The sequence below is a fragment of the Lynx canadensis genome, chromosome C2, assembly GCF_007474595.2.
Source record: "Lynx canadensis isolate LIC74 chromosome C2, mLynCan4.pri.v2, whole genome shotgun sequence".
Classification (NCBI taxonomy): domain Eukaryota; kingdom Metazoa; phylum Chordata; class Mammalia; order Carnivora; family Felidae; genus Lynx; species Lynx canadensis.
The window spans coordinates 26227120-26491059 of NC_044311.2; the positions used below are offsets into that span (position 1 = coordinate 26227120).

General features: G+C 40.9%; 1 protein-coding gene, 1 long non-coding RNA gene and 1 pseudogene across 2 annotated transcripts; 1 reads left to right on the forward strand and 2 right to left on the reverse strand.

The window, feature by feature from the left end:
• Positions 1-5036: 5036 nt before the first annotated feature.
• On the forward strand, positions 5037-137593 carry LOC115522808 (collagen alpha-4(VI) chain-like). Its single transcript, XM_032594575.1, is given in 44 exon segments — positions 5037-5186; positions 7996-8110; positions 22704-22787; positions 24108-24192; positions 35142-35231; positions 38281-38369; positions 41755-42342; positions 44416-44918; positions 44921-45041; positions 45735-46340; positions 50755-51384; positions 55639-56184; positions 56529-57083; positions 60449-60783; positions 61757-61835; positions 63599-63744; positions 64127-64219; positions 66080-66133; positions 72998-73069; positions 74135-74161; positions 78044-78088; positions 80270-80323; positions 83487-83549; positions 83870-83935; positions 87712-87765; positions 87883-87918; positions 92555-92617; positions 94368-94430; positions 95492-95554; positions 96101-96119; positions 96122-96162; positions 98121-98171; positions 102848-102883; positions 102988-103050; positions 104313-104375; positions 105776-105805; positions 106776-106815; positions 109185-109196; positions 109292-109785; positions 130332-130422; positions 131890-132573; positions 134506-134602; positions 135087-135298; positions 137235-137593. Coding segments are annotated over 44 exon segments (7767 nt in total).
• A 12061-nt stretch (positions 137594-149654) lies between these two features.
• Positions 149655-158496, reverse strand: LOC115523507. The gene is made up of 3 exons (XR_003971763.1): positions 158486-158496; positions 155348-155352; positions 149655-149706 (listed from the first exon to the last, which is right to left on the reverse strand). It is a non-coding gene; the product is annotated as an uncharacterized LOC115523507 (long non-coding RNA).
• Positions 158497-189117: 30621 nt separating this feature from the next.
• LOC115522809 lies at positions 189118-220605 on the reverse strand (annotated as a pseudogene).
• Between the last annotated feature and the right edge of the window lie 43335 nt (positions 220606-263940).

Consider the following 263940-nt stretch of genomic DNA (forward strand, 5'->3'; position numbering starts at 1 on the left):
TAGAAATGTGACCGGTTTCTATATATTAATTTTGTATCCTACAACTGCACTGAATTCATGTATCAGTTGTAATAGTTTTTTGGTAGAGTCTTGAGGGTTTTCTCTATATGGTATCATGTCATCTGTGAACAGTGACACTTTTAACCTCTTCCTTACCACTTTGGATGCTTTTTATTTCTTTTTCTTATTTGATTGCTGAAGCTAGGTCTTCAAGTACTGTGTTGAATAAAAGTGATGAGTGGACACCCCTGTCTTGTTCCTGATCTTAGAGGAAATGCTTTCGGTTTTTCACCATTGAGTATGATGTTACCTGTGGGTTTTTCATATATGGACTTTGTTATTTTGAGGCATATTCCTTCTGAACCCACTTTGTTGAGAGTTTTTATCATGAGTGGATGTCTATTTTGTCAAATGCTTTTTTTTGCATCTATTGAGATACTCTCGTGGTTTTTTATCGCTTCTCCTACTAATGTAATATCACATTGATTTGTGATTGTTGAACTACCTTTGCATCTCTGGAATAAATCTCATTTGATTGTGGTGAATAATTTTTATAATGTATTGTTGAATTTGGCTTGCTAATATTTTGTTGAGGATTTTTGCATCTATGTTCATCAGAGATACTGGCTTGTAGCTGCTTTTTTTTTTTTTTTTTTGGCGTGTCTTTGTCTGTTTTTGGTATCTGAGTAATGCTGGCCTTGTAGAATGAACATGGAAGTTTTACTTTCTTACCTACTTCTTAGAATACAGTACTTTAAAATTTTACTGATGAAAGGAGTATTGCTCATACTGCAATGAGCAATATGGAGCTATTCTAAAAGTCTGAGCAAGGGAGTGGTCCAGTTGGCTCAACAAACTGGGAAAGTTTGCTGAGTTGGGGAATTTTTTGTGCCTTTATATTTCAGTGAAAAAAAAAGCTGGAGTAAATTTCAGGTGCAGGATGTGTGGATGTGCACATGTGTGTAAGTGTGTGAGTGTGTATAAAGTGCTGGGATGGGGCAGCTCCTTCCATGGGGCAACTTCCATGGGGCAGCTACGTTCAGTGACACTTGTGAGGAATCAGGGGATGGGGAAGATGTTGGCTAACTTACTAAGACAAAGCATTTTTGCCCATTACTTATGCTTACTCCATTTTGGGCAATAAACAACCATTATTGATTCGTATTAACCTCTATTCTTACATCTTCAGCTGTCTTCACACAATGTTGGCAAGAGTAGAGATGAGGGAAAATGTGCTGAGATGCAATTTCTGGGAATTTATTAAGATATGCAAACTAACAATGTTTATACTTACACGTTTCAAGAATAATTTTCATTTCTAAGGAAATTTTCAGTATAAACATTAATCTCACAGTCGGTCTCCTTCAAAGAATCGTATGGGTTTATCTTTCTATTTTACTTCTGTCAGGAAACAACTTGTAATGAAACATTGTGCAGTGGATGGGGAATGCAAAAAGACTAGAGATTCTCAAATGCAAGCATATGACGTTAAAGACTGCATTATGCTACTGCAAGCTGAAGATTGGGATATGGAGTCAGGGATAACTGGATCTGAATTTTAGGTCCCCTACTTAACAAATTGTGTGGCCTCGGGCAGGTCACATTTTTCCAAACCTCTAGAGAGATAGAAATAATTGACCTTTGAGAGTTGTGCAAAAGATTAGAAAGAAGAGGTGTAAAGCAGGTAGCATGCTGGGCACATGGAAGGCCACGTAATAATAATTAGGATCATCTAATATACTTAATAGTGTTGTGGTCTCCTTAAATGGAGAAATGCACCCAGATTTTTTTTCCTTTTTTAGTGGAAATGCTGGCTCTACTTCTTGAACACTCCTGAAATATTGGAGTTGACTTGTAATTTGCGTTGACCACATCCAGAAGTTAAATTCCCGGAAGTGGAATTGATCCATCTAAGAGTATATGCATTTGTAATTTTGATACATATTCCCAAATTGGTTTCTATGGGGCTTATGTTAATTTATTTTCCCACCAGCAGAGTATATGAGTTAGGCAGATACTTTTTGAACGCCACCAGATGACATTTTGGCAGAAGTTTTACATGTCTGCACATTCTTTGATGCGCTTCCCATCGGGAGGTAGACTGTATGTCCCCTCCCTCTGAACCTGGATGGGTTGTGACTGCTTCAAGAAATAGTTGTGGTCAAGTGATGCTCTATGATTTCTGAGGCTATGCCATAAAAGGCCATGTAGCTTCTACCCAGTTCAGTTTGGGAGCTCGCACTATGGAAAGGAATCCATTATGAAAGAAGTCTGACCACCCTGACCACCAGGCTGGAGTGGCCGCGTGTAGGCACTCCAATCGACAGCTCAGCTGAACTACCAGCCACAGAAAGGACTAACTGGTGGCCATGTGAGTGAGGGCGACATCTGGACCTCCAGGACAGTGGAGCCATTAGATGAGCACAGGCCCAGCTGACATCTGGCTGCAACTTCATTAGATATCCCAACCATGTTGGACACCCCCAGGAGTGAAAACTGTAGGCAAGCCCTTCCTGAATCCCTGACCCAGAGTAGTGAGCAAAATGAAACGGTTGCCTCAAGTGGTGGGGTACTTTGTTATGCAGCAATAGTAACTTGGACGTTTTTCTACATTGGTTCTTAAACTTTATTTTCAGCTTCCCTAGAAAGCTTTTACAGTGAGGGTTACATGGGTTTACCCGGGTGAGATGGAATTTCTAGCTCCTAGTCCAACTCCAGTCCTCTCCAGGCCAAGAAAACATAGAAGGAAGTGACTAAGAATGACAGTACCATCGGGACAACTTGGAATCAGCACTAACTTACATTTTTAAAAGTTATTCATTAGTTAATTACAATATTTCAGCTATTATCCAGGAGACAGGGAAAGGACACAAGAGGCCTTTGAGGTCTGAGAGACCTTGCTGTGAGAATTTGGGAAAGATGCTTCATTTCTCTGAGCCTCATTTTATCCATTTGTATTGTTAATATTCAGCTCATGGAGTTCCTGGGACATTAAATGATACAATGTAGGGAAAATGCATAATAGTGACTGTCTAAATACTTTAGCTAGGATATGATGGAGAGTTTCCTATAACTCCTGCCCTCCTAGGCAGTGAGTCGCTCAAGGCTGGGCATCTCTAGGCTTATTACGGGAAGCCACTCCCTGCCGTGATACTTCTGTAAAACTAATACTTATAACCTCCTCAAGTAGTTGCCCTGCTCCCACCTTTGCCCTCTCTTTTCACCTCACAGGCAGTGTGATTTTAAGTTAAATCCTATCACTTCTCTGCTCAGAGCTGTCTGATGGCTCCCATTTCATCCAGGGTAAAAGCCAGCGTCCTTACTGTAACTTAGAAGACATATTTGCCGCATCTTCTGTTACCACTCCTCGCCTCAATCAGCTCCAGCCACTTAGACCTCCTTGCTGTTCCTTGAGCCCTCCCAGAACCACCACAATCCGTTGTGTGAATTGAGCTCTGTAGGAAGCACCCAACCAAGGGGGCAGAGAGAGCAGAAATCCAGCCTGGGCTACACTTAGCACTCTCTGTTCTTGGCATGATTGACACCAAGGTGTCCTCTTACCTGGCAGCAGTCTTGATTTCCTAAGGCATGCTCCTTCCCCAGGGCCTTTGCACTTGTTGTTGTTTGCCTTGCATTTTCTCCACTCAGAATACCTGAATTGCGCGTTAACTTCCCTCAGGCCCTTCCTCAAACGGTACCTTAATCAGAGAAATCTCTGAGCCCTGTGGACGTGCTATCACCCACCTCCTTCTCCCTGCTTTGTTTTTCTTCACATTACTAACTGCCATCTGGCATATGCTGTCTTTACTTACTTTACCTTCTAGACAATGATTCTAGAAGATCAGCTCCTCGACCAGCAGCAGCAGCCTTACCGGGGAACTTGTCAGAAATGCAAACTTCCTGGCCCTACCCCAGACCTTTTGAATCAGAAACCCTGGAAGTGGGACCCATTTACCTGTGTTTTAATAAACCCTGGAGGTAATTCTGATGCACACTCAAGTTTGTTTTTTTGTTTGTTTTTTGTCTATTTTTCATTAGCACCATGCACTAGGAATTTTAAACAATGCCCAGGATAAAATACTCCTTCCTATGGATTAGACTGTATAGCAGCCTACCTCCTCCCTTGCTATACCACTGAACGTACGTAGGTAAATGCTTGTGTATACCATATACATGCAGGCAAATGTATAAATACGTATTTTGCACAACATCTATTCTTTGCCAAATACAAATGGAATAGCACTATGCATTTTTTTTTAATTTTTAAAAATTATTTTATTTTTATTTTAAAATTTGCATCCCAGTGAGCTAGCATACAGTGCAATAATGATTTCAGGAGTAGAATCCAGTGTTTCATGCCCTACGTATAACACCCAGTGATGCACACGCAAGTTTGAGAATCACTGGTCTGGGAAATGAGAGAGAAGAAGTTTTATCTGTTCGTTTTCTGCCACATCTTCAGAACTTAGAACAGTGTCTGACATAAAGTAGGTGTTCAGTGAATATCTGTTGAGTGAGGACTGAATTTATTGAGCACTTCCCAAGAACAGGGCTGCCTTTTCGTGCTTTATAAATATTAATTCATTTCAGCCTCAATCAGTGCTATGAATTAGATACTATGATTATCACATTTTATAGCTGAGGTACCTGAAGCACAGACTAGGTAATGAGCTCAAGGTCAGAATGCAGAGCCAGGAACCCAGAGCTCATGTGTTTAACTACAGGCTGCACGACACTGACTTTCGGTGGGACCAGGGGGGGCTCCAGGGGAAGTACTGGGCTGCTTTGAGATTCCAGGTAGGGGAGCTTTTTGTAAGAAAAGAACAGAGGGAAGGATCTCTGTGTCCTGCCGTCACGAGTGGGGCTGGGGCTGAAGGAAGACTGTGTCAGGTAGCAGGAGACCCAGATTCAGTCCTTTGTTCCCACTTTCTGGGGGTGCGAAATTGCAAGCCATTCAAACTCTTTGAACCTCAACTGTGAAATGAGGTTAATGCTGGAATGCGCCTAAAGCTGGAAGTCTGGAAATTGGGGCCAGGATGGGTCTGCAGCCAGCTCACGCTGTGCTGAAGCGGTCACTGTCCGTGCCCCCCTTCACGTCTCCTCGGCCACCTCTGACTTCAGCAGCTGCTGTGGTGGAGAGTGCAGGGGGAGCCCAGAAGCCCCTTACCCTGATGACTTGCCCTCAAGTGTGGCCCCTGAATCTCCCCTCTTTTTGAAAAATTTTTTAAAATATTTATTTATTTATTTATTATTTTTTTTTTATTTTCAACGTTTTTTATTTATATTTGGGACAGAGAGAGACAGAGCATGAACGGGGGAGGGGCAGAGAGAGAGGGAGACACAGAATCGGAAACAGGTTCCAGGCTCTGAGCCATCAGCCCAGAGCCCGACGCGGGGCTCGAACTCACGGACCGCGAGATCGTGACCTGGCTGAAGTCGGACGCCCAACCGACTGCGCCACCCAGGCGCCCCAAAATATTTATTTTTGAGAGAGACGGGGGGAGGGAGGGGCAGAGAGAGAGGGAGACACAGAATCTGAAGCAGGCTCCAGGCTCCGAGCTGTCAGCTCAGAGCCTGACGTGGGACTCAAGCCCACGAACTGTGAGATCATGACCTGAGCTGAAGTCAGATGCGTGACTGACTGAGCCACCCAGGGGCCCTGAACGTCCCCACTTTTTTTTTTTAAATGGTTATTTATTTTTGAGAGAGAGAGAGAGCAAGCAGAGAAGGGGCAGAGAGAGACGCACACACACACAGAATCTGAAGTCAGGCTCCAGGCTCCCAGCTGTCAGCACAGAACCTGTCGCAGGGCTCGAACTCCTGAACAATGAGATCATGACCTGAGCAGAAGTCAGATGCTTAAATGACTGAGCCACCCAGGTGCCCCTCCCCTCTTTTTAATCCAGGGCTTTCTCTAATGCTAAGGGGGGCAGTCCATTGGGCTTTTTAGTAAGCTTGGTTGAAGTTGATGCCCTTGGAAGTGACGCTCAGCTAAGAGGTAACTGAGCCATTCAGTGTGGTTTACTTCTCACAAGGCTGCAGCAGGATCAGGCCCTCACCTGGTTTGGTAACACAACCTCCCGTCTGCCTTTCCTCCTTCCCTGCCTTCCTCTCTCCTGCTTCCTGGCCTTACCTTCCAAATTAATCACCTGCCTCCAGGTTGCTGTGTCTAAGGCTCTGCTTTAACTAAGACACTTATCTCTCTCCAGGTTGGGGAAAAAAGGAAACCACTCAGGGAGAACACAGATCCAAGGTGCACATCTCTGCCAGGAGCGTGGCTGGACGATTGCCTTTGGGCTGTAAATGTGCATGGCAGCCCGAATTCTGGTCTAAGCTCTGATCAGATAGATGGGGAAACAGATTTTTTCCTCTTTCCTCTGGCAATCAGCTCATTCATTCCAGATTTTAAATGAGCTTTGCAGAAAGACTGACATCTCCAGCATTGTGTTCAGAAGCTGGAGCCAGAGGCTAAAATTTGCTGAAAGTTCAGCTTTTATCCTTTGGATTCAGGAAAGACCTGCCAAGAAAACCCTGCCGGTGGCCGTGCTGTGTAGATCAGAGAGATCAATTCAGCTGCTGGTGGTCATGTGGCCAACCCAAGTCTTCATCTCTGCCCTCTGGGCCATTCTTTTTTTTCCCCCCTCTGGGCAGTACCTGGCTCATCTCACACCACTTCCAAACACAGGAAGGAAAACAACCTTCAAAGAGCAAAACAAGGCACATTTTCCTTTTTAAAAGGATCCCTGAGGTTATTTCTGAGTGATGGGTTGTGTTATGGGTGATGTTTATTTTTCCTTTAGGCTTGCTTGTATTTTTTAGATTTTTTGTTAATACCCTGGGACATGTATTTTGTGTGTGTGTGTGCGTGCGTGTGTGTGCAGCACAAAGATTAAAAAAAATAAATTCAGCTGCACAGATAATTTGTAAATTAAATAAATCATCAAACAGCTGAACATAGAGAGGGATAATACATATATGTACATATATTTATATCTGTATATATTTCCTTCCTTAGGTCTTAAGTCAAATTCCTGCATACTTGGTCCAAATCTCTCCACCAACCCCACCCTGCACCGACTCCACAGCAGCTTTGCAGAAACAAGCTTAAATCTTAGGAACTCAACTTCCTGCAGAACAAAGTGAGAAACAGTCAGAAGTAAGACACTTTTGCCGATGGGTAATATTATTATTTTTTTAAGTTTATTTATTTTAAAGTTTATTTATTTTGAGAGAGAGAGAGAGAATGAACCAGTGGGGGAAGAGCAGAAGGAGAGAGAATCTCAAGCAAGCCCCACACTGTCATCACAGAGCCTGACATGGGACCTGAACCCACGACCACGAGGTTGTGACCTGAGCTGAAACCAAGAGTTGGGTGCTTAACTCACGGAGCCATCCAGGTGTCCCTAAGTTTGTTTGTTTGTTTTTTTTGTTTTGTTTTTTTGAGAAAGAGGGACAGGGGATCTGAAGCAGGCTCCGCACTGACAGCAGAGAGCCTGATGTGGGGCTCAAACTCAGGAAATGTGAGATCATGACCTGAGCTGAAATTGGACACCTAACTGACTGAGCCACTCAGGTGCCCCTAAAATTGTTCTTAAGGACATAGTTCATCCCTGCTGAGGGCTGTAGATGTAGCAGGTGTGACTTTTACTCCACTGCATTTGAGTTTCAGAATAAGTAACTGGCCCAAGTCACACAGCTAATAAGGGGCAGAGCCAGAATTTAAACCTAGAACTATCTGGCCCCAGAGTCCCTGCTCTCAACTCTGTACTTTTTTCTCTCACTGTGGTGACCTCTTCCAAGGATCCCTCTACCTGGCTGGCAGGAAACTTAACTTCAGATATTACTGAGGTTCTCGTCTCTGCAGGGTCAAATACAAATTCTCAGCTTGGAGCGAGGAGGGGGTCATGAGTCCAAGGTGCTCTCCCTCGGACTGTGACTTCTTGAGTTCCATAGTGGCAGCCATCCTCAGGACTGGTTTTCTCACCTGGCTGCTAGCAAGCTAAGGAGGCACTCTTCAGGCCCCCTGCATGGGCCCCCATCTACTGGGGCTTACCGGGCATGCCCGGCCCAGAGTCTGTCCTGTGTGGAGACCCCAAACCCCACTCCAAGAGTATAGTCTCACGGCATTTCTGCCTCCTTTCTCAATCCAGATAATGGCCCCTGTCATCTCTTCCTGCAAACGCCTGGTTGAATCCTCAGTTGTGCTGAAACAAAGGATTTTTGATTAGTTCATGAGGTTGCCTGGAGAAGGGGGCAAATATCTTAGTGCCATCCCTCCGATCAGGGTGGGAGGTAGGGAAGGACAGACTAATAGCATGTATAAGTTTGTAAATAGTTTATCCTCCTGCACATTCCCATGAACCAAGAGCATGTGAAGTAAACGAATCAGGAGGGAAGCCGAGGTGGGAAGCAGAAAAGCAAGAATGCCTTGAGGATGATTGTTAAAAATACCCAAACGCCACCCCAGATTAATGGAATCAGAATCCACCAGAGGTTTTTATAACGATGAGCACGTGAGATCCTTAGGTCTGCAGGGTCGGGAAACGTTGCTCCACCCATGAACTGGCCTCCTACTGTTGAGCAAGGAAAGGTAGTAGATAAGGCCTATCAGGACAGCTAGAGCAAACCTCATGGCTCTGCCCCAGCAATGGGAGGCAATGTCATGTGTGCGTGTGCAAGTGGGGTTGTTGGGGGTTGCTCCTGGCAGCACAATCACAGGGAAAACAGGTCACTTGTTGGTTGACCGACATTAGGAAAAAAGGAAGTGTTCAGGAGAATTATCTAAAACCTGAGAAGGAAGTGAAAAGATGATTGTGTGACATTTTAAATGGCATGCTAGAGCATTTTCTAAGCCTGCCTCAGGATCATCTGAAGCTCAGGGAATGGAACTTTGTTTGATTTGCTATTCACAAGTTGATTAGATCCCATTCATTGCACAGCTCTAAAAAGTTAGAGATTAAGTTGCATTAAACTAACAATGGATTTTTTTTCTTGTCCAGTAGAGGACATTACTCAGACATTACAGTTTTATTGCCTTGTGTGGCGTTCCTCAACATTGTACATCTGACCATATGAACCAAATTTCTCATAGCCTCCTAGAACTCTCTTTGCCTTTCTGCTAGTTCCCACATTAATGAATTGAATACAACTTTGAGTGTGCTTATTACCATTTGTATGAGAATTATGATAACCTTCAAATTATGTTTGGGCAAAGCATACTGAGTGTTTTTAGTTCCGAGGAGGAAGCTGAGGCAGCGAACAGGAAACCAGTCAGATGCCAGCCGACAGGAAGAGCCCTAGGAAAGGTGCGGTGAGCAGTTCAGAATGAAGCTCATGAACCCAAAAAGGCTCGCGAGGGTCATACTGTTCAGGTGCAGCATCGCTGGGGTGGACCGGGATTGTTTTGAGGAACTGTTCTGGACCAATCACCCAACTCTTGCCCTGTTAGGAAGTTCAATATTAAGTCCTATGCTCATTTTTTCTTCCTCTTTTCAGCCCACAGGTTTTTACTCATTTTTCTCCATTCTTATTTTTTTCTTAATTGGTCTTTTTTTTTTCTTTATTTAAATACTGGTTACTTAGCATACAGTGCTGTATTGATTTCAAGAGTAGAATTCAGTGATTCATCACTTACATACAACACCCACAACTTACTACAAGTACCCTCCTTAATACCCATCACCCATTTAGCCCATCTACTACCCATACCCCCTCCAGCAACCCTCAGTTTCTTCTACGTATTTAAGAGTCTCTTATGATTTGTTCCCCCCCCTTCTTTTTCCCTACCCAGATACGTTCATCTGTTTTGTTTCTTTAATTCGTAAAATCATATGGTATTTGTCTTTCTGTGAATTACTTATTTCACTAAGTATAATACACTATAGCTCCATCCATATTGTTACAAACAGCAATATTTCATTTTTTTGATGGCTGAGCAATATTCCATTGTGTGTGTGTGTGTGGGGGGGTGGGTGTATACCACATCTTCTTTATTCATCAGTCAGTGGACACTTGGGCTCTTACCATAATTTGGGTGTTGTTGATAATTCTGCTATAAACATTAGGGTACATATATGCCTTCAAATCTGTATTTTTGGATCCTTTGGGGAAATACTTAGCTGTGCAGTTGCTGGATCATAGGTAATTCTATCTTTAACTCTTTGAGGAACCTCCATATGGTTTTCCAGAGTGGCTGCACCAATTTGCATTCTCACCAACAGTGTAAGAGGGTTCCCCTTTCTCCACTTCCTCACCAACACCTGTTGTCTCTTGTGTTGTTAATTTTAGCCATTCTGACTGGTATGATATGATATCTCATTGTGGTTGTCATTTGTATTTCCCTGATGATAAGTGATATTGAGCATCTTTTCATGTGTCTGTTAGCCATCTGGGTGTCTTCTGTCCATTTCTTCACAGGATTATTTGTTTTTTGGATGTCGAGTTTGATAAGTTCTTTGTAGATTTTGGATAGTAATCCTTTATCAGATATGTCATTTACAAATATCTTCTTCCATTCTGTAGGCTGCCTTTTAGTTGCCTTTTAGTTTTGTTGATTATGTCCTTCGCTATGCAGAAGCTTTTTATCTTGAAGTCCCAATAGTTTATTTTTGCTTTTGTTTTCCGTGCCTCTGGTGATGTGTCTAGTAAGAAGTTGCTCCGGTCAAGGGGAAAGAGGCTGTGGCCTGTGTTATCCTCTAGGATTTTGATGGTTTCCTGTCTTGCGTTTAGGTCTTTCATCCGTTTTGAATTTATTTTTATGTATGGTGTAAGAAAGTGGTCCAGTTTCATTCTAACATGTTGCTGTCCAGTTTTCCCAATACTAGTTGTTGAATAGGCTGTCTTTTTTTGATTGGATATTCTTTCCTACTTTGTTGAAGATTAGTTGACCATATAGTATGGGGGCATTTCTGGATTTTCTATTTTGTTCTCTTGATCTATGTGTCTGTTTTTGTGCCAGTATCATACTGTCTTGATGACTACAGCTTTGTAATATAGCGTGAAGTCCAGAATCATGATGACTCCAGCTCTGCTTTTCTTTGTCAGGATTGCTTTGGCTATTTAGGGTCTTTGAGGTTCCATACAAATGTTAGGGTTGTTCTAGCTCTGTGAAAAATACTGGTGGTTTTGATAGGGGTTGCATTAAATGCAACAATATTCTTTTAACAATGTTTGTTCTCTTAACAAACAATGTTTGTTCTTTCAATCCATGAGCATGGAATGTTTTTCCATTGTTTTTTGTCCTCTTCAGTTTCTTTCATAAATGTTCTATAGTTTTCAGAGTACAGATCACTTACCTCTTTGGTTAGGTTTATTGCTAGGTATCTTACTGTTTTTGGTACAGTTGTAAATGGGATTGAACCCTTGATTTTTTTTTTTTTTCTGTTGCTTCATTATCGGTGTATAGAGACGCAACCAATTTCTGTAAATTGATTTTATATCCTGTGATTTTGCTGAATCTGTGTCTTAGTTCTAGCAATGTTTTGGTGGAGTCTTTCAGGTTGTCTACATACAGGATCATGTTGTGAGCATATAGTCAAAGTTTGACTTCTTCCTTGCTGATTTAGATACCTTTTATTTCTTTTTGTTGTCTGATTGCTGAGGCTAAGACTTCTAGTACTATGTTAAATAGTAATGGTGAGAGTGGCCATCCCTGTTTTTATTCCTGCCTGTAGGGGAAAGGCTCTCAGGTTTTCCCCATTGAGGATGATATTAGTTGTGCGTCTTTCATATGTGGCTTTATGATGTTGATCAATTCCTACTTTAATGAGGGTTTTCATTAAGAATGGATGCTATATTTTGTCAAATGCTTTCTCTGAATCTATTGAGAAGATCATATGGTCCTTATTCTCTTTAGTAATGTCGTGTATCACGTGATTGATTTGCAGATACTGAACCAAATAAATCCCATTTGGTCATGGTGAATAATTCTTTTAATGTGCTGTTGGATTCTATTTGTTAGTATCTTGTTTAGAATTTTTGCATCCATGTTCCTCAGGGATATGGCTTATAGTTCTCCATTTTAATGGCATCTTGGTCTGGTTTTGGAATCAAGGTAATGCTGTCCTTATAGTATGAGTTTGGAAGTTTTCATTCCATTTCTATTTTTTGGAACAGTTTGAGAAGAATAGGTATGAACTCTTCTTTAAATGTCTGATAGAATTCTTCTGGGATGCCATATGGCCCTTGACTTTTGTTTGTTGGGAGATTTTTGATCAGTGTTTCAATTTCTTTGATGGTTACGGGTCTATTCAAATTATCTATTTCTTCCTGTTTCAGTTTTGGTAGTTTTTATGTTTCTAGGAATTTGTCCATTTCTTCCAGGTTGCCCATTTGTTGGCATATAATTTTTCATAATATTCTCTTATAATTGTTTGTACTTCTGTGATGTTGGTTGTGATCTTTCCTCTTTCATTTGTGACTTTGTTTATTTGGGTCCTTTCTATTTTCTTTTTGATAAGTCTGGCTAGGGGGTTATCAATTTTATAAATTCTTTCAAAGAACCAGCTCTTAGTTTCATTGATCTGTTCTACTGGTTTGTTTGTTTGTTTGTATATCATTTATTTTTGCTGTAGTCTTTATTATTTCCCCTTTTCTGCTGGCTTTAGGCTTTATTTGCTATTCCTTTTCCAGCTCCTTTAGGTGTAAGATTAGGTTGTGTATTTGAGACTTTTCTTGCTTCTTGAAGTAGGTCTGTATTGCAATATACTTCCCTTTTTGGACTATGTTTGCATCCCAAAGGTTTTGGACTATTGTGTTTTCATTTTCATTTGCTTCTCTGTACTTCTTAATTTCTTTAATTTCCTGGTCAATCCCACCATTCTTTAGGAGGATGGTCTTTAATCTCCATGTATTTGTGGTCTTTCCAATTTTTTTCTTGTGGTTGACTTCAAGTTTCATAGCTTGTGTTCAGAAGATATTCATGGTATGAGCTCAATATTTTTGTACTTGTTGAGGCCTGATTTGTGACCCAGTATGTAATCTATTCTGGAGAATGTCCCATGTGCATATGAGAAGAATGTGTATTCTGCTTTAGGATTGAATGTTCTGAATATATCTGTTAGGTCCATCCATTCCAGTGTGTCATTCAGAGCTATTGTTTCCTTGTTGATTTTCTGCTTAGATGATCTGTCCATTGCTATAAGTGGGGTTTCAAATCCCCCTACTATTATTGTATTATTATTAATGAGTTCTTTATGTTTGTGATTAATTGATTTACATATTTGGGTGTTCCAAGTTGGCATAAATATTTATAATTGTTAGATCTTCTCTGTGGGTAGACCTCTTAATTATGATGTAATGCCCTTCTTCATCTCTTTTTACAGTCTTTGGTTTAAAGTCTAGATTGTCTGATATAAGTATGGCTACTCTGTCATTCTTTTGATGTCTATTAGCATGATAGATTGTTATCCATTCCCTCGCTTTGAATCTGCAGGTGCCTTGTGTCTAAAATGAGTGTCTTGTAGGAAACCTATGGATGGATCCTGTTATTTTATCCATTCTGATACCCCATGTCTTTTGATTGGAGCATTTAGTCCATTTACATTCAGAGTGATTATTGATAGATGTGAATTTCATGCATTTGTGTTACCTGTAGAGTTGGTGTTTCTGGTAATGCTCTTTGTTGCTTTTGGTCCCCCCACCCCCTGCAAAGAGTCCCCTTTAGTATTTCTTTCAGGGCTGGTTTAGTGGTCATGAACTCCCTTAGTTTTTGTTTGTCTGGGAAACTCTTTATCTCTCCCTTCATTCTGAATGTCAGCCTTGCTGGATAAAGTATTCTTGGCTGCCTAGTTGTCCCATTCAGCATGTTCAATATATCATGTCATTCCCTTCTGTCCTGTCAAGTTTGTGTGGACAGATGTGCTGCAAACCTGATCTGTCTTCTCTTATAGGTGAGGACTTATTCCCCCCTTGCTGCTTTTAGGATGCTTTCTTTGTCTTTGTATTTTGTGAATTTGAGTATGGTATGCCTTGATGGCTGGCTTTTGTTGAATTTAATGGGAGTTCTCTATTTCTTGGATTTCGATGTCTATTTCCATCCCCAGGTGAAGGAAATTTTCAACTATAATTTGTTCAGATAAACCTCCTGCCCCTTTTTTTTCTCTCTTCATCTTCTGGGACTCCTATGATATGAATGTTATTATGCTTTAAGGAGTTGCTGAATACCCTTTGTCTACATTCGTAATCCAATACTTATCTTTTCCCTCTGTAGACAAGCTTGTGCCCACCACCCCTCAGGAAGCCCTCATAGAAGAGCAAACAATCACCCCTCCTGTGTCCCTAGCTTGTGTCAGATCTCTGCCTTCTCCCTGTGTCTGAGCTGTCCACCTGGTTCCCCTGTGTTTTATCTTAGGTGCAGGTGGGTTTCAAAACTCCAAACTTCAGGGACCCTCATGGCACAGACCCATAATGATTCTCGGGCAGAGGTCCTCCCTGTGCTGTGGCCAGGAGCTGTTTTTTTCCTGGCCGGAAAAAGGGTCGGTCAACCACATAGCACCTTGGAGTTTATGGTTAAGCATAGCAGGAAGCCGGCACCAAGGCTCACTGCCCGCAGTCAGAGTCGCTGTTCCTATGCTAGTGAATGGGGCAGCTCAATGGTGCCCTCAGGGTTTTTTGTCCCCAAAGAGGCCGTGCCACCTCTCCCAAATCACTCCAAGAAGAGGAACTATTTCTCCCCATGTGACCCAGGAACTGTTTCTCTCCATATGACTCAGATGGAGCTGCCCACTTCCTAGTCTCTGCCCTCCTTCCCCACCGGAACATTGCTAAGCCCACAGGCATGACTCTGGTGATGGTGCAGACCTCTAAAACTTCAGACTTTGCTCTATGTTGCTTATTAAAACTTGTGGTTATTTATCCCCCCCTCCTTTTTCCAATCAATGGGTTTAGGAAGAGTTTTTCTTGTGGAATCACTTGTGCATGTTTTCACTGTCTCTCTCTCTTTCTCCCTTGCTCCTCTCTTTGTGATCAGGGTTCTTTTCCCTTAAAAGCACTTGTAGCCCCTTTCTTGCCCAAATGAACTCTCTGCAGCTCCTACCTTCTGTGAGGTGGTCATTTTTCTACTTGTGTATGTGCAGTTTTGTTCTCTCAGTTGTCCGATCAATTTCTTGGATATTCACAATAATTTGATATTTATCTCACTGTGTTTGAGGGACAAGGCAAGCTTGGGGTCCCTCTACTCCTCTGCCAGCTTAACTCCTCCCTTCTTTTGTTTTGTGTTTGTTATTTGAAGTACCATTATATTATAAGCTGTTTAAATTCCTGTTATAACTTAGCAGCGAAAAAAAAAATCCACAAAATAAAGGTAGATGCCTCAGTATTAAAACCTGATTTAAGTGGACATGGTTGTTCATAATTATTATGCCCTTTGTTTTTATTTTGTTTTACTTATTGATTAATATCTATTGTGTCCAATACTTAGAGGCTAGAGCTGTAAGTCTAGATATAAGTCTTTATATTAAGTTCTAAGAGAGTAAGTTTCAGGTTACATTTATGCAGTTAGACATTTATGCTTAAGCAGGAACAAACAAGCAGAGTAAAGTTGGAATTAGAGTTAGTTTACAGACTACCTGCTTGGCAAGATCTGGAAAGTTCTAGTTCTTTATCTTGTAGGAGTTTTTTCTTGTTTTTGTTTTTGTTTTGTTTTGTGTTTTGTGTGTTGTCTTTTTGTTTTTTTCCCTGTAGGCTTTATACTCAGTGCAGAGCCCAATGTGGGGCTTGAACTTATGGCCCTGAAATCAAGACTTGAGCTAAGATCAAGAGTCAGACGCTCAATTGACTGAGCCACCCAGGCACCATTTGTAGTAGCTCTTGATAGCACCTTGCACAAAAGAAAGTCTCTCTAACATGACAATGTTCTAGGGATATGGTTTGCCTCACTGTTTAGGTAAGTGAGGGAACCAAGAATCCTTTTAAATCAGGGGCTAGACCCAGAACTTTTGAGAATCATCTCTCAGGCAACATTTCCAAAAATATACCAGGCTTGTTAAATTCTTATATCCTGTTTGTGTAATGATGGGAAGCATCTGTAGCATATGTGGAAATTCCCATATGTAGGACATCACTGATTTCACCAAAGAATCCATTTCCAATGGTCATGTTAATTAACAAAATACCTGGTGTTGGAGATAAAAACATCTAAAACACTGGTGGTAGCCATCTCTGGTGTGTGGCCTTTTGATTAAGTGCTACTTGACCATTCAGATTAGGGCAATACACTTCTCCTAGGGTGTAGATGAAAACCAAAACCTACATGCCATACTGTGGGAAAATGTTTTAAAGAATTTTCCATAGCATCACACTCAGGATATGGGAAAATTTACTGAGCTCTATCTGGCTTGTGTAGGAATTAAATAATAAGTCAGTCAGAATATCTTTGAGTCAAAGTTTGATAATTTCCATAGCAGTAACTTTGAAAAAATAGTAAGTGCTTTGAAAATGGAAAGCACTGCTTTATGTAGATTATGACAATTAAAAAAGATTTATACAGAAACTTCAAAAAAAGGGATTAAGCATGCTTTTAACCTGTATCTTGGCATCATAAAGTTGACTTTCAGGCTAAGTCAGTTTTCTAGAAAGGCAGAGTTTCCTGTAATACTCAAAAGTTTACTTAATATAAACCTTGGAAAGATTGTTGATTAGTAACCTTGGGATCATTAGTTTGTGTTATGAGGAACTACATTTGTTAGAATATTTATTATAGCCTGCAGTGTTTATCATTTAAAGTTGAAAGCTATGTTTGTCATTGAGATTGAATTTATGGCTAACCTTGGGATCACTGATCCCCTGACTATGATCTCTTGATCTTATTGTAATTAGCAAGTCATAGCATGAAAATTTAACTTTTTTTTTTTTTTTTTTAGGAAGGACTGTTATTCTTCCTTCCATAAGTTCTATCTAAATACACATTAAATATGTGACATAAAACAAATTATTTTTCTCCCACAATGGGTTTGGATCTCTTGCCCTGTAGCCTGATGAAGTTGTGTTACAGAATTACTGAATATTCTGGATATAGTTTTAAAAATGATGATATTACATGAATGACCAAAAGTGTAGGCTTTGACTATATGAAGATAGGCTGTTCTTTTTGTTTGTGTTTTATTTCTTAATTCCTTCCTATGTGCTCTTTGTCATGGGTGCAGAAATCTTGTCTCTCCAAAGAACATAGAGTTTGGGATTAGTCTGGATTCCAAGAGCCAATGAAGTACCACTCCCACTGTGAATTTTCAGCTCGCATTTGTTGGTGATGACTGGGGTTCTTCATCTTTGGGGATCCAAAAATCCTCATACCTTCCTTTCTGGCCCCAAATGAAGAAGGTCTTTAGGTCTCTGTTTATAGGGATGAGGATGGAGGACAAGACTGTGGTCCTGAGTGTCCCTTCCAGCTTCCAGATCAAGAGATGTTTGAGAGGGGGACAAGGCTGATGTTACCAATGAAGTTAGTTTGTTGGCTAAGGCATATTCTTCTGATGGGGTCTGATGATGGTTCATGGAGTTGACAATTATCCATCTTCTTCATGGCAGCTAGCATCTTACCTCCTGAAGACTTCATAAAGACATTATGAATCACAGATGACATTTCTTGCATCACTTCCCCTCTTGCTATTTCTCATCCATGAAGGGCTTGTGAGGGGTGGCTTACATCTGAGATTCTGTTGCAGGCTGGCTGTTATATACCTTTAATTGAATACACCAAGTTACAAACTTGTGACTAGCATTGCCTGACTCATTCCATGAGTCGCATGTAAATGTCTTTAAGTTTTCAGAGTACTAGAGCTGTAATCATTTTTTAGGAATTCCTGTGTATAGCACCAAGCCTAAGTCTTCTCTTGACAGCCTTAAAACTCTCTTCCCTGGCTCCTCAATAATCCCTTCCCTTTCTGGAATCACTGTGAACTCCATCTGTCATGTAAACTTCCAGGCTTTCAGTAGGGCCTGAAAAATATTTACTCCTTGGTTAAATTCTGTTATAGGTGCCCCTTTCCCTCCATAATTTCCTAGAATCATCCCTTCATCCTCTGCCATCTGTCCTCCCATTAGTGAAGATGAAAATGGAGATGGTTATTTAAGGCAGTTTTCAGGTAGAAGAGCAGAGAGAATATAACAGCAGTAGAGTGAGTAGAGGTCATTAGTTATTGAAGAAAATTACCATTAATTGCTTATGTGTTTCTTGGGAAAATTGCATCACCTTTTATGACCTCAAGTTTTCTCTGCAAAATAATGAGATTTGACTAGATGATCTGAAAGATCCTTTCCAGGGCTAAATTTTGTAAACTGCACAAATATTTGTTGCTGCTGAATATTGTATTTGACTCTAGGATTCCTGGTAGCAAAAGAAAACAAGAAGAGATGTTGAATTATCTGGTGTTCATTGACAAAAAGACATGTAGGCTTGCATCTGCAGAAAGGGAATAAAACTCAAGAAAATCTGATATTGGACCCTGGAAAAAGTTTTAGATTGTGTCTACCTAAGTGTCATAATGATGATTCTGAGTTACAAATGACAAAAATCAAAATAAAACAACCACCCCCAAACAAACAAAAACAGTAGAAGGGCAGGTACTTGAATGCCCTCAGAGTTTCATCTCTGCTTTCCTTTGCGTTTTGAGGTCAGGCTGGCTGCCCATGAAGTTGAAACCATGGCAACAGACAAATTCAGCATCATATCTTAAAAAAGTTTTTTTTAATGTTTATTTTTGAGAGACAGAGCGTGAGCAGGTGAGGGGCAGAGAGGGAGACACAGAATCTGAAGCAGGCTCCAGGCTGCACTGAGCTGTCAGCACAGAGCCAGATACAGGGCTTGAACTCACGAACCATGAGATCATGACCTGAGCTGAAGTCAGATGCTTAACCAACTGAGCTACCCAGGTGCCCCTATGCTTTTAAAGCTTTATAACTGAGATGTTGGGGGGAAAATCTAAGGAAGAATTTTGATTGGCCAGTCTTGGGTCACATGCTGATTCCTAGACCAATCATGGGGACTGCAGCTCCCACTGGAACAGAGGTTGGAATGGAAGTTTCTCACAAGGTGGCTGGTTATCATTCCAGGTGGGCAAAAAGTAAATGATTGTTTTACCTTGTCCTGGTTGTTCTCTTTATCCCTTCTACTCTAGGTTTGGGTCTACCATATAAATTTGCCCTTCTCAAAAGTTCATTATACAGTCAAAGCCCTAGGTCTTCCAAAAAAAATTATGACTTAGCTCCTGACCAAAGTTTATGTGCCCAGTCTTCTCAGTGTCTCTAAGGGCTTTTTATGATAACGACTAGCAACCTTGATCAATTTGTGCTACTAGCAAATTGGCCAGAGGTGATAAAGTCCATCTGATAAAAACCACCAAGGAGACACTTCTCATCCAACAAAGTTAACCTGCTGAGCAAGGGGACTCATGCACCAAAAGGATGATAGGACACCTCACCAAAGGAAGACACAAGCTTGTTCTAGTATTTGGGGAAATGGTGGGGTTTAAGTAAAATTTCAACAAAGCAGTGATAGGCTCACTCAGAGCAAAGCGGTGGGGGTATATTAAGAGTTGACATTAGGCCTGGGCTGAGATGAGAACTCAGGGTCCTGTTTCCTGGGAAACTACACAGTTGAGATAAGTATGGAATGTTGTGTTTAAAACCCTTATCTGAAGCTCTGGATCTGGGTTGGAAATCCAGGCTGTTTTTCTGTGTTAAAATGACGTAGATCCTCTAGGCAAAAAAGAGGTGTTTCATTCTCACTAAATGTGATTTCAAACAGCAGTTTCTGACAGTCAATGATTTTAGAGAACAAGTTTTTTCATGTCCTTTTGTTAATTAACAAAAGCATTTTTTTTTCCTCCCAGAGCTTCACAGAAGAGATTCTTTCTCTTCTACTTATCAGATACATGCTTGATCAGGGTCTCTCTTGAAATACCAGCATGGCTTTTGTAGCCAATATCAAGGAGTGAGTTAAGGTGGAAATGTCATGTCACTCACAAAGAGAAGTTGAAGGATCTTTGGAGTTTCTGTATATTATTGAGGCAATTATTTGCCATTTATTCACTCTGCAGGTATTTGTGGAGCTCCTACTGTGTGTTAATCTTTGCAAAGGAGATAGAATTTCTACCCTTGAGCAGCTCACAATTTAGTGATGGATACAATGAGTAAGGAAAAAAAAAAAACTCCGTGAGCCAGGGTGACAGCAACAGTGGATTTTGTCATACACGTTTGCGAGAGCAAAGAGGAGGAAGTTGTGAACTCTGAGCTTGGGAATCTGGTTCTACCCATGGGGAGAACAGTCAGTGGGAGGAGGAATTTGGGGTCCTGAGGAGAGGAGACTTTGTTCTGAAGAAGTTGGCACGCGTAGGAGACACTGTTGGTGCCATGCTCCAGATCCACTCAATGCATCTCTGAACTCCCCTGCAGCCCAGCACAGTTTCTGAGCATGCGTACAGTTGCCCACCACAGCCTTCCAGCTTCTCCACTTGAGGGAGGGCTTTTTTGATTGCCAAGGAGACTTACTCAGTCTGCTCAGTAGCTTGAAGTGCCCAGGACTTCATCCTTCCCATTCCCCCTACCCCTGTAGTTCTCAACCACCGAGAGATGGCATTTAGTGATGAAATCCAAGCTGTCTCTCACTGGGATGGTTCTGAGGGACATTCTGAGTTTTTCAGAGGGTCCCCCGTGAGACTGAACCTCAGTTGCCTACAGAGTTAACACATACGTTAAGGCAAATTTTGGCTTTTATTCTTTCAGGTCTTACTTTCCATATTCCCTCTCTTGCTTCCTCACATGGCTTTCCAAATAAATTGCCTACACTGAAGTCCTTGTCTCAGGGTCTGCTTTTGGGGGAACCCAAGAAGCAAGCTTCTTCCTGGTGGGGGGATAGCACACAAGGAGAAGCAGAAATATTGCTTGAAGGTCAAGGAGAGGATACAGAGCACAGCCAAATGGTGACTTCTGAAGTAACAGACTAAATAAGGACCTTGCTGTTTAACCAGCGTCGGTGTTAGAGTTTAAGACCTTGAGCCTAAACCTATCTTGGGGTCTAAGCTACCTCTTTGGGGAATGAAAGGGAGACAGAGGAGCGGGATGCTGTTGGGTGGGTGTGTCAGAGGGGAGAACATGACTTCCTGAGTAGGAGGGAACAAAAGACTGAAAGCATCGCATGGCATTAAATATCTGCACTTCACTGTTTTCGCTGAAGAATCTTACATATGATAGTTTGATTATTTCCCTCAGGGAATCAGACTACTTAGCGAGCTCTTACTGTTTCTTAGCTATATATGAAGTGACTCTATTTCCGCGTAGAGCAAAACTTTGCCCCTGTTATCCACCTCATGAATAATGAAGGGACAATTGATGAAGAGTGAACTAACCTATCATTTTGGAAGTTATCCTCTGTGGAGGAGACTCTCTAGGTTTTATGTCAAATTTAACAATCCCGGAAAAACACAGAGAAGCCTGCATTCAACTCCGTTAACGACACACTGTCCTTCTATTGACAATTTATTTTGAGAAACTTCATTTGACTCCACTTCCTTGAATACTCATGCCAGAAACAAAACAACACTGCATTCCAAGTACGGGTCTTCAGATTTTGAGATAATGGTGAAAAACATGTATACAAAATGTGATGGAGATGGTCGCTGACCACCCCCTCCTCCCCCTCCATTCTCCCTCTCCTTCTTTCATGGTCACAGTTGAGCAAGGCACATGGCTGCCTAGCTGGAAATAAAATCTCAAGTATCCCTGAGGCTGGATGTGGCTGTGTGACTAAGGTCTGACCAGCAGAATGTGAGTGAAAGAACTATGAGCAACCTCTGCCTCACTTGTTTAGGAGGCAGTCTGCAGAGTTAGCTCTTTCACCCTCCCCACTGGCTACCCTGGTGGTACTTGCAGAAACCTCAGGTGCCACATGTTGAATATTAGCCTGGGTCCCTGAATGACTATGTGGAGGAAAGCCTCTTGCTGACCTGGAATAGACACCTTGGACTGAACTATGTGAGAAGGAAACGATCTTGGTTATTACGTCTCTTGTTACAGCAGCTTAATTGTTTAACTCATGTATTTGCACACACAAAAATACTTCTCTATTTCCTTTGACTCCATCCTGATCCCTAATCTGGTTGGTATGAGCTAGTTTAGAGCATCCAAGATGCTCTAAGAGCTTTACCTTGTTATCAATGCAGGGAGTGTTTGCTATTGTTCAGTTCATTGATTTATCCACCTATCCATCCATCCATCCATTATATCTGCTGTTTTGAGACCTAGTATGTACAAGACTCTTTGCTAGGGGATATCCAGGGGATATGAGTGACCCAAAGATGAATTATACCTGTTCTTGCCCTCAAGCGGCTCATAGTCTAGAGACTTCAGGCGGAGACTAAATAATTGAAAAAAGGATAATTAGGATTAATTTTTATTCTAGGAATTTTAAATTAAATTTGAAAAAGGTGAGTTTCATTTATATTATTTAAAAATATTATTATTACTATTTTTTGAGAATACTCTCCCTGGGAACTTTTTGTATTCATTTTTAGGATCAGTGTTTACAGAGTGAAGGATCCTTTTGATTTAATGGCAATAAAGCACGCATAAGAACAAGCAATGCGTCAGTCATCATAAACATCGTTTTTGCTCCTCCCCTCACCCCCCCCCCATTCCCTTTCCCCCAGGAGAGTATTAAATACCGGAAAAGCTGGTATGTCTTTGTACCCTTGAGGCTTCCTGTGCTCTAGGGAATTCCCAAGGCTCAAACAGCTTCTTAAGGGATGAAGACAAGAAGGAGGAATTAAAAGAACAAGTTGCAAAGGTTTTGCCAGGTAGGAGGAAATTCCTTTTCCCTGGGAGAGTTGGGTAGGTGGGAACTCTAGTTTGTTTCTATGTATTTTTGCAAATACACTGCTTCTCTTTCACTTCCAGGCAGAGAGAGACAGGGGACTCAATGATAGACCAACAGAGGAGAAAGTGATAGAGACTGAAAGAGAGATCTTGCATAGCAAAGAATTGGAGAGAAATTGAGACAGGGACAAAGACACAGAGGAAAAAAACCCAAAAGGTATCTCTGTTAGACACACAGAGCAAGAGTAACTTTCAAGGTTCAAACTGTGGCAGAACGAGGCTTGTAACTCTGAACTTTTATGGAGCAGGAAAATGTGAAATGTTTTAAGATGGGGTCCAGAATTTACCATCTGTGTGGAAAGGGGAAACCAATGTATGGGGACTCACAGATGTCTCATGAATTATTTCACTGATGCAAATCTTTGGGAGAATTTAAACATGGAGATTAGTATTAGAATCATAAGGCGAAGGGAAGAAGAAAACACTAAAGAATCAGGGAATAAACAGGCTTAGTAGAGATATAAAACTTAGGTAAAAATGACTCTCTCAAAACAATGCCAGGTGCAATTTTGAGTTGGAAATAAAGTTTTCTTCCATCTAGTTTGCCAGGATGCATGAAACTCCACTACTAGGTTTCTTTTCATTTGACCACCATACACAGTTTTAAGAAACAAGTGAGATGGTTATTTACATTTTTAATAAAAAATTTCAAACATACAGCAAAAGTTAAAGGATCCACAGGGAATACATGTATACTCACCACTTAGATTCACTATGAACATTTTAATATCGTTGTTTTTTCACATCATCCCTCTGGCCATGTGTTACTCTACCTTATTTTTAAATGCATTTTAAATTAGAAACATCAGTAAACTCCCTAAGGACATCAGCATGCATATCATTTACTAGAGCTGAAGAAAATGATTATTTTTATAAAGAACTTCAAGAAAGGTTAATGTGAAATTGATCAGGTTCAGATTTTATGTATAATTTTTTGGTCACTGGGGTTGATACCTACACATTTAAATTCACTGAATTTAGTCATGGTGACAACTATTCAGGATGATTTCTGTGGGGTGGAAGAATCACATATTGACTGAGAATTATTCCACAGGAGTACAGGAGAAAAATCTAGCACCTTTTTGTTCTCTTTTGTATTGATCTTCAGAGGCTATGAAAAAAGCCCAGGGAATTGCAAATGTAGGATGGTCCTTTTTATTTCAACCCAGAGTGTGCATGCCACAGGCCTTTGAAAGTAGTCTGCCATCACATAATTTTGTCTGATAGTTTCTGGCTCATAGGAATAGGCCTCGAGAGGTCTGTGGATGCATTTATTCCATCACTGACCAAGAACAATGAAGCCCTGTCTACATTTTTGCAGAAACAGTAAATATGTTCCCTTACAGAGCCGCTAGAAAGTGAAATAATGAATATTATCTACCTGATATTTTGGTCTGAAATAAAAGCACCATGAGTCCTTTTAAAAAGATCCTATAGGAAATTGTTTTGCCCAAACATTCCAACCTAATCTTGTGTCTTTATGTTTGAGCAACTCACTGTATAAGTGGATTTTTGTGACTGTGAGTTTTTAAAGGTTCACCTCTGGCTGCGTCTGTCTCCTGCCTCCTTGGGCACAGTTGTAGTTGCAGACTGGCTCCATTTTGGATTCCTCAAAGGTCTTAAACCAAGACCCTTACAATACTACGCCTGTGATCTGGTTTTACTTATTCTACAAATTTGCCAAATGTTTAGTTTTATGCTATTTGTTCTGATTATATTTTTAATACAAATGAATTAAAAATATAATTATAATTAAAATATAAAAGTGAACCCAATTGGCTTTGAGTCCTCCATTTACCAAAAAAGAATAGCCTAGGGAGCACCAACCTTCCCAAGAATGCCTCTAAATCTTTGTTTAGAACATTCTGTCTTAAGAACAGGAAATCACTCTTTTTCTGAACAAATGACTTTATGCAATGAATCTTTTTTGAGCACTGACTGTATGTCAGGCACTGGGGATATGTCACGGAAAACACGATTCCTCGTAGTGCTTCTATTCTAGGTGAAGGTGCGGCATGATTACAGGTAATTGATAAAAACCATGATGAATATTACATAGCCTGTTAGAAGGTGATAGGAAAAGAGGAAAAGCAGAGCAGGGTAAGGGGGCTTGGGTGTGCTGGGACAACAAGGGTAGGTTGCAATTTTAAGTAGAATGGCTAAGATGGACTGCACTGAGAAGGTGATACCTGAGCAAAGACTTGAGGGAAGCAAGGGAATCAGCCATGTGGATATATGTGTAGATATGTATAGATATGAGTGGATATATGGGGATATATAATGTTACATGGGAACATATGGGAAAGTATGTAGATATATGGATACCTGTGGGGATATATATGGATATATGTGGACGTAAGTGGATATTTAGGAGATACGTGGATATTTGTGGATATATGTAGATATATGTGGGTATGTGTAGATGTGTGTGGGTATATAGGGATATATGTGAGTAAATGGGGATAGGAGGGGAAGAGCATTCCAGATGGAGGAAACAATAAACAGTATGTACAAAAACCCTAGGCAGTGAGTATAACTGGCTTATTTGAAGAACAGCCAGTAGGCCAAAGTGATCCGAGTCTAATGTGCCAGGGTGAGAAATGAGTCGGAGAAAACTGGGGGCCAGTTTATATAGGAGCTTGTAGTCTATTTTGTTTTTTTACTCTGAATGAAACAGGAAGCCATTGAAAGGCTCTGAGCAGAGGTCACCTAGTTTTTAAAAGGATTTCTCTGGTTATATTTTGAGAATAGACTTCGGAGGGAAAGGTTAGAAGTAGGGAGAGCCATGGAGGTTGCTGTAGTAATCAAGCAAGAGAGGCTTGAATCAGCCTGTTAGTAGAAATGACAAGAGCATCAGTTTCTGTGTAAACAGCTTTAAAGGTTGATCCAGCATGATTTCCTGGCAGGTTGGATGTAGGGGGTGTGTGTGAGAGAGGAGTTAATGATAGCTCCGTGGCTTTGGGTCCATACTGTGAGAAGGTTGCAGTTGCCATGAACTGAGAGAAATGAACAGAGGGAGGGAAGAAGGAAGGAAGGGAGAGAGAAAGAAAACAGAGAAAGGAACTGTTCTAGGTGCTGAGCATATATTAATAGTAAAGACAGTCCTAACAAATCCCAAAGAATTCATTGAAATAAATGTACAGACTTCAGAGGAAGAACAGAACAGGGAGTGCTTTGCCATCAAGCTTGAGTTAGGAAGGTGACACCTGAGCTGGGTTTTGAAAGGTGAATAGAGCCTGCCGTGTGTGTGTGTGTGTGTGTGTGTGTGTGGGTGTGTGTGTGGGTGTGTGTGTGGGTGTGTGTGCGCGTGCGCATGCATGCACATGTGTCCCGGGCCAAGGAGTAGTATGCAGCCTTCCAGGTAAAGGGAAGGAATAATGACATTCAGAATCATCAAAGTCTGATAGACTTGGAAAACCACACTGACTTATAATTCTATAAACTTCAGAAAGATTTGTAGCCTAGTCAGGGCATCTTGGAATCTCTAAGAAATATCGTAAACTTTCTGAGGGTCAGGTAAGTTTGTGTCACTGCATTTAGTGGATATTCTTTCAGTTTGTCTTTAAACATTTTATTATACACTATTTCAGAAACTCAAAAAAGATACAAAGAGAAGTTCAATGGCCCTTAAGTTATTTTAAGCTAAAGCCCTGGAAACAACAGTAAAAGATTAAGCTCAAAGAACATGGATAGCTAAGGTTTCGTAACATAAGGTTTCAAAGAGCTTAGTGAAATAAGCCATACAGAGAAAGACAGATACCATATGTTTTCACTCTTATGTGGATCCTGAGAAACTTAACAGAAACCCATGGGGGAGGGGAAGGAAAAAAAAAGAGGTTAGAGTGGGAGAGAGCCAAACATAAGAGACCCTTAAAAACTGAGAACAAACTGAGGGTTGATGGGGGGGTGGGAGGGAGGGGAGGGTGGGTGATGGGTATTGAAGAGGGCATTTTTTGGGATGAGCACTGGGTGTTGTATGGAAACCAATTTGACAATAAATTTCATTAAAAACAAAAAACAAAAAACAAAGAGCTTATCTCATCCGGGTGACCACCAGCTTGCTGTCACACGTGGTATTCCACTTCTCTGATTTAGGGAATCTTCTCTCACTACTGTCAAATGTCTGTTACTATCCAAAATCTCACTTTCATCATAGTGTGATTATTTCCTAGACATAATGAAGCGAAAATGTAGCCAGGACTCTTTTGGTTCAAGCAATGCATTTCTCTTGGAATAAAAATTCTGAGGCTTGGTTCTAAGGCGACAAAGTATTACATTTTTGGACTTTTGTTTTATAGATTACTGCTTGACAAAAGTGATAGTAACCTCTGAAGTTTTCTAGCTTTCTACAAAGTTTTTGCTACCCCCCATTAGCTTATGCTGTGCCCACAATAACCCTGTCAATAACTGGGTGAAGGCACAGTTTATGCTGCCAGGACTGAGTCTTAGTGAGTTCAAGAGACTTCCAAGAAGCTGCATAACAAGAACGTGGCAGGGTTGAAACTTGAACCAGAACATTCAAAGTCAAGTTCTATGCAATTTTTTATTGCTCCATACTATGCTTTCTTTACAGATTCTGAAGCAACCTTCTTAAAGGACATGAAATAAATAATGGATAGGGTATATGAGGCCAAACCAGACAATTGCAGAGGGCCATCTTGCCCTTATTCACTATCATGACCTGCTCTTCCTACATTTCCTGGTGACAGGAAGTAGGGAGTAGCAGAGTGCGGTGACCTGCCCACCATCTTTGGAGGGGCCTGATCTGCTTAGCAGATTGCAGGCATTCTTCCTGAATGAAATACTTGAGAAAGACAGGGTAGTTATCCCCATCTCTCTGGCAAAACCAAGCTCATGAAACGCTGGGGTGGTGGAATTTATAAGTTACACATCAGTTGTAAGAGTTTGAATATTCTTTTTCTTTGGATTAAATCGTTCAGCAGTTTGTTCAAACGTTAAATAATGATCATAAAAGGGAAAGATTTATTCGTTTCAACAATGTAGCCAGCACTACAAAGATTTCTTGGGCCGAGACTCCTCTCTGTGTGTTCACAGCCCAGTGGGCTAGATAAATGATCGACGGCAATACATATGGCAAATGGTGTAGGTGATGTATGAACCAGGCACTTTGGGAAACTAGGTGAATCAGGATATGAAAAGGGCCTAAGATAGAGAAAAACTGCCCCAAAGCTGGGATGCTATTCACTTCCAAAATTTTAAATACCTCACAAATTGTGTGCTGATCTTGAAATTATTGCAGCTGATGGGAGTGTCAGGGCCCTGCTGAACTCTGACATTGTCATCCTTATCCCTCCCTGGAGCAACGCTCCAAGATTCTGCATCTTGTTATGGTTTTTTTCTTTTTTGAGCCTAATAACACATTAATTGTCATTGAAATGTTTGACACAGCCTCCCTCAAATATTTTACAACAAAGTTGTGTATATATCCAAGCCGTCATAAGATTTGTGAATGGGCACGGAAGCAAATGTTAATGTTTATGAAATAGGTTAAGGCTAACCTTTAGTTTTTCTTAACTGTTAAACATGCTGTGTGAATTCTAATGTGATGTGTACAGAAGAATCTGTTCACGTCCCCCAATTGTTTGCCTCCTGGAGCTTCCTGTTGCCCAGATGTGGTATACTCCAAGACTATCTTGTAAGAAAGCCAAGTATACACTGCCTGAAAGAATCCTGTTTAAATGACCAGAAAAATTTGGAAAAAAAAAGAAAGGACATAGCTCTTCATTATTTCTGGGAATAGAGTATAATTAGAAGGCAAATTGAAAAATGCGTTAAATTAATTTTTCACATTTGCATTGGATCTTTCATCTAAATATTTTGAAGCTTCTGCTTACCTCTCAGTCATGTATACATAAAGAAAACATTTTAAATTGATCGTTTCTTCCCTTTCCCCACGTAGTTGATAAGAGACACTTGTTTTCTTCCCTGTGGAGCTAGAGATGCTGTTGAAAGTCAATGGAGCAGACATCTGCCTGGTTGGGAACCACTGCATGCTAAATGCATGGAAGAATGGTTTTCAAAGTGTGGTCCCTTGATTCCACTCAGCATGCAAATTCTCACCACTCAGACTTATTACATCAGAAACTTTGGAGATGGGGTCCAGGAAGCTGGGTTTTAACAGGTCCTCTGGGTGATTCTGACTCAATGCTCAGGCTAAGAACCAGTGGCATAGAACGTTAGAGATGGCATCTTTTCATTTCATTTTTAAGGGACCCATAGAGGGAGAATAGAAATCTTGAGGGAGACTTGTATATGAAACACTGCTGGTTTAATTAAATGAAGTTAAGGCAGTTTATGGATGAAAACTGAGAAATTCTACCCGGATCCCCTCTTATATCCCACCTTCTGAGTTCATGCATTTCAGAAAGCCAAAGGTTTCTATTAGATGCATGCCCTCAGAGCCTGTGCAGCAAGGGGGTATGAGCTCCAAGAAGGCTTAACCAGGTCTCCTATGGTCAAAAACCTTAGCTCCCAAGGCCTTGGATGAACTCTACCTGGGGTGTCCAATACCTCTTCTGAGTCCTTGCTCATGCTGTTCCATGACTGGAATTTCCTTTCTCCACTTGCTCACTTGTACATTTCTACTCCTTCTTTAAGTCTCAACTCCAGCATCATCTGCTCTTTGAAGCCTTTACCAAGTGCAGAGGGATGCTCACCCACTCTGTTCCTCAACACCTTGTACAGATTTCGATATAATTTTGCTCATCCCACAATATTACAATTCATCCATTTCTTCCTCTCCCCTAGGGTTCCAAGTCCTCCCAGGAAAAGAACTATTTCTTTAATACGCCTGACATATTATGTGGTAAACAATAAACACTCAATGAAAAAGTTATAAGATTCTCACCTACGTTGTTTCTTTATGAATTACTATAATTCTGCTGAACATTTGAGAGTAAGTTGGTGACCCCAAGACCCTGTGCTTCATATTATGTATATTTCTTAATAACAAGGGCATTCTCTTACATGACTACAACACAATGATCAAACTCAGGAAATGTAACACTGATACAGAATTATTATATAATATTCGGTCCATGTTTAATTTTTACCTATTATCTCACTCACTTTATGTCCTTTATAGCCGTTTTTTTCCCCAATCCATGATCATGCATTGCTTTTAGTTTTCATGTCTCTTTAGACTGTTTTAACCTCAGTTGGTTTCTCAGCTTTTCTTTGTTTTTCATGACATTACTATTTTGGGGGCGCCTGGGTGGCTGAGTGGATGGAGCATCCCACTCTTGATTTTGGCTCTGGTCATGATCCCAGGGTCATGGTACGGAGCCCCACATCGGGCTCTGTGCTGAGTGGGGAGCCTGGTTAAAATTCTCTCTCCCCCCGTCCCTCTCTCTCTCCCACTCATGCTTCCTCTCTTTCTCTCTAAAACAAAACAAAACAAAAAAAAATAAATATATTTGAGCAGCACAAGCCAGTTGTTTTTTAGACCATCTCCAAGTTTTGGTTTGTTTGACTGTTTATTAGATTTAAGTCGTGGATTTGGAGGAGAACTACCATATAAGTGATGTAGAGTTTTCTCATACATCAGTTCAGAAGTATGTGATGGTGGTTTATCCCAACATTGTTGGTTAAATCATGTCCACCATGTTCCTCTTTTGTAAACATACTTTTTTACCCTTTATACCTTAGAAGTTATTTGTTAGGAGATATTTTGAAACTTGTGTTAAAACCTTGTTCCCTAACATGCTTCTACCCGATGGTTTTAGCTTCATTTGGTGATTCTTCCCTGAATCAATTATTACTATAGTGGTTGGTTGCAAGGTAATTTTAATTGAATGGATTAATCTTAAAAAAAAAATAGATTGTTCTAGGGTCACCTGAGTGGCTCAGTGAATTGTCTGACTCTTGGTTTCAGCTTAAGTCATGATCTCACAGGTTCTTGAGTTTGAGGCCTGCCTCAGGTTCCACATGCTGACAGTGTGGAGCCCGCTAGGGATTCTTTCTCTCTCCCTCTCTCTCTGTCCCTCCTCCTTGCTCACTCTTTCTTTTTTTTTTTTTTAATTTTTTTAATGTCTATTTTTGAGACAGAGACAGAGCATGAACGGGGGAGGGGCAGAGAGAGAGAGGGAGACACAGAATCCGAAGCAGGCTCCAGGCTCTGAGCCGTCGGCCCAGAGCCTGACACGGGGCTCGAACTCACGGACCGCGGGATCGTGACCTGAGTTGAAGTCGGACGCTTAACTGACTGAGCCACCCAGGGGCCCCACTCACTCTTTCTTTCAAAATAAAATAAATAAACATAAAAAATAGATTGTTCTAGTTGACTATTTAACTATTTAACTTCTTTCAGCATACGTTGTGAGAAGTATCTCTCTTCTCCACACCCATTAGAATTATTTTCAGAAAGAATCAGTATCATTCTATGCTAGACCTACCCAATTGCATGCCACTTAGTCGCTTTGGGTTTATTTTTTGTTTTTTGTTTTTGCCTTCACAACGGACCCTACATGTTCAATGCAAAACCCCTCCAGCAGCTTAATTAGATAGAAACATCGTCAGGAAATAGTATATATAATACAGGTATTAAGTCCTTAAGCTACAGACATTTTTCTCTTCATTAATGTAAATACAAATATGCACAGCTGCAAATGTTTAGAAACTTCTGACTTTCCCATTGTATTTCCATAAACAGCTCTGGTACTTTATTTACAACTAACTAAAAATACTTCTCATTTTTTTGTGATTAATTGCATTAATACTAATAATTAGGACATAGCAGAATATGAAAATGTAGATACCCTACTTGAAGGTTTTCTACTTCCTCTAATTTCATTAAGAGTTAAAAATTACAGTATTGTATTTTATTGTAACAATAGCAATAATCATAATATCTGAATTTATTTTCTTTTTTGTTTTGTGTATGTATGAGCAATGCCTTTTTATCTTTTTTTCTTTTCAAATTTTTATTTAAATTCTAGTTAGATAACATACAGTGTAATATTGTTTTCAAGTGTAGAATCTAGTGATTCATCACTTACATATAACACCCCCTATTAAACACAAGTCCCTCCTTAATACCCATTACTCATTTAGTCCATCCCCTACCCACCTCCCTTCATCAACCTTCAATTTTTTTCTATTAACAGTCTTTTATGGTTTGTTTCCCTCTCTCTCTTTTCCACCTTCCCCTATGTTCATCTGTTTTGTTTCTTAAATTTTACAAATGGGTGAAATCATGGGGTACTTGTCTTTCTCTGACCGATTAACTTTCCTTAGCATAATACACTTTAGCTCCATCCATGTCATTGCAAATGGCAAGATTTCATTCTTTTTTTTCTTAATTTTTTAATGTTTATTTATTTTGGAGAGACAAAGAAAGAGAGAGCATGAGTGGGTAAGGGGCACAGAGAGGGGGAGAGAGAATCCCAAGCAGGCTCCATGCTGTCAGCACAGACCCAATGTGGGGCTCCATCTCATTAATTGTGAGATCGTGACCTGAGCTGAGATCAAGAGTCCAGTACTTAACTGACTGAACTGCCCAGATGCCCCAAGACTTCATTCTTTTTGATGGCTGAGTAATATTCCATTGTGAAATGGAGTGTGTGTGTGTGTGTGCGTGCACACACACACACACACACACACACACACACACCTCATCTTTTTCCATTCATCAGTTGATGGATATTTGGGCTCTTTCCATAGTTTGGCTATTGTTGAGAATGCCTCTATAAACAGCGGGGTATCTCTACCACTTCGAATCTGTATGTTTGTATCCTTTGGGTAAATACCTAGTAGTGCAATTGCTGGATCACAGGGTAGTTCTAAATTTAACTTTTTGAGGAACCTCCATACTATTCTCTAGAGTGGCTGCACCAGTTTGCATTCCCACAACAGTGGTAGAGGCTTCCCCTTTCTCCACATCCTCACCAACACCTGTGGTTTCTTGTGTTGTTAATTTTAGCCAACCGGACAGGTGTGAGAAGGTATCTCATTGTGGTTTTGATTTGTATTTCCCTGATGGTGAGTGATGTTGAGATGTTCATGTGTCTATTAGCCATCTGGATGTCTTCTTTGGAAAAGTTTCTATGTATGCCATCTGTACATTTCTTCACTGATTATTTGTTTTTTGTGTGTTGAGTTTGATAAGTTCTTTATAGATTTTGGATACTAACACTTCATCATATATGTCATTTGCAAATATCTTCTCCCATTCCATAGACTCCCTTTTAGATTTGCTGATTGTTTCCTTCACTGTGCAGAAGCTATTTATCTTTAAGTCCCAATAGTTTATTTTTGCTTTTGTTTTCCGTGCCTCCGGTGATGTGTCTAGTAAGAAGTTGCTCTGGTCAAGGTCAAAGAGGTTGTGGCCTGCATTCTCCTCTAGGATTTTGATGATTTCCTGTCTCACATTTAAGTCTTTTATCCATTTTGAATTTATTTTTGTGTATGGTGTAAGAAAGTGGTCCAGTTTCATTCTAACATGTTGCTGTCCAGTTTTCCCAATACTAGTTGTTGAATAGGCTGCCTGTGTTTTGATTGGATGTTCTTTCCTACTTTGTTGAGATTAGTTGACCATATAGTATGGGGGCATTTCTGGATTTTCTATTTTGTTCCCTTGATCTCTGTGTCTGTTTTTGTGCCAGTATCATACTGTCTTGATGACTACAATTTTGTAATATAGCGTGAAGTCCAGAATCATGATGACTCCAGCTCTGCTTTTCTTTGTCAGGATTGCTTTGGCTATTTAGGGTCTTTGAGGTTCCATACAAATGTTAGGGTTGTTTGTTCTAGCTCTGTGAAAAATGGTGGTGTTTTGATAGGGATTGCGTTAAATGTGGAGATTGCTTTGGGTAGTATAGACATTTTAACAATGTTCTTTCAATCCATGAACATAGAATGTTTTTCCATTTCTTTGTGTCCTCTTCAGTTTCTTTCATAAGTGTTCTATAGTTTTCAGAGTACAGATTACTTACCTCTTTGGTTAGGTTTATTGCTAGGTATCTTACTGTTTTTGGTACAGTTGTAAATGGGATTGAACCCTTGATTTTTTTTTCTGTTGCTTCATTATCGGTGTATAGAGATGCAACTGATTTTTGTACATTGATTTTATATCCTGCAACTTTGCTGAATTCATGTATTAATTCTAGCAATTTTTTGCTGGAGTCTTTCAGGTTTTCTATATGGAGTATCATGTCATCTGCAAATAGTGAAAGTTTGACTTCTTCCTTGCTGATTTGGATGCCTTTTATTTTTTGTTGTTGTTGTTGTTGTCTGATTGCTGAGGCTATGACTTCCAGTACTATGTTAAATAGCAACGGTGAGAGTGGCCATCCCTGTTTTGTTCCTGCCTGTAGGAGAAAGGCTCTCAGTTTTTTCCCCATTGAGAATGATATTAGCTGTGGGTCTTTCATATATTGCCTTATGATGTTGAGGTATGTTCCATATAAAATAAATTGCCTTTTCTTTTTGTAAGGAAAAAAATAACAATATTTCCCTAGAGCTGAAGCTTTATAGTACCCTATGATCAGTAGACTTGGTGCATGTGAGGGGTTTGTGCTAGTCTTCTGGGGGTGGGGCCTGCTTTGCTGATTCTCAGGTAGACTTGCCCTAGAGGTGAGGCACCTGCAGGGCGCAGAGGGGAAATGGTAGGAGACTTGTGTATGTGGCTCCAGCCTCCACTCGGTGGCGCTGTTTTACCCACTGAAGTTGGTTAGTGCTGACTGGTGAAAGGCATGGCCCCACTCTCTTGTCCCCGGAGTGGGGATCTCACACCTGTCACTCTTCTGGAAGACCTCACAAGAAGAGCAAGCAATCACCTCTCTTGTGTCCCTGGCTTCTGCCAGATCCCCACCTTTACTCTGCCTGCATCTGAGCTGCCCACTGCCAGGTGGCACAGCACTGCTGTGTTTTATCTCAGGCACGTGGCTGGGTTTCAGAACTCCACATTTTAGCCATCTGCGCAGTGCTGACCCATGCTGATCCTCTGGGGGAGGGTCTCGCTGCGCTGTGGTGGGTGCTGGCTTTCCCCAGAATTCAGTTGCGTGAACTTCAGAGTTTATGATAAAGTGCAGCAGAAAGCTGGCACCATGGCTCACTGCCCTCAGCCAGTGACTCTCTTCCTATTCCAGCGAATGGGGCAGCTCATTGGTGCCCACGGAGTCTTTTGCCCCCCATAGGGGCTATGCCGCCTCTCCAAAATGTACCCAAGCAGGGGACTTGTTCCTCTCTGTGTGACCCGGGCTCTCCTCAGAACACACTGCCTGCTCCTGGGTGTCTGCCCTCTTTCCCCCCTGCAGCACTGCTAAGCCCACCACGTGTGACCCGGGCAACGGCACAGACCTCCAAAACTTCAAACTCTGTGCTTTGCTCTTTCGAAGAACTTGGCGGTATTCAGCCCCTCTCCCTTTCCAAGTCCATGGTTCTGGGGAAGGATTTTTCTTGTGCAATTCCCTGCACATGCTTTCACTCTTTCTACCTCTCTCCTTTCTCTCTCACTCTCGCACTCTCTGCCCAATTAGGGCTCCTTCCCCATCACAGCACCCACAGCTCTTCTCTCCCCCAAATCAACTCTCTGCAGCCCCTACCTTCTGTGAGGTGGCAGTTTTTTCACCTCTAGTTGTACATTTTTGCTCTCTCAGTCCTTGGATGGATTTCTTGGGTTTCAAAATGATTCGATATTTACCTAGCTGTGTTGGAGGGATGAGGCAAGCCTAGGGCCTCCTGTCTCCTCGGCCATCTTAACTTCTCTCCCACGCATCCGATTTATTTTGGATCATTCTTCCTGGCACTTTCAGACTCTGAAGCTCTTTACTCTTACACTGTCCTTAATCCATCAGAAGAGTCTATTCTTTATGATCATGCATTCATTTGTTTGCCGTGAGATGAACGTTTGTTGGGGAAGAGGATATTTACAGTCTGAAAGTGCCTTCCCTCAAATTACTTAGTCTCCTTGAGGAGGCATTAGTGGGAGGTTGATGTTGAAACTGAGGAACAGGGAAGTCCAATTATATCACTTGTGCCTATTGGAAAATTACCGGACCAATACCCTGGGGAGTGTTTGTAATATCATGGGAAATGTAGTAGGTGTTCCAAATCAGCACCAAGCCCTTGAGAGTCGGCACATAAACCTTCAAAGGTGAAGTGGATAGCTCAAGTCCACAAAGGCAATGGTCAAGCTGACAGGAGAATCAAGGTTTCCAGCTTCTTTTGAGTTCAAGGCTTCTCCCGGTGTTTTCTGTGAGCATAAGATAATAAAATAGATGTGTTTGTCTCACATCCTTGAATCCTTTCTAAGGAGTAAATTAAGCATGAATAGTAGAAATAGGTCCTATGGGAAGCAGAATGGCTCCACTTCCACTTTCTGGAAAGAGGACCTCAGTTGCTGGGTAGCTGGGATTTCTGGGCATCATGATATAATTTTTACACACTGTCCCACTTAAAGGGCCCAAGACTGCAAAGTGATGTATGCCCAATGAGATTCTATCTGAAACTCTTTGATATATTTAAAGTACGCGTTTATTTATTTATTTATTTTTAATTTTTTTTTTCAACTTTGGGACAGAGAGAGACAGAGCATGAACGGGGGAGGGGCAGAGAGAGAGGGAGACACAGAATCGGAAACAGGCTCCAGGCTCTGAGCCATCAGCCCAGAGCCCGACGCGGGGCTCGAACCCACGGACCGCGAGATCGTGACCTGGCTGAAGTCGGACGCTCAACCGACTGCGCCACCCAGGCGCCCCTAAAGTACGCGTTTAAACTTTCCTAAATTTCTTCGTGTTTCCGGTGTGTAACATTTCTCTCCCCAAATTGTTCAGTTCTCTAAACGTGAAAGCAGGTTTGTAATTCCATTATCTGGAGCATCTAATACAGTGTTTTGTACATAAAACCGTTGTCTTTGAAGACAAATTGGTGGATGCTAACACTTAGGGCTTGAGCTCACATTTTTTACCCCATGGCAAATCGCTCTTCATCTTATATCAGTTGGGCTCTGGGCGGAGGCGGGGGGGGGGGGGCGGTTGTTGAGTGACAGTCTGGGCTTAGCGATTTTCATTGAAGGGTTTGAGTTCCTGCCATGCACTGCACCCAGGGTCGGGTTACCTGGTATAGAACCTGACAGTCCATGGCCAGGGGGCTGGAATATGCAACTTAACCTTTGTGGGGCCTAGTGTCTCCATTTCCTTGAACAAGATAAGCAGGGCCTTTCCCAGGTTTGAGGTGAGGAACATAGAGATATTAGCATAGTGACTTACAAGGCAGTGATTGAGAGTGAAAATTAAATAAGTTAAATAAAAAATATAAATGAAAACGTACAAAACAAAATAACTTCCTTACGAACGCACACTACAGAGTGTTAGTGTTCCTCTGCTTCTATGGATTCTGAGTCTCAAGTTGGGGGCCATACTTTGTCACTTTCACATTGTGGGCATCCAAGGAGACTTATTTTTCACTTAACAAGCACTGAAAGAGTGATTTCTCTGTGCCAGGTATAGGTGAAGCATTTTGCAGCAATGAGCTCACTTACTCCTGATTTCAAGGCTCTGAGGTAGAGGGGCCAGGCAGTGAAGCAACTTGCCCAAGATTAACTTAAGTAGCGGGTCTGGGATTCCAACTCAGTTTATCTTCAAGAATCCTTACTTTTAACCTTTGAGGATGCTGAGGAGAGCTGGCTAAGAAGACAAAGGCGGGGTATTCCTTGTTCCAGCTGAAATCTCCTTCAATGTGAATGCCATGATTTTCTTAATTTTAAACACATGGCCTTGCTTTGAGTCAAAAAATAGAATGGAATTGGGGACTTGATCATTTTCATGGAGGCCTTTGGAAATGAGTCCAAGTTGAAGGGAGGACACTGACGCTCTCCTCCTTCTGGCAACATAGAAAACATTTTCGGGCTAGCCTGAATTCATCAGGCAGATGTGCTCCTCTGATATTTGAATATTGCTGCATGCCACGAATGTTTATAAGGTCACCCAGTGCTTGTATAAAAATACAAGCAAAATCATCCAGAAATGTTTACGTTCCACCGAATGAATTCAGTGTGTGAAATGGAAGTCCAACCCATGCCCTATATATTTTATCCTTTTATAGCCGCATCTGGACAACTTGAAACAGTAAAGTCTGAGGTATAGGCTTTGGGTGTTTACAAAATTCTTCCTGAGTTGGGTCAGCAAGGCCATCTTCTTTGTACAATGAAACACTGTAGCAAAAATCCCTTTATTTTTATCAAGTTTCTGTTGGTCTGTGGAAAGACATGGAGACATATATATATATATATATATATATATATATATATATATATATATACATGTATGTTTGTATGTATACACACACACTATTTATAAATCAACTTTTTGAGATATAACTAACATATGGTATGGTATACTCATTTTAAATGTATGAAGACATAATTTTAATTACGAAGTTTTTTTTTCCCCCCAGGTATATACCTAGAATGGAGATTCGGAAGATGTTTTGGGAGTTCATCTTTCTTGCAGCTAGTTTTGGCTTCGTCAAATCACAGAGAATGGGTAATGCATTGGATTCCCTAAGCCAAAAACGATGACCTTGCTGGGAACCTAGCGGTAGTGATAATCCTAAAAGAAAATATTACAGAAGCTTCATAATTAACAAAAGGGAAATGCTTCTTTTCAGTAGAGCTTAGAACCTAGAAGCTTTTAGTGAACAGTGGGCACTTGATGTTTTCAAAGCTTAACTTCAAACGGCAAAAAAAAAAATAGATGTGAAAAAATGTTCTAATTCTGAATGTATTACCAGGCTGTCAAATGCTTTTGTAAATATAAGCCTATTCTCTTGACTCTGCATTTTGCTTTCTCTCTTTGGGCAGAGTTGTTCTGAGGGGTAATTGTTGTTACAAGATGGATAGCTTCACTGAACACCAGCGACAGCTTTGCAATTTTTTTTGCAGTTATTTTAACAGATTGTTGTGACTTTTCACGATGAAAGTCTCATGAAGAGAAGACTGGTTAAGTAGCCTAAAGCCCCACTGAGACAATCTTGAAGCTTAAATATTTATATATAATTACACAGACTGTTATTTGTTAGGAAAAATACATGAAGCTCTCTAAATTTTCCCTCCAGCTCTGAATCCTCTCTCTTGTGGACAGAAGCTGTGACAGTCTTTTCATGTTTCAAACACCTTCTAAAATGACAAAGGACTTGTGGAGGGGCTAAGAAAAGCAACAATGTACGAAAATGTAATATATCTCTCAAGGTGCACATGATGGAACCAATACTTAATTTGTCTGAAAAGAAATATTCTACAACTGTGAGGTTTCTCCTGATTGGAATGATCAGGGAAATACTTTCACGGTCTGTGTTTGATCTCCTCTGAAAGAAATGTTAAGGGGGGACAAACCAGTTGGCCCTTCCTGGGGCACTCACTGAATACTCTCCTCTCAACAGGAGTGCGTTCTGGAGGGTTAAGGGGAAATAAAGCTCAAAAGGCCATAAGCTCATTTATTATCTGCCTTTTCGGAAATCATGACTCCACTTGGCTTTACGACCAAGATTAGGCAAACTCTTGAGAGGTGGGACTCTGGAATCTAGAAGTGACAAATGGATTTAGTGTCCCTAGGGTACACCAACCTTCATGAGCTCTTCCCTGCTTAAACTCTTACAGGGTCTTTGCCTTTCTATAATATGGGCTTTTCGCTTAATCTTTATGGCAGTCCAGAGTATGGACTGGATGTCAGGAGACCTGGTTTCTAATATTGACCGTTTGAACTGATTACATGGGTTACTTTGCCTTTCTCGGTCTCATTTTCCGTATCTGTGAGATGGATGAATTGGACTCATTATTCTCTACTCGCATTTTTCAATACAGTGGCCACTAGCCACATATGACTATTTAAATTAAAATAGGTTAAAATTCAAGAAAATTTTAAATCTAGTTTCTCATTTGTACTAGCTACATTCCAAGTGTTCAACAGCCACATGTACCTGGTGGCTACAGTATTTCATTGCATAATCTCATAAGATTATTTGTAACTCTAAAATTTTCTGATTCCCTTATTTGATTTCATTAATGTTCAATATTTCCATTCTTGTAAGTGACGCCTTCTCCTTTTCTCCCTCCCTCTCTCCTTTTCTCTTCCTAAGTATTTATTTCCTTAAATATTTTTGGGGTGATTACTCTAGGCTAGACACGAGTGATGGACAAAGAAAAGTTATGGTATGTGTTTTCATGAAGCCCACAGTCTAATTGGGGAGATTGGCATTAATTGAATAAATACTTTAATGAATGTTGCATTACAAACCAAGATAAAAGAACATGATTCTATGAGAATTTATCGGGGGGGGGGGGGGAGGGAAAGGAAAAGAAATGAAACTCAATGGAGAGAAACTCAATGGAATCGTATGTTGGAGGCAATAGCAAGTGGGAACATGGCAGGTTGAGAACTTAGGCTAAGGAGCCTGGACCATGGAGAACAAAGCGATAAGGCAGAGAGACAAGGAGAAGGCAGAGAGATCAAACTAGAGAGTGCAGGGTCAGCCCAAGGCAGTATTTAAACCCTCTTCCTGGCACAAAACCAAACATAAGATGTGTTTAACCAGTGTGGGATCATCATCCCCCTTTTTCAGCCACTTGAAACTAACACCATCTTGAGGTGGTTTCTGCTTTTGTTTCTCTTCTCTCTCATCATTAATTCATGTGTTCTCCTACCATCATCACAGATAATCACATTGCGAGGTATGGGGGAGAAGTCATTTGGTCACTGATGAGTAGATCATAATCACCTCTTCCTTTTTTTTTTTGGTCCACACAAGCACTGTGTTTAATCTGTGTACTTACTTCTTGTCACAGAAATGTAATGTTTGAGATGGAAGAAACCAGGTCATCTGGTCAAACCCTTATTGTAGAGAAGACGAAATCTGAGAAGCAGAAAGATTAGCTTTTTGCTCAAGTCCTGCAGCCACCTGGTGTCTGATCCCTTCCATACTGGAGACCAGGGTGGGCCCAGCTGGATCACCACTTGTCTGACCACCACTGGGATCATGGTTCCCAGGGTTACAATTGGGTTTGGGAAAAGTAGTTGTACAGTGCAGACTTGAATTCAGGGAGCCAAAGGACAAATGAGAGCCACACTTATGGTGATGCCATGAGTCAAACTAAAAGGGGATGGTGGTAGGTAGGGAGTGCCAGAGGTCAAAGCTGGAAAGCTGATCTTAGTTCGGGTCTCTAGAAGCAGAGCCTGGGACAGGGATTTGGTGAATGTGTTATTTTGAGGGAGAAACCTATAAGGGAAAGAGAGAAGTGAGATAGGCTGGAGGTGAATAAGCCGAGCAAGGATGTAGTCTCAGGTAAAATGCAACCTTGGCCTGAGCCATGGAAGATGCTAGAGCATAAATAGCACCATGAATTATTTCAGTTAAAGGAAGGCGGCCAGGTGTTTGTATCCCCATGTGATGGAACATTGGCCACTCGGGCAGTGTAACTTTCCAGGTGTCTTCAGATGTGGCTGCTCCTTTCAGCCAGGGTCTGGTCTCTAGACAAAGTCTCAGAGGGGAACAGTTAACTGTAGTGCTTGAAGCAGCTGGGCATAGGTGTGCCCACCAGCAGAGATCTAGGTGAGGCACCAACAGCATCCTCTGCTGGTAGAAAGGTGGTTTCTTTTATTAAGTTTAAGGGATGGGTGGAGGGCCATGGTCAGAGATCTCACTGAAGGGGTCAGGAGTCTGTTAAAACGGAACAGAGGCTGGCAGGTGAACGAGGGTAGCCATGAGGCAGCAAGGGAAGATGGTGGTGTGCCTAAGCCGTGCATATTAGCTATCGTCAAAGAGCTGTGCAGGCAGATCTCCGGGGTGTAAAGGCAATGAATGGGGAGAGAGATATTCACAGCCAGGAGCTGGCAATTTTGTGATGCTTTATCTTGAATTGACTCTCTTCCCCAGTCTGCAGGGAGGCCTCTCTGGGAGATGTCGTGTTCCTGGTGGACACCATCATCAACCCCCAACATGCCCGTGACGTGCGGAACTTCTTGTACATCATGGTGAATGGCTTCAATGTCAGCAGAGAGACCATCCGCGTGGGCCTGGCTCAGTACGGCGACGTACCTCGTTCTGGATTCCTCCTTTCCACCTACAACCGCAAAAGCGACGTGCTGAAACACATTCAAAGGTTTCAATTTAAGTCTGGGGGCCGCAAGATGGGCCTGGCCCTGCAGTTCCTCCTAGATCACCACTTCCAGGAAACAGCAGGGAGTCGGGCCAGCCAGGGTGTGCCTCAGGTGGCCGTGGTGATCAGCAGCAGCCCATCTGAGGACCACGTGCCGGAAGCTGCGGAGGCACTGAAGAAGGCAGGCGTCCTGCTTTATACCGTCGGTGTCAAAGATGCAGTCTTGGCGGAGCTCAGGGAGATTGCGAGCAGTCCGGTGGAGAAGTTTGCCTCCTTTGTCCCTAACTTCTCTGATCTGAGCAGTCATGCTCAGAAGCTGCGGCAACGGCTCTGTGACACTTTGGCAAAGGCAGCTCAACCTGCCGGCTACGTCTTGCCAGGTACAGAGGATTTCCCCTTCTTATTTCTGATCTAGAAGTCACCGAGCTCAAACCTTTATCTCTTACTCATCTCTCCCGCCATCCTTCTTATTTCCCATATGTGTGCATGTTGAATTTTAGCATTACAGTCTCACTAAGCTATCTGTGCTCTATGCTCCTCTCCAATCATTGACCAGAGACTTAGCAACTTTTTAAATAAATCCTGTGGGCCTGATGCTGGTTCTATATACAGATGTAGCGTAAGTCCATTTCTGAAGGAAGAATGTTTGTGCCCAGAATTATATTATTATGCCTAGATTAACTTATCCATGTTGTCTGGATGGGGGGCAGGGCAGAGGAGGAGAGAGGGGCAGCAGATCCCCCAGGAAGCTTATTTAATTTACTGCCAGCGTGTTGGTGTAGTGTAATGGTTATGAGAATGAATTTAGGGAGAACTAAGGTCTGGGTTCAAATTCCAGTTCTCCGCTTTTTAACTGTGTCCGTTTGAACAAGCTACTTTATCTCTGGGAATCTAAATTTTCTTCCCAGGATGGTAGGACCTGCCTCAGAGAGTTGTTGCAAGCATTAAGTAAAATTGTGCAAGTCGAGTGCTTCTCACAGTGCTCAGTCCTTCAGAAGTGATAAGCATCGTAGTGATAAGCATTGTGCTCATTACTTGTGATGACGTAACTATCATTAGCTTTGTACTTCCGTTGGTGGTGATGGGCATAAACTTGCAGAAATCCTCTACAAATTAATTACTTAATTCTATCAGAAAACAGAGACCTTTGAGCAGAGGAAGAGAAACTTGTTAGTGGTTTTCATCAAAATCCATAAGAGGATAGAGCCTTCATTCCTTATTCATTATTTTGGGATTTCTAGATAAGATAGGTAGATGAGAAGAAGTGCTAAAATTTTTCACCCATTTGATCCTGCTTGGGTACTATATAGTTTGCCAAACTTATTTACATTGCTCACCTGACAGATAGGTAGATACATAAGGCAATTCTTTGTTAGACACATAAGGGAGTGTATGCTATGTAGGGCAAATAGTATTTACTCTTATATAGATGTGTAAGGCAATTGGTATTGTTAGTTGCATTTTTCATGCACGGCAACTGAGACCAAAGGTAACATAACTGGATGGCAGAGCTAGGATCTGATCTCAGGTTTGTTAGAGCAGATCCATCCCAATAGAACAAGGGTCAGAGATTGTGTTCCCCAGAAGCAGAGCCTGAGGCAAGGATTTGGCTATACATTATTTATTGTGGAAGAGCTCCCACAATTTATTGGTAAGGATGTGGGGGGTGCAGGATGGAGAGGCAGAGGAAAGAAAGGAAGGATGTGACTTCAGGTAAAAGTTCCACAGAGGGTAGTTTTGGTTTGATCCTACAGGAGAACTCAGGAACAAAAATTATGCTTCAGCTAGGCTTTCCTATACTGTAGGCAAGGCAGCCCCAGTAGCTGAAGAGAAGTCCTCCAAAAAGCAGTGTCCAGAAATGAGAAAAAGGAATTCGAAAGGACCTGGGCAGAGCACTAATGATTGTACTACAGTGGATTATCTGATTTTATCCTCAAAACAACTCTGTGAAAATGTGAGGGCTGGTATAAAGATTTCAGTGCTGCAGGGAAGAAAATTGAGTCTCAAAAAGGTGAGTGATAAATAGGGCACAGGGCTCCTAAGTGATGGAGCTATAATGAGATGTATCATGGAATACATGGGTATTTTCCAGCTTTCTGACCTGTTGCTAGCAGCACACTTGTAGAGATGAAGTTTAATGCCATTGGGAAGAGGAAAACTGCTTTCTCAGCACGCTGCTATGTTTGTAAAAGGGTTGTTCTTCTTAATGAGGTTCAAGGGATTGTCCAAATGGATTCTAAGACTGGAGGTATCAATAGAACAGGACAGAAGCCTCAGAAGATGATGGAGTCGAAGGAAGGAAAAACTCAGGGAATGTTGTCAGTCCTCTGAGCATTGCCATTTAGGGTGGCTGAGGGTCATGGAGTGTAGTCTGGCTGGTACTGCTCTCCTTTCTGTACACCGTTCAGCTCCATTGGTTCTGAGCATTTTGAGTGAAGCCCCGCAGACCCCCATGCCTTTTGTCCTCTTTCTCGCGGCTTGCAGAGAGGCAGTCCTGGCAGACATTGTCTTCCTAGTAGACAGCTCAGCCAGCCTTGGACCCCAGAACTTCCAGAAAGTGAAGAACTTCCTTCACTTTGTTGTCTTGGGGCTTGGCATCAGCAGTGATCAGGTCCGAGTGGGACTTGCTTAGTATAATGACAACATCTACCCAGCCTTTCGGCTGAACCAGTACCCTCTGAAGAGTGTGGTCCTGGAACAGATCCAGAATCTTCCCTACCGTACAGGAGCAAACACAGGCAGTGCCCTGGAGTTTATCAGGATAGACTACTTCACTGAGGCAGCTGGCAGCCGGGCCAAGGACAGGGTTCCTCAGATAGTTATCCCGGTGACAGATGGGGAGTCAAATGATGAAATCCAGGAGGCAGACGACAAGTTAAAAGAATAAGGAGTTCTTGTGTATGTGGTAGGGGTCAATGTGCAGGATGTTCAGGAACTGCAAAAAAAATAGCCAGTGAGCCATTTGAGAAGTTTCTCTTCGACACTGAAAACTTCAACACCCTGCAGGATTTCTCAGGAGGCATTCTTCAGACTCTGTGCTTGGCAGTGGAGGGTAAGGTAAAAGGTAAGCAGCTATGTCAAAATCCAATATTCCGACCAAGACACGTAATTACAGTATGATTCAGGACACACAGAGTGTAGTGAGAGGGCAGGAGAAGGAGTCGGCTGCCATCACTGTGGAACCTGGGAGGACTTCCCGGGTGAAGGAACATTGGAGCTGAGGGTTGAAGGATGAATGCCGTTCTCACAGCTAGAAAAGGACATCCTGCCATGTTGTTCAGAGGAAGTCTAGAAGACCCGTGTTTTTGATCCTGCCTTTGCCACTTTCTAGTTATGTGAGTGTCAACGTGCAGGTTTCACTTCTTCACTTTAGTGTTCTCCTCTATACAGTGAAGATGACACTTGCCTACTAGGATGGTTGATGAGGATTAAATCAGGCAACGTATAAAAATTGCTAGCACAAAATAACTGCTCTGTATGTGTCCATTTCCCTTGCCTCTTTCATTGGTGGAAGAACAGGTAAGAGGTACTTTCATCTAAGAAAGCAGACAGCAAAGGAAGCGGAGTGTGAGAGGGAGAGAGCCTTGTGATAGTCTCACATGGAGGAGGTGGGAGTACCATACGTACCGTGTTACAAAAAGAGCGGACCTCTCCCTCTTATGTTCCCCACGTCCTTGTATCCAATTTTCATGCGATCTTGATTTGATTTACTTTCTCCTCTGTGTCTTTTCTTTCCTTCTTCTCTCTTTAATTCCAGAATTCACCGAGGCTTATGCAGATGTGGTCTTTCTTGCCGACACCTCACAGAGCACATCACAGGCGAGTTTCCAGTGGATGCGGAATTTCATGTCCAGAGTGGTTGGCCTGCTGGATGTTGGCAGGGACAAGTACCAGATTGGACTGGCTCAGTATGGCGGTCAAGGTCACACTGAATTTTTGCTCAATACCTATCAGACCCAGGATCAGATGATTGCGCACATCCACGGACACTTTTTGCTCCGGGGTGGCTCCAGGAGGACAGGCAAAGCTCTGCGATACCTTCATCGGACCTTCTTCCAGGAGGCATCAGGAAGCCGGTTTCTCCAGGGTGTTCCCCAATATGCAGTGGTTATGACCTCAGGCAAATCTGAAGATGAGGTCTGGGAGGCTGCACAGACTTTGAGGGAGAAAGGCGTGAAAATCATGTCTGTGGGTGTACAGGACTTTGTCCAGAGAGAACTGGAGGGGATGGCAACCCCACCCCTTGTATTTGAGATGCAAGGACAAGATGGAGTCAGACAGATTATGCAGGATGTGAGTGTGGTGATCCAAGGGACTGGGAAGACTGAGTTTGGAATTGAGTCCGAGAAGGAGGCTGTAGTAGGTAAGGTTTGGTCCCTATGTGTGTGAGCCACCAAGAGGTCTCAGATACTCTGGAGAAAGAACAGAGAAGGGGGCATTCTGGATTCAGTACTGGGATTCAACATCAGTGAATGCGGAAGGGGAGGAGGAATGGGGTTCCCTCAGGCACACACCTTATATTCGTTAACTGTGGTCACAATGACGCCACTTAAGAAGCCATCCAGAAAAAAGAATCATTTATTTTCTCAGATCTGCTGGGGATCATCTAATCTTTGTTGGGCTCAACTGAATGGCTTTGCTGATCTTGCCTGGGCTTATTCACGGATTTGAGATTTGTCTGAGGGTTGGTTGATCTACATTTGGCTTCGCGCCATAGCTCTCATCTTCCTCCTGGGATTATTAGGCTAGTCTGGGCATATTCTTCCCGTGGTAATTACACAGGTACAAGAGAGAAAACTCAACTAAATAAGCACTTTTAAGACCTCTGAATCATCATCTGCTGATATCCCATTGGCCAAAGCAAGTCATGTAGTTATGTCATCATCAATGGAGTAAGGAAGTATATTCCTCCCATGGAAGTGAGGTGTAGGCAGTGAATATTTCTGCACAATAATTCAAGTTACCCTATGCCTTTTTCAGGAGAAAGGAGCATTCAGGCTTATCCCCAGAGATTAAACAAAGTCTGTCCTTAAATTGGTGTTCAAGATGTTCAAGGGAGGTGCTATTGACATTCTGAGTGGGACAATTCATAGTGTAGGATTGTACTGTGCATTGTGAGAGGCCTAACATTCCTGGTTCCTGCCAGTAGCATCCCCAGATCTTATGACAATTCGAAACACCACCGTATATTTCAAAATGTCCCCTGGGGATGAGAACCATGGAGACTTAGCTCCTGTTAAGTCCTTTTATACATTCTAATCACTAGCCAAGCTGAACTACTCAGCCTTTACTGTATACTTATCATACTTTCCCACCACTGTCTCTGCCCTTGAATACACTGTACTAGCAGCCTAGAAGGCCCACAGGCAAAACTTTATCCTTCAGTAGCTACGTTATTTTCTTGGTGGAGCTTCCAGTTGATCCTCACAACAGATGTGATAAATCCCTTTTTTCTCTGAACTATCATAGCTCTGCCCAGACCTCTCAACACGTAGAGCTTGAGGGTCCTTGGAATTTTATAGGCGGAAGAGACAAACACATGTGAGATAACATGAGGAAAATCTAAGTAGAGGTAATAAAGAACTAAGAAGCACCTTCCAGACACTACACTAAGTAGAAGTAGAAAGGAGGATATAATGGAGAATCTGACCTGAGAGGAATTGTGTTGGTTCCTCAATAATAAGTGTGATTTTAATATATGGGGAGAAGGGAGGAGGCTACTCTTGGTAAGGGGAAGAGTAGGGGTGTGGAAATGTGAATGAGCTGGATAAATGGGGAAGAGAGTGGAAAAATGGAACAAATGGGAGGAAGGGGGAGGGTTTAGAAGTAGTGAGAGATAAGATTGGATGAGGTAGGATGGACCCCAAGGGTCCCAATGGTACTGGTAAGTAACTGTAGGCTTTTAAGCAGGAAAAATGACATGACCAAAGTGGTCTTTAAAGAAGTCTTCAGGGGCCAGGCTGCATTCCACAGGACACCTCAAACTCAGAAGGACTTTAAGGCTGAGCTGTCCCCTAGCCACATAGGATGGCTGGGTCTAGCCCTATGGTGCCTCTGATAATGAGAACAACTTGAAAGGAGAATACAGTTGACGCTCGAACAACTCAGGGGTTAGGGGCACTTACCCCAGCCCCCATATTTGAAAATCTCCATATAAATTTTGATGCCCCCAAAACTTAACTATTTATAGCCTTCCGTTGACAGAAACCTTATGGATAGCCTAAACAGTGGATTAACACATTTTTGTGTGTTACATGTATCATATATTGTATTCTTACAATAAAGTAAGCTAGAGAAAAGAAAATGTTATTAAGAAAATTATAAGGATGAGAAAGTACATTTACAGTACTGAAAAAAAAATCTGCACACAGGCAGGCTGGGCCAGGGGCTGCACAGGGTAGGTGTGGCACAGCCTGGTGATTGCGGGTTGGTAAGGGCAGCTGCCAGGTGGGCCCATGGGTGGTGGCATACATATAGCCTTGAGGTTCAGTACATCTGCCCCATCTGCCTGGAGGTGTAGCGCCAGCCTGTGGCCATGGGTAGCTGTGGCCACACATGAGTGCACTGGCCTCTGCAAGATGCAGGGGCAAGGCCATCACATGGAAAGAGGTCTGCCTGGGAGCTCGGTGAGCAGAGAACGGAGGGGAAGGGTGCGGGTACACCAGGGGCTCAGGGGTCCCCACACGGTGCCATCCCTGCCATCTGGGTGTTTTCCTTTGCTTCAGCCCAGCCTCCTGCCCCAGCCCTGGCACTTTACCTGACCATCTCATGGACATGCAGGGCAACCTGTGGCCCTGCCCAGTTCTGGGGCCCCAGGGGGCTGCTGACAGCCTCGGCAGGCCTCCCTGGTGCTCAGTGGGCAGCGGGCGCCTTTGGTTGTGTCTGTGGAGATTTGGGTGACCTGCATCTTTTGGGGTCAACTCTTTTTTTTTTTTTAATTTTTTTTCAACGTTTATTTATTTTGGGGACAGAGAGAGACAGAGCATGAACGGGGGAGGGGCAGAGAGAGAGGGAGACACAGAATCGGAAACAGGCTCCAGGCTCCGAGCCATCAGCCCAGAGTCTGACGCGGGGCTCGAACTCACGGACTGCGAGATCGTGACCTGGCTGATGTCGGACGCTTAACCGACTGCGCCACCCAGGTGCCCCTGGGGTCAACTCTTAAAAACAAAACCCACGTGTGTAAGAGGACCAGCACAGGTCAAACCCATGTTGATCAAGGGTCAACTATAATACTAGCAGGTATAACTTTGTACTAGCAGGTGAAGGAAAGGAGAAGTCAAAGGTGCCTGGAGTTTCTAAAGAAAGTGTTTTAGGCTTGGCAAAATTTTTGGTTCCTTATAAAAAGGGGGAAATTACAGGACATCACGAGGCCACAGGTAAGTCACAAGGTTACTCTTTGGCTTCTCTAAACTTTGTGTCACAGTGCCCAGCTGTCTATAGCCTGGCTTCAGCCTTCTGCATGTGTGGCTTTGCTCTGTGCTAGGCAGGCTTCTGTCTTCACATGTCAAAGCAGATCTGGACCTTTTTGGTGTGTGGACACAGTGGATTTCTGTTAGGAACTGCCTTAAATTGGATGGGAGGAGTCTGCATTCCTCTTGGAAGGGAGTTTATGCAGTTACAGCTCCATTCTCCCATTTGAGGAACATTCAAGAGAAGACTCTTTTATAGCAAAGTGAAAAAGTTTGCCCAGGTTTTGGACAAAGATTTTTCATAGGAACTTGCAACATTTCATGTTGTCTCTGTTGAAATGACATGAGATCTTTCAGAGAAAGGGGCACAAGTTAATAGTCACAATTTCTTATTTTCTTCTGTACCAAGAGGAAAAATTATTATTTTTTTTTTAAATTTTTTTTTTTTCAAATTTTATTTATTTTTGGGACAGAGAGAGACAGAGCATGAACGGGGGAGGGGCAGAGAGAGAGGGAGACACAGAATCGGAAACAGGCTCCGGGCTCTGAGCCATCAGCCCAGAGCCCGACGCGGGGCTCGAACTCACGGACCGCGAGATCGTGACCTGGCTGAAGTCGGACGCTTAACCAACTGCGCCACCCAGGCGCCCCAAGAGGAAAAATTATTAAATCAAGGAGGTTTTAGGTCTATAATAGAGAATTTGACCCAGTGTTTCCTGAAACTAGAAAAATGAACAAAAAAACTAGTCAAGCAAGACTCAGATGCTTTAAATGAACTTTGATGAATTGAAAAATCTTAAAGCACTTTCTTGTGGATATTCATATATTTACATATTTTGCAAGTAATGTGAATACTCCTTCCAGTGAAAAATTTTGCAATAGGTATGAAACCTGTGATATTCTTTGACTGTCATGCCAGATACTGGTCATAAAGGCTTCTACTAAATTCTAAAATTCATTAGTATGTTAGTATAACATATTTATTAGAATTTTTGATCCTAAATATATTATTACAGAATTTAAAAATGTAGCATACTACAACATAAGAATATAGCAAAAATTGGTGACTCAGTTGGTTAAGTGTTGGACTCTTGATTTCAGCTCAGGTCATGCACTAGGGATTCATAAAATTGAGCCCAATGTCGGGCTCTGCACTGACAGCATGGGGCCTGCTTGGGATTCTCTCTCTCCCTCTTTCTCTGCCCCTCCCTCACCTGCACACGTATGTGCTCTGTCTCTCTCTCTCTCAAAAAATAAAAATTAAAATAATTTAAAATATGGCAAAAATATAGCATGATGCAAAAATGAGTATCATCTTTTACTCTGTTCTCATCCTAAAGCCCTTCGTTCTGTTTTTGTTTACAGTATGTCCGACTGCTGTCCCAGCTGATTTAGTCTTCCTCATTGAGGAATTCAGCAAGGACAGGCAGTCGAATTTCCAACAAGTTGTCAACTTCTTAAAGACCACTGTCCGCTCTCTACGCATTCATCCTGATGTTGTGAGAATTGGCTTGGTATTTTACAGTGAGGAGCCACGACTTGAGTTTTCCCTGGATGCATTTCAGAACCAAGCCAAAATCTTGGAGCATTTGGACAAATTAACCTACCGGAGAAGAAGTGGGGGGACCAAAACTGGTGCTGCTTTGGATTTCCTAAGGAACGAGGTTTTCATTGAGGAGAAGGGTAGCCGGTTGAAGCAGGGTGTGCAGCAGATGGCTGTGGTCATCACAGAAGGCTTCTCCCAAGACCATGTGTCTGTTCCAGCTTCTCTCCTCCGCAGGGCAGGGGTTACCATCTATGTGGTGGGCACCCAGCTTGCCTCAAACAGAAAGGACCTGGAGATGATGGCATCATATCCTCCTTGGAAGCATGTCATCTCGCTGGAATCCTTTCTGCAACTCTCTGTTGTGGGGAGCAAGATTAAGAATCAGCTCTGCCCTGAGATTGTGGACAACAGTGTTTCCATTTCTGGGATTGGCCGTGCCCTGAAAGAAGGTAGGAGGACCTTCTCAAAATCTGATCTTTTTTTTTTTTTAATCTTTACTCTGTTTGTTCCATATACCCACATCCTCCACTCCTCATCCAAGGAAGGATTTCAGGGTCAGTTTATTAAAAAACAGGAACACAAAACTTACAAAGTCTTTATTGTGTTTTGATTCCAAAAGAATATAAAGAGTGAACATGCCTCACTCTACCTTTCTTGGCTCTCATCCCTTTTATCAGTTTGATGAAGATCTATGTATATTTACAGTAGAGGCCTTAGGGATCTAGGTATGGATTTACTAAATCTTAAGCTACTTGAAGTGGAAAATTATTTCTAAAAAGATACCAACATTCCTGAAATTGAAAGATTTTAACTTTAAAATATAAATGAACGTTAATTTGCCAATCTTTTGTGGAGGACCGAGGCTTCTTTGCATCTGAGCCCAGCTGATTGGAGTTCTGTATATTTTCTTCATCAATCATCCAATGGTATCTATAATTTCCAGTTTCAGTTTCTTTAAAGTGGGATGAAAACTTAGTTGCTTTTGAAACAGCTGAGTATAGAAATCCCTATTTTTACGATCTCAAAAATTCAATTTTTGTAGTGCTATCTTGTACGTCAACAATTTCCTTTAAAACAATTTACTTTCATTGGGTCTTTTCTAAGCAGTTAACCTGGTTTTCATAGACGTAATAAACCTCTTTTATTCACGCTCCTGTCCTATTGATCTGCACAATATTTGATTTGTTGTGTACTTGTAGTAACAAAACTGCCATAAATAGGCTGAGAACAAACTCACGTTGTTCTTGGTAGGCTTATTCTTTGTTGGCCTTACAAATAAAAGAGTCAGTTATTTTACCAGGAAAAATGGGTTTATTTGGGAATAGCAGAGAACTGCAACGAGGGACAGCAAGGCACAGTAACAGTGGGTGAGTCCAACAAACAAAGGAGAAGAATGTTATTTTATTGAGAAGAAGGAAGAAATCAGGAGGGATTGTTCTGAACAAAAGCCCATTGGAAAAATGCAAGAGTTCAAAATGATGGCAGTTTCTCATTGGCTGATGTGCTGGGGTAGTTGGTTTTTTGTAGGAGATGCATTATTCATATTTTTCCTGTTGGGGCTGTAATTGATTCTTTCCTACTGAGGATTCTTCTGTTGAGGTCTGTAATGGACAAGTGATAGGGTGTGAGAGCTCCCCTTTCTACTTTCCCGTGTCCATTTTAGAGAGGTTTCCCTTTATTAATGTTCACATCTTCCACTGAGTGAAGCAGAACTGTGTAATGTTGCCCTTGGGGGCTTCTAAGGGGAGGGAACTCAGTGTATTGTGTGGGCATCACTCATGTGTTATAGAGGGAAGGGAGAAAGTCAATTATCTGGTGAGCTGCTTCAGAGGAAGTTGGTTAGGAGAGCTCCTACTGCATATGCAGTTTGAAAAGCACACCCGAGAAAACATAGCAGTTAAGTATATGCACCATGGAGTCAAACTGCCTGAGCTTTTTGTTAAATATTTTTTTTTAGAGAGTGAGAGAGCAAGTGGGGATGGACAGAGAGAGAAAATCTTAAATAGGCCCCACACTCGACCTGGGGCTTGACCTGGGACTCGGCGCAGGGCTCAATCCCATGACCCTGGGATCATGACCTGAGCCAAATTCAAGGGTCTGATGCTTAACCGACTGAGCCATCCAGGCACCCCACAAACTGCCTGACTTTTAAATCCCTAATGTTCCACTTACTGGTTATTACAAGTATCTTTGTGTCTGTCTGTCTATTTGTCTATTTTTGTCCACCCATGCTAATATTTCTAAGATTCAGATCAGAATAATAAAAGTTGACTACTTAAAATGTAAATAATTAACTTAAAAATTCAAGGCTGTGATTATATCATCAGGGGAAAAGCACTGAGTCTTTTTTGAAAAATAATCATTAAATAATTTTGTAGTTTCTTGATTACTTGTGCTGAAGTCTAGAGATTTAAAATATCTAAATAAATTCCCATCTTTCGCTTTGGCCTGTATCTTTACTCCCTTTCTCTGTTCTGGGAATGAGAAACAAAATCATTAAATATGAATTTCATTTCCTTGTGCACCCTTCCCTACAATCTGTAGGGGACAGGGAGAGAAGCTCCTTTTCTCTTCTAATTCATAGACAGTATAAGGGCTGAGAGTTGATTTCATTCCCAGACTGCACAGCAGCTAACATGACACCCGGAATCAGGAAAATCAGCCCAAAGTCTACAGTGGTTAGAGGCAAATGGAAGTTTGGGAAGTTTTACCAGAAATCTGTCCTGGGTGATCACAAGATCATATTATCTATCATTTATTGGTCATCAGCTATGTGTCAGATACTCTGCTAAGGACTTTATGTATGTAATAGATATGGATACATAGCAGCATCCAGATTGTAAAAATTATTCTGCCTGCCTTCCTGCCTCAAATTTCCATCTGCCAAGACTGGCATGAATGTGTAGTGCCAGACAGTCTTCAGGGCTCTGGGGTACCTTTGGACACTGCAAAGGCCCTGGGCTACAGTGGAGTGTCTTTGGAGCATTGCTGCATGGGACTGGCTCCAGAGATGCCCCTTCCTGCCCCATGGTCTTTTTCTCAGACTCAGGCTAGCCACATACCTATTACCAGTGGTTGCTGACTTCCAGCAAGATCTGAATTTCTACCTTCTTTTTCTATAACTTCCCCTCGATTCGCCAAGCATTCAAAAAACACTTGACCAGAGAGGTGGATAACTATCTCCACACCTTTCCAGTGCTTTCCCTGCTGGGGTAGGATTTCCAGGTACAATATGGGATGCCAAGTTACATTTGGATCTAATTCAGATAAATAATAATACTTATTTTTAAAAGTATAAGTGTATACTCCATATTGGGTCAACCAAGATCCTCTCAAATGAAGGCCTGAGCGAGGAAGCCCATCTCCAGCCTCAGACCGCTTCCCTTTCAGCCAAGAAACATGAGAAGGCTCTTGATTCTTCCCTGAAACAAAGGGTTCTAGAGATGCATGACACACGGCTGGCCCACCTTTTATGAGAGGTGCAAGGAGAAAATTATGTTTCATTCTTTTTTTGAAAGTCTATGAATTTATTTTGAGAGGTGGGGGAGAGAGGAGTGGGGAAGAGGCAGAGAGAGAGGAAGAGAGAGAATCCCAGGCAGGCTCTGCACCATCATCATGGAGCCTGATATGGGGCTTGATCCCAGAAACCATGAGATCATGACCTGAGCAAAAATCAAGAGTCAGATGCTCAACTGACTGAGCCACCCAGGCACTCCTTTTTGATTCTTTCTGAGGAATCTGCTATGTGATAATGAGTGATCTTAACCATTACTTTAAAAAATCAGTTCTGCTGTTTTTCTATGATCTTATTTAATGCTTACTATAATCTTACTGAGGAAGTGTTAAGATCATCATTTGACGATTAGGAAATTGAGATGCAAAGGGGCAAGCCTGATACTAAGTGGTTGAGAAAGGATCTGATTGTAGAGCCATTTTGCCCTTTGGAGTCTAAGCCTTAATACAAAGTGATTCATTTAAGTAAAGCTCATGTAAAACAAAGTTTTATATTAGCTTAAATTAATAAAGCTTCAGCAAGTGTACTCTTTTGCCCTTATTTTAAAAGTCTGACTTGCATGGGAAACAGGGATATTGGATACTGAGACAATTCCTAGCTTCAAATATGTCCTGATATTTTACTTTAGCTTGTCTTCAACTTCCCCATTTGAGAAAGGTCAAGTACTGTTACTTCAGATCTTAAGTGGGGTTCACCAGAAATAGACTCTGAGACAAGGATATGTATGCAAGTGATTTATCGGGGAAGTGCCCCCAGGGGATACTGGTAGGGGAGTGGAGATTTGAGAAAAGGAGGGAAGGCAGCCAACAGAAGCTGAATTGGTGAGCACATAATTGCTGTTGGTAGCTGGGGCTCAGTTCTGTTGGGGACTCAGGCAAACCGTGTAGAGCTCACCTCAGAGTTGTCCCACCCAAGGGGATGGGAGCTGGGTGTTTGTCCACCAGCCCCTGTCAGTTGTTGGTTCGTGGCTTCTTTGAAACTCATTCCCAGGCACTGTGGTCTGCCTGGTGTGCTCTTGGTCAAACAGTACCTCTAGGCAGAGTCACAGGTGTTTTCAGTAAAAAGCTGTTGGCTCTCAAGGGAACAATGAAAGCTGAGGAGGTATGGCTGGGGATCAGGATGAATAGCTTTGGCTACTTGCTATCTCACCCTGTGTTCTAATGGGTTCCTCCTTCTTCTTATTGCCTAGACTGTGTGCACATCGAGAAGGCTGACATCTACTTCCTTGTCGATGGGTCTAGCAACATCAAGCACAATGATTTTCTTGAAATGAAGGTGTTCATGAATGAGGTGATAAAGATGTTCCGTATTGGGCCTGACAGAGTACGGTTTGGAGTCGTTCAATACTCAGATAGAATTAATAGTCAATTTATCCTCAGCCAGTATTCCAGTGTGGCAGAGCTGAAGGTAGCCATTGATGGCATCCAACAGAGGGGAGGTGGCACCATGACCGGTCTGGCCTTGGGCAGCATGGCTCAGGTCTTTGTGAACACTGCTCGCAGCAATGTGCCTTGGTATCTCATAGTCATCACTGGTGGTAAATCTGAGGACCCGGTGGCTGAGCCTGCAGACGCATTGAGGGCAGAGGGAGTCATCATTTATGCTATTGGAATCAAAAACGCTAATGATAATGAACTCAAGGAGATAGCTAAAGACAAGATGTTTTTTGCAGCTGAGTTTGATTCCTTGAAGGCCATTCAACAAGACGTGGTACAGGACATCTGCTCCTCAGAGTGTAAGAATTTTTTCCCTTAGTCTCTCTTTCCTGCCAAGTATATGCATGCAATCTATTTGAATAGGCTTCATTCTCAAAGTGTGGACTCACTGGTCCAAAAGTGAATATTGGACACAGAGTGACCGTGACCTGGAATGAAGCAAGTTGGTTAAATTTTATCTTTATCATACAGCTGTATCTCATTTGTGCTGGGTCACAGAAAATTTATTTCATTGACTTCCTCTCCCACCCCCTTTAAAAATGTTTTCATGCTGTGTCTATGCCACCCCAGACTGTCCTGGGGATTTATAATTCATTGGTTTCAGGCTCTGAGTGAATGTTCTGTTCTCCTTTTTTTCCCCCAGCCTGTAAGAATAGGCAAGCTGATATTATCTTCCTGATAGATGGTTCAGAATCCATCTCTGCAATAAACTTTGAAAAGATGAAAGGATTCATGAAGAGGATGGTGAACCATGCTAATATTGGTGCTGATGAAATTCAGATTGGCCTTTTGCAGTTCAGCTCAACCCCCCAGGAAGAATTCAGGCTCAACCAGTACTCCTCAAAGGTGGACATCCACAGAGCCATCTCAGATGTTCAGCAAATGAATCATGGCACCTACACTGGGAAAGCCCTGACTTTCACTCTGCCTTTTTTTGACAGTCCAAGAGGAGGGAGACCCAGTGTTCATCAGTATTTGATTGTGATCACCGATGGGGTTGCCCAGGATAATGTAGCCATACCAGCCAAGGCTCTCAGGGACAGGAACATCATTATTTTTGCCATTGGGGTGGGAGCAGCCAAAAGTGCTCAGCTTTTGGAGATTACTAATGACCCACAAAAAGTATACTATGAGGAGAATTTTGAGTCCCTGCAGAACCTGGAGAAGAAAATTCTTCTTAAGGTCTGCATTCCACAAGGTAAGTGACAGAGGGTTTGTTATTTGATCCAAGAGCCCATTGTAAGTGTCAGGGACACTGTTGTCTCTCTTAATAAAATGAAACAAGTCCTTCTAACTGGAGGAGGGAGGGAGGGTCACCCTGAGGAGAGGACAGCTGGCCTGAACTCTGAATGCTCTGGTTCATTTTCACCAGGGTTTTTTTTTTTTTTTTTTAGTCATTCTCAAGGCTGTCACCATTCTGGACTCCAATGGCCCGAACCTTCCCAGGACTCTGTAGAAAGTCCTTACAATTCTTCAGTGTATTCCTTGTAGATAGAAGAACTAGAATGGAATATGTAAACACAACTTAATGAAGATTTGGGCATACCAAAAAGGAAATCGAAGCAGAGAGTAATATCAGTTACATGGGTGCTCTTATGAAATAAAACACATTGTTTTTTTCTATGTGGCTTTGAAGAGAGGTCTCTCTGCTTTGTTGACAAAGCTCCTCCTCCCAACAGTTTGGGTCTATGCTGGTCCCCAAACTTGCCTTTCAGTGGGAGATTGACCCCGAGAATATCTTCATGGACAGTGCTCCCTCCTACCCACAGGGAGTGAGATTCTCCAACACAATCACATTGTAGTCAGAATGGCCAAGCTTTAGATGGTCCTTTGTGTGTGTGTGTGTGTGTGTGTGTGTGTGTGTGTGTGTGTGTGTGTGTATGTGTGCTAGGGGCTATTCTGAGGGCTTCCATGTATAAAAACATTTAATCTTCACATAACCCTATTAAGTAAATACCATTTTACAGTTGAGGAAACGAAAACACAGCAAAATCAGGTTATTTGGCCTGAGTAAATGGCACAGCTGAGATTTAAACTTGAGGCAGTCTGGTTCTAGAGTCTGTGTACTGGATATTGTTCTAGAGTGTCTTTTGGTATAGTGTGGTAGAGCAAAAGAGGGCCTCTCAACCTTGAATATGCATTCAAATCACCTGGAGATCTTGTTGAACTGTAGATTCTGATTCAGTAGGTGAGGGTGGGATTCTGCGTTTCTAACAAGCTCCCAGGTGATGTTGATCCAGTTGGTCCTCAAATTACACCTTGAATAGGAGAGTAGTCTAGTACAGTCTAGTGTAGTAGAGTGTGTAGTATAGTACAGTACAGCATAGTATGGTATTGTAGGGCATAATGAAGGATAATATAGTATAGAAGAGTATAATATAGTATGATATAGAATACCATAGAATGGCATACAATGGTATAATATGGCATAGTAATGCATAGTATAGTATAATAAAGCAAAGTATAATATTAAATAATATAAAGGAGTATATGATGAAACCCATAAAGCCCAACATTCCTACATCAACTCCATGGGAAGCAGATACTTTTATCATACATAATTCCCAGGTGAGAAATGCAGATGGGAAATAATGGAGGCAGGGTTTGAACTTCCCAGAAATTTGGTGTTGAAAGCTGGAGCCAACTTTCTGGAGCATTCAGTTAATATTTTTGTTCATACCGTGTAAAGGATATCACTTTATTGTGTCCTTGTGAATTCAGAAATCAATTGAAAAGAGTGGATGTGTAAAATTATTTTCTAAAAAGCGTGGATTGTGGGATGTCTTGTATTAAGCAGTTTGGATTTTTCAGGAGTCAAAGTCCTATTTTTGTTTGTTGTTTGGGTTGTTATACACACACACACACACACACACACCCCTGGGTATTATCCTGGGCAGGAGAAGAAATACAGAATTCCTGCTTCTCTTTTTAGACTATTTTATAGCATGTAGTAAATTAGCATTTACATTCATCTTCAGCTTTGTCTTCTGACTTTTTTGATAGAAGTAGCTGGATACCTCCATAATGACTGGAATCTAATTAATTCCAGAATTCCAGAATCATAAAACTGAATCATAAAGACGTTAGAGATTACCTGGCAAGGTTCAACCCTCTACATTAATAGGGAAAGAAAATGCTTGCATATTCTTGCATTACAGAATAAAGCCAGCTGGAAATGTTCCTGGGAAAAAATGTAAATTAGAAATGTTGGAATAATACACCATACTGCAAAAGGGAAATTTCTGTTTTTCTGAAATTGGATCCAATGTAGAAATGGGATTTACATCTGTGGAAATCCCTTTTGGTGAATTTCAATTAGAGATTTAAAAGTCAAAACAAAACCAAGATATTTTATATGAAAGGAGGGGAGAAAGACATTTTGTGTCTTGGCACTTCTGGAAACATCTGGCCAGCTAGCATGGATGTATATTATTTAGGGGATGGAAAACTCATGGCTCAGCCCTGGATCTCAGATCCCTGAGATATTGTTTATGACCATTTTCACTGGTAAAGGGTTCAGTATTTATTTATTTTCCTCAAATTTCCTCCTAAAATCTGCAGTTTTGTTTTTACAACTTCTGAGCCAAATACTCTAATGTGCACTGGACTAAGGAGAAAATATCCACGTGTCTTGGCTTGTCCTGGACAAATGGCAAGTTATGCTTGTTGTCTAAAAGTAGTTAATGGTAGTGGCCCTTTTATTATTGATAAATTACATTTTAAGTTATTTGTCCGCATTCTAACCCAGGTGCATCTATGACCAACTTTTGCCTCATTGGAATTCTGTGCATGGTTTTATTATTCACCTGTGAGTGAGTGGGTATAGCCTGAAGGATCACTGGGTTTTCAAATTTTAGCTCTCTTCCAGAAGAGCTTAACAATTTTTAGGTACAAGAAACAGAAGATTGGGACTGATTGTCAGTTTTGATCTCTTCTAATATGCTTCCCTGAAATAAAGGATACATGTGAGTGGTGAATGAGGGAAAAAACTTTGAGGGGAGAAGGAAATAGTACAGTTTTGTGCTGGAAGAAGACTCAAGGCTCATTCATATTCCCTTCTTCATTCATTTGTCAAACATTTAATAAGCATCTGTCTGTATCAGGCATTGGGGAAGTTAGATGTCATAGTTCTTACTATGAAGAAAACTTTGTTTAGTGGGAGAGAAGGTCAAGTAAAATAACGGTGGACATGCAGGGGTATTTAATAAGTCAACTTGAGTACCTGGAGACATGAGTCAGAGCTTTAGGGAAGGGGATCACTTGAACTACAACTTGAAGGACATGTATGGGTTAACCAGATTGGGGTTGAGGAGATGAGAAAGGACACTTCAGGTAAAGGGAATAGCAACTGCAGAGGAACAGAGCTATGAAACACTATATATTGTATCAGTTAGCTTTGCTGTGTAACAAACCACTCCCCAAATCAAACAATCCCTACCATTATTTAGCTTATATTCTGTGGGTTGGCTGCAGGTTCTTCTTTCAGGGTTGGCTGATATATTCTGGGCCTGGTCATGCATCTAGAGATGACTAATTTGATTTTTTTCTCCTCCACTTTCAAAGGATGCAACATAGATTTGTCCGTAGGAATTGATATTTCCAGTCCCATTAAGCAAGATCAGCAGAAGCTTCAAGGGTTACTGCCAGAGCTGATGCAACAGATGGCCCAGCTTTCCAACATCAGCTGTAGGGCTCCTGGTCGCCCCAACGTGATGTTCCGCTACTTGGTCCCTGCCTCAAATGGCCAGCTTATTTTTGACTCCGGCTTTAAAAATTATAGTGATAAGATTATTGAGACGTTCTTAATTCATCAGGCTGCCAAGAGGAACTATATGGATGTGGATTTTTTGCAGTCCTTGGGAGATAATGCTATCCAGCTCTCTTCTGCTACAGTGAAGGTAATAAAGGCTGAGAATCCATAATATGGAGCCAATTGCCAGGGTGGGAGGGATTGGGCTTTTGTGACTGAGGCCAATAAGTTGTCCTTCACCGGAGATTCTACATAGAGAAAAACCATAGTCTTACTCAGTAAAGACCAACGAGGGATATGTTTTCATTCAATCAACAAATACTCACTAAGCCCAAGAAGCTCTGTGCTAAATAATGCCAGTAGGGATAAAAGGATAAATCCCTGCCCTCAAGTTGCTCACAGTTTAGTGATCCAGATTCTTCCATGATGCAAATTCACTCCAAAGACAACTTGGAAGATATTAGCTCATTATGGTCACTCATTGTCATGTAGAGTAGAGCCCATTATTTTCCAGTCAGCACTTTGAACTGTCTTTAGTAACTCACTAAGGGCTTGTTGGTTGTTTTCCCTTCCTGGTGCCCAAGAACTATACACCTGCTAAAGCCTGTAGAGATGAAAAGACCTTACGTGATGTTTATTTGGAAATGACAGCCCCAAACTTTGAAAGTTACATTTAGTTTTTCCTTCAATCATGCAGCCAGTGGATTTATTTCTTAAATATGTAATTCACTTTTAAATTAAAATTTTCTGTGAGTAAAGGTAACACATTTTAATTATTAAAAACGCATTAAAATTTTGGTATTTTTTTGTGTCAGTAAAGATGGATATTGCAAGACAGTTAAGTGAACAAGTTAAGCTGGTTCCAATTCTCTTTTTGGTGGGGGGTCTTGAGACTGAAGTAAAAATGAATGTGTAATAAAGTAACAAATAAATGAAGGGGTGAAACAAAACAGGGTGAAGGGCTGGATACAACCAGAAAAGCTAAGCTTATCTTTGCATTTTTATAAAATGTGCAACACTCAGCATCCATTTTCTCCCTCTTCTTTCTTCCCTTTCCCCTCTCCCCTTCCTTTCACTCCATCCCTCCTCCCCACTACCCTCCTTTCTCTCATAAACAACAGGTCCTTTTAGTGTTTACAGATGGACTGGATGATGATCTCCAGAGACTGAAGGAAACCTCTGGGCTCCTCCGCAGCAAAGGTGGGTGCATGTGGTTACCCTGGGTGGGTGGTTCCTCCCACAGGAACTGAGATACTCGTTGAGATTTCCAGATGGCACTGGATTCCGTTAAGCCATCCATAGACTAACCATAGAGTGGTTGGTGCTCAGTGCCCACAAGGGTGATGCTTTGTATGAATTAGGGGCTGTTCAGGGCTGTGAGAACCCAGGATCCCATAACCCTGACAACGATCAAGGGTCTCTCTGACTGAGACAGGATTGGCCAATTATCAGCCTGGCATCTGCTTTTGAAGGTTGAATGTGCAACTTCATGATAATTGAGTGCTGTTTGCGTTTTTTTAACAAGGGTCTCTTTTTCCCAAACTCTGGAATCACCCTAGAGCTGGGCTTCGTTTTTTCCACTGCCCACCCTTCCTCCTCTGCTCACCAATTCTTCCTCTTTGACCATCCCCAAGGGCTGCTACTAGTCTGTACGGCATCTTTGTGAAATTAAAAAAAGATGCCAATGCTCCTGGTGTATGCGACCCTGTGCCTGGGCGCCTGGCTTAATGAATGGTGTGCTGGCTGGATTTCGGTGCCCACCAGCTCCCTCAGCTGGGTGTGCTTGGGCAATAACACCTGTGCGGCTGTGCGCAATTGCCGTTCTGTCCCCATTTGGTGCCACTCAAAAGCTCTAAAGCAAACTCAAGATGAACCACCAGCAACTCATGCTCCGTCTACCTTTCTCCCTCCTCGGTAGAGTATGTTCAGTGTATTTCTCTTGAGATGATGCTTTCCATTGGTCGACACTATGCTGGAATATTTTCTGTGATAACTTGCTTCCAACTAAATTTACCACATAGGAAGTTTTAAAAGTAAATTTTCTGGAAGAGAATTTGAAATCTTGGATGAAAGACAGCGAACTTTGCCCACATGCTAGATCCGCATTCCATTTCTAGAAATTTTAAGGAATGATTAAGACTGTGCATACAACTTAAAAAAATTTTTTTAACGTTTGCTTATTATTGAGAGACAGAGAGAGACAGAGCATGAGCATGGGAGAGGCAGAGAGAGGAGGAGACACAGAATGCAAAGCAGGCTCCAGGCTCTGAGCTGTCAGCACAGAGCCCGACGCGGGGCTCGAGCTCACAAACCGCAAGATCATGACCTGAGCCGAAGTCGGACGCTTAACCGACTGAGCCACCCAGGCGCCCCTATGTATACAACTTTTAACCACAGGATTGTTAAGTGGTTTGTTTACCATAGCAAAAAGCCGATGTGTGTGTGTGAATGTACTGCTCAAAATATTAACAGAAATATTTGTTCAGAAATACTACAAACAGTGACTTCTAGCTGTTTGAAAAGCATCCTTGTCTGTTGGTTCTCTGTCATGTGGACAAAGCCGGATGATTTTGTAATGCCTTCATCAGTAGGATAGGTTCGTGCTGCAATAATAAACAACCTTCAAATCCCAATGGCTTAAAGGAGCAAGAATGTATTTATCTTATGCCTCATGACCGCTAATTTGTGTCTCATTCTCATCACTCGAGGACTCAGGCTGAGAGAGGGTCTGTTCCTGTGGCAGGGGGCAGGAAATGGGGCAATGTATGCACTGCTCTGAAAATTTCTCCCAGGGCGTGACACACGTCACTTCTGCTCATGTTTCATTGGTCAGAAATGCAGTTTGACAGAAGACAGGTGAAGGCTGGAGAAAAGGGTGGGATGATGCATGCATATTTAGGGCCCGGACAAAGACCAGTCAATAGACCTACAAGTAAAATCTCCCACCTGCCGGCATTTTGAAGGATTCTCTGGGCTCCTCATTATTGGCCTGGAAGGTGTGCATAAATTAGAAGAACTCCAGGAGCTAGAATTTGGCAGAGGATTCTCATACAATCAACCTCTGAGCATCACACAGCAATCCCTCCCAAGCATCTTACTGAAGCAACTTGTAAGTATTTTTTTTTCTAACCCCATCCTTCACTAGGTCTGTTTATTCTAATAATTTAAAAAATGCAGAGGGAATTAAAAAAAATTAATGTGTATTTATTTTTGAGAGAGACACGCACAGCATGCAAGCGGGGGAGGGGCAGAGAGCGAGGCAGACACAGACTCTGAAGCAGGCTCCAGGCTCGGAGCCGTCAGCACAGAGCCTGACGCGGGGCTTGAACCCACGAACTACGGGATCATGACCTGAGCTGAAGTCAGACAGTTAACCGACTGAGCCACCCAGGCGCCCCAAAACCCAGAGGGAATTTTGTCTCTTTGGTGTATCATGTGACATAGGTTAGCACAGTTGGAAAAAATCACGTTATGTGAATTCTGTTTCTCAGGACACAATTGTAGAAAGAAGATGCTGCAATACATATACAAAGTGTTTTGGAGAAGATGGGCACCGGGGTGTTGGTGGGAACCCTGGGAACAAGGTGAGAGTTTGTTGGGCGTGGACGGTGGGGGGAGAGAGGTGACGTTTCAGCACCGCTAGGTACCGGGCCCCGTGTTCTGTCTTTAACATACCTTTGCTAATTCTACCCTCTTAATAAACCTTCGAGGTGAATATTATTTTTACGGGTGTGCAATAGAGGCTTAGAGAGGGAACATTACTTTCCCAAAGTCACACTCTTACGAAGAGGCATTTGGGGATTTAAGCCCCTTTGTCCACCTGACTCCAAGTCTCACGTTCTTTCCACTCTCTTATGCTGTCTCCTTACATTTATTTGACAAAAAATTTCACAAACAAATTTCACAGCCTCTACTGCTGCACAGAAGTTTTCGCTTGTCTGCAGAATTTTCACTTGTGCCTCCTCTGCCTTCTTTACAGTGGTTAGTACTTCTTTCCCTCTGAGCTAACTAACCTTCTGTTGTAGAGGATTAAACTGAGGAAAGATACAATTGCTTTCTTTGTTCAGTAGTGGTCATTTTACATCTGCCTGTTAACTCCATGGTGAAGTGATAGAAAATTACCATGTCCCACTTTAATTTTTTTTTTATTAAAAAAATTACCTTAATGTTTACTTTTTTAAGAGAGAGAGAGTGCACATGAGCGGGGGAGGGGCAGAGAAAGTGGGGGACAGAGGATCTGAAGTGGGCTCTGTGCTGCAAGCAGATAGCCCAATGTGGGGCTCGGACTCATGAACTGAGATCACAACCTGGGGCAAAGTTGGACGCTTAATTGACTGAGGCACCCAGGCTCCCCTAACGTGTCCCACTTTTAAAGGAGAATAAATCTCATTAAAAATGGTCCTCATTTATCTACGAGGTTCCCTCGCCCACAAATGACAGCTTTATGATGGGATAATCACAAATCCTCCTGTAAGATTGAGTTAAACCCATTGACTTTGCCCATCTTTTTACATTCCCTCTTTGGAAGATATTTTGTGAGGTTGTTGGAATGAGCTCTTACTGACTTTGCAGGTCAATCGTGATTTAGAAGAGTATAAAGTATATGATTACTTTTAAAGAAAAATTGTAGTTATTCCCTACTACTAGATTTTTCCCCCTTGTGTTGTTCTTAGGTATCAGACTGGAGAATTAGGAAATCAAGCTTGGGAACCTCTTGACATATGTTTTTTTGTTTTGTTTTGTTTTGCATCTCAAGGACTCTGCCTCACAGGCCAAAGATGGGAATGCTTTGAATAGTTGACTTCTCTGCTCTTTCTGTCTTAAGAAGTCAGTGATTGGTTGGTTGCATCGACATTCATGTCTTTGTTGAGCCCAAAGAGAATACGGCTCCTATATCTTATTGCCCAGTTTTTCAATCAAATAAGCACATCTGGCTATAAATGGCAAGCCAAACTTCCTTGAGAGGAAATAGTTTATGTGTTTAGTTATCTCAGAAGAAGTAAAAAAGAGAGCGAGGAAGAGACTAAACATCTGAGTCATACAGAAATAACCATTTCTCATAAGCAATAGGGCAGTAACACCTTTGCTTACTGACTTTTTGTAGAACAAGGTCAAAGGCCTCTTTAAGAGTAACAGTGTTCCTCAAACATTTAGCTAGAAGTTAGCTTTGGCTTGGATTTTCATGATAAAATGGCTTAAAAAGTATTTTAGAAAAATAAAAGTCGGTTGATGTGCCAACTCTTAAGAAAAACAGATATTCAAGACAGGCCAGAAATACTTGTTTCTGTATGTCTTTACACACTGTGCTCAATGTTTAGTAGATTCCCGATATCATGTCAACTCCATGAGACAAGGGTATCTGTTAGTAACAATTCTTATGTCCTTTGGCTTTGAGGGAAGAATTTAGAATCCAAGTTACTTCTTTTGATTTCTTTTTTTCTCAGGGAAAGAAGGGTGCTGACGGGTTGCCCGGTCATCCTGGTGAGGAAGGGGGACATGTAAGTACTGAATCTGATTTTTTTTCTTGGAAGGCATATGGTAAAATGGGTCAAATATTAGAAACACTTAACTGCACTTGAGCCATGAGTTTTTTTCTCATCTATACCATTTAAAATGGGTTTAAAAATATCTTCATGAAAATAACCGTTTGTTATAACAAATGTTAGGGGGACAGGCTCCAGCAGGTGTTTAGTGATGAAGTGTGGTCATTTTAATCTGAATTTGAGGTAACTTAAAATGTGGTCTGTGTCTGATGAGTATGTATATAATAGTAGTTGTTAATTGTGAGCTAAATTGCAGGCAATTTGTTAGTATCAATGAGATCGCAATGTTGGTAAGTAGTTTGACAAAATATAATGAAGAGAATCAAGGCCATTCTTGTAACAAGATCACTCGGATGCCTCCTGGGTGGTCGAAAGGTGATAGAGTTGTAGTTACCCACAAATAGTTTGCACATAACCCTGCCTATATCCCTGGGCACGGGAAAGTTAGCTGTCACGTGATTAGATGTGGAGAAAAATGCATACTATAGGGAGAATTGTTGGCTAAGGGACTGGAAGGTGGTAGGGACCGTCTTTATTACACCGTGTAAACATCAAAAGGATGTTGGGATGCCATAGGTTTCAGTTAATTTCAAATTGTGGAAAACCCCTTTACCACAGGTATCTATTTTAAGGTTGATTTGTATACACCACTGGTTCTCAAACTTTCGGTCCCAGGAAACTCTCGAAGGACCTCAAAGAACTTTTGTTGATGTAGTTTCTGTCTATTGATCATTACCATGGTAGAAATCAAAACTGCCAGAATTTTAAATTATTTATTTATTTTATTCCCCCCAAAGAAAAACAAGCCCTTAATATAAGTGACCTCTTCCTTTGTGAAGAATAACTACATTTTCCAAGATGAAATAAGTGCGTGAGAGGTGTGGCATTGTTTTTACATGGTTTCAACGTCCTGCTTCTTAGAAGACAGCTGGATTCATATGCCTGCGTCTGTGTTCAGTCTGTTGTGATATCACTTGGTTTGTGGTTTCTTAAAAACTCTGCTGTACACTTCGGAGAGAATAAGAGTAAGAAAATAAAATAGCATCTTCGTGTAATTAGGAAAGTAGTTTTAACTTTCTGAGCACCCCCTCCCAAAGGGTGTTGGGGGCCTGAAGTGTCCTTGGACCATACATTTCAACTTGCTGGGATAGTCAAGCATTAGTGTTCTTATTGCCCAGTTAGAGTTTCACATTGTTTTATTGTTCTAAACATTTAGGCTGCTGGAACTTGGAAAATCAACAGAAATTAAGAAAAGAAATGCAGCTGCTGAGACCTATATAAGCTGATTCATTTCTTTGATTATATTTGTTGGAGAACTGCTCGACTTTTCTCTCTTTAGTTTGCCTCAGTAATTAGTCTTAGATGTTAGAAATACATTCAGAAATGTGGGCTGTGGATTTTTGCAGTTTTGTTCAGGTATGGTGAAAATATTTTTTTCCCCATTTTAATGATGTTTTAAACATTCTTTTAAGTGTTAGTTTTGAAAAATATATATGTATGTATGTATCTGAGAGAGAGAGAGAGAAAGAGAGAGAAAGAGTGTGAGCAAGGGAGAAGGGCAGAGCGAGAGAATCTTAAGCAGGCTCAGCATGGAGCTCAATGTAGGGCTCGATCCCACTACCTAGGGATCATAACCTGACTCGAAATCGGGAGTCCAGTGCTCAATCGACTGAACCATCCAGGCACCCCAAATGTTATTTTATTTTTTCTGCTTGGCCTGTGGTTCAATGAGTCTGGCTAAATTTAAGACAATAATTTAGGGCCTGACCAACTGATTAGTGTCATTGACACCAATTTCAGACAAATAAGATATAAACAAGCCCTTGTCTGTGTAGAGTAAGAGGCAATTTTGTCCCCCTTCTCTGCTCTGTTAACATCCTAAAACAAAGATGGTTTATAAAGACTCTAGTACAGAGCTAAGAATATAGTGTGAACGATATACATAATTTTATACATTTAAAATTTCATAGTAATTATTTTAAAGACAATAAAAATAAATAACTGAAGTTAATTTTAATAATAAATTTTATTTAATCCAGTCTATCCAAAATATAATTATTTCAACAGGTAATTAATATAAAAATTGATGAGATTTACTTTTTAATGTTTATTTATTTTTGAGAGACAGAGGGTCAGAGCATGAATGGGGGAGAGCCAGAGAGAGAGGGAGACACAGAATCTGAAGCGGGCTCCTGGATCTGAGCTGTCAGCACAGAGCTTGATGCGGGCCTTGAACCCACGAACCGTGAGATCATGACCTGAGCCGAAGTCAGGTGTCTAACCGACTGAGCCACCCAGGCGCCCCAATGAGATCTTACTTCTTAAAATATACTGTCTTTGAAATCCTGTGTGTATCTTATACCTACAGCCCATCTCAGTTTGGACTAGACACATTGCAAGTGCTCAGTAGCCATGTGTGGTATATATGGCTCTAGTAGGTGCCATTTTCTTTTTACTGCATTTCTCACGAGAGAAGGTGACAGAATATGTTGTCCTCTGAATGGCTTTTAATATTGTTTCCCCCCAAAGCAGGTCACACTGGTCTGCTCAATGGCCAAGACGGCTCTTTGCAGATGGCAGGTTCCAAAATGGGGCTATAATTTGTAGATTCAAATTGAAAGTATATAATGACAAATAGTTAATTCGTTGTTCCACTTATCTATTACTCCTCTTTCCACAACACCCCCCTCAAAAAAAAAAAAAAAAAACCAGTGGTGTAAAACAACAATCATTGTATTACATCTATGGACTCTGTGGGTGGGGAAGCTGAAAAGGAAAGAGCGGATGGCTCTCTGCTAGGTGCCTGAGGTCTCAGCTGGGCTGACTGGGCAGCTGGATGACCCCTGCAGAGATGACTTCCCCTCCAATGCTCTGGAGCTTGGCTGGGATGGCAGAAGGATGGACCATGGTGGTCCAAGGACAGGTATGGTGGCTGGTTCTAAGAGGGAGCACCCACCAAGGAGGTTCCATCCTGAGAGGGAGCATTCCAGGAGATCAAGGCTGAAGCTCAAGCCTTCTGAGGGAGCCTCAGAAGTCAAGTGGTAACTTTTCTGCCTCATTCTATTAGGTGCAAACAAGTCCCTTACCCCAGACCAGATTCAAGAGGGATGGGGGTGGGGTGGGGATTAGATAGATCCTTTCTCTTGTTGGGGGAGTGGCAAGGTCATATCCAGAAGAGCCCTGAGATTTTGTTGTGGTCATCTTTGGAAAATACCATCTGCCAGACTCGTATGTAAATTCTATATATTTTCAAAATGTACCTAGTATGAGGTGGTGGTTTAAATATGCATTGGTTACATACCAAAGCCTTACATATCGAATTAGTCAGATTATCTAGGGTCCCCAAGAACAGCTATGTAACTTCAGCAGCAACAAAACCAGCTAACATTCGTTGAGACCCTCATATGTGCCAGATGCGTGGCTAAACATTTTATATACATTTCCTCATTTCATCTATAAGATATTACTGTTATTCTCATTTCTCATAAAGTAACTTGAGCCAGCCTAGCATTTGAACAGCTTTCAGCACAGCTTTTGATGACGTTATTCTTTCCACGAAATCATGGCTATAGTTGATAGCTTTAAACAACTACTGTGAACAAATGAGGGATCGATTTTTAAGCAGGATAGAGCTTAGTATCTGAACGAAAAACACAGTAAGCCCAAATTTTATCTTCGAAACCATTAGACATATGTGCTCATTATAAGGCAATTCCTGTTTTCTCATGAGAACATCCGAAAAAATGCTTTTGCTCAATTAGAATATATGAACTTTGAGGAACATAGGTGGCAAGTGTCTACTTAAAACATTTAACTTATTTAGCTATACACATACTTTAAAGTCTTTCATTATGTAAAATGATGTAAGAAATTCTGCTTTTTCTCTCTTTCTCATATTTTCTCAGATCATTAAAAATTCTTCCCACGGAGTTTCTATATCAGTTTTTGCAGCACTCCTAGAGTCTCTTTTATGACTGTCTTATCTGGTTTTCTAGAGTCTGTTGTGTTCACTTCTATCTAAGTTATTTAAGATAAACCACTTTTTAAGCCTGTTTATAAAGGCTGTCATTGCAAATTTCAGTTTTAGCTTCAAAAGCCCAGTGCCTCATTTTTCTTGTGGGAATATCTTTATGGTCTCCACAGTGTAATCATGAATTCTATTGCTTAGAAAAGTGATTTTTAAAAATCTCGTTTGCATGGCTTCTAACGTCCGAAATTGCGAGGTCTCACTTTCAAATATGATGAATAAGTAATCTCTGTTAGATTTCTTTACTTCCTTTGTTTTTCTTTTTTAACTGATCTGGTAGGTGACATCCATAGGGATCCTAGAAATATCTTAACACTGACTGGGTGTCACTACTATGCTGTTCAAAGTGAAGCAATGGAGAAAGTACTTTGAAATATGAGAATCTTTGTGAAGACTTTGTGAAAATTCAAGTTTAAGAATACTCTTTCTCTGAGGAATAATTTTGGGCAAACACATACCTGATCATGAATGCACGGCAACTGAAACTTTAGGAACTGTGAGTAGAAGTCATAAGAGTCAGCTTTTTGCTTTTTCTTCACAATTTCCTTGCAAGTGTTTAGTCGTGGCAAAATATACATAACACTTGTCATCTTAACCATTTTCAAGTGTACAGGTCGGTGGTATTAAGTCCAGTCATGCTGTTGTGCAAACCACCGTGCATCCCCAGAACTCTTTTCATCTTGCAAAACTGAAACTCTGTCCCCATGAGCCCCTCCCCGCTAGCCTCTGACGAACACCATTCTACTTTCTGTCTGTATGAATTTGGCCCCGCTAGGTCCTTATAAAGTGGGAGCAAACAGTATTTGTATTTTTAGCTCATTTCGTTTGGCATGATATCCTTAAGATTCATTCGTGTTGCAGCCTGTCAGAATCTCCTTCCTTTCTAAGGCTGAGTACTATCCCATTGCATGGATATGCTGCGTTTTGTTTTTCTGTTTATCTGTTAATGGACACTTGGGTTGCTTTCGCCTTACGGCTGTCGTGAATAATGCTGCTATGAATATGGGTGTGCAAATATCTCTTTGAGACACAGCTTCCAATTCTTTGGGGGTATATACCCAGGAGTGGAATTGGGAGATCATACGGTAATTCTGTTTTTCGCTTTTTTGAGAGACTACTGTATGTTTTCCATGGCAGCTGCACTCTTATAGCCCCACTAACGGTGCATAAGGGTTCCAGTTTCTTCACATCCTCTCCAACACTTGTGTTTTTTTTTGTTTTGTTTTTGTTTTTGATGATAGCTATCCTTAGCGTGTTTTGTTTTATTTTGTTTTGTTGAGAATAAATTTTAAGAATTTTCCCTTTGTGTCCCTGCTTTGTTAGGGACATTTGTTTTGTAGGTAACTATTTTCTGATAAAGGCAACAACCAATTATTCATGACTGATAAGACTATATAGTGCAATATTGTAAGTGGATATGTTAAAATTAGATTGTCCAGATGAAACGTAAACACCATACATTGAACCTAAAAATGTGGATAGCTAGGAAGAAGGGGGAGAATAGACGTTGACTTGGCATCTACTGTGCGTTAGGTTTTGCATTCGGCATTTTATACACATTATGACATTTAGTCTTTCTCTCAACCCCCTCCAGATAAGTGCTAATACCTTTATTTTATGGATGTAGAGTTCAAAACTCAGAGAGCGTGACTTTTAAGGTCAGACAGAGATGGTTGTTGATGTGCCCAAATCCATGTCTGTCTGATGCCAAGACCTCTCCTTTTCTCATCATCTCTTGCTATCTAATTATAAAACACCTCATGTGTCTAATCTATATGACTTGTGAAGTACTTTCAATACAGTATCTCATGCATGCAATACAACAATCCTGTGAATGGGCAGAATCAGTATTACCCAGATCCATATTTTGTAAATGGAGAAAATTGTAATTCATAGAGTCATGTGCTCATCCAAGCTCACAAAGCAAATTAGAAGCAGAACTAGGACTTGAACCTGGGACCTTTTCATTTTTGATCCAAAGTGTTTCTCACTTTACCATGTTCTCTTTTACTGTCCTGGGCAGCTTATGTGGTGAAGTTATCTAACATTTTTAAATCAAAGTGAGATTATATTTGTAGACTCTTTTGATGAAAGCTCACAGGCCATACAGTACTTTCTAATTTATAATTAATTAATTTGGCAAAAAGGCATGCTATTTATCATTCTCTTCCCTATCCAATACCTAGATCAAAAGATTATGTTCACTAATATAATTTAGGCAGTCATTCTTCAAATTCGGAATGGATGTCCTGAGGGCTGGAAACCCAGAGATAAATAAGTGAGTCCTTGTCTCCTTAGAAGCTCTCCATATAGCAGGAAACACAGAAACAGGTAATAACACACAGTGTAACAGAAAAATCGTCTCAGAAGAGGACGTGACGTATGGCTTATACCTTAGGAATGGGTAGGATTTCACCTAGAAGAGAAAGAGTTAAATAGTGGTTTATTCTTTGTGGGCTCACAAGGAAACCTTTATCCAATTTTAGCTGCCTGAAGGCAGTGTTCAGACACACCTTCTGTTTTGTTTGAATTCCGAAGTGGCTTGAATGAATTGGTCAAAAATATAGATAAGGCTGATTTGTATGATTTGGGGTTGTCAATATGGGCAGTTGACAGATAAACATTCTGATTACCTTGCAGGTGATCTGATCAGGTCTTTGAGGATGTAGAAGTAATTGGAAGGACAGCACCATATTTTAGTCATTCTGACGGTCACTATTGCTGATTCAAATCAGTTGGGTGATGATAGAGATAGTTGCTTGACTCTTTCTGTGTGTATTTTTATTCCACAGGGAGAAAGAGGCCCCCAAGGTCTTCCTGGACCCCTAGGTGAGGAAGGATGCCCGGGTATGAGAGGACCTAAGGTGAGTGTGGACCTAAAGCTGTGGAATTCTTTCCCTATCCCGGCTTTATCCCTTGAGTTTGAGGAAAATCTTAATTCTTCAACATAGAATTTTAGCTCCTTCCCAGTGTAGGGTTTCCCAGAAGTAGAGCCTGAGAAAAGGAGTCAAGTGCAAATAGTTCATAGGGAGGGGATCTCAGTAAATACTATCAAGACAGGAGAGAATTTAGGGAAAGGGCGTGGCCTAAGAAGGGTATGGTTTCAATTAGATCACCACTGTGGGTAGATAGAGCCTCGTCCTGCTAAGGAACTGTGTGAGCCAGTGTTGAACTTGCACCTCGATGTTACCCCATCCAAGCGGTGAGAGAGCTGGGATATATATGCACCAAATCCTATCAAGCATTAGTTGCAAGCTGGTCCCAGTGGATATTAATTCCCCAGTACTTCTGGCTTGTCTTTTGTGTGGACAGGCTCCAGTGCCAGAAAAAAGCCCTCAGGAAAAGACATAGTGCTGGTGGTTGGAAGGGGGTTTGAGAATACTGAAATTTTAAAGCCTAAAGCAATAATGGGTGGGGCTCCCTTTTCAGTGGTGTCGTCAGTGTCTCTTCACCTTCCAGGATTAGAGAATCTCCTTGAAGAAGGCCAGAAAATTTTCTCTACAACTCAGAGTCCTATGGAGAATTTTTCTGACCAAAGTTACCGTATTCTGTACACTTTTAACAAGTTACTCTTTCAGTTCATTTGTGCGGTTGTTCCTGGAAGCCTTCTCACGCTTGTTAGCCAGTGTACTCTCACTTTTGTTTGAAAAAAATACGATTCTTCTATTAATAAGCGGCAGGTCGCTGTCATTTCCTGCTCACCCCTGCTATGTGAGGAATTACCAATGTGATTTTTATCAAAGTCACACTCAAAGGGGAGCAGTAGTAATCAAGGTGCTATGATGTGCATTGTAGTTGCTGGAGACGAAATCTCCATTTTGATCTACTAATTAATTGCCTTTTCTTGGATTTGGGGAATATATGGTGTCCTAAGAGAGAAAAATCTTATTCAAACTCAATTCTTTTCATTTTTTTCCCCCTAACTTTAGGGAGCAAGAGGATTTTCAGGAGAGAAGGTAGGTGACCTTCCTTACCCTTCTTAAACGGGAGAGCAATTTCTGTGGGAAACAGTAACAGGTCACTTGCTTTTCCTTTGCTTGAGTGAGGTGAGCCTCCAAACTTTCTGACAAGGGGATATGTCAGATGATATTAACAGCCAAACTGCTATGCCAATAAATGGCTATTTGTCAGGTATGTATTTCATATTTAAGGCAGGGACGTATATAATTTTCATGCCCTGCTAACTCTATAACAATTGAGCTACCATATTCATCATATGCTCTGGGAGAGTTGGTCCTGAATTCAAGGTGTGGCAGGGAGGAGTCTGGTCAAGCTGAGTATCAAATGGGAGATGGACGCCAGGACAGGGTTGGTAGGAAAGGAGCTGCACAATAAGGGAATGACTTTACATTCAGATTCAGAAGCAAAGTATCCATTTGCTCATTCGTGCACTCAGGAAATATTTTTGTAGGTACCCATTCTGTTCCCCACATTATCGTTGAGAGTGGTTACAAAGTGATGGACAAGACAGACAAGGGCTGACAGAACTTTACTCCTATCTCCTGGTACTACAGATTCACCCATGTGGCTTGTGGCAAATACATTGCATAATTTTAGTATGAGAGTTTGGTGTGCTTATTTTCATGCACTAACTCAGCTGTCTTTTGGTTTAAAAAAAGTGCCTGACATGAAAAGATGCTCAACGTTGCTCCTCATCAGGGAAATACAAATCAAAACCACACTCAGATATCACCTCACGCCGGTCAGAGTGGCCAAAATGAACAAATCAGGAGACTACAGATGCTGGAGAGGATGTGGAGAAACGGGAACCCTGTTGCACTGTTGGTGGGAATGCAAACTGGTGCAGCCGCTCTGGAAAACAGTGTGGAGGTTCCTCAAAAAATTAAAAATAGATCTACCCTATGACCCAGCAATAGCACTGCTAGGAATTTACCCAAGGGATACAGGAGTGCTGATGCATAGGGGCACTTGTACCCCAATGTTTATAGCAGCACTTTTAACAATAGCCAAATTATGGAAACAGCCTAAATGTCCATCAACCGATGAATGGATAAAGAAATTGTGGTTTATATACACAATGGAGTACTATGTGGCAATGAGAAAGAATGAAATACGGCCCTTTGTAGCAACGTGGATGGAACTGGAGAGTGTTATGCTAAGTGAAGTAAGTCATACAGAGAAAGACAGATACCATATGTTTTCACTCTTATGTGGATCCTGAGAAACTTAACAGAAGACCATGGGGGAGGGGAAGGAAAAAAAAAGAGAGAAAGGGAGCCAAAACATAAAAGACTCTTAAAAACTGAGAACAATCTGAGGGTTGATGCGGGGTGGGAGGGAGGAGAGGGTGGGTGATGGGTACTGAGGAGGGCACCTGTTGGGATGAGCACTGGGTGTTGTATGGAAACCAATTTGACGATAATTTTCATATTAAAAACAAAGTGCCTGAAACTTGATTTCCTCATGCGGATGGTAGGAATGAATCAACTATTCCACATGCATAATATGCATTTTATTTGGCTGGCAAAACTCTGGACTTTTTTTTTTTTTCAAAAAATGCTTTTTAATAAATATGTTAACTGTCATTCTGAAATAGTCAGTAAAGCGAAGGGCCCACGAGTTGGAAGTGATGGAATATTTGAGGAGATGTCACCACACCACGGCCAGTGTTTAGTCTTATCCAGTTAGCATCAATTTATCAGTTCTTAAGGACTTTCCTTATTGTAAGTTTCCCCAAATGCATGCATGTGGATGCACTCCCATTTAATTCCTCCTTAATCTGGGCTCTTCTAAGTTTCCATTATGCGAATTAATTCAGGCATATTTGTCTGTCTTTTTAAAATAAAAAAAGTCTGGCACAAAAACAGACACACAGACCAATGGAATAGAATAGAAACCCCAGAACTAGACCCACAAACGTATGGCCAACTCATCTTTGACAAAGCAGGAAAGAACATCCAATGGAAAAAAGACAGCCTCTTTAACAAATGGTGCTGGGAGAACTGGACAGCAACATGCAGAAGGTTGAAACTAGACCACTTTCTCACACCATTTACAAAATAAACTCAAAATGGATAAAGGACCTAAATGTGAGACAGGAAACCATCAAAACCTTAGAGGAGAAAGCAGGAAAAGACCTCTCTGACCTCAGCCGTAGCAATCTCTTACTCGACACATCCCCAAAGGCAAGGGAATTAAAAGCAAAAGTGAATTACTGGGACCTTATGAAGATAAAAAGCTTCTGCACAGCAAAGGAAACAACCAACAAAACTAAAAGGCAACCAACGGAATGGGAAAAGATATTTGCAAATGACATATCGGACAAAGGGCTAGTATCTAAAATCTATAAAGAGCTCACCAAACTCCACACCCGAAAAACAAATAACCCAGTGAAGAAATGGGCAGAAAACATGAATAGACACTTCTCTAAAGAAGACATCCAGATGGTCAATAGGCACATGAAAAGATGTTCAGCGTCGCTCCTTATCAGGGAAATACAAATCAAAACCACACTCAGGTATCACCTCACGCCAGTCAGAGTGGCCAAAATGAACAAATCAGGAGACTATAGATGCTGGAGAGGATGTGGAGAAACGGGAACCCTCTTGCACTGTTGGTGGGAATGCAAATTGGTGCAGCCGCTCTGGAAAGCAGTGTGGAGGTTCCTCAAAGAATTAAAAATAGACCTACCCTATGACCCAGCAATAGCACTGCTAGGAATTTATCCAAGGGATACAGGAGTACTGATGCATAGGGGCACTTGTACCCCAATGTTCATAGCAGCACTCTCAACAATAGCCAAATTGTGGAAAGAGCCTAAATGTCCATCAACTGATGAATGGATAAAGAAATTGTGGTTTATATACACAATGGAATACTACGTGGCAATGAGAAAAAATGAAATATGGCCCTTTGTAGCAACGTGGATGGAACTGGAGAGTGTGATGCTAAGTGAAATAAGCCATACAGAGAAAGACAGATACCATATGGTTTCACTCTTATGTGGATCCTGAGAAACTTAACAGGAACCCATGGGGGAGGGGAAGGAAAAAAAAAAAAAAAGAGGTTAGAGTGGGAGAGAGCCAAAGCATAAGAGACTCTTAAAAACTGAGAACAAACTGAGGGTTGATGGGGGGTGGGAGGGAGGGGAGGGTGGGTGATGGGTATTGAGGAGGGCACCTTTTGGGATGAGCACTGGGTGTTGTATGGAAACCAATTTGTCAATAAATTTCATATATTGGAAAAAAATAAATACACACTGGAAAAAAAAATAAAATAAAAAAAGTCAATGACAAAAGGACCATCTTTAAAAATTTTTTAAATGTTTATTTTTGAGTGAGGGAGGGAGACAGAGCACAAGGGGGAAGGAGCAGAGAGACAGGGAGACCCAGAATCCGAAGCAGCCCCCAGGCTCTGGGATGTCAGCACACAGCCCAACGTGGGGCTTGAACTCACAAACTGTGAGATCATGACCTGAGCCAAAGTCAAATGCTTAATGACTGAGCTACCCAGGTGCCCCGGACCATCTTTAACATGTAGACAACCAGTGGGAAATGTTTTATCCAGTCTTTTGAAAGAGTGACTACTTGTTCCCAGTGCAAAAGTGGAAAAAAGAAGTCTTTATACCCATTTGAATTTTGAGTTTCTTTTTTTTTTTTTATCTTTTTTTTCCCCCTTTAGCACTTAAAACTGTCAGGGAAAACAGTGTATAATCATTGTTTTTTAGTATGTGAATGCAGCATATAAATGTCATTTCGGAAGGTCTAGACTCTTCTACCGACTAAAAAAAAATATTAGCAAGGATATCAACATCAAAGCAGTAGTCATGTACCCCTGGTCCTCTTTTCTTCAATAGTTTATCTTCCTTTGCTCCACAGGGAGATCCTGGTGACCAAGGCGCTGATGGCTTGGATGGGGAACAGGTATAGAAAGTTTCTCATTCTGTGTTTCTCCCTCTACTAGTTTGGCATTTATACTCTCTATTTATATTTTCCCCGATATAGCCTAGAAACGTTAGCATGCATACTCAACAAAGTCTTAAGTCAATCTATTATTTTTCCTTATCCTCAGAATATAAGGACCTTAGAAACTTAGCTCTAATCAACTGCCTTCTGTAATACATATTATTGTTCAGTATTTTGTTTCCATTTAGTTTTGTTCAAGTCTACCAATTAGTTGTTGTTATTATTTTATTTAGTCATTGCTCATCTAGCTTTACCCTTATTTGTTACTTTCACTGATGCCTTCAAAAGAACACGAAAGATCCTGTGTCTTTTGCCTAAGGTACCACTTCTGGAATTTCCTTTGATGAAGTTTATAAACTTTGGTTTTTGTTTCTCTAAAAATCTCTTTGTTTTACAATTTCGCTTGTAAGATAGTTCTTGGGGAAATAATGACTTTCTTTTGGCACTTAGAAAATGTCCTTTCATAGTCTTCTGGCTTCTGTTGTCTTCTGTCTTTCATTATTGCTGTTAAGAAGTTATTTGTCAAACTAATTATTGTTCCTTTGTCAGCAGTCTTAACAAAAAATATTATATTGCTTTAAAAATTTCCCCTTCTAGGGGAAGCAAAAATAAGATAAAAACAGAAAGGGAGACAGAGTATAAGAGACTCTTAAATACAGAGAACAAACTGAGGGTTGCTGGAGGGGGTGTTGGGTGGGGGGATGGGCTAAATGGGCAAGGGGCATTAGGGAGGACGCTTGTTGGGATGAGGACTGGATGTCATATGCAAGTGATGAATCACTAAATTCTATTCCTGAAATCATTATTATACTATATGTTAAGTAGCTTGGATGTGAATTAAAAAAAATTTCCCCTTCTTTCTAGTGTTCTGTAGTTTCTTAAATTTTTTTTTTCCAACGTTTATTTATTTTGGGGACAGAGAGAGACAGAGCATGAACGGGGGAGGGGCAGAGAGAGAGGGAGACACAGAATCGGAAACAGGCTCCAGGCTCTGAGCCATCAGCCCAGAGCCCGATGCGGGGCTCGAACTCCCGGACCGCGAGATCGTGACCTGGCTGAAGTCGGACGCTTAACCGACTGCGCCACCCAGGCGCCCCTAGTGTTCTGTAGTTTCAATATGATGTGTCCAGGTGTGGGTTTCTTTTTATTTATACTGCTTGGGACTTGTTAGGTTTTTTAATCTGAGCATTTGTGCCTTCTATCGTTTTTGGAAACTCCTTAACAAATTCTTACTTTGAAGTTTTTATCCTTCCCATTTTCTCTATTACCTCTTTTTGGAAGAAATTTGTCCTCATGTCTCTTAATCTCCCTTTCATGTGTTGTTTGTCTTCCTGTGCTGCATTCTGAACACTTTCTTCAGTTTCAAGTTCATTAATCCTTATGTCACTTGTGTCTAATATATCATTTAACCTGTCCATTGGATTTTTAATTTCATTTATTCTGATTTTCACTTCAAGAAGTTCTATCTTTCTCAGTTCTGCTTGGTCTCTCTCTCTCTCTCTCTAACAGTTGCTTGTTATTTTACTCATTCTTTTTTTTACCTATTTAAATGTATTAAAAATACTTATCTTATATTCTGCATATGATAATTCCAACAGCTACGGTCATTGCAAGTCTGATTTTGTTGCCTGTGGTTTCTACTGGCTTCGCTGCCATGGTGTCTCCCTCACGTGTATGGTGACTTTTGATTTAAACTCATTTTTGATTGAACTTCAGCTGTGAGAAGTCTTTAAGGCCTGAATTGAGGTTATTTGCTTCTGCCACGTACTTGGGCACTTCCTCCTGAGATCACTTTAAAGTAAATGATGAGATTTTGGTTTTTCCTTAACTCACAGAGTGACTAGAGCTCCTCAGGATGGCCAATGGCTATTACTTCTCTGGATTTCTACTTTCCCTTTACTCTGAACTCTAAGACTTTCTCTTGTTCTTTATCAGCTCATTAATGTATATAAAATATTTTAAACTTTGCTATATGGAATTTTATATGATTTTCAAAGGGAGGATTTTTCAGGGCATCTAGTCTGTCTCATACAAGGAGAGTGGTAACCTTTCTGCTCTTGGCTAGAATGTGAAACTACATGGAAAAAGTTCCCACTGTGACCTGATATACAAAGCTTCTTTGTATATTTCTTTTTCTAGGGTAATCGTGGAGCCCCGGGGTCATCTGGAGAAAAAGGAAATAGAGGAAATCGGGTAAAGTGTGAGAATTATTCTTCTCTCATATTTCTATTGCATAAACTGACCTTGATAGTTTATGTTTAAGTTCTGGGAAAGAATCCTCTAATGGTTTAAGTTCTAGATCGGGAGTTAAAGGGCAATAAATATTATCTTTTTGGAGTCTTTAGTTGAGACCCTCCTGTGCTGCTAGTGAAATGAGTGATAAAAATCCAGTTACTTAGACTTTGGAACAGTAATCACTGCGTCCTACCTCATGGGCTTTGCAAAACTCCCTGTCACCAGTGATCCAGTCCCACACCCCAGGCCTCTCAGCCACGACCTTCATTACTCTCAGTCCAGAAGGGTCCTTCCCAATCAGATGGTACTACTCATTGTACCCTGAAGATTTCTTGTGCATGTGTCTTAGCTCGTCCCAGGCACCCCAACCTGGAGTGGTTTTTCCCTGCCTCCATCTTCAGGGCTTATTTGAATATCAGTTTTTCTCCAATTTCCAGCTCCTCTCTTTCCTCCTCAGGACACCCTCCTTGACCATGTCAGCCTGTAGTGCTTGCTCTCTCCTTTCTCTACATCCTTCTCATGTACATTATTTGCACTATCTGCTTGACAGGGACTATTCACTGCCTCGTGCTGGTAATTATATTTCTATGCAAGGGAAAGCAGATCCCTATGCCCACTGCAGACATTACTAAGAGATTATGAAATCCAGTCTGAAGGATCCATCTCAGAACTGTTATATTCAGCTTCTGTCGATTGATTGGATTAGATAAGGGGGGGGAGGTAAATTTTATTTACTTTTGTTCTTTTTTTTATTTTGGGGACCCCTCATGCAATTAGGGTAATACTTTTACCCCAAGGTGTGGATTGATTTCCCAAAAAGTAAAGCAGGGAGTCACAAGAAATGTTTCTTTATTGAGGGAGGTTTAATCGATAACGTGCAATTTGTGGATTCGATTTTGGAGAAGGTGGGGGACACCACATTTCTTTCAAGACTGGAGAGCCTTCAGCTTCCATTGAATTTAGTTAAATTCTACAAACACCTGTCAAAGTCTTCCTACCTGTAGAGTGTTTTGCTAGATACAAAGAAGGGTTCAAAGATAAATAAGTCATGGTTGTGACCAACAAAGAGCTTATTCACAGTATAGGAGATAAGATTTGTACAGGAAGAACTATAATCCAAGATAGGATAAGATAAAGGTTGTAAGAATGGTGTAAATAAAGAATCAATGGGAGTATAGTGACTTGGAGAAGAATCTAAACTAGAGCGGCATTTCTTCATCTGAACAATAATAAAAATTTGCTGAGTATCTATCTATTGTAATCCAGGTATGATTTTAGAATGGGGAACAAGACAGGCATGGGTTCTGTACCTCAAAACTGGCCTCTGTGAGGAATGAAAGATATTAATGAAATAATCACAAAGTAGCTGTAAGGTTATGGCTGAGATAAGGATGTGAAGGACAGATAAATGACGGGAATCTGATCCAGACTGTGTATTCAGGAAGGCTTCATCAAGGGAGTGAGGATGGCATGAAATTTGAAAGATGAGTAACAACCAGATGGTAAAGGAGGAGGGAAGGGGGCAAGAGATCAGCCTTCCATACTAAGGTCCTGTGGTAATTGATCATGGTGCCCAAGGCAGGAGAGGACCCTGGCATTCCAGGGAGTACAGGAAATCAAGGCATTTTTCATAGACCTCTGTGAGGGAGACACACAGCCCTGTTAAGACACGCAATTCCAGGCAAAGAAAAAGGAAAGGCTTAGAGCTAGCGGAGCTCAGTGTGAGTTCGGACAAATAATAATTCCAAGTCCACAGGAGTGGAGGGTGAGATAAAAGGTATAAAGAGTGGGAAGAGGGGCGCCTGGGTGGCTCAGTCGTTAAGCATCCGACTTTGACCCAGGTTGTGATCTCATGGCTCATGGGTTCGAGCCCCGCATCAGGCTCTGTGCTGACAGGTCAGAGCCTGGATCCTACTTTGTATTCTGTGTCTCCCTCTCTCTCTGCCCCTCCCTAGCTCATGCATGCTATTTCTTCCTCTGTCAAAAATAAATAAACTTAAAAAAAAAGAGTGGGAAGAAAGTCTGGAAGGGCAAGTTGGAGTCAATGTAGTGCCATGGTGAGGGATTTGGGATTTTCTGGGTCAGAAAAAGGAAGGACTGGAAGTTGGGCACATCATGATAAGAACCAAATGCCAGCCTCTGTATTCAGCATTTTAATTTATTATTCCATTTAATCTCTATAACAGCTTGATAAAATGGGTATATGTGTTTCACAAATGAGAACATTGCATCTTAGAGAAGTCAAAAAAATTCACCTAGCTAGTAAATTGGACAGTAGGGTTGGAATTTAGAATTAACTAACTCCCTTTTACCATTATATGAGGCCAGGAAAGAGGTAAGGAGGAGTAACATTATGAGGTGGCTGTTTTTAGAGCCTAGAGAACATTCCATTCCCTGTGTGTCTGAGAACCATATCTCAGAGATGGGTCCCACTCCACTGTCCTCAGAGTGTGGCATATACCCTCTAGAACCAGGCACACAACCCCATTTGAGGAAGGTTCCTGGGGTGGGGGCTCTCCCTGACGCCGTGGCTCTGTAGGAACTACTACCCAGAGAGAGTACCAGTAACCACAGATTTTAAGAGAAGCAACCATTTGTTTATCATGTCATAGTCTTATGGCAAATTGCTTCACTTCACTGGTTCCCCTTCTAGAGTAGGAGCTCCAGAAGCATTTTTCTCTCATTTGCCTCTTTTTCATGAGATCTTACTGTGCCAGTGCTGCCCACGTTTGTGGTAGAGACCACCTTCTTCTTCTCATGTGTGTTTCTGTGTAAAAGTATCAGGGGGATGTGGAAAGATTAGGAATTTGGTGGTAGGGACAACTGGGTCCAACTTTGCTGAGCCTTAGGTTCCTTGCATGCGGTATGTAATTCCTGAGTTGTAAGGGTTCACATCCCTAGGGTGAGGTCATGCATACCTAGGGCCACATATATCAGAGACTTCCAGTAAAAGTATGTTCTTTTCTTCATCTCCTCCTCACCTCTTGGGCAGCAAATGCTTTAAAGTTCAAGTACTAAATTGCTCTTTTAATATGATTCTCATTTTGCCTCTTAATGTTCTCTTTCCTTTGGGCAATAGATGATCTTTTCATGTGACACATTTTTCCCCCTGTGATTTCAGGGCTTGACGGGACCACCTGGACCACCTGGAAAGCGTGGAGAGCCTGGGTTAAGGGGAGATCCTGTGAGTGCTTTAATCCAGGGCCTTATAAACAGTTTGCTTAGACACAAAGTCAGAGAGCAATTAATTATTCATTAATGAGGCATCTGTTCAGCCTGTCTTAGCATTGCAACAAATAAGAGATTTGTGAGGAGATCCATCTTATAGAACATTTGGGTTCTTAAAGAGTTTGCAACTTTAATTGCATTGGGTATTTGGGATTTCTAAGCAAAATCAGACAATTAAAAAGGTACACTTTGATGCCTTTAAAAAATCATACTTCCTGTAATTTCTTTTCCTATCTTTTCTGTCCATTTGAGGTAAGCAACCTTTTCTTTTCTCAGGGGGATCCTGGAGCAGATAGTTTCATCCAAGGCCCTAAGGGAGAAAAAGGAAGGCGTGGACATCAGGTAAGATCATCTCTGTTGACTTGGTGATATTGGTACATGGGGGGTGGGGTGGAGGTGGGGCTGGGGCGGGTGTGGGGGGCGGCTGGAAATTCTAGTTGGTGAGGAAGGCTAGAGCACTCTGGTTGTATCAGCACTGAAAACTAGGGAGCAAACCTCTGGGACTCCACTGCCCATGGAGACAAGAGCTCCGAATGCTAATCCCCAGTTATATCCTTATATTCTTGCATCCTTGTCTTGTGGTTTCTCTTTATCTTGAAAAAAATCTCATTTCCCACAACACTAGCAATACAGGTTACTTTATGTCTTTTGTGCTTGGTTTCTTCACCTCGAAAGTGAAAGCATCAGGCTCCGTGATGCCTAAGATCTTTGCAGTTTAAAAATTCTCCAAGGTCATCATGATGGCTTGATTCAAAAGACGGTCAGGACATTACACTGTTGACTTGCTTTCCACCACTGCCATTGTTGACTGATGTGAATCGAGTAGTAGCCAGTTTTAGAGATAAGCTCCTTATCTGGTTTTGAAAACTGGAAGTGTTATGACAGAAGGTAGCACCAAAGGAAAAAGACTCGTTGCTTCGCAAATGCTGCTGATTGGAAGCCATCTTTAGATTTTTTTTGATGTCCTGGTTATTAAAATGCATGACTGAAAGATGACTACCCCAAGTGCCTCAGTCCTCACATCTTGTCATTCCAAATTTCCAGAAACAAGGTCTGCACAGCAAAATGTTTATAACTGTAAAGCAACCTCTATTTCCTTTGAACTCCAGTTTGCCTCCTTTGACAAAGCCTTAGGATGTTGATTCTTTTCCCTGAATTGTGACTCGGTTGCATCCATTTTGTAGATGGCCAGGTCCTGTGTAAAATCCAGTTTGTAACAAGATCATTATTATGTAGCTATGGGAGAAAACTGTAACTCCCTGCTGCAAGAATTTCTCATCCTGTTGTGAATTACAGTTATTTTGGACAAACTCCATTGAGAGGGTTCTCTTGGGTGAGTTGAGATTGGAGAGCCCTGTGAATAGCCAATCAGTTATAGAATTGAGCAAAGAGAAGCAACCCTTAACCCATCTGGGTCCCAGTTCCCTCATCTATAAGGTGGGAAGGTTAGAAAAACCATTTCAAAGTTCCCATGAGTTAATGGGCGTCATGGGAAGGAAGGCATATAAATTGAGCTTTGATTCCATGGTTTGCTCATGGTTTTACAGCTGGAAAGAACTCAGGCCTCTATACAAACTGTCAAGTACCGTGTGCATCACAGCACCCCAGCCATGGGGAAAGTCTCATGCTCTCAGGTTTCAGAGGTCTCCATCACTGACTTCAGCTGAGGGTTAACTTAGAACATTAGATCCCTGAATTGTGTATGCAAACAAAAATTGGAACCCTCTGAGGTGGTGCCATGTAACAGTGAACTTGTGTTCCACATGGTTTCTACTCCCATTCCGAGCTCAAAGAAGGGTGCTAAATATTCTTTGAATAGGCTTGGGTAATAGAAGTCACTCTCACAAATTATACAAGCCTATAGCTGGGAATGCTGAAATTCTAGGTTGGTAAGTGTCATTAGAAGATAGACCTCTAGGGGGCAATCTTTCCTCGGTACAAGTTTCCTTGGCGGCGCGAAAGCAGAGAGTTCCTCTGAAACCAATCAGAAGCGGAAATGGAGTCAGCGAAGAAACAATTACCATTAATTTATATGGAAACATTTTTGAGTGTTCCAAGACCCCCCAAAATAACCTCTTCTAGGCTTCTCTGATACCTTAGGACACATCTTGCTAAGGGATGAGCAAATAAATTGAGATGCAGGCATGCTCCCAGAGTTCAAAGCTATGGTGGCTGGATGCTGAGATGCTGAGTGTGGTCCCCAGGGAAGGAGCTTGGCGGACGGAGCCTCTCGCTGCTTGGGGTGCGGGCTGCTTCTGTAAAGGCTCAGTGCAGAACACATGCTGATGCCTAAGATCTGAGCGCTGATCAAGGACTGTGTGGTATATTTAGTTGTCTTGCCTCAGTAGTATCCCTCAGTCACAGCTGTTGTCCAGTCCTTTGTTTCCGTGACATGGGCATTCCTGACCAGTTATTTTGCCAAACATCCCTCAGTTAGGATTTGTCTGATTGTTTCCTCATGATAAGACTCAGTTTAAATATTTTTTTTCAGGAGATTAAGTAAGGCTGTAGCCTTCTCAGTCACCAGGAGAGAAACTATGTCTGGCTGTCTCATTACTGGTACATTAATTTGGTCACTTGATTCAGATGCTGTTCACGAGACTTAGCCATTGTAAACACACTTTTTCCCTCTTTGTAATGATCAAGTAATCTGGTAGTGATACTCAGATTGTAAATTTCTTGTTTCCCGACAGTCTTTTACCCAATGATTCCAACATCTGCCCAAATGACTCCTTTGCTACGCTGGCTGCAAAAAACTGTCTACTATTGAAGTGAGAAAATGATAAATGTTTTAAGAAAGAATCTTTTTTATATCTAGGCCAGTTGTGAGAGTGCCTTGTCTAAAGCCTCCTTTCTCATACAGCCTACTGTATTTTAAAAAAATTTTACAGTAAAAGTAACACTATAGATATTTGGGAATACAGGATGTAAAATGTAAAGAAAAAAATGAATAGTTCCAGTAACCAAGAAAAAAAAGTAAGTTTACAGAACTTTCCTAACTTGGTGATGCAATTACTTTCCCTGAGAAAGTCAAATAAGGATCCCATTGGCTTATTAAAAAATGTTCTAGTACAATATAAAGAAATGAGGAACTGTCATTTTATCTTTCTCTGTATTTGGGATAAATTATTCTTTCAGCAAATTTAATATACTTGAAAAGAATGTTATAACACATTTTTTCTCCTTTATAAACTTTTGATAAACGTAATTTGTAATTGTTGCATACTATTTCAATAAGCGGTCCTACCATAATTTAATCAACACTTCCTTCCATGTTGTGGAATACTTATATTGTTTTCGAATCTAATCTATCATAAGTAACTGTTGGAAGCACAGCTTTGCGCAAATGCTTTTATTTCTGTATTTCACATTCTTACCCTGTTTCTGTGTTCTTACTGAGTTAGCATGGGACTTTACTGAGTATCTAAAATGTCCCTCCTTGGCATCCAAGGTAGTTTCTGTTTCTCCTGAAAGATGGACTCATTTTTTTCTCTGGACACCATTTATTTTCCCGCTTCTGGGCTTAAAGAAGTGAGAGCAGCACAAAGCTTCCTCATCGTGACTGTGTGTAAAACCTCTCCCTCCATCATCATCTGTGCATACTGATTGCTCCACATGTGCAGAGACACGTTCATCTACCTTCTGGTTCTGTCTGCCGCTCTGTACCTATAGGATGGGTAGAAAGGGAAATCCCAGTATTTTTCAAATATTAAGCATAGCTCATTGGGGGAACGTGTATGACTACTGTCGCAGCACGATGAGCCCTGAAGAGTTGTCACATGAACAATCTTTGGGGGAGGATGCCTACAGTGCGGATATTTTAGAACACCAGAATTAATCCGTTTGCTTCTAGAGAAGCACTGACCCACAGAACTTTTTGAGATCAAATATTTTATATCTGTGCTGATATGGTAGCCACTGGCCACGTGTAGTTACTGGACACTTGAAATGTGCCGAGTATAACTGAGAAGCTAAAATTTTAATTTAATTTTAATGAATTTAAAATTAATAGCCACATGTAGCTAGTGGCTTCTGTATTAGAGAGCCCATGTCTGAAGAGTAAATCCAGAAGGATGTAGACATTGAAACTTATATTCCCTTTACTTCTTCCTTTTCAGGGAAGGTCTAGTTTTGACGGACCTCAGGGGGAACCTGGAAATGTTGGCCCTCAGGTAACTATAACCACTCTTGGGTTGAATTTCACCTGCTTTTGTGGAAGAGTGAGGTAGGCTGGGGTGAAAATTGGGTTGTTTCTTTCTCTAAGGTCTTTGCCTCCCTTCTGTTCTTAGGGGTCAAGAGGAAGACGCGGTGTGCCAGGGCTGGAGGTCAGTGCTTTCTGCAAAGACTTGCTTTACGTTCTGCACGTATGGCTACTTTAAAGAGTTCTCTCTGAGGTCAAGAGGAGGGCTGGCTGGGCTGTCTGAGATTGCAGGAAGATCACTGAGAGGTTTTCATGGGAACTTTTCCATGAAGAAGACAAAGTTTGTATGGTTCCCTGCTTCCCCTCCAACCTGGAATATTTCATTTAGATTGAAAAGAAACTAATACCTTAGTGAAAAATGGTTTTACCTCTGAAATAATGATTTTTCCATGTAAAGAAGTAGGGCTTCCTATGAGTGCTTAAGGGGATTGCATGGTCCCTAAATGAAGGAAAAAGATCGAGCTTTTACCATTTATCCAAATGGGAAGGATGCGATTAGAGGGTGGGATAAGGGGATATCTCTGTGGGGGAATTGTATTTTACTAAGCAATTATCTAGCACCAGTCACTGCATTAGACCTTATTTTTATCACCTTCTGTAAACCTTTATACAACCCTCAGAGTCATGAGCATCATTGGTTCCCTTTTATGAATAAGAGAGAAAATATGGTTTAGCAAAACTTGTCAGAGGCCACATACTAATAATAATTGGTAGAGCTGGATTCAAATCCAAAGATCAGGATCCTTTTGGAATTTTTTTACAAAATAAGTTTATTATGTAGACTTCTCTCTAATACAGTGTGGTCATGCTCTGCTGGTATTATTTTTTCTAGCATCGTCCTGATTTAGTGATGGAGGAAAATCACAGATTGATTTATGTCAACTCTGAGCCCAAGTGTGTGTGTGTGTGTGTGTGTGTGTGTGTGTGTGTGTGTGTGTTGGGCAATGACCTCCGAGGTACAAAGAAGATGTGACTCCTGTGTCTTTATAACAACAGTGTTGGAAAAGCACGGATGTTAAGAAATTTCAAGTCTCAAAAATCCAAACAAGTTTTGTTGACACCAAGTGAAATGTTTTTTTCTCATAAAATGTTAGGATTTGAAATAAGTTCTTAAATAGATATTTCCTGTTAATTTGGTTTTAATACTTATGAAATAAATAATGTCTGGAACTATCATTTTATCTTACTGTTTTTATCCCCAAAAGGCAGAAAGAAATAGACTGTTTTGGAGAAATTAAGTGGCTCTAGGCAGTGGAAGGAATTTCCTACTTTTGAATCATTTAATTCTTTTGTGACACTACATATCGTTTATCTAAATATCCATTAACAGTGGGTTCTCTGTTCAGCTGGGTCATGGTTATTTTTCTTTCCCTATGTCACTTCATCTCCTGTGGTTTTTTTTTAAGGTTTATTTTGAGAGACAGAGAGAGGGGTGGGGGAGAGAGAGAGAGTCCCAAGTAGGTTTCACGCTGTCAGCACAGAGCCCAACACGGTGCTTGATCTCGTGACTGTGAGATCATGACCTGAGTGGAAATCAAGAGTTACACCTTAACCAACCAGGTCACCTATGTGCTCCCCCGCCCCCATCTCCTGTGCTATTTTAAATTTAATTTAAATCAGAGTGAAGCCTGTGCATACATTTGAAGTCAGATTGCATTATCTCCCTGTCCATTCTTCCCAGCTCTTCAGGAGCAACTCACTGTGGGCTAAGTCCTTCTGGTATTATTGCCATTTCTCTAAACAGCATGGTTACTTTGGTATTTCTTGGTTTTCAGTTTGGGATGTTGTTCTATTGATTTCTTGCTAGGGGGGGATAAAGATTTTTCTTAACCTATCCATCTCCTTCTTACACTTCCCACAACTCATCCTTGCAAGATACTTACTTTCTCCACTTTTGGTCAAGACAGTTCATTGTTCATACAATTGCTAGGTAAATATTATTTGCAGCTATATAACTCTTATTTTCTCTGAGGTACTCTTTCCCCTCATTTGCTTGTAAATTAACTTTGCCCGCTAATTATAAAGCTCTTTGACAAAACCAGTAACCTCCTAGTATGTTCAAACATGTGAGGTTTATTTCTCTTGGATTTCTCCTTTCTGGCCTTCTGACCTCCTGCTCTGATTCAGACCGATTGCTGCTTGGGCCTCTGCTCTGTTTTCTTATTGGGAAAGATTGTGGAACAGTAACCGCTCATTCTGGGAGCAGAGAAAAATGTGTGCAAACTACTGTCTTTAATAGGAGACCTCTCCATTTAACACATTGTAATCTTGATGAATCCCTGTAGTTGTCTGCTCTTTTTCCTATTCAAGCTTTGATTTTTTCAATAAGAGAGTAAAATCATATGAAGCGGACTTATCTAACTGTCAGTAGTTGCTAGTTAACCTAGTGTTGGAACATTGGTCACATAGATTCATTTATGTTTTTGAGGCTGTGACTTGCTAACGATTAGCAAGTAGTGTTGGAAGATTATAGTTTCCAAGGGTGCTGAATTCCAGATTACAGCATCCCTTGGATCTGGGGAAAATATGGCTCATTACTGTCTATAAAATTAGATATGCTGACATCTAAAGATGTATAATATGTTGAAAATTTAAATAAGATTTTGTTTATGGAAAATATTGTATTATGGCAGACAAGTCAATGCATAGATTATTTTGGCAATAAGGGGAAACTTTAATTAAGAATATCATTTTTAGGGGTGCCTGAGTGGCTCAGTCGGTTAAGCGTCTGACTTTGACTTAGGTCATGATCTTGCGGTTTTGTGAGTTCAAGCCCCACATCGGGTTCTGTGCTGGCAGCTCAGAGCCTGAAGCCTGCCTTCGTATTCTGTGTCTCCTCCTCTCTCTGCCCCTCCCATGCTCATGATCTGTCTCTCTCTGTCTCTCAATAAAAATAAATGTTAAAAAAAATTTAAAAAAGGAATATCATTTTAAAGTGTAAGCTCACTAGCTTCCTGCAATTATTTTCATGTTTGTGTGTTTCCTGTAAGAGATAGATAGTAGGAGTTATTATAATGGATATATTATGTTACAGTCTGCTTTTCTGTTTCCAAATCATCCTATTATCATTTAAATATATTATAGCATACTCTGTAGAAGAACAACTATTTGCTAAACTATTCTTATGTTAAGCATTTAGATAATTTCTGTTTGTTAGATATTTGTGGTTAGTGATGAAAAGAAAACTGTATTACAGGTTTTTTTTGTTTTGTTCTTGCTTTGCTTGCTGAATTATTCCCTAATATAAATGTACAGCGTGGAGGTTGTAACAGAGTTTGAACTTGGCTATATAGAACCAAGTTGTTTTCAGGATGTTGCACTCTGAATGTCACTAATGTGATGTGCAAAGATTTTCACAACCTATTTCAAAATTTCTAGCTACAGTCCTTTTAAAACTTAGCTATGTTCATAAATCTAGAAGTCAACTGTTAAAGGGCAGAATAAGATAATGATAATGATTAAGACAAGTGTTTCCCAGGATGCCTGGGTGCCTCAATCAGTTAAGCATCAGACCCTTGGTTTTGGCTCACAGTTCGTGAGTTCAAACCCCATGTTGGGCTCTGTGCTGACCGCAGGGCCTGCTTGGAACTCTCTGTCTCCCTCTGTCTCTGCTTCTCCCCTGTTCATGTGCATTCACATGCTCTATCAAAAATAAATAAATACACATTTAAGAAAAAAACTTAAAAAAAAGGAGTGCTTCCCATTTACCTGAACAGTTTAAAAAACTTAAGAAGCACAAGGAATTGACCTACACAGTGATTAATTCTCAGTTTAAGGTTTTTTCTCTTTGCAAATCTATGAATAATTAGTAGCCTTTCCGACACATGAGCAACATGAAAAAGAAGGCAGAATAATTCACAAAATGGGTATTATCTTCAATCTTAGAAAATGTATCTTCTCTGTAGAAGTGAAACTTTTAATACGAGGGAGAAATGAAGTCAGTTATTAGACGAATCATGTTAAGGGCTCACCCTTTGCCCAGAGAGCCAGCTTAATCCTGTAAGAATCTATAGGGTTTATTTTTGGTTTTGTTTCAAGAACCTATAGGGTTGAGAAAAAAATTTTTTTAATGTTTTATTTATTTTTGAGACAGAGACAGAGCATGAGCACGGGAGGGGCAGAGAGGGAGGGAGACACAGAATCGGAAGCAGGTTCCAGGCTCTGAGCTGTCAGCACAGAGCCCGACACAGGGCTTAAACCCACAAACTGTGAGATCATGACCTGAGCCAAAGTCAGATGCTTAACCAACTGAGCCACCCAGGCGCCACACAAGAACCTGTAGGGTTTTAAAGTCAGGTTTCTGCCCTTTCTCTTTGTGCTTCATGTGCCTTCCCCCAGAATGTCACGCTTGTTGCTGTGTTCAACATTCTGAGTTCCTTCACGTGGGATAAGAGTCCTTAACACCAGTGAATACTTAGCCCATATCCCTTAAAAGGAATGGATGGCCTTTGAGGAACCCGTTATTATGTCAAATGGGAGCTTGAGTTGTTTAAACAAGGTGTTTTTGCTTCTATCACTAAGCTAAGACATTGGAAAGAGTCATGCAAAGCCTGGAAAAAAATCTGGCTTTGCAACATAAGTGGAGCCCCCTCCCCCCATATCTTCTCACATTCCATATCCTAAGAGAACTGAGCACAGACAATCAGATCTTTCTTATCTTTCTCTTGTGGCTGTCAAATGACATATTGCAGGGAAGCCTGCCTTCAATAGGAACCCTAAGGGTGCCTGGTGAACTCACTAAGTTTTGTTCATTTTAACAGGGTATGCGTGGAGAATCCGGTGAACGGGGTTACCCGGGAGAGCTTGGATACTCAGGCCCACAGGTTGTATCAGTGAAGTTGATTTTAGTGCTAAAGGATATTTGTTTGAAATTATAACTTAGATACTTGGATGGGGATTTAACATATATCAGAATGGCCTTGGATACCTCTTTTCCAGGGCCTTTCCCAAGCAAATTGTGTATCTCTCTCCTGGGCAGGTTGAACCCTAATAGCAATATTTATGAATTCTTACGATGTCTTAAATATGGCCTTAAGCACTTGTATTAACCCATTTAATCCTTTAATGGGGGGGGGTTATTATCCCTATTTTACAGAGAGAAGTGGAGGGGGGATAGAGAAGTAAGGTAAAGTAGCCAAGCTCCCACAGTTAGTAGATGATAAAGATGGGATTCAAACTTAAGCAGTCTAGTTATCAAATCTGTGCTCTTAATTACTGCCTTTGAAACCGTATTGAACTTACTCAAACAGTACTTAATTCATTAAAATTTTATTCAGTTTGGCATAAAAAAATCAGCAAAGTGTTTATTGAGTATCTGTAATACGTAAGTCACTTTGCCAATAGGCGTGGGAACTTCAGGAAGGACGTTAAGGCCAGGAAGAGTCTTGCCCTCAAGCAGGGTGTTGTAAAGGATTCAGTGATAACTGGAAATTTAAATTTCCCCGTCCAGTTCTTTTGGAATCTTCTAAGCATAACCCAAATCTGGCATTCTGTAAACCCTTCTGGAACATGTTCTACATCTTTCTTTTAAAAGCCAAATTGTTCCCAAGTTTCAAGTGGAAGAACTTGAAAACAACACATTTTACTCACACATTGAATCATTCTCCATAACCTTAAAAACTCTATGAGTGTCAGGTGATAACTTTGAAAGGTTTCTGTTGTTTTTCGACTTGACAAAGGTACTAAAGGAAGAAATGGGTAATCAAAGTGTAATTTGGGATTGTATTTATTTTATGATAGAAAAGTGTCTGAACATAGGGGAAAACAACCTAGAGATTTATTTTTGCCTTCATTTTGATCGCTGGCTTAATTCAAATTTGGACCCCCCGCCAGTGTTGTGTCCTGGCTTTCTCTTTTATATTCATTCTATCCTACTGCTGAACGCAAGGGGAACATGTTGTTTTGTGAACCATGAGCAAGATAATCAATAAAACCTCTCCTTAATTTCACTTCCCACTGGGATGTGGGTATGATGCTGTGTTTAAATAGATGACTACAATACCTCACCCAGGAGTATAGAGGCCATGATCAATGCTTTTAATAGGAAAGCATTTTTTTCAGAAAAGCTGGAGAAAAATTAGTGTTGAAATCAGTACAATAAAATAGATTGGGGAGAAAATGGGTAACTCCCCAGCAATGTGTCCAGTGCGATTAGGCTACTTAAAGGTACTATTGGTTCTTGAAAAAATCAAAATGTGCCCTTGTGTGTATACAGAGAAGGTTGAATTTTCAAAGGAGATCAATATCCCAGCAGCCCCTTTCATTCCCCTTTTAGGATTTAAAACTAGTTGGGTGTATTAAGATATAAAAGCAATGTTCTGAGATTTTAGGGCTCATCAGATTCAACTGCAGAGGTGGTCACAAATATGGATGCTGAAGGCTCATATCCAGTGCTTCAGATGGAGTGAGTCTGGGTTGCTTTGGTGCTGATGCTGCTGAATCAAGTGTGATATGTGATAGTGATGGGTCAGAGCACCTTGATTTGTGCTCCCGTCGGTGACCAAGGCGACTTTGTGGTTACATGGGAAATAGACCATAAACACTGATTGACTTCTAATGTCATCTTTGAACCAGGGACCAAGAGGAAGGCAAGGACAACCAGGAAATTCTGGACCAAAAGGCTTACTGGGTGCTAAGGTACGTTTGAAAACGAAAACTACAGCAGAGTTGCATATTAACAGTGGCCAATTCATACACCTGGGTGTTCCTGGATAAATAACATAAAGCTACACTGTTGTTCTGGAACTGGTAGGTATCAGGGGTTTCTAGAAATAGCTAACTTGATCACTGGCTGTACCGCCTTCTATCTGGTAAATTGTGGGAATATGTGATCAGTGAGGTTGGGTTAGAGCCCCAAGGGTGTTTAACACAAACTGATCATGACTTACCTATAGTGCAAGGAAGAATAGAGCTGTATAGAGGTATAAACGGCCAATATGATCCTCACAAGCATAAAAAGAAGTGTTACTATCCTAATTTTATAGATAAGGAACCGAGGCTCAAAGGGATTAAAATGATTGTCATGGGGATGGTACATGGTGGAATTGGCTTCCAACTTGTTCTTTCTAGTGCCCCTTCTACTCCCTGACCCAGTCTCCCAGTGGGTTCCTAGAAGCGTCAGACCACATGTGAGACAGATGATTAGGAGTGGCTTCCTGATGATGGGAGCATTTGACATAGCTTAAATTCTGAGCAGCATGGTTTAAGTTAGGGATAAGCGTCTCGATCTGGAGATTCAAAATAGCCAGCTCCAGGATGGGCCTATGCCCTAGTTTCTGTTCGTATTTGACTCTCGATCAGAAAAAGTCTAGCCTTGTACCGATTGTATTATTTTCATTCTCATTTGATAGTATTTTCTCTTTGGAGCAGGTGAAAGTCTAGCTGTTTGTCTTCCTGATCTCTTAATCAAACGGCGTTTTTCCCTCTAGTAGCCAGATCATCGCTCCAGTGCTCAGAGCTTGGTAGATGTGGCCTCTTACACAGAACGCCTCCCTCCTTCTCCCCCACCCCACCACCAGCCCAGACTTTAAATGTGTATATGAAGCATTTTGTATGTTGAAGGATACAATTAATTGTATAAAACACTAAAGGTGATTTATGAGTATATTACCAGTTCCAGACAATTTCGATAATAACAAGAGAGTCAGGGAGTTAACTTTGTGGCCCTTGAGGTGATTTTGGTTGTGGTCTTGTTGTAGGGGATTCCTGGGCCTCCAGGGACAGTTGGTTCAAAAGGGAAAGCGGGACCAACAGGAATGAAGGTAAATGTCAGAGAACACATCTTTTTTTGTTTTTTTTTCTTGTAACTTGGGTATTCTCATGTGAATCTCTCTATATGTGATCATTTCCAGTGTGAGTTTTTGATATCATTGGTGATGGTGTTGACTATACCTTATAGTTGGACAGTGGATACAGAGAAGGAAAGACATATAGACTGACGTATAGAAAGATAGATAGATGGCCACCTATATCAGTAGGCAAAGACATATCAATAAATAGATAAGTGTATGGGTTCTCTACAAACATAGATTCTTACATTCACACCTAGAAAAAGCCAGAAAAAAATATAAAATTCTGTCACGGATGCCATATACCTCATTTCACTAATTTTCAGTGCCCAAATCTCCACTATATTTGTTAGTAATCTCTGTGTAACAAAGTCTAGAGGAAGATACTCACCTTAGACTGTATGGTGTTGGCAACGGGACCTGAATAAGGGTGACTGTAAACTCTCTAAGGAAAATGACATAAAACTGCATGAACTCATAGGAAAAAATTAACTTCATGTTTACCTTTTGTTACAAAAGGGAGATCTTGGTGACACAGGAGCCACAGGCCACGGGGTCAACAAGGACTCAGAGGGCAACCTGTAAGTCTGACTTCTCTGTTTTGGACTCTCAGCTGAATTCTTGTTTATTATTGTTCTTGTTTCACACAAAGTTCGAATATTCCTGATGAATTTTGGGGTACAAATATGATCGATCGCCAGAGCTGTTGTGACCCTAAGGAGTCAAAGGTTCTCAAACTCCTCCCATAAATAAAGAACGTAAAGATGTCTTGGGATTTATTTTGCCTCCTCACATGTTGTGGAAGAGGGATATGCCAGTGAGCCTCGTCTGTTTGACAAAGATGTTTTCTAAGCATTTGAGATTTTTTGGAATACAGATGTGTTCAATGAAACAATTTTTCCAGGGAAACAAATAAGACAGGCAATCAGACTTGCAAACTTTTAAGTGCATGGCCTCAATTACCCAGAACATAGGAATAACCTTTGGAGACCAAGGATCATCAAAGGTTTACTTGAACAGATAATGCTCCCAGAGACAGGGCTCTGCATTTAGACCTTAGCCATCCCTCTGAACATGAGAGCCAGTTAGTTATTTTATGACTATTTTCAATTCATCATTTTATTGGAATGAGCTTTATGATAGGAAGAAATGTTGTCTCTCCTGCAGCTCCTATGTTTGAGATTTCTTTCATCAACAGTGGGAACACCCTGCCATTGTTTTGCACTCAACATTGAAATTGCATTTGTTAGCAAGGGGAGAAGAAAAAAGCAGGCCAAAAAGCTTAAAATTAAATGTGCAAGGGGGAGAAAATAGAACAAGATTACTGTCAAAAGGAATATGGGATAAGTAGTGTTCTGCATCTACTCTCAGTTCGGGTGATGAAGTTAATGCTGTTTCACTTTATTAAAATTTCCTGGTTTAAAATAACGCAAAGGTTGTTTCTACCGGTCTCTCCTTGGGACGGACGAAGCTGGGGAGCAATGCCTTTCTGGAAGGTGTCATTTCAGGAATGTCAGAAGCGGTTATCTCCAAGATAGGCGGTTTGGATCTCTGAAATTTGTAGGTGCCCGAGGCTGTGTGTGTCCTTCAGCAGAGAGAAAACGGAGGAACAGCAAATGAACCTCATTTGCATCTTTCTTGTCCCCAAACAATTCATCTTTGGCAATCTTCTTTATCTTATTCTTTTTCATTTTTCTAATGTTTCAGGCTTTTCCCCCTTAGGCCATAGGAGTGATCTTTGTGGCTTAAAACTTAAAATTGTTCTCCTCAGTTGACTGCTTGGTTTAAGTGCAGTTTTTGTCCATTCAGCAAGGTGCACCTAAAAGGTTCTGAATTTACCCCTTGTCATAGGAAGCTCACTGTGTATATGTACGGATGCTAAGATCCCAGTAGTGTCATTAACATATTCATAATTGTTGTCATCACCATCACCTCTGCTTCCACTATCACTGCCTCCACCACGAACACCGTCATCATGACCAAGATCACCACCATTGCCATCATCACCTCCACCGCCCCCCCACCCCCCCAGAATAACTTGCTTCCAACCAGTGTTGGAAGTGGAATGAAAACTCAAGTCTGTCTGGGTATACGTCCTATGCACTTATTCACTAAACTCTATTGCCTCCATCCCAGGCTTTTCCTCCGTAAGTCTGCATTTATCTCTAGAGATTTGCCAAATTCTAGAGCTTCTTCCTTTGTTACTTTACCCTGCAAAGAAAGGAAATTTAGCCCAAGAGGGATTTTGTACGGTGATGTGGCTCCCTACATCTGTGGCATCATTTTGGTGAGGTACAGAATCTTGCTAAAGAAGAAGTTAAAATTGAAAAAAAAATACTTTTCAAGTTTTAAATCCTCATCCTCTCCTTATCCTATAAAGGTAGCCGAGGATTTATCCTATAATACAGTATAAGCCTCCACCAAGCCCCTCTGCCTTCTCCACTTCCTTGCACTGCTGATGAATCCAAGGGTTCAGATAATATTGTCAACCAGTATTGATCTAGATGACTCTACCATTCATCTTGTGTCATTTTCTTAGGGTCTTACTGGTCCAGATGGATATGGACATCCGGGAAGAAAAGGAAAAAAGGTGAGGGTTATCTTACAGGGTATTCTGAACTGACTACTACGGTGATTTGTTTTTAATTTTACTAGAATAAGTCTTTATTATCCAAGTGGTATGCCAGAAATGGTTTCTAAATGCTGCTTATGACATGTTATAGCTGCCAGAGTTCCCTCCTTAAAAAATAAAGCTGATTTGTTACTGCCTTATTTAAAACTTGAACTCCTTTCCTCATCTTCCACCTATGCCAGATATTTCCACCCCAGCCAGGTACTTCCCTAATTTCCTGTCTTTGCAAACACTCTTGACTCTATTTAGGCATGTCCTTACACACCTCCCTCCTTTGGACTTTTTTCACACATTTTCTCAGATCAACTCACGTATCAACTTTTCCTTGTGGAACCCTTCTTGGACTCCCCCATGGAAAGATTTGGTTGTCCTATACTCTGTGTTCCTCACGCACATTGGTCATGTTTCTATAGTAGCCCCTTTCTATTGAGGTTATATTGAGGTGTATCCCTACATATCTGGCTACTTCCCAGTTTGTGAATTTGACAGTCGATTGCACCTTATTCAATTTCGTATTGCTGGAATGAGCCTGGCACAGAGTAGGTACTCAGTAAGTATATTTGAATATTTCTACTCTCATAAGGGTATGGTATTTTAACATGTAGTTAATGGGTTACTGACAGGTTTTTAAGAACGGAAATCACGTGTAGACTGTTGAACAAATCAAACGTCAATTGCCACAGTTATTCTGAGTGCTTCAGTCTGCGAGTTACCATTTATTGCTTCACAACTTAAGAAATCACTAGGATGTTTAGTGGTGCCCAGCTACTTAACCTTGCAATTGTCTTGTTTCCCTGGATGACACTGTTGCCATTTTATTGATCAGGATATTGCCCTTAGTATAATTAATGCGTATACATGCCCAAAACATAGTAGGCTCTTAGTAAATATCTGCGCAATGACGAACCATGGGTGCCTTGGTGATCATCTAGTTCAGCCTTTTTGATTTATAGATACGAAAATTGAGACGTGGAGAAATGGAGTGATTTGCCGATGGTCACACAGCTGCTTAGAGACAGAGCTGAGTGTAGAAGCTAGCCCATCGGAGCTCCACCCTGGCAAATTAAGTCTTTCTTCTCTAGGGGAGAGTTTGCATAGCAGGGGAATTCTGGGTAGAATTCAAATATCCAGTTTTTCAAAGTTTATTTTATTTATTTTGACAGACAGAGAGAGTGCGCACGAGCAGGGAGGGCGCAGAGGGAGAGAGAGAGAGAATCCCAAGACGGCTCCACGCTGTCAGCGCAGGGCTGGATATGGGGCTCGATGTCACGAGCCGTGAGATTATGACCCGGGCCGAGATTAAGAGTCAGGTGATTAACTGGCTGAGCCACCCAGGCCCCCCCCTCAAATGTTCACGTTTTAAGCCACATACCAGCCCTGGTACTACATCCAAAGCAGCCTATGCTTATTGTGGTATGGCTAACACCGTGGATTCAGTCCACACTGCATGGGTTTTTCCTGGCAAGGCTTCATGGCCTCACTTTAAATAGCCCTATTGCTGCTTGGCCAGCTGGCTACCATTCCCTTCTCTGTTCATTTTCCTCTCTGAATCACTTGATTCATCCCTGCTCCCCTCTCCTCAGACTTCCAAGATCTGCTTTCTCTCCCACGTTTTCAGCAGGTGATTGTGCTTCTTGTTTCATTAATTAAATGGGAGCAGTGAGCAGAGAACCTCTACGTACATCTGCCACTACGTAGGCCAGCCTCTGTACCCTGCCTTCCCTCCTCCTGCTGTGGATAAGAGTCCGTGCCCTTGTCTAAGACTGATCTCTTCTCTCATGGGCTGCACTCTGTTCCCCTTTTGCTTCCTTCCTGGGTCCTTTCCCTTCTGCAATTCCCTTCTGTAATGTTTTTCCCTCTCCACAGATCATTCCTGTCAGTATACAAAGAAGTGGGAATATCACCCCTCCCACAAGCAAACAGACAATAAAAAAACGACAACACTCATTTAACTACACAATACCATTGTCCCTTTTCTCTCTAGCAAAATTCTTTGAAAGAGTAGGTCTAGATCTGTGGTTCTCACCCAGGGGTGATTTTACCCTCTAGGAGATGTTCTGGTTGTCACGCCAGGGGAGGGGATGCAAATGGCACCTAGTGAGTAGAGACCAGAGATACTATTTTTCATCCTACAAAACACAGGACAGCCCCTCGCAACGAAGAAGAATGGTCAGGTCGAAAATGTTAGTAGTGCCGAGGTTGAGAAACTCCACTTTCTTTCCTCTGTTTCTCTCTAACTGGTGACAATTGAGCCTTCACCCCTCGGCTCTGCCCGCGCAACGACTAAACACCTTTAGTCAAGGTGAAACCCACGGTGCTGAATCCATTGGTCACTTCTCTGCCCACGTCATACTCCACGGCTCAGCAGAATTTGACAAAGGGGATCAGGAGCTTATTCTTGAAACCTTTCCTCTCTCATCGTCCAGACCAGCCCACTCACTTGTTTTTTGCTGACTGCTCTTTCTCAGTTTCTTTGGAATGTTCTTGACCTCTAAATATTAGAAAACTCAGGGATCTATCTTTCTACTTCCCTTACTTCCCTCTTTACTCACTTCTCAGGTGACCTTATCCAGTTACATAGCATCAAGTATCATTTATCCTGTGATCTCCAGCTTATTTCTCCAGCTTGGACCATACTCTTAAACTCTAAATATGTTTCCACCTTAAAATTGGCATGTCCCCAAACAGCCTCCTCCTCCTCCTTCCTTCTTCTTCTTTTGTTTGTTAACCTTTGATTCTGGAAAAATTCAAACACGTGTATAAGTGGAGAGACTAATATAATGACACCTATCCCCATGTACCCATCACCTAGCTCAAAGAATAAAAAACCTCGACCAATTTAATGTTGTTTTTTATGTATTCCACCACACATATATCTTTCTCCCAGTTATTTTGAAACAAATCCCAGATATCATATATTCCATGAGTAAATGTTTCAAGTTGCATCTCTAAAAAATTCTTTAAAAACATAACCACAGGGGCATCTGGGTGGCTCAGTCTGTCAAGCGTCTGACCCTTGATCTCAGCTCAGGTCTTGATCTCAGGGCCATGAGTTCAAGCTCCGTGTTGTGCCCCACATTAGGTGTGCAGCATACTCAAAAAACTAATAAAATAAAATAACAACAATACATTATCAACCAAAGAATTAACACCGATCCTTTAATTTCATCAAACATCTGGTCAGCCACAACAATTGCCCTGACAACCTGTCTCTCCTCCAGCCTTCCCCATCTCAGGGAGTGGAGCCTCCCTCCTGCCAGTTGCTCAGGGCAGACATTTCCCCATCTTTAACAAATGTCTGTCTCTCACCCCCTATATTTAATCCATCAACAAATAATGGCGAGTCTACCCTCCAAATATGTGCAGCCTCTCATCACCTCTCACCACCACCACATCCTCTGGGCCAAGCCAGCATGATTTCCACCTGGATTACTGCAGTGGCCACCTAAATGTTCTCCCTGCTTCTACTCTTGCCTCATCTAGTTAGTCCTCCATGTAGCAGCCAGAGCCTTATTTTATTTTATTTTATTTTATTTTATTTTATTTTATTTTATTTATTTTATTTTGTATTTTAAATATTTTATTTTCAAGTAAACTCTACACCCAACATGGGACTTGAACTTGCAACCCCAAGATCAAGAGTCACATGCTATACTGACTGAGCCAGTCAGGTGCCCCCAGAGCCATCTTTTAAATGCATAGTTAGATCACTCAAAGTCCAGCTGTGCCTCCTGATGTCATTCAGAATTAACCCCACTGTTAACATGGCCTACAGGATTCTATATAATCTGGCCCCTCTGTGAACTCTCTGACATTATCTCCGCCTCCTCCCCTCCCCCTATTCTGCTTCAGTGTTCCTCAAACACAGCACAGGTTCATATTCTTGCCTCAGGATTCTTCATACACTCTTCCCTCTGCTCGGAATGCTCTTTTCCCAGATACCTGTTTGGCTGGCTTTCTTGATTTATGCTGGTCTTGGCCCAAATGCCACCTTTACCAAAAAGCTTTGTCCAACCACCTCATGTAAAATAATGACCCTCTTCCTGACCCCATCCATATCATTCTTTATTCTTTAATCTCCTTTCTGGAATAGCATTTCTCTCTCCCTGACATACTTTTCTTCCTTACTAGCAGTTAAGTTCCATGATAGCAGGGTCTTTGTTCTGTTCAGTGCTGAATTCCCAGTGCTTAGAAAAGTGGTTGGCATATAGGTGCTAAATAAATATTTGTTGAATGAACAGTTGCTTTGTAGTGTGCCTTTGATCTGACAATGGGCACCTGCTTCCCACCAGTCTGTTTGGTCCCCTTTCCTTTGGTTTCCATTGAGTCAGACCTCTGGATATTTAGACCAAGAGATAAAATTGTTTAAGAAGGAAGTTCCATTACATAATATATCAAGGAAGTGGAAGAATTTGAAAAGTCATTTGCAAGTTGTTTCACTTTGAATTATAAAAATAAAATATGGCCACTTGGGAGTAGTTCAAGATAACAACTGTTGCTCTAGTTGTTTTTCCTGGCACCTGTTTTGAGTCTGTTTTCTCAAAATTATAATTTATTCTTTTTCTCGGAGGAATGTGAAAGAAAGACTTAATCACATGACAGTAAACAAGACCTTATCTCTTTTCTGACATTAGGGTGGACCTGGATTTCCTGGCTCTCCTGGTGCACAAGTAAGAAGCTATCTTTTGGGGTCTGGCATCTGGTATGCAGCATGTGTCATTTGTTTGTACTTATTTTTCTTTACACTCAACTCTCTGCTTTTGATTCTATTAAGGGAGAAGATGGTGACCCGGGCCACCGAGGAGAGAAGGGGGCGAAGGGAGTCAGAGGGAGGAGGGTAAGAACCAAAGGAATTTCCCAAGATCTGTACAGGCCCACATGACACTGCTCACAGGAGCAGATTTCTATTGACTTAATGGACTTCTTAGCAGGAAGGCCATTGTCCCCCTAAGTCAGTGCATATTCCATACCTCCCTTGGGTTACCCCACTCTCCCACTTAATACCACTCTCACTTACCTTATAAATGCAAATGCGGCTCATCAAACCGTAATAACAGAAAATCTAAGTTGGAGTTTCAGTTACACAATATCAATATCTGTGTGAAGTCTAGATATCATTCAGAAGGGCATTGTTTTAGCTGCAAACACTGATGTTTCTTCAAGATTCTTCCAAGCCTTAAATTTTTCTTTGTTAATTTAGGACTAGAATCTCAAGAATATGGCTGCCATCCTGGTGGACTTTGAGCCATGTTTTCACTGTGCTTTGTAGAGTCTACCATTAAAAATCCATTCCTTCAGGATGTAAAGACTCAATATTGAAAGGCTGCTATCACTGGTGGCTCTATTCAGAAAGAGTAATCTTGTGGATATCTAAAACCCTGGTAGTGTTTAGCTGATAGACATTAGAGAGCAAGGCTTTTGGGAAAAGGACACGAGTAATGTTCAGTGCAGAAGAGAGGGAAGAGAATATTTATTATCTAAACACTCAATAATTGGTATTTTCACACATTGGCAAGGACATAAAGAAAAATTTGATCTATGTCTAACTTGGTTTGCTGCTGGCTAATATTGCCCTGCTCAGCTAAACTTATCTCTCTGGTTTCAAATAAAAAAAGATAAAGCATCAATTACATGCAGGTAATGCTGTGTCGGTTCAAATACCTGTAAGACGAGCAGCGAGCTAAGGTCAGCTCATACCTTTTTTCAGACTCCAAAGACCAGAAGGTGGTGAAAGAAGTTTTCCTTTCTCTTGTTGCCAGGCCCTCAATGTGTATTTCCTGCATTCTTTTAATTATACGACCTGGAATCTCAACTGAGTATTGAGTCAATTTGGACTCAATTGTGTGTCTGTATGTATGTCAGCATGTTGGCTTGGATTAGGTATGTAGGGGGCAATTTAGATGGCTCCCATAATGAGCTCCCTCCTTTTCTAGTCTTGGTGTCTCACTCCATTGATACAGTTCATAAACTAACTGGTCCATAGCAGACTCATGGGACCTTAGAAATAATGACAGCTTGGTATCTTAAAATGGGTCTGATGGTTTTAATCAAGTTGTATTCAAGAGGAGAAGCTTATTCCTTTGGTTTGGCTATTTTTAGGGTAATGCTGGATTTCCTGGACTTATTGGAACTCCAGGTGACCAAGGCCCTCCAGGACCAGTGGTAACATTGACTCTTCTTTCTATTTTCTTTTTTTTTTTAATTTTTTTTTCAACGTTTATTTATTTTTGGGACAGAGAGAGACAGAGCATGAGCGGGGGAGGGGCAGAGAGAGAGGGAGACACAGAATCGGAAACAGGCTCCAGGCCCCGAGCCATCAGCCCAGAGCCCGACGCGGGGCTCGAACTCACGGACCGCGAGATCGTGACCTGGCTGAAGTCGGACGCTTAACCGACTGCGCCACCCAGGCGCCCCTCTATTATCAACCCCTGGGTAAAAGTAAATGAGAATTTGCAAAGAGCTATCTTAATGAAGAAATGAACATTTAGGATGCACTAGAGGATGTACATAGGGAATGGGCCAGATTTGCTTTAGAGGACATCAACTGATACGGTATATTTATTCGGTATATATTTTTTACCTGAACATGGGGAAGATATTAGAGTGGCTGGAGATTTATAAACATGTCTAAATACATAATACATAAAACTCACTGGACAGTGAGTTTATCAATGCAAACAAGGCGAGTAACAACATTATGCAAACACTAGAAGGAAATCCTAACAAAATATGACATTTATACAATCTTAACTAACAATGTTGCTGGTCCACAAATATTTTAAAAATTGCCTGGGAGTTCATCTGGTATGAAAGGAAAGACTTTGGGGCTATTGTCACTTTGTGCCACGCCTTATCCTATGAGGCTAGGCTGTCGTTTCGTGAGGGATGGTGTAGTGAGTGAGTCCTGGGTTGAACCTGGTGGTTTCACTGCATTTACCATTCACTGTAGAGCAGCAACAAAGTCATAGAATCAAAAATCTTAGAAGCAGAAGGACTGGACATGGCCATTTACAGTTGAGCAAACAAAGGCTGAGAAGATTATAGTTATCTGCCCGAGATGACAAGTTACTACCTTGTAGAATCTAAATAAAAGCAAGGGTCCTTCGACTCCCAGAGTAGCTGCAGTAAGGCTTATCTGTTCTGAGGGTTTCCAGGGATGACTTATGCAGCACAAGAGCAGAGATGGGGTGTCAGTGAGTAGCCTGAGGAGAAGGGATAGGGAATGACTGAGGTCTGCTTTACAATTGTCTATGAACGGTCCTGAGATCTTGAAAGGTCTTTTTCTGAATTGGATCCTATACTGTGGCTTGGTCACAAGATGACCTGATCTTCTAAAGGTCCTTATGTACCATAATCCTGGATATCCTGGATTCTGAGGTCTGGGCCACACCTCCTAGACACTCCAACTTTCTTCCTTAAGGAGTCAGAATTTCAGGGCCAGGAGTAAAGGGCAGAAAGTGGGCTATACTGTGGTAGCTTTCTCAGAATCTCTTGCCAACTCTGGAGAATAATATGTTGTACCTCAGAATCTTGCATTTTAAACTCATATCTGTTCTTTCCAGGGCATCAAGGGCGCCAAAGGTTTGGTAGATGTGATGGTGCGTGAACATTTTAATTCTAAACCTTATCCTTTTTAGCATACAAAGCTTTCCATTTTCACAAAATAGAAATATATGAAGATTCTTTAGTTTCTCCTCTTGTAAATTATTTTAGTACTTTAAGTTGATCTATAAACTTTACTCAGAGATGTTAGAATCACATCAGTGAAAAGAGTCGGATAATATTTTAAATTGTGGAACGAATTTGGTGTTTTTGAGTACTGCAGGTGGAAGGAAAGACTTTGAGACTACTACCCCTGTGCTATATGCCTTGTTGTAAAGTTTAAAAGTTGCTTATAAAGTATTTATAAGCCAACATATAGTATAGTACATGTCTTCGTGTCTCGTGACACACCTGAAAACAATCTCAGAAGCTATGATGGCTTTTTATCTCACAAGTACAAAAATACTACTTTGTGGGGGAAGGAAGTGGGAATGAGAATCAAGAAGTAATGGGGTCAAGGGATGAACAGAACAGAGGGGAGAGATCAAAGGAGCACAGCAGAATTCTAGGGGAGGTGTGAGGGGCCCGTGTCTTGGCAGTTATTCTAATGAACTGTTCCAAGAATTGCTGACATAGAGATCCAAGAATTGAAGGCATTTCTTTGCCTTTTATGCCAAGATTTCTGGATTGAAACTTCTTCAAAATCAGATTTGATTCCACTGCTTTGTGAGGCAGATAAAAAAAATAAAGAATTCCCCTTATTTACCTATCTCTAATAATACAAGCACTGTGTTGTATATAAAATATATTTTAAATGATTTTAAATATCTGCTGTGTCTAGAAGTATAACTTCTGGATAGTTTCATGTGCTGTAACAATTTTTTGGTTTTCGATTATACCTTAAAAAGCTTCAGAAAGGCACTGATAACACACATATAACATTTCTAAGTCCTGGGGTTAAGAAGGAATATGCTTCACATTAAATACCTTTTACTTTTCTCTCTTTTTCCATCTTTCTAGCAATCTCGTGAAATCATTGACTTAATACAAGAAAACTGCCGTAAGTTGTTTGGGAAAAGGCTCAAATGGGGGCCCAGTGGTGAGAAGTTGGAATGGGTCACAGATTGGGGACTTAAGTCACCTGTGGATTTATCTCACATGAAAAGCTCTTATCAGTTAATGTATTTGGCTCGGTCTCCTCTGGGGCAAGTAATCTTCATGAATGTGGTCTCAGAAATGAAGTGGTTAAAAGGCATGCCATCTCAATGGTGGAGAACAATTCTCTTGTAATGTGGCACCTCCTGAAATGCACTGGCAATTGCACACCTACGTGTCTGCATCTTGGTGCTTCTTATAACAAAACAAATACAGAGAAGCCTTGTTATTTTTATCCCACCCATTTAAACAAGAGGGATCACCAGTGAGCCTTCAATAAGAAATGTGTCTTTTTAAATTTACATTTATGTTTTAAAAATGGATTTGCAAATGATTGGATCTTAATGTTTTGTCACATTCCCAGACTGGAATTTACTTAGTGTCTTCAATGTATGCCAGGATATTTGCATCCTGTAACATGTACTTTTCTCTATTCACTAGCAATAGGGAGAGAATGTTGATTTGGCAGAGTGCTTAATTTAGATGCTTGGGTTTTCTCCACATACACCCGGCCCTCCTTATTCAAATTCTAAATTCTGTCCATTCCCTTTCAGTTTCTGGTCCAGGAGACTCTGGGGTCCTCTTTCCTAGAAATCATAAAGAATAATACTATAATTTTGACCCCAAAGGGAGAACGTCAGAGTTGACCATGTCAAAAATTAAAACCCCTTTATATTGAAGAGCACCGTGAGGTCAAAAGCACACAGAAAAATGGGGGGAAATATATGCAATATAAGCAATGGACCCAAGCAAAGGACCTATCTTTTTAACTCTGTCAGGTCAAAGTATATACAGTTGGTCCTGCTCAATCATTTTCTCCTACAAGCACAGATATTTCATATTTGTTAAACCTGATGTAAAAAAATCTTGGATTGAAAATGGGAGAAAAGACATGAATGAATGGAAGATTCGGAGAAGAAAAAAAATACAAACAAACAATAAACGTGTAAAAATGTTTGACCTCCCAAGAGGTCAAAGAATACAAGTGAAAATGAGATACTCTTTTTGTTTCTCAAATTGGAAATACTTTTGAGATGAGAAAAATTTCTCTACCTAAATTTGGGAAATGTATAAAAGTACACACTGTGGGTTGGAGTGTCAGTTGGTACAACCTTTCTGAAGAGCAATTGGACACTGCATATCAAAAGCCACAATTATAGAGATATTATAGGAGCATGATTGGACAGAGATGCACAGATACATGTATAAACGCGCTCATCACAAAGGGATGTTGGTGGGAGTATCATGAGACATCTATAGTAGACGAGGTGATACTGCTCTAAACATATGGACGAGAAGAATAGATGTTCATCATGTATTAAGTGAAAAAAGATTCAACATAGGACATATACTAAGGTCCGAGTTTTATAAAACTAAATTAACAATTAAATATACATACACATGCATATACATTATAGATTAAAGGTAATTTTAATTTTTGGTTTTCTGATATTTTCCATAAAACATATTACTTGTGCATACACACTTATATATAATATATGGTATATGATATATATATATAGTATATTATACATAGTTTTAGATATGTGTGTATGTGTATATGTGTGTGTGTGTGTATATATACATATACATATATATGTGTGTGTATATATATATATACATATATGTGTGTGTGTGTGTATATATATATATATACATATATATATATATATATATATATATATATATATATATAGTTTCAGAATATCTCAGTGTATTAGTTAGGTTTAAGTTCAGTACAGAGCGACCTCAGTGCTCAATAGCAATGACACAAGTGTATTTCTCAGATCAAAGCCAGGAAGTGGCCAGTGCAGGGTTGATACAGAGCTCCACAGTATTCAGGGACACAGCGTCTTTATAGTTTCTTGCCTTGCCATTAGGGTAAGGGGGCCCTGTTTCCCAAGTGCCCTCAAGGTCCAAGATGTCTATCAAGCTTTAGCTGGTAGGAAAAGGAAGGGAAAAGGGAAGAATATCTTTTTGAAATTGTTTCTACCATTTCTCTTATTCTATTACTCAGAACTTAGTAAGATCGCTCCCCCACTGGGAAATGCCATCTTTGTGCCAGGCAGCCATATGCCCAGAGACTGGGATCTGCTGCTATAGAAAAAAGGAAGAATGGATATCGGGGAGCAAATAGGCAAGAGAGAAGTTCACTGCTTGAATTTCTCAGAGGAGATGGTTTTTTCATATTAAAGCACTCAGCTGGAAAACATACCACTGCCTATATAAACTAACAATGTCTTGTGTTTTCTCCAAAAACAATTTCCCTTCCAGCTTGCTCAACAGGTACGTAATAGATGTTCTTTTTCACTTGAATCTCAAACTTCCCCTGTTCAGAGGCATTACAGAAAATCTTAAATCTGTGTATCCATTGTGTCAAGGTGTTTCCAAATGCCCTGTGTTCCCTAGCGAAGTGGTCTTTGCCTTGGACATGTCAAATGACGTCTCCCACTTGGATTTTGAGAGAATGAGAAACATTCTATTATCCCTACTGATGAAGATGGATATAAGTGAAAGTAACTGCCCAACAGGTGCCCGAGTGGCTGTCGTTTCGTACAACTCCAAAACAGACTACCTGACTCGCTTCTCAGACTACAAGGGGAAGCCTGCACTCCTGCAGGCGGTCAGGAGAATCCCCTTGCAAGGGTCAACTGGCAGCAGGAGCCTTGGGGAAGCCATGAGGTTTGTGGCAAGACATGTATTCAAACGTGTACGCTCTGGCCTTCTCATGAGGAAGGTGGCTGTGTTCTTCCAGGCAGGCTGGGCCCATGATACAGATACCATCAACACTGCCATTTTGGAACTCAATGCGCTGGATATCACCCCTGCGGTCATCACCTTCACAAGAGAGCACAACCTCCCAGATGCCCTGTTGGTAAGTAGGGGAGCTGCTCGGGGGCAAGCGTTAGTACCTGCTTCTTACTCCTCCACAGAGGACCACATGAGGAGTGAGAGTTTTTCAGAGGAAGGGATTCCCTAGAAATTGATGTGTATGCACGGGAAGGGGTGGTCCTCAGTGTGGACTCTGCTCCTAGTGTTACCACTAGTACCAACGGGCCATCTTTTAGTACTTATTCTGTGCCATGTGCCTCACAATATTAACTCATTTAATATCCCCGAAGCTCTATGAGGTGGGTATTCCTGTATGTCTCCATTTCAGAGATAAGAAAACTGAGGCTTAAAGAGGTTAAGTGTACCATCAAAGGTCAAATAGCTAATATCTAGTTAGTAGCAGACTGGTATCTGTCTTCAGAGCCTATGCTTATCTACTATGCTAAATTGTATCATGAGGGTCTATAGAATGTGGTTTTCTCCCTCCTTCCCTTCCTCCCTTCCTTCCTTCCTTCCTTCCTCTCTTCCTCCCTCTCTCACCCTTCCTTCCTTTTCTCTTCTGTTCTTTTCGTTCTTTTCTTTCTTTCTTTCTTCTGTTTCTTTCGTCTTCTTTCTTCTTCTTTCTTTCTTTCTCTTTCCTCTTCTTCTTTCTTTCTTGCTTTCTTTCTTTCTTTATTTCTTATTTCTTTCTTTCTTTCTTTCTTTCTTTCTTCTTCTTTCTTTCTTCTTTCTTTCTTTCTTTCTTTCTAAAATATATGCCCATGTAGCAAAATGGGGTAAAGTGCATTAATTTAAATACACAGCTGGATGGATTTTATAATGTTTAAACCTTCGTGACCAAGACATGGTTCAAGATATTGAACACTTTCAGCATCCAATCAGTTTTCCCAAACCATACACTCCCCAGAGGCACTGCTCTTGCGTCTTCTATCACAGTCAAACAAGGAGTTGGGGTAGTTCCAAACCTTCATGTCATTTGAATCCTATAGCATGTAATCTTTTGTATCTGGCTTTTTCCACTCACCATAATATCTGTTCTCTTTGTTTATCTATGTTGTGTATATAGGTAACCTGTTCTTTGTTACTGCTGTTCTGAACTATTTTAAGTGTGTATATACACCACAATTTATTTACCTATTCTCCAGACTTGGCTTTTCTAACTGAAGCCCACATAACACATTTCATGGAATATAAGGGATGATCTATCAAAATAAAGAGTGATTCTCTATTAAGAGACACCAGGATGCTTATGAATGTCATACTGAACCATGTGACATTGCCAATATTCAACTGTGTTGGACCAGCAAAATTGGAATTATCATATGGTTCAACCTAATAGCTAATTAATTTGGCTGTGCTAGCCCATTTAATTTTCTCTTAAGCAGAAATGGTAGGTGAGGGATATTATTATTGCAGCTGTGAATATGCTCCTAAGAATCACTAGGTAAAATTGTGACAGCTTACAGACTATTGGACTGCATACCTTGGGTTTTTGAGAAACAAAGTGAAAATGCAGAAGCTAAGTTCCTTGTTTGCTGTTACATCCCTCTTTGCCCACCAGGATGTGTGGACAGGGATGGGTTGGCGAGGCAGGGTGTAAACAAATAACAGGTAAAATCAGAGAGCTTTTATCAATAATGAGGTGCATTTGGAAAAGTCTCTTCATCTCTCTGGGTCTCATTTTGCTTAGCTCTAAAATGGAGAGAGGGTCACAAATGAATGTGATCTAGCTCTCTTACAGGTATAATGATCTATTTTCCAAAAGCATTTCCCTAACATTTGGAGAGTGATCCTTGGGGTACAGTTATGTCCCCCAAATGCCCATCACTGCTCTTCTCTGACAGGGGATCCTGGGCAGACAGTGTTGGGATCTGATGTAGAGATGATTTTGGTTAGGATGTTCTTGCCCTCTTCGTTGCTTTGGGTTCCAGGTAAAAGAATGTAATGGTATGTGAAAAGAATTTGCCAGCTTCAATATACTCGAACCTCAGCTCTGTCGTTTCTGTCTGCTCTCCTTTCTATTTCCTGGACATATTCTTGCCCCAGGTTGCTGGAAACCAATTCTGTTTCTTACGTGTAGCAATGTAGAAATGTTACATGGTGTTAAATGGCGCTTGCCAGCTCAAATATAATGGATGACCTCATTTCTGGTGACACTAGTAAGGGGAGAAATTGTAAAAATAAAATCCCCTTCTCAGGACCTGTCAGAAAATTCTCATTTCTTCATAGCTGGGCATATTATAGCCCTTACCCTCCCCCGCTACTCTGTTTGTTATGCTTAGGGGGAATCCTATTAGGAGAGTAGGAATATCCTATAATTTGTCTTTATAATTATCTGTCAGAGGAATCTCTGACTATCTGTGGGGTTTGTTTTTGTTTTTTTTTTTTTGTTTTTTTGTCTTTCACCTCTATGTTATTTTATTTCACAGAACAATGCTCACATGCTTCTTCTGGAAAAATGGTTGTTCAATTTGAAACAATTATATAAACAGATGCCCTAATTTCTTGTTCCATTTAAACATGCTCAAGGCTATAGGACATATTGAAAAGACTTTTTAAAGCCATCCACTGGGTCATCTTAGCCCTAAATAAAAGTTTTTAGGGGCACCTGCATGGCTCAGTTGGTTAAGCATCTGACTTCAGCTCAGGTCATGATCTCACAGTCCATGAGTTTGAGCCCCGTGTCGGGCTCTGTGCTGACAGCTCAGAGCCTGGAGCCTGCTTCAGATTCTGTGTCTCCCTCTCTCTCCGCCCCTCCCCCATTTGTTCTCTCTCTCTCTCTCAAAAATAAACACAAAAAATTTAAAAAGTTTTTAAATCCAACTTCCATTTCTTCCACTGTAATGGAAATGATGGGCAAATGGCTACATTCCTAGCCCCACCCTGCATTTAGATGTAGCTATTTGTGTCCTCTACAATGGACTTTAATATCGCAAATGACAAAAAGATATTTAATATAAAAGCAGAAAAAGGCTTTAAGAAAAAGACACAAAAATTAAGTTTAAAAAGTTATTCTCTGAAATAGATTCATAAAATAGATAAATTACTAGGTAACCTATCAAGAAAACAAAACAGCTTCCAGTCCAAGATGGTAGTGCAGAAAGATTCTGAACACAACTTCTCTATGAATGCACAAATCCGCTTATAGAGCAATTCCTCTTGAAGAACTGAGGGCTGACCGAACAGCTTCTGCACACCGAAAGAGACACTACAGAGGGAAAGGCGAGAGAGAGACGTTGACATGGCAATGAAGGGAACTTCCACCTTTGATGTTGAACTGCAGTGGGGAAGGCTATGTGGAGGGAACCCTGAGCAGACTTGTCTGCCCTGGAGCACAGAAAAAAAAGCCCCAGTCTCAAAGGACACCTAGAATATAAAGAAACCATGGGGCGCCTGGGTGGCTCAGTCGGTTAAGCCTCTGACTTCGGCTCAGGTCATGATCTCACAGTCCATGAGTTTGAGCCCCATGTCAGGCTCTGTGCTGACAGCTCACAGCCTGGAGCCTGCTTTGGATTCTGTGTCTCCCTCTCTTTCTGCTCGTCACTCCCTTTGCTCGCGCTCTCTGTCTCTCTCAAAAATAAACAAACATCAAAAGTTTTGTAGCCTTGGACTATTTGTGCCTGATCCCATTTTTTTCTTGGTCTTATTTTTTAAATTTATGTAAATTCAAGTTAGTTAACATATAATGTAGTATTGGTTTCAGGAGTAGAATGTAGTGATCCGTCACTTACATATACCACACAGTGCTCATTCCAACAAGTGTCCTCCCTAATGCCCATCACCCATCTAGCCCCCTCTCCTCCCCTCCAGTAACCCTCAGTTTGTTTTCTGTGTTTAAGAGTCTCTTATGGTTTCTTCACTTTCTGTTTCATTTTATTTCTATGTTTGTTGTTATTTTATATTTATATAAATATTTTTATATATTTATATACATAAATATTTATTTATATATTTTATAATAAATATAATTTCATATATTATATATAAATATTTATATTTATATAATATTTATATTTATTGTTATTTTATATTTTATTTTTATTATTTATTTTTATTTTAATGTTGATTTAATTTTGAGAGAGACCACGCAAGCAGGGGAGGGGCAGAGAGAGAGGGAAACAGAATCCCAAGCAGGATCCATGCTCAACGTGGAGCCTGACATGGGTCTCAGTCTCACAAACTGTGAGATCACAACCTGAGCCAAAATCAAGAGTTAGACTCTCAACTGACTGAGCCACCTAGGCGCCCCTATCTTATCTTATTTTTCCTTCCGTTCTCCTATGTTCATCTGTTTTGTTTCTTAAATTCCACATATGGGTGAGATCACATGATATTTGTCTTTCTCTGACTGACTTATTTCGCTTAGCATAATACCCTCTAGTTTGATCCACGTTGTTGCAAATGGCAAGATTTTATTCTTTTTGATCGCCAAGGAATTGTATATATGTATATACCACTTCTTTATCCATTTGTCTGTTGATGGACATTTGGGCTCTTTCCATAATATGGTTATTGTTGATAGTGTTGCTATAAACACTGGGGTGCATGGGCCCCTTCGAATCAGCATCTGTGTATCCTTTGGATAAATAAACTAGAAGTGTAATTTCTGGGTCATAGGTTAGTTCTGTTTTTAATCTTTTGACCTCCGTATGGTTTTCCACAGTGGCTGCACCAGTTTACATTCCCACCAGCAGTGCAAAAGTGCTCCCCCTTCACTGCATACTTGCCAACATCTGTTATTTCTTGGGTTGTTGATTTTAGCTATTCTGACAGGGGTGAGGTGGTATATCATTGTGGTTTTTATTTGTATCTCCCTGATGATGAGTGATGTTGAGCATCTTTTCATGTCTCTGTTAGCCATATGGATGTCTTCTTTGGAAAAGTGTTACTTCATGACTTCTGCCCATTTCTTTACCAGATTATTTGTTTTGTGGGTGTTGAGTTTGATAAATTCTTTATAGATACTAACCCTTTATCTGATATGCCATTTGCAAATATCTTCCCCCATTCCATCAGTTGCCTTTTAGTTTTGTTGATTGTTTCCTTCACTGTGTAGAAGTTTTTTATATTGATGAAGTCCCAATAGTTCATTTTTGCTATGTTCTCCTTGCCTCTGGAGACATGTCTGGTAAGAAGTTGCTGCGGCCGATGTCAAAGAGATTGTTGCCTGTTCTCCCCTCTAGGATTTTGATGGTTTCCTGTCTCACATTTAGGTCTTTCATCCATTTTGAGTTTAGTTTGTGTATGGTGTAAGAGAGTGGTCCAGGTCCGTTCTTCTGCATGTCGCTGTCCAGTTTTCCTAACACCATTTGCTGAAGAGACAGTCTTTTTTCCATTGGATATTCTTTCCTGCTTTGTTGAACATTAGCTGACCATATGTTTGTGGGTCCATTTCTGGGTTCTCTATTCTGTTGCATTGATCTATGCATCTGTTTTTGTGCCAGTACCATACTGTCTTGATGATTACAGCCTTGTAATACAGCTTGAGGTCCAGAAATGTGATGCCTCCAGCTTTGGTTTTCTTTTTCAACATTACTTTGGTTATTTGAGGCCTTTTCTGGTTCCACACACATTTTAGGATTGATTGTTCTAGCTCTGTGAAGAATGGTGATGTTATTGTGATAGGGATTGCATTGAATGTGTAGATTTCTTTGGGTAGTATAGACATTTTAACAATGTTTGTTCTTCCAATCCCTGAGCTTGGAATATTTTTTCATTTCTTTGTGTCTTCTTCAATTTCTGTCACAAAATTTCTATAGCTTTCAGCATACAAATCTTTTACCTTTTTGGTTAGGTTTATTTATAGTTACCTTATAGTTTTTGGTACAATTATAAATGGGATTGATTCCTCGATTTTGCTTTCTGCTGCTTCATTATTGGTGTATAGAAAGGCAAATGATTTCTGTACATTGACTTTATATCCTCCAACTTTCTGAATTCATGTAGGAGTTCTAGCAGTTTTTTGATGGAGTCTTTTGGGTATCCCACACAAAGTATCATGTCATCTGTGAAGAATGAAAGTTTCACTTCTTCCTTGTATGCCTTTTATTTCTTTTCATTGTCTGATTGCTGAGGCTAGGACTTCCAGTACTATGTTGAACAGTGGTGAGAGTGGACATCCCTGTCGTGTTCCTCACTTTAGGGAGAAAGCTGTCAGTTTTTCCTCCATTGAAGATGATAGTAGTTGTGGGTCGTCTGTATATGGCCTTTATGATCCTGAGGTATGTTCCTTCTATCTCTGCTTTCCTGAGGGTTTTTATCTAGAAAGGATGCTGTATTTTGTCAAATGTTTTTTTCTGCATCTATTGAGAGGATCATGTGGTTCTTATTCTTTTTTAAATTAATGTGGTGTATCACATTGATAGATTTGCAGATATTGAGCCACCCCCTGCATCCCGGGAATAAATCCCACTTGATTGTGGTTAATAACTCTTAAAATATTGTTGCATTAGATTGGCTAGTAATGTGTTGAGAATTTTTGCATCCACGTTCATTGGGATATTGGTCTGTAATTCTTATTTTAGTAGGTCTTTGGTTTTGGAATCAAGGTAATGCAGGCCTCATATAATTGTTTGGAAAATTTCCTTCCATTTCTATTTTATGGAACAGCTTCAAAAGATTAGGTATTGGCTCTTCTTTAAATCTTTGCTAGAATTCCCCTGGGAAGCCATGCAGCCCTGGACTTTTGTTGGGGGATTTTGTTTACTGAATCGATATCTTTACTGGTTAGAGGTCTGTTCAAATTTTCTATTTCTTCTTGTTTAAGTTTTGGTAGTTTATATGTTTCTAGGAATTTATCCATTTCTTCCAGAGTGCCCAATTATGGCATATAATTGCCCATAATATTCTCTTTTTATTGTTTGTATTTCTGCAGTGCTGTTTGTCATCTCTCCTCCTTCATTTGTTATTTATTTGGGTCCTTTCCTCTTTATTTTTGATCAATCTGGCTAGGGGTTTATCAATTTTGTTAATTCTTTCAAGGAACCAGCTGCTAGTTTCATTGATATATTCTACTCTTTTTTAATTTTTTTTTATTTCAGTATTATTGATTTCCCATCTTCTGCTGGTTTGGGGCTTTATTTACTGTTCTTTTACAGCTCTTTTAAGTGTAAGTTTAGGTTGCACATTTGAGACCTTTCTTCCTTTTTAGGAAGGCTTGGATTTCTATATACTTCCCTCTTATGACCACCTTTGTTGCATCCCAAAGGTTTGGGATTGTCTTGTTTTCATTTTCATTGGTTTCCATGTACTTTGTAATTTCCTCTTTAATTTCTTGGTTAATCCATCCATTCTTTAGTAGTATGTTCTTCAACCTCCATGTATTTGAGGGCTTTGCAATGTTTTCCTTGTTGATTTCAAGTTCCATAGTGTTGTGATCTGAAAATATGCATGGTATGATCTCGATCTTTAGTGCTTGTTCAGGCTGATTCGTGACTCAGTATGTGATCTATTCCAGAGAATGTTCCACCTGCACTCGAGAAGAATGTGTATTCTGCTGCTTTAGAATGAAATGTTCTGAATGCATCTGTTAAGTCCCATCTGGTCCAGTGTGTCATTCAAAGCCACTGTTTCCTTGTTGATTTGCTGCTTAGATGATCTGTCCATTGTTGTAAATTGGGTGTTAAAGTGCCCTAATATTATGGTATTATTATTATTGATGAGTTTATGTTTGTGATTAACTGATTTATATATTTTGGTGTTTCAAGTTGGGGCATAAATATTTATACTTGTTAGATCTCCTTGGTGGATAGATTCCTCCATTATGATATGAGGCCTTTCTTCATATCTTGTTACAGTCTTTGTTTTAAAATCTAGGGGGCGCCTGGGTGGCGCAGTCGGTTAAGCGTCCGACTTCAGCCAGGTCACGATCTCGCAGTCCGTGAGTTCGAGCCCCGCGTCGGGCTCTGGGCTGATGGCTCAGAGCCTGGAGCCTGTTTCCGATTCTGTGTCTCCCTCTCTCTCTGCCCCTCCCCCGTTCATGCTCTGTCTCTCTCTGTCCCAAAAATAAATAAACGTTGAAAAAAAAAAATTTAAAAAAAATAAAATCTAGTTTGTCTAGCATAAGAGACTGTTAAAAACTGAGAACAAACTGAGGGTTGATGGGGGGTGGGAGGGAGGGGTGGGTGGGTGATGGGTATTGAGGAGGGCACCTTTTGGGATGAGCACTGGGTGTTGTATGGAAACCAATTTGTCAATAAATTTCATATATATATATAAAAATAAAATAAAATAAAATCTAGTTTGTCTGATATGATTATGGCTACTCTGGCTTTCTTTTGACGTCCAGGAGCAGCATAGATGATCCTTCATCCCCTCACGTTCAATCTGCAGACATCTTTAGGTCTAAAATGAGTCTCTTGTAGGCAGCATATAGGTGGGTCTTGTTTTCTTATCCATCCTGATACCCTATGTCTTTTGATTGGAATATTTAGTTCATTTACATTCAGTGTGATTATTGAAAGATATGAATTTATTGCCATCGTGTTGCCTGTAGAGTTGGTATTTCTGGTGATGTTCTCTGGTCCATTCCAGTCCTTGTTGCTTTTGGTCTTGTTTTGTTTGGTTTGGTTTGGTTTTTTCTCCACTCAATGAGTCCTCCTTAAAATTTCTTGCAGGTTTAGTGGTCATGAACTCCTTCAGTGTTGTTTGCTTGGGAAACTCTTTATCTCTCCTATTTTGAATGACAGCCTTGCTGGATAAAGAATTATTGGCTGCATATTTTTCCCAGTCAGCATGTTGAATATATCCTGCCACTCCTTTCTGGCCTGTCAAGTTCCTGTGGATAGATCTGCTGCCAACCTGATCTGTATTCCCTTGTAGGTTAAGGACTTCTTTCCTTTGCTGCTTTCAAGCTTTTTTCTTGTTTATGTGTTTTGTAATCTGACTATGATATGCCTTGGTGATGGTCAGTTTTTGTTGAATTTATGGGAGTTCTCTGTGCTTCTTGGATTTTGATGTCTGTGTCCATCCCCAGATTAGAGAAGTTTCCTGCTATAATTTGCTCACATAAACCTTCTGCCCCCTTTTCTCTCTCTACATCTTCTGGGACTCCTATGATTCAGATGTTATTCCTTTTCAATGAGTCACTGAGTTCTCTAAGCCTTTTTTTTCCCCTTTCTTTCCCTCTTTTTTTCCTGCTTCATTATTCTCCATAATTTTATCTTTTTTTTTTTTTTTTGATGTTTATGTATTTTTGCGAAAGAGTGAGCACAAGTGGGAGTGGAGCAGAGAGAGACAGGGAGAGAGAATCCTAAACAGGCCCCATACTGACAGCAGAGAGCCTGATGTGGGGCTCAAACTCACAAACGTTGAGATCATGACCTGAGCTGAAATCCACATGCTTAACCAACTGAGTCACCCAGGTGCCCCCGTAATTTTTCTTCTATATTGCTGATTCACTGCTCTGCTTCATCCTTCCATGCTGTCACAGCATCCATTCAAGATTGCATCTCGGTTATAGCACTTTTAATTTCAGCCTGACTAGAATTTCTTTCTTTTATCTCCACAGAAAGGGATTCTCTGATGTCTTCTATGCTTATTTGAACCCAAGCTAGTATTCTTATAATTGTGGTTTTAAATTCCAGTTCAGACATCTTACCTATTTTGTATTGATTAAATCCCTGGCTGTCATTTTTTCCTGTTCTTTTTTGGGGGGTGGATTTCTCCATCTTGTCATTTTGGGAGGACGAAAAAAAATTAATAAAATTAAATGTAAAATTAAAATTAAAAAATTAAAAACAAAAGAACCCCACAATCAGATAAAGGAAGCTAGATTCAAGGCGTGTTTTGGTCTACTTTTTGAGAGAAGCTTGATAGAAAAGACAAAAGGAAAAAAAAGCTAAAAAATGAAAAAAAAAAGATTTTTTTAAAATAATAAAATAGAATAAAAAATGTGCTGTTTCCAAGAAAGAAAAAGAAACAAAATAAAGAGAAAAAACAACATAAGCAGAAAAAGAAGCAAGGAAAATGAACAAACAAACAAGCAAACAAAATGAAATCCAACTGAAGCTATATCAAGTTTCCCTTAGAACTGGAACTTTGCAGAGTGGAAGGGATTGTGCTGGTCTTCTTGGGGAGGGTCCTGCTGCTCTAATTCTCAGGCTGACTTGCCCTAGTGGAGATATGCCACTAGGTTGTACAGGTTGGCAGGGCTTGTTGTAAATGGGTCTGTTCGCCACTTGATGGCACTGCTTAGCTCACTGGGGTTGATCAGTGAGAGCGTGCTAGAGGTGAAAATGGCTTCACCCTACTCTCTAATCTCCAGTGCAGGAACTTTGCACCCTCACGGATGCATGATCAGTCACTCCTCCTTTGTCTCAGGCTGTCCTCAACTCTCTGCCTTTACCCTATCTTTGTCCAAGCTGTCTGCCTGCCAGGTGGTGCCTCCATCCAGAGTTTTGTCTCACACAGGGCTATGTTTCAAAACTCCACGCTTTAGCGACTCCTGTGGCTTGGACCTGTGCTGGTCCTCAGGGAGGGTCTTGCTGAGTAATGGCCAGGTGCCACCTTGTCCCGGAAAATGCTCGTGTGATCACTCAGTGGCAGAGGCTCAGAGTTTATGGTAAATCACAACACATAGCTGGCACCAGTGTTTGCTGCACTCTGGTGTCTTTGTTCCAATATGAGTAAATGTGGCAGCTCTCTGGGGTCTGCCAGGACTTTTACCCATGGCGTGGCCATATTGTCTCTACCAAATACACTCCAGCCAAAGGAACTGCTTCTCTGTGGGGCATATGGGCCCCTCAGACTAAACTGTCTGCTCCTAGGGATTCACCCTGCATTTCTGCTGGAGCACCACCAGGCATTGGGCTGCAAACCTTCAGACTCTGTGCTCCACTGTTTATAGAAAATTGGCAGTATTGAAACCCTCTCCTTTTTCCCCATCAGTGGCTTTGGGGAATAGTTTTCTTGTCCAGTCCTCTGTATTTTCACTCTTTCTCTCTCGCTTTCTCTCCAGCTACTTTCAGGGGGAGTGCTTTTCTTGTAGGATCCAATGCACTTCACTCTATCCCCCTTTCTCTTTCTTTCTCTGTCCTCTCTCCATGAAAATTGCTCCCTACCTTCCACGGCACCATGGCTTTTCTCTCCCCCAATTCACCTCTTCACACTGCATACCTGCCAAGATCTATTGCTCAAATTATGCAGATTGGTGTGTTAATTCTCAGACCAATTTTCTAGGTGTTCAAAATGGTTTGATGCTGATCTAGCTGTGTTTCAGGGACAAGACAAGCTCAGGTCCCCATACCTTTCTTTTTCCCTGATCCCATTTGTTAAGAGCTGTCCAGTTGCCCGTGTCTCAAAATATTTGCCCTATTTTTAAAGTTAAAAAGCAGAGGATTGCAGGGAAAATGCAATTCCAGTGCCAGGTTTCAAATTTCATGTTTCTTTATGAAAAGTCTAGTACATGTTCCTTTGAAACATTACCTAGGATAATAGCTCACGTTTATTGACTCAGGCACTGTGCTAAGTCACTTATGTCTTTTAATCCTTAAACAACTCAATGAGATAACTATTATCATAGCCTATTTTTCAGATGATGAGACTGACACACCGAGAAGTTAAATAACTTGCTCAAGGTATAGAATTCCCAACAGCAATAAGATTTTGAGTTCAAAAGTGAAAATAGGAAGAGAGTTTAGAAGTTCTAAGTTCTTCCATGTATTAATTCATTTTATCTTTACAACAACACTATGAGATAAATCTATGAACTGGTTCTATTTTTATTTCTATGTATTGCTCTTAAAAAAAAATCCAAATCCAAAGAATGGAATGCTGGCTATCGTGGAGACAAAAGAAACCAGCTTTAGAAGATGAAAACATTAAGAGGAGGGCCAAAAAATTTTGGGGGGGTCACTTTAAATTTTTGTTTAATTTCAGGATTCAGAAAAGTTAGAGGAGGACATTCTTTTTATTTTATTTTATTTTATTTTTAATTTTTTAAAATTTACATCAAATTAGCATATAGTGAAAGAATGATTTCACGAGTAGATTCCTTAATGCCCCTTACCCATTTAGCCCATCCCTCCTCCCACAACCCTTACAGCAATCCTCAGTTTGTTCTCCATATTTATGAGTCTCTTCTGTTTTGTCCCCCTCTCTGTTTTTATATTATTTTTGTTTCCCTTCCCTTATGTTCATCTGTTTTCTCTCATAAAGTCCTCATATGAATGAAGTCATATGATTTTTGTCTTTCTCTGACTGACTCATTTCGCTTAGCATAATACCCTCCAGTTCCATCCACGTAGTTGCAAATGGCAAGATTTCATTCTTTTTGATTGCCGAGTAATACTCCATTGTATATATATACCACATCTTCTTTATCCATTCATCCATCAATGGACATTTGGGCTCTTTCCATACTTCGGCTATTGTTGATAGTGCTGCTATAACCATGGGGGTGCACGTGTCCCTTTGAAACAGCACACCTATATCCCTTGGATAAATGCCTAGTAGTGCAATTGCTGGGTCGTGGGGTAGTTCTAGTTTTAGTTTTTTGAGGAACCTCCATACTGTTTTCCAGAGTGGCTGCACCAGCTTGCATTACCATCAACAATGCAGAAGAGGTCCTCTTTCTCTGCATCCTCACCGACATCTGTTGTTGCTTGAGTTGTTAATGTTAGCCATTCTGATAGGTGTAAGGTGATATCTCATTGTGGTTTTGATTTGTATTTCCCTGATGATGAGTGATGTGGAGCATTTTTTCATGTGTCATTTGGCCATCTGGATGTCTTCCTTGGAGTTCTTTATAGATTTTGGATACTAACCCTTTATCTGATATGTCATTTGCAAATATCTGCTCCCATTCTGTCGGTTGCCTTTTAGTTTTGCTGATTGTTTCCTTCGCTGTGCAGAAGCTTTTTATTTTGATGAGGTCCCAGTAGTTCATTTTTGCTTTTGTTTCCCTTGCCTGCAGAGACGTGATGAGTAAGAAGTTGCTGCGGCCAAGATCAAAGAGATTTTTGCCTGCTTTCTCCTCTAGGATTTTGATGGCTTCCTGTCTTACATTTAGGTCTTTCACCCATTTTGAGTTTATTTTTGTGTATGGTGTAAGAAAGTGGTCCAGGTTCATTCTTCTGCATGTCGCTGTCCAGTTTTCCCAGCACCACTTGCTGAAGAGACTGTCTTTATTCCATTGGATAGTCTTTCCTCCTTTGTCAAAGATTAGTTGCTCATATGTTTTTGGGTCCATTTCTGGGTTTTGTATTCTGTTTCATTGATCTGAGTATCTGTTTTTGTGCCAGAGGAGGACATTCTTTTTTGAAGAAAGTGTTGGGTTGTTCAAAGAGGCTCTTGCAGAGGTCATGGATGACCTGCTGCCAAGGCCATGTGGGTTGTTATTTTCCGTTAGATTGTTACTCCCATACAGCCAGGATCAGCAACCAAGGGAAGAAATTAGGCAATTAGGCTTCACACTATGTTTTTGTTCCTTATGTTATCTAGACATGTTTTCTTGGCATTGGAGCCTCACTTATTCACCTGTAAAATGGGAATAAACTCACAGATTTGTTCTAAGAGTTCTAGGAGATGGTGTCTACAGGCACAAAAACTGACACTTTCTATTTATATACTCAGTGTATAGCTGTTATCATTACCATCGCTTCAAGGATCTTAAGAGTGCCTCTATGCCCAGTAACTATTTATTAAATTAGACAGCTTCCATTAAGTAAGCACCTATGACGTTCCAACCACGTGCTATGTGGTTTTCATGCTTTGTCACCTTCACCCCTCAGTGCTCAGAATGTGGCCCCGGGACTGGCAGCATGAGCATTACCCAGGTCCATGAGAAATGCCAAATCTCAGACTCTACCCGATCTAATTAATCAGGTTCTGCATTTTTAACAAGATCCGCAGATGGTTTGCATGGGCATTTAAATTTGAGGAGTGTTGGCCTAATCTTCATAACTATCACACAAGTTAATAATGATAATCTACATTTCCCAGATGACGTAAGGGAAGGTCAATGGTAAAGCGTCTTGTTCCTGGGGCGCCTGGGTGGCTCAGTTGGTTAAGTGTCCGACTTTGGCTCAGGTCATGATCTCATGGTTTGTGAGTTCGAGCCCCACGTCAGGCTGTGTGCTGACAAATCAGAGTCTGGAGCCTGCTTCGGATTCTTGTCTCCCTCTATCTCTGCCCCTCCCCCACTCATGCTCTATCTCTGTCTCTCAAAAATAAACGTTTAAAAAAGATTGAAAGCAACATGTTCTAAACTGCATAATCCTGGAAGTTGCACTCCAATCTGTCAGGTTCCCAAGTCCCACTCTGCCGCCTGACACCCCATTCTATCTAATGCCAACCCCTGGGGAGTCCAGAAGAAGGCAGCTGTTTCGTAGCAGTCTTGGGGTGGGATGGGACCATGCCGACTGCGAGGAGTTGGGGCTGGACTCAGCCTCCTGGAGTCCATCACAGGTTACATGATGATTCTCTTTTTCTATTTCTGTCTCTTTCCCTAATTTGTCTAGTTTCCCCTTCTTGTTCCCCAAGTCCTTGCCTCAACTGGAAGCCAGATGGTTTCCAGCTCTCCCTCCTTAGGGTCAAGTTAGCTCCCCATCTGTCCAAAGCAAATCCTCCTTCCCAGCACTTGGTTCCTTCTCTTCTACTCCCATCTTTCCAAGCCAAGAGCCTCCCCCAACTTAGTTCTAGAAACATTGTCCCATGACCCTGGCAGCTTAGTACAGCAGCTGAAACTTGAATCAAACCCTGTGGATCTCTCCAGCTCAGGGCTCATGGATACTTCTTTAACATTGGGGCTAGGGTTTGAAGGTTGTCTGGATCCTTTGAAAAAAATATCTGTCTGTGAAACAAAAGAGGACATTAATACAAATCCATGTGCCATGTCTTCTCTCCTCCATACACTCCTGTCTTTTGTACACAACTAATCCCAACAGACCACAGCCGGGCATTCAGGAGGCTGGTTGAGAGAATCACCAAAGGTGTCAATTTAAACCACTGTAAAGCTTCGCCCACCAAGCAGATCACTTAGTGTTTAAGGTTTAAGGTACTCTATATTTGAAATTTCCTACTCTGGTGCTGATAGGAGTTTGTAGTAAGGATCATAGAGCCAATTTTCTCCTCTCTTTCTACTGGATTCCCTCCTATACTGTTTCTCTGCTTAAACTTTCCCAGGAATTGTCTCATTCACCTTATCAATGACAAGGACCATGCTGGCAAGTCCAAATTCAAAGTAATTAATTTTTCATTGATAACAACTACATACAGATGATCTATACTGAATCATATTTCCCTGTGGACTTGCATTGGATTTTGTGTACTTGTTCCCACAATTTTATTTTAAGAACAGGAAAAATTTTAAGCATGACCATAAAATTATTCTCCCTAAGAAAAGTTTTTAAAAAGATGTAAGTTTGTAACTATTCCAATTCAGTTGAATTTGGTAATTTTCCAATAAGCGTACAAGAGATGGAATAGTTATATCTTCTGAGTTGCTCAGAGTTGAAAAGGTAACACAGTGTCCTGAACATGAGGCAAATACAGAAGACAGTAACTGAAGACCAGGCTGTATTGAAACAGAAAGAAATCCCATGGCATCCATTCAGATCCTAAACTCTGTTGCTGAGGAATCAGAGGCCAGAGGCTTATCCAAGGTCACACAGCCAACTATGGCAGAGGACCCTTCCCATGGGTCAAACTTGGGGAGATGTTTGAATTTCTTTGAAGTTTTTCATAGTATCTTAAAATTCCACACAAATCCTGCATTTTGTAATACACTTCACCGAGGTTTCCTGTGGTTTAAAAATAATATACACTAACTTAGCATTTCCCCACAACTCTGCATAAAATTGATACTCCTAGGATGATTTTGGACCTCTCACAGCTTCTGGAACACTGCTATGGGTCCTGCTTTCAGAAGCATTTCACATTGTCTCTTGTGGATTCCAGTAAAGCCATCAATGTGTCATATCTGTGCCTACGCTCTTCTCTTTAATTCCTGATGATTTATTTGGTTTGGTCAGTATTCAGATCTGATGACCATTTGGAGTAAATCAGAATGTTGAATTTTGGCAACGCTGCACTTTTCCTTCATGTCAGCTTCCTCCATCTGTCAGGGGAGGGGGTTCCAGGGTTTCACATGTGCTGTGTAGCTGCACATTGGAGGTGGGTGTTCTCTAATCTCTGGGGAGTGGGAACACTGGGGAGAATTCTATAGGCAACCACTGTCTACTCTGGGCCTTCATACATGGTGTTCCTCCACACTGTAATACTTTCGCCTGCTTCTTTGCTAAGTAAGTATCCTACTCATTCTCCCCAAAGTGCTAGATGTCACTATCTGCATCAGGCTCCCTCTATCCCTTGCTCTTGAAATGAACATTCCTAAAACATATCAATAGATCTCTTTCTTGAAAATTGTTTTTCTCTCCTTCTTGTTAGGTTTTAAGCTCTTTGAAGGTGTGATTATGTCAGTTTTGTATCGCCACATGGCTTGTTAAGGCTTTTATGTAGTAGCTGTTTAATTGATCTTGGTTAATGTGAATTTCTAATTCAGCAAAAGGTATAACCATGTGAGGAAGAAGAGAAGATGCATTTTGCCTTTCTTCTCAAGAGTCTTAGTAAAGTTTCCATGGTTTTTTTTGTGTTACATTAGCACGAACAAAAGTCCAACTCTTTATATTTCTTTCTCCACATGGGATTTTCTTTCAAGTAAGCTCACTCTGAGAGATAAAGTTTGGGATATGTTGCAGTCCCAAACAAAAAGAGTGAAGAGCTCTATAAGGAGTACATGTTACAGAAAATTATTTTCCAAAGTAACATGATGTTAGCCCTAGACCTTAGGCCCTTGATTCCAGAGGAGGGTCCAGAGCCTGCTTGGTCCTGGCCACAGGGATGAAGGAGGAGGAGATTCTCCTCAGTGGGCCACTGTCCTTCATGGTTTGGCAGAGAGCAGACAATGGGATGGATATGATTAACCTAACAACCACCTCACATCTGGAGAGAAATAATCTGAAAGTATTCCTAATTTTATCACGAGTTAGAAGTCCCAGAAATAATCTGCATCTGTCAGAGAAGATTAATTGTGGAACCATTCATGCCCAAGTCTCAGTGGCTTATCATAGTAAAGTAATATTTATGCCATCCTTTGGCATAATGCAATTCCTTTGATGTGCATTGGAGGACAGGAGCGTTTTGTGCTATGGACCCATTTCAGCACCTGGGCTCCTGTGAATGTCCCCACCATACCCAAGGTCCTCAGAACCTTTTTCTGGACCATCTACATTTGACTGGCAGATGTGCATGCACTAGAAATGGCATCCATCTGCTTGCTAGACATTGGCTAGACCCTAGTCGTGGTCCAATTAATTACGAGGAAAGGTGGGGAGGAGTTAAGATGGCAGAGCAGCTTGAAGACCCTGAGCTTTTCTCATCCCTGAAATGCAGTTAGATAATCACCAAGCCATTTTGAACACCTATGAAATTGATCTGAGGATTAACACGACAATCTGCATAACTTGAGCCATAGAACTTGGCAGGTACATGGTGTGGAGAGGTGAATTGGGAGAGAAAAGCCACAGAGGGTAGGGAGCTGTTTTTGTAGACAGAGAGGACAGAGAGGGAAAGAGAAAGGGGGAGAGTGTGGCACGTTGGGATCGTGCAAGAAAAACACTCCCCCCAAAAGTAACTGGAGAGAGAGAAAGAATGAAAACACTTGCAGGTGACTAAACAAGAAATCTGTTCCCCAAAACCATTGATGGAGAGAAAGAGAGAGTTTCCATAGCACCAGTATATAAACAGTGAAGAGCAGCGCCTGAAGGTTTGAAGCTCAGTGCCTGGTAGTGTTTGGTTGAGGAAGCAGGGCAAATCCCCAGGAGCAGGCAGTGGGGTCTGAGGGGCCCGGGTGCCACAAGAGGAGAAGTGGTTCTCCTGGTTGGAGTGCATTTGGTAGAGACCATACAGCCTCCTCACAGGCAAAGGTCCTAATGGACCCCAGAGAGCAGCCACGTTTGCTGGTATTGGGTCAAAGATGCCAGAGTACAATGAAACCTGGCACTGGCTGTGTGTTATGATTTGCCATAATCTCTGAATCTCTGCCACTGTGCAATTGCATGAGCACTTTCTGGGGCAAGGTGGCACTCGGCCATTGAGACCCTCCCCCAGAGAGTTGGTGTGGGTCCAAGCTTCAGGGGTTTCTGAAGTGTGGGGTTTTGAAACATAACCCCATCTGAGATAGGGGAGGGATGCTTGACAGCAGGTCCATGGGAGTGTGAAGTCCCGACACCAGAGGCTAGGGAGCTGGGTGAAGCCATTTTCACATCTACTGTACGCCCATGTGTGCATGCACACGAACCGACCTCAGTAAGCTAAGCAGTGCCTCCTAGTGGAGAATGGAGACATTACACCAAGCCCCACCCAACTGAGCGCCCCAGGCACATCCCCCAGAAGACCAGCACAAATCCCTCCACCTGCTTAGTGTATGGGTTATAGAGTGGTTCATAGTTTCAGTTCTACGCGAAACTGGATGTAACTACATTTGAATTTCATTCTGTTTACTGGTTTGTTTATTCAGTTTCTTTCCTTCTGTTTTTGCTTAAATTGTTTTCTTTCTCTTTCTTGGATACAGAAAGAACAAATTATTTTTTGTTTGATTTATTTTATTTTCAATTTAAAAAAAATTATTCTATTTTATTTTCTTTATTTTACTACATATATATTTTTTTAATTTTTAAAAATTTCCTTTATTTTTCTTTCTCTTTCCTTTCCCTTTTTTCTCTATCAAGCTTCTTTCAACCAGCAGGCTGAAACATACCTAGGATCTAGCTTTCTTAATTGATATTTTTGTTTTGTTTCTGATTTTTTAATTTAAGTTTTTTGGTTAATTTTTTCTTCCTCCAAAATGACAAGATGAAGGCATTCACCCCAAAAGAAAGAACAGGAAGAAATGATGGCCAGAGATTTAATCAACACAGATATAAGTAGAATTTCTGAACTAGAATTTAAATCCAAGATTATAAGAATACTAGCTGGGGTTGAAAACAGCATAGAAGACACCAGAGAATCCCTTTCTGCAAAGATAAAAGAAATAAATTCTAGTCAGGCCAAAATTAAAAAGGCTATAACTGAGATGCAACCTTGAATAGATGCCCTGACGGCAGGGATGGACAAAGCAGAGTGCAAATCAGCATATGGAAGATAAGATTATGGAGAATGATGAAGCAGGAAAAAAAGAGGGAAAGAAAGGGAAAAAAATCATGACATAAGATTTAGAGAACTCAGTGACTCATTAAAAAGGAATAACATCTGAATCATAGAAAAAAAAGCCCAAATGTCCATTGACTGATGAATGGGTAAAGAAGATGTGGTGTGTGTACACACACACACACACACACACACACACACACACACACACAGAATGGAATATTATTCTGCGATCAAAAAGAATGAAATCTTGCCATTTGCAGCAATGTGCATAGAACTAGAGAGTATTATGCTAACTAAGCAAAATAAGTCAGAGAAAGACAAATATGATATGATTTCACTCATATATAGAATTTAAGAAACAAAACAGATGATCACAGGGGAAGGGAAGCAAAAATAAGATAAAAACAGAGAGGGAGACAAACCATAAGAAACTCTTCAATACAGAGAATAAACAGGGTTGCTGGAGGAGAGATGGGTAGGGAATGGGCTAAACGGGTGATGGGCAGTAAGGAGGGTGCTTGTTGGGATGAGCACTGGGTGTTATATGTAAGTGATTAATCACTAAATTCTATTCCTGAAATCATTATTATACTATATGTTAACTAACTTCAATTTAAATTCAAAAAATTTTTTTAATTAAAAAATTTTTTTTTTAAATAGCTACAAGGTAGGGTGGGAAATGTAGTCTAGTTGTGGCCTTAAGAAGAAGAGGGAATGGTTTGTTGATAACCAGTTGTCACATGGACTTTGCTGGATGATTTATTATTATTATTATTATCATTATCACTATTTTGATTTATTAATAGTTTGCTTTTAAGCTTTGATGTCAGTTATTAAATTAGTCATAATTGGAAAGGTTGAAGGAAAGAGATAAACATATTTGCCTTCCCCCAAAGCCTTCCCTGAGTGCTCCTCACTCTTGGCTTCTGGCTTGGGCGTGTACCAGCCCTAAACACCAGGAACATGCTAGAAAGGCCTCCCTTATGGTATCTACCTCTTTGTATTTTAATGCTGTATTACCTATATGGCCACCACCACCATGAAGAGTCTGCCTGTTCGTGTTTGTAACTCCCACCACACTGCATCTTGCATACTGTGGGCAGCTCCAGATGTATGGAATTTATAAATGACCAAAACTTCAACTCCCTGATCTTCATTCCAACACGACATGACATTGACTGAGTTTTACACACATTGGGAGTCTGAAGACCTGCACGTACCCACAGCAATGATAGTCTCATATCCAGTTTAGAACTGGAGAACTAAATGGCAATAAATGACTGTAACAGATAATACCAAATTCTAATTATGTATATAACTATACATGTTCTCTAAAAATATCATATTAATGTCCTTCTCATCGGAATTGGGAAAAGCATGAACAGCATGGCTGGAAATTTAACTCAGTTAATGATAACCTTGTGTATGCGTTTGGATTAGGTGGATGGATCCAACAGATTTCACGTGTTCGTGTGGGAGACCGAGAGTCCACAGGATGTGGAGCACATGGCCCGCTGCACTCTGTGTTATGGTAAGCCCAGATAGTATTTCTGATAGGACTGATGTTTTTAGAATGGGATGAATTAACTGGTGGCCACAGGCCAGGTCTGCTCTGCAGATGTGTATTTGCTTGATATGTGCAGAGTCTTAGAATCTGGGAATCACTTTTTCTTAGGAATCATCTTGAGAATCACACACACACACCGCATTCCCTTGTGGCCACAGTCAGCCCAAACCGACTTGTGCCTGACCTCTGTTGATGGGGCAGGCATCTGTGAATGCCCCATAGTCCCTTTCATCCCTATTGTCTTATCCCTGATCTGCTCTTACCTGTGCTGGCAGGCTCCTGTAGATGGCTGGGCTTGTGTTCCTTACTTAGTGACCCCTTAGTGTATAAGGCAGACCTCTGAAGCTAGACACAAGGGTCCGGGGTTCTAGGAGAACACGGGTGACTGAGTTGGTTCAGCTTCTGACTCTTGATTTTGGCTCAGGTCATGATCTCATGGTCGTGAGATGGAGCCCCGCTTAGGGTTTTCTCTCCCCCTTGTCCTCTGCCCCTCCTCCCTCTCTAAAAAATACTTAAATTAAATTAAATTAAAAGAGTCCTGGGCTCTAAGTCTGGAACTTCCATTGACCACTGGTGGGATATTGGCAAGCCATCCAGTGTCTCTGGGTCTCCAGGTTTCATCACTGTACCTGCACCCCATGTTAATCTGTGCCAGAGAGAAATTTGTACTAAAGCCCATGCATGCCCAAGTGTGAAGGGCTCTCATCCACACCCATAGTATCTGGGGCCAGAGTGAGGTGAAATTGAAAGGAGATTTAATTTTTCCCTCTACTTGATCCACACTTACACCAAACACTGCCATGGGACATTTGGCTCTGAGAACTCGGTCGAGTCAAATACAGTAACCGCCATTTGTAGAATATGTTACAGTTGATGAGCTGCTTTCACACCCATCAAATCGTTTGACACATGGCCTCTGGGGGCCTCAGTTCTTTCTCCTGTAGAAGCTTAAACCTAGCTGGTATTTATTGAGCTTGAACTCTTACATACACCAGGCATTGTTCTGAGCACTTACATCTATTAACTCATTTTTTTTTTTTAATTTAAACTTCACAAACAACCTCATAAGGTAGGTACTGTTATTATTATCGTTATCTCCATCTGACAAATAAGGAAAACAGGCAGGAAGAAGGCTGGATAATTCATCCAAGTAAGAGAGCCAGGACTGAACCAGGCAGGTGTCTGTGAACCTAGAGATTAGAATGCTGTGGCCTAGTGGTTACAAAACTTCTAAGTGTGGGATCAGATCTTCTGAATCCTTTCTTCTGAAAAATGGGCACGTTTACTTACAGCGCCCATCAGCTTGCCTTGTTAACACAATGCTGGTAGAGCTCAGCAGCAACTATTCTTACCAAGAGGCTGGAAATGTGTTTGCATGGAAAAGAAAGGGATGCCTGGTAACCCGAGCCTCTCTTGGCGCTTCCTCCCCAGACAAGTGCAGACCAGCCCCAGAGTGCACGGCGAGCGTGCCGGGACCCCTGGCAGTAGACATGGACGTGGTATTCGTGGTGGACAGCTCCTATGGCGTTGGGGCTGACGTGTACCGTGCCGCCCTGAGTCTAGTGGACGCCATGCTCGGCGATCTGGAGGTGGCCGCACAGCCGAGCACGTCCCCCCATGGGTCGCGCGTGGCCCTGGTGATGCACACAACTCCAGGCTTCTGGCCAGGTGCGGGGCAACCCCCTGTGCTGGAGGGCTTCCACCTCACCTCCTACGGCCACCGGCTGCAGATGCAGAGGCACCTCCGCGAGGCCGCCGGTGGCCCTCTACGGGGAGCTCCCGCCCTGGGCCACGCCCTGGAATGGACTCTGGAGAAGGTGCTCCTGGCAGCCCCTCTGCCCAGGCGGGTGCAGGTCCTCTTCCCCATCGTGGCCAGCGAGACCAGCGCCTGGGACCGGGAGAAGCTAAGGACTCTGTCCCTGGAGGCCAAGTGCAAGGGCATCACTGTGTTTGTGCTGGCCTTGGGCCCCGGTGTAGGGGCCCACGAGCTGGCGGAGCTGACTGACGTGGCCAGCCTCCCCTCTGAGCAGCACTTGCTGCGCCTGGAGGGCGTCTCAGGCCCAGAAGTAGCCTATGCCCAGGGGTTCACCCGGGCCTTCCTGAACCTCCTAAAAAGTAAGCACTGGGGACGCTCTGGGTGGGGTGGGGAGAGGAACTTACCAGAGCCTGGCATCTGGGAGAGCAGGCACCCATTGCACCCTTCACCTTGCTGAGGCGTGCCTCAAAACCCTGAGCTATCATTGCCCTGACACCGTGCCAAGCCTGGTGCTGGCTTGGTGGCTCACTTGGTGGCCGAGAGGCCTCAGGTTTCTGCTTAACCTTTTGATTTTCTCATTTACCCAAATGAGGATCACAGTCTCTTCCTTATTTGTGAAGCCTACATTCAAATATGGGTGTGGAGGGGCTTTGAAAGCCCAGTGTTGTACAAATTTAAGGCATAGTTATTGTTATTCTGTATCCAGGAATAGAGTCTGGAATCCAGTGGCATATAACAGTGCTTCTTGAATTTTAACGTGCACATCTGTCTCCCAGGGATCATGTTAAAATGTAGATTCTGACTCAGTCGGTCTCGGTTGAGGCCTGACATTCTGCATTTTTAATAAGCTCAGAGCGATGCTAGTGATGCCGGTCCATGGACCACACCTTGGATAATAAGAGCAAAGGACATTTATTTTCAGAGGTCTCCAGAGACTTTCCAGGAACTGGGGACACAGGACGGATGTCCCGGGTCTCCCACCTCAGGCTGGGTGGATGAAGCCAGCAGGGAAGATGAAGGGGCACTGTGCCAGTGGGTCCTGGCCCAGATTCTTCCCCGCCTCCTGTCCTAGTATCCCTACCTCCAGTCAGAACTAGTTGAACCAAATTCATAGACAGCCGGTTCCTGTGTCCCTAGCACGATAATGCAGAGCGTTAGGGTTGGGTGTGGGTATTATCACGATCACCTTTCCAGGAGCTTCTGTTGGGCTTTGTCTACCAACGTGCAATCTAAGACAACTCATGTGCAGGGTGCCTTCTTGTGACACATCGGGCCTTCTTGCTCTCCTTACAGGGCGACATTCGCTTCCGCATTTATAAGGGGGTATGACATCCCATTGGGGCCTTGAGGGATGCCTGCCCCTTCATCACTGAAGGAATAAAGGGAAGCTAATGGACATGTTAGAAGTACTGACAGCATTTGTGCCTCTTGGATTCTAGAAGTACAAAGATCAGTGAATTGGTGCTAGTCCTGGCTTTACCACAAGTGAGCTGTGTGACCCTAGAAAGTCATCGAAACACTCTGAATTTCAGATTCCTTATCTTCGTAGGAGGTACAGGAGAGAATTATAATAGACGGCTGGTGGCTTAGTGACTCTGAGGGAGAAGCAGGCGGAGGGAATCACTTTTCTAGTCTGTTCCAATTTCATTTTGTTTTTGTATGTTTTATTTTGTTAGGTTTAATTTTATGTTTTGGTATATTCTTTTATGTTCGATTTTATTTTATATTATTTATGGGATAGAATGAATTTTATGTTTTTTTTTGTTTTTCTTTGCTTGTATTTTAGTATTTATTTTATGCTTTATTTGAATTTATTTTATGTATATAGTTTTTTCATTTTGTGTCAGGGACTTTTGGGATTTTGTTTTGTTAGATTTTATTTTTATTTTGATGCTTTTTATTTTGTTTTAGTGCATATTTGATTTTATTTTGTCTTTAAAATTTTATGTCTTAATGGACAACATTTTGTTTTTATGCTTTATTTTACTATATGCTTCTGTTATTTTTAAAAAAAAATTTTTTAAGTGTTTATTTATTTTTGAGAGAGGCTGAGACAGAATGCGAGTGGGTTAGGGACAGAGAGAGAGGGAGACACAGAATCCGAAGCTGGCTCCAGGCTCCGAGCTGTCAGCACAGAGCCAGACGCGGGGCTTGAACTCACGAGCTGTGAGATCATGACCTGAGCTGAAGTCGAACAAGCCACCCAGGCGCCCCAATGCTTATGTTATTTTTAAGTTTTATGTTATTTTATGCTTGATTTGACTTGACTTAATTTTTTATTTTCTTTGTAGGTGGAGCAAACCAGTACCCATCTCCAGAGCTCATTAGAAAATGCGGGGGCCCGAACCGAGGGGACACTCTGCTGCAGTCATTTAGGTCTCCCAGGAGGTAGGCTGAAGGCAGAGCTGAGGTTGTGTCACATCTCTGTCCCTTGCAGGAGACTCTGTCCCTAAAGAAAGGTCACAGGCAATGCCAGTCCTTGACCTGACCCAAACCACAGGGGCAAGGATGCTCCTGTGTTTGACAACTCCGAAATGGTTTGGGTTTTCTTATTTTTTAATGTTAAGAGTAATATAGGGACAATATAAAAAATTTAAAGGGCCCATCAGTATATAAAAGCAAAAAATAACACAGTCTCATTCTACTACACCCTGCCAGCCCCTCATACCATGTCTCAGAGGCAAAATTAATAATGCTAAACATATTATTTTGATATTTGTCCAAACCTGAGAACATAGCTAATTGGATACCGAAGTCATCAGGAAATGCTCAAAACCTACAGTTTATTGAGCCTGCCAGTGTCAACTGGGAACTGAACCTTCCAGTTCCTGAGGTTCAGTTTTGCAGTTTGAGATGGATTGTCTCTGTGCAGGTTGCCCAAGGGCCAGGTTGGCATATCTGGCTTTGCTGACGATTTGGAAGCACTTGAAATGACAGACTTTTTCCGAGAGAATAGAAAAGCCACAGTGAAATCTATAACTCAGCAAGAAGCACTAGAAAATTATAAGAATGTATATGATGCTGAAGGAAATGAACAAGAAATGCCTGCAAAACAGAAACGAACCGGGATAAAAAGAAATTCAGGTACTGCCTATGGTAACAACCAAACTACTCCTTGTTCCTTCGGTTGTTTTTATTTTTAATTCCTGTGCACTGTGTTCACATGCAAATTTTGGCTTTTAATACACTTTTTCCTTTCAAATGTGCAAATTCATGTACGCAACCAAAGAAATTAATTGAAGAAAACATATGAAGGCTAACTTTCCTCTGACTGTAAAGGTGGAGCTGAACAGCAGTTTTTTCAGGGAGTATTATGAGACAGACCCTATGAAGTGTTGACTTCATTGCCAGAAGCAATGATCTATTGCAGAAGTGGTGAACATCCTCCTGACCTTGAAGGAAAGTAGAAGGTTCCTTCCTCTATGAGTGGCTACATATAAACTGACCAAGTTTAAGGAACATTTTGGATCCATCTAAAACAATAGAAAAATAGCATCAGTTTTGAGTACAGCAGATAGTAATGCAAATGCCATGATTCCACAGAATCAGCAAGGTAAGCAAAACAATGAACACATTGGAAAGAGATATGGGGTGGGGTGGGACTCTGAAGTTTTGAAAAGGCAGGGACAAGATAGCTGAAAGAGGTTTCTAGTGAGTGGTGGGGTCAGCCCTACTTAGGTTAAATGAAAGATAATGGTCTAGAAGTTTTGAATGTGCCCAGATGGCTTACCATCTGGGGCTACTAGCTAGGTGGCCATGGGAAAATTATTTCATCCTTCTGTGGCTCAGTTTTCTGACCTGTAAAATGGGGATTATGTGAATCTTTACTTCATAGGATTATTTGAAGAGTGAAACTTGATAATGCATGTGTTTGCCCCAGAGAGGGATACAAGTTAGCTATTAAGATATCAATGGTATGTCCTACCTCTTGGATTCTAACGCAAACACATGTCCAAAGGGAAATAACAAAACCAGACAGATCTAGGAATTGGGACTCCTGGCATAGACAGCAACGTTTCACCTCCTTAGGCTGAACATTAAGCATAGAAGAACTTACCTTGTCAGTTATTATATTTTCAGTATATAATATCCTCAGGTAATCTTACTAAAGCAATGATTTTAAGTCTTGGCTGTACACCAGAACCACTTTGGAATCCAAACACTGTCAATGCCTAGACCTCAGCCCAGACCAATGCAGTCATGGGCTCTGGGTGTGGAACTTACCCAGCGAGTCCACTGAGCAAACAAGTGTGACAACTGCTCTAAGGCTCTGTATCCCTCACGTTCAAAGTGAAAGAGATGGAGGAGAGCTTACTGGTTATCGAATCCGATCCCGTTCGCAGCCAAATACTGAGGCCGGAAGTCCCCCCAAATTTCCCACCCCTCTGTAACGTGGCTCTGGTCAGTTCCTCTCCTGATGCATTCCAAGGGCACCCTAAACCTTCACCACCTCCCCAAGCTCCTTCCGCCACGTCCCTTCCTCTAGCAGATGCCCTTATTTTATTTTTATGATTTTTTTTTTGCTTTGAAAAGAAATAAAGGTGGCCAGGTACAACTTCCTGTGACATCCCATATGCCTGGCCGCACACCTTCTCCTCCAGCCGTCCACTCAGAGAAGAGAGCAAGCCCTTGTCTTCAAGCATGTTCCAAACAGTCGAGAAAGACCAAAGGGCTCTTTCAAGCCCCACTGACTTGGGTTCCTTGGGGACTGTTAACCACTAGCCTCCTCTTCAAACCTCATCCTCTCTTAGCTTCAGATATAGCATTCTTATCTTGGTGTTCCACTCCTGACTGGTCTATCCTGTGGGCTCCTCCCCCCGGGTCCATCCTCACAGCAGGGGTCTAGGTTTTATGGAACCTGATGTTTACACAACACCTACATTTAAGCCTCTCTTTAAGAAGACAAAATTATAACAATTCAGTACAAAGAGTATTTCTTTAGAAGAGGATTATGCAGGTGAAGGGCCCAGAAGCTTAGGCTTAGTTAATTTCATGGTGAACCTGCAATACTCTCCCCCAGAGGCTGCGGTCAGCCCCCTGAGCACTCTGGGCACATGCCCTGGGGCGAGCTTTCCTGCCATGACTTCGGCTCTCCCCTGTGTGCTCCAAATCCGTATCTTCTACCTTCACTCTCTTGAGCTGCAGACCAGTGTATTCACCTACCCTCCACATTGCACCACGGCACATGCCCTCAGTCATCTCAAACAAATTCAGTTAAATGAGCTGGATTTGTCTTTCCCATTCATACCTTCTCCTCCTCTGTTCCTTTACTGGAATGCACCACCATCAGCCCAGGAATGGAAAGTCAAAACCCAAACATCACGCTTCTCATTCTCTCCTCGCCTCCCACCTCCAGCTGGTGACCAGATCTTGGTGTGACTTCCTCCTTGGCATCTCCGAGGTCCATCTCTCTTTCCTGCATCTTCCTCCCCACAGCTTGGCTTTCACTTCAAGTGTAACTGTGGAGTTCTCCATCTGGTCTCATTTCTTCCAATTTGGCTTGCTTCCACTTGCAGTTTGAGCACCAAGTTCATTTTCTGATGTTCCTGCACATGTGGCCATGCCGTTTCTCTTCTTCTGTATTTCCCCATTGTTTAGTAAACAATGTTTCCATGCCGGGGTAAGGGACACATGCCTCTGTGATCACACCCCTGCTGTGGTCGTCCGGGGCCTCATTGGCTGCCACTCCCCTGCAGATGCCTTTTGCACTATTTGCCCCTGATGCCCTGTTATTTATCCCAAGCCACCATGGAGGTGCTCACTCTCACCTGCCCTTCTCTACAGTGTCCACCTATACTCTACTCTACAGTGTCCACCTATACTCTACTCACCTTTGACTACGCAGTTCAAGTTTCACCTCTACTTAGAGTCTATTCTGGCCCAGGGAGATATTAAATTTTCATAGCCTCCTTTGTGTCCCTGCATCTTCAGTTAAATTCTGCCACAACACCGGCAACCATTTATTGCACCTACTTGTAAATGAGTATCCTCTCTTTTCACAGAACAAGGCTGCTCTTGGTATATTTTCAATTTCAGTGTATTCTCCAAAGCACACAGGTCTATTTTTGTGTGTGCGTTTTTTTTCCCCTGCAGATAGGACTGCATGATAAGACATATATACTAGGAGACAGACCCATACCTGTCCAACAAACTTCTTTCTCTCCCCCTTTTTTCCCCTTCATTCTTGGATTTTATGGACCTGTTTGAGTAATGCTGTTGTTGGATCTTTCTAATAAGACAAAAGTTAATACTCATGGTGAAAATAATGTAAATGTAAAATTGGGGGGCTAGCACTAATTGCTTGGGTAACACTCATTGCCCCCCATGCCATATCCTACTGATAGAATAAAACTGAAGACTCTGAGTGTTAGGTTACAAAGAATACCTCAGAGATAAAGCATCAAAGATTTACTCACTTCTAGGTGCACTGAACAACCACTAGCCAAATTGGCTATTTAAATTTAAATAATTTGGGGGCGCCTGGGTGGCTCAGTTGGTTAAGCAGCCAACTTCAGCTCAGGTCGTGATCTCACAGCTCAAAGGCTCGTGAGTTCGAGCCCCATGTTGGGCTCTGTGCTGACAGCTCAGAGCCTGGAGCCTGCTTCAGATTCTGTGTCTCTCTCTTTCTCTGCCCCTCCCCTGCTAGCGCTCTGCCTCTGTCTCAAAAATAAATTAACATTAAAAAAAAATTTAAATAATTTGAAATTAAATAAAACCAAAAAATCACTTTCTTACTTGCAATAGCTACACTTCAAATACTCAGTAGACATTGGGTATTTATGTGCAAAGATAGAACGTTTCCCTCATTGCAGGAAGTTCTGGATGGTACTGCTCTAGAAGTATAATCTAGAAGAAGCAGCGTCTGTTTGTCTCCCAGACTAAAGGCAAGGGTAGGGTTTTAAAGGCAAAAGCCACAGTGTCACTAAGAGAAGTGAATTATCTGTTTATTTTTTTTCTTCCAAGTTTTTATTTAAATTCCAATTAACATACAGTGTAATATTAGTTTCAGGTGTAGAATTTAGTGATTCAACACTAAGGTAGAATACCCGGTATTCATCACAAGTGTCCTTAATACCCATCACCCATTTAACCCATCCCCTCACCCACCTCCCCTCCAGCAACCCTCAGTGTGTTCTCTGTAGTTAAAAATCTGTTTCTTGGTTTTCCTCTCTTTTTCTTCCTTTTTATGTTTGTTTGTTAAATTCCATAGGAGTGAAATCATATGGTATGTCTTTCTCTGACTTATTTCACTTGGCATCATACTCTCTAACTCCATCCATGTCATTGCAAATGGCAAGATTTCATTCTTTTTGATAGCTGAATTATATTCCATTATATATATATGAATTATATTCCATTATATATATGTATATTGTGTATATACACTCTCTCTATATATATACACACTATACATATATACACATATATTTTGTGTATATATGTGTGTGTATATATGTGTGTGTATATATGTGTGTGTATATATGTGTGTATATATATATGTGTATATATATATGTGTATATATATGTGTGTGTGTATACACACACACACACACATACACACACACACACCCCCACATCTTTATCCATTCATCAGTCAATGAACATTTGGGTTTTCCATAATTGGGCTACTGTTGATAATGCTGCTGTAAACATTAGGATACATGTACCCCTTCAAATCTGTATTTTGTAGCCTTTGGGTAAATAGTAGTTCAGTTACTGGATCGTAGGGTAGTTCTATTTTTAACTTTTGAGGAACCTCTGTACTGTTTTTCAGAGTGGCTGCACCAGTTTGCAAGCCCACCAACAGTACAACAGGGTTCCCGTTTCTCAGTAGAAATTGGCAGATATTGGCAGAAAAGCCAATATCTGTTGCTTCCTGTGTTGTTGATTTTAGCCATTCTGACAGGTGTGAGGTGATATCACATTGTAGTTTTTTAAAGTTTGTTTGCTTGTTTGTTTGTTTATTTATTTATTTTGAGGGGGGGGGGAGGGGCAGAGAGAGAGGAAAGAGAGAGAATCCCAAGCAGGCTCTGCACTGTGGGGTTTGAACTTGGCCAGCTGTGAGATCACGACCTGAGCTGAAATCAAGAGTCGGATACTTAACTGAATGAGCCACCCAGTTGTCCCTCGTTGTAGTTTTTTTAAAGTTTATTTTATTTATTTTGAGAGAGCACACCTGTATGCTGAATGGGGGAGGGCCAGAGAGAGAGGGAGAGAGAGAGTCACAGGCAGGCTCTGTGCTGTCAACATGGAGCCCAACGTGGGGTTTGATCTCATGAACTGTGCGATCATGACTTGAGCTGAAATTAAGAGCCAGATGCTTAACTGAGTAAGCCACCCAGGCTTCCCTCTCATTGTAGTTTTGATTTGCATTTCCCTGATGATGAGTGGTGTTGAGCATCTTTTCATGTGTTTTTCATCTGTATGTCTTCTTTAGAAAAATGTCTGTTCATGTCTTTTGCCCAGTTTTTGACTTGGATTGTCTTTTGGGTATTGAGTTTAAAAGTTCTTTGCATAGTTTGGATATTAACGCTTTGTCAGATATGTCATTTGCAAGTATCTTCTCCCATTCCATAGGTTGCCTTTTATTTTGTTGATTGTTTCTTTCACTGTGAAGAAGTTTTTTATTTTGATGAAGTCCCAGTAGTTTATTTTTGCTTTATGAATGATTGGTTTAAACAAGTCCTTGGCTTGTTAAATTAGAGGGCACCAGCTGATTGATGAGCCGCAAGTCTGTTTATTGAATCTACAGAGTACAGCCAAAAGTTCGCCCCTGGAGTGTTTTCCTGTTGACTCCAACAAGTTTTGGAGAAGCATTTGCTTCTCGTGGACAATTTCCATGATCAAATCTTTACCCTACTAAGAGTATATTTCTTTCCCTTGGGTCCAGCACATCTGATCACTCCTTCAAGAAAACTAGTCTGTGCTGATTATGCCAATGGGAGGTGTCTTCCAAGGAACAGACAATGAATTTTAGCCCCTTGCTTTCTGAAGACATTATCTTCTTTATTTGGTGGTGCTTGGAAGACCCAGGGGAAGCCATCTGGAGCATGGTTTATTCTATACTGTATGGTCGAACTCAGACAGGAATATTTTTCTGTGACTTCAAGTGTACCCAAGGAAATTGGTTCTCTCTGGAAGGCACAAGTTACATACGTGGGGAAATTAGCATCTGATTTAAAATTCAGGGCATCTCAAATCTTGCTCTGTTGTAACTTGTTGATCTCAATACTATTTTATTCTCCAGAAACATCATGTTTTTCTTAGAAGAGATATTTTAACTTCTTGGGCAAGTGTCAGGGTATACTATATAATAAATAAGCTGCCTTTTTGCTAGGCCATTAGATGGCTGGAGGTTTGGGATTAGGCAAGGGATTGATACGGTTTGAAAAAGAGGGAGAGGGGCGCCTGGGTGGCTCAGTCGGTTAAGCGGCCGACTTCGGCTCGGGTCATGATCTCGCGGTCCGTGAATTCGAGCCCCACGTCGGGCTCTGTGCTGACTGCTCAGAGCCTGGAGCCTGTTTCGGATTCTGTGACTCCTCTCTCTCTGACCCTCCCCCGTTCATGCTCTGTCTCTCTCTGTCTCAAAATAAATAAACGTTAAAAAAAAAAAAAAAGAAAAAGAGGGAGATGAGTATTATAAGCAACTGAGGAGTTTCTTGGTATCAGAAAGCTTTATTCATTCATTCGTTCACTCATTTCTACATTGTCTGGCGTGCATTCCATATGCCAGGTACTGTGCAAAATGATAGTTACAACTGTATTGCACTTTTCATGTATGTTCTGTGCCACCTTATAAAAACATTGGGATGTGGGTTTTTTTTAATTGCTTTTACGGTTGAAGAAATTGAGGCTCAGAGAGGATAAGCTCAGGCTCACACAGCCAGCTGGGGGTGAGATTAGGATTCATTCCCAGTCTGTGTCTCCAAACCATCGTTCCTTTGCTGTCAGGCTCACGCAGGAAGTTCAGCTCTCTCTGCATTCGTTTTGCTGCAGGCCCTTGTTCCCTCGATCCAATGGAAGGCGAGTGCCAGAATTACACCCTGAGATGGTACTATGACAAGGAGAAGCAGGCCTGCCAACAGTTCTGGTATGGCAGCTGCGGGGGCAATGCGAACCAGTTCCAAACCAAGGAAGAGTGCGAGGCCCGGTGTGTCCCAACACCCCTGTAGGGCCTTGCAGCTGCTTCTGTTTGCAGAGCTGACGAAATGAGGTTACCTTTCCCGAGACAGTACCACACGGCTCATAAATTATGTAGCTCACTCTACAATCTCATTGGTCGGATTCCTAACCCCTGAATTTTTTCCTACGAGCGAGGACGTGGGCCAGATGATTTGTCACTTGAGAAGGACTGCATTCTAGTGGTTAAAAGACTAACCGAAAGGTTCCTGCAAGTATGTCAAGGACTTAGAACTGAATGAAAAAGAAACCTGAATTTTACCTACAACATTACTTAAAAAAAAATTTTTTTTTTGGCTCTGTGGCAAAAGAAAACTCGATGGAAGCAGTGAATAAAACCTAATTTGGAAGTGAGTTGCAACTTGAATTCTCGTTTGTCACTAAGAGAACATGAAAGTGTTAGTCAAAGTGGGGGTCTGGAAATTCTTAATGTGATATTTAATCCATGCTACTGAGTGTAAAAATAAAGGTATTTTGACTAAGTCACTTGGTGTGAAACTGTGTGTGATACCTGCTCACTGCAACCTGTGTTATATTTTGTGACATAGCAGATGATGGTGAGAAAGCAGTGAGTTTGCCGTGGGACTGAGTCTTTGTCATCTGTTACGACTCTTGTGCTTTGAAACTTGGTGACTCAACAATTAAAGCTGATGTTTTCAATGCAAATATGAAATGAAGGGTCTAGGTTCACCCTGGATGAGAAGTTTTTCCATATAGATAGTGAAGAAATTATGATTTTGGGAGCTCTTCCTCTGGCTTCATGGCTCTATCCCCCAGGCCTCTAACTTGGGCCCAGCTTCAGGGCAGAAATGGGCACTACATGGAATTCTAGAGTTGCTAGATATGAGGGTGCCTGATGTGGGGCCTTGGGAGGGTCGTGTACGAATCAGTTTGGGCTGCCATAGCAGAATACCACAGACTGGGTGGCTTAAACATCAGAGGCTTCCTTCTCATAGTTCTGGAAGTCCAAACTAGACTGGAAGTCTAAGACCAAAGTGTGGACGATTTGAAAAAAGAAGAGGGCTCCTGGGTTTGAGAAAGCTGCCCTCTCACTCCGCCCTCAAATGGCCTTTCCTCTGTGGGGAGAGAGTGAAGGAGGGAGGAAGGGAGGGAGTGAGGGAATGAGGATGGGGGCAGGGAGAGAGGGAGAAGGAGAGAAAGGGAGGGAGAGTTCTCTCGTGTCTCTTCTGACAAGGACACTAATTCCATAGAATCAGAACTCTACCCTTATGACCTCATTTAACCTTAATTACCTCCTAAAGGCTGTATCTCCAAATGCAGTCACATTGGGACTTCAGTGTATGAATTTTGAGGTGACATAAACATTCAGTCTATAAAGGATCACAAGCAGCTGGTGGGTGCCCCCACGGACCCAGAGGGGAGTTTGCTCTCTGGCAAGTTTCTGGTTCAACAGAATCCTATTTGTTCCTCCTCTCAGCCCAGTGACAAAGGAGATGGGATAGGAACCAGTTTTATATAAATAATCACAGAAACATTAACGTTTTGATTCCATTTCTATGGCAATTATTTTTATCTGATCACAAAATGATAACTATGTGTTCATGGCAGCAAGTTTGTAAAACACAGAAAAGCACATGAAAGAAAGAAATATCACTTATAATCTTTTCTCCAAAAGGTAATCATTTGGTATAATCCAGAAATGCCTAGAATACTATCTTTTTCCTCTTCCTTAACACACTACCTTGTACCTGATTTTGCTAACGTATTTCATGATTAGAATGAAATGGAAATGTTCCATCTTGTTTGAAAGAGCTGCTCGTTGTGCAGGTGTGTGTATGCGTTTCTCTCTTTTAGGCGTAACCTCAGCTGCCTGGGCATAAAGGGGTTGAGCATATCTATCCTGAGGATGGTATGTGATTTGAGCTGTGATCTATTTTCCACTTCTTATCCCCACCCTGCCCTTCCAGTGTCTAGAAATTGAGAACCCAAAGGCAAAGATTCAATATAAGAGGAATGTTGGGAGGAGTTGTTCAGGTGTTGGCTGTTACCATCCTTGGAACGCTTATAAGGTCCGCCTGTAGTTCTCCTTGAATTAATAGATGGTGGTACAACTCTTCCTCAGAGCTCCTCTGACCCAAGCAGAAAGCGTACTTGGAAAGCTTTCAGGGAAGAGAGGGCAATAAACCACAAGAGACTCTTAATGATAGAGAGCAAACTAAGGGTTGATGGAGGGATGTGGGTGGAAGATGGGCTGGATGGCTGATGGGTATTAAGGAGGGCAACTGTTGTGATGAACACTGGATATTGTATGTAAGTGATGAATCACTGAATTCTTCTGAAACCAATATTGCACTATATGTTAACTAAAATGTAAATTTAAAAAATGTTAAAAAAAAAAAAGAAAAGAAAAGAAAAAAGAAAAGCCATGAGTTAGACAATCTGACCAAGGATTGGAAACAATATCTATTGTTCTAGATACTATTCAATTTATAAGACACTTCCAACATTATTTCATGTACTTACCTACTCCTACCACTAAATCTTGGATGTTGGCATTGTTCTTTCCAATTTTTCCCCTTGTTCTTCCCATTCTCAGAAAGGTGAAGCTTCTTGACCCAGGCACCTAACAGAAACTGGCTTGGAATTCTTTTTGATCCCCAGAACAGTGTTCCTTCAGCTCTACTCCATTGTTCCAAAACATTGGCTGCCACCGAAGGTCAGAGAATTCTGAAGGTCAGAGCCCAAAGTGGGTCGGGTAGGAGGATAGACTGAGACAGAAGAGAGAAATTTCCTGCTTGACATAAAGGAGCTGGACTTTGCTGTCTACCTCAGATGCTCCCCTCCCAGCCCTGGGGGTTCTGGTCTGGCCCAAGTTCTGGAAGAGGAAACAGCAGGGATGGACTGAAAGAAAAGCTGAACTGTGAGGCAAGGAATCTTAAGGACAGCCCTGGCCAACCCCACAGGGAGCTTTGGAGCTAAAAGTCTGGCCAAAGTTGCCTCAGGTGTGTGGAATTAGTTGGGACCAATGGCTGCCTCCACTAGCCGTTGGAAGTGGGATGCCCCAGGAAGGGCACACTCATGGGTGAGGCAGCTCTGAAGGGGCCCACCTGAGAGCTGTCTGCCAACCGTGCTCCTAGCAGCTGGGGCAACATCCCTCTGTTGAGGGGACCTCTGGGGGATGCATCTGCATCACAGTGCTGTTACAGGGAATGTCCTTCTGCATTGTTTCCAAATTTCCAAAGCTTCCTGAATCCGATAGGACACACTCAGAAGCATTAGTGTAGCATCCGAGGCCTCAGAGATTGGGTCTTCGCATCCAGTCTCTGGCCTCACCGACGGTGACAGTTGTTCTGTCCCTTCAAGTTTTCACTTGAACAATTACTAAATAGAACATGTATAGTTTTCTGGAAATTCGACATCCTATTTATCCATGCTGCTGCCTTTGGTGATACTTCTGTGGGGAGTGCCCTTTAATTCTTTTGTTTGTAAAGTATTTCATAGGCATCTACCAGATCCATTACCTGTATCAAAATCCAGCTCAGGTCTCATTGCCTCTCTGAAAACTCCTCTGATTATCCCTTTTAAAGAAAGAATTAGTCATTACCTGGCCATAGGCTGACTTGGGCACACTTCTCTTTTTGCCTTTTTTCTACTATGTTTATGTCATTTACCTATTAGTCTCCTTAGACTGTGAGTTTTTTTCACCTTAGACCGCCTGTCCTGCACAGGGCCCAACTGATTTTCTTTCAGTCCTGATTTTGTAACTCTCTATCTGTTTTCAGAGACTGTTGGAAAGGACCCCCCCCCACCCCCAATAATGCTTGACTCATGCCATACCTCTCACTGTAGAAAATTTCTCTGCTTTGTACATGTTCTGCACTTGTTCCAGATGTCAGGACATCAGTGCCCCCATCAGCCAAGTGGAAAAAGTTTATGTGTTTTTAATTTCCTCTTTGGATCAGTTATCATATCATCACTATGAACTGTTTTGGGGATATTGGTTTTTCTGATGAAGGAATTAAGATTAGAAAGGCCAAGTGAAATCCAAATCTCACGTAATGAATCATTTGTAGCCTAAAGTTAGAATAATTTTTGTATTAAATTTTATTAAACTTTGTTAATTTTTGCCATCTTGAGATCTTGTGTTGGATTATTCCTTTGGTTTTTGAATAGTCCCAGAGGTATGTTTTCAATGTAGCTGGGGATTCATAGTTGGGACTATGGTGTTATGGGAAATACCAAGACTGGGCACCAGAATTCAACATCTGATTCCCCTCTGTGATTTCCCTGGTGACGTACACAACTGACTCCATTTTTTCTGGACCTTGGTCTTTTCTGGCTAAGGAGACAGGGGATGAGAAGAACATCTCTTGCCTCCTGTAGTCTGTCTAAATTTTGCACACAAACTAATCCATTCCTTCTTTGGCTTTCTTCTTACCTTAGGCACCTAAAAGAAGCAAGCCCAGCTGAGGACAAAAGAACCACCCAGTTGAGTCCAACACAGATTGTCGCCCCACAGTGTAATGAGCTGAATAAATGATTGTTGTTTTAGAACACTAAGTTTTGGGGTGATACAATTTGAAGAAAGTTGGGCTGAGCTGGCTCGTGTATCTGCAGCCAGCCACCAGTCTGTGATCAGTTAGCTGGCTTAGGGTATCTTCCTAATGAGGAAAACAATTATATATTTGTATGCATCTAGTAATAAAGCCTTAAAATATATAAAACACCAATGCAGTTAAGTTAAAGGAAGCTTTAGAAGCAGAAGAATGGGAGAGGAAGAAGTAATATAATCCTCTGTTTGTAGATGATACGAATATGTTTCTGGAAAAATAAAAGATCTAGGAGGACAGCAGTGTTACAGATAGAGACTGCTCTATCAGCCTGGATCTTGCAGTGATCAGGAACAACTTACCATGAAGGACACAAAATACAGCTGAGAGGAACCTTTTTTGCTGTAAACCACTGAGATTTAGGGGATGTTACTGCAGCGTTACCGAGCCTATTCCCAGGGATATGGATAGAGAGCAATGGGGACTCACAAACATGGTTCTAGGGAGTGAAAATTAGAAAGAATTCTGGCATTTTCTATTAAAATTAAAAATACAAATACCCTGGATCAGCAACTTCAGTCTTAGGTGGAAACTCATGTGCATGATCACTGGGATCCATACACGTTAATATGCGATGTTCACAGCACCAAGTTCAGACCCCCAAGTCATGAACAACCCATATGTCCATTAATAAAGACATGGGTGAACATGCTGTGCTACATTAAAACAGGGTATACAGAAATGGAAAGGAGTTAATGAAACTGAATTAAGATTCGGCAACATGGCTGAATCTTACAGAAGATATTTTTGAGGGAAAGGAATATGCACAGAATAGGATTCCATTCATGTGAGCTTCAAAACAAGCAAAATTAAATTATACTGTTATACCTTATGTGGTGAGACTAGGCAGAAAAAAAGCAAAGATGCAGTTACCATTAGAGTCAGGATGGCAACGTGGTACAGGCTGTGATGTGTCACCCATACCCGCCTTTTAGGAATGAAGAATTCTTTCCTCCAGCTGCTGTGAGTGCTGCTGGTTGGTGACCCTCAGAGGCTAGCCTTCACTGGAGATTTCCTCGGTTGAAGAAAAACTCGCATCATGCCATGGGCAGATGTATCCAGTGACTGGTCAGTATTAAATTTAAATTATAAAGGTCCAACCCCACCACTTGGGACACTTACGGGGCCATCCCAGCTCTGAGCTGTCTGTGGGGTCAGCTAAGAACTTCTTTGGGACTCCCACGCAGCCCAACTATTGTCTCTGCCTAATTGGATTCTCTTCCCTTCCTTTCCACAGGTGTTGGCCTCGAAAGCACTCCCTTATAAATAGTCTACATGTTAAGCTCTGTTTCAGAGCCTGCTCCCTAGGGTCCCTAGCCTGTCATCCTTTTGCAAAGGGAGGTGCCTGGGATTGGGAAGTAGAACATGGATGGCAGTTATGTTCAAGTCTCCTACCAGAGTTCTGTCTCCACAGGTATTTCCTTTACGTGTAGTCCCTAAAGTGTACATTTATGTTTTGTGCCATTGATTTATGTTCTACACACCACAGTACTCCAGAAATTCCTTGGAATACAAAGCCAGAACATGTGAGCTAATGTTATCTGCATATAACTTTGGATTCAGGAAGGTAGAACACGTTCTATGTTGGTCTGAGTTAATGTCTTTCTTGGAAGCGGAAGCAAGCTCTTCACTATGTATTTATGAGTGGGCTCATTGTAAAAATATGAGATTTTCATTCATCAGAAGACAGCAATTACATCAGAATGCCTTCTGTTAGGAAAGGAAATACTCAGACTGGGCCCGGGTTTGATTTCTTAATCACTTTCCTCAGGGGATAGTGAAGAGTTGTGTCCGATGTTCAGTCTCATTTTAATCTCGAAGTCCATTGAAATACCTTGGTTGTTTTATTTAATTCTAGTACAATTAATGTACAGTGTTATATTAGTTTTCAGGTGTACAATACAGTGATTCAACAGTTCTATATTAGTGCTCATCAATATAAGTGTACTCTTTTTTTTTTTCTTTTTAAGTTTAGAGAGAGAGAGATAGGAGAGAGAGAGAGATGAGTAGCGCGCGCGCACAGTCAGGGGAGGGGCAGAGACAGAGGGAGAGAGAGAATCCCAAGCAGGCTGTGCACCACCAGCACAGAGCCCAATGTGGTGCTCGAACTCACAAACTTTGAGATCATGACCTGAGCTTAAGTCATACGCTTAACTCACTGAGCCACCCAGGTGCCCAATATAAGCGTACTCTTAATCCCATCACCCATTTAACCCATCCCCCCACCCGCCTCCCCTCTGGTAACTATCAGTTTGTTCTCTATACTTAAGAGTCTGTTTTTTATTTGTATCTTTTTTTATTTGTTTTTTATTTATTAAATTCCACGTATGTGTGGAATCACCTGGTATTTGTCCTTCTCTTACTTACTTCACTTACCGCTATACCCTCTAGCTCCATCCATGTTGTTGCAAATGGCAAGATTTCGTTCTTTTTATGGCTGAATAATATTCCATTGTGTATATATACCACATCTTCTTTATCCATTCATCTATTGAGGGATGCTTGAGTTACTTCTACAATTTGACTATTGCAAATAATGCTGCAATGAGCATAGGGGTGCGTATATCTTTTTGAACTGGTGTTTTGATTTGGGGTGGGGGGTAAATAGCCAGTGGTTGAATTACTAGATCATATGGTAATTCTATTTTCATTTTTTGAGGAACTTCCATACTGTCTTCCAGAGTGGCTGTACCAGTTTGCATTCCCACCAATAGTGCATGAGGGTTCCCTTTTCTCCACATCCTTACCAACACTTGTTTCTTGTGTTGTTCATTTTAGCCATTTTGACAGGTGTGAGGTGATATCCCATTGTGGTTTTGATTTGCATTTCCCTGATGATGAGTGATGCTGAGCATTTTTTCATGTCTGTTGGCTATGTAGATATCTTCTTTGAGAAAAGTCAGTTTATGCCTTCTGTCCATTTTAATTGGAATATTTGTTTTGTTTTGTTTGGGGGTTGAGTTGTATAAATTCTTTATATATTTTGGATACTGACCCCTAATCAGATATATCATTTGCAAATATTTTCTCCCATTTAATAGATTGTCATAATTTTGACTCTTAGAACTGGGCAGGACTTAGAAATTTAAAAGGAGAGATATAAGAAGTAATATTTATTTAACCAAATAAAAATTGACTGAACCCTTCTTATCTTAGTTATTATATGCTAAGAACACTTCTATTAGCTTGGGTTATAGAAGTGAAGAATAAAGAAATGAATTTCTTGCTTTCATCTGCTCATGTAGTTACCTTTTATTTTATTTAAAATTTTTTTTTAATTTTAGAGAGAAAGTATGAGAGAGAGAGAGGGGCAGAGAGAGAGAGAGAGAGAGAGAGAGAGGGAGAGAGAGAGAGAGAGAGAATCTTAAGCAGGCTCCACACTCAGTACAGAGCCTGACGTGGGCTCGATCCCACGACCTTGGGATCATGACCTGAGCTGAAATCAAGCAGTGGATGCTCAACTGACTGAGCCACCTGGGAACCCCACCATTTTTTTTCTTTTGGTATGTGGTGAGAGCATTTGAAATCTACCCTTTTAGCAATTTCCAGTATACAACATAGAATATTAACTAGAGTCATACTGCTGTACATTATATCTTTAAATACTCATCCTACATAACTGCAACTTTGTACCCCTTGATCAACATCTCCGCATTTTCTCCCACCTGTTAACCACTCTTCTGTTTCCATGTATTTGATTTCTTTTTTAGATTCCACATATAACTGAGATCATACAGTATTTTTCTTTCCATATCTGAATTCTTTCCCTAGTGTAATGTCTTCTAAGTTCATCCATGTTGTTGCAAGTGGAAGGGTAACCATTTTTTAAGACTCAGTAATGTCACATTGTATATACACACTGTAATTTCTTTATTCATCTGTCAAAGGACACTTAGGTTGTTTTCACATCTTGGCCATTGTGAATAATGCTGTAGTGAATGTGGGAGCACAGATATTTCCAAGGTACTGGGTTCAATTCCTTTGGATAAACACCCAGAAGTGGTATTGCTGGATCATATGATAGTTCTAATTTCATTTTTTTAGAGGCCTCCGTATTATTTTCCATAATGATTGTGCCAATTTACATTCCCACCAACAGTGTACAAGTAGTTCTTCTTCTCCACATCCTCACCGACATGTGTTACCTCTTTTTTAATGATTGCCATCCAAGTGTGAAGTGATTTCTCATTGTGGTTTTGATTAGAATTTCCCTGATGATTAGTGATGTTTAGCACCTTTTCATGTACTTTTGGCCATTGGTATATCTTCTTTTGAAAAATGCCTATTCAGGTACTTTGCTTCTTTTTTTTCAGCCTGGTTGTTTGCTTTCTTGCTATTGAGTTGTAGAAGTTCCTTATATATTTTGGATATTAACCCTTATTGAATATATGGTTTGCAAATATTTTCTCCCATTCCATAGGTTGCCTTTTCATTCTGTCAATTGTTTCCTTGCTGTGCAGAGCTTTTTAGGTTGAGGTTGTCCCTCTTGTTATTTTTGCTTTTGTTGCCTAAGCTTTCGATGTCACATTCAAAAATCATTGCTGGTCAGCAGCATGACAGAGTACTTGATCCTGGCCTTTGTCTCCTCACACACCAGCACCAAAACAATAGCAATTAGGCCACTATCCGAAATAACAATGGAAGGGCTCGAATTCACAAGAATCTACTGTAACACAGTGTAGCAAAAAATGAATCACTGCATAAAAAGATCACTGGGGAAATTGTCTTAGTTGGGACATTGGAGACGACTAGGACGAAGAAGAGGGGCAGGGGCTGCCACAATCAGCTGTGCAGCAGGTGCTACTTGCTGCCATCTCCCCGGTGACCTGCTCTGCAGAGGGACCCCTCCTGCCTTTGCCACAGAGGGCCTCACAGCCCCCGCAACAGTGGCAGATTCCCCATAGCTCTCATAGCAGAGGACCCCATAACGTTCACTGGCATGGACCCCAAGAGCCCACAGCTTTGCCACAGGACATACCAAGAGCCGTAGCTGCCACCGACCCCCCAGGAGAAAGATGCTGCAGTGCACCTTTCAGAAGGAGCTGCTGTTGTGTTGCCCTGGAACTCGCACTTCCTGCCCCCACAGCCCCGTGCATGCCTCGGACCCCAGAGCCATAGCTGCTCCACATGTAGCTGCATTTCAGACACCAGCTTTGTGTGCACCTGCGCTCCAGACCCTGGCTTAATGGCTGCTGTGTGCACACTCACATCTCAGGTGCCAGAGCCACATAATGCAGGAAAACCAGCACCTCAGCCCCTCAGATGCTATCTCTGTCTATATCTTTGCCCTAGAACCTGGTTCTGTGGCCTCTTGGTGCTCACCTGTGACTCAAGTACCCAAGTCATCATATTGTAGGCTAGCCAGTTGCCCTGGACCTGCCCTGCCACTGTTGCTCTGTGAATGCTCATACTCCAGACCCCACGTCCACAGTTGTGCCACAAGCGCTCATACCTGAGGCACTGGAGCCACTACCACTGAGGCTAGCCAGTGCCCCAGACCTTGGAGCAGCTGTCACTCTGTGAGCACCAGCGCTCCCGATTCCAGCTCACTGGCTGTTCGATAGGCACAAATGCATCAGACACCAGTGCTGCCACCACCACGAGGGCACCCATAGGCTTGACCCAGCACCAAGAGGAATCCCCTTGCCATGACATCGCTCAAAGGACAAAAAGAGATCAGGTGGTCCCCCGTGGCTGTTACCACTGAAGACTCCAGCAGGCTTTACTGCAGCTACAGACATCTTGGTTGAAACCTTGATTGTTGAGGATCCCTACAATCTTTGCCAGCACTAACCTCAGCTGAGAGATTTGCACAGAGACGATACTAGACCTTCCCCAAATCTGAAAGCACCACACCCCACCCAGCTGGCACCCTAGCACCCATCTGCAGGTGAACCATTTGTGTGTCCGAAGGAGGTGATTGCTTTAACAAATATGTAGACATCAAGGCTACAAAAACATGAAAAATCAAGGAAACAGGACACCACCAAAGGAACATAATTTTCCACTAACAGACCCCAAAGCAAAAGAGCTCTATGTATTGTTCGACAAAGAATTCAAAATGTTTTTTTTAGGGAAGCCCAGCAAGTTATAGGAGAACACAGATAGACAACTCGATGAAATCAGGAAAACAATATGTGAATAAAATGACAAGTTCAACAGAGAGATAGAATTCATTAAAAAGAACAAAAACGAAATTCTAGAGCTAAAGTATATGATGAATGAGATTTAAAATGCAATAGCACCAACAGCAAACTTGATCAACAGAAAGTAAGAATCTGATCTGGAAGATAAGTCATTTGAAATTACCCGGTCAAAGAAGAACAAAAAATGAAAAAGGGTGAAACAAGCTTGTGTGAATTATAGGACACCACCAACTAAACCATATTTGCATTATGGGAATTTCAGAAGAAGGGACAGAAAAAAAGGAGCTGAAAGATAATTAAAGAAATAATGGCTGAAAATTTCCTAAATCTGAGGAGGCATATGAACATCCAGGCACATAAAGCTCAGAAGTCCCCAGACAGATTTAACACAAAGAGGACTTCATTGAGACACATTCTAATAAAACCATCAAATATCAAAGAGAGACCTTATTCACAATTAGTAAGTCAAAGAAAAAATCAAAAGAGAAATAAAAAAATATCTTGAGACAAATGAAAATGGAATTGTCACATACCAAAACGTATGAACTATAGTAAAAGCAGTTCTAAGAGGGAAGTTTATAGTAATAACTGTCTACAGTAAGAAAAAAACAATCTCAAATAAATAACCTAACTCTGTACCTCAAGGAAATAAAAAAAGAACAAACCTTAAAGTTAGCAGAGGAAAGGAAATAACAAAGATTAGAGCAGAGAGCAATGAAATAGAGACTAGAAAGACAACCGAAAAGATGAACAAAAGAAAGAGCTCGTTTTCTAAAAACGTACACGAAATTGTCAAACCTTTGGCTGGACTCAAAAAAAAAGGAGACTCAAAATCACAAATGAAAGGGAGACATTATAATTGATATCACAAAAATATAATGGATCATAAGAGATTACTGTGAACAATTATACACCCCAAAATTGAATATCCTAGAAGGGATGCATTCCTAGAAACATACAATTTACCAAGACTGAATCATGAAGAAATAGAAATCCGAACAGATCGATAATGAGTAAGAAGGTGGAATCAATAGTCAAAAATCTCCCAACAAAGAAAAGCCCATGTTTTTTGTTGGTCTCAGCCTATCAGTAGTGATGCTATGGGCTAGAAATACATGGGGGCACTCACCTGGACTGGTACCTGGTCTGGAAAGCCCCCACAGACATTTCCCTGACCAGAGCTAATGTTATGGCTGCAACTGACCCTTGAGGCTCTTATTGTGATTGTAAGGTGCACTTCAGCAACAACTCTCTGGGAACCTCGAAAAAAAGTAAGGTTTATTACAAATCCTGGAGGGCACGTAGTATGCCCTGGGGCCAATAGCAAGGTTGTGGGTAGAGAGACTGTGAGAGTGTGGTCCTGGGTTCTGCATTTATTAGGGTTGAAGGAGGAGTACCTAGGGTTTCACAGGCTCACTCACTACTGGTGAATTTAAAACAGAAGAGCAGGAGTTAAGTCACAGGAAGGGAAATGCAGGGTCACTCAAATGGTCAGTTTCGTAGGTCACCCAAGACTTGCATGGGTATGGCAACCTGGCCATTTCTCTTGTGTGTGGCAATATGTTTATTTGAGATAGAGGTCTTTGAAATGAATGCCTCCGCAACCAGAAGATTCATGTTGGGAACTTAAACTAAAATCAAAAAAGCTAATTGTCAGGCATTTACAACACATCCCAGAACCAGATGGCTTCAGTGATTAATTCCATCACACATTTAAAGAATTAACATGATCCTTTTCATACTTTTCCAAAAAACTGACCAGGAGGGAACACTTCCAACCTCATTTTATGAAGCTGAAATTACCCTGTTACTAAAGCCAGATAAGTACACTAAAGAATAGAAAATGACAGGCCAGTATCTCTGAGGAATATAGATGTAAAAATCCTCAACAAAATGCAGTAGACAAAATTCTACAGCACATGAAAAGGATAATATACCACAATGAAGTGAGATTCATCCCTGGGATGCAAGGATGGTTTAACATATGCAAATCAATAAATGTGAGACACTACATTAACAGAACAAAGGATAAAATTGATCACGTCAATAGATGCAGAAAAAGCATTGACAAAACTCAATATCTTTTTTATGGTAGAAACTCTTACAAATTGGATATAGAAGAAATGTATGTCACATAATAATGAACGTATATGACCAGCCCACAGCTAGCATCATACTCAATGGTGAAAGGTTGAGAGCTTTTCCTCCAAGATCAGGCATAAGACAATGGTGCCCACCTCTCCTCACTCCTTTTCAACACAGTACTAGAAGTCCTAGACAGAAGCAATTAGGAAAAGAAAAGGGAAATAAAAGACATTCAAATCAGGAAAGACGAAATAACATGGCCTTTCTGCAGATGATGTGCTCTATATTTGGAAAACCCTATAGAATCCACCAACAAGCTGCTATAATAATAAGCAAATTCAGTAAAGTGGAAGGATTCAAAGTGAACATACAAAAATCAGTTGCATTTTATACACAAACAGCAAACTATTTGAAAGAGAAATTAGGAGAGCAGTCACATTTGCAATTGCATCAAAAAGAATAAAGTACTTAGGCATAAATTGAACTAAGGAGGTGAAAAACTAGTGCACCGGAAATTATAAGACATCATTGAAGGAAACTGAATTTGACACAAATAATAGAAAGATGTCACATATTCTTGGATTGGAAGACCGCAATCTACTGAACTAGTCTCCTACGGACAGATGAGTTGGTAACTTCCAACTTTTAGTCAGTAGATACATTTTAAGACTGATATTAAAGACATTACATGGGCACTTATCCAACAGATGGACACCAGCAGAGGACCATAACAGCATACAAAGGTTGAATGTAAGTTTTGATTGCATTATGTTTTGGCAAATGTTGATAAAGAAATTCACTACTAGGGGCGCCGGGTGGCGCAGTCGGTTAAGCGTCCGACTTCAGCCAGGTCACGATCTCGCGGTCCGTGAGTTCGAGCCCCGCGTCAGGCTCTGGGCTGATGGCTCGGAGCCTGGAGCCTGTTTCCGATTCTGTGTCTCTCTCTCTCTCTGCCCCCCCCCCGTTCATGCTCTGTCTCTCTCTGTCCAAAAAAAAAAACAACACATTTAAAAAAAAAAAATTAAAAAAAAAAAAAAAAAAAAGAAATTCACTACTAGCAATGAGATTGCTGCAGCAAAAGAAGTATGTGTCTTAAATTTTATAGATCTTGCCAAATAGCCCTGCAAACTTAAATTCCTCCCTGTGGTATCATAATGCCACTTCCTCATACATTTGTGAAATACATTATGAAATTACAAAACAGCACCAGTTTCATCAAATTTCAAAATTTTGGTGAATCCGATCTATTAAAAATGGTAGCTTGTTTTTATTATGGTTATTTGATTATGAATATGTTGGTCACCTTTTTAGGAGGCCTATTTTGATTTCTGGGTTTTCTTCAACAACTGCCAATCTATAGCCTTTAAGTCAAATTTTCTACAGAGTTCATTATCTCTACTTATTGATATTGGGATTTCTTTGCAAATAAAGAAAATTATCTGTCATATATGTAACTGATATTTTTTATAGTTTGCCATTAGTTTTCAGACCTTGTTTGAAAGGTAGATAGAGAGTAGAAGTTTTCAAATTTTATGTAGCCAATCTGCCAATCATTTCCTTGTGGTCCCTCCCTTTGTGTATTTTTTTTTGTGTCTTTTCTCCTTTATGAAAAAAAATAAAACAAAATTATAGAATGATGTTTGCAATGATCACTTCTCTTAACAGCAGCAGCTCCCCACAATCTGTACCTCCCAGGACTCTCCAAAGCTGGCAATGGGAAGAGACTCTCCGAGCTGGGAAAACACCTGACAAACAAACTTTGTCCCTTGAGTACTGACTTCCTTTCTTCCTGTCTTTTTTTCTCACTGCCACCATCACACTGTCTCTTGGGATTTCAACCTTTCCAACGCTACGCTACTCTACACGCTGGAACCCCGAAAGCCCAATTTCTCAGACTCCCTTGTAGCCAGAGAGGCTGTGTGACTCAGAAGTACATAGGAGCCTGTTGGTGGTGCCTTTTGGCTTCCTCGCTCTTGTCACCTACAGTGTGCACATGAGGATGCGGAGGCAGACCCCTTTGCTAGGGACGGCAGACCCTTGGAAAAAGTCTGGCTTCTTGTTACAGGCATTCGAACTACACACTGTCAACTGCCTTTCCTGGACTCCTTGTCATGTGATTACAAACTCCTTATTCATTTGATTAGGTTTATCAGGCTTTCTGGAACCAGCAACCAAACAGGACCCTACTTGATACAAAGGCACTTAAAACTCCCCCTTTAAATCTCTAGGTCAAGTAGACAAATCCCTCATCTCTTGTGCTTTAGTCAAGACTCTTTAGGACTTAAGTGACAGAAGCGAAACTCAAAATGAGTTAAGACAATAAGAAGAATTCATTGGCTTAGGTAACCCTTTGAAGGAACAGATACAGTTGGATTTTGGGAACAGGAGACTCAAATGGTGGTTAAGCGTCATACTTCTACCTTTAACTCTAATTCTTTGTGTGGGTCCGTTCCAGTTTTTCATACCAGTTCTTTCTAAAAGTCTTGGGCCATCATCCCAATAGTTTCTTGGCCACATCTTCCCAGCTAAACCACCAGAAAATAAGGGTTCTGTTCTTGTTTTGTGATATTAGCACACTTGCCACAGAGCGCTGGAACTCTCTCATCCCTTTCATCTGTTGGGTGTCATCCAAGATCTACCATGAGGAAACTTCTTTGACACTCTGACTCTGCATAGTCAAAATTAGCGTCTCCCCTGTATGCTACTTCGTAGTCGCTTCTTGGTCCAGATTTCCTGTCAGGAAGACTTCTCTCCAGCGGACACATGTAGGAGGGTAGCTTTTATCTTGAAATCGCGTCAGCAAATCTGAATAAAACATAAACGTCCTTATCACTGCAGCTACATACCTAGGAGGAGGAGAGGAGAGAAGCAGGTTATTTTCTCATGTGTCTCCCCCAACTCCTCCTCCAAAGCATGTGAGAATGTGCTTTTCTAAGGAAAACCACAAAAGAAAGCTCAAACCATTTGTCATAAATAAACTAAGGCTCAAGGGGACTAGGAAGAGTCATATGAGTCACAGTGTGGCTTTTGGATTTAGGTTGGATTCAGAATAATGAAAAAAAAAAAGTCAGGTTTTAAGAATTTAACCATTGACACATAGCAAGGCCAAGGGTAGAAAAACAAAAATGCTTCACTACAAATTTATCATAATTTATGAGATAAGTAGAGTTATAATAAGATAATATATAAGATATATATTATATAAGATAATATATAAGATAAGTAGAGTTATTTTCCTCTCTGAAAAAACAGAAAAACAACCGAGATTATAGGAGAAGAAAATCCCAAACCAGCATCTGTAAAGAAAAGCTGCCAAAGGCAGGGAAATCTAGCTAATTCTATTTTTATTTTATTTATTTATTTTTTTAATGTTTATTTCTGAGAGAGGGAGAGAGACAGAGTATGAGCAGGAGAGGGGCAGAGAGAGGGAGACACAGAACTCGAAGTGGGCTCCAGGCTCCGAGCTGTCTGCACAGAGCCCTACATGGGCTCAAACTCACAAACCGTGAGATCATGACCTGAACTGAAGTTGGATGCTTAACCTACTGAACAACCCAGGTGCCCCAAGATAGTTCTGTTTTAGATGATAACCTATTTAGCTCCTATTACTCCTGATTCCCCCTTTCTGCCTCTCTAGCATCTATCACTTTTATCATACTATGTAATTTACACCAAACAGTAACATGTATGTTTTCTTGTCTGCTGCAGCTTCCCCCGTCCCCTCAATAGTATACATTCTACAAGGGTAGGGAGTTTTGCTTGTTTTGCTCACTGATACATTTCAAAAGCTTAAAATAGTGCCTGGAAATGGTGAGCACTCAGTAAATATTTGTTGAATGAATGAACATGTTTCTGCAGATGCTAGAAGTACATAGGATTCTCCATGAATATGTGGTATAATGCGATTACCAACTGGCAACGCTTGATCTTAGAGTAGATGGTTTGCCAGTGTTTCCTCAAACTCCATTTGATGCTAAGTAGTAGAAAGACATTTCAGGCTTACAGAGGAGTAGTAGGCATGCCATCTCATGAGAAGCACGCTGTGGAGAGGCAATATAAGGAGAAATGTTGTGGGAGGGCAAGGTCATTTAAAGAGAAGGAGACACAAAATCAATGCATGAACACTCTGTGGCAATGGCTTCACCAAGAGCCACCACATATGGCGTCTGAGACAAAGGAGAAAAGCTCTGGAGCGGAAAGTGGTGGGAGCTTTTTAGGACCACAGATCTAAAGCCTACTTGCCAGCTGGACCAGTCACCCAGTCTGATATCTGACTATTCTTCAGCAAGCCGCTGACCAAGAGATACTGGCTTCTGTGGAAAAGATGAATAATAATCATAAAGAAACTAGCTGGGAATGTGAGAAAAATATTGAAAGATAAAAATGGAGAAACTCACTGTAAGAAGGACAACAGAATAATGATTTTGCAAAGTAGAAGAAAATATAAATACCTGAAATCAAATAAAGAAGATGAATTTAAGAATATGGCCTTTTTTGCACCAAGAGCTCAGACAAGCAAGGGTACAAAGAAGATAGAGGAAAAAAATGCTGAAAAGAGAGAAATAATGGTCTGGAAGACCTCAGGGAAAAAAAAAAATGGAAGACTGAAGCCATTATGTAATGGTAGCCCTAAAGTAAAGAAGGGACAACAAGCAGTACTAAAAACCCAATCAAGGGTATAAAAGATAGGTTTCAGAAAACTGAGAAAAATAAAATAGAATGGGAAAATATGAGTATAAAAGGATTAGAGAAGAAATAGTAGAAAAAAATTTACTTATACTCAGTATAGAGAACAATGGAATATAAAATGTTCAACAATATACATCAAGAAAATTTTTCTACAGTATATGCAATTAAGCAATATCCATGACTATTTCAGTTACTAGAATTGATTAATAAATGATTCCAAAATCTAGTGGTGTAAAAACTGTTTATCATGCTCCCAGACTCTGTGGATCATGAATTTCAGGTAGGCACAGTGGGGAGGGCTTGGCTCTGCTCCACAGTCCAGGGTCAAGGAGAAGGGAAATAGACTCTGCCACTTGAAGGAGTGGCTAGGTTATGGAAGAACATTTGAGATGGGAAGTATTGCTGTGGCCGGTTTTGGGAAACAATCTGTCACAAAATAAAATATGAGACATAACTATAGATTAAAAATAGGTGTTAGAAACCTAAGGAAATACTAAAACTCAGTGTCATTGAATTGGAACATCTAGGGGCACTTAGATGGCTCAGCTGGTTAAGTGTCTGACTCTTGGTTTTGCCTCAGGTCATGATCTCATGGTTTTGTGAGTTCGAGCCTCATGTTGGGCTCTGTGCTCGCAGCATGGAGCCTTGCTTGGGATTCTCTCTTTCTCCCTCTCTTTGCCCTCCCCCACTTACACTGTGTCTCTCTCTGCTTCAAAAATAAATAAACACGAAAAACTCATAAAAAATTTTAAATAAAAAAATAAATTGGAGTTTAGATAAAGAAGACAATTTTCTAGGATATAATTTTGTGAAATTAACTTAAAATGAAATAGGAAAAATAGAGTATATCAAATTAGTTGAACCTACAATCAAAAGTCTTTCTATTCAGACTCCTATAGATAAGTTTTGTCAAACTTTCTAAGAATAGATAAATATCTATCTTACCCAAACTGATTCCAAATATAGAAAATAAAAAAAGTCAACCATTTCATAAGGCTAATAAAAACTTTATATCAAAGACAAAAAGAAGTATACAATAAAATTGTTGCAAAAATCTTAAATAAGTTAGTAACAAATGGACTTTTGTTGCATATGAAAAGATATGGCATGTTCAGATAGGATTTGTGCCTGGAATCCAAGGATGGGCTCAGTAAAATTAATCATGGTAAGTTATCAACAGATTAAAAATTGTATGGTCATCTCATAATTGCAGAAAAGCATTTGATAAAATGCAATAGTCACTTAAAACTTTAAAGAATTCTGGGGCGCGTGGGTGGCTCAGTCAGTTAAGTGTCCGACTTCGGCTCAGGTCATGATCTTGCAGTTTGTGAGTTCAAGCCCCGCGTCAGGCTCTGTGCTGATGGCTCAGAGCCTGGAGCCTGTTTCAGATTCTGTGTCTCCCTCTCTCTGACCCTCCCCTGTTCATGCTCTGTCTCTCTCTGTCTCAAAAATAAATAAACGTTAAAAAAAATTAAAAAAAAAACTTTAAAGAATTCTTACTTAACCTATGAAGAGAAACTACCAACAACCATAGCAAACAGTATACTTGATGAAATTTTAGAAATATTCCTTTTAAATAAGGTACAAAACTGTGAAGCTATCGCTGCCTCTTTTCATCATTTTACTAGAGCTCTTCGCTAATTGAATAAGACAATGAAAGGAAATAATAGGGGATAAGAATTGGAAAGAAATGAACAAAACAGAAGGTAAATGTTATAAACCTTGAAAATGATGTATTATGGATGAAAACTCTGTATTATGTATAATATGTATCAAATCAGTGGTGAGGAAAATTGGTAGAGTCCCAATGTCCTCATCCCTCATGGCAGGATGTCAATTGGAACTGTGTAAACTCTAAATATGTAGTTAAAAAAACCCAAAAGCCATTATCCCTAGCCTCATAATGCCTTTTATGACTACTTATTTTTTTAATTAAGAGGAATATTTTAGGAATACTTTTTGTGACAAAGAAGCATCTACCTGGAAATTCAGCAATTTCCTTGTTTTTATTTGCTTTCAGTTTCCTATTCTTGTGTTACAATCAAGGTTTAAAACCTTTTAAAATTAAAAGATGACCACCATGATGGAGTTACTCACCACGATAGAGTAACAAATATTGTACTGTCCCCTTGCTGTTTATAGCTGATGGCAAGCACCTGAAGGCCCAGCAAGTTAAGTGTCCAACTCTTTTTTAAAAAAAAATTTTTTTAACGTTTATTTATTTTTGAGACAGAGAGAGACAGAGCATGAACAGGGGAGGGTCAGAGAGAGGGAGACACAGAATCTGAAACAGGCTCCAGGCTCTGAGCTGTCAGCACAGAGCCTGACGTGGGGCTCAAACTCATGGACCGCAAGATCGTGACCTGAGCCGAAGTCGGCTGCCCAAACGACTGAGCCACCCAGGCGCCCCTCCAACTCTTGATTTTGGCTCAGGTCACGATCTCACATTTCATGAGATTGAGCCCTGCGTCCGGCTCTGTGCTGACAGCCCAAGCCTGCTTGGGAGTCTCTCTTTCTCCCTCCCTCTCTTCCCCTCCCCTCCCCTCTCTTTCTCAAAATAAGTAAATGTTAAAAAAACTGATCAAAATATATGAGGTAACTACTTTTTTTTCAAGTTTAAATTCCAGCTAGTTAGCATACAATGTAACATTAGTTTCAGGTGTACAATGTAGTGATTCAGCACTTCCGTGTACACCCTACGTCTTCTTTATTTATTCATCAGTCGATGGACATTTGCTCTCTTTCCATAATTTGGCTATTGTTGATAAGGCTGCAAGAAACATCAGGGGCATGTATCCCTTTGAATTAGTATTTTTGTATCCTTTGGATAAATATCTAGGAGTGCAATTGCTGGATGATAGGTGGTTCTATTTTTAACTTTTTGAAGAACCTCCATAGGGTTTTCCAGGGTGGCTGCACCACTTGGAAGCAACTATTTTTAAGCATTTAACAGTAGGCACTGCAGCGTTCTAATCCTCAAGAGAAGGAAAAACATCAGTGGAACGCTGCGCTTACTCCAGCTATCTGCATTGGAGAATTTTCCAAACTGTGGCACAGGAAAGTAGATCCCAGAGACTGGTGAGCTAAGGAGGTGGCTGGAATGTGTGTGCCAGAGAAACAGAGAAGGAAGCAGTGCAGAGAAGGATCTCTTCGAAATCTTTGGTGACCACTTGAGCCTATGGCTGACACATCCCACGAGGACTGATGCAGAATGGGTACTGTGGGTTTGTGAGCTCAGTGGAATTTCCCGAAGCCACAAAGTGCTGGGGAACAGTGGGTTTCTAACCGGCCAGGGTGGAGAGGGCTCACTGGACAGAGGAGGCATTCAGTGGAGACCTCAGAAAGGCCGTAAGTTAAGAGTAGAGCTAAAAGCCCTAGGGCGGGCTGCTAGAGACCTACCCTACCGGAGTCCAAGTGGAGAAATCTGGCCTGTAAGTTAACTGCCTTATACAACAGAATTCAATACTTGTAAATGAAAATGACTCATATGTGTTTTGTTTCATCTCTTCCCTCCCTTCTCTTCACCTCTTCTTCCCATCTTCCTTCCCTACTTCCTTCTTTTCAACTTTCTGGGTTTTTAAAAAGCAGTGTTTTCTGTTAACATTATTGAATAGATTCTATAATTTACTATGCCCTTGAACAGTTGACATAAGAATTTTCCAATGACTGATCCAATTCTTTCATCTGCATGTGGTGGTTATTTTGGGGGTACGTCTTTGAGAACCTATGCAATTTATTTTAATATGATTGGTTTGTTAAGGTTTCTCCTACTTAAAATTATTTTGTCCATCTATGTGTGCCTGTATAATCACCCATTCTGGTTAATGTTAGTGCTTACTGAATGAAGCTATGCATGATAATCTCTGATTTCTTTTTTGTAATGTTTAAGTATTTTTGAGAGAGCAACAGAGCACAAGAGGGGGAGGGTAGAGAGAGAAAGGGAGGCACAGAATCTGAAGCAGGTTCCAGGTTCCAAGCTGTCAGCACAAGGCCCAAGGTGTGGCTCGAACTCACAAACCGGGAGATCATCACCTGAGCTGAAGTCAGATGCTTAACCCGTCACGCCACCCCAGGTGCTCCAATAATCTCTAATTTCTAACCCTATTTCTGTGTATAGCTCTGGTCTGTCAACTCAATGTTTATCTATAATGTCTTCTTTTTTGTTGCTATCAGAGTGGCAAAAAAATTTGTCAATTTTATTATTATTTTCAAAGAATCTGACTCTGGTTTTACTGATCAATCTCCTCTTTTTAAAAGTATTGTTTTCTTTTTTCTTTTTTTTTTCAATATATGTTTTCATAATATTGTGTTTTCTCTTTTTAAAAGCATTCATTTGTTTTCTGATCTGCAATTTTCTTTGTTTTGCTTTGAAAGTTTTTTTTTCTTCATTAATTTGGATGTCTTGTTATCTGTTTTTGTTGTTTCACATGAGTCCCTTCATAACTTTGACAGTCTCATTTTAAAAATCTCACTTTTAAAAATTTCCCATTCATAAGGTATTTATTAGCTTCCCACTATGAATGTTAAAGAAATGGTGTACTTAGAAAATTTCCCTCTTACCATCTTTCAAATTGTCTCTGTTTATTTCCATTATTAATCTAAGGTGAAGTTGTATGATATTGGCATTCTATTCTATATCTTTATTTCCTACATTCATCTAGTTTTAATTCTATATTTAAGAATATTAGTAGCCTTCATTTATCCTTTTGGCCCATAACTTCTTTATAATGAGTTTTTTTAAGAAAATTTTCCCTTAGTCATCTGGTTCCTTTAAACACTCTTCAAAGACTTGATCTTCATAAAGGCTCATATTGCTTTCTACTTTGGGCTTTGCATATTTAAGAAAAACTTTGATTGTTTTAATCTACAGATGACAGTGGTTCATAAGTCATTCAGAGTTCAATTAGAGAAGTAGAATGCTATGAATTTGGGATGTAGGATTCAGCATAGGAAACAAACTTTACATAGTTGTGGAGGATCTGAGAAGGAAAGATTCTGGAGGGAGTGAAGAATCTAAGATACCACCAATCTGAGAAGTCAAGCCTACACCCCCACTGAAGTGAGGCTGTTTATAAAGAGAAAGCACATAGGGCGTCCATGGGAAGCTATGCCTCTACTACCTCTGTCTCTCTTGTCTTCTGTCAAGAGCTGGTGTTCAGCCTGTGGCTGCCATTGATCATCAGGAGCATCAGTTGAGAATATGAGCTGGAAATGGAGCAGAGAGACCAAAGGTAAGCTGTATTATCCACCCCCACCTCCATCATGGCAGCCTTCAGAGACCTTCATTTTCAACTTCCAAATCCCATGCAAATCCCTCTTGTGTCCAAATCTGACCTGTTATTATACACCAGAGGGAATTCTGGAAAATGTAGTTTTAACCAAACTAATAGTACAAACCTCTATAACTGGGTATAAAAATTCTTGTAATCTTTTTGCAGCTTTGCTTTCATGTGAATACTCTCAATGTCCTTCCCCACTTTTTAATCTCATCATTCAGGTCACAAAATATACATTAACATATAGTTTGATTTCTATTATGTATAGCTTTTGTTTAATTAACAAATCTGCAAGATGCTGTTGTCTTTGCATTTGAACATCTGTTTTAGCAAAAGGCTCTGAATTTCAGAGCTTTTATTTTTTGCAATAATTAATAGAGTTTTCTTCTTTGACCTATTTAATAAGTTATTTCATTAAAGTTTTTATTATGGAATAATTCTTTTTTTTTTTTTTTTATGAAATTTATTGACAAATTGGTTTCCATACAACACCCAGTGCTCATCCCAAAAGGTGCCCTCCTCAATACCCATCACCCACCCTCCCCTCCCTCCCACCCCCCATCAACCCTCAGTTTGTTCTCAGTTTTTAACAGTCTCTTATGCTTTGGCTCTCTCCCACTCTAACCTCTTTTTTTTTTTTTTTTTTTCCTTCCCCTCCCCCATGGGTTCCTGTTAAGTTTCTCAGGATCCACATAAGAGTGAAACCATATGGTATCTGTCTTTCTCTGTATGGCTTATTTCACTTAGCATTACACTCTCCAGTTCCATCCACGTTGCTACAAAGGGCCATATTTCATTTTTTCTCATTGCCACATAGTACTCCATTGTGTATATATACCACAATTTCTTTATCCATTCATCAGTTGATGGACATTTAGGCTCTTTCCATAATTTGGCTATTGTTGAGAGTGCTGCTATGAACATTGGGGTACAAGTGCCCCTATGCATCAGTACTCCTGTATCCCTTGGATAAATTCCTAGCAGTGCTATTGCTGGGTCATAGGGTAGGTCTATTTTTAATTTTCTGAGGAACCTCCACACTGCTTTCCAGAGCGGCTGCACCAATTTGCATTCCCACCAACAGTGCAAGAGGGTTCCCGTTTCTCCACATCCTCTCCAGCATCTATAGTCTCCTGATTTGTTCATTTTGGCCACTCTGACTGGCGTGAGGTGGTATCTGAGTGTGGTTTTGATTTGTATTTCCCTGATAAGGAGCGACGCTGAACATCTTTTCATGTGCCTGTTGGCCATCTGGATGTCTTCTTTAGAGAAGTGTCTATTCATGTTTTCTGCCCATTTCTTCACTGGGTTATTTGTTTTTCGGGTGTGGAGTTTGGTGAGCTCTTTATAGATTTTAGATACTAGCCCTTTGTCCGATATGTCATTTGCAAATATCTTTTCCCATTCCGTTGGTTGCCTTTTAGTTTTGTTGGTTGTTTCCTTTGCTGTGCAGAAGCTTTTTATCTTCATAAGGTCCCAGTAATTCACTTTTGCTTTTAATTCCCTTGCCTTTGGGGATGTGTCGAGTAAGAGATTGCTACGGCTGAGGTCAGAGAGATCTTTTCCTGCTTTCTCCTCTAAGGTTTTGATGGTTTCCTGTCTCACATTTAGGTCCTTTATCCATTTTGAGTTTATTTTTGTAAATGGTGTGAGAAAGTGGTCTAGTTTCAACCTTCTGCATGTTGCTGTCCAGTTCTCCCAGCACCATTTGTTAAAGAGGCTGTCTTTTTTCCATTGGATGTTCTTTCCTGCTTTGTCAAAGATGAGTTGGCCATACGTTTGTGGGTCTAGTTCTGGGGTTTCTATTCTATTCCATTGGTCTGTGTGTCTGTTTTTGTGCCAATACCATGCTGTCTTGATGATTACAGCTTTGTAGTAGAGGCTAAAGTCTGGGATTGTGATGCCTCCTGCTTTGGTCTTCTTCTTCAAAATTCCTTTGGCTATTCGGGGCCTTTTGTGGTTCCATATGAATTTTAGGATTGCTTGTTCTAATTTCGAGAAGAATGCTGGTGCAATTTTGATTGGGATTGCATTGAATGTGTAGATAGCTTTGGGTAGTATTGACATTTTGACAATATTTATTTTTCCAATCCATGAGCAGGGAATGTCTTTCCATTTCTTTAAGTCTTCTTCAATTACCTTCATAAGCTTTCTATAGTTTTCAGCATACAGATCCTTTACATCTTTGGTTAGATTTATTCCTAGGTATGTTATGCTTCTTGGTGCAATTGTGAATGGGATCATTTTCTTTATTTGTCTTTCTGTTGCTTCATTGTTAGTGTATAAGAATGCAACTGATTTCTGGACATTGATTTTGTATCCTGCAACTTTGCTGAATTCATGTATCAGTTCTAGCAGACTTTTGGTGGAGTCTATCGGATTTTCCATGTATAATATCATGTCATCTGCAAAAAGCGAAAGCTTGACTTCATCTTTGCCAATTTTGATGCCTTTGATTTCCTTTTGTTGTCTGATTGCTGATGCTAGAACTTCCAGCACTATGTTAAACAACAGCGGTGAGAGTGGGCATCCCTGTCGTGTTCCTGATCTCAGGGAAAAAGCTCTCAGTTTTTCCCCGTTGAGGATGATGTTAGCTGTGGGCTTTTCATAAATGGCTTTTATGATCTTTAAGTATGTTCCTTCTATCCCGACTTTCTCAAGGGTTTTTATTAAGAAAGGGTGCTGGATTTTGTCAAAGGCCTTTTCTGCATCGATTGACAGGATCATATGGTTCTTCTCTTTTTTTTTGTTAATGTGATGGATCACGTTGATTGATTTGCGAATGTTGAACCAGCCCTGCATCCCAGGAATGAATCCCACTTGATCATGGTGAATAATTCTTTTTATATGCTGTTGAATTCGATTTGCTAGTATCTTATTGAGAATTTTGGCATCCATATTCATCAGGGATATTGGCCTGTAGTTCTCTTTTTTTACTGGGTCTCTGTCTGGTTTAGGAATCAAAGTAATACTGGCTTCATAGAATGAGTCTGGAAGTTTTCCTTCCCTTTCTATTTCTTGGAATAGCTTGAGAAGGATAGGTATTATCTCTGCTTTAAATGTCTGGTAGAACTCCCCTGGGAAGCCATCTGGTCCTGGACTCTTATTTGTTGGGAGATTTTTGATAACTGATTCAATTTCTTCGCTGGTTATGGGTCTGTTCAAGCTTTCTATTTCCTCCTGATTGAGTTTTGGAAGAGTGTGGGTGTTCAGGAATGTGTCCATTTCTTCCAGGTTGTCCAATTTGTTGGCATATAATTTTTCATAGTATTCCCTGATAATTGTTTGTATCTCTGAGGGATTGGTTGTAATAATTCCATTTTCATTCATGATTTTATCTATTTGGGTCATCTCCCTTTTCTTTTTGAGAAGCCTGGCTAGAGGTTTGTCAATTTTGTTTATTTTTTCAAAAAACCAACTCTTGGTTTCATTGATCTGCTCTACAGTTTTTTTAGATTCTATATTGTTTATTTCTGCTCTGATCTTTATTATTTCTCTTCTTCTGCTGGGTTTAGGCTGCCTTTGCTGTTCTGCTTCTATTTCCTTTAGGTGTGCTGTTAGATTTTGTATTTGGGATTTTTCTTGTTTCTTGAGATAGGCCTGGATTGCAATGTCTTTTCCTCTCAGGACTGCCTTCGCTGCGTCCCAAAGCGTTTGGATTGTTGTATTTTCATTTTCGTTTGTTTCCATATATTTTTTGATTTCTTCTCTAATTGCCTGGTTGACCCACTCATTCGTTAGTAGGGTGTTCTTTAACCTCCACGCTTTTGGAGGTTTTCCAGACTTTTTCCTGTGGTTGATTTCAAGCTTCATAGCATTGTGGTCTGAAAGTATGCATGGTATAATTTCAATTCTTGTAAACTTATGAAGGGCTGTTTTGTGACCCAGTATATGATCTATCTTGGAGAATGTTCCATGTGCACTCGAGAAGAAAGTATATTCTGTTGCTTTGGGATGCAGAGTTCTAAATATATCTGTCAAGTCCATCTGATCCAATGTCTCATTCAGGGCCCTTGTTTCTTTATTGACTGTGTGTCTAGATGATCTATCCATTTCTGTAAGTGGGGTGTTAAAGTCCCCTGCAATTACCACATTCTTATCAATAAGGTTGCTTCTGTTTATGAGTAATTGTTTTATATACTTGGGGGCTCCGGTATTCGGCGCATAGACATTTATAATTGTTAGCTCTTCCTGATGGATAGACCCTGTAACTATTATATAATGTCCTTCTTCATCTCTTGTTACAGCCTTTAATTTAAAGTCTAGTTTGTCTGATATAAGTATGGCTACTCCAGCTTTCTTTTGGCTTCCAGTAGCATGATAAATAGTTCTCCATCCCCTCACTCTGAATCTAAAGGTGTCCTCAGGTCTAAAATGAGTCTCTTGTAGACAGCAAATAGATGGGTCTTGTTTTTTTATCCATTCTGATACCCTATGTCTTTTGGTTGGCGCATTTAATCCGTTTACATTCAGTGTTATTATAGAAAGATACGGGTTTAGAGTCATTGTGATGTCTGTATGTTTTATGCTTGTAGTGATGTCTCTGGTACTTTGTCTCACAGGGTCTCCCTTAGGATCTCTTGTAGGGCTGGTTTAGTGGTGACAAATTCCTTCAGTTTTTGTTTGTTTGGGAAGACCTTTATCTCTCCTTCTATTCTAAATGACAGACTTGCTGGATAAAGGATTCTCGGCTGCATATTTTTGCTGTCTAGCACCCTGAAAATCTCGTGCCAATTCTTTCTGGCCTGCCAAGTTTCAAAAGAGAGATCAGTCACGAGTCTTATAGGCCTCCCTTTATATGTGAGGGCACGTTTACCCCTTGCTGCTTTCAGAATTTTCTCTTTATCCTTGTATTTTGCCAGTTTCACTATGATATGTCGTGCAGAAGATCGATTCAAGTTACGTCTGAAGGGAGTTCTCTGTGCCTCTTGGATTTCAATGCCTTTTTCCTTCCCCAGTTCAGGGAAGTTCTCAGCTATTATTTCTTCAAGTACCCCTTCAGCACCTTTCCCTCTCTCTTCCTCCTCTGGAATACCAATTATGCGTATATTATTTCTTTTTAGTGTATCACTTAGTTCTCTAATTTTCCCCTCATACTCCTGGATTTTTTTATCTCTCTTTTTCTCAGCTTCCTCTTTTTCCATAACTTTATCTTCTAGTTCACCTATTCTCTCCTCTGCCTCTTCCATCCGAGCTGTGGTGGTTTGCATTTTGTTTTGCATTTCCTTTAAAGCGTTTTTCAGCTCCTCGTGACTGTTCCTTAGTCCCTTGATCTCTGTAGCAAGAGATTCTCTGCTGTCCTGTATACTGTTTTCAAGCCCAGCGATTAATTTTATGACTATTATTCTAAATTCACTTTCTGTTATATTATTTAAATCCTTTTTGATCAGCTCATTAGCTGTTGTTATTTCCTGGAGATTCTTCTGAGGGGAATTCTTCCGCTTGGTCATTTTGGATAGTCCCTGGTGTGGTGAGGACCTGCAGGGCACTTCCCCTGTGCTGTGGTGTATAACTGGAGTTGGTGGGCGGGGCCGCAGTCAGTCCTGATGTCTGCCCCCAGCCCACCGCTGGGGCCACAGTCAGACTGGTGTGTGCCTTCTCTTCCCCTCTCCTAGGGGTGGGATTCACTGTGGGGTGGCGTGGCCCGTCTGGGCTACTTGCACACTGCCAGGCTTGTGATGCTGGGGATCTGGCGTATTAGCTGGGGTGGGAAGGCAAGGTGCACGGCGGGAGGGGGGGCAGGCTTAGCTCGCTTCTCCTTAGGTGATCCACTTCAGGAGGGGCCCTGTGGCAGCCGGAGGGAGTCAGATCCGCTGCCGGAGGTTTGGCTCCGCAGAAGCACAGAGTTGGGTGTTTGCGCGGAGCGAGCAATTTCCCTGGCCGGAACCGGTTCCCTTTGGGATTTTGGCTGGGGGATGGGCGGGGGAGATGGCGCTGGCGAGCGCCTTTGTTCCCCGCCAAACTGAGCTCTGTCGTCCGGGGGCTCCGCAGCTCACCCTCCCTTTGTCCTCCAGCCTTCCCGCTTTCCGAGCAGAGCTGTTAACTTATGACCTCCCAGACGCTAAGTCGCGCTTGCTGTCGGAACACAGTCCGTCAGGCCCCTCCGCTTTTGCAAGCCGGACTCGGGGGCTCTGCTTGGCCGGCGAGCCGCCCCTCCGCCCCGGCTCCCTCCCGCCAGTCCGTGGAGCGCGCACCGCCTCGCCGCCCTTCCTACCCTCTTCCGTGGGCCTCTCGTCTGCACTTGGGTCCGGTGACTCCGTTCTGCTAATCCTCTGGCGGTTTTCTGGGTTATTTAGGCAGGTGTAGGTGGAATCTAAGTGATCAGCAGGACGCGCGGTGAGCCCAGCGTCCTCCTACGCCGCCATCTTCCTGCGCCTCCTCTGGAATAATTCTTTAAAATTGCATTTGGTTGTGGTGTGTTCTTGAATCAAATACTGTAATGTATTTATACTTTGCATTTAGGTATTAATAATTACTAATATCAAATAATATCAGATCACGGTTTTCTTTTTTCCTTTGCACCTTTGTCAAGGCTTGAGGAAAGAATTGCCTTCTTAAAAAATAATTTGGGGGACCAAGATGGCGGAGCAGCATGGAAGTTCTCTGCTTCTCTTGTCCCTGAAATGCAGCTAGATCAGCACAAAATCAAACCATTTTGTATACCTAGAAAATTGATATGAGGATTAACACAACAATCTGCATAACTTGAGCCAGAAAACTTGCCAGGTACATGGCGCAGAGAGAAGCCATGGAGGGTACAGAGCTGTTTTTATGGAGAGAGGACAGAGAAAGGGGGAAGAGTATAGGAAAAGCACTCCCCCAAAAAGTAGCTGGAAAGAAAGAGAAAGAGTGCAAACACCCACAAATGATAGAACAAGAAAAGGAGAAAGGAGAAATGAGAGGGTTTCAATACCATTATGAGTCTACTAACAAGGGAGAGCAGACTCAGAAATTCCGCAGCTCAATACCTGGCAGTGCTCTCGTGGGAAGGGTGAATTCCCAGGAGCAGGCAGCCAGGTCTGAGGGATCTGCGGGTCAAAGGGTGAGAAGTGGTTCTCCTGCTCGGAGGGCATTTGGTAGAGGCCATGCAATTTCCCCACAGGCAAAAGTCCCAGCAGACCCTGGAGAACAGTCACGTTTGCTGGCATTGAACAAAGATCCCAGGGCGTGGTGAAACCTGGTGCCAGTTGTGTGTTGTGATTTAACATAATCCTTGAACCTCTGCTGCCATGCGATTGCACAAACTTTTTCTGGGACAAGCTGACACCCAGCCCCAATCTCTGAGCCTCTGCAGCAGTGCGATCACTCTAACATTCCCAAGGGCAAGTCAGCACCCAGCCATTGCTCAGAGAGACTCTCCCCCAGAGGGTTGGAGCAGGTCCAAGCCACAGGGAACTCAGAAGTGAGGGGTTTGGAAACAGAGCCGTATCTGAGATAAAACTGGGGAGGGAGGAGCTGCCTAGCAGGCTGATGGCTTGGACATGGACAGTGTAGAAACGAGGAGTGGACAGAAGCTAGAGACAAAGGAGTGGTGCTTGATTGCTGGTTAGTGACAGTGCAGTGTTCCTGTGCTAGAGACTGGGAAGCTGGGTGAAACAATTTTCACCTCTCCCTCGCATGCACAAACACACGCATGCATGCCACACCCATCCACCCGAGTAAGCTAAGCAACGCCACCTAGTGGAGAATGGAGCCATTACACCAAGTCATGTCCCAACTGCACCAACCAATCTCTAGAGGAACACAAGTCTCTCTGCCTGCTTAGTGTATGGACTATAAAATGCTTCATAGTTTGACTTCTAGGGGAAACTGGATGTAATTTCATTTGGATTTTATTCTGTTCATTGGTCCATCTTTTCGGTTTTGTTTTCTTTTTCTATTCTTCTTTTTGGATACAGAAAGAGAAAAAATTATTTTTTTTTCCATTTTTATAAAAAAATTTTAAGTTTCTTTTTACTGTATTTTTATTTTTATTTTTTTAACTCTATTTTTTATTTTTTTAAATTTACATCCACATTAGTTAGTATATAGTGAAGCAATGATTTCAGGAGTAGATTCCTTAATGCCCCTTACCCATTTAGCCCATCCCCCCTCCCACAACCCCTCCAGGAACCCTCAGTTTGTTCTCCATATTTATGAGTCTCTTATGTTTTGTCCCCCTCCCTGTTTTTATATTATTTTTGTTTCCCTTCCCTTATGTTCATCTGTTTACTCTCATAAAGTCCTCATACGAGTGAAGTCATATGATTTTTGTCTTTCTCTGACTCATTTCACTTAGCATAATACCCTCCAGTTCCATCCACGTAGTTGCAAATGGCAAGATTTCATTCTTTTTGATTGCCAAGTAATACTCCATTGTATATATATATACCACATCTTCTTTATCCATTCATCCATCGATGGACATTTGGGCTCTTTCCATACTTCGGCTATTGTTGATAGTGCTGCTATAACCATGGGGGTGCACGTGTCCCTTTGAAACAGCACACCTATATCCCTTGGATAAATGCTTAGTAGTGCAATTGCTGGGTCGTAGGGTAGTTCTAGTTTTAGTTTTTTGAGGAACCTCCATACTGTTTTCCAGAGTGGCTGCACCAGCTTGCATTCCCACCAACAATGCAAGAGATCTTCTTCCTCCGCATCCTTGCCAACATCTGTTGTTGCCTGAGTTGTTAATGTTAGCCATTCTGACAGGTGTGAGGTGGTATCTTATTGTTGTTTTGATTTGTATTTCCCTGATGATGAGTGATGTGGAGCATTTTTTCATGTGTCATTTGGCCATCTGGATGTCTTCCTTGGAGAAGTATCTATTCATGTCTTTTGTCCATTTCTTCACTGAATTATTTATTTTTTGGGTGTTGAGTTTGATAAGTTCTTTGTAGATTTTGGATACTAACCCTTTATCTGATATGTCATTTGCAAATATCTGCTCCCATTCTGTCGGTTGCCTTTTAGTTTTGCTGATTGTTTCCTTCACTGTGAAGAAGTTTTTTATTTTGATGAGTCCCAGTAGTTCATTTTTGCTTTTGTTTCCCTTGCCTCCGGAGATGTGTTGAATAAGAAATTGCTGCGGGTAAGATCAAAGAGGTTTTTTGCCTGCTTTCTCCTCAAGGATTTTGACGGCTTCCTGTCTTACATTGAGGTCTTTCATCCACTTTGAGTTTATTTTTGTGTATGGTGTAAGAAAATGGTCCAGGTTCATTGTTCTGCATGTTACTGTCCAGTTTTCCCAGCACTACTTGCTGAAGAGACTGTCTTTATTCCATTGGATATTCTTTTCTGCTTTGTCAAAGATTAGTTGCCCATACGTTTGTGGGTCCATTTCTGGGTTCTCTATTCTATTCCATTGATCTGAGTGTCTGTTCTTGTGCCATGTATTTTTATTTGATTTGTAAATTTTTTATTCTATTTTACTTCATTTCACGTTATCCTATTTTATTGTGTGTGTATATATGTGTGTGTGTGTGTGTATATATACACACATTTAAACATTATACATTTAACGTATGTATACATTTAATATATATATACATTAATATATATATACACTAATATATATATATTTATACATGTTCTTACTTTTTTTCTTTTTTTCTTTCCCTTTTATCCCTCTATTCTGTCAAACTACTTTCAATAACCAGACCAAAACATCCCTAGGATCTAGCTTCATTTATTTGATTTTTTGTGTTGTTATTAATTTTTTAATTTTTAATTTTTATTTTATTAATTCTTTTTCTTCCTTCCAAATGACAAAGTGAAGGAATTCACCCCCCCAAGAAAGAACAAGACGAAATGACAGCCAGGGCCTTAATCAACACAGATATAAGCAAGATGTCTGAACCACAGTTTAGAATCACGATAATAAGAATACCAGCTGGGGTTGAAAAAAACATAGAATCGCTTTCTGCAAATATAAAAGAAGTAAAATCTAGTCAGGATAAAATTTAAAATGCTATAACTGAGATGCAATCTCAAATGATGATATGACAGCAAGGATGACACTAATGGATGAAGCAGAGCAGTGAATCAGGGATATAGAAGACAAAATTATGGAGAAAAATAAAGCAGAAAAAAGAGGGAGACTAAAGCAAAAGAACACTGTATAAGAATCAGAGAACTCAGTGACTCATTAAAAAAGGGTAACATTGGAAACATAGGAGTCCCAGGAAATAAAGAAAGAGAAAAAGGGATAGAAGTTTTATGTGAGCAAATCATAGAGGAAAACTTTCATAACCTGGGGAAAGACACAGACATCAAAATCCAAGAAGACCAGAGAACTCCCATTAGATTCAACAAAAACTGACCATCACCAAGGTCATAGTCATATTCACAAAATAGACATCACATATCATAGTCAAATTCACAAAATAGACAAGGAAAGAATTATGAAAGCAGCAAAGGGAAAAACTCCTTAACCTATAAGGGAAGACAGATCAGGTTGGCAGTAGATCTGTCCACAGGAATTTGGCAGGCCAGAAAGGAGTGGCAGGATATATTCAACATGCTGAATGGGAAAAATATGCAGCCAAGAATTCTTTATCCAGCAAGGCAGTCGTTCAAAATAGAAGGAGAGATAAAGAGTTTCCCAGGCAAACAAACACTGAAGGAGTTCGTGACCACTAAACCAGCCCTGCAAGAAATTTTCAAAGGGACTCTCTGAGGGGAGAAAAGATGAAAAACAAACAAACAAAAACAAAACAGACCAAAAGCATCAAAGACTAGAAAGGACCAGAGAACATCTCCAACTCTACAGGCAACACAATAGAAATAAATTCATATCTTTCAGTAATCACTCTGAATGTAAACGGACTAATGCTCCAATCAAAAGACGTAGGGTATCAAAATGGATAAGAAAAACAAGATCCATGTATATACTCCTTACAAGAGACCCATTTGAGGCCTAAAGACCATCTTCAGATGAAAGTAAGGGGATGGAGAACCATCTATCATCACCAAAAGAAAGCTGGATCGGCCATACTTATATCAGAGAATCTAGATTTTAAAATAAAGAATGTAACAAAAGATGAAGAAGGGCATTTTATCATAATTAAAGGGTCTATCCACCAAGAAGATCTAACAATTGTAAACATTTATATCCCAAATGTGGAATAACCCAAATACATAAATCAAATAATCAGATACAAAGAAACACATTTATAATAATACCATACTAGCAGGAGACTTCAACACCCCACTTACAATAATGGACACCAACAAGGAAACAAAGGCTTTGGATGACACACTGAACCAGATGGACTTAACAGATATATTCAGAATATTTCATCCTAACACAGTGAAATACACATTCTTCTTGAGTGAACATGGAACATTCTCTGGAAAAGATTACATGCTGAGTCACAAATCAACCCTCAAGTACAAGAAGGTCAAAATCATACTGTGCATATTTTCAGACCACAACATATGAAACTTGAAATCAACCACAAGAAAAAATTTGGAAAGACAACGAATAATGGCAGATTAAAGAACATCCTACTGAAGAATGAATGGGTTAACCAAGAAGTTAAAGAGGACACTAAAAAGTACATGGAAGTCAATGAAAATGATAATACCACAGCCCAAAACCTCTGGGACGCAGCAAAGGCGGTCATAAGAGGGGAGTATACAGCACTAGGCCTTCCTAAAGACGGAAGAAAGATCTCAGATACACAACCTAACCTTACACCTTAAAGAGCTAGAAAAAGAATGGCAAATAAAACCCAACGCCAGCAGAAGATGGGAAAAAATGAAGATTAGAGTAAAAATCAATGCTATCAAAATAAAAAAAAAAACAAATAGTACAACAGATAAATGGAACCAGGAGCTTGTTCTTTGAAAGAATTAACAAAATTGATAACCCCCTAGCCAGTATGATCAAAAAGAAAAAAGGAAAGGACCCAAATAAATAAAATCAAGAATGAAAGAGGAGAGATCACAACCAACACTGTAGAAATACAAACAATAATAAAAGAATATTATGAGCAATTATATGCCAACAAATTGGGCAATCTGGAAGAAGTGGACAAATTCCTAGAAACATATAAACTACCAAAACTGAAACAGGAAGAAATAGAGAATTTGAACTGACCCATAACCAGTAAAGAAATTGAATTAGTAATCAAAGATCTCCCAAAAAACAAGAATTCAGGGCCAAATGGCTTTCCCGGGGAATTCTACCAAACATTTAAAGGAGAGTTAACACCTATTCTTTTGAAGATATTCCAAAAAATAGAAATGGAAGGAAAACTTCCAAACTCATTCTATGAGGCCAGCATTACCTTGATTCCAAAATCAGACAAAGACCCCACTAAAAAGGAGAACTACAGACCAATTTTCCTGATGAACATTGGTTGCAAAAATTCTCCACAAAAGCAGCATCCATTAACCATAAACCATTAAAAGAATTATTCACCATGACCAAGTGGGATTTACCTGGGATACAGGGCTGGTTCAATATCCACGAATCAATCAACGTGATACACCACATTAATAAAAGAAAAGACAAGAACCACATGATCCTCTCAATAGATGCAGTGAAAGCACTTGACAAAATACAGCATCCTTTCTTGATAAAAACCCTCAAGAAAGTAGGGATAGAAGGAACACAACCTCAAGAGTATAAAAGACCCACCGCTAATATCCTCAATGGGGAAAAACTCCCTCTATGATGAAGAACATGACACTCTTGCCACTGTTATTCAACATAGTATTGGAAGTCCTAGGCTCAGCAATCAGCCAACACAAAGAAATAAAAGGCATCCAAATTGGCCAGGAGGAAGTCAAATTTTTGCTCTTCGCAGATGACTTGATAGTCTATACGGAAAACCCAAAAGATTCCACCAAAAAAACTGCTAGAACTGATCCACAAATTTAGCAAAGTCGCAGGATATAAAAATCAATGCACAGAAATTGGTTGCATTTCTATACACCAATAATGAAGAAAGAGAAATCAAGGAATCGATCCCATTTACAACTGCACCAAAAACCATAAAATACCTAGGAATAAACCTAACCAAACAGGTGAAAAACCTATACACTGAAAACTGTGGAAAGCTTATGAAAGAAATTGAAGAAGACACACACAAAAAAGGAAAAATATTCCATGCTCCTGGATTGGAAGAATATTGTTAAAATGTCAATACTACCCAAAGCAATCTACATATTCAATGCAGTCCCTATCAAAATAACACCAGCATTCTTCACAGAGCTAGAATGAACAATCGTAAAATTTGTATGGAACCAGAAAAGACCCTGAGTAGCCAAAGCAATCCTGTATGGTACTGGCATAAAAACAGACACTCAGATCAATGGAACAGAATAGAGGACCCTGAAATGGACCCACAAACATATGGCCAACTAATCTTTGACAAAGCAGAAAAAAATATCCAATGGAAAAAAGACAGTCTCTTCAGCAAATGGTGCTGGGAAAACTGGACAGCAACATGCAGAACAATGGAACTGGACCACTTCCTTACACCGTACACAAAAATAAACTCAAAATGGATGAAAGACCTAAACATGAGACAGGAAGCCATCAAAATCCTAGAAAAGAAAACAGGCAACAACCTCTTTGACCTTGGCTGCAGCAACTTCTTACTAGACATGTCTCTGGAGGCAAGGGAAACAAAACCAAAAATAAACTATTTGCTTCCTGCAAAGGAAACAATCAACAAAACTAAAAGGCAACCAACTGGGAGAAGGTATTTGCAAATGACATATCAGGAAAAGGGGTAGTATCCAAAATCTATAAATAACTTATCAAACTCAACCCCCCAAAATAAAAAATCCGGTAAAGAAATGGGTAAAAAGATATGAATAGACACTTCTCCAACGAAGACATCCAGATGGCCAACTGACACATGAGAAAATGCTCAGCATCACTCATCATCAGGGAAATATAAATCAAAACCACAATGAGATACCACCTCACACCTGTCAGAATGGCTAACATTAACAACTCAGGCAACAACAGATGTTGGCGAGGATGCAGAGAAAGAGGATCTCTTTTGCCCTGCTGGTGGGAATGCAAACTGCTGTAGCCACTTTGGAAAACAGTATGGAGGTTCCTCAAAAAATTAAAAATAGAACTGCCCTACAGGGTAGGGTATATGCAGGGGATGAATCACTGTATTCTGCTCCTGAAATCATTATTGCACTATATGCAAACTAACGTGGATGTATATTAAAAATAATAAAAAATAATTTGGAAGCTTATTGCACTACGAGGGATTTATCCAAGGGTTATAAGTATATTGTTTCGAAGGGGCACATGCACACCAATGTTTATAGTATACATAGTATATATATACATACATACACACATACATACAATGAAGTATTACTTGGCAATCAAAAAGAATGAAATCTTGCCATTTGCAACAATGTGGTTGGAACTAGAATGTATTATGCTAAGTGAAATGAGTCCATCAGAGAAAGACAAATACCATATGACTTCACTCATATGTGGAATTTAAGACACCAAACAGATGAACATAAGGGAAGGGAAGCAAAAATAATATAAAAACAGGGATGGGGACAAAATATAAGAGACTCTTAAATATAGAGAGCAAACTGAGGTTTCCTGGAGGGGGTGTGGGTGGGGGGATGGGCTAAATGGGTAAGGGGCATTGGGGAGGACACTTGTTGGGATGAGCACTGAGTGTTATATGCAGGGGATGAATCACTGACTAACTTGGATGTATATTAAAAATAATAAGTAATTTCGGGGCGCCTGGGTGGCGCAGTCGGTTGGGCGTCCGACTTCAGCCAGGTCACGATCTCGCGGTCCGTGAGTTCGAGCCCCGCGTCGGGCTCTGGGCTGATGGCTCAGAGCCTGGAGCCTGTTTCCGATTCTGTGTCTCCCTCTCTCTCTGCCCCTCCCCCGTTCATGCTCTGTCTCTCTCTGTCCCAAAAATAAATAAAAACGTCGAAAAAAAAAATTTAAAAAAAAAAATAATAAGTAATTTGGAAGTTTATTTTCTTTCTCTGGGGCTGAAGCAATTTAAATAGTACCAACTCTATCCCATTTCTATTGAAGCATTAACTAATTAAAACACCAAGAAATTTTCATTTTGTTTCTTCGTTTGGTGAGAATGTAAAGAGAGGAGCTCTTTGGAAACTTCCTTGACTTCCTTCATCGATTTGATTAATTTGTTTTTCTATTTCTTCTTGAGATAGGTTTAATAATTGTTAATTCCAGAAAATAATTCTTTTTATCTAAGTGGGAGTGATATTCTAAATTACTATTTTTGTTTGTTTGTTTTGACTTTTTTTGAGTATAGTTGACACACAATGTTAAATATGTAAATATGAGAGAGAGAGAGAGAGAGAGAGAGCAAGCGAGGGAGGGAGAGGGAGAGAGTCCCAAGCAGGCTCTGCACTGATAGCGGGGCTCAATCCTACAAACCGTGAGGTTATGACCTGAGCCAATATCAAGAGTTGGATGTTTAACCAACTTAAGCCACCCAGGTGCCCCACATACAATGTTACACTAATTTCACGTGTACGGCTTAGTGATTTGACAAGTTTATACATTATGCTGTGTTCACTACAATTGTAGATACCGTCTGTCTTGTTACATTGTTATTATAATGTCATTGACTGTATTCCTTGTGCTGTGCTTTTTATTCCTGTGACTTATTCACTCCATACTGGAAGCTTGTATATCCCACGCCCCTTTACCCATTTTTTTCCCATCCCCTCAGCTCCCTCCCCTCAGGCAACCATCACTTCTCTGTATTTACAGATCTGATTTTGCTTTTTGTTTATTATTACTATTTTTAGATTCCACTTAATGAGTGGAATCATATGGTATTTGTCTTTCTCAGTCTGACTTATTTCACTTAGCATAATGCCATCCAGGTCTACTCATGTTGTCTCAAATGGCACAGTCTCATCCTTTTTATGGCTGCATGATACTCCAGTGTGTGTGTGTGTGTGTGTGTGTGTGTGTGTGTACATGCATGTGTGTATACCACACCTTCCTTATCCATTTGCTGATGGACACTTAGGTTGCTTCCATATCTTGGCTATTGTAAATAATGCTACAGTAAACATAGTTACCGACATCACTGTGTTGACTTAGTGTTTTAGTTTCTTTGGCTAAATACCCAATAGTGAAATTATTGGATCATAAATTACTATTATTGAAAGTAGAACTCCTTCACTGAGTTTTAATTTCATTGACATCTAGCTGTACTGTGTATGGTTTTGAAATATGCCTTATCATTTGTGATAGTGCTTTGTTCCTATCTCATGCTTGTTATTCTTTCTTGTAACTAATAATTTCAAGTATATGCAATATTTTGTTTATATCTGATAATCCCATTATCTGAAGTTTTGAGGCTCTAATTTTGATATATGTAGTTTCTGAAGACTCTTGTTCATGATGGATTGATTTTTGTTTGTGTTCTTGTTACTTTTAAATTTATTTTCTAATTCTGTATATGTGCTTATATTGGGCAGTGTTTTATCTGTCAGAATCTTGTGAGCCCTGGGTTAAGTGTGTGTCTCCCAAAGATGATTTGTGTTGGCTTTTGCCAGAAATCTCAGGGTTGTTTTTAATCTAAGACCACTTTTTATGATAATTTGTTTACTTGGCAGTCCCAGATCATGCATTTGTGTATTTGATCTCCTCTCCTGTATAAAAGCAGGGCTTTGCCTATAAATTCTCAAGTGAGACATTTCTTCTTCCCACTCAAGCCAAGGCAGATAAGTTCCTTGAAATATCTTTCTTTTCTGGAAAGAGTGGTTCTTTTCTAATACCCTCTTTTACCAAGAGAGTAGCTCTTTGAGAGTCTTGGTTTTTACAGGGGTCATATTCCAACTCCTTGCACAGTCCCAACATCTTGTCTCCCTGTTGCTGTGGGTCATTACATTTTAAGCAACTTGGTTTCTGTAATTGGCAAATGATTCCAGAGCAGAGGTACCTCCTAATTTTCAGTTTCTTTTTGGTTTTGCCTGGGAGATTCCTTTCTTTAAGCTCAGGTATAGAATTAAAAGATTAATATATTTCACCAGCATTTCTGGTTGCTTTTTAATAGGAGGTGCTCCCCCAAATATGCCTAGCACATAATATTAATGGAATAGGAAATCTGCCACACAGTATTAATTTCTTCTGCTGCATAAAATTTAACTTCAATTTTAAAGAAGATTTTACAGGTACATGGATTGAAAAGTCAATTGGTTCTACCAAGGTAACTACAAAGGACAGACTTTTCTTGCCATTTACCACCTCAATCAAACTTTCCAGAGAGAATCACATTCAGCTCTTTCTTTTTTGTATAATGTTCTTACCCAAGCCTTCCTTGCTGTTTCATTTTTAGATACTCTGTATTGAATTTCTATTATTGCTTAATCACATATAGATGTCCCTTCTCCTCATTCTCCAAATAATTATACCTTTAAGTGATACCAACATTCAGGATTTCTATTACTACAATATGTAAATATTATTCCTAGCAGAATCATGTCATACATTTTATATAACTTAATGTTTTGGGGGAGAGTAACAGCCACTTCCATTTTTTTGTTTTGTTTGATAGTCATTTATATATGTGTCCCTATTTTATTGCCAAATGCTGTGCGAAGTGTAACACTTCTCCCAATGTATTCAAACACATGAGTTACTCTATTGGTTTTCTCTCGCTACATCTCTCCTGGAGCCCCCTGCCCTTGGCTTCTGTCTAGTTGAGACTGCTTTATCTTTGCTACAGAGCTGTCACCTGAGAATTGCAGGGGAGGAATTGGAGGGTGGTGATTGCCAAGAGTGGGGATGGCAGCGGGTGTTTGAGCCACATAGGTATATACAGTTATCAGAGCTCAGCAAATGGACACTAAGTTTGTGTATTTCATTGTATGCAAATTTTACATAAAAAGGACAAAAGCACAAACAAATATTCAATTCTAGTGGTATATTAGCTAAAGTATTTAGGGGGAAGTGTAGGGATGTCTGTAACTTTGAAATGTGTCCAAAAAATAAGGTGAGTAAGTGGATGGATGGGTAAAAGGATGGATAAATGTGTTAAAACACATAGAGTAAAATGTTAATGGTAAAGTCTAGGTGAGGGTATAGTGCAAAATTCACTGTAAAATTCCTTCAACTTTGCTGTATGTTTGAACATTTTTATAATAAAATATTGGAGGAAAAAACAGTGAAGATAGTAAAATGAAGTAGTCTGTGTATGAATGTAAACAGGAGCTCAAGAGAAATGTATCAGCTAAAGCAGCGTTGGTGAGGAGCTAAGGAAGAATAAATGAAAATGTTAAAATGTAAACTTAGCCGCTTGCCTCTACAGTCTAATTTTTCAGTGTTCTGTCTCGAACATATCCAGATCCAAAGAAACTGAAAAATTTGCCTGTCTCTTTCCAGGGAGAGTCAGTGGAGGTATGAGGGAGGAGGAGAGCAGAAATCCTAGAGGCAGGAGCTCTTTGTGAATGCCAGTGTGCCTACAGCAAGCACTTCTGCCCTTGAGTATCAGCTCCCTTAGAGGATCAGAGCTTTGATCCAGCCTTGGGGTGGCATATTCTTTGACTTAGGAAAATTGTCACACTGACAGCCTTATTTTTACCAATGACACAGACAGTCATCGACATAATCATACCAAATAAGCAGGGTGTTCAGAAGGCAATTACAGAAGGCTCTGGGTTGCTATGGCGACAGACCAGCCAGCCAGACCCGATTTTTCTCCTCCCAACTTATTAAAATAGCTTAAAAAAAAACAGAAAAAGATAAAAACTAGCAAGCACACTAGAAAATGAAGATAAGAGATGTCAGACTTGGAGTGGAATTTCTTCCACACACACCATTTTAGGAGAGTCAAGGAGCACTGTCTTAGGTTTTTCACCTTCTTGTCCACCTTGTGCAACCAGAGAGTTCCAAGCCCCTCAGAGAATTGAGGAAGGCTTTGAGCGGTGCATTCCTAAATCTGGGACACAGGGGTTCACTGGAAAACAATGAATCTTACTCCAAAGCCCAGACTCCTGTCCCTTTCTTTTCCCCAATAACAACTTTCTTTCTATATTCACTGAGAGATTAATATTCCTAGCAACAAATGACAGGAGTAGAAGATGGGCAGAGGTTCATTGTGTCCTAGGATTCTTTGCCATTGAAGAAATTCATCCAACAGCTGCAGAGACAGGCAGAGTTCTGGGGAGCCGTGTGCACATAGGATTTAATGCTCCATGTAATATGGTTCCCTGAAACAAGCAGTGTAAACATCTGACTTAGTGTTAGAGCTCTCCAACTGTTGGATCAAGCGAACAGCCAGTCTCAGGCCAGCAGACTCACACTCGATGAACACTGTTAGACTCTACTAATCAAATTAGTGGCTGTCCAGATTTTCCTGACATTCTCGCCTCTGTCTGAGATGAGGAGGATTTTCGTACTGGAGAGGAAGGTGGAAAGAGCTAAGGACATTCCACATTGTTGCCAAATTCTAAGTAATGATCTCTCTATTTAAAGTAAGTAAACAGAAGGGCACCCGGGTGGCTCAGTCAAGTTAAGCAACTGATTCTTGATTTTGGCTCAGACCGTGGTTTCATGGTTTGTGATTTCGAGCCCTACACTGGGCTCTTTGCTGACAGTACGGAGCCTGCTTGGGATCCTCTCTCTCTCTCTCTCTCTGCCCCTTGCTGCCTCTCTCTCTCTTTCTCAAAATAAACAAATAAGCTTAAAAAAAATAAAAAAATAAGTAAGCAGAAAAACTCTATGGATACTATACAGAGAATGCAACATAAGGACAATAAATGCTTTCCTGAAGATTCTGAGAAGGGCAAATATCTGAAAATTATTTTTTCACACAAAAAAAGAATATTTTATTTTTTTTAACGTTTTTTATTTATTTTTGAGACAGAGAGTGACAGAGCATGAATGGGGGAGGGGCAGAGAGAGAGGGAGACACAGAACTGGAAGCAGGCTCCAGGCTCTGAGCCATCAGCCCAGAACCCGACGCAGGGCTCGAACTCATGGACCGCGAGATTGTGACCTGAGGCAAAGTCGGACGCTTAACCGACTGAGCCACCCAGGCGCCCCCCAAAAAAGAACATTTTAGAAGGCAGTTGTTGGTTACCTTCCTAAAAGATGGGGGGAAAAAAACAACTCTGCAACACAAAGGTTGAGGAACACGTTAATGTAAGGATAGAAATACAAGGTGTTCTGGCTTATATAAAGAAATAATGTATAAGAATCTCATATGTTAGATTAGTTTTATAGCAGCGACAGTCAAAGGCTGAAAACGGTGTCATGGTGTAGTAAACAAATGTGGAACACTTTCAGAGTACTGAGGGGGAAACTAAAGACAAGAAAATGATCAGGAAGATGATAGATGGGAAAGAGAGGGTAGAGATTTTGTTTTAATAAATTGAATGAGGAAAAAAAGGATATGGCACTGGTTGACAGTGAGGAGAAACCACCCAGAGCTAAATAAAATGTTAAATTCAAAACTTGAAAAGGCTCTGTTTTGTTCTTGGTAAAATTAACAAAATAGTCAGCACGTGAAATATCCTGGCAAAGAGATAGTAGAGATTTCGTTTCAATAAATTAAATGAGGAAAAAAAGATAGGGCATTGGGTTGACAGGAAAAATCCACCCAGAGCTAAATGAGATGCTAAATTCAAAATTTAAAAAGGCTCTCTTTTGTTCTTGGTGAAATTAACAAGATATTCAACAAGTGGAATATCCTGGCAAAAATTTTAATATCAAAAAAAGGAAGAAGAAAATTTTGTAAGCATCTGGGTTGAAAAGGAGAATTGATTATGTGTAAAAACAAAAACATTAGGCAGGCTGTGATTATTCCCCCATGATATTTAATGCAACAAGACAACAGAGTAATACCAACCATGTTTTGGTTGTAAGTAAAATGACCTAAAAATCTTACAGTTTGTCAAACATTCTGAGTGTTCAAAAGTCAGGGACATCCTGACATAAGAACTCAGAAAAGTAATAATTACTCTTCCTTTCTTAGGAAAATTTCTCAATTACGTATTCCAGTTAACTTGAATGAATCCAAAGCTAAAGAGAGAGCTCTGGTTCTGCTCTGGCGCTTTAAACCTCCCTATAACCTGTTCCTGTCACTGGTTACAATGAAGCAATTTAGGCAAAATACTGAAACAACTCCTAGAGATCTGAAAGGTAAACAAAAGGATGCAGGTTTTGGACAGGAGTTAAAATATGAAGTGGCCACATAGTATTGTATTTGTATTTACTTTTTGTTTGTTTTGTTTTTTATTTTTTTTTAACATTTATTTTTGAGAGACAGAGACAGACTTTGAGCAGGGGAGGGGCAGAGAGAGAGAGGGAGACACAGAATGGGAAGCAGGCTCCAAGCTCTGAGCTGTCAGCACGCGGCAGAGGAGGGGGCTGGGGCTCAAATTCACGAACCGAACCGTAAGATCATGACCTGAGTCAAAATCGGAGGCTTAACCGACTGAGCCACCCAGGCACCTCTTGTTTCGTTTTGTTTTGGTTGGTTCCTCTCTTAAAGCTTTGTTTGAAGGGCAGACTCCTTTTCATGGAAAGGCAAGATGGTCACAGCAGCCCTGGCAGCTAAATCTCTCTAGAAACCTTGTCTTTCTGCTCAGGAGCCGGAAAAAGTAGATCCTGTGGGCCAGATAGCAAAGGGAGACTCTCAGAGCCCGGGCTAGGTCTGTGTTTTATACTCCCTTGCACAACTGCTTAGGAAAAGAAATTCAGCCAAAACCAATTGATAGGTTAGAATGAAATGCTAAATATATGCAAAGAATCAAAGAGAAGCCAAGAAAGTGGGAATGGCATAAAAAAAAAAAATAAAGAAAAATTAGACTGAGAAAAACTGGCAGTGATAGACTGAATCCAAACAAAGTGATAATTATATTAAATGTCAATGGTATAATCAGTCCAATTATAGGACAAATATAAACAGAGTGGATAGAAAGCAAGATATTATATTCTTCCTGAAGAGGCACACTTGGAAATAAAGACACGTAAAGATTAAGAACAAGTGGGTGGAAAAAAGACATGCCATGCAAACTGTAATCATAAGAAGAATGAAATCATCATTTTAAATGTTACATAGAATAGACTTCAAGACAAGAATGTTACCAGAAATAAAAGGGATATTTCTTTTTTTTTAAATTTTTTTTAATATTTACTTATTTCTGAGAAAGAGACAGAGCGTGAGGGGAAGAGGGCAGATAGAGAGGGAGACAGAATCTGAAGCAGGCTCCAGGCTCCAAGCTGTCAGCACACAGCCCGAAGTGAGTCTCAAACTCACAAACTGTGAGATTATGACCTGAGCTGAAGTTGGACGCCCAACCGACTGAGCCACCCAGGTGCCCCTAAAAGTGATATATATTTTTTTCTACACGCACACGCACGCACACACACACACACACATACACACACACACAGATTTATTTTAGCATGCTATATACAAGCTGTAGTGCAACAGGATGGCAATGTGATAAGACAGGGCTAATGCTCTTCTCTGCCCAAAAGAAAGTTTCCAGAATTTCACGTTATTTTCCTTAAAAACCCATGTTGCTCTAGTAATAAAATATATTTATTAAGATATGATTAGAAGCTAATAAGCTCAGAAGTATAGTTTGCATGGAAACATACCTTCTGTAGGCAGGGTTTATCACCTCCTCACTGGCTAAACACATGAAAAGTTTTCATGGAATTTTTTCTTCCCCTTTTAGATATTTCTGAGAGATTAGAAGAGAATTTACAGAAAGGTACAGAAGTTTCTGTTTAGATGTTCAACAAAAAACAAGGAAAACAGCACATTTAGTGTTAGTGACAGAGAGCAAGTCTGGAGCACCTACAGTTGAAAAGCAGAGTATATTTCTGCTCCCACTTATACAATTACATTACAATATGGGCAAAGGAATATTTTTCCATATTAAATATCTAAATCCAATTGTTCTATAACTTTTCTTTAAATGACACTCATGGAGGGGCGCCTGGGTGGCTCAGTCCGTTGAGCGTCCGGCTTCAGCTCAGGTCATGATCTTGCAGTCTGTGAGTTCAGGCCCTGCACCGGGCTCTGTGCTGATGGCTCAGAGCCTGGAGCCTACTTCGGATTCTGTGTCCCCCTCTCCCTCTGCCCCTCCCCCACTCATGCTCTGTCTCTCTATGTCTCAGAAGTAAGTAAACATTAAAAAAAATAAATAAATGAAATTCATGGATTCCTCACTTGTTGAAGTCCAATATGTAACCAAAGCCAAGTGATCTATGTACCACCAACTATTCCAGAATTATAGAACTTCAATGCCCTTCCCAATTCCCCCCACCCCCCGCAACAAAAAATAAAAGGAAAGAAGGAAAATTTTCCCCAACACCCCCCAGAGGCTGCTTAACTCCTGGCAAGACGTGCAAATCATATTTGCTAAAAATAAATAAATAAATAAATACACCCCTGCAAACTTGGAGGCTTTTATCCAGGATTCTTGCGGGGCTCAAAGTATAACCAAAAGATCAAGGGAGGAGTGGGGGAAATGTTGAATCATTCTGGGTTCCCCATGATTAGTGTATCACTTTAGTCACAGAACAAGATAGAACGAGATCTTTTAAGTGGATTTGCCTTTCCAGTGGGTCATTTGTTGCCCAAGTTGATGACAGCAGGAACTTTAGAACCACACTTGGTAATAAATCTGTACTCATTAATCACTTGCATTCACACTTAAAAACTAACAAAAGGAAAAAGAAAACAAAAACTATTCAGTACTGGAGATTAAATAACCATGTGTAGTCTCTTGAAATAAATGTTGATTCCTTAAGAAGTCTAATTACTTTCAGTTGCCTTTTTAAAAAATAACCATATGTGTGTGTGTGTGTGTGTGTGTGTGTATGCATATATATATTTGTGTGTATTATCCTGTGATTCTACTTATGGTTCCTCTGCTGCGTTGAAGATCTAGGAGCAGAAAAGCCTATGCCCCTCCCCCCGCAAACCCGCCCATGAACGGTGGCTCTAATGTTGCAGAAAGGTTACAAATAGGCAGTCTGGGCCTTCATTGATCTGGACTATCCATGGCTTCATTGTAAGTGATCATCGTTTTAGGCTCTTGCCTCTGCAGATTCCAAACAGATTCCATTTCTTTAGTGTGATAGACAATAGCAGCCCTCAGGTCAAAAGAACCCCAGCTATCATTTGTTTCTAGACCTTTCTGGTATCTCTGTTCTTTGGTGGAGCCTAACAAAGTGTTTGTAGGAGACACCAGAGGATTTTGATTTTCTATCTCGTAGTCCTTTGAGAAAAACACTAAAGCACCTTGACCACTGGTGTCTGAGTTTTGCAGGCCACCCATATGACTGGGTTCCAAGGGTAAGGCTCCACTCTCATTAGTAGTCCCAGATTTTCAAATGCTACCCAGAATTTGGGGACTAATCCGTTTTTCCAGCTCATAAGCCTTGGGAAACATGGGATGCTCAGTTCCTGAGGGATTATCCTGGCAGATATTCCCCTTGAAATGTCACCTCCATCACTTTATGATCTGATGACTCCCCAATAACTTCCCAAGTCTCAGGGCCAGCACTGGGCTCATTTATAATTGATAAACCCCACTGATTCTGGAAGACAGCCCCCAGGTTTTGCTGATCTGAGAGGGTAGATCCACTTGTGCTGTGCTCAACAGCACCATTTGCGTATCTGAAGGATAGATGAAAAGGCTAGATTTCATTTGTTCAACAGCCGCTGAAGTCGAACTCGTGTCCCGGAGAACTGAAGCAGTCCCAGAAGAGGTGGGTGTTAGAGTATTAGCAGCAGGAGTTAACAGTGGCTGACCCCCTGGAGAATACACGCTTGCATCAGTCCCTGCTGAAACAGGCCCATTAGAAAAGTTGGCCGAAGTAACAGATTTCAGCGCTGACACAGGCACCTGGGATATGGGCTTGAAGACTGGGTCTGAGTTTCCCCAGCCGGTGACGAAGAGGAGGAAGAAGATGGTGACGCAGAAGAGTTCTGTACAGTTTTGTTGAGGTTTTCCTTCACTTTGCTTTGCATAACTTACTCTAGGAACTATTTTAAGCACTGCTATTGTCCACTGCAAAAACGGGGGGTGGTTTGAATAGGGTCCAAGAGTCCTCTTTGGAGGTAACAGCAGAAGGATGCTTTCCTTTGGGCCGATGATCAAACTTTTTGCCGCTCACGCTGGGTTTATATCAGAGCTTTTCCGAAGCATATAACCCACAGCAGGTTTTCCTCGATTTGTTCCTCCAGGCCTAGTTTCGTACTTCCAAATGGGCTTTGAACCATCTACTCCATTTCCCTTTTGTTCACTGTCGTCAGGCCTGAAAGTTTCGAGTCCCTGTTTTAAGGTTGGCGCCCTGGTCTCTTGTTGCCTTATTTTGTCCTGCCCTCAATGAAGGCTTTCACATCCCTGGGCACTATTTCCCCAGCTTTCCTTTTTTTTAAGAGTAGTACATCCGCTCTCAGATCTCACTACCATCATTATCCGCCCCTTTGCCCATATAACCACTGGTAATATAGCCAGAATTATTTGTCGCAACGCCATTTCGAATTGCTACAGTAGCAGTCTTCTCTGCAGACTGGTTCTCTCCAGATTTCTTTTCCTAAGACTTCCCATTCTTTTTGTCCATACTGTTCCGAATGAAATTCCTGGTTTTCATTCCTGCTTTCCCAAAGGTGCCAGCCTTTACAGTCTGCTTCGGATTAGTGTCTGCGATCTGTGGGTTGCCATTGAGGACCCTGGAAATAGGGTCGGTAGCTCCATCAGAACCCAGGCTCTTTAAAGATACGTCTCTTTCTCCGGCATTACCATTTAGTTCACCATAGCCTGTTTCCTTCTTCGGCGTCTCCTGGTGCTGCTGGAGGGAGTGTTTGTGCTCATGTTTCAACGCCTTGGGCTGGGCCTTGGGGCTGCCCTTGGCTCCATGCTGCGGGCACTGGTGATGGTGATGGTGATGCTGGTTGTGGCTGTGGTTCCGGTTGTAGAAATGATGGTGGTGGTGATGCGGCTGCAGCTGCTGCCGGGGGTGATGGTGCTGAGGCTGTGGCTGGCCAGGCTTCTCCACTGAAAGCGGCAGGGACTCCCTGGCTGAGGCTGCGGGCTGCAGCGCCCTCAGGATCTGAGCAGGATGTTTCTTAAGGATAAAAGGCACAGTTCGTCAGAAAGACGTAACAATTATAAATCTGTTAGCCTTTAATGATAGAATCTCAAAATACACGTAGCAAACGCTGACGGAAGAAAAGGAAGAAATGGATAATCCTGCAATCACAGCCTTGTACATGTAACACTTCTCTTCCAGCAATTGATAGAACAACGAGACAAAAAACATGCAGGAAAGCCACAGAATATCTGACCGACACCATTGACCACTTTGGTGTAATGGATATTTGTAGACCACTACATTCAACAAGTGTAGAATATGCATTCTGTATAAGTGCACACGGTGTATTCAATGACATAGACCGCATGCTGGGCCACAAAACAAACCTCAATAAATTTAACAGGACTTAAAGCATACAGACTGTATTCTCTGACTATAATAGAATTAAATGGAAATTGATTATCCAAAGAGATCTAGGGGCACTTGGGTGGCTCAGTCGGTTAAGTGTCTGGCTCTTGATTTCAGCTCAGGTCACGATCTCATGGTTCGTGAGTTCCAGCCCCGCATCGGGCTCCGTGCTGACAGTCTACTTGGAATCCTCTCTCTCTCCCTCTCTTTCTGCCCCTCCCCCCCTCAAAAAAATAATAAACTTAAAAAAAGAGATCCAGAAAAACCATGAATATCTAGAAATGAAATAGCATATTTCTAAATGATTCATGGGCCAAAGACACAAAGGAAATTAGAAAATATTTTGACGGGGCACTTGGGTGGCTCAGTCAGTTAAGTGTCCAATCATGATCTCAGGTCGTGATCTCATGGTTCATGAGTTCGAGCCCCACGTCGGGCTCTGTGCTGACAGCTGACAGGCCTGGAGCCTGCTTCCAATTTTGTGTCTGTCTCTCTCTGCCCCTCCCCTGCTTGTGGTCTCTCTCTTCCTCTCTCTCAAAAATAAATAAACATTAAAATAAAAGGAAAAATATTTTGAACTGAATGACAATGAATACAACATACAGAGAGAGAAAGCAGTCTATTGAAAGAATCTATGGATTTATATGCTTATATTAGAAAAGAAGAAATATTTAAAATCAAGGACTAAGATCCCACATTAAGAAAGTAAGAAAAGAAGAGCAGAGTAAAAACAAAGTTAAGTAGAAGGAAGGAAATTATAAAGGGAAGAGAATAAGTCCTTGAAAGAGAAGAGACAATAGAGAAAATTAAATCTAAAAGCTGGCTCTTTGAAGAGATCAATGAAACTGACAAACTTTTAGTTAAGACTGATGAAGAGGGGCGCCTGGGTGGCGCAGTCGGTTAAGCGTCCGACTTCAGCCAGGTCACGATCTCGCGGTCCGTGAGTTCGAGACCCGCGTCGGGCTCTGGGCTGATGGCTCAGAGCCTGGAGCCTGTTTCCGATTCTGTGTCTCCCTCTCTCTCTGCCCCTCCCCCGTTCATGCTCTGTCTCTCTCTGTCCCAAAAATAAATAAACGTTGAAAAAAAATTAAAAAAAAAAAAAAGACTGATGAAGAAAAAAAAGGAGAGACGGGTGCCTGGGTGGCTCAGTTGGTTGAGCATTGGACTTCAGCCCAGGTCATGATCTCAAGCCCCACATCGGGTTCTGCACTCTCCATGCAGAACCTGCTTCAGATCCTCTGTTCCTCTCTCTCTCTCCCTCCCCTGCTTGCTCTCTTTCTTTCAAAAATAAATAAAACATTTTTTTTTTAAAAAAAGGAGAGAATACAAATCACCAATAGCAGGAATGAGAGATTATCAACTACAGATCCTTCAAAAATTAAAAGTTTAATAAGGAAATTTTGTGAACAATTTTATTGCCAACACGTTAAAATTTTTTTTGACAAAATGGACAAATTTATTGGAAAATACACCTTACCAAAAAATGGCACAGGAAAAAAAGTCTGAATAGTTCTAGTGTATGTATTAAAGATTGAATTTATTATCAAAAACTATCTTTCTGAGATAACTCTAGGTCCCGATGGTTACATGGTGAAGCCTATGAAAAATTTAATGAAGAAAAAATGTATACAAACTTTTTTTAGAAAATAGAAGTGACCACTGCACAACTTGTTCTAATGCTAGCATTACCTTTATATCAAAACATTCAAAGAAATTACAAGAAAACCATAGATCAATATTTTTCATAATTATAGATATAAAAATCATTAACAAAGTATTAGCAAATAGGTGAAGGGGGTCAAAAGGTACAAATTTTCAGTAATAAAATATCTGAGTCATGGGGATGTAATCTACAGCATGATGGTTATGGTTAACAATACTGTATTGCATACTTGTAAGTTGGTATGAGAGGAGATCTTAAAAGTTCTCATCAGAAGAAAAAGCAGTTTTGCAGCTATGTATGTGCTTATTGTGGTAATAATTTTGCAATATATACAAATATTTAATCATTATATGGCATACCTGATCACATACGTCAATTGTACTTTAGTAAAAAGAGATAGCAAGAGGGAAGATACATCACGACTAATTAGAGTTCATCCTAGGAATGTAAGGTTGATTTAACATTTGCAATGAATCGGTGTAAATCACTATATTAACAGAATACACTAGGAAAGTCATATGATCATTTTAATAGACGATTAAGAAGCACTTGACAAAATTCAACATTCTTGAATGATATAAATGTTCAGTGAACTAGAAATAGGAAGGAAATTCCTCAAACTGATAAAGGACATCTACAAAAAGCCTACAGCCGACATCGTGCATAATAAAGAAGGATGGACTTATTTCCTGCTGAGGATAGGAACAAGGCAGGAATGTGTGCTTTCGTAACTTGCAATACAGAGGGTGGTGGCTGAACTCAAAAGAACTGCATTTATAATCTTTGCATTTCAGACTACGTCAGTTTGAGCACTGTATACTCTCTGAGGCTGTTTCTGCATCTGTGAAGTGAGTACAATAATGCTTGCTTTGGCAATTGGGTTAAATGCCTAGCACAATGCCTAACATAGCAAAGAGATTAATAAGTGTAAGTATTACATTTGTACCTACCCAATAGTCTATAAGCTCTCTGAAGACAGAAACCATTTCTCTTTAATTTATTTCCAAATCTTCAGTGCTTAGCTCAGTACCTAGTACAAAGTGGATATTATGTAAAAATTTGTTGATTAAATTATTAGGATTGAGACATTGATAAATGGGACCTTAAAGATTCTTCAGCTTTCTAAATGAAATTCCAAGGGTGGGCTATTTCCACTGAAAAATAGTCTTCTTTGGTTTGGGTGAAGTTTATATTGAGTCATTTACCTTCACTTGATACTTGTCTGCTTTGGGGGAGCCCTGTTAATCATGTATGCTTTGATTACAAGCTCTGAGACAAAACAGATGCTTTGGCGTGGTATTCAGGACCCTCTCTTCTAAGTCTGCTTCTCAGGTGAGCCGTCCTTCACTCTAGCTAAGTTGATTTCTCCACCTTTCCTTGAACATCTTTGCATTGTACCACTTGAGCCCTTGCTTGGGTCATGTGTTCTGCCTGAAACGCCCCCTTCTCTCTTCAGTCAACATCCTACCCCACCTTCCGGGCCTCTCCCTTAGGAGACTTTCTCCCATCTGCCATTTACCTGGTCAGAAATGTTTTTTCCCTAGCGTGTTACTTTGGAGGAAATGTAATTAAGGATATAAATCTCTTGCTGATGCAGAAATTCCTCGCCACAAAATAGAGGAAAGAAAGAAAACGGTGGCATGATTGAACCAGATGGCGATGTGCATTACAGGCAATCTGCCATACGGTTGCAAAGAAAGAAAGAAACCTCACCCTTTTGTATAGCCAAGCAGGTATAACCCATCGCACATGTGTTCTGGAGATAAATAACTAGTTCTCAAGGAAGAAGACCTGACAGCACCTTTTGTCACACACGGTTCATCCTGAATTCATCTGATAATTGGGTGTTTGCAACTGCCTTTATCCAAAGGAAAAATAGTAGGACATGCTTTGCATGCCAAGCTTTGCATCTTGAAGCCAGGTGCCCTGCCAAAGTTAGGATCCTACCCTACCATGGAAACTGGAAGCTAGTGGCGCTATGTTCGTTCTTTACACTTTAAAGAGACAGCTCCCAAATCCTTGAGGAAAACATTTCTGGGTTGTAAAATTGTCATGAGGCTTATTTAGCTTTTTAGAAGATTTACATATATCTCAAAAAGGCAGTCAAAGAATTTACAAATACAAATTTTCTAAGGTAAATGCTCTAAGAAAAGGGAGGTGGGAGATCTCTTTCTTTTTTTATGCACTAGAGAGACTTAAAAAAAATTTTTTTTTTGTATTTGGTTTTTACTTTAAAAACTCATATAGCCTTTGGGTTAGTGCCATTAAAATGTTACTTCACTGATGGAGGTATTTGTATACTCCTCATCTCTTTTTCCTGCTGGATTGTGGTAGAAAATGTGTCCTATGCATTTGTGCTGTGGCATCGGATGTGTCCCAAGTACATTATTGGAGGTTAATTAAAATTGATTGAATAATCAGTATACCTGTGTAGTGTAATATCCCAAGTTTGGTTATATTTCAAAGCCACTTTATTTTCAGTTGTGAACCATCTAGTCTGCTATTATGGTGTTAAGTTTGATAAATGCACTTTGGAGGAAAGAATTAAAAATCAATTCCAATGGCAAGGTCTACATACTGCTAATATTTCCTGATGGCTTCTAAATGTCACAGAACCTTCACTGTAGGAAGGACGGCACTAAAATCATGAGTCAGAACACTGATATACATGGAAGAGAAACTACATACGACTTAATCCAGTGAGGCCTTCAGCAACCAGAATTCTCCAAGGGAATTATTCCCTAATAAGGTGGTGGTTCACCAAGTGTGCTCCCAGACGGATGCGCAGGAGCTTATTAGAAATGCACATTTTCAGGCTCCACCCTATACCTTCTGAATCAGAAACTCTGGAGGTGGGGTCCAGCAGTCTGTGTTTTAACAAGCCCTTGGTGGGGGGAGGGTTGATAACTCACTAATATTGCAAACCACGGACCTAACGCATCTTTTGCATGCTCTGAATTAACTTCTTCCCTTTGTATCTAGAATTGTACTGATTATGTATCATTCTTGGGAGATTTTGGGAAACAGACACGCAAATAAATATGTCTTCTCTGGTTCAGGTTGAGAAAGACTGGATGGTATTTTACCTCTTCCATGTTGTATCCTCTCTACAGTAATGCTAATAAGACACAGGACAAAGGGGTGACATGTCTGGGACCTGGAGTCCTGCACATTCCATTTGTGGGCCTGTTGTCTTTCCATTCAGCCCCATCTCTGGCTTTGATCATCAATTAATGAGCATCCCCAATCTCTTCTGGCTCTCATCCTTTGAGTTGTGGTCCTCTGTGGATTGGCCTCAACTTACTCTCTTGGGAACTGCGTCCTCAAGAAGCCCAGATACATTTAATGCACCACATACATGTATTGGAAACTTCCTGTTTTCCTGGTGCTGGTGCTGGAGGAATCAGTGGTTTAACAACAGTGCCTATGGTTGCAAAGTTGGAAAGATGCCATGTGTACTCGATTTAGCTAAGCCGAGCAAGACCTAAGAACTTCAGTAGTGAATAAAATTGTGAGAGAAAAGTAGGATAAAGGCCTCCACTCGTTGAGGGCTTCTTATTTAACATCTGTGGTAGGTTGTGGTTTACACTTCAGAAAGAAAAGCCCAATAAAATGGGGGAGGTGTTGGGGTTGGAGGGGGGAGCGTAGAGAAATGGAGCATCCTATAAGGGAATGGCCAAGGAGAACTCCCAGGGGAGATGGTGGGGGGAAGAAGGGACTTAGGATAACATGTCTAATGAGAATTTTTATCACTTTGCTTTGTGGTATGTGATCAGGGCCCATATTGATTAAGGGCAGTATAGCAACTGCCCCTGCAAAAGCCGTCAACAAAATCTGCATGGCTCATTAATGCTTTTAATATGAGTCAATTCTCTTTAGAGAATGCAACTAGTTTTTGAGTCTGGGGTGGTCAAACATCATCAAGAGCAAAAACAGAGACTACATGTGGGGACACCTGACCTCTGGGTTCCTTTAGTCTTTACGAGTGTTAACTTAAAGTTATTGCCATAAAGGTGATGACTCCTGACTGTTTGCTAGCTTTCTTAAGGCCGGGATAGAGACGATGGTTTAATTAAACATAATTCAGAGGGGCGCCTGGGTGGCGCAGTCGGTTAAGCGTCCGACTTCAGCCAGGTCACGATCTCGTGGTCCGTGAGTTCGAGCCCCGCGTCAGGCTCTGGGCTGATGGCTCAGAGCCTGGAGCCTGGTTTCCGATTCTGTGTCTCCCTCTCTCTCTGCCCCTCCCCCGTTCATTCTCTGTCTCTCTCTGTCCCAAAAATACATAAACGTTGAAAAAAAAAATTAAAAAAAAAACAAAAAAACAAAAAAAAAACATAATTCAGAGACTACATTGATTTAAGAAGAAGTTCCCAACATTGGTACTGCTGACTATCAGTATGACTTCACAAAGGTATTCAAGATCAAATGAGGGTAGAAAAGTTCTCTTATCTTTTTCTTAAGATAAAGCCTTCTTTTCAAGATCCATTTTCATTTGACCAAGAGGATAGCATGGCATGGCCCCTTACCCCAGCCTTGGATTATTTAAACTTTCATCCCGGCCTCTTTGCCCACTCCTCAGCTTGGCAAGGCGCAGCTAGAGTAGCTCACACTCCACTAGCTAGGGAGATTACCAGGTGATATTCAGCTACTGTTCACACCAAGGCTGAGGGTCTCTCAATCTCCCCCACCCCTCCCCGCCAGTCTGCCCCAGCACAGAGCTGTCTCCCTTCAATTTCTCACATTTTTATAGAGAGCCATTCAACTTCCACTCAGCTGTTTTGATCTCACATGTTCACATCTGCTCCTTAACATTGGTTTCCAAGTATGTGAAAACTTCCATATTGAAGATGATGATTTTGTTTGGTTTAAGAAAACAGAAACATCATCCAGTTAGAAGCACCCATTTTCTCAGCTATTAGGACTGTGACAAGAACACTTTTCTCTTAGCCCACCCATCTCATTAAAAGCTGTCATCCACCCAGAAACTCAAGCCAGAAACTAACAGACCAGCTCTAAACACTTCGCTTCCCTTCATATCTCACATCAGATCTGTTACCAAACCAAAATATTTTTTTTTTTCAAATTGCAGCTAGACTCTGTCCACTTCTCTCTATTTCACTGCCATCAATCTAGTCCGTCACAACACCTCTTACTTGGACCATTGCAGTAGTCTCCAGTGTGGTTTCTGTGCATCCATTCTCTTCCTTTAGTTATCACAAAGCAGGGACAGTGTTCTACTTAAAATGTAAATGGACTCATGTCACTTTCCTGCCTAAAACCCTTCACAGATTTCTCAATGAGTTTGGTAAGATCCGACCTCCACCACATGCCTACATAATATTTGACCCTGCCGGGCCCTCCAAGTACATTTTGTGCTATTCCCGCCCCTCCCAACACCTTTGTTTACTAAATTGTTTACATAGTTCAGCTGTATTGGGATGAATATAAATAGTATTTGCAGACTTACCAAAGCTTAGCCCATAGCCTTAGCCTGTGGAATTGTTCAGACAGCTCTTACTTAGCCATACGCCAATGGCATTTCTAAGTTTTCTCACGAAAGCATTTAACCTTAGATGAAGTTAAATAATGCACCATGAGTTTAGCTATTGTAGAGATATGTCTTTCCCAGTTAAACTTGGAACTGTTCCCAAAGTGTCCACTGTCTTTAGATTTTTGAAGAGTCATACACATATTTCTTTCAACATTTTAATTTTGGGTCTGTAGCAGTATACAATGTATCATACAGCCAAAGTATACATCATATGTAATACATCATACAAAATGTCTTATTTCCACCTTGATCACTATGGAAGAATGTCAGACATTTAAAAAGAATCTCAACTTTCTTCAATCTTAATGTTAAAATTTGCTGAGAGATTGCTCAATGCTGTGAGAGTTTTTAAAGAGAAAACAGCTGCGAAGAGCTGCAAATCATAGCTAAGCCAAAAAGTTTGGTGTGTTTCCTTTTAATCACCAGAGACCCCAGAGGATGGACAGTCAGCATGAGACTTGTGTCAAAGAAATGGTAAAAGAGACACATCTAATTGGGCACATCAGTCACCCCTCAGATTGGTGGTTTCCACTTTTCTTAGTCTTAAATGGCAGACTCAAATTGGGTAATTTGAAGAGAGTTTAATAAACGGACTATTTACAGAGGTATAGATCAGGCTGAGGAATAGAAAAAAGTCATGGAATGGTACCCAGGGATAATTGAACAATGTATATATTTCTGTGGAATTTGGGTCTATTCGTTACAGCACTTAGCCAATTCTAATACACAAGTGATCTTTTAAAACTTATAATTCATTTAATATATATATTACCTATCTATTTCACAAATTAATTTTCAGTAGATAGTATTAAATGTACATGGATCAAAAATCAAAAGGTTTACAGTGTTAAGTCCGTCTCCCACTATTCCTCACGGGCAACCATGCTTATTAGTGAATTGTGAATCTTCCACAGATATGTTGTATATAAACAAGCAGACGAAAAGTTATTCTTTTTTTTTTTTTTAATGTTTCTTTATTTTTGAAGGAAAGAGAGATAGAGTGTGAGCAGGGGTGGGGCAGAGAGAGAGGGAGACACGGAATCTGAAGCAGGCTCCAGGCTCTGAGCTATCAGCACAGAGCCTGACGCAGGGCTCAAACTCACAAGCTATGACATCATGACCTGAGCCAAAGTCAGAGGCTTAATGGACTGAGCCACTCAGGCGCCCCTCTTTTTTTAAATGTAAATCTTAGTAACATTGTAAGTACTTACTCTATATCCCGTTTTGTTCTAAGAATTTTGCATTTATTAACTCATTGAATCCTCTAAAAGATATATGCTATTATAATACCTAATTTACAGGTGAAAAAGCTGAGGAACAGGGAAGACACATGACTTGTTTGAGATCACACAACTTATAAGTACTGGGGGTAAAATTTTTGCCAAGCTGTCTGATTCCAGAGTTCATCCTCTTAACCACTAAATTGTATGGTTTCAGAGATAACCAGAATTAACATAATAAATGTATTTTTTCTGCATATATTATAAAGTTAGTATTGTACCCTTCCTATGGTAGAATAATGCATTTAAAAAAAATATTCCAATACTCTGGTTTCTCTTCAGATCGTGTAAATCTTTCGCCTTTTAAAAAATATTCCATTTATTCCCCTCTACTAATTTGGAAATTATTTACTCTCTATTTCCTAAGTCATTACTCTTAAAAACATAACTTGTATACTCAACAAAGTCTACAATTAGTATTTCTATTCTCATTCAAAATTCAGGAAAAATTTGCCTTTGCTTTGGTTGGGTATCACACGGAACAACTCTAACTTCTAGGTCTGGGGATTACCAAGGCAGAGATCATATAAACATAAATCTCAGACCCACGTGAGAGCAAGCCTACAGTAATCATTTCTCAGCAAGTCTGTTGTTATTTTTACAATTTTTTTTCCATGCAGAAAAGGAGCAGAAAGAGCTCCTTCCCATATTGGCTCCTTTTGCAAGTACACAGACTTTTCTACAATGATCCTGTAAGTGACTCCTGACTTCCTTCAGTCTAAGCACGACTCTTCTGTTCCTTAAGTCAGCTAGTCATGGATTCCCCCAAATTCTGGGTTCCTGAAATTGGCTTTTTCTCCCAGAAGCACCAGCTTTTGTCCGTATTTGCCTACTCCTGTAATTTTAACTTACTCTTTATTTTTTTCTGGCCTTTAGGGATATTTTGTACTTCCTTATGGGCCCAGCAGTACATTAAAAAATATATGGGTTGTAATTTACCTAGTAGCTCATCATTTCATGACAATGGAGGAGGGGCTTTTCAGAATGCCCAGTCTGCTTTATTTCCCAAGACAGGACTCATGGAGTGATCTTTTCAAAATGTAAGCTTTGTATCTCTACTTAGAACATTTTTTTTTTTAATTTTTTTTTCAACGTTTATTTATTTTTGGGACAGAGAGAGACAGAGCATGAACGGGGGAGGGGCAGAGAGAGAGGGAGACACAGAATCGGAAACAGGCTCCAGGCTCTGAGCCATCAGCCCAGAGCCTGACGCGGGGCTCGAACTCCCGGACCCCGAGATCGTGACCTGGCTGAAGTCGGACGCTTAACCAACTGCGCCACCCAGGAGCCCCTACTTAGAACATTTTAATGGAGTCTCAATAATCTTAGGATAAAGACTAAAATATATCTTTGACATGGACTATAAAGACCTCCATAATGTAGTTGTAATCTGGCATTTATTTGAGTTACCATTTTAGTAATGTCTGGCAGCCAGTCTCCACGATGCCCCTCTGCTCTATGATTCTCACCTCCGTGTATATATGCCCTATGTCGTCCTTTCCCATATGGACTGAGGCTGACATATGGAACCTAGTGTACTGTGGAAACTCCCGTGTACGACTTCTCAGGTGAAAGCATGGAAGACATTTTCATTTCTGCCTTGCTGTCTTGGATTATTCATTCTAGGGGAAGCCAGCTGCCATATCATGAGATCACTTAGGCAGCCTTCTGCCAATGGCTATGTGAGGGAGCCATTTTGGAGGTGTATCTTCCATCTCCAGGTGAGCCTTCAACAGGCCAACATCTGTACTCCTGAGAAACCTTAGCCAGAACCACCCTGTGAAACCATTTCCAAGTTCCTGACTCACAGAAATTGTCTGAGATAGTAAATAATCACCATGGTTTCAAGCCACTGTGTTTGGAGGTAAATTTGTGATGTGGCAGGAGATAATGATAGATAACCAACACAACGTCCATCTCTTCTCCAACACCAAACACTTTACACAGCAGAGGTTCTGTCAGGTTTTACTTTTTACTGCATGACCTGTGCCTGGGATATAGCAGGAACTAAATGAATGTTTGCTGAATTGATAAATAAAGCAGTGAATGTAAATATTGCGTGCCCAGTGCCCCAGAAATGACCAGAAGAACACCACGCTGGTAAGACATTAGAATAATCACCCTGACATAATATAGTGACCTGTATTTTCCTCATGGACTGAGCAAGTTTGAATCTGGAGTGTGCAAATGTGGAAGATGCTGTATTTATGGGGTTTCAAAATATTTGGACAGTGAAGCACGACGACGGGGATCAGGCTAACTAGTTTTCATCATTAAGCCCTTAAAAGAAAACCAAACATCACGAGTAATCCAAACGATTTTGGTTCTTAGGATTAAAAGATAAAGTACTTTCCTAAAATTTGGGTATGTGGGTATCTCTTGGTATGTATGTATGTGTTCACTGCAGTGATGGTGGTGATGGGGGCCCTGGGGATGACGGTAGGAATTGAGTTGGTGATGGTATTCGTAAAGGGTGAAAACAACCCAGCAACACAATATTGTTATCAACCCACTGAAGAATCTGCTCTTTAGCTGATGGTTTCATCTCACAGACTTTCTCTTCTGCCCTGTGATGATTTACTTCCTATTTCCCAGAGTGCCTCACACCTTCCCTCTGCTTGTCCAGTCTCTACCCTTCCAACAACTAACAGTTCAAGTCCTACCTCCCTGATTTGTCCAGCTCTCAGGGGTCACTCTCCCCGAACTTTTATTGCACTTTTATCTGTGGGTCCCTCATTGGGTTCTTAGTTGGTATTACCTCATATCATGGTTAGTGTGCTAGGTGCCTGATTTCCTTCCATGAGACAGAGAGGATTCTTAGCAGAAGCAAGACTTCCTTAGTTGAAGTGACTATTCAGAGCAGTGGAGAGCACACATAGCCTAAAGTAGGGCTGCCTGAGGAGGGATGAAAAGAGTTAGTCCCAGAGTCCCTAAGGATCACTTCCAGTTTCAGACCTAAACGGTAAGTGGAGAGAGAGACTACAGTGAAGCGAGGGTCAGGAACTGGCCAGGAGGTGAACCAGGAGGCAGAAAAAGAAAGATAAGCGGATTCTGGAGCAGCCATGAATATGCAGGATCAGGAGCTCACTTTTTCTTTTTCTTTGAAACTGCAGTATGGCTGACACACAGTCCCCTACTAAATGTTTCAAGTGTGCATCGTAGTGATTTGATATTTTTAGACATTATGAAATGATCCCCACGATAAGTCTAGTTAACCATCTGTCATGGTACAAAGTTATTCCAATATTGTTGACTATATTCCCTGTATATTACATCTTCATGACTTACTGATTTTGTAACTGAAGTTTTGTACCTGTTAATCTCTTCGTATTGGGTGCTGTCTACATGGCCCCCAGAACATAACACCCAACTCAGAGTTGGGGACCTGGACAACGTGGACAACCTGATAAATTCCTCAAGGATTGGTATTTCCATGTATCTCTTTGTATCTCCAGGGTATTGCATAGTGCTCTAGACATGAGAGCTGCCCAGTACATTTAAAAAATTTTAAACATTACCTAACCTTCTGTTTTAGTGTATTTTCAACTTTTACTGCATTTGTATTTTATCCTCACAGAGCTCTGTCAGGTAAGAATTATAATTTTCATGGATAGATGGGGGATTGAGGCTTATGTAGTTGTAAGTGGCATATATACATCGTCCCAAAATAGACCATTTTTTGATGAATCTCCAAAATGAAAATGAAACAAAATTTACCATACCTACTCTAATAGAGCTCATGTAGACAAACCTTAATGAGTAGAGAAGAATCATTTGCAATCAGAAAATAAATTGTATACAAGTAGGATTTGCTGACTAACATGATTTTGTTCCTTAAAATATTTTTCCATTCATGATAAGTGTCTAAATTATTAACTCTGAATTAATAAGGTCCAAATTAATAAGATTCGATTGCTATGTGGTATGTTAAAATATTAATTTGTGCTTGTTCCTATACCTGTTCCTTCTGCCACTTCAAGCAAGTATCTAAGGCCCAGAAAATTCCCGAGATTTTATTTATTTTATTATATTATATTATATTATATTATATTATATTTTAATTTACTTTTAGAGAGGGAGAGCCCATGTATGTGCAAGAGAGTGCAAGCGGCAGGGGGGTGGTGCAGAGGAAGAGGGAGAGAGAGAATCTTTTTTTTTTAATGTTTATTTATTTTTGGCAGAGAGAGAGAGAGACAGAGCATGAGTGGGGGAGGGGCAGAGAAAGAGGGAGACACAGAATCAGAAGCAGGCTCCAGGCTCTGAGCTGTTAGCACATAGCCTGACGTGGGGCTCGAACTCACAGACCATGAGATCGTGACCTGAGCCGAAGTTGGACACTCAACCGACTGAGCCACCCAGGCGCCCCGAGGGAGAGAGAGAATCTTAAGCAGGCTCCATGCTGAGCATGCTCAATGTGGGGCTCGATCTCACAACTGTGAGATCATGATCTGAGCTGAAATCAAGAGTTAGACACTTCACCAACTGAGTCACCCAGGCACCCCTAGTTCCTGGAATTTTAATCTATTTTTCACTTTAACGATTTTGGCAAGGCTAGAACCTAAAGCTGCTTGAAGTCAAAAGATCTTCAGGTCTTTGTTGGAGCCTAAATTCACTGAAGAGATTATGCCATATGCCTTTGAGGGGCAGTTAGGGAAGAGAAGAGTGGATATACAGCAGAGGTCCCAACCCTATCCACTGAGAAATGTCTTTGGGACCCACAATGTTTTTAAAATGCTTTAATTTGAATGGCTGTAAGTGGGGTGAACTCAACTTGGCACAGTCCTTTCCTCCTTATGACACTTGATTTGGGAATTCTCAGAGTCTTTTGGGCTTTTCTGTCATGTGCTATAGTCCTTTCCATATTAGCCACCATAGGAATCAGGTCTTCCAAGATTAGCTGAACTCTTACCCCCACCAGGCTCTGTGCACCCCCTAATCCTTCTGTCCCTTCTTCTACCTGTCTCCTTAAATTCTCACTGCATCTTCTAGAACTCAATCATCAGCAAAATCCTCTGTACTCTCAGTATCTTCTTTTCTTTTCTCACCTAATTGCAATGGTTAAGACTTTCAGTACTATGTTGGATAGGATGGTAATAGTGGGCACCCTTGTCTTGTTCCTGATTCTAGAGATTTCAACTTTTCACCATTAAGTGTGATGTTAGCTGTGGTCTTGTCATGTATGGCGTTTATTATACTGAGGTATGTTCCCCACTCAATCCTCTCTGCTGAAAGTTCTTTTTTATAATAAAAGGATGTTGAATATTGTCAAATGTCTTTTCAGCACATATTTAGATGATCATATGATTTTATATTTCATTTTATTAACATCGTATGTCACATTGATTTGCATATGTTGAAATATCCTTGCATCCCAGGAATAAATCCCACTTGTTAATGTTGTATGATCTTTTTAAAGTACTGTTGAGTATGTTTTGCTAGCATTTGGTTGAGAATTTTTGCATCTGTATTCATCAGAGAAATTGGCCTGTAGTTTTCTTTTCTTGTAGTGCCCTCATCTGGCTTTTGTATGAGGGTAATTCTGGTCTTTTAAAGTGAGTTTTGGAGTTTTCCATTTTCCACTTTTTGGAAGAGTTTGAGAAGGATTGTCATTAATTCTTCTTTAAATATTTGGTCAAGTTCCCTCATGAAGGCAGCTTTTTTGAGCTTTTCTGAGTTGTGAAGTTTTTGACTCAATCTCTTTATTCACTATTGGTCTGTTCAAATTTCCTATTTCTTAATGATTCAGCCTTATCAGCTTGTATGTCTCTAGGAATTAATCCTTTTCATCTGGGCTGTCCAACCTGTTGGTTTATAATTCATAGTTCATATCAGTTCTCTAATGTTCATGTAATCCCTTATCATCCTTTATATTTCTGTGGTAATATCTCTTCTTTCATTTATAATTTTATTTATGAATCCTCTTTTTAGTGGGAAAGTCTAGCTAAAGATTTGTTAATTTTGTTTATCTTTTTAAAAATCCAATGCTTAGTTATGTTGATCTTATCTATTTTTTTCCCACTCTCTATTTATTTATGTTCTAATCTTTGTTATCTTCTTCCTTCTGCTAACTCTGGCCTTAGTTTATTCTTCTTTTTCCATGAGGTATAACATTAAGGTTTTTCTTCTCTCAAACATTAAGGTTTTTCAAGTATATATACATATATCTTTTTTCCCTATGTGGTATTTATTGCTATAAAATTCCCTTTTAGAACTGCCTTTACTGCATCTCAGATGTTTTGGTATATTGTACTTCCTTTTTGTTTGTTTCAAGAGATTTTTAATTTCTCTTTCAAATTCTTCTTTAACCTGTTGTGTGTCCGAGACTATGCTGTTTAATTTCTACATATTTGCGAATTTTCCCATTTTTCTCCTGTTATTGACTTCTAGTTTCATACCTTTGTGGTCAGAAAAGATACCTGGTATAATGTCAGTCTTTTAAAATTTGCTAAGATTTGTTTTATGAAATAACATATGGTCTATTCTGGCAAGTCTTTCATGTGTATTTTGCTGCTTTTGGGTGGAATGTTCTACATATGTGTTAATTCCATTTGGTCTAATGTGCAGTTCAAGTCTCATGTTTCCTTCTTGATTGTCTGTCTTAATGATCTATTTATTATCAAACGTGGGGTATTGAAGTCCTCTACTAATGTATTGTTGTCTACCCTTTCCTTTAAGATCTTTCAGTTGATATTTGCTTAATATATGTAGGTGTTCTAACATTGGGTGCATGTGTATTTACAATTGTTATATCCTCTTGATGAATTAACTCCTTTATTATTTGATATTACCTTCTTTGTCTCCTGTTACAATTTTTGCTTATAATCTAATTTGACTCATATAACTATAGTTAACTCTGTTCTCTTTTGATTTCCTTTTGTGTAGAATACCTTTCTGCACTCTCACTTTGAACCTATAGGTATCCTTAAAGTTGAGGTGAGTCTCTTGTATGTAGCATATAGGCTTGGGCTTTTAAAATTTTTTTTTAATCCATTCAGCTACGCTATGTCTTCTGGTTGGAGAATTTAATCATTTACATTTGTTTGTTTGTTTGTGTATAGAGCACGCATGAATGAGGGAGAGGACAGAGGGAGAGAGAGAGAAAATCTCAAGCAGGTTCCATGCTCAGCATTTGATCCCATGACCTTGGGATCATGTCCTGAGCTGAAATCAAGGGTCCGATGTTCAACCAACTGAGTCACCCAGTCACCCCTAATCTATTTACATTTAAAACAATTATCAATAGGTAAGAACTTACCATCTTACTATTTTCTGGTTCTTTTTTTTTTTTTTTTTTTTTTTTTGTTCCTTTCTTCTTCTCTTGTTTTCTTCCTTTGATGATTTTCTGTAGTGGCATGCTTTGAATCTCCTCTCTTTATCCTTTATCTATTGTGGATTTTTGCTCTGTGGTTGCCATGAGGCTTACATACAATATCTTATAGATATTACAGTGTATTTTATACTGATAACAACTTAACTATGATTGCATACATAAACTCTCCCCTTTTAGTCTCCACACCTCATTTTGTTTTTGTTTGTTTTTTTAAATTTTTTTAACGTTTATTTATTTTTGAAACAGAGAGAGACAGAGCATGAATGGGGGAGGGTCAGAGAGAGAGGGAAACACAGAATCTGAAGCAGGCTCCAGGCTCTGAGCTGTCAGCACAGAGCCCGATGCGGGGCTCGAACTCACGGACCATGAGATCACGACCTGAGCCAAAGTCAGATGCTTAACCGACTGAGCCACCCAGGTGCCCCATTTTGTTTTTGATGTTACAATCTACATTTTTTATATTGTATATCCAGTAACAAATTATTGGAACTATAGTTATTTTTAATATTTCTATCATATACCATTTATACTAGAGTTAAGTGATTAACACACCACCATATTATAATATTGGAATATGCCCTTAGCATATGAATTATAATTATTTTAAATTCTTCATCTGATAATTCTAACATTCCTGACATGTCCAGTTCAGATGCTTTCTCTGACTCACCAAACTGTGTTTTTTGCCTTTTGGTATGCCTGGTAATTTTTTCTTGGTGGTCAGACATGATATCGTGGGCAAAAGGAGCTGCTGTAAATAGGTCTTTTGTAATGGGGTGGTGAGGTGTGGGGCAAGGAGAAGCCTTCTATAGTCCTATGATTAGGTCTCAATTTTTTTAAATATATACTTTTTAACATTTATTCACTTTTTGAGAGACAGAGACAGAGCATGAACAGGGGAGGGGAAGAGAGAGAGGGAGACACAGAATCCGAAAGGGGGTCCAGGCTCTGAGCTGTCAGCACAGAGCCCGACGCTGGACTCGAACTCACGAACCCATGAGATCATTACCTGAGCTGAAGTTGGACACTTAACCAACTGAGTCACCCAGGCGCCCCATTTAGGTCTCAATTTTTTAAGTGAACTTATGCCTCTGGACTGTGAACTTCACAAGTGCTTCTCAGTTTTTTCTCTTCTTTTAGGTGGGTCAGGATTGCTAGAGTGGACTGGAATTGGGTATTTGCTTCTCCAAGGTCAGTTAGCCTCTGATAACACCCCAGCAGGTTAGGTTCTGGCTGACTACTTTCTCCTATAAGGCAGGCCTTGTTAAAACAAACAAACAAACAAACAAACAAACAAAAAAAGTGTTCTGTTTTTTTTAAGAAAAACAGTGCTTGGGGCGCCTGGGTGGCTCAGTCGGTTAGGTGACTTCGGCTCAGGTCACGATCTCGCAGTCCGTGGGTTCGTGCCCCACGTTGGGCTCTGTGCTGACAACTCAGAGCCTGGAGCCTGTTTCAGATTCTGTGTCTCCCTCTTTCTCTGACTCTCCCCTGTTCATGCTCTCTCTCTCTCTCTCTGTCTCAAAAATAAATAAATGTTAAAAAAAAATTAAAAAAAAAAAAAGAAAAACAGTGCTTAAGAAAAAGAGTGCTCTGGCATATTATAAGATTATTTCTTTCCTCCTCCACATGCCAGAAGTTGAGGGCATTTTTCTTCAATATTTACTGTGAGAACATTTCAAGTTCCTGGAGGTAAATCTCACAATATTGTGGGGCCCCACCTGTGACAGGTCCTTCTGGAGTTTTTAACTCTGAGTTGTTCATACTGAGACTCCAACAATTCATCAGTGACAAATTAGTCTTTCCTACCCTGGCACCTATTTCCTGGGTATTTCCACTCATGAGTCTCTGCTTTGGTAAGCCGTGACTCCATGAATTCACCTATCTGTTTCTCTAATCTTGGGGGCAGTTTGCCATGTGTCCTCGTCTCTTGTGGATCCTGGAAGGGAATGTGACTTTTTCCATCTTTTATGTTTTTCACTTGTTAGGATAAAGCAGAGACTTCTGTTTTTTGGGTTGTTTTTTTTTTTTAATGTTTATTTAGTTTTGAGAGACACAGAGACAGAATGCAAGTGGGTCAGGGGCAGAGAAAGAGGGAGACACAGAATCTGAAGCAGGCTCCAGGCTCTGAGCTGTCAGCACAGAGCCCAACACGGGGCTCGAACTCATGAGCTGTGGGATCATGACCTGAGCCGCAGTCAGACGCTCAACCGACTGAGCCACCCAGGTGCCCCTAAAGCAGAGACTTCTAATATCCTTACATGTGCCAGGAAGGGAAGTCTCATGGTAGTCACTTTTTGCCTTTTCAGTGGCCTCGTTAACAATTTTTCATATTAACTTTTCTCTGATAAAATAACTGGACTCCCATTAGCCAGTCTTTGGCGTTTACCCAAAAGAAAAGAAAGTATATGTCCATACGAAGACTTGTACATGGATGTTCACCTCAGCTTTATTCCTCATAATGCAAAACTGGGAACAACTCACACATCCATTAACATGGCAATGAATAAATAATCATGGTGTATTTATGTGGAATACTATTTAGATATAATGGAACAAAATACTTATACACCAACAATATTAATGAACTCTAAAAGTCAGTAAAATAAACCAGATATAGAAGGCTCATCCTATCCAATTCCATTTACATGGTATTCTAGGAAGTATAATGATAGAAAAATATCAGTGGTTGCCAGGAACCTGAGATAAGTGTAGGGGATTGCCAAGTGACATGACAGAATTTTGGTGGTGATGGTAATATTCTATCTTGTTGATGATTACACAACTACTTATTTTTAAAACTAATTGAAATGTACATGTGAATTTTGTGAATTTTATTTCATGTTATTTATACTTTAATAAACTATACCTCAAATAACACGTGGAAATTGGATTTAAAATATACAATTTACAGTAGTTTCAAATCTATGAACTACTTAGGCATAAAGTTCACAAAAGATAATGCAAGACCTGTATGCTGAGGTCTACAGGTATGCTAAGAGAAATTAAATATCTAAATAAATGTTGAGATAACTGTTAACAGATTAAAAGGTTCATTCTTTTTTTAAGATGTCAATTCTCTCCAAATTGATTTATAGATTTAACAGAATTCCATCTAGAATAGCCAAAGCAAGTTTGTAAAGAATAAAACTGACAGGGGGCTCCTGGGTGGCTCAGTCGGTTAAGCGTCTGATTTCAGCTCAGATCACGATCTCACCATTCATGAGTTCAAGCCCCACATCAGGCTCTGTGCTGACAGCTCAGAGCCTGGAACCTGCTTCAGATTCTGTGTCTCCCTCTCTCTCTGCCTATCTCGTGCTCACGCTCTGTCTCTCAAAAATGAATAAACGTTAAAAAAATTAAAAAAATAAAAATAATAAAAAAGGAATAAAGCTGACAGACTCACACTTTCTGATTTTAGACTTCTTACGAAACTACAACTATCAAGACAATGTGGTATTGGCATAAAGACACACAAATAAATCAATGAAACAGAATAAAGAATCCAGAAATAAACCAACATATATATAATCGATTCTGAGAAAAGTGGAAAGGTAATTCTTTTATTTATTTATTTATTCATTTAATTTAATTTATTGCCAAGTTAGCTAACATACAGCATACACAGTGTGCTCTTGGTTTCAGGGGTAGATTCCCATGATTCATCACTTCCATACAACACCCAGTGCTCATCCCAACAAGTGCCCTCTTCAATGCCCATCACCCATTTTCCCCTCTCCCCCACTCCTCCCCCATCAACCCTCAGTTTGTTCTCTGCATTTAAGATCTTTTATGGTTTGCCTCCCTCTCTGTTTGAAACTATTTTTTCCTCTTCCCTTTCACCATGGTCTTCTGTTAAGTTTCTCAAGTTCCACATACGAGTGTAAACATATGATATTTGTCTTTCTCTGACTGACTAATTTCACTTAGCATAACACCCTCCAGTTCCATCCATGTTGTTGCAAATGGCAGGACTTCATTCTTTCTCATTGCCAAGTAGTATTCCATTGTATATATAAACCACATCTTCTTTATCCATTCATCAGTTGATGGACATTTGAGCTCTTTCCATAATTTGGCTATTGTTGAAAGTGCTGCTATAAACACTGGGTTACATGTGCCCCTATGAATCAGCACTCCTGTATCCTTTGGATAAATTCCTAGTAATGCTATTGCTGGGTCATAGGGTAGGTCTATTTTTAATTTTTGAGGAGCCTCTGCACTGTTTTCCAGAGTGGCTGCACCAATTTGCATTCCCACCAACAGTGCAAGAGGGTTCCCATTTCTCTACACCGTCTCCAACACCTGTTGTTTCCTGAACTGTTAATTTTAGCCACTCTGACCTGTGTGAGGTGGCATCTCAATGTGGTTTTGATTTGTAGTTCCCTTATGATGAGTGACGTTGAGCATCTTTTCATGTGTCTGTTGGCCATCTAGATGTCTTTGGAAAAGTTGTCTACTCATGTCTTCTGCCCATTTCTCCACTGGATTATTTGTTTTTCAGGTGTTGAGTTTGGTGAGTTCTTTATAAATTTTGGATACTAACCCTTCATCCGATATGTCATTTGCAAATATCTTCTCCCATTCCATCAGATGCCTTTTAGTTTTGTTGATTATTTCCTTTGCTGTGCAGAAGTTTTTATCTTGATTAGGTCCCAATAGTTCATTTTTGCTTTTATTTCCCTTGCCTTTGGAGATGTGTTGAGCAAGAAATTGCTGAGGCAGAGGTCAAAGGGTTGTTGCTTGTTTTCTCCTCTCAGGTCTTGATAGTTTCCTGTCTCACATTTAGGTTTTTCATCCATTTTGAGTTTACTTTTGTGTATGATATAAGAAAGTGGTCCAGTTTCAGTAAAAGGTAATTCTTATGAGAAAGAATAGTCTTTTCAACAAATTGGGCTGGAATATTTGGATGTCCATATGGAAAAGTAAATTTATTAATCCATACTTTACATGATACACAATAATTAATGAAAAATAAATCATAGACTTAAGTGTAAAACCTAAAAATTATAATACTTCTAGAAGAAAATAGGAGAAAAATCTTAGTGACCTTAGGTTAGGTAAAGATTTCTTAGACAGAATACCATAAACACAATCCGTAAAAGAATTTGATCAACTAGATTTTGTCAAAATGAAGAACCTCTGTTCTTTGAAAGGTGCTGTTAGAGGATGAAAGACAAGAAATAGCTTGAGAGAAAATATTCACAAATCACTTATGTGTTCCTGTGGTGGGAAGAAGACATTCTTCTACTTTTTTTCTGACTACAAGTTCTAATTTTTCACCATTTATTGAGAGATTTGTTATTTGCTCTTGATAAACACTCTATTATGCTTAGAAGTTTACTCATATTCCAGTTTTAATTAGAGGTTTTATCAAAAACAACTGATGGATCTTATCAAATCTTTTTTTCTTTTTTTTTTACTTTTTCAGGCCTGTGTTGATGAAAGTTTTACTTATCCATTTCTGTATCCTTCTGTATCCAGAAGCTGTGTTACCCCAGTAAGGATTCGTGGGCTGAAGGAGAGAGAGAGAGAAAGGCTCATAAACTACATTTTGTCTGTTTCACATCCTACAAATAATTTCATTCTGCACTAAAATAAACTCTAAATCTGAGGTTTTTCTGCTGATGGAAGACAGAGGCCATGAGAATAAGCTCGTTTGTGTGCTGCAGACCTGAAAGAAAATTGTTCTTAGTCCCACTGCTACATGTAAAACTTTTTGTATTGAAAATTTTCTTAATGAGAGAGCTTGTTCTTTGATGCCCACCTGAGTTACTACTCTGTGGCTTGTGCTGTTAGTTTGAACAAAAACACTATTCCGGAAAAAGATCTAAGTCTACTTGACTGATTGAGATAAAGACTGAAAATAATTGTTTTTCCCCAAGAGAAGCAATGGTAGAGTCTCCTTGTAGAGAATTGCTGTGCTCTATGGGATCCATCATCAGCAAGGTAATTGTCAATAATGTGGTGGCCTTAAACAATTTCCAGGAACGATGGGGCATCATGGGCAGTACATATCCCTCTCTAATAATATAATTTGATGATTCTTCCATTAAAGAAAATCTTTCACCAGTCTTTGGAAAGAAAGGGTGTTCATGAAATGTTTGCTCAAATATGAGTGAACGTAACTCCCTTCTCCCATAAAATGTGTGTTTTATGAAATGGAAACAAAAACATGGTCCCACTCTGCTAGTGGATGAGAAGGCTAATAAAAGATTGGAAATATTAAAATCTCACTGTCTATGGTAGGCATGTCACTCAGTGTGACTCCTAGGGGATCCCCCCACTCACCAGGGAGCAGAATTCTGTCCTTTTCTTCCCGCGATTGAACACGCAAGTGCTGAGCAATTTCAGAGGACCAGGCTCTTTGCTAGTTCCTATTGGGCGTACGTTGTTGGCAGAGATTGAGGTCTAAAACACATGGATGAACGTACTTCACTTTCTTTTTGAAAGAATCAAAAGTTGAGTGAGGCAGAAAATGACTGGCTTACAGTTGCCTTATGGCAGACATAGAAGGAGTAGTGAACTTGCTAACAGAGCAGTCCTGCCCCTATGAGTTCCAGTTTCCTCATCTATACATTGGACAAATGGACTCATTTATTTAACAAGGTTGCAAGTTCACTGCACTTTTTGTGGTCTTTCTTGGTTGGATGAAATTGAGGAGCTACAACTAATGGTTTTTACTCTTCTTGGCAATCTGGCAAAAGCTTCCAAGTGGAAAAGACACACAGAACATGGATTTTGGATCTATACAGCCCTGCATTTGAATCCTGCTTCTTCCATTAACCACCTGTGTGGTTTGGTGAAATTTACTCAGTCTTTTAATCCACATCAGTTTATGGGAATACTCATGCCTACTTTCTATATTTTTCTATAAGTGATATAAAATATTTAAATTATCTGCTGTGCCTCACGCAAAAAATATACTTGATAAATATTAGTGACTATCACAAACATCAAAAGATGCCAAAAATAAGGCATTTTCTAAATCCAAACCGGTAATAAAGACAATCAATGTTCTAGAAGTTCAAAGAAAGAATTCACCCAACATCTCTGTTAGATTAGTATCTGTGATAGTGCTGTATAACAAGCACCCCCCACAATCTCAGTGGCTCAAAACAGTAAATGGTCAGTTTTTGTTAATAAACGTCAAACTCAAACTGGTGGATCTTGGCTAGACTCACCTGGATTGGGCTGGATTTCAGGCTTTGATTCAGTCATACCTGCTCAATGGATTTTCATTTGGCTACCTTAATTATACTCTTCTCATGGCAAAGATTTGAATCTCCAAGAGGGCTGGTTAAACGCTTAAAAGTTTAACTTAGAACAAGCACCATCATATTTGCTCATATTCCATGGGCCAATATATGTCACAAGGCAAAGTCCAAAATAAATAGAGTGGGAAAATATATTTCTTTCACAGTGAACTTGGCAAAGTTGTAGAAGGAAAAAAAAATCATGAACACATATTGCACTCTACCACTCCAGAGAAGGTCTTCCTAGAGAGGTATGATCTGAATTCTACATCAGAGAAAAGATATTCATAAAAAAGTGGAATGGAACAGAATTCATAAAACAGGCTTTCAGGCAGGGAAAACAATGTAAGTGAAGGTACAGTTATCAAATTCTTCCTAGCACGTTCAGGGAAAAAAATAAGACAAGGTTAACTGAACTAGATGATCCACATTTATAAAAAGTGGAAGAAGTTTGAAAGTAGTATGGGCTATATTGTCAAAGACTTTGCATAGCTACTTATGCAAAGCACTAGTAAACACTGAGTTGTATGGAAACGCATAAGCAATAGGGATCAATGGATGATTACTGAGAAAGACGAAGGCATATGCAAAGAAATATTTTACAAAGTTAACTTTGAATTGGACCGTAGGACATATTAATCAGGAAATATACTGGGGACAGGGAACCTAGTTAAGAACCGACTGTTGTAGAGGTTTGGGGGATGAGAACCCAAAGTAGAGGTTTAGAGGATAGAAATAAAATAACCCCTGTGTTAAAGAAAAATTGAGAAGTCTTCTAGAAAGTATGTCTTTTTCATTGTGGGTAACTAAAACTCAGTTTGGACTAACTTATGATAAGAGAGCTTTCACTGTTGGAATTTGGAGATATTTTGTAGACCCAGCATCAGGACCGGAGCTCAGTCTCAGAGACAACCGGGATCAAATTTTGAACTGCATCATGTATTTTCTCCACTTCTCATTTCTGCTCCCCTCTCTCTGTTTGCTTATTGTTCCTTTCTATCTTTAGTCAGGATTCCTCAACTTCTCCCATGCATACATAGAAAATCTGGTCACTGACAGCTCCCAGATCCCAAATTTCAATCTAAGCATCCAGAAAGGGAGTGATCCAAGTTTCTATTTCCCATGGATGAACCACGATTGAGAACATAGGTTGGGCCAGTTTCTATCTCTGGACCAATGAACAGTGGACAGGAGGCAGATCTTCTCGAATAATTATTGCCACTCTAGTAGTAACTATGTGGGTGGGAGCAGGAGGGCAGTCAAAATGGAATGACAGACAGTCTGAATGAGTTCTTATAGTCATAGATGCTTGATGGCTATTTATCTTTCTAGGGATCCATAAAAAATACTTTAATGTTTGAGTCTGGGAGAATACTGGTAGCTCCTGATGGCGTTGCTGGGCTTTGGGAAAAGATTGTAAGCTTGTTTGTGGATTTGCCAATGTCATGGAACATCCGGACAGAACTATCCAACAGACAGTGGGAGATGTGGTACTAATACTGAGCAGAGTCCTGGGTTGTGGTTACGGAGTTCTCATGCTCCGAGTTGAGGGATCAAGCCATGAGAATACAAAAGCATGCAGGGAGAGCAGAAGATCAGGGATTAACCTGTTTAATATGGCCACAAGTAGAATACTAAAGGAGGAAATATAATGAGAGAAATGTCACAACATGTGGAAATAACACCTAGAAGATATGGTCTCCCAAAGACAAAGGCGGAAACTTTCCATGGTGAGGTCAACAGAACTTAATACCACATAACAACTCAGGAGAATGCAACAATTTAGGTAAAGCCAGAAGCAAAATAATTGTTTCAGTTAGGGTGTTAGCAGAAAATCATAGAAAACTCAGACCTACCTGGCTAATTGAAAATATATTTATTCTCACAGATAACAAGAAGTTCGGGGAAGGGATATTGATATTTTCAGGAATCATAGTCACTGAAGTTTCTGACACTAGTTTAGGGAAAATTCACAGGCAATGGAGGTTTTCTGAGTGCTTCTAAAATATCCTGTTTATTCAGTTAGGAGGGTTTAGATACAACGCTGATTTGTCTTGATTCATGAATTAACTTACTCTATTATCTTACTGATTAGAAATCGGAAGATTCCTGAACACTGGAAGCACAGTGTGGCAAGAAAGCAAGTTATCTCATTATTGAACCTTTCATAAACATGAATGAATGAGATTTTTCTAATATGTGGCTTTCCACTGAAGAGATGTTATGGGCACAGTCATAATGCCCTTGAGTTTCTCACTGTATGGTTACTATAGGAGCGGGGTCAGGCATCACTTTCTTTAAGTAGCCCCTCTTGTTTTTTAGGAGTGGTGGTCAAAGTGAGATGTAGCTGCCCCACAAAGATTTCTGCTTTCTGGTCAATACTGAAACAGTGTTCCAGAATTGTCTCCTTGGGCTGTTGGAAATGAAACTCAAGAGGACTTTACTTGTTTGGAAGTATAAAATCTTAACCCTGACCTTGACTATTAACATTTTGTTCCTATTTATAATTTCTCTCCCAAGTTTCTTGGGTGGGGATATAGGTTATAGTCGTAGGAATTTCATGTGGTATAAGTGTAAATTTCATTTGTATCATATTTTTTACACAGAAATTTGGGAAGCATTTGGAATCCTCCTGTAAAAATGTTTCTCACCACAGCAGTAACAACAAAAGCATCCTAATCATTGGGCTGAAGACATCATATAGACTTATGTTATAGTCAGAACACCAAGATTCAACCACTTGTACACATGTTACCTCCTAACTATTTCTTGCCTCAATCAGTTATGTTGTTTTCTTTTTAGGGAACTAATGCGGCACGGCTCAGAAATTTCAGATGCATGCAGCTGGGATAATTATAGTGAGCATGACCTCAGGACATCCTGCCCATGTATGACTTGGTGATTGAATATATCCAGTGGAATTAAACGAGGGCTTGAAACTTCTCATTATTCTTCAGAGACATGTTTACAGGATTATCATGCTGTGCTTGGCATGCTTACGTCTGGCAGTTCAGCAATAATTAAGAATTCAGATATGTAAACATAGAGCTGAGTTACTCAATCAGAAAGGGAATAAGTTTACCAAGTAAATGAGAAGAAAAGAAAAAAAAGTAAAATGAGCATAAAAGGATCCAGAGCATTTGGCATTTCTTTTAAATCTTATACTTGATTTTCCTTAGGTCTATATTTGCTTCTTTAGATTCTTGCCATCCAGACCAGTGTTTATTTGTGAGGCAGCAATAATAATAAAAACTCAAGATATTTTCAAGGGTGTAAGTAGCAGTTATGGGATTCATATAACGGACGCCATTTTAAGATGGTGGGATGAGCTTGTGCTGCTCAATCTTTTATGCAAAAGCCCTGGACGTGATAGAAAAATAAACAAATAAACCAGTCAGTAAATACATACACTTGCAAATAGAAACAGAAACTCTTGAAGGACCAGAAGCTGTGAGAATTTTCCTAAAGATGGAAATTAGGTATTCCAAGGTTAAGGAGGAAATCTACAGCCCAGTCCATTTGTGGTAAAACATTACTGTGAAAGACACAAGTAGATCAAGAGTGTCCATGCTGAGAGAGAGAAAGAGTAAAAGCCATAAGCGGCAAAAGTTCCAGGGACAAACGACACGGTGATTAGCCGAGTGTTTTGGGGGTAAATGCCTGGGGTTCTTCTCTTTCTAGGGCCAGGCAGAAACAATGGGGAATCACAATGCTCAAGGTAGCAGCAGTGAGTATTGGAGCTTATTTTTCAGAAACAGGGTCTAAGAGGAGTAAGAGATAGTTTCATTTAAAAGAGAGAGTTTATGTATTTCAGTAGATGGATAGTCATTACATTAGCCAGGCTTCTTTTATTGAGAGAAACACAACTAACTAGGCCAAGAAGAGCTATTTCCTGGCGAGTGTGCACATCTTGTGGGAAGGATAAAGTCTTAAAGATGACAGAAGCCTAGAGCTCTAATACCACAGGAATTTCTCCCTCCTGCTCTGAAGGCCACCTCTAACCTTCAGACAGTCTTCTTTCACCATAACTGGAATGTAGCTTCCATCAGCCTCAGACTCACATTTATCTGCTGAGGAATGGAAACACAGATTCTCTGAACCCAAGATCCCCAGACCAAGAACTATAGCTAGGGAGGTAGGTAGGGGGCTCATAATTTCATTGGCCTTTCATTGGCTCTGAAACAATGGCATACGCGTAGAATAAATCCTATGTGTAGAGTAAATGTGTCGCAGGAGAGGATATCCAAAACAATAGATGTCCCGTACCGACATGGAAGTTAACTGTTAGAATCATGATGCTACGATCTTTGTTTGTGTGTTTCCATATCTGTATAGATTGTTGCAGAGACCGGAACTGACACTGAGTGGAGGAGAGTACGGGGAAGGGACTTCATAGAGGAGGTAACATCTGAATAAGTCTTTAAGGATCACTAGACATTTCCTGGGCAGGCAGATGGGAACGACACTTGCAGAAGTATGAAGGTATGGGATGGCATGTTTGTGGGGAGTAGCAATATAGCCTAGATTTTGATGTAAGTTAGAAAAGTGGACTGCACCTAGGCTCCTAAAGAACTTTTATACCTGACTCTAATTTAACTCCACCCTGTGGGTGCTGGGTAGTCTTATAGGTTCCTGGGCCCAATTCCAATGTGTGTGTTAGGTTTTGGGGGGCTTTCCGCACAACACCAAGCAATTCTCAGGCACCAGCAGGGTGTCTGGGAATTTAACTCAGTCCTGACACTATCTATCCAGAGCCAGAGTCAGATGCCACGAGTTGAAGACTCAGTCTTATGAGACTGTCCCCTGTCCCCTTCAGATGTCAACTGCAAGCCTAAGTTGTTACCGAACCAACCAGCTACAAATTTAAAGGTCCCACGACCCTCTCCTCAGGTTCAATTAATTCGCTAGAGCAGCTCAGGGAACTGAAAGAAATGTTTTACTTGCTAGATGACTGGTTTATTATGAAAGGAAACAACTCAGGAAGAGCCAGGCCATATGGAAGAGACACACAGGGTGAAGTAAGGGGCACAGAGATTCCATGCTCTCTCCAAGCGTGCCACTCTCCCCAATCTCCACATGTTCACCAAACCAGGAGCCCTCTGAACCCTGTCCTTTGGGTTTTTATGCAGTCTTCATTACATAGACACATTTGATTTTTCTTTTAAATGTTTATTTATTTACTTAGAGAGAGAGAGAGAGAGAGAGAGAGACAGTGAGAGTGAGCACGAGTGGGGCAGGAGCAGAGAAAAGGGGAGAGAGAGAACCCATGCAGTCAGCGCAGAGCCCAACAGAGGTGGGGCTCGAGCTCACCAACTGTGAGATTGTGAGATTGGTGTCCTGAGCCAAGATCCAGGGTCAGACACTTAACTGAGTCACCCGGGCGTCCTGGCACATTTGATTAAATCACGGACTGTTGGTGACTGATTCCATCTCCAGCTTCTGTCCCTTCCTTGGAAATTAGAGTGGGGATGGGGACTGAAAGTTCCAATCATCTCATCACTGGGTTGGTTCCCATGGCAACCAGACCCTATCCAAGGCTCACCTAAGTGCTCATTAACATAACAAGATGCCTTTACTGTTCTTGTCTCGGGAAACTCCCAGGGTCTTAGGAGCTCTGTGCCAGGAATGGGGGATGAATACCAAATATATACTTCTTATTATGAATCACAATTTCACAGGAAGCCATTGAGGTTTTTCAAGAGGTGAGTTTAAAAGCCGGTTTCTGTTATTGTAGGATTGTTAAGCAGCCCAGGAAGTTCAGACTCCAATCTGGAAACGTGACATTGGCCCGTAGCTCCAGGCTCAACTGCAGCCCAGCTTGCTACCCATCCTTTTGGCTCTTCCTTGCATGCGTCATACCTCAGGAGCACTTGTAAAGAGAGACAGCTGGACTGCTGGGGAGGCACACTTCATCCTCCGGGAGGTCCCTCGACTCTTTACTGGAGGTCCACAGCTCTGAGCTTCTACAGCATGGGGGTGAATATGGTGGCCGAGGTATCAAAGGAGAAAGGAAGCCTTAAAGGATACAAAGTGCAGGTTATGGAACGTCAAAGACAGATGGCAGCCACATCAGTATGTTGTTGGGCTGTGCCTTAACACCTTCCTTGATGCCGCTGACTTTTATGCCAAATACCTGGGGCTCATGATTTCATTGGCCTTTGAGAACCTGACAGACTGTGAAACTCTTAAAGCAAAAATTCTCCTGCTTGCCCATGTTAAATCAAGAGCAGAAATCCATAATCATCAGGCTGTATTTTCTATGTTTCAACCCGCCTCCTTTCTTCTACTATTATTCCTCTCAGGCCAAAGTAATACATATAACGTATATGTGTGTGTGTATATATATGTGTATATAGATAGATAGATAGATGTGCATTGTGTGTGTGTGTGTGTGTGTGTGTGTGTTTGTATACACATATGCAAAAAGCAAACACTGCTTTCTCCTCCATGGTAGCTGAAGACAGGTGGGCACAGCCTCCAGTGAGTGACAGGGCTTGCCTGCTACCCAGTGTTTGCATTACGAGTAACGAGAAAGCATCTACGGTGCTTGTGTCCTTTCTTATTTGGGGTCATCTGCAACTCCACTGGGTTTGGGGTATATGTGCACTCCCACTTCCTGCAGGGCCCTGTCTGTCCTTGATCCTTACAGCTCCTCTTTCACTAACTTTGTGCCCTGCCCACTTCAGGCGAGGGCAAGAAAGATGTCAGCCTAGAATTCTGCCATGTCTAAAATATTCATGTTCTTTCTCACGGAGGAATGCTTTGCTATCAAGACCTCTATTAGTGAGCGTTGAGATTAAGCTCTCAGCCATGATGTGAAGACACACAAATACAGCATTGCATGGAATTCTTATGACATTGTTGTGTGGCAAACACAATGATCTCTGCCAGTTTAAGTCACGTCACTATCAAAACTCATGTTATGGTTCACGCGATGTTGCATGAACAGGGAGAGCACGTGTTTCCCATAATAGCTTGGAAATACATAATAAAATCGTTACTCTTGTTCAACAGGATTTTCACGAAGATATTTTGGCGTATTTTTATAACCTTTGAAATCAAGGTGGAGAAACAAAACTCAAATCAGCTTTGGACTATTTAGAAAGCCTCATAATTATTATCCTGGCGGGATAGGTCAAGGGAACTTGTACTTTGAGGCTTTAGACTTCTTCTCACTGTAAGAGCAGGGCAGGCCACCCCAAAATGTGCCACAATAGCATATGGATTATTTTGAATTGAAGTTACTTGGGAAACAGCGCAAGAAGGACTCACTCAGGAAAGCATGTTGGCTTAGTTATCGATATTGCATTTTCTTTATTAATTTTTCTATCTACCTGTATGCAGGCATGGGAGAGTAACACCAAGTGTCGCTTGGTGAAAGGAATGTGGTTTTTCCCCCCTATCTCTTAATAATAATGAGTGTATCAAGGAGAAAGTCAATCATGTTCATTTAAATAATCTCCCATCCAAAATCATCCTGCATATTTCTGGTCATACTGGTTTCACGTGTTTGGAAATGCCACCAGTATTTCTCAGTGGGAACTAAGGAATGCAGACTAGAATGCAATTTGATATTGCTAATGGTGATGTTATCTCGTTATTTAAAACAGTTGCAGAAATCCCAGACTGTAGAGGTTGGGTTAACGAAAAGCAAATATAACTAGTGGAGAATTCTCTGTAGAGGCTGCTTTTAGGCAACAGGATTCAGCAATGGAATGTGGCAAGCGCCCACAGCGCCCCCCTGGCTGATACAAATAGGTCCCAGTGACCCACCTCAAAGTATGCATAGGTCTAACTAACCGACTGGCTACTTACAACCAGGAATAGTTACCAAAAAAGAGAAAATTCCATAGGTCCCCATACCTCCTCACCTTCCCCCTTTAAAAACAGCTCCCACCCACCACTTGCTTGCAGACAGCCAGCCTCTCTTTTGCTGTCCTGCTCACCATTCCTTTGCGGTATGTTCAGTAAACTACTATCTCCTTTATTCCGCCTCTGGTGAATTCTTTTACTGCCTGCGCCATTTTCCGCCCACATTTGGGGGCCCCATTTGATAGGACAGACACCACACTTAGAAACTACATTCTCCAAAACATTTAATACTCTTTCCACAATTTTGAAACTTTGGATTTCTTTTCTTTTATTCGATAACTTTTCCTTTTCTAGAGAAAACGGCCGGTGAAGCCAAAGTCAGATACATGTAATAGAAGTCCAATTAGGCTATTTTCTGTGTTAAGAAATTGAAACTTGGGGATTTTAGTGCCTGAATTCCTTCAAACGTTCAGCTTAAACTGCTACTTTGTGAAACAAATTAAAGGAGATTAACGCATCCTTAGTAGGAGAAATGTAATTCTTAATAGAAGACAAATTTTGCATTATAATTTCTCTAGGGAAAAGGCTTGTTTAAATTTTACAAGCAAAAGAAAGGAAAGGGACGTGTTGAATTCTGTGGAACAGGTTGTAGATCCCCAAAGCCCCTTTTGTATCATATTGTGGTCGTGGAAACTAAACTGGAATTGTATTTGTAAGTAAAAACATCCCTACAAGGATACCTTCCAGAAACCCTACTTAAGAAAGCCAACCTCCTTTTGACTCCAATGCTATTTGAATACTTCTTCGCTCACTGTGAAGAAAGGGCCCCACCCTTCTCCTGAAGTGAAATGTCCTCCTTTCCTCCCTTGGGATTTTACTCTGGGTTGAGGAGGGAGGCTCAATTAATAAATCCTTGCCCCCTGGAGGTGTATGGATACAGCTCCAGCAAAGCGTCCGCTGTAATTTGTCCCCAAGACGCCGGCTTTTGGAGCTTGCAGCCAGCCCTCAGTGTCACTGTCTGGGATTCACTCTGACGGCCAAGGGCATATTCCCCATGACAGTCTGAACAGAATCTGAGACTCACTGATATTAGAGGGTGGGTCTTGGGGTGGGTGGGGAGTGCATCTCAACCAGGGAAACCATTCTATGGAACCTGGAGTGCTTTTCCTGATTATGTTCTAGAAACAAGGCTACGTGGCAGCGTACAAAGAGCACAGCCTCCCATCGCCTCCAAACATTCTGCTTTGTTGGGTCATGTTGGTTCTCATTATAGTCATTGGAGGGCTGTTGAGGCTGGTCTGACAGTCAGGACAGACCTGGTGGGTGGTGCCAGGAACAGTGACTACTCACAGCACCCTCCCCATCCCCCAGCACACACACACACACACACACACACACACACACCTCAGGAGAGAGGAGTCAAGGGAGCAGACCCCTGTGGTCCTGGCTGAAGCCTCCTCCCCAAATTGAATAGAACTGTGTTCAAGTCTAGGATTTCAAATACCCTGTAATCCCGACTATACTAAGTGGATTCCAGAAGTCCAGGACAACTTTGGCCTCGAGCAAATACACCGTCTTCTGAGGAAAACTATCCCCCACCCCCGACTTTGATAATTAAAAAAAAACAAGTTGTTAGTTTACTCATATTTGTGTTCCCTTTGTTTTAAAAAAAAGATAATAAAAGGGAAAAGTCGTGAGTGCCTTCATTCAACTTCCTTCTCTCCATCCTTCCAACCCCATCCTTTCTGAGAAATGCTTGGAAAGTTCCTAATGGACGTCGGAAGCCGTCCTGGAATCAAGGCGCCCTGTGCCTTCAGAGGTCCATGCCCAGTGAGGGGGAGCTCACATCTCTCTTGTGTCCTCTTGGCTTTTTCGTAAACTCTCATCCGTGTGAGTAATTTCAGCGTGTCTCTTCATCAACAGCCTGAAAAGGCTGGCAGGCTGAAGCGGGGCTCCCATAGACTGAATTCAAGCGCACAGGCTGGGAACGTGTGAGCATATAAAATCTCAGCTATGAGTACCTGCCCACGGAAAACAAGGGAACAAACAAACCAACAAGCGGTTCATCTAAGAACAGGCAGTGCTTTCCAAGTTCTTCGGTGTGATCTATGTGCTAAATCGCATCTTCATTTTTGTTCCTTCTCCACCTCCCAGCCTTGCCCTTCCTGGAAGCTCCTGGAGAGAACTGCTACCCTTAGCATAGGTACTCCTTCTCTTTGGGAATTCGACCTTCTTTGGGAATTTCCTCTGCTTCTCTGCAGGTGGGCTCTGAAGCCACCACCAAGTGAGCAAACCGTTGGAGCCAATTAGTAAGCCCTCAGCCCAAGCAGCAGCAGTGACCTCAGCTCAGTGGCCGCAGATAAAGGCTGCCCTCGGTTTCTCAGGAACTTCTTAAGTTCTTTTGGCAGCCCTTGGCTTCTCCGGAATCGCTGCTAAGCCAACACACAGCTGGAGTTCCTCTGGACACTCAGGAGAAAACCCGAGAGCCGTTAAAAGCCCCAGCGCGCAGGGGAGCCAGGCCAAGGTCAGGGGTCAGCGGCGGCTTTAAAGGGCCTGCGGGGCTGGCGGCGCTCGCTCGCTCGGTACCACCTGCTGCGGCCCAGCGCGGACCCGGGCTTCCCGCGAGCTCCCTCCGGCCCGCAGCGGGCGCCCCACGGCCCTCTGCAGAGCTGGGGTTGGTCTCTGGGGTTCTGAGGGGCCCCAGACCCCGGGAAGTTCGGTGAGTGTGACGTGCGTGGGGGCTTGCGGCCCGAGGTGGGCGGGAGGAGAGCGCAGGTACGTCGGCGTGGGTGGGATTGTCCCCTTCTGGTGATTTTGCACCTAAAATCCCGGACTTGAAGGAATCTCTCAAACGGTGGGAGACGAGGCTCTTGAAGGCTAGGTTTTTAGAATTGGAAAGGACCAAGGACCAGCAGCATCTCCGTCCCCGGGGGCCTTTTTAGAGATGCAACTTCATGTGCTCCAAGCCAGACTTGCTGAACCAGAACCTCTAGGTATGGGGCCCAGGAATGTGTCTTTTCTCAAGCCCTCCAGGAGAGTCTGATGCAGCTAACGTTTGCTCCCCCCCTGACTTGGAGGTCATTTAGTCTAAGATTTGGGCCCCTCACTCCATGCAGGAACCCCCCAGGTAAACCGAAAGGGGTGCATGGAGGATAAACCATGAGGCATTAGGTGCTGGGATATATAAAGGCACAGTAAGAACTTTGAAACACTCTTGGTTTGTGGGAATTGCTATTCCGTGTCAAACTGTGAACTGTGATCTTTGATTTCCTCAAAACAGCCGCTCAGGGCTGTAAGAAATGTTACTGAGTTTCTACTATGTGCAAGGTTCCAAGCAAGGTTCTTTCAAAGTGAAGGAGGGAGTTTTGTACTTTTAAAATCTTCAAACTGTTGGTATATTTTTCCTTTAACCAAGATCTTTGTCATTGGTGTAGTGCTTCCCTCCACATTTATTTTGGGTTTGGGTATTTAAGTGCTCCTTCTGAAGTTAATTTTTGTTAATTGTTTTTAACCCAGAATGCCAGATTAGATATTCTAAAGATATGTGTTTATTTTATGAGTTCTTAAGAAAAGCTCACATTGGCAAGACATATTTTTTGATGTTCCTATTGAAGTCTACTTGATACATTTTATAAGTAGAATATATAGGGATCCTGAGATTTCTCTTTCAATGTTTATTTATTTTGAGAGAGAGCATGCACACAAACGGGAGGACTGGCAGAGGGAGAGGAGAGAATCCCAAGCAGGCTCTGGGCTGGCAGAGCAGAAATTGACAGAAATTGACATGGGGCTCAATCTCAGTGAGATCATGACCTGAGCCAAAATCAAGAGTTGGATACTTAACTGACCGAGCCATCCAGGCACCCCGGGATCCTGAGATTTTTTTTAGGAGTCAGTGAGAAAGACAATTTATCATCTCTGATGAGTCCAATACCAGAGCTAGCTACCTTATACAAACTCTGAGAAGAAATCGGTTGCTATGGGAAAGCCCCTTGGAAACAATTATGGATGCCATTGTGACCCAAATTATACTGTTCCCTGATGTCCAAGGTTCTGAACCGTTCTTGCAGATAAGGCAGCTGGGCTCTTCATCACTGCTGAGATCCTTACTCATGAAATAGTTGATGAAGAAGGTTTTATGAATGGTTTGCTGTTAGTTGTGTTTTTTTATTCTCCTTTGGTGGCTTAATTTAAATATTAGGTCTAAATCTACTGAGTCGTTCTGAGACTCTGGAGAAAATCTCTGTGGATATTTCTCGGTTTTCCCTTCTTTTCAATGGGTGGATGCAGGATGTATGCTTTTGATGTGGTACTTGCCAGCATTATTCCAAAATGTCTCCCCAGAGTTCCCTACTTGCCGTATGGTTACAATATTGAATTCTTATTAATATGTTAAAGTAGAGAAATACTTAATACAATGATCATAGTTAATTATGTATGCATGTTTTAAGTTAAAACATCTCAGAAGCTTCCTCACAGATTTCAAAGGCTCACTTCTGTTTTGAAAACAACTTTGGAAATGTCCGTTAAAATTACAAGTTACTGCTAGGAATGTCATGTGCCTGTGAAAACTAAGCTTGCCATTGTAAATATTCCTTATCCCGAATCATGACTACATACAGTGCTTGCTCATAAGAATTCAAAGAGCGTATACTCAGCATCCTTTTATAATGGATTGTAAGGTTTGCAACATAGGTCTTATTTTTGTCATATTTTATGTTGTTATTTCCCTTCTTCAAGTTCAACTCACCTTCTAAAAGAATAATTTTTAACCCTGGAGCATTTATCCAGAACCCTGTAGCTCTGAGAGTGGGGGATGGGACTTGAGATGTATACTTTTCATGGCATTGCTGTTTGCTTTACGGATCCCCCTGCCAATCTCCTAGGATCTCAGATCCAGGACCTCTCTGAGCAGGTGCAGAGGAGGTGATAGGCGCTGGGCAAAGCTGGGACCTAGGATACAAATGAGATGCGTGCCTACCTTATGAGGAAGGACTAGCTGGTGGGGCACGGCAGTTGCCAGCATTTTTGTCACTGTTGTCAATCACCAGTGTCCTGTGGTCCTGCTCTAGATTCTCTTGACCTGCTCAAATTCTAATCCTTCAAGCCATGTTTTGGGGGCATACCGTAATTCAAGACTTGGTCTCTGAAAAGCAACTGTAAAATTCTGCTTTCTGGGGCACCTGGGTGGCTCAGTCGGTTGGGCGTCCGACTTCAGCTCAGGTCATGATCTCACAGTCTGTGAGTTTGAGCCCTGCGTCAGGCTCTGTGCTGACAGCTCGGAGCCTGGAGCCTGCTTCAGATTCTGTGTCTCCCTCTCTCTCTGCCCCTCCCCTGCTCATGCTCTGTCTCTCTCTGTCTCAAAAATAAGATAAAAACATTAAAAATTAAAAAAAAAATTTCTGCTTTCTTTGATGGACCCAAGTGACACTTTGAGCCTTCTTCCTTAGCATGGTTAACTAATTTTTGGAAGATAATAAAGGACATGAAGAGACCAGAATAGTGGGATGAGAACTTTATTTTTTTTTTTTTTCAACGTTTTTATTTATTTTTGGGACAGAGAGAGACAGAGCATGAACGAGGGAGGGGCAGAGAGAGAGGGAGACACAGAATCGGAAACAGGTTCCAGGCTCTGAGCCATCAGCCCAGAGCCCGACGCGGGGCTCGAACTCACAGACTGCAAGATCGTGACCTGGCTAAAGTCGGACGCTTAACCGACTGCGCCACCCAGGCGCCCCGGGATGAGAACTTTATAAAGACAATGTAGTTCAGTGGAAGGAATATCATCTTGGCAGTCAGAGAGACTGCAAGTTTTGGGACAAGCTGTACCACCACTCTGAGCCTCTGTTTCTTTATCAGTCATATGGGTATAATCATCATGCAAAAAGACCTACTCTTCTGCTGGTTCAAGCACCTTCAGTGTATATTTCACTAGCTAACATTAGCTACAAAGGAGGTTTGGAAATGTGTTTTTATAGCTAAGCACATTGCCCTAACCATCAGTATAGAGGTTCTATGGATAAAGAGGGAAGATGAGGTAATGAATAGGCAGCTAGAAGTTTACCAAACATGGATACAGGACAAGAACAGTTCTTTGGAGATTGGAAAATGGCAGTGGTTGTGGTGGATAGTGGGGCGTAGATGTGTGTGCATTGGGGAGTACAAAGTGGTAGAGAAAATGTGATCGTGTTTCTAGGCAACTGGATGGCTTGAGGATGTTCAAGTCAAGCAGACAGGCCCCTGAAATAGAAGTGCTCTGGGTGTGAAATTGTGTTGGTAATGATATCTCTGTCTAGGTCTTGAAGCAGTTTACATAAATGGCTATATTTAAATCTTACAATAATCCTGAGAGGTAAAAAATATGTGTGTGTGTGTGTGTGTGTGTGTGTGTGTGTTTATGTGTGTTTATTACCACTTCATTGACAAGGAAGTTGAGGCTTAGAATTATTAAGCCTTTGTCTAAGAGCATATGCTCAGTTAGCACACAGTTTCTGTAGACCTTACCTTTCTGGCACCCATTTAATCTCCTTAATGGGGATGGGTCAGGTTGTAGAAAAAAATGAGAGAATGAAGTTAACTTTGTATACTTCCTTTTTACCATTGCAATAAGGCAAGAAAAAAAATTGGAAAGAGGGAGATAACATAATGAAATGTTGTAATTTAATAATTAAAGATGATTTAATGATTTAAGAGCCCATATACCTGGGTTCAAATCAGCATTTAATCACTTGCTAGCAGTGTAAACTTGGGTAAGACATTTAACATCACTTTTTTCTTCTGTCTTATGGGGTAATAGTAGTACTCATAGAGATGTTGTAAAGATAAAAAACAAGAAATAGTGACTGGTACATAATAAGAACTAAATGCATGCTGCAAGGCCTTGGTGCTTCAGATAGATCATAGCTAAGAGAAAAAACTGGAAATTAATTGAGCTAATTAAGATAGCTGACTACAAAATAAATTTCGGTAATAACAAGCAGCTGAGAGTATAATGAAAGGAAAATGTGTATTCTCAATAACAACAAATTATAAAATAGCTGAGGACTATGAATGTGAAATGTGTAGGACCAAATCCCGTTGGATCCCTGCTGCCTGAACTTTACCCCCCATCCTTGCCCCAAACACACATTCAGATGCGGCACAGAAAACCCAAGGTACCAGTATTGGTTTTATGCAAAAATACTTCCAAGAAAAAAAGAAGCACTGTTATATGCAAGACAAAGATTAAGAATTATTCCAGGAAACAGAGGAAAATTACTCTAAACTCTAAGAAATGTAAGAGGTAATGAAAGACAAAGCCAAGGAAAAGCACAGAAGTGACATAAAACCAAAACCCAGATTAGAAGGTATAAGTCAGCCTTGTGGAAAATTAGATTTTGATTTAGAGGACAACTTTGGGGGAAAAAATCTCATAGATTGCAGAGGGCAAGGACAAAGAGAGAAAAGTGGTTTGAATAATAGTGATGGAGAACAAGAGAGAAACAGCATCAGGCTGTGTGAATTTTCTGGAAAAAAAAGAACAACAAAAGGGAACTGAAAATAAATATATTGTATTTCTATGATCTCAAACTATCATGAATTTCAAGATGTATCTTTGATTTAAAAATCGCCTTTGGGCAAATAAAACAGAACAATAAAATTATATTAAATGAATGTGTCAGAAGATATTTTGCAGTTTGAGAAAGACTGAAATGTAAAATAATATATTTTTTTAGTTGAGAAAACACAGAATTAGATGAAAACTTCCAAAGTAAAAGGACATCTGCACTGGCAGGTCAAAAGTCTTATCATCTTCTGAAAAAACAAACAACCCCCCCACCCCCCCGCCAATAAGATTAGTAGGGTGTTCTTTAAGGATAAAGAATTAAATATCCAAGCAGAAAAACAAAAAAATAAATTAGACTGGACATATAAATGATCTCAGCAACATCAGATTTTGGAAGACAGTGACTCAATGATCAGGGCTTAGAGGGAAAATGACAGAAATTAAGACCAGGGAATTCAACAGCCACATTCAGTATACGGCTTGTGCTATATTTTCGTTAGCACCGATCTAGATTGCTCCAGATGGCAAATTGGAAGGTATCAGAAAGACATTCTCAGTTATGCCAGATGTCAGGGCCCGTAAGCTAATCCTTGCTGTTCAAGTGTTTTCTGAGGACCAGCATCCTCCAGGAGCTTCTTAAAAGTGCAGAGTCTCAGGCCCCACTCCCTAACTACTGAATCGGAGCCTATATTTTAACATGATGCCCAGGTAATTCATGTGCACATTAAAGCTCGAGAAACACTGTCTTCCTTAACCGTTTCCTAAAAGTCTTCTAGCCCACTGCTTTGTAACTGGTGCGTGTTGCAAGGACTGTGGATCTTCTGAGACACTGATCTCCTTAACCTGTGGGGTGGAAGAACTTGGGCTGAGGACCTAAAGAACAATGTCATTTTCTTTGTGCACCATGATCTATGGTTGTGCTGTCCAGTATGGTAACCAGTCATCATGTGTGGCTATTGGGCACTTGAAATGTGACCAGATTTTGAGGACTTAGTATGAAAAAAGAAAGCAAAGTGTTGCATTAATAATTATTATATTGATTATATATTGAAATTTCAGTATTTTGGATACTGGGGTTATGTAAAACACAGCATTTAATTGATTTCATGTATTTCTTTGCTAACGGGGTTGCTAAAAAATTTAAAATTGCATATGTGGCTTGCGTTCTGTTTCTTTTGGACAATGCTGATCTGCTTGCTTTTGGTGGAAAAAAGACATCAAAATAAAGAACCCAAGAATGGATATGGACTTATAGGCACGTTAATCCTATTTAAACTTAGAAATAAAATTGAAATAGCTGTGGTATTTTGATCACAGAGCAAGAATTACATTTTTAAAAATAAAAAGTTACAATATGAAAACCCTAAAGTTTAAAAGATAATTTCTTTTCTTTTTTTAATTTTTAAATGTTTATTTTTGAGAGAGAGAGACAGAGTGCGAGCGGGGGAGGGACAAAGAAAGAGGGAGACACAGAATCTGAAGCAGGCTCCAGGCTCTGAACTGTCAGCACAGAGCCTGATGTGGGGCTCGAACCCATGAACCGTGAGATCATGACCTGAGCTGAAGTTGGAAGCTTAACAGACTGAGCCACCCAGGTGCCCCTTAAAAGATAATTTCATGAGAACAGATGAGGAGATTCCTTTTGCCTCTATAGAATTCAATCCAAAAAATGAAAGAAGAGGAAGAATGTAAGCAGACTAATATTCCCATCTTTTGTGGGGAGGGGGGTATAAATTTTATTTCTAAAGTTAATAAGTTTAGAAATATAAGTTAAAATGTTTTATTTACAAATAATTTTAATTAGTTTGATCTAAGTAAAAAATCTGATATATTTTCTTCCAAATTGATGATCAATAGAGGAGAATTAAAAAAAAAACTGACAATAAGGGCAAAAAAAGTTAACAGAAACAATAGGGAAAAATAAGGGATTACCTATAAAAACAGAGATGATACAAGTTCAAACATATATTTTATAATATAATATAATGTGAATTCAAATGTCCCCTTTTCAAAAAAAATTTTTAATGCTTATTTATTTTTGAGGGAGAGAGAGAGAGAGTGCGCAAGCTGGGGAGGGGCAGAGAGAGAGGGAGACAGAGGATCCAAAACAGACTCCACACTATCAGTGCAGAGCCTGATGCAGAGCTTGAACTCAGGAACTGTGAGATCATGACCTGAGCTGAAGTGGAGACTTAAAAGGCTGAGCCACCCAGGTGCCCTGCCCCCCTTTTTTGAGAGAGAGAAAGAGAGAGAGAGTGCATGTGTGCGTTCACACTCCCTGGGGAAGGACAGAGGGAGACTGAGAATCTCAAACAGGCTCCACACTCAGCCCAGAGCCCAGAGCCCAATGTGGGCTCAATCTCACAATTGAGGGATTGTGACCTGAAACAAAATCAACAGTTCGATGCTTAACCAAGTCGCCCAGACACCCCTAAATCCCCCTCTTAAAGAAAGAGATTCACAGATTGGATCAGAAGACTATATCCAGCCAAATGCTCTCTACCGGAGATGCATCTAAAATTAAAAAGATTTGGTAACTGACATTAATGATATGCTATCCAAGAGAAAGCAGGAATTATGATGTTTGTTATATAATGTTGAGATCAATAACAAATATACTAAATGAGGCAAAATGCATGCATTTTTAAACCTCCTTCCTTCCTTAAACAAACAAACAAACACCCCAATATTTATTGACCAGACACCAGTAAAGACGGGATACAACAGTGAGCCTAAGTCTATGTCGCTGTGTGACGGAGTGTGCCATCTAGTGGTAGCACACACTATAACCACAGGTCACATAATAGTAGTATGCTAATAACAAATATAATTGGCAGTGAAGATATACCTGTCACAAACCTTACGAAATAGCTAACATGGTATAGAAATAGATAAAGCTCAAACTGCAAGAAATGAAAAGACAGTGTAGGGGAAATGTTGATCCACTTACATTAGTCCTCAAGAGATCAGATAGACAAAAATAAGTAAGGATGACTTAATAGATTAATAATGAATTCTAAATCATCAGGAGAAAATATTTTATCTCCAAACAGGCATAAAGCATTTTAAAAAGTGAGTTTAGGGATGCCCGGGTGGCTCAGTCAGTTAAACATGTGACACTTGATCTCAGCTCAGGTCTTGATCCCAGGGGTTTGAGTTCAAGTCCCGCATTGGGCTCTGCACTGGGCGTGAAGCCTATTTAAAAAAAAAAAAAAAGAAAGAAAGAAAGAAAGAAAAAGAAAAAAAAGTGAGTTTATATCAGGTCACAAAGGAAACCTCATTATGTTCCAAAAAAGAGAAATATTACAGACCACATTCTCTGAATGCAATGTATTAAAACCCAAACTAGGTAATAAAAGCAGGAGTTACACTAACACTAAAAGATAAAACACCTTTAATAAAACAAAACAGAACAAAAAACATTTAAAACTTCTATCCACTAGAAAAATTTAAAACCACAATTGAAGAATACCTGGTCTATAATAATGAAAATACTTGCCTCTCAAGGCCCATGTTGTAGAGTTATAGCTGTACCTAGAAAAATGCACTGCTCAAAAAGCTTTCATTTCTAAATAATAATAGAAATAAATGGATTAATCATTCAGTTCAGGAAGTTAGAAGACACAGAATGAGCGTAAGAAAAGACAGAGAATGGAAAACTGAGAGAAGAACAACCACTTTGATTAATAAATGAAAAAAGCCTTTTGGAGAGAAAATCACAGTAAAACCAATAATCTACTAGTCATCATAATGCAGAAAAAGAGCAAGAAAACAAAATGAATAATATTAGGAATGAGAAATTAGACATAACCCTTAGATGGTAGAGAAAAACGAAAGGATCTGATTTTTATCTGATTTTATCATAAACACTCAAAGCCGGGGTGAAGTGGAAAGTTGCAAAAGGAAGCAGGAATGCCGATTAACAACATCTAAAGTAGCGGTAGAAACCCAAGGGGTGTGTGACACTGGAAGGGATTGAAACTGCCGAAAGCTAATGTGCTCCAGCCTGCTAATCCCACGCGTAAATACCTTTCAAAACTTGCAATGATAGGTCACTTAAAATGTTTAGGAATAAAGAGAAAGAAGAAAGGTTTCCAAGTCATTTTTGTGAATCCAGTGGGGCTGATACAAAATCACACCAAGACAGCCCGACAAAGAGAAGGGAAATACGCACTCCTCCCTTGTGAACAATGATGCAAAAGATCTGAATCAACTGTTTCCAAGCCAAAGCCAATAGCCCAGAAAATATAGAATGACTAAGTGGAGTTCGTTCTGAAGAAGGAGAATTGATTAAATATGAAGAGCTGTAATAAACTATTCACGAATCAAGTTCAATAGAGAATTGTAGTTAGTAGATGCTGAAAAGGTATTTGGTAAAATTTAGCAGCCGTTCTTGATTTTCTCAAGTCTTTGGTGAAAATAAAAAAGGGACATTTTCTTATTTCAATGTTTAGAAATATATGTTATAAACTAACTGCCAGTATATCACACTTAACGGTGAAAAACTTGAAATACTGCCATGTAGTTAGGAACATTAACGACACCATTATTTAACATTGTTGTCAAAGTTCCGGTAAATGTAATAGTTCAAGAGAATAATACAAGCTACTGTATATACATTTAAAAAGAAGGGGTCAGGGCACCTGGGTGGCTCAGTCCCTTGAGCATCCGACTTCGGCTCAGGTCATGTTCTCGCAGCTCTGTGAGTTTCATCTGTGCTGATGGCTCAGAGCCTGGAGCCTGCTTCGGATTCTGGGTCTCCCTCTCTCTCTGCCCCTAACCCACTCTCATTCTGTCTCCATCTCTCTCAAAAATAAATAAACATTAAAAAAAATTTTTTTAAAAAGAAGGGGCCAAGGTATTATTATTTATATTTAAAATAAGAGTACACTGATAATCTGAGTTAGCAGGAAAGTTCAGTAAAGTAGCCAGTACAAATAATAATTTAGTGAGGTAAGAAAAAGAAAAGATTCCATCTACAAAGCAATGAAAGATTAAAAAAAAATCCAGGACTGTGTATATTCATAACTATTGAGCATATATCAGATCAATGCAAAACCAACACTCATGAAGGGAAATGGGCAGAGATCTTTCTTTTTTAGGATTTTTTTTTAATGTTCATTTTGAGAGAGAGAGCAAGAGAGAGGGGCAAAGACAGAGGGAGAGAGAGAATCTCAAGCTGACTCTGCACTGTCCCACAGAGCCTGACATGGGGCTTCAGCTCATGAATTGTGAGATTGTCCCCTGAGCTGAAATCCAGAGTCAGACACTTAACTGAGCCACCAGGTGCCCCCATTTTTAAGTATCAAATGTTATATCAAAAATAATTTTAATTTTATTCTGATAGGAGGCTTATAAGGCAAAAGTTCATAGCACCCACAGAAATCCTAACACAGCCCTACTGCCATACTCATTTGCTTACCCATATTGTCTGTGGCCGCTTCTACAAGAGCAGAATTGAGTATTTATACTGGAGACAAAGCCCCAAATATTTACTATGTGGTTCTTCCCAGGGAAAGTGTGCTGACTCTTGGCTTAGTGTGTTAATACTCATGTCAAACTGAATGGTCCTTATGACCTGGATTTTATTCTTATTATTTCACCTAGATTATGCACCTTTCAAGACAAAAAGTTCTGTTTTTGAATTCTTCACGTGCTTTGATGATTTGTTAAAGGGGGATGTTTTTATGGGTTCAAAATTTTAAGAGAAGGAAAATCACCAAATAGTCAAGATGTATCTTAAATTCGCTTAATCCCATACATCCTAAAGAATATAAAAAGAATGGGAAAAGGACAGTTTTAAGGGACAAAGATGTCTCCAAACACGTGGTCTTTCCCAATGTCATTTGCAAACGAGTATCTTCTTCGTGTGACATGAAAGTAACATCAGGAACAAGCCAGCAGATGACCGTGCTGAGAATATTATTCCTGAACGGTAGTACCAATTGTTTATAATTCTGCTTCTAAAGTTTTAAGAAAATAATTATTGTTGGTGCACTTGGGTGGCTCAGTTGGTTAAGTGTCTGCTCAAGTCTTGATCTCACGGTTCGTGAGTTTGAGCCCCGTGTCGGTCTCTGTGCTGACAGCTCAGAGCCTGGAGCCTGCTTCAGATTCTTTGTCTCTCTCTCTCTCTCTGCCCCTCCTCCACTTGTGCTCTCTCTCTCTCTCTCTCTCAAAAATAAGTAAACATTTAAAAAAATTAAAATAATAATAAGTGTTTATAAGTTTGGCATAAAATTTCAGATTTATTTTTGGATCCCTCAAACTTATACTATGATGGGGATTCAGTTTTGACTCTATATTAATTTTAAGAATCAAGTTTGCATTTAGTTCATGTGTGTTGTGATTCATTTATGCAGAGGAAAGTTTCTGGAAGAATAATATGAAGCTGGTATGAGTTTTATCTGTGGAGAATGGGAATATGTATCTGTTGGCATGCCTTTGGTGGAGGTGTAGAAGTAGTTCATGCAACTAGGAAGGAGTAGATTGTTACTGACTTTGATTAGAATTTCCAGCTCATTGGGATAATACAAAGCAGATCAAGTTGGTTTTGTTATTGTTTTATTCACCGAGAGCCCTGAGTTTACATTACGGTTCACTCCATTTATAATGACCTGTATCCACCATTATAGTATCATACTGAGTAGTTTCACTGCCCTGAAAATCTTCCGTGCTTTGCCTATACATCCCTCCTTCCCCCAACTCCTAGCGACCACTGATCTTTTGTCTCCACTGTTTTGCCTTTCCAGATATTTATATAGTTGGTATCATAGGGTACATAGCCTCTGGGCTTGGCTTCATTCACTTAGCAATATGCATCGAAGCTTCTTCTGTCTTTTCATGGCTTGATAGCTCATGTCTTTTTAGTGCCGAATAATATTATAATATCCAGGTGTCCCACTGTTTATCCATCCCACTTGGTGAAGGACATCTCGGTTGCTTCCAAATCCACTTTCAGATAATACTGTATCACTTCATGGGAACTGCATACCTTATAATCACAGAGTATCCTTGCTTCCTCCCTCCTGTCCCTTGTATCATTGTTGTCATTCATTTCACTTACGTATAAACTATAATCATCAAGTACATTATCGTTATTATTTTGAACAAGCTGTTAATTAGGTTAAGAATAATAAGAAGAATAGTTTGTATTTAACTGTATTCCTTCTCTAATGTTCTTGTATTGTCTATATTTTCTTATTATCTGTATTCTTTTTTTTTAATGTTTTTATTTATTTTTGAGAGAGAGAGAGAGAGAGAGAGAGAGAGAGAGAGAGAACACACAAGCAGGGCAGGGGCAGAGAGAGAGGGAGACACAGAATCCAAAACAGGCTCCAGACTCTGAGATGTCAGCACAGAGCCCGACTTAGGGCTCAAACTCACAAACGGTGAGATCATGACCTGAACCGAAGTCGGATGCTTAACGACCAAGCCACCCAGAGGTCCCGTTATTGTCTGTATTCATGAGGCTCTGGCATCTGGAGTTTCGCCCAACTAGGGAGAGACTGCCAGTCCCCATGATTGACTGATTCCTAGAGATAGTAAAGGATATGCCTTCAAGCCCTCCTTTGATATGCAAACCAACCAAACCTGGGTCCATACCCCCACCTGACTCTTATTGGGCTCTTGAACTCTGGGCACTGTCCCCTTTTCCTAATCTTCCCAGGATTGTGCTAGACAACTAGGGAACAGCCTGACAGCACAGAACCCACTGAGATGATCCAAACTCTCCAATTCTAAATCCACCTTGCTTGTTTACTTTGCCTCATTCATTTCTTCCCAGGAAAACTACAATAAAGGCTCCCACCCCCAGTTCTCTCTCTGCCTGCCCTCTTGCCTTAGTTCTTCCCTTTGTGGCCCTCGGTGGTGTGCCAGTGTCTTCTGTTTCCAGGGGGCTGTGAGAAAAATAAAAACTTCTTCCTTCATGACAATCATTTTTGTGTCTGTGCGTCTTACTATACCTGATTAAGAGAAATCCTGGGTACCATTAAAACTTGAATCTTTATGTATATCCAAATTTCTGTCCTATATTATTCTTCTTCCCCAAAGAACTTCTTTTAACATTTCTTGCAAGATAGGTCTATTAGTGACAAATTCTACCCGTTTTTATTTGTCTGAGAAAATGTTTATTTCTCCTTCTCTCTGGAAGAATAATATCCTAGGATGCAGAATTCCGGGTTGGTGGTTTTTTTGTCTCAGCACATTGAATATTCCACTCCACTCTCTTCCTGCACTCCTCGTTGCTGAGAAGTCAGTTGTAATTCTTATCTTGGCTCCTTTATAGAGAAGGTTCTTTTTTTCTTCTGACTTCTTTCAAGACTTTTGCTTTGATTTTCTGTTGTTTGAATATGATATGCCTGGGTATAATTTTTGGTGTTGCTGCTGTTTGTTTTTGTTTTGTTTTGGTATTGTTATCCTCTGCACTTCCTGGATCTGTGGTCTGGTGTCTCCATTAATTTGGGGGAAATTCCCGGTCATTATTGTTTCAAATATTTCTTCTGTTCCTTTCTCTGTCTCTCCTGCTTCCGGTATTTCCACTCTAAGTATGTTCTACTTTTCAGTCGTCTCACACTTCTTGAATATTCTGTTCCATTTTTTTTTTTTAGGCTTTTTTCTTTGCTTTTCAGTTTTTAAAGCTTCTACTGAAATGTCCTCAAGCCCAGAGTTTCTTTTCTCAGCCGTGTCCAGTCTACTAATGAGCCCATTTAAAGGCATTTTTCATATCTGTAACTGTGATTTTGATCTCTTTCATTTCTTCTTGATCCTTAGAATTTCCATGTCCTGATTACATTTCCCATCTGTTCTTTCATGCTGTCTACTTTTTTCCATTCGAGCCCTTCGCATATGAATCAGTTATTTGAAATTTCTCGTCTGATAATGCCACTACCTCTACTGTATCTAAGTCTGGTATCTTATGCTGCTTGACCTGTCTCTTTAAACTGTTTTTGCCTTTTAGCGTGTCTTACAATTTTTTTGTTGTCGTTGTTGAAAGCCGGTTGTGATATAGTGGGCAAGAGAGACTGCAGTGAATACATTTTAGTGATGTGGTGGTGAAATGTGGATGGAAAGGAAGTGATCCATAGCCCTACGATTAAGTCTTGGTCTTTTTGGGTGCTGTGCTCCTGGCCTGTAAACTTCATAGGCGCTTGGTTTTTTTCACCCCCTCTGGTGGGACAGGATGGCTATAGGACACTAGAGGTAGGTATTTCCCTTCTTGCAGGTTGATTAGGTTCTGGTAAAACCCCCGTGGGATAGCTTTTGGTCAAATAGGAGGGCAGGTCTTGTTAAGAACATAACTTTCTGGAATATTTCAAAATGGTTACTTTTGCCCTCCCCCTGCTGGAAGAACAAGGAGTTTTCCTCAGATCCTCACTGAGAACTTGGTAGAGCTACTAGAGGTAAAGCTTAGAAAAGTGTGGGTGCCACCCTAACATCCCCTGGAGTTTTTAACTCTCAGATTTGTCCACACTGAGCCTGCAATGATTTGTCAATTATGGTTTAGGTTCCTATACCCTGGCACTGGTTCCCACAGAGGTATCCAGAGAAATTTCTGCACATGAATTTCTGCTCTGATAAGTTGTGATTCTTGGTGTCCATCTGTCCCCCCAGTGGGAGCAGTGGTTTGGCCTGTGACTTGACTTCTCTGATGGATATAAGAAGAGTTGCTGATACTCATTTCGTCCATCTTTTTGTATTAGTACAGAGTAATGACTTTCAGGCTCCTTACATGACAAACAGGAAACTGGAAGTCCTGGACACTCATAAGAGAGAAAGTGAGTGCTACTAATCATTATACTGGAACAACAATCATTCATTGGTATTATTCTAGATAACTGCATCACATATTTATGGATTTTTTACTCAATTTTTATGTTTGCTTTCCTCAGGAAAAAAAAAATTTTAATTTAAGATCAACTAAAAATGTCCTCAACCCCGTATCCTAAAAATAAATATATTTGACAATTAAAGAAAAGTGAGATCACACTCTACACGTCTGCACTTACCCCCTAACCTACTGTACTCTTTTAGTTAAATTTGGCAAGCATTTACTTGCTTTGGATTGTATTTGGGGAACCTGAAAGTAGACTAGAACATGATCCCTTCTGTCAAAACTTACACGAAAGATGGGTCAACCAAACATGTGCACAGAAAGAAACAATACAGATAATAAAATACACACATGCGCTATTAGAAACTAGTGGTGTAGACTGAGTGTTCAGGGCAAATGAGAACATGAAAGGTAGATGTGGCTGCAGTAATCAGGGGGCAGGCCAGGCAGGTCTTGAAGGAAAGTTGTGATTTGACTTTGTGTAGAAGACAAGGGCTTTGCAGGCTTGGGACAGATGAAGAGACAGTGTGGGCACCAGGACGTTAGGTCAGCTCCAGAGGGATTGAGAATTTGAGAGCTCTCCAGAGACTCTGGTTCTTGAAAGTTGTAGCAAGAAGGAACCATACTAGAGGCTCCAATCTTGATTTCCCAGTGGGTCTAGTATCTAAGTGTATTCAAAAAGTTGCCAAGGGGCGCCTGGGTGGCGCAGTCGGTTAAGCGTCCGACTTCAGCCAGGTCACGATCTCGCGGTCCGTGAGTTCGAGCCCCGCGTCGGGCTATGGGCTGATGATGGCCCAGAGCCTGGAGCCTGCTTCCGATTCTGTGTCTCCCTCTCTCTTTGCCCCTCCCCCGTTCATGCTCTGTCTCTCTCTGTCCCAAAAATAAATAAACGTTGAAAAAAAAAAAAAAAGTTGCCAAGTGCATGTTGGTCAAGATTCTTTTGCTGGGGCGCCTGGGTGGCGCAGTCGGTTAAGCGTCCGACTTCAGCCAGGTCACGATCTCGCGGTCCGTGAGTTCGAGCCCCGCGTCAGGCTCTGGGCTGATGGCTCAGAGCCTGGAGCCTGTTTCCGATTCTGTGTCTCCCTCTCTCTCTGCCCCTCCCCCGTTCATGCTCGTCCCAAAAATAAATAAACGTTGAAAAAAAAAATTAAAAAAAAAAAAAAGATTCTTTTGCTTGTGATCTCTCAAACTAGCTCAAGCAAAAAATGGGATTTATTGGCCAAAATACCTAAAGTTGTCTGGGGACATGTCGGGCTGATCGAGGTGTTCAGTCGAGGCCATCACAAACATGTGTCTGGATCCTGTGGTTCTCCTTCATGATGGCAAGATGACCTCAGCAACTGTAGGCTTATATTCCACCAGTTTAGCATCCTCGTAGCAAGAGAGCTTCTCCCTCCCAATAGATCTAGCAAAAGCCCACATATTGGCTGATGCTCATTGGCTCTGATGGTCTAGGTCAGGTGCTCATCCTTTGATTAATCACAGTGACTGGAGCAGTGCTGGCTTAAATCAGGTGTTCTTTCCTCGAGTAGGGGTGAGATCATGAGTCCAGTCCATGTACCGAAAGTAGGGAAAGAGGTTTCTCAGAAGCAGTTGTGAATGTTGGGCGGACCAAATCGACAGATGTCCACTACAAGATAGTTATATACATGATCTCATATAAACGTCTCAACAACACAATGCTACAGCCATTATTGATCCCAACTTACAGATAAGGCCCCTGGAGTACAGACTTTATTGTCTTTGGGACTGTGCCCCTGTACTTTCTACAGACAGCTTGCTTAGACCCTTTAGGATGGCCCAACCCAGTGGTTCTCAGCCTTGACTGCACATCAGAATCACCTGGGATGCTTTAAAAAAATCCCAGTGTTCTGCCAACACCCCCAACCAGTTGAGTCAGAAATTCTGGGAGTGGGACCAGGCATCGAAAATTTTTAGTAGCTAGCCAGTGCGCAGCCCTGGCCGAAAACCACCATCCCAGAGGTTGTTTTCTTTTCAGAAAGTTGTAATGAGAGTAATGGGCTGAGCCAAGTTCTGTTTTCTCAGCAGCAGCACCAATAATGAGGCATGCACTCAGACCCCAAGGAGATCAAACTACCACAGGAAAGCAAACCGAAAGCCCAGTGGAAATCAGGCATTGAGAATATAGATTGAGATGTTACTGATTTGGGAGTTTTATGATTTGAAGGGCATCTTTGGTTCAATGTCATTTATTCCTATGTGGATATAACAGGCCTTATCAAGTTTTAGCCGATGGAAATATTAGAAGCATACGCAAGACATTCTTCTCTCTGGGGATGTTTATTCAAAAAAAAAAAAATTTGGTCTGTCAGAAGGTTTTGGATTAGATGGTTGAAAGGTAGTTAATAATACTTGAAAAGTGAAAATCTCTGATGCCGGGGGTCTCTGGCAGAGGAGCCTTCTAGAGGTACCCTTGTGGTTTCTGCTGATGCTTTGTAGGAAGGGTGACTGCCTCATCTGAGAGGTCCAGACCTTGGAGGGATGGACCTGCTTCCTTTCTGTCTTCAGCAGAGCCAGTGTTCCTAGAAGAACTGGGTTCTAATTCACAAAATGAGAGCATTTTATAGCGGAAGTCCAACACTCTTGTTGTGTATATTAAGGAACCAAGTCTCAGAAAGGAGCTCACCATTTGAATTATGAATTCTGATTATGAATTTTTTTTTCACAAATCCTGATCAAATTTGTAGAAGTCATTAGAAGTGTTTTTGTGTGCTTTTGTTGATATTTTTCATAATTTATTTGACACTTTATTACGTTATTTTTTTAAGTTAGTTCTCACTCAGTTCTTTATAGCTTATTCTGAAATACCCTGTTCATCTATTCTTTCAATATATATTCACTATGTGCCTTGTGTGTGCCAGGTACTGGAGTAGGTGCCATAAATCTTTTCTTTTCTTTTCTTTTCTTTTCTTTTCTTTTCTTTTCTTTCTTTTCTTTCTTTCTTTCTTTCTTTCCTTCTTTCTTTTCTTTCCTTCCATCCTTCCTTCCTCTTTCTTTCTTCTTTCTTTCTTTCTTTCTTTCTTTCTTCTTTCTTTCTTCTTTCTTTCTTTCTTTCTTTCTTTCTTTCTTTCTTTCTTCTTTCTTTCTTTCTTTCTGATGGAGTTTGCAGTGACATTTTAGAAACCAGTAAGTTCTGGCCCTTACTATACTTTGGAGTTTCGCATTTGGTGCTTTTTATATTTTATGTTCTCATACAACTATTCTGGCTCCCTAAGTAGACTATACACTCTCAGAGGAACTATTTTATGTATTTTATTCTTTGTGTCCGAGAGCCTACCAACAGTTCCATTAATTATCTATAAATGGCAATGTTGGATGGCTGGGCAAGTAACAGCCGGTAGACTTGTTAATTAAACTGCAGCCTGTGTTTCTTATACACCTTATTTGTTTTGGTTTTAGAAGACAGTGGCATAAGTATTTCTGCCTTTAGTCCTAATCTCATCTGCTCTGAGGAAGATGAACTTAGAATGCGATACCAGTCGTTCCCCAAATAAGGAAAACTTGAGAAAATGTTTCCTTGTTCTGATGTTCTGTGTCACCTAGCTGTGGGCTCCTCTCTTAGATCCCCGATCTCTCCTCTTGCCCCTTGGGCATAATGTGACCTCTTGGCTTGGAAAGTGCACCAAGGGGCTCTCTAGTCAGAGTCCCGCTGATGCAAATATCAGCCCTTGCACAGTATCCCCAGGGCTTCTCCTTGCCCCCTCTTCCTTCAACCAGGACCATCATCAGCTCATAATTGCCAATAGAATGAAGTCACTCCTAAAATGCTTCTTAGAGCATCGAAAGCCCTCTGCCATCTTGTCGCCTCAACCCCTACCTTCTTCTTTAGTCTTGTCTTCCACCCTTCTCATGGCACATCATGCGCCATAGCCAAAGCAAAAGCCAGCAGCCTCCAGGATGCACCTCCTGCTTGCTGCTCTCCACAGTCTTTGCTGTAATGGCACCATAGACACCAGAACGGTCTCCTCCCATTATCTGTGCATTCTCATATCGTAGGCATCCTTCAAGTCTAATCCAAATGCCACCACTTCCTTGAAGATTTCCTTAATTCTGCCGTTTCCCTGCATTTGGTTCATGTCCTCATTTGAGGTAACGCCTCATTTTGCCTTATAAGTATTTGCCTTCAGACCTTCCTTAACTTCCTCCTCTCCTTTCTTACTGATCCCTCACTCTGTGCCAAGTGCCAGGGACATAAAGATGCATCAAACATGTTGTGGTCCCTGCTCCAAAGACGTTTACAGTCTGGAAGAGGAGGCAGACATGGAAGCCACCAGAATGAAAATTTCAGGAGACTGAAGATTTTTGTCTCTTTTATCCACTACTGAATCCACATGGCCTACAGCAGTGCAGAGAACATAGTTACCACTCAAGAAATGTTTGTTGAGTGAATAAATAATCTATCGGAAGTGTGTGTGTATGGATATACATGCACAGGTATATACATATATAGTATACATATACATGTATGGGTGTATATATATAAATATATGGAAAGGATAAAATAAAGTCCAATTAAGACTGCAGAGGAAGGAAGACTTTGCTGAATCAGGTTCTTTTTATTTTTGAGAGAAAGAGAGAGAGAGAGTGAGAGAGGAGGAGGGGCAGAGAGTGAGGGAGACGCACAAACCAAAGCAGGCTCCAGGCTTGAAGCTGTCAGCACAGAGCCCAATGCGGAGTTCAAACTCATGAGCCGCGAGATCATGACCTGAGCCGAAGTCGGATGCTTAACGGATTGAGCCACCCAGGCGCCCTGCTGAGTTAGGCTCTAAATCATGAGTCGGACTTTGCTGGCAAAGATTCTACTCTTGTTTTAGGCGAGGACGAAGTCTTAACCTTCTTTTTTCCCGTGTTTCCTACACTGACCTTCATGCATCATGGTAGCTCAGTAAATGTTTATGGCATTGAACTGAAGCTGCTCCTAGCTAATCTGGAACCCTGGATCCTAACTTCTCGCCTGTTTTGCCTAGCCTATATTAAAGAACAGACGGTCCTAGTACTGATGCCAAATCTCTTCCGTCCCCTACCATCTGCTTCCTTGACGAGCTGACCCCAGAGGGTTTGGAAGGTCTTTGCTCTTATAAAAGTGGAATTAGGACTGTTCACATAGTGTGGCCTCTGCAGCTAGAGCAGGCTCCCAGGGGACTTGTCTAGACTGGATCCAACATAGCTTTGCCACATTGCTGCTCAGACCGGTGGTGTTTGCTTCCCATGTGCAGGGCATTACTTCAGCACTCTCAGGATGCTCCAGACATGGCCATTTGCTTCTAGAAAAGCCTGGAATTGCTGCTGTGTGAGGTTTGTTGAGTAGAAACGGCTGGATCGGTGGAGCTTCCAGCGGCTAAGTAATTAACTTAATTCAGCACATCCTTGAGTACTCGCCGTAGAGCAGGCACTGACCTAGGCAAATGGGACCTTCGGTGGTGAGGGGTGAAAGGCCAAATCCTGCCTTCAACAGGCACTGTCTCCAACAGTAACTACAGAACAGGGTGAAATGTCACCCGGTGCTAAGCAGGAGGATGGTCTTGGAAGTGTGAGCGGCTGCAGTGAGGGTCGGTGTGATGACACGTTCGGGGGTGTGGGTGAGAAAGGACATCCTGGCTGAGGAGCGGTGCTGTGGAAGAAACAAGAGGAGCACGAAAACCAAGGGGGGCAGAGCCGCGTGGCACCCACATGGTGGGCAACCACGCAGGAAAGTAAGACGGGGTAATTATGTGGCCTCTGTCCCTTCTGCGAGGGAAACCCGGGCGCCTTCCAGATGCTCTCAGAAATGGGCCAAAGCGCCAGGGAGGCGGAGACCTAGGCTTTAAGCCTCAGGTCTTTCACGGACCAGCTGTGTCACCTTGGAGGTGCTATACGACCTTACTGGGCCTCTGATCCTCAGCTGGAAGTGAGGGGGGCGGGGGGCACACGTGCAGTTTTAGGCCCTTACCAGCTGGGGGTTGTGGTTCCTAAATTGCATCCTTCTCCCTCTGCTGGGGCTCCGTATCCTGGTCCGAGCCTGTGCCTGGCCTGTCTGTGGTGCAGATGCCCTGAGTTAGGGATGATTGAGCAGGAAGAGTGGAGGGCGGCCACTGGGGAGAAGGGAAGCAGGGTGGGGCACAGAAGGCAAAATGGCCTGGGCTTGCTTTCTTCCCATCTTTCGGTACTCCTTGCTCCTTTGGCTGCAAGAGGAGAGGAAGAGAGAAATTAAGCCTGGTGGCTTTAGAATGCTCTTTGTACTGTATCTGACTTAGGATTTAGCAGTGTAAACCTCCAGTAAACTATTTACATACTTATTTCCAATCCAGTGGGCTCAAGGCTTACATGAGAGCCTTTGATGTGTTGCCATAACTCACTGCATAATTGCTGTTTTCTTTCAGTGTCTACACCCGTCAGAAGGTTGGAACCTTGCATTGTGCCTTTATATTTCACTAAGTTAAGCTTCTTTGTTTTCTTGCTTCACCAAGTCACATTTAGACCTCATGCCTTCTGTTATAAAACAGACTGCCTCACAGAGAGTACAGTTTTCCATTCAGAATGAGATTTGTGGAATGTAATCAAAAGAAGGAAGATGATTAATCATTATTCCATTATTACTCTCCTATTTTGTCTCCTGGCAATGGCTGAGGAGTTTCGTTCCCATCTCTTTGTGTCTGTGTGATCTGTGCTGAAAATCCCTATGACAAGGGATAGTCTGCCTGTGGAACCTTCTCTTCAGATGTTCAGTTTAGCTACTGACTCCCCCTGAAGTGGGCTGGGGATATTCCCCCCCCTTCAGAGACAGTGCTAGCTTTGGATTCCCGATCAGCCTCTGAGAGTTTGAGCATTTGAAAGGGTGAAAATGTACAAGTCGGTCCATACGGCAGCTATTTGAGCTTGGAGTTTCTTTGTGCCCTACGTCTGGTTTGGGGTATAAATCCTCCAATATGGCTGACTGATGGACTTTCCCCAGGCTATCACTTGTGCATGCTACTTTCAGCTTCAGGACCTTCCATCATAACATCACAGGATCGAAGACATTTAGAGTTAAGATGAGCCATGGGGGTGTGAGTGAACCCTCTCCTGTAGTGCTGGGACCCCCACTCTGCTGTCTTGGGACCTCTTTATCCTCATCTTGCCTTACTTTTGCTCTGCTAGTTTGGACAGGTTGGCAATTCAGCATGGCTGCTGGCTTCCTCTAGCGAGTCCAAACAGGAGAGATTGGGGAGTTGAGCTGTCAAAGAACGAGAGCCATAGACAGCAAATAAAGCGTAGCTGCTCAAGAGTAAGCACAGGGCCCAGGGTAGAAGCTCATGGGTAAGAGATGGGGTTGGGAATGGTGGGCCTAGGTTATAGCTCTGCACTTTTTCCGCTCTGAAAGGAGGCTTTCTTCTATCTCACCCCATCCTCAGGAACCCATTACTAGCCAAGGGATGAAAAATGAGCTCACACACACAAATCATATTTCTTTTTTTTATTAAAAAGGTTTTTAAAAAAATTTTTTTAATTTACTTTTGAGAAGACAGAGCACGAGTAGGGGAGGGACAGAGAGAGAGGGAGACACAGAATCCGAAGGCGGCTCCAGGCTCTGAGCTGTCAGCACAGAGCCCGACACGGGGCTCGAACCCATGAACTGCGAGATCATGACCTGAGCCGAAGTCGGACACTCAATTGACTGAGCCGCCCAGGCACTCTGCAGATCATATTTCTGTCAAGAGCACAAGCACTATGAAAGATAGACAAATCAGAACAATTGCTACTAAAGGAAGCAGAATACAAAAAGCAAATGAGAAGGTGAAGTGAAAAACGTCAGCTAGATGCCCCGATAAGACACCCTTCACTCGTACCCCTTGACCCCCTGCAGCCATAATTCGGCATTCCTCTCTGAACAAAAGTGTCTTTTTGTGAGAGTACTGGGATCCGGGTAGGAGACTGTGAAACCCAGTGTAGTGCAAGACTGAGGGGAGCCATTTTGAGAAGGGAGGCTCTCACCCAGGTAGGTAGCTGACTTGCCACAGACCCAGAAACAGCTGTGTATCCCCGAGAGTTCCGTTACAGCCTCTTTGGTTGTGGTCCGATCACCGGTACCACATGCAAGGGACCTGGGCAGGGTCATCCCTACCTTTGGACCCTGAAGTGGCCTGTAAATCAGCTCGAGCCCTTCTTGGCCATATTCCAGGAGCCCCTGGAGGTGATGCCATCAAGATGGCGACATAGGTTGTTCCCAAATTCAGTCTTCCTCTCAAGAAGACCAACCGGCAACTATCCATAGACAAAGACAGCATTGTAAAAATTCCAGAACATGGGGTGGGGGGTGGGTGCGGCCACAGAGATTGAGAAAGACAGCATTAGAAAGTACGAGGAGTAGTTTGGTTTTTTTTTTTTCAACGTTTTTTATTTATTTTTGGGACAGAGAGAGACAGAGCATGAACGGGGGAGGGGCAGAGAGAGAGGGAGACACAGAATCGGAAACAGGCTCTAGGCTCCGAGCCATCAGCCCAGAGCCTGACGCGGGGCTCGAACTCATGGACCGTGAGATCGTGACCTGGCTGAAGTCGGACGCTTAACCGACTGCGCCACCCAGGCACCCCACGAGGAGTAGTTTTTGATCACGTGGCCCCCCCCCCGCCCCCCCCCCCCCCAAGGCTGGCACAGGGACCATTGCCGGAATCTGCCGGACTTGACCACTGGGGGTCAGACAGAGATGAAGGGGAACATGGCTTAGCACAACCAGCATTCAGATCTTATCGGATCACATGTCTGCATACAGTAGCACCTGGGTGAGATCCCAGCAGGCAGCTGGCCCTGTGTGGCCAGGGAGCTTGGCCGACAGTTCTACCTGATTTGAGTCCCTAACCAACGGGCCCAATGGGCCTTGGAGCCCGTTACGTAATCTCATCCAGACAAGGAAGGAAATTCGCAGCCCCACACAACTGCTGAGCACAGCCTCCCATCCTGCCTGACGAGAAGCCTGGTCAGAGAGCCTTGGCAGCTGTGGAACCCTTCCTGCAGCCCTGATCAGGTGGGGAACCGAGTCAGCAGCCCTGCTGAACGGTTGAGCATAGCCTCTGGCCTCACATGACCCGAGAGACTGAACAGTGACCCTGGGCAGCCTCGGAGCCCAGCCTCTGATACTGCCCAGGCAGTGACTCTGCCCAGCTGAGGTGCAGACACTGTGGCTTCAATCTGCCAAGGCTCCTGGACGGTGACCCCGCCCAACCTCAAAACACAATCTCCAGCCCACCCAACTGCAAGATCCAGCGGGAGGCCCTGCCCAGGTCGAGAGCCTGGGCAGCAATGTCACCCAATAGTGGAGCCCAGCCAGCGGGCTGCCTGAGTGCAGAGCCCAGCCCGCATCCCCCACCCCTTTGAGGTACAGCCTGTGCCCCTGTCTGATTGCAGAACAGAGCTTTGTCTGACTGTGAAGCTGTCAAAGGTTTAAAATAGCCAAGCTAAAACCAGGGAATCACTGAAGTAGTAATTAGTAAAAATTCTGGTGCACAGAGCTGGCGAACCGGGAGCACTCAAACCAGAACATGGAATGAGCCTCAGGGGTGGATTGTTAGAAGGCAGCTTAGGGGCGCCTGGGTGGCGCAGTCGGTTAAGCGTCCGACTTCAGCCAGGTCACGATCTCGCGGTCCGGGAGTTCGAGCCCCGCGTCGGGCTCTGGGCTGATGGCTCAGAGCCTGGAGCCTGTTTCCAATTCTGTGTCTCCCTCTCTCTCTGCCCCTCCCCCATTCATGCTTTGTCTCTCTGTGTCCCAAAAATAAATAAATAAAAAAAAAAAAAAAAAAAGAAGGCAGCTTATAGAGTGATAAAGCAGTGACTGTTTATTCCTCTCGGTAACTGGTTACGATATTACAGTTTTCTCTGGTTACTTCATATCAGTTTCAAGAAACAGGTGAAGTTTGCTTCTCATTTCTAGAGGCACAAGCCAGAAGTGATCCCGGTCAAGTTTGCCTGGCAAAATAAGCTAACCTACACTTTGCCTGCATGACGAAATTGGTTCTGTCTGCTCAGGAAACCTTCAAGGCTCATCTCCATCCATCCTTGATTTTAACGATTCCCTCTGTTCAGGCTTTCTCTCAGCAAGCAGGCTGGGAGTGTGACCGGCCAATCATTATAGGGTTATTCTCAGTTATCACTGTTGATGTAGTCAGGCCGAAGAATCCCACATTCACTGTTTCCATTAGTCGGGTCATCAGGCCGGAGGGCCCTGTAATCAATCACTTCTTCATCGTCCGTGTGGTTATTGTTGATTTCATCCAGTCGTCTGATGCTGACAGACACCATTTGGCATATAAGTGGCTGCCGACAAGCGTTTAGAAACTTCGAGAATATACAATGCGCTTGAGAGGTCAATATGGTGATTGTAGAGAGAACAGCCAAGGATGGAAAAATTCCCCGGAGCACAGATCCCAGGAGCCAAGATTTAACCAATAAAATAAATCAAATGGGTTTTAATCACACTCAGGTTTTACCTTTCTAAGTGAATGTACAATTTTTCCAAAAGTTATTTACACAGGCACAACAGGATGTATTCGCATAACACACATCCTCACGATCAGGTAGGACAGGGTGAACTTGAGGACGTCGTATTTCAGGAGGCGCTATTGCAGGTGGACTCTCACCTCAGAATGAGGCCTCTATGATGCGAGCAATCAGGTATTTTAATGAGAGGCATTCCTGCGGAAACGAAAGGAAACCAAAGTTTAATAGTTTGAGCAAATTAGAAATTCAGCGTTCTGAGTTGGGAAGATTTCTAGATGTCGGGTTCTGAGCATCTTCAGATGAAGGAAGGCAAGCAGTGGCAATCAGACAGATTTTCCTGGTTGGCAGCATGAATGGAAAGGTCACCAAGTGGCCCCATAGCAACAGGCCGAGAACTGTTCACACACTGAGTGGTGGTGAGGTCTCCGAAGTTTAGATCAAGTTGTCCGGCTTTAGCCGGCATGGCTTTGGAAAAAGCACAGCTTTAGTTTCGCAGTGATTGCAAGTCAAAATAGCGGGAGGAAACGGAAAATGTAAGTTTAGAGAATTTGAGCCACCTGTTGGAGGAAGTTAGAATACAGGACATTTTCAGGTAGAAAGCAATCTTCAAAGACAATGAACAGTGTTCGAATCTTATATCTGTGAAGGTATATTACTGAAATATAATTTTTTCCTGCATAATCATTTCCATTTCTATCAAAGATAACAATAGCAAAACTGATTTGTTTGTAAATTAAATCTAGTTGTAATAAACTTGGCTTGATTATTTATGTAAGTGCAATAAGAATAGTCGTTGACCATATAGGTTCTTTTATATTTTATTTATTACAAAAAATTAGTTTTAATTTTAATTTTTTTTTTTTTGAGAGTGAGAGGGCACACAAGCAAGGGAGGAGCAGAGGGAGAGGGAGGGACAAAATCCCCAGCAGGTGCCATGCTCAGTATGGCTGGCTCTCACTACCATGAGATCATGACCTGTGCCCAAATCAAGAGTCGGACACTTAACTGACTGACCCACCCAGGCACCCCACCACATAGGCTCTCTTAAATCTGGAAAACAAAACATTAAACAACCAGCTATGTTTAAATGAAGTCATAAAAATTATAATCATCCTCATTAGTTCATTTAGTTTTCTGTAATAATTCTTGTGGATCTTGATCTCACGTTAGCAGTTTTAAATATTCATCTGTTTTCCGTCAAAGTTTTAGAAATTCTTACCCAGTTCAGTATTATGATCTTAGAGTTATCAGAAACTTGCATTCTGGAGTTCTTTTCTATGAATTTCTTTGAAGATGAAACATATATATAAAAGCCTCAGATTAAAACAGTAACTATAAATGACCAAAGACTTTAAAATGGCCATGGTTAAAGATCAGATAAGAGTTCATTGTAATGTAATTGACAGGAAAAATTTGGTTATTTGGGCTATATCAAATTTTAAGACAGTAGCTAGAATTATGCCTCATAACCCCATATTGACACACATCAGATTCCCAGGAACTCCATATAATTTCTGGAACATTTATATGAATAACTTCCATGAAAATATTTCCTAAAGAAAGTTTAGTATCATTTTTTTAATGTTTATTTATTTTTGAGAGAGAGAGAGCGCGCAAGTGAGGGGGGGGGGGAGGCAGAGAGAGGGAGACACAGAATCTGAGTCAGGCTGCAGGCTCTGGGCTGTCAGCACAGAGCCCGACACAGGGGCTCAGACCCACAAACTATGAGACCATGACCCATGCTGAAATCGGAGGCTTAATCTACTGAGCCATCCAGGCACCCCTAGAATCACTTCTTATTTGACAATGCTTTCTGTGAAATTTAACAGATGCAAAAGTTACATAGTTGTTTAAAAAAATAAACAATTTAGCTCTTTTATTAGACAAGATTTGGTTTTCTTAGAAAGTTCAAAGACCTGATAAAGATGAAACATGGAATCTTTGTTTTGTATGCAGAATACATTTGTAGTAAAGAAAAATCTGTGTTCACAGACCAAAATCTAAGACAACCCTGTCCTTTTCACAGAAAGAAATCAAAATTCTAATTTTGCACCAGTATACTTTTGACATTCATTTTTTTCTTTTTTTCTCTTTAACTTAAATACATCCATTCTAATCTTAGCTTGACCACACATAAAATTCCTTTCTCAAGATTCCTTTTCCACAAACCTACTACAGCTTTCTATATCTATAGAGGTTTTGTTCTTTTCGCTTCTTATTCGGCAACAATCATTTTACTTTAGGATAAAGTTACTTTCTTTTATTCTGCTTACCAAAAATGCATCTCTGTTCCTTATAACCTTGTTTTATGGAAAACATGCATTCTCCTTTTCATATACAGTCATTTTTTCCATCTTATTATTTCTATGTTTTATAAAAAAACAAAAACAAAAATAAAAATAAACCCAATTCTCCCCCAAACCTGTTTTTTTTTAATTTTTTTTCTTTTATTTTTATTTAAGTAAGCTCTGTTCCCACTGTGGGGCTTGAACTCATGACCCCAAGGCCAAGAGTTGCATACTCCACCAACTTAGCCAGCCAGGCACCTCCAAACCTCTTTTCTTCTGCTGATGATTTCAATGTTATTAGTTCAAATATTATTTTCTCAATTTCAAAGTTTACAAAGCTTATCTAGAAAAGAATGCAAGGCAGCTGTTAGAAAAGTTACAGATTTGCTCTCACAGGACAGCATAATTGACTATATGCTATGTTAAAAGAGTATTAAGTCCTATATAAAACAGTTAAACCATATTCCTTTTGGAAATTACAGTATGAGATTCACTCATGTCTGTTGACTCGTCCTGACAGTGCTTTGTTAGATTGGGAATGATAGAACAGGCAGGGGCAGCAGGGTCCCCACGTTACTGCTGAAGAAGGTTGCTCTATGTTGAATAGGCAAAATAAAGATTTAGAGATGGGGCGCCTGAGTAGCTTAGTCAGTTAAGCGTCTTGGCTTTGGCTCAGGTCATGATCTCATGGTTCGTGAGTTCGAGCCCTGAGTCGGGCTCTGTGCCGACAGCTCAGAGCCTGGAGCCTGCTTTGGGTTCTGTGTCTCCCTCTCTCTCTCTCTGCCCCTCCCCCACTCACGCTTTGTCTCAGTCTGAAAAATGAATAAACCTTAAAAAATTTTTTTAAAGAAAAAGATTTAAAGAATGAGTCAACAACTTCTAAACTGATGGTGGAGCTGTAGATATCTGGAAAGCCATGAGCAGAATTCCCAGTCTTGCAAGTAGTTATAAGAAATGGAGACAAAGTTTGGTAAGTGACAACAAACCAGAAAAGAGAAGCCATCACACGGTGATCACTGCCTGGCCTTGGGGAGTCACCACTGTGTGTGTGCAACACAGGAATGTTGGTTGTTCTGGTATCGGCCTCAGCTGGTTGCACAGACCCTCTCATTGCTCAGTTTACTGTTTTATAAGAGCTGGGGCTTTTACCATGTTGGATCATTGCACAGCAAGAAATACGGTGTATGCTATGGTCCAACACACGCGTACAAATATAAAACCATATATGTAACTGGAATAAAGCTTTAATAAACTGGCACATATTTTCTATTTTCAGTATATGCCATGTATGTACTCTATTTTGCATTTTATGAAATTATTCTTTTTTAATTTGTATTTATTTTTTTTATTTTTTTAATGTGTTGTTTACTTTTGAGAGAGAAAGACAGAGACAGAGAGACAGAGTGTGAGCAGGGGAGGGTCATAGAGAGGGAGATACAGAATCCGAAGTGGGCTCCAGACTCTGAGCTGTCAGCACAGAGTCTGACACGGGGCTTGAACCCACGGACCGCGAGATCATGACCTGAGCCAAAGTTGGACACTTAACCGACTGAGCCACCCAGTGCCCCTGAAATTATTCTCTTTTATTCATATATAAATATAAATAAATTAAAATCTAAAAATTATGGATAAAATGGAGATATATATTATCCACTTATCTGTATGGGTAGATATGGATAGTATGTATATCTTCTGTTTCAATAAATTTTAATCATAATTCACCAGTGGTCTGTGACCACAGCTGGAAAGACAAGAAGTTACAGTAAATCCTCGTACTGTAGGTGAAAGCTCTCACGGGTGTTCCACTGCCTCTCACCTTCCAAAGGGGTGCTTGCTTTTTGCCTGCCTTCTCTCAGCACCAATGCACACGCTTGGCATAGTTCATTCACGCCTGCTACTCTAAGTGTTCTGACAATTTCTCTTTGGTTCATTTTGTATTCTCATCTCTTCCTCTAACTTTTCAACCGCTGGACAGTTTGTGTTGCTTTCCGGTGAAAACCAGGGAGCACACAACTCTGAACTGTATATTAGCATTAGCCAATTTATAAGCACATTTTAAAATTGTTAGAAGTATATTCTTTCTCATAGTACATGTTTTTTCAGTGTGGCATAAAACATGTTTATTAATAGACCCCCAATTTTTTTTTTGTCTCTCTATAAAAATTAAGAAGCCAAAAGTAGGTAATCTTATGTTTAACATTTAGTGTTTTTCCTATTTGGGAATGATATAGATATTCAGTGAATATCCACTATTTGGTTTAACTTAGTATGAACTTTGATCTTATTATATATGTATTTAAATTACTTGCTTTTAACAAGTGTGCTTGGATTAGATCTCAAAATTACCATCATCTTAAATTCTTTTGCTTACTGACAAATTTTGAAGAAATGCCTCATTTTATTAAAACAACAAATTTAAATTAGCTTTTATTTATCGAAGATTATCCCAGATCATGTGAACTTGAAAAACATTTTGGTTAGTTTCTGTGTCTCTGAGAGTGTACTTAATTTATATGAGTGCTTAATTTTCTTTGAGCCAGCCAATTAAATAGAGCTCTTTTCAAATTAATTTTGGCAATACCTCTTGGAGATAGAAAAATATCCCATATCCGTAGTATACATACATAACATACAGATAGACAAAGAGATCTTATAACTTTTATTTTAAAAAGTTCAGCCATAAAAAAAAAAAAGTTTAGCTGTGTCTCAGGCACAGCACTCAAAAGAATAGTCAAATTTGGGGGTGCCTGGGGGGCTCAGTTGGTTAAGCACCTGACTTTGGCTCAGGTCATGATCTTGCTGTTTATGAGTTTGAGCCCCCCATCAGGCTCTGTGCTGACAGCTCAGAGCCTGGAGCCTGCTTCAGATTCTGTGTCTCCTTCTCTCTCTGTTCCTCCCCTGCTCGTGCTCTGTCTCTCAAAAATAAATAAACATTAAAAAGATTTTTTTAACGAATAGTTGAATCCAAATGGTGTTTCTGGTAGATGGACCAAGTTAAGTAAGGTTGGCTGCTCAGATGGTCAAAGTTTTTTTACTAAAGAGATTTTATTTGTATGTTGCAGGGACCCTTTCAGAACTATTTTTGAAGTCATTTTGTCTTTGAGAAGCCTCTGCATACCAAAGAACGAATTCCATTGTCTCTGTGACCTTTGGGATCCTCTCTTTTAAGGGTGCCACTTAAGATGGACCTATCTAAAACAAAGATTCCCCAGAATGGCCACTGTGATTCTAAATTATTACAAAGTTCACCCATTTTGCCAGAAAGGCACAAGATCCTGGTCCAAGGACCAGGTGGAATCTTATATTCCATTTGGATTTCCTAAATTCCAAGGGGCTCTGTTTTCCAACAACTGTTCTAAAACATCTAGAATCACATTGTTTTCCCTGATTTTGAACAGGATAGATGATTTACCCATCAACAGACAAAAACAGAAACAGAAGACGTGTGTGCACAATACAGTTCGAGAACTCAGAATGCAGAGTGGAGCTCAGATCCAGGAGAGACTTACCCTCAAGCTCCAGGGTTGGGGAGAAAGCCATGAACTCAGTGGGCTCTGTGGGCACCAGCACATGGTTGCTCACTGGCATTGGAGTTGGTGGTGGTCTTTCACGGATCCCACTTCTAACTCCATGAAATGTCAAAAGTTCAAACTAGCCGTTGTAAAACCAATGAATCACTGAAGTGGTAATTAGTAAAAATGTAATTGTGTGCACACCACGATGAGAGCATTTGCAAACAGTTTACAAGCAGGGGGCACTCAAACCAGAACATGGGATGGGTCTCAGGGGTATATTGTTAGAAGGTAGCTTATGTTGTGAGAAAGCAGTGATTGTTTATTCTTCACGGTGATTGGTTACAATGTTACAATTTTCAGTGGTTACCTCATATAAATTTTAAGAAACAGTTGAAGTTTGCTTCTCATTTCTAGAGGCACAAGCAAGAAATGATCCCAAGTCAAGTTAGCCTCCCAAAATAAGCTAAATTGAGCCTTGCCTGTGTTACTAAACTGGTTCTGTTTGCTCAGAGAAACTTTAAGGCTAGGCTCCATCTGTCCTTGGTTTTAACACAGCCCAGACTGTGGCCACACCTAAACACGGAGTCCAGTGGCACCATCCAGTCACAGAGCACAGCCTGAGACTCCACCAGACCGAGACCAATAGCAGAGCCTGGCCCAACAGCACTGCTCAATCACGGAGTCCGAACATCAACACTGCCCTGCCCGGGAACACAGCCTGTGAACTTGCTGGGCCAAAGGGGATTATAGAGCCCAGCCGGTGGCTCTACAAAAATGGGAATATGACATACCCAAACTTCTGAGATGTAGCAAAGCAATTCTAAGGGGGGAAATTTAGTACTATCAGTGCATACATTAAGAAAAAAGAAAGCTCTCAATTAAAGAGCCTAACTTTGCATCTCAGGAACTAGACAAAGAAGAAAAACCTCTCCCAAAGTTAGCAGAAAGTTAGAAGTTAAAACAGTAAAGATTGGAGCAGAAATAAATGAAATAGAGAATGGGAAAACAATAGAAAAGATTAACAAAAATAGGAGTTGATTCTTTGGAGAGAGCAGCAAAATTGACAAGAGTTGAGCTAGACTCACCAAGAAAAAAAGAGAGAAGACTCAAATAATGAAGTTATAAGTGAAATTATAAATAAAAGAGGAGATATTACAAATAATACCACAGAAATATAAAGGGTCGCAAGAGATACTGTGAGTAACTGTGCCAACAATTGGATAACCTAGGAGAGACGGGTAAGTTTCTAGAAACAAAAAACGTACCAAGACTGAATCAGAAAGAAATAGCAAATAGACCAATAGGTAAGGATATTGAATCGATAATCAAACCCCTCGCCACCCAGAAAAGTGTAGGACCAGATGGCTTCAGTGGTGAATTGAACCATATAGTTAGAGAAGAACTCTCAAACTTTTCTGAAAAGTTGAAGAGGAGGGAACATGCCCTAACTCATTTTACAAGGCTGGCATTACTCTGATACCAAGCAAAGCCAGGCCAAGATGCTACAAGAAAAGAAAACCACAGGCCAACATATCTGATGAATATATATGCAGAATTCTTTCTTTTTTATTTTTTATTTTTATTTTTGGGACAGAGAGAGACAGAGCATGAACGGGGGAGGGGCAGAGAGAGAGGGAGACACAGAATCGGAAACAGGCTCCAGGCTCCGAGCCATCAGCCCAGAGCCTGACGCGGGGCTGGAACTCACGGACCGCGAGATCGTGACCTGGCTGAAGTCAGACGCTCAACCGACTGCGCCACCCAGGCGCCCCTAGAATTCTTTCTTTTTAAAAAAGTTTTTATTTAAGTTCCAGTTAATTAACATTCAGTGTAATATTAGTTTCAAGTGTACAATTTAGTGATTCAGTACTTACATATAACACCTGATACTCTTCACAACAAGTGCAAAAATATTTTTTTAATGTTTTTATTTTATTTGAGAGAGACAGAGCAGGGGAGGGGCAGAGAGAGAGGGAGACGCAAAATCCAAAGCAGTCTCCAGGCTCCGAGTTGTCAGCACAGAGCCTGATGTGGGACACAAACCCACGAACTGTGAGACCATGACCTGAACCGAAGTCAGACAGTTAACCTACTGAGCCACCCAGATGCCCCCAACAAGTGCAAAATTCCTAACAAAATACTGCAAACTAAATTCAACATGACATTAAAAGAATCATATGCCATGATCAAGTGGGATTCATTCCTGGGATGCAAGGATGATTTAACATATGCAGATCAATAAATGTGACACCTCATGTTAGTAGAATGAAAGATAAAATCTTATGATCATTTCAATAGCTACAGAAAAGGCATTTGACAAAATTCAACATCCTTTATTGACTTAAAAAAAAAAAAAAAACCTCTTGGGGCGCCTGGGTGGCTCAGCTGGTTAAGCGTCCGGTTCTGGCTCAGGTCATGATCTCGTGGTTCTTGAGTTTGAGCCCTGCTTCAGGCTGTGTGCTGACAGCTCGGAGCCTGGAGCCTGCTTTGGATTCTGTGTCTCCCTCTCTCTCTCTCTCTGTGTGTCTCTCTCAAAAATAAATAAATATTAAAATAAATAACCTCTTGACAAATTGGGTAGAATGAACATACCTCAACATAATAAAGGCCATATATGACAAGTATAAAGTATCATGCTCAATGGTGAAAGGTTGAAGGTTTTTCTCTAAGATCAGGAACAAGACAAGGGGCCCACTGTTATTATCCTATTCAACATTGTCAGAGTAGGTAATCAAGAGGACATGACTGCTAGTTGACCCTCAAGCTGGATCCCGGCAGTTGCAATCTCCTCACCCCTACCCTGTCCTTGGTACGTATGCTCTGCCTACCATTTCCATAGTAGGAATTGTCCAAAGACATTGCCTCGAGAGAGTAAGTTGTTGAGACCATCTAGACAATATATGTGACTGAACCCAGTTAAGACCTCTATGTAAACTTTTAAGATTCTGGTGGGTAGCTGTGGAGATCTACTTATCTTGTAGCCACCCAAGAAAAGTCTCATGAGTAATTTCCTTTACTTATTAAACCTGTCACCTACCAATCGGGAGTGCTCTGCCTCTTTGGTTTCTCCTTGCCCTCTGTGTTCAGGGGCAGTTTGTGAACCGATAGACAATACTAGGAGTCCTATTGCCAGAGCAATCAGACAAGAAAAAGAAATATAGCCATCCAAATCGGAAAAGAAGAAGTAAAATTGTCTTTGTTTGCCTATGATATGATCTTATATATAGAAAATGCTAAAGACTCTACCAAAAGACTTTTAGAACTAATGAACTAATTCAGGAAAGTGCAGTATACAAATAAACATACAAAAAAATCAATTGCATTTGTATACACTAACAGTGCACTGTCAGGAAAAGAAAAGAGAAACAAAAACAATCCCATTTGAATAGCATCAAAAACTATAAAATATTTAGGAATAAATTTAACCAAGGAAGTGAAAGATCTGTACACCGAAAACTGTAAGATGTTAGTGAAAGAAACTGAAGAAGACACAAATAAATGGAAAGATACCCGTGTCTGTGGATAGGAAGTGTTAATATCGTTAAGATATCTGTACTACCCAAAGCCATCTACAGATTTAATGCAATCTCTATCAAGAGTCTAATGGCATTTTTCACAGAAATATTAAAAATCCTAAAATTCATATGGAATAACAAAAGACCCCAAATAATCAACGCGATCCTGAGAAAGAAGAACAAAGCCGAAGGTGTTATATTTCCTGATTTCGAACCATACTAGAAAGCTATAATAATCAAAACAGTATGATACTGACATAAAAACAGAGCCATAGATCAATGGAACAGAATAGAGACTCTGGAAATAAACACATTCATATATGGTCAATTGATGTATGACAAGGGAGCCAAGCAAGAATATTCATTGGTAAAAAAGACAAAATGGTATTGGAAAACAGAACATCCATGTACAAAAGAATGAAGCTGGACCTCTATCTTACACCACTCACAGAAATTAACTCCAAATGGATTAAAGCCTTAAAAATATAAGAGCCCAAATCATAAAACTTCTAGAAGAGAGCAAAGGGGAATAACCTCCTTGACACTGTTCTTGGCAATGATTTTTTTTCATATTTCATCAAAAGCTCAGGCAATGAATGCACAAATAACAATCAGGGGTACATCAAAATAAAAAACTTTTTTGTATGGCAAAAGTAATAATCAACAAAATGAAAAGGCAACCCATGGAATGGGAGACAATATTTGCAAACCTATCTGATAAGGAGTTAATATCCAAAATATACAAGGTACTCATACAACCTGATAGCCTCCTAAAAAACAAACTTGCAAAAATCCAGTTAAAAAAGGACAAAGGACCTGAATTGACATTTTTTTCCAAAGAAGATATGCAAATGGCCAACAGGTGCATGAATAAGTGCTCAGCATCACTAATCATCAGGGAAATGCAAATCAAAACCAACCTCACATTTGTTAGAATGGCTATTACCCAAAAGACAAAAGATAACAAATATTGGTGAGAATGTGGAGAAAAAAGAACTTCTATGCACTTCGGGAATGTAAATTGGTGCAGCCACTATGGAAAACAGTGGGGAGGTTCCTCAAAAAATTAAAAAAGAATTACTATATGATGCCACTCTAGGTATATATCCCAAGGAAATGAAATCACTGTTTCGAAGACATATCTGCATCTTCATTCCTTGCATGTTTCATTCATTGAAACATTGTTTACAGTATCCAAGACATGAAAACAACCTGTAACTGATAACGTAAATGGATAAAGAAATGACACACACACACACAGAGTATTATTTAGGCACAAAAGAAGGAAATCCTATTTGCAATAACATGGATGAATCTTGAGGGCATTATGATAAATGAAATAAGTCAGAGAATGCAAGTGTTGAACAACCTCACTTATACGTGGAATCTAAAATAACCAAATTTATAGAAGCAGAGTAGAGTAGTAGTTTTCTGCAGGGACAGGGGCAGGAGTGTGTGAGGGTAGTCAGCCAAAGGATACATACTTCCAGTTATAAGATGAATAAATTTGGGGGATGATTATATTTACAGTTACATTAAGTATGGTGCAGCATGGTTACCACAGTTAACAATACTGTACTATATACTTTAAACTTGTCAATAATGTAGATCTTAAGTTACACAAACACACACGCATACAAGGGTAAGTATGTGAGATGATGTATTTGTTAACTAACCTTAATGTGGTAATCATTTTGTAATGCATACATGTATCAAATAATCAGTTGTATACCTTAAACTTACTCAATATAATTTGTCAATTATATTTCTGTTGGGAAAAAAGACAATAAATTGAAAATTATGGAACATGCTGTTTGGGGGGTGAGTATTGGAATATTATTTGGGATACCCAATGGATAGCAGTTGGGCAATATTCATAAAATCTTCAAACTTACCTTTGACCGAGTAATTCCACCTCTACAAAATTAAGCTATAGATATATGCACATACTTGTGAAATGGTGTATGTGCAAAGTTACAATATTTATTTGTAGTCTTTATTAAGTGCCTACCATGTGCCCGGAGCTGGAGATATAATGATGAACAAGACAGACAAAAATCCCCATTCTCTTACAACTTCATCTCAACAGTAGGGAGAGAAAGACAATAAGAATAAATGAGTAAGACATGCCCACCTTACCTCACTTGCTGCTGCCCCAGTGTTTTGGTACCAAGACCTGCAGAGGACTGGCTCCCCTCTAGTTCCATTAGTTCTACTCTGGCTCCACTCTAGAGTGGAGCCAAGCCAAGAGATACAGGCTGGGGTGGAGCTGCACCCGGATGGCCACCTAGGATATCTTCTTTGAGGCTCTAGCACCAGAGGCAAGTAGGGCAACTAAGTCAAGTGCAGGCTTGACTCAGGATGTAACCTGAGAAAGGATATTTACATAGTCTGGACATATTTTGACTCCTGGGTCATCAATGGCTTTTTAGAGAGGCCTTCCTTTCATCCCTGAGTTCTTATAATTTCCTATTCTTAAAGAACATTACTGAAAATATGGAGTAAGGAGTTAAAAATTCTCTTCTCCATAGACAATCTATATTAATTGATTGAATGATTTAGCATCATTAAGATGACAGTGCTGCACAAATTTATCTACATGTTCAATTCAGTCTCCATAAAAATTTTAGCTGCCATTTTTGTATAAATTGTCAAGGTGATCCTAAAAGTCATTTAGAAATACATGAGGTCCAGAACAGCCACAATAGCCTTGAAAATGAACGAAGTTACCGGACTTAAATTCCCTGACTTAACACTTCCTGCAAAGTCAAGGCTGTGTGGTATTGGCATAAGAATAGACATATAAATGAAATGGAATTGAGAGGTCAAAATTAAACTCATATACTTATGGTAAATTTGTTTTTGATATGCATGTCAGGACAAATCAATGGTGAAAAAAAGTCCTTTTAACAAGTGGTGCTAGGACAACTGAATAGCTACATAAAGAAGAATAGGATTGTATCCTATCTCATACCACATACACAGTTAACTCAAAATGGATTGAAGACCTACATGTAAAAGCTAAAACTATAAAACTCTTAGAAGAAAACATCAGAGTAAATCTTCTCTGGAGAGTAAATGACTGTGGAGTAGTAATGGTGATTTAGCTATGACACCAAAAGCACTAGCAACAACAACAACAACAATAGATAAATTGGACTTAACTTTAAAATCACTTGTGCTTTGGGGCGACTGGGTGGCTCAGTCAGTTAAACATCCGACTTCAGCTCAGGTCATGACCTCACAGACCGTGAGTTCAAGCCCCGCGTCAGGCTCTGTGCTGATAGCTCAGAACCTGAAACCTGCTTTGGATTCTGTGTCTCCCTCTCTCTGCCCCTCCCTGCTCACACTCTGTCTTCTCTCTCTTTCAAAAATAAATAAACATTAAAAAATAAAATAAAACAAAATAAAATTACTTGTGCCTTAAAGATACCCTTAAGAAAATGAAAATACAACCCACAGAATGGGAGGAACATATTTGCAAATCACATATCTGTTAACTCTCTGGTATCCGGTATATATACTGAACTCTTATAACACACTAATAAAAAAGTTAGAAATGGGCAAAGTGTTTGAATAGGTATTTCTCTAAAGAAGATATACCGATGATCAATAAGTAAATGAAGAGATGCTAAACATCATTCATCATTAGGGAAATGCAAATCAAACCACAGTAAGATACCCATTTACACCCATTAAAATGGCTATAATTAAAAAAAGACAGAAAATAACAAGTGTTGGTGAGAATGTAGAGATACTGGAACCTTTATTCGTTGCTGGTAGGAATGAAAAATGATGCAACCACTTTGGAAAACAGTGTGGCAGTTTCTCAAAACGTTAAACATAAAGTTACCAAAATACCCCAAGTTCCACTTCTAGGAATGTATTCAAAGTATCTCCTTAAGAAATGAAAACATACATTCATACAAAAATGTGTACACAAATGTTCATAACAGCAATATTCACAATAGCAAAAAAGTAGAAACAATTCAAGTATCTGTCAACAGAAGAATGGATTTTTAAAATGTTGTATGTTCATACAACAGAATATTACTCAGCCATAAAAAAGAATGAAACACTGGTACATGTCACAATATAGGTAAATCTTGAAAACACGTTAAATGAAAGTTTCCAAACACAGAAGCCCATATATTATGATTCCACTTATATCAATGTCCAGAACAGGCAAATCTATAGAGAAGAAAGTAGATCAGTGTTTCCCAGGGTCAGTGAGAAGGGGAGAATGGGGAGTAACCACTAATTGCATGGATTT